Genomic DNA, 288,358 nt, shown 5'->3' with positions numbered 1-288,358 from the left:
CAAGTGTATGGAGAGACATCCAGTTATGACTCTTCTTCTTCTCCTTCTCCTTCTCCTTCTCCTTCTCCTTCTCCTTCTCCTTCTCCTTCTCCTTCTTCTTCTTCTTCTTCTTCTTCTTCTTCTTCTTCTTCTTCTTTTTTTTTTTTTTTTTGCCTCCAAGGTTATTGCTGGGTCTTGGTGCCTGCACTACAAATTCACTGCTCCTAGAGGCTATTTTTCCCTTTTGTTGCCTTTGTTTGTCCTGTTGTTATTATTGTTCTTGTTGTTGTTATTGCTGTCGTTGTTGGATAGGACCGAGAGAAATTGAGAGAGGACGACTGGAAGACAGCGAGGGGGAGAGACAGACACCTGCAGACCTGCTTCACCACCTGTGAAGCAACTCTTCTGCAGATGAGGGGGGTATCAAACCAGAATCTTTATGCCAGTCCTTGCACTTCATGCCATGTGTACTTAACCTGCTGTGCTACTTCCCAGCTCCCCAGTTATAACTCTTCTATTCACTGGACAGAGACTTCTTGGTGGAGGTGAAGTTAAGTTTGCTGCCAGACAAAGTCTGAGCAGGCTGGGGCCAACTACAAAGCTGGAAGTTCTAGACTAAACTGAAGCTATTTGTTTCCAATTACATTGGTAATTTGAGGACTTACTGGCTATATTGAAAACGCACAAATGTTACCTGGGGACAATAAAAAGAGATCCCCAGGGGAAGTACACAGTAGCAGCAATCATGGCAGTGAGTGTAGCAAGACCAAAAATGGCCTAGGAGCAGAAGCTGCTGTACCCATTGAAAAGCTTTCAGAAAAAGAGCTACTTGTCACCACTACAGCTTCTCTATTATCTGGACTCAGACCAAAAGCCAGAACTGTGGGAGGCTTACAGTATGCGTGACAGACTGTGGTCTTTACCTAATTATAAAAAGGCCTTACCGCTTACCTTCACCCACAGACCCCCTTGCTTGCCTTACAGGTGTAGAGGTTGTATAGTTACAGGTATCTATGATGAATATAGAAGTTATGTAGTTAAACAGTTAAAGTTAAGGGTTAATGGGTAGAAGTTAGTAAACTTTCATATATGCTAAGGTTAGTCAGTAGAGAGCCCCCATGGTATGTGCTTACTTTACAGTAAACTGTCTTTAGGTAGACAGTTTACTAGATACTAGAAGAATGTTACTTAGTTAGACCCATCCAAGAATGGGTTAAGAAGAAAAGCTGTTAGACTGAGCTCCAGAAAAGATATGCTAACCCAACGCAGACAGCCAAAACAAAGAGAGTAATGTTTGAAGTTATTTTAGCCACACCAAGGCCACACAGATGGTCAAAACCTAGAGGAGGGCAGGCTGTCTCAGACCAAGAGAACTCTCAAGGAGAACTTCCCCAAAATGATAATAATGTCTGGAGTTATTTTTGATGCTAATTTTAAAAAATGATCTTGCTCTAGAGGGATGTAGAGGTTATACAGGCTCCTAAGCTAATTATGGGCCCCAGATCACATCAAATCAATGGGGTTTACAATTAACTATATTTATACCCCTTTCACATATTAAGGAGCTACTCTCTTCCCTGATCCAGCTTTCTGGTCCTTTTCCCAGCCATGACATCATCTCCCCAGACAATAATTAGGATCCACCTGCATATCAGATTTCAGGCTCACACACACACATACACACACACACACACACACACACACACACACACACAAAACTAGTATAGCCACAGGTCCTTTGGGATATAACTAAAATATGCCAACTAGCTATCTACAAAATGGAGGACCCCCCCCCCAACACTTCATCTGCACTATTCCAGCCTTTAGGTCCGTGATTGGTCAACAATTTGTTTGGCTTTGTAAGTTAACTCTCTTTTCAACCACCAGGTTCCAGATACTAGCAGGATGCGACCAGACTTCCCTGGACAGACAACCCCACCAATGTGCCTTGGAGCTCTGCTTCCCAGAGCCCTTCCCCACTAGGGAAAGAGAGAGACAGGCTGGGAGTATAGATTGACCTGTCAACACCCATGTTCAGCAGGGAAGCAATTAGAGAAGCCAGACCTTCCACCTTCTGCATCCCACAATGACCTTGGGTCCATACTCCCAGAGGGATAAACAATAGGAAAGCTATCAAGGGGAAGGGATGGGATATGGAGGTCTGGTGTTGGGAATTGTGCAAAGTTGTACCCCTCTTATTCTATGGTTTTGTCAGGTTCCTTTTCATAAATAAAAAAGTGAACAAAGAAATATAAAAAAATGATCTTGCATGATGTCAACTGTATCCAGGTGAAAAGTATTTAAAATAAAACTCTGTAGACAGAGGCCAGAGACGCTTCTCTCTTGCACCTAAAGCAGCTGACGCGTCACTCTCTTCATCCTGCGGACTCCCATTTCTTTCAGGGACCCTAATAACTGTGGCCAGCAGGGCTGGCCCCCAGCAACTTCTAACCTCAACTGTGCATTGAATCCAGCATGTCTTAGAAAACTCTGAAAGCCAAAGGAAACTGAAGACGCCTGAGTGATTGTCATGTGCCAAGGGCTTTGCATATGTTGTTAAAATTCGGATGGCTCCTGCCGGGCTAGCTTCACAGAGACGACCAGAGACATACGGCTGGGCAGGGCAGCTGTATTTCTTTATTCAGGAACAACGATTTATAAACTAAGACAAACTAATCACCAAACAGAACTCTGCTGTCTCTTGGCGGCGGGGCAAGCACTCTCTCACTCTGCAACTCTCCAACTCCGGACTCTGGAACTCTGGCGGGGTTCCTTGGGGCGGGGCCAAGCGGGCCGCAAAACTAACTGGACTGATCCAATTCTCTTGGCGGGGGAGATCTAGAACAACCCAATGTAAAGCATACGACAATTATTCCAAATTCTAAGTGTGATGCTAGACAGATATTATTATTATCCTTCTATAGAAAAAGAACCTGGGTAGTCAGCAGGTGGCACACCCAGTTGAGTGTACACATTACTATGTGCAAGGACTGGGTTTGAACCCCCACTTCTCACCTGCAGGGGAAACTTTCAAAGTGGTGAAGCATATCTGCAGGTATCTCTCCTTCTCTCTCTCTCTCTCTCTCTCTCTCTCTCTCTCTGTCTCCTCATCCTCCTACTCTGAATTTATCTCTGTCCTATATACTAAAAAAGAAAGAAAAGGAAAGTTCAAGGACCCACTCAAGGATGCTGGTTTAAGCACCCAGCTCCCCACCTGCAGAGGAGTCGCTTCACAAGTGATGAAGCAGGTCTGCAGGTATCTTTCTCTCCCCCTCTTTGTCTTCCCCTCCTCTCTCAATTTCTCTCTATGCTATCAAAAAAAATCTAAAAAACGGCTGCAGGAGCAGTGGATTCGTAGTGTTATTTTATCATTGTAAGAAGTAATAAATATGCCTTACAGACAAATACTATTTTTCTAAATTAAAGCTTGATAATCCTGAAGTAGTAATTTTCACAGAAAAAAAAAATCACACACCTACAAAGCTCAATTAAAATCTTCAGTCACCTCGTCACCCCCACTACTGTGCACAACCTATATGTTTATCTCTGGATTGATCACCTGGGCATACTTAGAAATAGAGAAATGACCTGGATATACTTAGAAATAGAGAAATGACCTGGGCATACTTAGAAATAGAGAAATGACCTGGGTATACTTAGAAATAGAGAAATGACCTGGGTATACTTAGAAATAGAGAAATGACCTGGGTATAATTAGAAATAGAGAAACGACCTGGGTATACTTAGAAATAGAGAAATGACCATGAGGGCTGACATTCAAGTCAAATGGAATTTCTCTGCAGGTGGAGAAGGTTGCTTAAGAACATCCTGGTCCAGGGCTCTGACTCACAGACTCACAGTCACCTGGTTATACTTCCCTCATATTTGGGAGCTACTGTCTACCCTGATCCAGCTTTCTAGTCCTGTTCTCAACTCTGACACCATCTCCCCAGACAATACTTTTAGCCTACCTGTATGTTAGCTGACGGGTTCAGGCAAAAATTACTTAAGTCATGAGCCCCTTGGATTATACCTAAAATAGACTTCCTAGCTTCTTCCCACACGAAGTCCCTTAGTTTCATCTGCTCTGTTCTTACCTTTAGGATCCTGTTTATTAAACAGTTTGTCCTGCTTTATATCTTACTGCTTTTCAGTCACCAAATTTCAGACATGATACCATGATACCATCAAGACTTCCCTGGGCAGATGACCTCACCAACATGTCCTGAAACCTCACTTCCCCAGAGCCCTATCCCATCCAGGAAAGACTGAAATAAATAAGCTGGGGGTGTAGATCGACCTGACAACATCTATATTCAGTGAAGAAGTAATTACAGAAGCCATAACTCCCACCTTCTGCACCCCATAAAGTCTTTGGTCCATACTCCCAGAGGGATAAATGATAGAGAAAATTCCAGTGGAGAGGATGGAATACAGAACTCTGGTGGTGGGAATTGTATGGAATTACACCTATTATCCTACAATTTTGTCAATCATTATGAAGTTACTAATTAAAAAAAAAAATTCAGCCAGACAGCACAATGATGCCTAAATACTGAACATCATACTCATTTTGGAATCCAACCTAATTCAATCTGTGTTTCCCACCCACCCACCTCTCAAATACAGACTCACACAGTAAATAAACTAAATTCCTTCCCTTCTGAAGTGTTTTGCCCAAATGGACTCTTTTTATTGGCTTAGTCAGTGAACTCCACTGCTAAGAAGAAAAAGGAAATACTCCTTGATTCACTAAAGGGGCTTCTTAAGTGGCACCTGGCTATTATCTTTTTCTGTTTCTCACTTGATTTCCCCAAATGATATCTCGGCCTACAAGGAGGTTATAGGTGTGTGTGGGGGGAGGGAGTTTCCCTCAAAGGAATCATTGAAAACTGAGGGACATAATGGGTCCCAGAATCTCTGTCTTTTTGTCATTTCTTCTTCCCTTGCAAGTAGGACCAGAAGATCTGATATTATTTGTTGTACTGCTGAGAAGACAAAAAGTCTTTCTTCACCACATCTTGGATGGAACTTGAAGAAATCATGTTAAGTGAGATAAGTCAGAAAGAGAAGGATGAATATGAGATGATCTCACTCATAGACAGAAGCTTAAGAATAAGACAGAAGGGAAAACACAGAGCAGATCTCGGACTGGAATTGGTATATTGCACCAAAGTAAAAGATGGAGGCAAGGGGATTAGGTCCTGAAATACGGTGGCAGAGGAGGACCTAGTGGGGGTTGAATTGTTATGTGGAACACTGAGAAATGTTACATATGTACAAACTACTGTATTTTACTGTCAACTATATAGTGGCAGAGGAGGACCTAGTGGGGGTTGAATTGTTGTTATATGGAACACTGGTAAATGTTACACATGTACAAACTACTGTATTTTACTGTTGACTATAAACCATTAATTCCCCAATGAAAAAAGTAAAAAATAAGATAAAAATGTCACCCGAAACATTTTCTGTCTAAAAATAAATAAATAAATGTGCAAAGCAGCCTTCAAGATATGAGAGGGGAAAGTCCCAGCCCAAAAGTTCTCCTTGTCATACAGCCTCATAATATGCTCCTGGAGATATTGTGTCTGTTCCTGGTCCCCTCAAGATCATAGTTGACCAGATTACCCAGAATGGACTCCCTACTACAAAGAAGTGGTTTCTTCACCATGGCAACATGCACAGGATGACCTCATTGCCCTGGATGACCTCACTGTCACCTCCAGCTCTGCTTCTCAAGTCTCTTGTGACTCTCACAAGGCTACACTATGGCCTCTGTCTGCTGCATCAGTTCTCCCCCTACCCCATATTGCTCTCTGGCAAGCTACTGGATTTATGTCAGTGACAAATCTAAAAAAAAATTATATTGTCACCTGCCATGAAAAGAGATAGAGGAGCCCTCTTGATACATCAACAGATTGCGAGTTGAGGACAGTCACTGAAAACTTGGGTTGCAAACCACATTACCAGCCAGGCACATGGCCATCAAGAATCTTGACCAGACGGAAAGCAGGGAAAGTGCAGCAGCAAACCGCTTTTCCCACATGGCTGGCCCATGAACAGCGAAGCCCACAGCCAGTTCAAGTGTCTGTTGTGCAAACAACCCATGCCAGAGACTTCAGGTACCTGTAATAAGTGGCAGAAGGAGATTGGTCCAGATTTATAGATTCCCCAGGAATGTGGTAATTACTTTATATGCTTACCCAATGCCAAATGATGTTCCTTTTTAATTCTTTTACCACTTTTTCAAGTTTGTGCAATGTAAGAGTCATGGGGTGGAGCTGGGAGACAGGATAATGGCTATGCAAAAGAGTTTCACGCCTGAGGCTGTGAGACCTCGGGTTCAATCCACAGCACCACTATAAACTGACAAGCGTTCTGATGTCTCTCTCTCTCTCTCTCTCTCTCTCATTCTCTCTCTCTTTCTCTCTGGCTCACTCTCATCAAAATTAAATACAATATTTTTAAAAAGTAGCCAAGGAGCTTGCAGACATGATTAGAAGGTGATGCCCAAGGGCCTCCAGAAAGATCTTAAACCTCAAAAGCTCTTGTTTTAAATTCTGTTCCTACGAGGAAAAAGGTTTTCTCAAGTTGTGACAGCGTGCCTCAGTTTCACAATCTGTAAATATGACACAAGACCACTATGTCGGGGGTCTGGCAGTAGTGCAGTGGGTTAAGTGCACGTGGTGCAAAGCGCAAGAACCCGCGTAAGGATTCTGGTTCGAGCCTCTGGTTCCCCACTTGCAGGAGGGTTCGCTTTACAAGCGGTGAAGCAGGTCTGCAGGTGTCTATCTTTCTCTCCCCTCCTCTCTTGATTTCTCTTTGTCTTGTCCAAAAAGAAAAAAAAAAAAAAAACCACCATGTCACTCAAAGGTTGACTGAACAGCTAAGAATTCTAAATGATTTTTTTTAAAAAGTAGGGGAGATAGTATAATAGTTGTGCAAAAGGACTATAGACCCCTGTAAGCGTCAACCCGGCTTTGACCTAGCACGTTATGATTGGGCCCTCCTCAATCGCTATCGAACAGGCCATGGCCGGTGCGCCGCTATGTTCCATCGCTGGGGAGCCAGAGATGACCCGAACTGCCCCTGCGGCTACAGACAGACTATGACCCACATAGTCAACGACTGCCACCTCTCCAGATTCAAAGGAGGTGTCGAAACTTTACATCAGGCTCAACCTGACGCTGTTGACTGGCTACGGAAGAAGGGCAAACACTAGAAGAAGAAGAATTGTGCCTGAAACTACCACGTTCCCAATTCAATTCCTAGTGCCACTGTAAGCCATAGCTGCACAGTGCTCTGGTAAAATCAGATAAAAATATGGTTCAGATATAAATCACACATGCAACTGATAAAGTGCCTTTATCCTGAGTTAACGTATACTGAGTCACTTGGGTGACATTTACAGTACATTGTGGATGTCCAAGAAGTGATCTAGGTGCTGGTGAAGCTACAGGCATGAACAGCACAGAGAAATCTTATTCTCAGAAACTTGTATTTGGGGGTCAGACAGTAGTACACCTAGTCAAGTGCATACATTACAGTGTGCAAAGACCTGGATTCAAGCCCCTGGACGCCACCTGCTGAGGTAAAGCTTCACGAGTGGTGAAGCAGGGCTGCAGGAGTCTCTCTCTCCCTCTCTCTTTCCCTCTCTAGCTCCGTCTCTCTTCTCAATTTTTCTGTCTCTACCCAATAATAAATAAAATAAAATAAAATATTTTTATATTTATTTTTTATGTTTTTTAATATTTATTTCCTTTTGTTGCCCTTGTTTTATTGTTGTAGGTATTATTGTTGTCATAGTAGTTGGATAGGACAGAAAGAAATGGAGAGAGAAGGGGAAGACAGAGCGGGGAGAGAAAGACACCTGCAGACCTGCTTCACTGCCTGTGAAACGACTCCCCTGCAGGTGGGGAGCTGGGGTCTCTTTTCGTCGCCTGCACTTAGCCCGCTATGCTACCTCCCGACTCCCAACAAAAAAATTTTTAAAGTACAATTTTTAAATTTGCCTTCTACTCAGAAGAGAAAAAACTAACACTGACACATCCAATAAAGTTTGTTTGTTTTTAATAAGATGAAGAGGGGGAAGAAGAAGGAGGAAGAGTCCTGAGATATCTACTCAGTGGCAGACTACTTAACAATTTAAAAAGACAAGATTGTATTGTTTGGGGCAAAATGGATGGAACTGGAGGCAGTTATGTTAAGTGAAATAAGTAAAACTGCAAACGTTGGTAGTGGGTGTGGTGTGGGCTATGTCCCTGTGGTCTCATAATTTTGTAAATCAGTGGTGGTTTATCAGAGGGAGAGGGCACAGAAACTTTGGCAGTGGATGCACTGGGCTATGCACACAGCTAAGTGGGCCTGAGCCTAGACCCCTGAAACCTTACCATTTAGTAATGCACTTAGTAATGTTAAATCATCAATTATAAAATTATATAACAAGAAATTTAAAAAATCAGGTTGGGAAAGCAGAGCTGCAGAGAGAGGTAAAGACCCAGCCAAACCCCTTTCTCCACATGGTCAGGAGTAGAAAAATGTGGATCATCTGTCTGCCACCCCCTAGTACCCCCCACCCCAGATTCCATGGAGGGAACAGAGGGGTAGCTGACAGCCTAATAAAGTATCAGGATGCAAAGCAGCTGGGCCCTGTTTCCTAGGTTTTGTTTTACTTTGTTTTGTTTCCTGTGAAGTGGGAGTTACATTGTGTGTGCTTCTGAAAATGGCAGCGGGAGGCTTTGAAAGAAGGCATCCTTCTACAAAACCATTCTCTTCCCCCACCTATACTGGCCCACTAGTGGCCACAAGCAAAACAAAGCTGGAACCCTCCCCTTCGTTCTCAAAGTGCCCATTGCCTTCTCCTCATAAAGGCTTTCACTAAACCCACAGGCACTTTGCAGTCTGTGTACACACACACACACACACACACACACACACACACACACACACCCCCGCATGCAGTATGTATATTACACACTCATAAAGTGTTTGGCATGGGAATAGGTATAACATTAGAGTCCATTATTAGTATCTATTTCTTTTCATTACTCGCTATTCTATTTCTCAGGGCTAACCCAAATAAGTCTAGCTCTGCTGACTGCTTACAACCTTCAGATTTCAGAGGAGGGAGGGTCCACAAGTTCCCCCAGACCACCACTTACCAAGCTTACCTATTCAGCTCTTTTAATCTTTCTTCATAAATCCACCTGTCCTCCCCCAACACTCTGGAGCTTCCCTCCACCCCTGCTCTCTCCATTTGTCTATACCTGCCTGGTAATTAGATGCTCAGAGCTGAGTGTGGCCTTTGAAGTGTGTGTGTGGGGGGGGTCTCAGCAAGTCATCCACAAATTTAGGGGTTGCTGAGTACATTTATTTCCATTTCCTCCTGGGTCTTGCATTTCACTTCAGACATGACAAACCAAAGACAGCACCAAGGAGGACGGTATCAATATTAAATGGGTCCCCTGGGCAGGGGAGTTACAAAGCCAGGTCCTTTTGAAGTTAGAGCTCAGAAAAAGCCTTGTGCAGGAAGGAGGCAGAAAGAGGGCAGAGACTCATGCTTTTCTACCTCCTGTGACAAAAGGATGAATTCCAGGTCCCAGCAGACACTTTGTCTTAAATGTTAGTAATACCGGCATGAGGTAGTGTGTGTGTGTGTGTGGGGGGGGGTTATCTCAGTGTCTTAGAACCCAGCACTTGGCAGTCCTTAGAGCCCAGGTTCAAATCTTGGCACCACCATATGCCAAGTTAAGTAATGTTCTGGTTCTCTCTCTTTTTCATGAAAATAAGTCTTCAGAAAACCTGCTTGGTGGACAAGCAAGGTGACTCGCCAGGATAGTACACCTGCTTACTTGTTTGGTTTTCTGTTTCTCTTATAAATGTTTACTTATTGGAAATGGGTGGCTGTGTACTTGGTTGAGCACACATGTTACCATGCTCAAGGACACGGGTTCAAGTTCCCATTCTCCACCTGGGGTGGGGGGGTGACTTCACAAGGGGTGAAGCAATGTTACAGATATCTCTGTGTATCTCTCTCTATCTTCCCTTACCCTCTCAATTTCTATCAAATAAATAAAATGTAAAAGATTATTTTCCTTTAACAAAGGATGAGAGACAGAGAAAGAGCAGGTGAGAGAAACTGAAAGTAGGGACATCTGCGGCACTTCTCATGAAGCTTCCCTCTGTAGGTGGGGACCTGAGGCTTGAACCTGGGTCCTTGTGTCTGTTAATGTGTGTGCTCAACCTGGTACTCCACCAGTACACCTGCATCGCCATTAGCATAGCCCAGGTTTGAGTCAGACCACTACCTCACTAGAGGAACTTCTCTGTTTCTGTCTCTTTATCTGAAAAACTCAACCCAGATTAGGGAAGCCCTTGCAACAGAAAAACTAAATAAATAAATAAATGGGATGCATTGGATCGACCTTCCCGTGGTGCATCCCGTGAGTACCCATTCATTGGGGAAACTGACGATCCTTCCTAGCCGACTGAATCCACATGGATCCCAGTCACTTTCAAAGCCAGCAACAAGCAGCAACAAGCAAGCATCAACCCGGCTTTGACCTAGCACGTTATGATTGGGCCCTCCTCAATCGCTATCAAACAGGCCATGGCCGGTGCACCGCTATGTTCCATCGCTGGGGAGCCAGAGATGACCCGAACTGCCCCTGCAGCTACAGACAGACTATGACCCACATAGTCAACGACTGCCACCTCTCCAGATTCAAAGGAGGTCTCGAAACTTTACATCAGGCTCAACCTGACGCTGTTGACTGGCTACAGAAGAAGGGCAAACGCTAGAAGAAGAAGAAATAAATAAATGCCTGCTTGGATCTCAGCTCTCTGGGGTTTCTCTTCTTCAAGAGGTTACTAGACGTCTCCCTTAAAGTGAGGGGTGAGGGACACAAGAGCACTCCATCCCAATTGTCATCCCCTCACACACACTCCACGTCACAGAAAGAGAATTTTCCTGACTACTCACACATAGTGACTGGGGCAGAGGGAATTCGTTTTTCTCACCAGCAGGCTTACGGAAGAGGCCACCACCATAGCAGCACAGAGCTTGCATGAGAGCAAATGAATCACTCCCCAGTTTTGTTAGTTCAGTTCTTCCTCTTTGTGAATGCCCACTCCAGTCATATCCGTAATATTTATGGTACAGCATATGAGAGGTATATAAAAGCTCAAAACAATGGGGTTAGAATGTGTTCTTAGGGCTGGACAGTGGCACACATGTTACGATGCTAAAGGACTTGGGTTCAAGCTCATGATCCCCATCTGCAGGGAGAAATTTCACCACTCCTGAAAAAGCAAGTGTTTCAAGTGTCTCACTTTCTCTCCCCCTCTCTGTCTTCCTCTCATTTCTCAATTTCTCTCTGTCCTATCAAATAAAAATAAATAAATAAATAAATAAATAAGGCCTCCAGGAGTAGTGGATTCATAGTTCAGGCAATGAGCCCAGTGAACACACACACACACACACACACACACATATATATATATATATCTTAAATGTGCCTACACTGGATTGTTGTCAGGCTCTCCTACTGCTTGGGTGATCTGGAGGAAGTTACTTAACTTTCCTGAGTTTCTTGATAATGTAAGACTGAAGCATCTCATTGTGGTGAGACATCAGAGGGCACAAATACAGACTTTCTGGTGGGCTGAGGCCTAATGGTTATGCAAAAGGTCTTCCTGTCTGAAGGTCCAAGGTTCCAGGTTCAGTCTCCAGCACCACAACCCAGAGCTAAGCAATGCTCTGCTTGTGTTCTCTCTCTCTCTCTCTCTCTCTCTCTCTCTCTCTCTCTCTCTCTCTCTCTTTTCTCTCTCTCTCTCCCTCTCTCAAATTTTTTTCCTTAAAAAATGACTTTCTGCGGACAGGGGAGAGCTCACGTGATAGAGTGCATGTTTTTCCATGTGATAGGTCCTGGGACTGAGCCCAGGGCTATATGGGAGCTGAGTGGGTAGCACCAGGGACACTCTGTGAATGGTAGACTGATGCTGTACTGCCTCTCCTCTCCTCTCTCTCCCTCTCTTCTTTCTCTTCCAGCCTCTATTTCTCTCTTTCCTAATTCTCTCTCTTTCTGTCTGAAAGCTTGGGCCTAGAAGTCACTTTTTAGTAAGGAATCTGCATGCACAAGGCCCTGATTTAGTCCCCTAGACCTGAATTTAAAAAATTAAAAAAAAAATAAAAGATCTTAATGCATGAGAAATATCAGTGCAGTTTCAGTGTTTCCCTCCTGAAGAGAATACCAATAATGGCGACTAACTCTGAGAAACCTCACAAGCTCTCATGCCTACAAAATTCTTATAATCATCTCTGCTAGGGAAAGTTAGTATCTGAAGGGAAAAAAAAAAGAGACTACAGTTAGTCTAATCCATTAGCGAAACAGCGTAGAAGTTCATAACCTAGCTTTGATCTGTAATTTGGAGGCAAGAATTTCCAAACACTTGAGGGACCGTTCCTCTCCCTTGATGTGATGTTGGAATTTAACTCTTATTAACTACTACAGGCTTAATGAGTCAGAATCCAGGGGGAACCTACTCTCTAGTGCTTAATGAACACAAAATAAAACATATCCTTTTATCTCCAACATCTGCCGGAGTAATTTGAATAATGATATTCATATTCATAAAGTGTAAGACCCTTCCATGGTGCGGCATTGTTGCTAAGATTCTTAGGAAAAACCAATTAAGTGGGCGGCAATCTTTTTGATGATGGTGTGGTCTGGAATCTATTGCTACAGATAAATCATGGTGTTTCAGGTCAATAGAAGATAAGATGCAGAACAGTCTAGATCTTTCTGTTTGAACCAGTGGAATTTGGTGACCTTGAAATAATACTGTCCAAATAGTGCACAGATCAGATCCTTCCCCCCACCCCGAAATCACTTTATTAGGGAAAATAATGTTTTACAGGATAGTTATTGATACATGGTTACAGTTTCTTATCTCCCCATGATAGGTATCTGCACACCGCTTCACCACCAATCTGAGTTTCTCTTCACCATTGTGTCCTGGACACCTGACACCTTCTCCCACCTCTCTACCTCTCTCTAGTCCAGAGTACTTTGCTTTGCTGCACTACACTTCACACAGTCTAAACTTCACTCTGTTGTGTTTCTCTTTTCTTGACAATGTTTCTTAAATACCATCTATACGTGAGACCACCCTGTAGTCATTCTCAATTTTCTGGCTTATCTCACCTAACACGATCCATTCAAGTTCCATCCAAGATATGGAAAAAGGAGAAGATGTCATTTTTCTTACAACTAAATAGTCTTCCACTGTGTATTTACACCACAATGTTCTGCCCCATTCATCAGTTGTTGGACGCGTGAGTTGCTTCCAGGTTTGGCTATTATAAACTGTGCTGCTATGAACATATGCTCACATGGGTCTCTTTGGCTCTGTGTTTGTGTGTTCTTTTGCTAGATTCCTGGAAAAGGAACTGCCAGATAATAGAATCAATCCATGCCTACTGTCCCTAGGACTCTCCAGACTGTTTTCCATGGATCCTTCTATCAAGTTATAATATGTAAATGGAGCAATTGCAGTACTGAAGATCCTCACCCCCCCCCCCCAACTCCCAACATGAGATTTGGAAGTTTTTCCACCTGAAATTAGAAGAAGAAGAAATAAGAAGTTGGGGTAAGAGAAACCAGGCTACCGGCTATGTAGGCCAACTAAGCATGAGAAAAATTTTACACTGATACTGACTCTCTTCATCATTTTGGGGAACAACTTGAAGCATGAGACTCTGTCTTGTGTCTTATAGTCCAACATCTTAGCTCAGGACATGGGACACAATGGGTGATAGGTTCTGAAACATTCTATATGTACCAGGCCTAGTGTTGAACATTTTCCATATATCATCTTAGTCATTTCTCATCACAATTCTATGAGGGAGATGTTATTTATTGTTCTCTTTTTATAATTTGGAAACTAACCAACCACCAATCAATAAATATAATTCTAAATCACCCTCTCACCATCTGTTTTTGAGGGGCCATAAAACTGTTTTCGAGGTAAATGCAGCCCTTCTTCAGAGACTAGCTTTAAAGGTTTATAGTTGACAGTAAAATACAATAGTCTGTACATGTGTAACATTTCCCAGTTTTCCACATACAATCCAACCCCCACTAGGTCCTCCTCTGCCATCATGTCCCAGGACCTGCAGCCTCCGCACCACCCCAGAGTCTTTTACTTTGGTGAAATACAGCAACTCCAGTCCAAGTTCTGCTTTGTGTTTTCTCTTCTGACCTTATTTTTCAACTTCTGTGAGTGATATCATCCTATATTCATCCTTTTGTTTCTGACTTATTTCACTTAACATGATTTCTTCAAGCTCCAGCCAAGATAGGGTGAAGAAGGTGAGTTCGCCATTTTTAATAGATGAGTAGTATTCCATTTCGTATATACACTACAACTTATACTCTGCCATTCATCTGTTGTCGGACACCTGGGTTGCTTCTCCAGGAAATATTCTTAGAGGCCGCTCTCTGCATTTGTTGGTCATTCTCCTCTTTCAAGTTGCTTAACTTCCTTCAGTCCTATCTGATAAGTGCAAATTAAAACTGTGAAAGGGATTGAGTGATATAACTCACCGAGGAGAGTATACACCTTGCTGTTTGTAAGGTTCTGAGTTCAAGTCCAGCCACCACATAAGAGCACAATGGATGCCACCAAGATTACTCCATGGATGACGGGTTGATTCTATGGTATATCACCTCTGTGTTTCTTCCTTTCTCTCTCAGAAAGAAAGAAAGAAAGAAAGAAAGAAAGAAAGAAAGAAAGAAAGAAAGAAAGGGAGAGAAAGAAAGAAAGAAAGAAAGAAAGAAAGAAAGAAAGAAAGAAAGAAAGAAAGAAAGAAAAGAATAAAAACTGGACTGGTCTGCTCAGCTATGCCAGGAATGCATTAGGTCCTGGGTTAATCCCCACAGAAATGCATGAATAAATAAATGAATGAATAAATGAGTAGATGAATGGATGAGTGAATGAATGAATAAATAAATCTAGGATAAACAAAATTAATACTTTATAAGGAAAATTGGATCAATGAATACCGAGAAAGTAACACTGCTTTAAAATTTTTTTAAGATGGCAGGAGGTTGTGATTTTTATGAGGTTTTGTGCTTGCTTGCTTTTTTTTTTTTTTTAAATACTTTATGGTATTTTTCTTCCATTCAAAATGCATGGCAAAATGAAGATGGCATCTCTCTCTCAAAAGTAAATAGTCAGAAAAAGCCAAGATGCAAGCAGTGGAGAGTGTGAAGGAAGGCTAGAATATGAGGATACAAAAGGTTCTTGAAGGAATTTTGAATTTTCTTTTCCCCCTGAAAAGATATAATCAATGAAAGCATTTAACTAGAGAAGCAGATTTCACAATTCAGAGATGTGAATCAACCTCTCTGAGCTTTTTCATTGTACTTAAATTGAGAACTTTGGATAATGAGATCTCCCTTGGAGATTGGGGGGAGGATGGCCATCTTCCATGGAGCAGAATAGTTTCAAAATAAACGAGGAGGGGTCTGGTGACGGCTAACCTAGTAGAGCAGACAAATCATGCACAAAGACGCAGCTTCCATCCCACTATCCCCACTGCAAGAAGGAAGCTTCAAGAGTGGTAGAACATTGCTGCAGGTGTCTTTTTCTGTCTTCCCATCTCTCTCCCTTGCTATCTCTTTCTCATCCTTTATCAAAAAAGAAGGAAGGGTGGGCTGTAGAGGAGCACATTAAGCACACATGACACAAAGCGCAAGGCCCAGCATAAAGATCCCAGTTCGAGCCCCCCAGTTCCCCACCTACATGGGGTTCCCTTCACAAGCGGTGAAGCAGGTCTGCATGTGTCTATCTTTCTATCCCCTCTCTGTCTTCCCCTCCTCTCTCTATTTCTCTCTGTCCTATCCAACAATGACAGCATTAATAACAATAATAACAATAAACAACAAGGGCAACAAAAGGGGAAAAAATAGCCTCCAGGAGCAGTGGATTTGTAGTGCAGGCACTGAGCCCCAGCGATAACCCTGGAGGCAAAAAATTAAATTAAATTAAATAAATAAAAAGAAAAGAAAAGAAAAGAAAATTTTTAAAAAGAGAAGGGGCGCTAGGTGGTGGCACACCAAGTTAAGCACATAGTAGGAAGTACAGGGATCCCAGTTCAAGCCCTCGGCTCCCCACTTGCGGGGGGGGGGGTCACTTCACAAGCGGTGAAGCAGGTCTGCAAGTGTCTCTCTGTCTCTCTCTCTATCTCCCTCTCCCCTCTCAATTTCTCTGTCCAATAAAAAAAAAAAATGAAAAATGGCCACCAGGAACAGTGGATTCGTAGTGTCAGAACAGGGCCCCCCAGCGATACCCTGGAGTCAAAAAAGGAAGAAAAAATGGCCACCAGGAGCAATAGAGTTGTCAGGCACAGAGTCCCAGTAATGACTCTGCTGGCAAAATAAATAAATACAAAAATAAAAGAGTTGGGTTGGAGGATGAGGCCCCTTAATCTGACTACCTGATCAGCTCCTGGCAGCTCCAGATGTCCTGCAGCTTCCTGTTCTCTGCTGTCATCCCCATAGGCATGATGCTGGGCAAAGTAGAACTTCCTCTTTCCAAGTTCACCCTCTTCTCTCCACCCAAGTTGTTTCATGAAACCATGGCTCTTGAGGACACAGGAGAGAAAAATCAATGCTGACTCTAAAATGACAATGACTGGCTCAGACCATTGACTGAGGGGTTGTCAACAAAGGAATGCCAAACCTCTTGTTGTTAACAGAAACACAAACTACCATACTGGTGCCTTGTGGAAACAGAGCTGACGCCAGCCTGAGTCTGGTTTTGCTTGAAAGAGCATCCTCCCTCTCATCGCCACTCCTCAGAAGAACAACCTAAAAATGGGCTTAGGAGGAAGCTGGGGAGAGGTTTATTAAAGCTGGAATCATCGACATCCACATTCTGAGTCAACCAGCGAGCCGAGTATGGTTCCTCTTTGACAGATTGGGATTGACTCCACACTTTCCAAGGGTATGCTGCAACTTCCAGAAACCAGAGCAGCTCAGGTAAAAACACACTTGGAAAAATAACATCAGGACATCATTAAAGACTTCAGGAACCATTCTGCAAGTGAACAATGTTTCCTTGTGTCTAGGTGGTGAGCAGGAACATGAAACCTTCTCTTCCTGGGAGTCCTCGACCCATTTGCTTCTCTTCCTTTCTGTTCGTATTTATTTGTTATGGCTGGGGGTGGGTGGGAGGGAAGCCAAACAAACAAACAAAATAAAAACCTTAGTGAGATTTAAAGAATCCTGCAGGAAATCAGGCTACAGACATGAAGCTCGCTCTACCCTCAAACCCCATATTCTAAAACTGTGAATGTGAAGGAAAGCTTGAACTGCTACTCTCACGGGAAGAACTTATCTGGCTGAAACAGACTGGAGGCAATGTTCTGACAATAAGCAAACCCCTGACCCACAAAGGAAGATTTACCCCTGCCTGCACTGGACATCTCCAACCGGAAATGGATCATAAATCCTATGACCAGTGCCACGACCCCTTCCCATGCCAAAATAACAGGACTCTATGTAAGGACCAATAGCAGGTCCCACTTTGGTCTCTTAGCTTCCCCCACCCCCCTCCATGGGCTCTCCATCCTGACTGCCCCCCCCCATTACTATATTAAACTGTACTTTGTCTACATGCCTGACTCTACCTGACTTACTTTGCAACTCGTAATTCTAACCTTTTGGTGCTAAAACCTGAGAGGGGCTAAGGATCTAACTTGTCCCTCTGGGCCTTTAGTGTCACACAATCCTAACACAGTGGGAAGAAATTTGAAAAGCCCAAGATTCAGTTTCCTTTCTGACCTGTTAGAACTTGCTGAAATAGAATATGTGTCAAATGGAAGAGAAACTGCTTGTTACTAAAAGCTTTAGAGAACAAAACACACACACACACACACACACACATACACACACACGGAAAATGAGTTCTCAGGACACAATCATAGTGCAAAAAACTAAGAACTGTCAGTAAGCACTGCCCTAAAGATTATACTCAGCCACTAACTTGCCCAGGAGCACATTACTCAATTTCTCTGAATTTCAGTTTCCTTAGCTGTCTCTGTAAAAAGAAAAGAAAATCAGCTCTCTCTCATTGGACTGTGGCAAAGGAATAGATGAGATTTCACAATTTAAAACATCAGGCAAATTGCCTAATTTAGAGCTATCTGATACTTAATATCATCAGGAATATTAGAGAACACAGATGCATAATCAGTGATGTGTTCATTTCACAATTTTACATGGAATGCTGTTATGTGCTAGATACTAGTCTAGTTATTTGCAGTATAGAAAAATTCCCTGGCTTTCTGGGGCCTACTATGCTCCAGGAAAGCTTTTTTTAAAAAAGTGAAAAGAAGTTTGTACAGAGATATTTCTTTTTATTTTTTTTAATTATTAGTAATTTAATGTTGATTTACAAAATTACAAGATAACAGGAGTACAATTCCACACCATTCCCACAATCAGAGTTCTGTGTCCCCATCCCCTCCACTGGAAACTGTAGTGGTTCTCCCAAGGTCACAGATATGGGCTGACTATTATTTCTATATCTATCTATCGATCTATTTCCCTACAAATATATTTTGCCCATTTTTCTATGATCCTACCTTCTCTTCCTTTTAAAGACATGCTACACATCAAGAGATATTTCATATCATGTTAGATAGTGGTGAAATAAAGTAGCACAAAGCTAAAATGATTGTCAGGTGGGCAGGAAAGATCTCTGAAGAAGTACCATGTAAGTGAAGAAATGAGTGAAAGGAGGAGCCATGGAGATAACGGAAAGGAGAGCAGTGGAAATAGCCAGAGCAAAGGCCCAGGGGCAGGCATGTGCTGAGCAGATCGTTGTAACTAAAAGGAACCCAGTGGGTATACAGAGCTGGCTTCACAAAAATCAAGAGAAGAGTAAAAGAAGGACATGAAAGTTAAGTCATAGGTTGGAGTGTTTTGAGAAGTCTTGGTTTCATGTGTGTTCATCTTGCTTCTCTGATGAAACTAAACACCTCTTAAGTGAGTGAAGCAGAGAAATTAACCCTGCCATGTCTAATATCAGATAGGTCTGGCTGTCAGCCAAATCACAACTTTGGAAAGGTCTCTTAATCTCTCTCTCTAAGTCTCAACTTCCTCTGCTGTAGAATGGAGATCATAACAGTGCTTATCTCACTCGGTTCTTATGAAGATGAAATGAGACAATTTAAGCAAACTGGCCTGTGTTGGGACTATGTGTAAGCCTGATAGAGCTTAGGGAGAACCACCCCCATCCTTGGATGGAGGTCTGAGAAGATAACCTCTTGATAAGTCTCTCTCAACCAAAGTGAGCAAAAGGGGGGAAACCCAGACTTAGTTCTTTCCTTCTTGACTCTCAGGCCCACAGAAACCCCAATACTTCCCTCCATTAACTGCATTCATTTATTCAAAGTCACCTTCTGATCACAGAAGAACACACCTTATCACACGCTTCATCACACACCTCAGACCCCAGACAAGAGAAATTCCAAACTATATGGCCTTTTGATATCCATCTTCTCTCTGTCTCACCCTACGGGTTTAACTCCTATGCTTCTCTCAGATACCTTTGGATAATTAAGTTGCTTGCGTCATGGAGAATAACTGTCTTGTATCTCATCAATTCCTGTCATACCAGCCCCCTACCTTAGGGGCATGCCGACCGTTAAGAAACCTGTGATTTCTGACATATTTCAGTAATATTCCCTTCGTTTGTTTTTCTATTTAACTCATGTCCACCTTGCTAATAAATGAGTTCTGAGTTCTGAACACGCTGGAGAGCTCCCTGGTGTCTTTTACTTCGTGTCACCCCTGTCGTGAACGAGAGAGAACCAGTCCGTTACCTGTCCCCTGGAGATCACCGCGCCAGAGACCCGACAGGCCTGGCAGTGAGTAAGAGCTCCATGTGTTAGTTATTATTACTCAGAGCTGTGGGACCAGGCTCTACGCTTTTTCTTTTACCAATCTGCAAATATGTCTTAAGCGCTTACCAAGTGCAGGCCCTGTGATGTATAGCCCCACACTCCCTGGCACTGTGTTGGCCACAGAGCTCAATGAATTCATGGAGGCTTACAAGACAGCAATAACTTTCTAACCTAGCAATCTGCTGACTGACAGCTCTATTCAGAACCCAAGGACCAGAAGGAAAACAGAATATGTCTTTGAATTCCCAAAGCACCTGTCAGAAAGATTATACACTACAACTATAAACTTGAGTCATGGGGCACTTTCTGTTCCCAACTCCTTTCAAAACCCAATCACACGCTCAGTCAGTTGGGGTTCTCTGGTTACGTAGGACTGGAAGGGACTATGGCCAAAGGCCAACACACAGAGTGTAAAGAAAGCAACCATGTGAAAGAACACAAAATTAAGGTTGTAAATGTAGAGAGAAGAAATCACCAAAGGAATACTAAAAACTGTTTATTGACTCCTTTATTTATTGGAAAAAGAAAAATCAAAAGTGGGTCTGGAGAGAATGCACTCATAGAGTACACATTTGCTGTGCATCATGCCAATGGTTCTGGTCCCAACCCCACAGGAGCACCATAGGTGAGCTCTATGAATGGTGGAGGGTGGTTTAGTATCGTTTCTTTCTGTTTGTCTGTCTCTCCCTCTCCTCTTTATCTCTCTCTCAGATAAATAAGGAATAAAAAAAAAATTCTTTGGGCTCGGGGCCAGCATACCCAGTAGAATATACACAAGAATCCAGGTTCAAGTCCCCACATGCAGGGGGGGAAGCTTCATAGGAGGCAAAGTAGTGCTGCAGGTATCTTTATTCCTCTCCCTCTCTTCTCAATTTAATTCTTCCCAATAAAAATGAAAAAAAAAGGCATCATGAGTCCCCAAATTCATTCTTTGGCCTGGAATTTTCTCTTAAATGGATTAATTCAACACATATTCATAGGCTATTGTTGGAACTAGGTACACACATGTGACATCAATCCTTTCTCATTTGGAACTTCTAGTGCAGGGCCAGTGGCACAGTTCACTTGGATACTGTGGTGCTTGCATGCACAACCTGGGTTCAAGCCCAGCCCTCACATATTGAAAAAAACTTTGGTGCAGTGGTCTCATTCGTTTTTCTCTCTATCTCTCTATGACTCTGCCTTCTTTGTCTCTATATAAAAACAAGAAAAAAAGAGAGAGCTTGGGGTGCAGTGTTGGGGAAGACAGGCAAGAAAAAAATCAATACTGTGTGTTAAGGGATCAAGTAACTGTTCCTTTTTTTTTTCTTTAAATATTTATTTATTTTCCCTTTTGTTGCCCTTGTTGGTTTTTTTTTTTAATTGGGGAATTAATGTTTTACAATTGTGTTGTTATATGGGAAACTGGGGAATGTTATGCATGTACAAACTATTGTATTTACTGTTGAATGTAAAACATTAATTCCCCGTCCCCCCCCCCCCCAAGTAATTGTTCTATGTGAGAACAAGCCACTAGAGGGCGCGGAGGAGCACTGATCAGTCCTGCTAGCAGAGAACCAGGAACATGGGGGGGCCGCTCGGTATGGAGGCTCCAGACCACAGTTCATCCAAGGATTCAGTAAGGATCACCACAGCGCAATAATGGATACTCAGCCCTACAGAGTTGAGTGCACAGGATAAAGGTAGCCACTACATCCTGCACTATTTTTGGTTAAACAAAGGAATGCTGATGTCTATTCAGAATGATTTCCATACAGTTTTCAACTAGAGAGCGAGAAAGAGGGAGGAACTTGTGTGTACTGTCGGTGGAAATGGATACACAGAAGATGATATATATCGGAAAATTACTTACCCTTAAAGATTTTTTTTTTTGGTGGGGGTCCAGCTCTAGCGCACCGAGTTAAGCGCACATGCTGCGAAGCACAAGGAATCTGGTTCTAGTCCCTCGCTCCCTACCTGCAGGGGGGTCGCTTCACAAGCGATGAAGTAGCCTTGCTGGTGTCTGTCTTTCTCTCCCCCTCTCTGTTTTCCCCTCCTCTCTCCCATTTATCTCTGTCCTATCCAACAGCAGCAACAACAATGGAGGAAAAATGGCCGCCAGGAGCAGTGAATTCATAGTGCAGGCACCGAGTCCCTGCCATAAACCTGGAGGCAAAAAAAGAAAAGATTTTTTTTTAATATAATCATGAACAGGAAAAAAAAAAAAAAAGAGGAATAGAAGGCAAAGAAGAAAAAGAACACTGCTCAGCTCAGGCATATGGCAGACACCGACATGTGCTAAGTCAATTAAACAGTTCTGTATGGTTAGAGCTGCCACTTCAGTTCAGCAATACAATCTTAACAAATAACAACCAGGAAGAGAGAGATCTGTTGATACAAGGCACAAACATTAGGAGATCACCTACAACCCTGGCTTCTAAGGATTTGTTACAGCGCGAAATCAAACCACCATCCACTAAGAGGAAGAAAAAGATGTTTATTCACAAATTGCAATCCGGGCCGAGATGGTGACCAGCGGCAGTCCACCAAGCTCGACCCCGAACAGGGCTCAAGCCACACAATTTATAGGAATTCAGACTATACTCAGGGAGGGGGAGCACATCACCTTATCAACCTACATCCAATAACAGGCTATAGCAAACACAAAATCCAATCATTTCAAACTTAGCAAAAGCATGATCTAAAAGCATGATCCATTCAAAGCAAAGCACGGGCTAGTTTCAAATATAGTTAAGATCACACAACCAATAGAATCTAGCCAGGTAGGGTCACCACATCCCCCCACCATCAGCTATGACCACCCATCTGGTAAACAGCATGCCACAAACCCTGTGCAACGGTCCTGATAAGGCTTGTCCCCATGCAGGGTCCTTCGAACAACTTACAAAACAATGGGTGGCCTTCATTGGTTAGGTCCTGTTTATTCAAGGGGAAAGGGCAAGGAATTTTCCACCTCACACTACAAGCAACTCATACGAAAAGCACTTAACAAACAACTGCATAAAAAGGGAATTTCAAGGCTACTGCCTTTTACAGGATTAACATGAAATAACTATTTACCTGATAGTTTCTCCCAAGGCTGGTGGCATCTTTTTTTTTTTTTTTTTTTAACTCTCCTGAGACGAGTCTCTAAAAAAGCTATCTTTTTTTCCCTAAAGGACTTTCTTCATCTTTTTCTCCCTCCTGTCTGTTTCTCTACTGGTCCCTCAATTCTCCCCTTCCTTTCTTTTCACCCTTTTTAAAAATTTTTTTTATATTTATTTATTTTCCCTTTTGTTGCCCTTGTTATTTTTTATTGTTGTTGTAGTTATTATTGTTGTTGTTATTGATGCTGTCATTGTTAGATAGGACAGAGAGGAATGGAGAGAGGAAGGGAAGACAGAGAGTGGTAGAGAAAGACACCTGCAGACCTGCTTCACCGCCTGTGAAGCGACTCCCTGCAGGTGGGGAGCTGGGGGCTAGAACCGGGATCCTCAGGCAGTCACCCTTCCTTTCTTTCTCCACTCCCACTCTCCTTCCTCCCTCCCTTTCTTTCTTTTTCTCTTTCTTTTTTCCCTCCTCTCAACCACCACTTGTTGCAATTTGCTATAAACCAGATTAGATGTGAAGTACACAGTAGCGAAAAAGACCAAAATCTTTGACCTTTGTCACTAACATTCCAGCATGTTTCCTTCCTGATCCCAACTCTATGTGTCTTAACTACAGCACTACTGAAAAAGAAACCTGTCTTTGAATAGCATCCTTAAAGAGGCTAAATTACACAAGTCTACCGAGGCATTCAGTGTTTGAATCTGACCTTTGAAATAAGCAGCCAAAATGTTTTGACGTTATGAATAATGTCTTAAGTGTATTTATAGTGTGCCAGTCCAGTACACAGCTCCAGGATGTATTTAATACAGAAAGGAGAAAACCATCCCCATGAGAGAGAGATGAAAAGCAAGTTTTTAAAAAAATCTCTGTAGAATTCTCAGCTTCAGGTCTCTTGTCAGTACTAGGGGGAACGAATTCAATTTTCATCAACAACTTGCTTAGGTGGATTTTACAAATGATTCAAAATATGTCTGAGGGCTTGAAACTTGGACCAAAGGTGACTTTTGAAATAACCTTAACAGTTTTTTTCCTGCTGAAAGTGGAGGATGGAGGCAGGGGAGCCTTATGCCCTTCTTTACAAATAAAGAGGATTGTGTAGTTGAAAACATTTCGGGGGGCCCAAGTGGTAGACATGAGCCAAGCCATGCCATGTGCACAATCCGGGTCCAAACCACAACATCATGAGAGAGTACCGCAACAGCACAGGGGAAGCTCTGGTGATATGATGTGTGTGTGTGTGTGTGTGTGTGTGTGTGTGTGTGTGTGTGTGTGTGTGTGTGTGTTTCCATGTCGGACTAGCTTCACGAGCGGAGACAGACGACCAGGGACTCATGGCTAAGCTGTAGGCAGTATCTCTTTATTCATGCTGAACGCAGCACGCTCTAAGCCGAGCTAAGCTAAACTAAAACTAAAATGAACAATGTTGTCTTTATATATACTTCCCAAGTAGGGTGTGAACAGGATGTGACGTAGAGAGGGTGGAGAGAAAAGTGACTGGTGAAAATCAGGGTGTGACAAGGAGAGGGGGCGGAGCAGGTGAGAATTCTACCACTGAACCACCAATGCCCTGGAGGGAGGGTGGTGCTTTATGTAAATATAAAAGTGATTATGTAAATAGACCGCAGCTTTGAGTGGGATCAAACCAATCCCTATACAGGCATACCGGTGCTTGGTTAAGCAGAAGCCAGGGGGAGCTGGCATACTACCCAACATTTCCATGCAAAAGCAATCCAGGAGTGGTTAAATTGTACTACACATTCAAGGCTCAGACTCTTACCCAATGTTTCTAGGATCAGATACAGATACAGAGGTAAAAATAGATACATACCTTTTCATACTGTAAGGTTGGTGAAAGAGTTCAACTTGTTTGTTGGAGCCCAGGATTTGCTGGCTGACATGCCATAGGATCTAGTTTTAATCCTGTCACTGCCTTATGCCAAAGCTAAATAGTTAGCTCCTCTTCTCCCCTTCATCATAAAAACATAAATACATCTTTAAATAAAAAAAAAAATTCAAGGGGAGAGCAGGCAGTAGCACACCTAGTTGAGTGCATCTGGTTAAGCCCACACATTGCCTATTAAAGGACCCAGGTTTGAGGCCCTGCTCCCCACCTGTAGGGGGAACACTTCATAGGCAGTGAAGGTCTGCAGGTGCCTATCTATTTCTCTCACTCTCTCTCTCTCTCTCTCTGTATATCCACCTCCCCTTTCCATTTCTTTCTGTTTTATCAAATAAAATAGAAAGAAAAAAGGAGTGGAGAGTGGCTGCCAGGAGCTGAGGATTCATAGTGATGGCACCAAGCACCAGAGATAATGGTGGCAACAACAACAACAAAATACAATAAAGCAAAATAAGCACATAAGAGTCCATCTCTTGTCGAAGAAGTTACTATTCACTTAAAGACACGAGATGTTATGCCTGCATTTTATAACTTGGGTTTTAAGGTGAAACAACTGCAATATTGAGATTGACCCTGAGGAAACCCCTGGGGTGTTGCAGTTGTTGTTTTTCAGGCTCTCAGCTCCAAATCACACTTCTTGGCCCTGCTGCTGGAGCCACATCGCATGGCAGCTCTCCGCTGCCAGATACAAGTTGCCTCAGGGATGGTGCTCTTGGGGCGACCTGCAGAAGGGAGTGGCTTCTCTTCCTGGTTCTGGTTCCTCTATTTGTTCTTGTCCCTACTCTACCAGGAACATCCTCTGGTGCTTACCTCAGTGAGTTCAGCAGTAGCCTTACAGCTAGTTACCAGAAAATTCTGCTAGAGTCCAAGCTTCCTAGATAGTACCAGACTTCCACCAGTTGTTTCCTGGTTGAACTGAGTTTTATCAGTACCTCAATGAATTTCTGTGGGCTAGGATTATAGGCCCACTCTCCACAGGAAGGCCTGGTTCATGCTTTGGGGGGGTGGGTGGGGGAGAAGTTAAATTACACATTGTTTCCTTCTTGGTCTGCTGCTCAGTTCTATGCAATAAGGTTCCTATATCGTTGGAGGCATCTGTCATTCCTTCCTACCTTCCTTTCACTCTTTCTTTCTTTCTTTCTTTCTTTCCTTCTTTCTCTCTTTCTTTCCTTCTTCCTCCCTTTCTTTCTATCTCTCTCTTTCTTTTTATCTCTTTCTTTCTCTGCCACCAGAGTTATCAATGGGGTATGGTACCTGCATGATGAAGCAACCAATTTTTTTCTTCTTTTTCTTTGCTAGAACAGAGACAAATTGAGACAGGAGGGATAGATAGATAGATAGATAGATAGATACACCTATAGCACTGCTTTACTGTTCTTGAAGCTTTTTCCATGCAGGTGGGGATCAAGGACTTGACCCCGATCCTTGCATATGGTAATATGTACACTCAGCTGTATGTGCCAATGCCTGGTATAATCTTTGAAGTTACTTATTTCCTTACATCACCGAATCTTTTATATATTACTAATTAATCATTCTTTTGGGGGGGCTTCGTGCCTGCACTATGAACCCACTTCTCCTAGTGGCCATTTCTTTCCTATTGGATAGGACAGAGAGAAATTGAGAAGGCAGGGAGAGATAAAGAGAGAGAGAAAGAGAGATACATGCAGACTTGCTTCGTCGCTTGTGAGGCGACCCACCTGCAGGTGGAGGACTGGGGGCATGAACCAGGACCCTTGTATAGGCCCTTGTATCTTGAACTGTGTGTGCTTAACCTGGTGCACCACCACCCGGCCCCCCTAGTCATTCTTTAAACTTTACTTGTTAACATTTTTGTTTCTTTATTGGACATGATGAATATGCTGGCACCAAGAGGAAACGTGTATGTGAGACCACCAAAAACTGTTTACAAGAGATTTCATAATAGTTGGTACTATGTGTAATAGTTAAAATGCCCATCATTGAGTGAACAAATAAATAAACTGTAGTCTATTCATGCAGAGGAATGCTTTCAGTAGTTAGAATAAGGGAGCTACAAATACAAGCAGTAATATCTATGGGCTGACAAACTATTTATTAAGTGAAAAAGACAGAAACAAAAGAAAATATTCTGTATGGTTCCATTTATGTTAAGTCCTCAAACAGGCAACATTAATCTCTGGTATTAGTAAGTAAAAATAGTGACAACTCCTGGGAGGTATGAGGAATTGGAGGGGGTGCTAAGAGCATTCAAGATGCTGATAATTCTTTGTCTCCTTATAGATCACTGTTTTTGTTTTTGCCACCAGAACTTTGCTGTGACTTTTCAGCCTACGTGATTCCAGTATTCCCAGTGGATTCTTCCTCCCCCTTTTCCAGACTGAGGGTGAAAGACAGAGAGGGAGAGACAGAGAGAGAGGAGTTATCATAGCATTGCTCTATTGCTTATGAAACATTCCCTTTGCCTGTGTTCCTTAATGGAGAGAGAGAGAGAGAGAGAGAGTGTGTCCAAGTAGGTGGGAAAATATGTGCACAGGTGCCGGGATAGCCTGAGGGTACTTCTTCCCGAGCTAGTGCTCTCTGGGTTGGAGAGAACTCAACTGGAGCTGATCTAGGCTGCTGTGTGGGAGAGGGATCAGGAACTCGTGCTGCACCAACTTCCGCAGGAGATACACTCTGGAACTCTCAGAGCCGGAAAGCAATTTCCAAGTGTCTTTAATCAGAAGAGCAGCTGTTTTTATACTCTCCAAGTAGGGTGGAAACAGGATGTGATATAGAGAGGGTGGAGAGAAAAGTGACTGGTGAAAATCAGAGTGTGACAAGGAGGGGGCGGAACAGGCGAGAATTCTATAACTGAACCACCAATGCCCTGGAGTGCTTTATGTAAAAGTGATTTATGTAAATAGACCAAACCTTTGGATCAGTAAATCCCTATATAGGCATATGGATAAGAAGAAGCCAGGGGGAGGTGGCAACTACCCAACATCTCCCCCTTTCTTTTTAACTTTTTGCCATAGTATCAGGAGTGCGGGGCACTTTGTGAGGCAGGGAGACTGATAAGAGGCACACCTTTTTTGGGGTTCTACTGTCCCTCCTTGCTCAACCTCTCCGTGGAGAGAGAGACTAACAGGATTGACACACCCCTCAGGCTCAAGCCCTTCCAAGCTCAACCATATCCTCACAATTCCCCCAACATCTTCCTCTTACTTAATGGCCATATATAACTGGTCAATGTCTGTAAAAGGCTTCATCTCTGTCAGGGGAATAGCAGTGTAGGGGTGAACGGAAACCTGTTGGGAAGAAAGCAGAATGATAGTGTGTAAGTGTCTTTAAAAAGAACTAGCACAAGACGGAGGGATAAGTAAGAGTAGCAAGAGACAGAGTGAGCCTGATGGGTGGAGGAGTGGGGGCCTGATAAGCTGAGGGGCTAGAGGGGTGATCTGGTATTGCAAAATCCCGAGTCAGCTGGCGGTAAGTTCTATGAACTGCTACAGTCATTCTTCAAGAAGTCCAGCAGTATAAAAGGAGTGTCCAGCAAGTTCTATAGAAGCATCAGTCCAATGTCAACGGCCAGGAAATAAATGCCACACCTCTATCTTGATGGAGGAGGATGGCCACCGGAACTTTTCTTCTCTGTAGAGAGTGACCTGGAACCGCCAAAACATGATGGGTGAAACAGAAGCAGGAAGAGCAGACACCGATGGTTGAGAGAAAGGCAGTAGGAAAGTCTTGTCCTTTGGAGTCTGTGAATCAGGTTCTCCAGATCGTGTCAGGTCACATCATGGGTTTCAGGGGATGGCTGTAATTGTGGGTGATGTCAGAGGTCAGGGGTCCAAGATGGATTTCTGGGGATTCTATATGAGCAGATGCTTCTTTATGCGAAGGCTTGTCATAGCTGTAGTCAATTACTTATGAAAAAACTTTGTAACAAATTAGAAGTTTACTACAATTGATAACTCAATGATTATAACTGGTTTAGGTATCTTTATAATTTTGTGTAAAGGTCATCTTACGTGACCTCATGTAGCAGTCTTTATATAGCAAAGTTTTTATACCGAGTTTAAGTTACATATATTGATTCTTGACTATTTTTACATTGGGTTTTTAAGCAAACTCAGGTTACTAGAGTTAACACATTTTAGTGACAATTTTTTTTTTGGTACATTTACAATATCAGATTGATGCCAAATTTGTTGTGGATTAATTTCCACAAGATAGCTTACAGGACATTTTTGGGGGCCCTCCAAAAATGTCCTGTATAGAGAATCTGTATTTTAACTTAGGAGATGATGAATTGTCACATTGAATATTTAGAGTTTTACCTTAAACACTCAGTTACTTAAATGAATTGATTTTACCTCTTCTCGTAAAAATGTAACTTCGAAGTTACAATTTAACTGTCAAGTTAATGTTTACCAAACTTGAAACACGCATATTAAACATATAGTTTATAACACACAGGAGGAGAAAAACTTGTAAATAAGATATATCATTTCAAATGTGAATTTAGAACTACTGTCATAGTTGAACCATCTTTACTCACACAGTTTAAGACTAAACATTTCATATTGATATCAAGACTTAAAAAAGAAATCAAAAGGGGGAATGAACAATTTTTGGACTGTTTCTGGATGTCTCTAGAAATCATGGCTGCGTCCAGCATTTTTTTTTTAAGTCAATGTCAAACAAAAATTCAGTCATTCAAATCATTCTCTTATGAAACGCAACTTGAACCAGATTATCAAGATCTCACCATGTAGGATTAAGAATCCCCGGAGGGCGACCTAGTCCAAAAAGGTCCTCGAAATTCCATTTAGGGTGTTTCTGACTGTTCCTGCTGGATTGCTTCAGGTACCCATTTTTAAAAGCGTCTTCCCATCGAAGAAAGAATCCAATCAGGAGAGTAGAACTAACCACGTGTCTCTATACTTGGGAACTGCCAGGGTACTCGAGAATGCTCCTCAAACTAGAGTAGTCCTTCTCTACGGGAAACATTCGAGAAGAAGTCCAGAAAGTCCCAGGGGAAATCCCCATGCATATCCCAAGGTCTACGATCACGGTCATAAAGAACGAAATTATGGCCTGGAGCGAAATGTAGTCCTTTTCCTCGGGAAACATGAGAGAGGGAATCCAGAAAGTCCAAGGAGAAATCTCCGTGCATCTCCCAAGCTCTATGATCCCAGTCATAAGAAACCAAAGTTCCCGGTCAGGGAACCTAAATGTGGCCCAGAGTAAAATGTTCCAGAGACAGACTAACTGTCTCATGATGAAACAATAGAGGCTTTGGCAAACCTCTTCATAAGTAGAAAGACAACCCATGGTGGATGGGTAGCCAAGTTTACTTATCTGGACGATGGGTGGGTAGGGTCCCACGTTGATGCCGGTCCATGTTTCAGGGCTTATTTCAGTCCCTGTTCAGGCGCCATATGCCGGGATAGCCTGAGGGTACTTCTTCCCGAGCTAGTGCTCTCTGGGTTGGAGAGAACTCAACTGGAGCTGATCTAGGCTGCTGTGTGGGAGAGGGATCAGGAACTCGTGCTGCACCAACTTCCACAGGAGATACACTCTGGAACTCTCAGAGCCGGAAAGCAATTTCCAAGTGTCTTTAATCAGAAGAGCAGCTGTTTTTATACTCTCCAAGTAGGGTGGAAACAGGATATGGTATAGAGAGGGTGGAGAGAAAAGTGACTGGTGAAAATCAGAGTGTGACAAGGAGGGGGCGGAACAGGCGAGAATCCTATAACTGAACCACCAATGCCCTGGAGTACTTTATGTAAAAGTGATTTATGTAAATAGACCAAACCTTTGGATCAGTAAATCCCTATATAGGCATATGGATAAGAAGAAGCCAGGGGGAGGTGGCAACTACCCAACACACAGGTGGTGCATCCCAGTCTCAAGTGGCATCAGACGGTGACTGCTTGAGAATCTCAACAGAAAACATACCGGCTCTGTGTTGATCGTTTTTCAATACATAGACAACATGTAAGAGAGAGAAACATGTCCTTTTGTTCTACACTATTTTTGAATGTTTGCTACAGAGTACTAGATCACTGCAACAGACCTCTCAGAACAGAATTATGATATAAAGAAACTGAGTTTGTTTTTGGAAACCCAGTCAGGAGATGGTATGGACGAAATAAGGTCCAAGTAGAAGGTGTACAAGTATGTCTGGAAACTGTAACAGGACAACAAGTGGATGTCAATGTGAATGTAAAGGAGAGGCTGGAATTTAGATATTTTGAAGCAAAATCCACAGAATGTAGATGTCAAATTAATGTGTGGTGGGAAAGAAGACTGTACAAATACTTCCGGTGTTTTCTCAGAAAGATTAAGTGGTGGATGATGAAATAAATGTCTATCTATATAGGAGGCCAGATAATGAAATGTGTATATATTGGTGCAAGGTTAGAGAAGATTGCAAGGTTATACTGGATTAGGTGTCAAGTAAATGGCTAGTAACTTAAGGCACAAGGGGGTTGGGGTATGTATACCTACATACATACACACAAGATCACAATTAAATATGGTAGTAAGTGAAGTTACAGTGATGAGATCACCAAAATTAAGTGTTCAGTTGGGAAGAGAGCATAATAGCTACACTAAGACTTTCATGCCTGAGACACCAAAGGCCTCAGGTTCACTCCCCAGCAACATAATATGCCAGAACTGAGCATATTATGCTCAGTTTTTTTTAAGGTATACAATAAAAAAAAATTTCTAAAAATAAATTGTTTAAAGCAAGGAGGGACTGAATAATTGAATTTTATAAGGAGAGTTCAGTGGGCAAAGACCAAAACATCCTGCAGAGGAAGTAAAAACAAACAAACAAACAAAAAAGTAAGCCAGAGAGCTAGAAAGATAAAAAGGTGAGTCCTATCTTATAAGCAGAGGGACAAGAAAATGTCAAGAGGATGGAGCATTCATTGGCAAAAGCCATTTCAAAATCAACATGAGCTTGTGGCATATGGCTTAGATAACTAAAAGGTCATTAAAATTTGAAATGACTTTCTATAATCTGTCTTTGATCAGTGTACTTCTTGAAGCTGGCTGAGGATTAAAAGGCTTGGATTGGGTATATAGGTTATCTTTTTATTATTAGTGATTTAATGATGATTAAGGAGATTGTAGGATAAGAGGGGTACAATTCCATATGATTTCCACAACCATAGTCCCATAGCCCATCCTCTCCATTGGAAGCTTGCCTATTCCTTATCACTCTGGGAATATGGACCAAAATTCCTCATGGGGTGTGGAAGGTGGAAGGTCTGGTTTCTGTAGTTGCTTCCCCACTAGACATGGACATTGACAGGTCGATCCATACCCTCAGCCTATTTCTATATTTCCCTAGTGAGGTAGAGATCTGGGGAGTTGAGGTTCCAGGACACATTGGTGAGGTTATTTGCCCAGGGAAGTCAGAGTGGTATCATGGTAGACTCAACAACTTGGTGTCTGAAAAGCAGTAGGATATAAAGTAGGCCAATTTGTTTAATAATCAGGAACCTAAAGGTCAGAATATAGCAGATAGAACTAAGGGTCTTCGTGAGGGAAGAAGTCAGGCAGTCCGTCTTAGATATATCCCAAGGGGCCCATCACTTTAGTCATTTTTGCCTGGCCCAACATACAGGTAGGCTAAGACTTGTCTGGGAAGATGGTGTCATAGTTGAAAATAGGACTACAAAACTGGATCAAGGCAGAGCGTAGCTCCCAATCATGAGGAAAATCGGCAAATACCATTAACTGTTAACCCACTGATCTTATTCATATTCTTATATGAATAGCTCAGATCTATTCATATTTGGCACAGGAGCCTGTGAAACTTCTGCATCCCTGTCATTCTGAGCTCACTGTTCATGGTCACAACTATGAACATTCTAGGCTGCACTCATTTCAGGACCACTCTTCCTCATGTTGCAGTGTAGATTGTCCCAACCTCCATTCAAAGAATGGGACAGTCCCCACCATTGCTGTTCTGTATTGAGGGCAAGGTCCTGTAGAGGCCCACAAGAGGACTTATGATGATGTTCCTGATGTAAGTGACCAGTGATGGCAGAGAGAAGGATCCATTAGAGGTCTAGGCCCATCATATCTATGTGGTAAACCAAGGATGGAGTCCAGATGGACTCTAATCAATACTAGGGTTGGTGAGGTAGTGACCAAAGAGGCCATAATTAACTTGTGCCAGTCTCTTGCCCTTAAACAGCTTTTGCTGTTATAGGTTTAAAACTATTTGGTGGTAAAGTGAAGAAGGAATGAAGATAAGTTAGTTTGCTCACATTATAGGTCAGGGGTAGGGGATGTCCAGCTGCTATGAGCATGGAGGACTTAAGGACAGATTAACTGGTAGGGATCAGACTGGGGGGAGAGGTCTCCAAAGCCAACTGTTTTATAGGCATCTGCTCTTCAAAGTGTAGTTCTCAGACAGGGACATCCCAGGGATCACCCAGGAGCTTGTTGGAAATGTAGGATGTAAGGTCATATAGAAATTCTAGTTAATCACAAGATTCATTTTATCAAGAACCTGACGTGATCATAGCTTTAAACCCTCACAACAATAGCCTAGGTAAACATCACTGTTCTTTTTTTTTTTTTTACTTTGATGAAACTGAGGCTCAAGAAAGTTGCCTGAACTATGAGATTCAACTTCAGAACGTCCTGAATCCAAGAGTTCAGAGAAATTTTCACCTTTCGGTTAATTGAGGAGAATTGCTTTAGAGGGCAGAACACTGATAATGAATAAACAAAAATGTGTCGCTCCAACGCTCTTTCAGAGAAAGACCCCTGGCAGCTAGCTAGCTACCTTAGGATCAACACCGACAGCCTTAGAACTTCATTTCCCAGCAAGCCTCGCGGCCTCCTATCCCGCGAGGCACGACGGGTTCCCCGGCCCCTCCAGTTCCCTCTCCGGTAAAGCTGCCCGGTGGAGTTGAGACACGTCACAGAATGAGGTAGGAGCGCACAGCATCCTGGGATTTGTAGTCTTCTCCGGGCCCGGACGCCCCCTCGGATGAATGGGACCTGGGCTGACTGCGAACTACAGCTGCTCGAGTCGCTGTGGGCTCCCGAGAGAGCCGCGCTCCGGGACGGGGGAGACTCGGGGCGCGGGGATGGTCGGTGCCGCGGCCGAGGCAGCCGCCGGGTTTCCTGGGGTAGCGGAATAAGCGTGCGCCACTTCTGCGCGCTCGCTCCCTTCCCCTGCACCGGCCATGCGCCCCGCTTTCGCTGTGGGCCTGGTTTTCGCCGGCTGTTGCAGCAACGTCATCTTCCTAGAGCTCCTGGTCCGGTGAGTGACCCCGTGGGCCGCGCCGGCTCTCCTGGGGTTGCACCCAGGAGGCGGGATGACAGGTGCCCCCCCCCCCACACACACACACCGGAAGCCGCGCGCCTCCACCCGCCAGGCGCCGGCATCGGACGGGGAGGCCGGGCTGCCTGGGAGGGACGCTGCTCACTGCACCACCCGGCCATGCTGAGCATCTCTCGGAAGGGGGCGAGGAGGATCGCTCGTGATACTGGTTTCGTAGCCTCGTCACACTCGGGAGTTGAAGCCTAGAGACTTGTTCGCGAGCTTGGTCCACACTTGGCAGGGAGCTCGTGACTGCACCCAGGGTTTCTCCAATTCTTTTCTGGACCCTGCCTGCGCCACCCCCCCCCCCCCGTCTCAGTCTTGTGCAGAGCTTTTTAACTTTGAAAGTCATTCATCTAATTGTGTCTAAGCGGCAGAGAACGTTTGCATGTGTGGGTCAGCGAGATAGCTCACCTGGGAGGATGCCTGCTTTGCCAGGTACATGCATGATCCAGGTGTGAGCCGGGGGCCCCCACCTTACTGGAGGAAACTTTGGCGCTGTGGTGTTCATGCCCTCTCCCTCCGACCCCCTTTCTCTGTGAAAAAGTCAGCTAGAGCACTGAAGTCCCCGCGACAATAAAACAAATAATGAAGAAAAAAGGCTCATTTATAACAAATGACCCGCAGATCATTCCTTTTGACCTCAGGCAGATATGAGTTCTCAGCCCAAGCACATCTCTCAGTGATGTAGGAGACGTGGGTGGTTCTTCTTCTTCGCCGCCTCCTCCTTCTTCAGAACTGGATTTTCTTCTCCTTCTTCTTCATTATTATTATTATTATTTTAAATTTAATTTTACTTATTTTCCCTTTTGTTGCCCTTGTTTTTATTGTTGTTGTACTTACTGTTGTTGTCGTCGTTAGATAGGACGGAGAGAAATGGAGAGAGGAGGGGAAGACAGAGAGGGGGAGAGAAAGATAGACACCTGCAGACCTGCTTCACCACCTGTGAAGTGACCCCCTCTGCAGGTGGGGAACTGGAGGCTTGAACCAGGATCCTTACGCCAGTCCTTGCGCTTAACCCGCTGTGCTACTGCCCAACTCCCCTTTATTATTGTTATTGTCTTTATTTATTGGATAGAAACAGTTAGAAATTGATAGCGACGGGGAGATAGGGAGAGAGACAGAGAGACAATTACAACACTACTTTACCACTTGCAAAGCTTTCTCCCTGCAGGGCCCCACCAGAGACTCGAACCTGGGTTCTTGAGCACTGTAATATGTGCGCCCAACAAGGTGCACCACCGCACCATCCCCAAACTGGGTTCTTACTTATGCAGAAGAGCCATCCAATTGACCGATAAGGCATTCCAGCTTTAAGGCATACAGTTTTAAAATTAGAAAGTGTGCAGTTTGAGGGTGTGACTATAAACTAAGACTGTGACACTTTCCCAAAAGGAAACTAGGCTAGCTTTATGGAGGTGCTTTGCAAATAATGTGGAGTAGCGGTGTGCAAAGTTCAGCGGATAGAAGCTGTTCCAGAAGAGACAACAGGTAGACTGGAAAAGGCTCAACACTAAAAAATATCAGAGTTATGAATTTCAGCCTTGGCTCTGTCATCCTTTTGCAAACCACTTAGCCTCTCGCTTGGGCCTCCTCTTTCCAACTGTAAAATATCTGTAGTGCTCCTTGGTGTTGTGTTTCTGAACCTACACCATTTCCTTTGACCAAGATGAGCAAGCAATCTTATGTGCAAGACAGGTGTAGTGTCATCTGTTTTCTTTTCAGATGCCAGGAAGTTAGATGGTCTTTTACTGTCTGTAAGTGGCAGAGTCACAAGTGGAACTCAAGCTATCAGAACTCCTTATCCGAGGTCTTTTGCAAGCTCCCTGTTGTTTTTGAAAGTAAGCAACCCCTCAAGTACCTCATGTGGTACCTACGGAAAAAGAGCTTTATTTTCTTGATGGCATTGCAGTCATTGTGAAGCAATCAATCTACTTGGGGTGGGGGGGGAGGTAACTTTTTCCAATGATGATTTTATCATCCTTGGGAGTAGGTGGTGAGGGATATATTGTGCAAATGAATTTCAGAAAAGTCTCCACTTCCAAAGAAAGCCATTTGGACAGCTGATTTTTAACGTGTCAAAGTAAACAAACCAGACTGGCTCTGGATGTAAAGGTCAGAGTGTTAACAGTATAATGTTTGTGTTAAATGTGCCATTCAGTTAAGTCTTGCCAGAAGATGTATTGTGTCAGAATGTATTAGCATATGAAGCCTTCCTTTACTGGTGGTGAATCCTTGGTTGTTCCCCAAGACTGTTCTCTCAACCGTTGAAGCAGGACTAAGTGAAATGGACCTGCAAACCTGAAACAGACCTGTATTCAGCTGCCCCTTCTGAATTTTTTTCTTGTTGTTGTGGATAAGTTTTTCACAGAATGTTTTTATGTATTATAAGACTGTCTATTTAGAACATAAAATAATATGTAAATAAGTCATCACTTCTTTTTTTTTATTTTCAAATCTGAGTTTTTCATATAGCACTAGATTTTCATAAAATATTACGGGGCACCTTTACTAATGTAATACATCGTACACCAGACAAGATGGCAGCTTTTTCCTGATTTGTTTTGGCAACGAAGTCTCAATTTTGCATGCCATTGATCAATAAGATAAAATTTTGTTTTGCTGTTGATAAGGTCATCAAGATTTGGATGATTTGTAAGGTCCTTGCTGGATTTTTCCTTCCTAGTACTTGTGACTTCATCTTGGGCCTCGCAGTGGGAAGTTCATGCATTTTCCTATGGAGCAGGAACCATGTTTTTTTCCTATTAACTTCCTTGGAAACAGTAGGCACCTTAATCAGTGGGAAGTTGAACACTGAATGGAAATGGAATTGTTAAAGTGACTTGCCAAGGAGAAGAGACATTTTTAGCTGGTTTTGTAAATTAAAAAACAAATCTAGCTTTCTTCTTCTGATTTCCATTACCTGTAATCAGAACCTCATCAAATAGAAAGCACAATGCAGGGCTCAGTGAGGATGCAAAGGAGAAAATGAGTGCTTTGCTCTCCCTCTTGAAAGATCTTGCATTCTACCTTGGCAATAGGGTACTCACCTCTGCTAACTAGGCAAGCTAGTGTCTGGCTTACATCAGATAACGGATCTGAAACATTTTCTTTTTCCCATTTTATTTTAACCAAGTTGTAAGAGGAGAATAGAGCAGTTAACTGGGGCCATTCCTCAGCACCCACTTTTGGGGTTCTAGACTGACTTTTAGATGCAAGAATCACAAAGAGAGCCAGTCATGTTTCAAGAAGATGAGCATTTATTGGGAGAAAGTGAGGACAGAAAAGGAGAAGAAAATACAAGCTGTGAGGGAGTCGGGCTGTAGCGCAGCGGGTTAAGTGCAGGTGGCGCAAAGCACAAGGACTGGCATAAGGATCCCGGTTCGAACCCCGGCTCCCCACCTGCAGGGGAGTCGCTTCACAGGCGGTGAAGTAGGTCTGCAGGTGTCTATCTTTCTCTCCTCCTCTCTGTCTTCCCCTCCTCTCTCCATTTCTCTCTGTCCTATCCAACAACGACAACAACAATAATAACTACAACAATAAAACAACAAGGGCAACAAAAAGGGAATAAATAAATAAAATAAATATAAAAAAATAAAATAATAAAAAAAGAAAATACAAGCTGTAGGCATGGAGACCCCCAATAAAGGGAGAGACTAAGTCCCTGGGTCCCCTGGTCTCCCAAGCTTCACAGTCCTTTCAGGGGAAGAGTGGGACCCTCAGGGGATGAGCGTCAGCCCTGTCTTCAGATGCTCACATCTGCCTTCATCTGCATTTTATGACCTTTGCAGTCAGGTAAGGAGGGAGTGTTGCGGCAGGATATGCAGACACACTGGCACTTTTGGGCTCTATTATTAGGCCCTTCCCTTTTTTCTTTTATGTTTTATTTTTTCTTATTATGAATTAATGCTGACTTGCGAGATCATAAGAGGTACTATATACACCATATCTCTGATGAACATTGATGCAAAGATCCTCAACAAAATACTAGCTAATCGAATTCAACAACATATTAAGAGAATAATCCACCAAGACCAAGTGGGATTCATCCCTGGAAAACAGGGGTGGTTCAATATTTGCAAGTCAATTGATGTAATCCACCACATCAGCAAAAAGAAAGATAAAGACCACATACCCTATACCCATTTATGATAAAAGCCCTCAACTGGGAGTGCAAGGAAAATTCCTCAACATAATGGAGGCGATATATGACAAACCCATGGCTAACATCATACTCAGAGGGGAAAAATTGAAAGCTTTCCCCTAAGATCAGGAATGAGACAAGGATGTCCACTCTCACCACTGCTATTCAATAAATCCTAGAAATCCTTGTCATCACAATCAGGCAAGAAAGAGCTACCAAAGGAATTGGAAAGGATAAAGTTAAATTACCATTATTTGAAGATGATAAATTGTTAAACCCAGTGGACCCCCCAGAAACTCTACCAAAAAGCTACTGGAAATCATCAATACATTGAGTAGCGTAGCAGGTTAGAAGATGAATACTCATAAATCTGGGGCATTTCCTTATTTTTTTTTCTTCTAGGGATATCGCTGGTGCTCGTTGCCTGCACTATGAATCCACTGCTCCTGGAGGCCATTTCTTCCCTTTTTGTTGCCCTTGTTGTTTATCGTTGTTATTATTATTGTTGTTATTGCTGTTGGATAGAACAGAGAGAAAGCAAGAGAGGATGGGAAGACAGAGAGTGGGAGAGAAAGTTAGATACCTGCAGACCTGCTTCACTGTTAGCGAGCATAAATCAAACCACCATCCACTGTAAGGAAGCAAAGATGTTTATTGACGAATTGCAATCCGGGCCGAGATGGTGACTGGTGTTAGTCTACCAAGCTCGACCCCGAACAGGGCTCAAACCATACAATTTATAGGAATTCAGACTACACTCAGGGAGGGGGAGCACATCACCTTATCAACCTACATCCAATAACAGGCTATAGCAAACACAAGATCCAATCATTTCAAACTTAGCAAAAGCATGATCCATTCAAAGCAAAGCGCGGGCTAGTTTCAAATATAGTAAGATCACACAACCAATAGAATTCAACCAGGCACATCCTCCTGCCATCGGCTATGACCACCCATCCGGTAGACAGCATACCACAAAGTCTGTGCAAAGGTCCTGATAAGGCTTGTCCCCATGTAGGGTCCTTAAAACAATGGGTGGCCTTAACTGATTAGGTCCTGTTTATTCAAGGGGGAAGGGGCAAGGAATTTTTCTACTTCACTCAGCAAGACATACTAAAAGCACTTAACAAACAAACAACTGCATAAAAAGGGAATTTCAAGGCTACTGCCTTTTACATTCACCACCTGTGAAGCGACCCCCCTGCAGGTGGGGAGCCTTAGGCTGGTCCTTGTACTTCGAGCCATGTGTGCTTAACCTGCTGTGCTACCCCCGCCTTTTTTAATAAGATAAGACAGAGAGAAATTGAGAGAGGAGGGAAGATAGAAAGATAGACAGCTTATGAATCCCCCCCCCCCCACACACACACACACACAGGTGGGGAGGTGGGGAAGTGGGGCTTGAACTGGGATCCTTGAGCTTCTCACTATTTGTGCTACTGCCCGCCCCCCTGGCATTTCTTTTGGTCCCTTTTCCAGGCCTTTTTCAGGTGGCAGGGGGAAGGTTGCTGCTTTCCCTAAGCTACCCACCAACAAAGTATCTGATGTTGACCTAAGTGCTGGGGTCAGTGCAGGAACAAACACAGGGAGAGCCAGGCCTGGAAACTCAGACACTGTGCTGCACACATGTTCCCCATGCATGTGAGGAAGAACTTGAATGTTGCATGGGAGATGGGAAGTCTTGAAAGCACAACTGAAATACTTTGCCCATTGTGGGAGGAGTTTTAATAAGGAAACCACCCCTGGCCATCGCGGCAGACCAATGGGAAGCTAACCCTGTGTGATGCAGACAGGCTTTGGTAAAGGGAACAGCCACAGAGAAAGGCCTGTTCTCTTCAGCCCCTGGAGTGAATTGGTGGTCCTGGGATTTCCATGGTCCCAGCCAGCCCCCCCTTAATACAAGGAAGTAAGTGTCTTATATCTGGAATAAATACAAAGATGTAAGTTGCCAAATTCTTTCTCTTTAAAGATGATTGTTGATTTCTTTTAATTGCCACCAGGATAATGTGAGTATTTTAAGGAAGTTTAATATCGTGTGGATATTTTAAGGTTGTCAAGAGATGCAAAAAGGGGGAGTGGAGTGATTCCTTATGGAGATGGGAGGTGTAGGCGTTCTAAAATTAAATAATGGTGATGACTGCACAACTCTAAACATACCGAAAACTATTGAATCGTAAAATAATAACAACAATAATAGAGGAGTCTGCAGACACCATTTATTTGCTATGTCACCTGGGAAACTTGCCTAACTTGGCATTGAGAGTCTTTAATATAATAGTACCAAGCCCCAAGAGTGAAGATAAAAGACTTCTCATAAAGGATGCACTTGTAAAGTGAACTGTTTTTGAACTAGATGATTTCCTTTTATCTCTTGCAGAGTTCTAATATTTGACTTAAGTGAGGCATCTCCACATTTATCCAATTGTCCAAGACACCAGGTAGAACATAGTGCTGCTCTCAGGAACCCCACATAGGACTGGTTTCTCACTTGCTCTGTCCATGTTTGCTTCCCTCATTTTATTTTCATTTCCATTGCAAAGACCCCATTCACACTGGAGCTGTCTTCTCAGCCAGCACCTAACTGTATGCCTGGCATGTTCTCCCATTGAATTGACCTAAGCTTTTATAAAGAGAAAATAGGAAGGAAAGCCCAATGAACCATCCAGTCAGTTGTCTTTCACCTCTTAGTTTGCTAAACACAATCTCCTCTAGTTCCATCCATTTTGTCCCAAAGGACACAATATCATCTTTTTTGATTACAGAGTAGTATCCCATGGAATATATCCCATAACTTCTTTAACCGGTCATCTGTTGATGGGCATTTAGGCTGCTTCCACTCTTTGGCTATTGTGAATAATGCAGCTATGAACAAAGGGGTGCATATGTCCCTTTGAACTAGTATTTCAGTGTCCATTGGATAAATGCCTATGAATGGTATTGCTGGCTCATAAGGTAATTCTATTTTTATTTGCTTAAGGACTGTCCATAAAATCTCTCAAAGGGTTTCACTCATATGTGGAATCTAGAAAATGAATACACATGAAGCTGGAAAAAGAAAAAAAAAAAAAAAGAAGAAGAAGAAGCAAGCAAACTGTTTCTAAGACTTGTGAAAACTATAGTGGTTATCTTTGGGAGGTGGAAGTGTGAGGACATAGAACTCTGACGGTGGGTGTGGCGTGGAATTTACAACCTTGTAATCTACTATTGATCACAAATTAAAAAAAAAAAAAACTATAAAAAGCCCAATAAACCCCAGCTGGGCTAAGCCTTGTACTTGGCACTTTACCTTTTCTCACTGACTCTTCAGTATAACATTCAAAATAGATCATTGTCATTTTATGGGTGAGAAAAATTGGTCAATGTGAATTTCTTTAAAAGGTTTACTATCCTTAGATTGAAGACCTTCCAATATGCTAGCTTCTAGATCCTGATCCTCATGATCTAATCTTTGCCCTTTTTCCTCTGTGGCAGGTACTATGTTAAGTATTTTTTGGGACTGACTTGCTTACTGTACAATAAACTAATGAGATAAGCACTAATATCGCTGCCACTTTAAAGATAAGAAAACTAGGGGCATCTGGTGGTAGCATGTGGCGTGAAGCGCAAGGACCAGCATAAGGATCCCAGTTTGAGCTCCAGGCTCCCTACCTGCGGGGGGTGGGTGGGGGGGGTCGCTTCACAAGTGGTGAAGCAGGTCTGCAAGTGTCTTTCTCTGTCTCCCCCTCCTCTCTCCATTTCTCTCTGTCCTATCTAACAACAACAACAACAATAATAACCACAACAGCGATTAAAAAGAAAAAATTAAAAAACGAGGACAACAAAAGGGGAAAAATGGCCACCAGGAGCAGTGGATTGGTGGTGCAGGCACCGAGCCCCAGCATTAACCCTGGAGGCAAAAAATATATATATTAAGTAAAAAAAAAACAACAACTATATTTAAATATACTTGAAATGAACTTCCACTGCCCCAAGGTGCCAGCTGGATCTTTGCATGTCACTGTGTACTTTTAATTATTGTGGAACTTGGTGGGGTTATTATTTTACTTGATTGTGCTATCCACCAGAGCACTACTCAGCTCTGGCTTGATACTAGGGATTCAACCTGGGGCTTTTAGTGACTCTGGCACATTCACCCGCCAAGTGGTCCTGTGGTCTTCAACTGTGCTACATGGTAGAACCAAGTGGGAAGCTTTCAAAAAATAGATTCTAGGGCCCTACCAGACCAATCCATCAAACCTGACAAGGGGTGGCTTCTCTGACATAAGAGTTCTCAGGCACTGTACTGGACTAGTCTATATCTAGAGCTGAAGTTCCTTGTCTTTGTCACTCACATGTACGCTAACAGTTTTAATTAGGTCCTAGAATGAGTTGAGTGTCTTAAATCAGCCCTGTCCCTTGAACAGAAGAGTTTAAAACAAATCCACGGATTCCCACTTTGTATTTATTCCCAGTGACTGAGCAGAGCCTAGTGGAGGACATTTTCAAGAAAACTATGCACATGTTACCATTTTCCACAAGAAGGATGCCGGAAGTAATTTTTCCATCATGTACATTTTTTTTCCTGACAGTCACTGTGGAAGCTTCCAACCCTTACACAGACCACTGAAGAGGTTTGGTTAAACAGACCTTGATAGAGTGTCTATTGTATTTGAAACTTGGTTACAGGTTTTTGTGTTTTTTGCCTCCAAGGTTATGGTTGATTATTGGACAGGACAGAAAGAAATTGAGAGGGGAGGGGAGATAGATTGGGAGAGGGACAGAGAGGCATCTGCAACCCTGCTTCACTGCTCATGAAGTGACCCCTTCGCTCCCCTGCAGGTGGGTCACTGGGGGCTGGAACCAGGATCCTTGCGCGGGTCCTTGTGCTTCATACTATGTGCGCTTAATTTGTTGCGCCACTAGCCAGCCTCCCTTGGTTAGAGTTTGGAGAACACTGTTCTTGCTGAAAAGCTACTGTTTCTCAGTCTTTTCTTCATTCTCATCCCCCCTTCCTAGATAATTTTTATTGATGACCCATCCGTAGAGGTATTGTGTATTGGCTTAGGTAGGTACTATTTGTGTATCTGTACTGGAAACTTATGAAAGGAGAGCACATGCCCTTCTTCCTCAAAAATCAATTGTTCTCCCTGTGGGTAAGCTCTCTGAGGTAGTGCTTCTGTCCTGAGGACTGAGTAAGACTCTCTGATTGACAGTAGTCATCACTGTGATTCCTGGTCTGAAGGATGTGGAGACATTCCAGGATCCTGACTAACACCCTCTGGCCCCATAAGAACATAGGACCAGTTCCCTACGGTAAGCTGTAGAACTAAAGTGCTTCATAGCTCTAGGAATAAGCATATGCAAATAGTTTTCACTCACAAACTATATGAGGGACAGTGTTATATGTAAGGGACAGTGAAATAAACATACGAACTCTATCCTCTTCTCTGTGAGGTATAATAGATCATTAAGTGTGTAACAATATTCCATTGAGATGAAATCTGAGCTTTACAAAAAAAAAAAAAAGGACCATGGGGTAACAGAAATCTACTCTGTCTCCATTGCTCTGAATGCTAGTCTATATTACAAGTTCTAATGTCCTTCACCTCAGCTTTTTGAACCTCCTTCTTCTTTTTTTTTTTTTTCTTGCTATTCACTACACAGGACGCATCCAGGATGTGGGAACATTGTGACATTTGCACAATTTTTATTTATTGCTGTGGAAGGCTTCCTCTTTGAGGCTGACTTGGGAAGGAAACAGCCCGCTATCCCAATAAGGTAGGATACATTGAAGTTTCTCTTCACTCTTGTTTTTTTGTTTGTTTTAAGTGGCTTTCTATTAAGCACACAAAAAGGAATCGGAGACATCAGAAGAACAGTGATTCATTTTCTAAATTTGAAAATGAAAAAAAAAAAGTCCAGGAAATCTTATATATTTTTAAAATAAAATTCCTGCCACAAAACTGAAAATGACAGCAGTGAAAGAAATCATCATTGCGTAAAGGGGATAGTGTTAAAGGCCTAGTGCAACCACACATTTTGTTCACCATTTTAGGCGTGCAGTTCGCATGCTGGTAAAGCTGTCAAATAGGCTTGAAGAAGGGCATCATTGTCCCTTAAAAAAAATGGCTTTTGGGAATAGAGGAGTTGATTACACAACGCTGCCAGTGCCCCCTGAACTGTTCATTTTAAAAAGAGTTGGATTTCTGCTTGGTGAATTTCATCGCCATGAAAAGAACATGAGTAGCAAGCTAAGGCAAGTGTGTTGATTCTGGTTTCCATCCATTTGTCCTTATTTGCATAACTGCTCACCTAGGGGAGACAACAGCCAGCAGGGCTGCTGTTAGAATAAATGATAGATTGTTCGCTTTTTACATGAGAGAGAGAGAGAGAGAAAGAATGTGCTACTGAGTTCTGGCAGAAGGCGGTGCCAGAATTAAACCTGTGAGCTGAGTCTGAATCTTTATTAGACTGAGCTGCCACCCTGGCCCCTGGCTATTTTCTCTGTCTGAAGCCGTAATCAAAATCTCTCATCCCCAGGAGCAATTTCTAGGCAGTGCCAGGTAGGCAGCTGTGTGGAATAGTTGGAATTAACTACCTAGAAAGGCCTTGGTGAACTCCATCTTGGAACAGAATTTTTTTTTTTTTTAAGTTTTCCAAACAAGACTAAGAAAATATGACCAGAAGCCTGGCACAGTCACCAGCAGGATACCATGTAGCAGAAATGGTGAAACAGCCATGCCCCGTGCATTTAAATTGTAGTCGTCATTCACGATCATGCTTCTCTAGCCCTCCAGCCTGGCTTACTTTAGTTCTGGCACAGCTGCCTAAGGAATTACAGAGCTCTACACCCCCAGGGAGATACAATTCTTCTTGTCAGGGGAGGTGACTTGAGACTCACTCTGCAGATTTGCAGAGATAAGAAAGAGAAAGGACCTGTTCTCAAAGATCAACTTTTCTTGAACAACAACTGACTCAACTTGGTTCTTCATTCTCTAGCCACTTATTTCAAATGTCCTTTTCCCCTTTTAAAGTGTATTAGATTAAATTATGTGAATCTGCTGATATTCAACCCTTTTGGGCCTACAAAAATCAGCACTTTACATGGTTTAGCCTGCTAAGTATAAAAGGCTTAAGTATTTTCTTGTGCAGGAGGAACACATGAAAATGTAAAATTCCACAGTTATTTCATTCATATGTTTAGAGTTGTTCATTTGTATTTTCTCTCTGCTTTTCTTTTTTTTTTAATTTATTTCTTTATTTGGGGAAATTAATGTTTTACATTCAACAGTAAATACAATAGTTTGTACATGCATAACATTCCCTAGTTTCCCATTTAACAATACAACCCCCACTATGGCATTTATCATCCTTCATGGACCTGTATTCTCGCCACCCACCACCCCAGAGTCTTTTACTTGGGTGCAATACGCCAATTCCAGTTCAGGTTCTACTTGTGTTTTCTTTTCTGATCTTGTTTTTCAACTTCTGCCTGAGAGTGAGATCATCCCATATTCATCCTTCTGTTTCTGACTTTTTTCACTCAACGTGATTTTTTCAAGGTCCATCCAAGATCGGCTGAAAACGGTGAAGTCATCATTTTTTACAGCTGAGTAGTATTCCATTGCTCTCTGCTTTTCTAAGTAGTAGGGTTACTGGATTTCCTCTTTAATGTTTCAAGTTTTTATTATTAATTAAAGACCTATATATTTCAAACAAGCAAAAAGTCCTCTCAAAGGATCAGGAACCCTAATTTTAAATATACATCCACAGAAGTCAAATGATATACTCAGCCCACGAGATGGCACCATACCTAGCTTGGCATCACATATACCAGAGTGATGCTCTAGGCCTTTCTCTCTCTCCCTCTGCCCCTCATTAAGAAAGAAAGAAATATTTAAGCAAAACAAATGGTGCTCTTACTAATTCAGAGGTCAAATTCTTGTACAGAATGTGAGTTAATTTGAGCAGCTCCTAGCTGGAAAATACCATTTGAGTTAGCAGGGTTTTTTTTTTTTTAGAACTAGTATAGATTAATAGTATAAACAGGGCCTGAGAGAATACCAGGTCGGGTGCCTCCATAATCATGCACTTGACCTAGTTTTGAGCCCCAGCGTCAAATGGGAGATGCTGTGACAACACAGGAAGCCATAGTGCTGTGTCTTGCTTCGCTTCACTATCTGAATGAAAAAGTGGCCCAGAGTGGTGACATTGTGCATGTATCAGGCCCTGCTTCTCATAAATAAAAAAATGAGTAAATATAAAAAAGTTCATAGAGGGAATATCTGGGAGATTTAACCACCTTCACATTTCTATGAAAATTATATACAAAGGACTGCTAGAGGGCCGAAGAGATAGCATAAGTGAGTCTACAGAAGACTCTCATGCCTGAAACTCCAGGGTTCCAAGTTCAATCCCCCACACTACCAGAAGTCATAGTTGAGTAGTGTTCTGGTAAAATAAATTTTAAAATTTTTTAAAATAATAGAACTTGGGAATGCAGGACCTTCAGAGGACCTAGTGGGGGTTGTATTGTTATATGGAAAACTGAGAAATGTTATGCATGTACAAACTATTTTATTTACTGTCGAATGTAAAACATTAATTCTCCAATAAGGAAATTAAAAATAATAATAATAGAACTTGGTAGGTGAAATAGCTGTCTTGGAGTCTGTGCTACTTTATTATGGGCATGACCCAGGATGGAACCCAGGCCCCACCACCTTGAAGGAAGCTTCAGTAGCATGGTCTCTTCCAGCTCTTTGTCTCTTAAAAAATAAATAAAGAGTGTATACAAAATTAAGAATGTTTCCCTTTTAAAAAGCCGCTTGGTGTCAGGTAACGATTTTTGAAGGCTACTTTTAAGTTGCTTGAAAAATGTCAAAATTGTGTTCTTGGAAACCAATATGAATGATAGTGTTTTAGAAACTCTTTTATTTATTTATTTATTTATTTATTTATTTATTTATTCCTTCTTGTTGCCCTTGGTTTTTTTGTTGTTGTTGTTGTAGTTGTTGTCGTTGTTGGATAGGACAGAGAGAAATGGAGAGAGGAGGGGAAGACAGAGAGGGGGAGAGAAAGATAGACACCTGCAGACCTGCTTCACCACCTGTGAAGCGACTCCCCTGCAGATGGGGAGCCGGGGGCTCGAACCAGGATCCTTATGCCGGTCCTTGCACTTTGCACCACATGCACTTAACCCGCTGTGCTACCACCCGACTCCTGTTTTCGAAACTCTTATCCAAACTGTTGGTGTTAGTCTGGCTTTGTGAGGTATTTTTATGTGTACTTAGCTTCGTACTTGATTTCACTTATAATAGCAATCCAGTTTCTACATACAGGGGAAATAAGCAAAGTACTTTGTAACCAAGTGTGTGTGTGTGTGTGTGTGTGTGTGTGTGTGTGTGTGTGTTTCCTTGCATGCTTGATTTTCTAGTAATAGCAGCTCCCATGCTCTCTGCACTTCAGGTACTATGCCACAATGGTCACTATGTTCTTCACTGTCAGTGTGGTGAACAACTATGCCTTGAATCTGAACATCGCTATGCCCCTGCATATGATATTCAGATCTGTAAGTACTGCCCCCTCTCCCATGTATGTTCCTCTGAGAAGTATCACTTTTTAAGTTGGTAAATTAAACATGTAACTAAGTAAGGTCTTGCAGTAATTAAAGTCTGCATTGTAAAAATCGGGTGTCAGGAGAGGGAGTTCACCTGGCAGGGTGTATGCCTTACCACATGTCTGGTTCAAACCCTGGTACTGTGATATCAGGTGTGTGTGTGGGTGTGTGTTTCCATCTAAATGAAAAAGTCATCCCAGAAGCAGTGAAATTATATGTGTATGAAGCCCCAGATCCATCAAAATAAAGGAAGAAAAGAAAAAAGAAGCATTCAGATCTCATGGATGAACAGAGGATAGCTTTTATCTGAGAAGGCATAAAAAAAGAAATGTGGAGTGGGTAGTTTGCTGCTGTGAAGATGTCCCCTCAGGCTAGTGCTAGTTCCCGCAAGAGTTAATACGATATTCTCGAAGTCCACTTCACAGCCAATCGTGTCCCGGCTCGTCACTCCCGGTTTTTGCCCTATAAAGCCCTTCTTCTTCCGCCCCTCTCTCTCTTGCCTGTTTTTCACATCGGTGAACGGAAGAGTGCAGGCGGCACATAGCAAGAGGCGGCCATTTCGGCTAGCTCCACCTGGCCCGAACTGCTGCACTCTCACCCAACTCTGAGGTGCCTGTGCGAATAAAGAATTGTGTTCCCTCTCCACTCCAGGTCTCCTTTCTCCTCAGCGGCGCAGCCGACAGTTTGCTTTTATTTATCTAAGGTCTTAGGGGTGATTAAGAAAAGTAAAGTTAAAATCTCCCTGGAAAACAGAATTTATCTTTCATTTCCTTACCTGACTGATTTTATATTCAAACGGCTATATTCATGTTATTTAATGTATTTCACATCATTTCCTTTTTGCTTTTTTTTTTTGATAAAAATACATTTATTTCTTGCCCATGAATCACATTCTTCTCTCTTATTTTTTTCTGAACTTTATTTATTTATTTGTTAGAACAGAGATAAATTGAAGAAGAGGGGGGAGGTACAGAGTGGAGAGAGAGAGACAGAGAGACACCTGCAACACTACTTCACTGCTCAGGATGCTTTCCCCCTGCAGGGGGGCGTGGAGTCTCGGAACTCCTGGGTCCTTGTGCCACCACCTAGCCCCACTGATCTATTTCATCTTTTAAGCAGAGACAACTTATGATCATTAAGTAAATTGAAAAAACCAATTCTAGATAAAGACAGGATTTGCCAAAAGAGAGGTGTTTTCTTTTTTTCTTTACCTCATATGTGATAGATTTTGTGTGTTATTTATATAAAAACAAGAATAGCAGTCTCTGGAGAGCAGGAGAGACTTCAAGAGGATTGCTTGAGAATGCAAAGTGAGTTTCTGGAACTATAACAGTCTGGCCTGGTATGAGATGTTTGTGAATCTGAATGTGACGTTGCTAAAAGGACTTTCCCAAGCTAATTATACTTATTGGATGGCCTTCACATCATTGAGCACATATGAGTAGACATGCAGTAAACGTATAGGAATTTATTGTCATCCTTTGACAAGAGACAGATCCCAGCACAACTTCTTTCATGAGAACTGGGAGTGAGAAGGAACTTCCAAAAAGCTGTTATAAGTTAGATACATGAAAACTTGACACAAATAAGCAAATAGTGTAATTTATTATTGGTAGCTTTCACTTCAACGATAGCCAGTTGTGAAGAATTAATTATCATTTCCATTCTCTTCATCTTTAAATATTTTACTATTTTGTATGATAGATTTTTATGTTTTGGGTTTTTTTGCTATCATAAAAATACCCACACCTTACTGATTATTTATCTTAACTGCCTTCTTTCTAGCTGTTTTTCCTCACTGTGCCTATTCATATTTGCCTGGAGTTACTTTTTTTTTTTTCTTTAGACAACTGTGACTATTGTCTTTTTTTTTTTTTTTTAAACAGGGTTCTCTCATTGCCAACATGATTCTGGGAATTGTCATTTTGAAGAAAAGGTAAATAACCCACTTTTATATATTACATCCAGGTGTGCTTGAGACACCATCCATAAGCCAGTTTTTTATAGTGCTCATCAGTTTGCTCTGAGCCATCTGTCTTGTTTCTTGGTGTTCCCTCCCTTCTACCTCTCCCTCTCCTTCCCTCTCCCTCCCATTCCCTCTCCCTATCCCTCCATCTCCTTCCTTCTCCCTCCCTCCCTTTTTCCCTCCCTCTCCCTCTCCCCCTCCTTCTCTCTCTTCCTCCTCCCTCTCCTTCCCCCTCCTCCCTCTCCCATCCTCTTCATCTCCCTCCCTTTCCCTCCCTCCCTTTCCCTCTCTGTCCCTCCCTCTCCCTTCCTCTTCCTCTTCCTCCTTCTCCCTCCCTCCTTCTCCCTCTGTCTCCTTCCCTTTCCTTCCCCCTCCTTCTCCCTCCTTCTCCCTCTCCATCTCCCTCTCACTAGCCCTCTCCCTCCCTGTCCCTCCCCTAATCCTCTTCTCTCTCTCCCTAACCCTGTCAGTTCTTCTCCCTATCCTTCTCCCTCCCTCCCTCTCCCTAACCCTCTCCTTCCTCCCTCTCCCTAACCCTCTCCCTCTCCCTTTTCCTAACCTTCTCCCTCCCTCCCCCTCTCCCTTTCTCTCCATCTTCCTCCCTCTCCCTCTCTTTCTCTCTCTCTTTCCCTCCCCTCCACTCCCCACCCCACCCCAGGCCATTGACTAGGTAGAGGCAGCCTCTGTAAGGATTCTTAGCTTCCATCTTTTGTACTCTACTAGCCTGAGATGCCCACTGGACTTGGAACCTCTTTGTCCCATATAACCAATTACCCACTCGCAGTTTATGAGTACTTAGATTTAAATGATTTTAAATGAAGTAGGATTCAAGTTACACTTTAAGAACACAAGTGGCAACTATAGTGGAGAGCCCAGATAGGGAGTACTTCCAACTTCTCAGAAGTTCTGAGGGAGACTGCTGTTAGAGAAAGTAGTGATCACCTCTTTGGGACAGTCATGGCAGCTTAGAAAATAACTGTCACTTAATTGGGTCTATCACTATCTCGCTATGATTTCTTATTCTCATTTCAGTGTTTGTCATGCAGATAGCAGGGATTCCCACATGTCAGCTGGCTAACATAGTCAGTCAGTAACTCATCCTTTCCTTCTGTTTACCTTGGACAGGAACCCATCAAGTTCAAAGTACGTTCCTCATTCCACAATTTGATGGCCACATTTCTATTTACTCTTTTTTATTTATTATCATTTATTTATTTATTTTTTACCAGAGCACTGCTTAGCTCTGGCTTATGGTGGTGCTGGGGATTGAACCTGGGGCTTTGAAGCCTCAGGCATGAGAGTCTCTTTGCATAACCATTATGTTGTCTCTCTTCTCTATTTACTCTTAACCATGCCCTTCATTATTCTGTATCCTGGACTATAAACCTTATGCAAAGTAGTGAACCATGGAGTGATTATAACAATTAAAATGGAAGTTCCTTATCCAGGTCCACATGACCAAGAAGATAGATTAAAATATTTTTTATTTGTCACCATTTGGGGGGGGGAGTGGCAGCAGGGTGGGCAGGCATTACAAGGTAAGACATTTCAGAAATACGTGGAATAATTTTTCAGGATTTATCTGTCCTCTTTGTTCTGAGCTTTACTTCTGACTCCCAAAGAAGAGGGTCACTGAAGAGAGAGCACAGTCTGGAGTCTCAAGGCCAGCACTGTACAAGTTGACAGCAACTTTGCAGTGTATTCAGTACCCAGCCCCAATATTGTTGCCCAGGGCAACTTGGAAAAGGTGGCTGTCAGTTCAGATTGAAGGAGGAACCTAGACTTTTAAAACTGAAAATACAATTTTAAACTGATAAAAAGAATAATCATTGGGCAGACATCTGGAGATGCAAGGACCTGGATATTATTCAAACCCCCACTAGCCACCTGCAGAGGGAGACTTCCTGGGTAGTGCAGCAGGTCTGCATGTATCTCTCTTTCTCCCCATCCCCTCTAAACTTCTCTCTGTCCTATAAGAAATAAAGAGAAGGAGGGAGGGATGGAGAAGGGAAGGGGAAAGGAAAAAAAGGAAAAAGACAAAATGGCTACCAGGAGCAGTAGATTCATCATACTGGCCCTGAGCCCCAGCAGTAACCCTTGAGGTAATAAAAAATAAATGAAAAAAATGTTAAAGGACAGTTGTCCTCTCACACTATGCCCCTTGTCTTGTACCCTTAATCTCCTGAGGTGTATGTATTCCCCGGTGCCATATCACTGATGGCTAGCTTCTTTCTTCTCTTTCTTTTCTTTTTTTTTTTCCTTTTCTTTATTTATTGGATAGAGACCACCAGAACTTTAAAGGGAAGGGGTGATAGGGAGAGAGACAGAGAGACACCTGCAGCACTACTTCACCACTTGTGAAGCTTTCCCCCTGCAGGTGGGGACGGGGGACTCGAACCTGGGTCCTTGCACTCTGTAACATGTGCGCGCTCAACCAGGTGCTACCACCGGCCCCCTGACGGCTACATTCTTTAAGTATGCACATGTCACAGTCAGGTTTGTTGTGATTCCTATGCTAATGGGTAGTATAGAATTCACCCTGGGGGTGAGCTGGCGTCCTTTCTACACTTGATTTTTGCTCATTACAGGGATAAAGAATATATATATATATATATATATATATATATAATTTATAGTATGTATTCTCTGTGATATTGTAGTAAAGGTCAGAGTCTGTCTCAAACCTGTTTCCCTTAGAACTTGTTTTGAGTCAATCTTGAATCTGTCTTTCTAAGGCTTCTCATTCTCTTTTCAGTGTTCATCATGCAGATAGCAAGAATTCCCACAAGTTAGCTGTGTAATGCAGTGAATTAGTAACCTGTCATCGCCTTCTATTTTCTGTGGACAGAGGCCAAGTTCATAGTATGCTTCTTATCCCAGGATTTGATGGCCAAGCCTACTATTTACTCTTGCCTATGTCTTTCATTATTTTGAGGCTTAAATTATCAGTCTCATAAATCTTGACCTTTTTGTTGTGAAAAATTCCCTCATTTTTAATCTGCTCCCTCACTCACCCTCTCTTCTCTAACAGGGTACTTTTGGCCTTTCTATTGGGTTGTTAGGAAAGTCAAGATGGGTATTTTTTTTAAGTGAAGTTATTTATCACTTTTTTGGCGGGGGGGGGGGGGGGGGGGGGGCATTGTTTGTTTTAACAGAGCACTGCTCAGTTCTGGTTTATGGTGGTGCAGGGGATTGAACCTGGGACTTCAGAGCCTCAAGCATGAGAGTCTTTTTGCATAACCATTATACTATCTACCCCTTTTGTTATGCTTTACTATGCAAAAATTCATCATGACTTTTTCACCACTCCAATCATTCTCTCCCTCTGCTACTTAGCCAGTTCTGTTGGTCTTTGATGAGAATCTGTGACCAAAAATATACAAAGCAATTGAGTAGAAAGCCTCAGGTGGTTCATTTTATGAATGTCTTTTCATTTTCGCCTGAGTCCTTTTCCTTTATCACTCAGAACCCAAGAGGACTATTTTAATCCATGTGAAATGCCACCGTTATTACCACTAGTGGTGCTATTTATCTCATCTCCCCACCTTGATTCAACTATGCCAAACATTGGAAAACAGTATTTACATCACCTAGAGGCTTAAAAAGATATGTCCTTTCCAGAAAATAAACAGTCTGAATTATTTTATGAACACTGAATCCTACTTCTTATTTCTGCCATTTCATTCTTCCTCCTGGCGGTGTGTGCCTCATGCTTGGTTTCAAACCCACTAAAAATAGGAAAAGCAACAGATGCCAATTCAGATCTGAACTGGGCTTTGCTTTGAACTCTTGAGTGGGCTAGAGTGTCATGTCTGATCCAGGTCATGCTTGCATTTTTTTGTTTGCTGAGACAAACTATTTGTCAACAAACTATTGGAAGCAAAGTATTCTAAGCAACACCAGACAGGGTATTGTTTAGACACTATTCATAGTCTGTACCCTGATTTCTTTCATACAGAGATATAGATGGCCTCTTCTGGAAAGTGATCCCTTCAACTAAAGTCTGGTATTGGCTATGCTGTCATGCACCATATGACTGTGTGTGGAAATTTGTGTCTGCTCCCTTAAAGATGCCTTGTTTTTTTTTATTTTTCAGATACAGTATATTCAAATATACCTCTATTGCCCTGGTGTCTGTGGGGATATTTATTTGCACTTTCATGTCAGCAAAGCAAGTGGTAAGAATCAGTTCACAAATCACTTACGTTCACAGCTTGACATGGCGGCCTATTTACCAGGCACTCACTAACAACAAAGTAAATTTCAGCAGTTATATAATAGAAAGATTCAGCTCCCTGAAAGAGAAGAGTAGAGGTAAATGAATAATGCGAAGATTTCTCTTATCTCTAGACTCCTCACCTGTAGTTTTAATCTCCATATTTTGTAATGTTTCTTATTTCCTAGACTTCCAAGTCCAGCTCAAATGAAAATGATGGATTCCAGGCATTTGTATGGTGGTTACTAGGCAAGTACAGTGATTACAGTGAAACTGATTGCTTCTGCACTTCCGTCTGCTGGGTTTTCCCCTAAGGGACATGTTTCTTGACAAGAAGCTTTGGCTAAACAAATTATACCTAGGATCAGGAATCTCTGAGAACCTGAGTTTTCGAGAAGTGGAGAGGAAAGAAAGAAAGAAGAGAGACAGAAAGGAAATTTTTGTTTGTTTTGATGTCTTCTACAATGTGGATCCATGTTTTCTTGATTATTACTGGGGCAGAAAGAAAAGTACACGTCTCCCTGCCCGTCACACTCTGTGGGATCAAGATGTCGCAAGCTATCCGTTTCTTTACCATCTCCTGAGTAGATGCTTCTGAGGAAGAAGAGCACATCACAGCAGTGACCCTTTTAAGTTTCTAAAGAACCCTTTGTTTTAATTGCATTTCTTTTTTCTTTATGGGGAGATTTATGGCTTATAGTCAGTAAAATGCAGTAGTTAGTCCACTGGTAACGTTTCTCAGTTTTCCACATAATACTCTAACCCCTCACCTCGATCCTCCCCCACCATCATGAGGAACCCATTTCTAAAACAGACTTCTTTCTTCCTTCGTCTGCGCTCTCTCTTTCATTTTTATAAGTTAGTTGTTCAACATGACAGTGATTCTAAACCTAACTAGTCATTAGAATCCGGGGGAATTTTCTGAATTATAGTTTTATACCTCTGCAATATGGTTTTTATATCTTCATGTCTCTTATGTCTTTCTTTTCTTTGTGTTCCTCTTCATGCAACTGATCAGACAACTTCTGCTGAGGTTTGATCTCTCATTGTTTGGTAACAGATGTGAAGCTCCCAAGTACATTCAGTGGGAGCAATAACAGATTTAGACTGACCAAGCGGAAGAGAAAGAACAGTGAAAGAACTATATTCTTGGGGCCAAGTGGTGGCATACCTGCTTAAATGCACACAGTGCTGTGCACAAGGACCCGGGTTCAAGACCTTCAGCAGGGAAGCTTCACAAGTGGTGAAGCAGGTGTCTCTCTGTCTCTGTCTCCTCTTTCCCTCTTAATTTCTTTCTGTCTCTATCCAATAATAAATTTTTAGAAAAAATTTTTTAAAAGAACAATATTCTTTCTTGCGAGCTTTAAGCTGCTACTCCTAACAGAAAAATCTTTATGAGCTATTAGAGAAATACTTTCCTCAAAAAAACTAAAAAAAACACTGTAAGATATATGAACATACAATTCATGGGGAGAGAATTAATATCCAGTAATTTGTGTTCAGCCTCACTAGTTTAGCAATCAAAGAAATATAGATTGAAACCAAAAGGCGTATCTTTTTTTCTCCCTTCCATTATATTGGCAAGATAACAGATGATTATTCTCATTGCTGCCAAAGATGAAATAAGATGATTGTTTTCATACAAACTGATTACTATATATACTGACAGGGCCTTTCGGGAAATATTTATGTATTGAGCTTTTTTAATGTCTCAACATTGGACCTAACACTTCCATTTATAAGAATTTATCCTAAATAAATAGTAAGCCCTTGGTTTAAAGATTTATGTACATTGATTTTCGAGGATGAAATAATTGGAAGTAATCTAACCATTCTCACATTGTAGGACATTTAAGTGTGGTAATTCCACATGATAGAATAACATACAGCCATTAAACCCTAGCTTTGAAAACATTTTGGTAAATGACTTAAGAGAAAGACCCAGTAAAAAAGATTCTGAAGGTAGCAAGATAGAGAATCATATACTGACCCTGGGGTCCAGAAAGCTACACAGCAGTGACACATGGGATTTGCATATAGGAAGTCCCAGATTTGATCACTAGTACCATCAGTTGCCAGAGCTGAGTGCAGCTGAGATGGCAGACTGAACATACGGAATAAATACATGATTTATTTGAAAAGTATTTATGCTAGTCCTGCTTTAATACAAATATGTACCTAGGTGTATAAAAGAGATAGCGCAAACTATTAAGAACCTAGCTAGATGGCCACCATGCCAAAAGATTTTTTTTTAATGTCCTGTAAAAAAAAAAAATCTATATATTTTCTGCAATTAGTTTGTAGTATTTGTAAACCCTTAACTTAAACAACTAACAACTGCCCACCAAAGAAATATCTGGAAACTAGAAACTGCAGGCATCTTATAACCTGTGTTTGCTTTTAGGTATTGGAGCACTGACGTTTGCCCTTCTGATGTCAGCTAGGATGGGAATTTTTCAAGAGACTCTGTATAAACAATTTGGGAAACACTCCAAGGAGGCTTTGTTTTACAATGTAAGCAACTTCTTGTGTAGAAAAAATAAATAAATAACAATAACTTGCAGATATATTGTTTAAAATGTAATGGTCGTTCCTTAGGTGTAGTTGAAGGTGCCACTCACTCATTGTCTGGTAAACATCTTTGCAGCTCACAGACCAGAGTACTTGTAATAGGTTGCTGCTATGTATTCTGAGCCACATTCTCCTCAGGAAATACCAGTGATTTCTCGGGACAAGTAAAACATTTCTGCCAACCTGGAACAACCCCAAGGACAAGGGACCTTTAGCCCCAGTGTTTCTGTATCCACAATCAGGTTAAAAACTAGAAGGAAAAAAAAAAAAAAAGATGTGAAACCCACATTCCTTGGGTAACGTATACAGGCAGGCATCTGAACTGAGAAAGGTGGCTGGAGAAATTCTGTAGATGAGCTTCCTTTCATGGAGAGTTAACTGATTGTAGGGACTTCCACTTCTTTATTTTACATTGTTGATCAAGGGCCAGCAATATCACTCACCTGAAAAGGTGCCTGATTTTTGCATTCAGTCCAGCTTCAAGCCTGGCTCCCACCACCCTGAGGGACATGTCGAAGCTCTAGTGTGTTCTTTCTCTCCCGCTCTGTCTGTCTGAATAAGTCAGCCTAAAGCGGGTGAAGCCCCAGCAACAACAAGAAGAAAACAACCTACTGATTTAGAGAGTTTTCCTCTAACTTCGTTCTTTCTCCTCCTTTTCTGTGGAGATAATACTCAAAGCCATGTCTCCCCAAAGGTTGAGTGATATCTTTGCTCAATAGCCCTGGGGATTCCTGCCCTGACAGCTTTCTGTTCTGCAAATGCGTTGAAATATTTAACTGGAACTAGAATATGTAGCTGGGAATTACAAAAAAGCAAGGAAGATTCTGTTTAGTGCACGACTTTCATTTACAGTAGCACCTGCCTTATGGTAATTGCTCAGCAGATGTTAAGTGATTCCTTACTACTGTTGTGTTGGTGGTGATAATGAGCGTAATGAGTGATTCTCAACTACATTAACCTTTGTATACCTCTCTAACTACGGGTTCCTCTTCAGTTCTTTTTTGTCTTCATTTCTTGTTCCCTCACCTCATATTGTCCTCAGATCTCTTGTCCTACAAGTTGGTTAAACTCCCAGCAATCTGCTTTCACACTCTTTATCATTTTTAAATTCACTGTATTTATTTGTATAACCATTTCTCAAAAAAGAATGAACAGTAGAAAATCCTTCTGGGCAGAATTACTCTTTCCTGTTCCTTTTGGTTAAGGAGAGTATGCTTGCCCCCCTCCCAACCCCCGACCCCACACTTTTTTTGTGCCATATAACTTTGGCTCCTTAAGGACAAGAACCGTAAACTGGTGGTTGATAAAATGCCAGACAATACAAAGCGGGCAGAAACAGTGGTTATTTTAACCTAGTAAATCTAACTTGCTTTTTCTTGATAGCACTTGCCAGTTTGTGGAAAAAAATCTGTCAATCATTGCAATGCTGCCCTGATTATTGAAGAATGTCTCTGCGTTTAAACACTGATGTGCACTGTTTCTCTCCATAGCATGCTCTCCCGCTTCCTGGTTTCATCTTTCTGGCTTCCGATATTTATGACCATGCAGTTCTGTTCAATAAGTCTGGTGAGTTTGGGGTTATCCAGAATGATTCAGAGGTTTCTGAGGCAAAGTCTGTTTCGTGCTTGACCCGACCACTGCTCTTTATATGATGGTATCCAAATTTAGACCCTCTCAAAATCACCCCCATCCCACCATCCAGAACTATATGAGTCATTAGTTGCAGCAGCAAAACCTTTTGCTGAGGCTTCTCTGTTATTTGCATAGGAATTAAGAAGATCTTCAAGTTTTCTGCTCTGCTTTAGAATTGGTGTGTTTACATTTGAATGTGGAATGTTTTGGAGGTTTTGAGAATGCAGAGGAATAGTAATAGCAAACTGCAGAGCCAGGAGCATGAAGTTGGGCAGTGGCCCAGCTCTCTTTCTTTCTTCTGTGAAAGGCAGATCTCCCTGTAGATCCCATTGCAGCTGCCTAGAAGCAAAAAGGGGGATACAAAAATGATGACAGGACTTGTTTCCCACTTACAGGTTAGTTAGATGGTGGGAGTCTGCAGAATTTGCTCCACTGCCCATGATGACAGTTAGCTATTATTTGTGTAAGTGAGTGTTTAATAAATGAGCTATAAATTGCCAACTTCCTTGAAAGAGATTATTTATGTTACTGAAAAAGGAAGGTTCAGTTCTCTAGGTTTGAAATTCGAATTAATCAAGAGGCAAAGGTAGGTGTACAGAAAGCAAGTTTAGTTCAGATGCTAGCAGTCCCTGAAAAGATGACAAATTCATATCTAAAAGCACCATCTCACTTTCAAGCTTATAAAGTATAGTAGATCAGTGATGCGGGCGAGGTGGGGTTGGGGTCCTGGAGACTCATGCTGTCACATGACTAATTCCCATGACTTCCTGACTGCTGGAAGGTGTCACTCTGATATATTCACCAGAGTTTGGTAGTCATATCCCTTGTAAAACTTAACACCATTAAACTGGGAAGCTTGGTTTTGAAATGACATCCTTAAAACTTCCATGAACGGTACGCTCCTAGTTTATTATTCTCTTGTACTGGGAGACAGGGCACAGGACAGAAATCTATTGTTAATCATTAGCTTTTGCTAAGTGGTAGGCTCCTAGAGAAGGAAGTGAGAGAAGAGCAGAAATAATCTATGTGGAGAGCAAATTGGAATCTGTAATGTATGCTAACAGTGTGGCCTGAGAATCTGCCGAAGAATGTAGAGTATCATACAAGTAAATAAACATGCAGGGAAGAAATGCATATTTTAAATTATTCAGATTTAAAATGGGCATTTTTTTTATATAACATAGTCTATGCTCGTAAGCATTTGTTTGCTGTCTGAGATTAAGTCGTAAAATCATAATTGCCCTCTGAATTTGCAATGTGTTGAAGACTCCAAATCAGTCAGAGAATAAATTCTGACATGTGGTGCACCATTTTTAAAGTCTCTGGGCATCCCTATTGAAATAAATCTATTATTCAAATACGTGGGTTTGATTTGATCAATTATTCGAATGATTCTAAAATTGCACAGCTGGGTTTTTATATAGGATTTTTTTTTTTTTTAGCAGTTGCCTTTGACTTCTTTAGAATCATCCCTACATTAAATAGACTCCCCCCTCCCTTGCTTATTTAGAGGTTAAATATCTCAAATGAACCTGTAATCTTTGGGGTTTTTTTGAGAGTTGAGTGACCCTCCAAATAGTATTCATACTAATTATCTCTGCAGCAAATTGATATAATGGATCTCTGAATTTATTAAGCAATAACAACAAAAAAGCATGTCAATATTTGTCAAGCATATAAAAGACAATAGAATACCAGGTGATTGGAATTTCCCACTAGTCTAGACAGACAGTTATGACAGACTCTTGTATAGATAGATACACATATATGGGACTTTTATTTCTTGCAAAAGAAAATTTCTATTCATTTACTAACTAACCATAACTCACCATCATTCTGCAAACATTTCTTAATTTATTCTCTGTATTTCTACCCCCAAACTATTCAGCAATGTAAAAAGCTGACCCTTTGGTAATTACTGTGTCTTTACTCTTTTTTGATCATGCATATTTCATTTTGTTCCAAGTATTTCCTTTGCAACATTCATTATATGAAGCTAACATAAGAAAAGTTACAGTCACATCGCCCCCTATACACCAGCTGATTTTGTTTTACTGGTTTCCTTCCAATCTATATATTTTCTTACATACTTGTAATCCATATATAGATACTCTACAGTGCTATTCTCACTTTCATTCTGAGTTTTCCGTGTGACTTGTATAAACAGTCTTTACGGCTTTTTTTAATCTGCTGTATAATGTCACATCTGATTTGAATACTTATGTTTACATAGCTGTTGCTCTATCACTGGCCGTTCAGATGAATTCAGTTTCTTTTTATTACAGTTGGCACTGCAGTGAATTAACAACTTCCCTTCTTTTGAATTATATAATTCCTAAGAATGAGCACTGATACTTTTATGACCGATAAATAAGCTTTATAAAATTCATTTCTTTTTTTAAAAGAACAGTACCAACTAGCAATAAATGGCTGCCAGTTTTACTTCTACTCTGCCAGATTAGGGTATTATTTATAAAATTCAATTGCTAATTTGTAAACTTAAAGAAGAAAAAGGGCTTACAGGGAGTGGTAGAGTATACCTCAGCATACAATAAAAATATACATGGCATCATCTTGTTGAATTTGGAACTCTTTGACTACTAATAAAACATATTCCTAGGTGCTGTTTAATTACTGGCTGTCTTTCATCTTGTGTTAAGTAGAGCCCTAATCAATCAGGTGAATGGTATGATTTATTTTAAAACTAAAATACTACGATTATTTGAAGCAACTAATGACTTCTGAGGCTGGTGTAGACCGGAATCAAGGCAAATAAAGTGGCATGTGGCCATATCTGTGTGCAAGGGGAAAAACAACAACAACAAAAAACAACCAGTATCTCTTTTCTGTTCATTCTGTATTAACTTTGTTCAAGAGGATGAAACCCTCAGCTGTCCAAAGTGATATGACCATCTCCCCCTCTCTGAACCCTTGCAGAATTGTACCAAGTTCCAGTCGTTGGCGTGGCATTGCCCATCATGTGGTTCTATCTCCTCATGAATGTCATCACTCAGTATCCTTTGCGCTCCTCCTCCTGGTTTTTTTTTTTTAATATCTTTTTATTTATTTATATTTACTTTTCCCTTTTTGTTGCCCTTGTTGTTTTCTATTGTTGTAGTTATTGTTATTGTTGATGTCGTCATTGTTAGATAGGACAGAGAGAAATGGAGAAAGGAGGGGGAGAGAAAGAGAGACACCTGCAGACCTGCTTCACCTGTAAAGCGACTCCCCTGCAGGTGGGGAACTGGGGGCTCGAACTGGGATCCTTACGCTGGTCCTTGCGCTTTGCGCCACATGCGCTTAACCCGCTGTGCTACCGCTGACTCCCTACCAGGTGGTCTTTTCTGTGTCATTTTGCCATTGGGATGTTTGTTCTTCTAGCCGAGCAGTAGTGCAGGTTCCATGTTTGTCTTCATCTCTCTGCAGAAAGCACAGCACACAAGAGGCCCGTCCAGTGAGCAAGTTTGGGGCCCAGGATTTGCTAGTGGGGCTGTAGGTCACGGGGTATCATAGAGGGAGTTCTGGGTGGAAGTGTAGAGCTCAGTGAATAAGCAGACTTAGTATATAGCACATGAGTGCTTTTTCCACCAGATGTTTTCTAGTGCCCTAGGATGTTTCACTAACTACCAAAAAAATTCAGAAAGGAAAAAAAAAAATCATTTAATCTTGTTTCTTTTGCAGGGTTTGAGCACTGCTCCAGGCCACTTTTTCATTCAGAGAGAGGGGGGACATAGTGTCTGGGAGGGGCACCACAGCACTAGAGCTGTTTCCAGTGCCGTAGCACTTCCCATATTGTGCCAGGGCTCAAACCTGCGGCATACACGTGGCAAGGCAAGTTCACTGTCGGATGAGTTCCTGCTCCAGCCCTGGGAGAAATTTTAGGTGGACTGAAAGTTAATTTAAAAAAAAAAAAAAAAAGTTCTTTTGAGTCAGCAAAACAGCTCACTTGGATAGTGTGCTGCTTTGTCTTGTGCACAACCTGGGCTCGAACCCAACCCCCATTGAAAGAAGCTTCAGTGCTTTTCTCTCTCTCCTTCTCCCCTCATCCCTATATCTAAAAAACAAACAAACAAAGAAACCTTAAAATGGTTCTTTTGAACAGCCTTAAGTTCTTTCTAAAAATCATTGAGTCTGGGAAGCAAAGGAAGTAATCTAAGACTTATGTCATTCTTCTGACATAACCTCATAGGTTTGTCCTGCAGAATTTTATTCTGGAGGACAGGTGGACAGACTGGGGACCAGATCAGCTAGAGATGGATGGGAGCACCCTTCCCGAGAGTGCTACCTTCTGCCATGACTTTAGTGGTAACTGTATTATAAACTGTGAGAAGAATCTAGAATAAGAAAAACAAGGCTGTCGGGCGGTGGCGCAGCGGGTTAAGCTCAGGTGGTGCAAAGCGCAAGGACCGGCAAAAGGATCCCGGTTTGAGCCCCCAGCTCCCCACCTGCAGGGGAGTCGCTTCACAGGCGGTGAAGCAGGTCTGCAGGTGTCTATCTTTCTCTCCCCCTCTGTCTTCCCCTCGTCTCTCCATTTCTCTCTGTCCTATCCAATAGCAACAACAATAATAACTACTACAACAATGAAAAACAAGGGCAACAAAAGGGAAAATAAATAATAATAATAAATTCAAGAAAAACAAGGCTCTGGGGCAGGTTCCAGTTGGGAGCCACAGAAGAATGGAAGGGTAGGAATTCTGGAGGGTGTCCTACCAGGAAGGAGCCCCAGAGCTCCCATCATAGCTGACTCCCGTGTTTTTTGGCTCTTCAGATGTGAGCATTTAAGGCAAGAGTCATGCCAGAAGGTTCTCTCCTCTGACCTCTCAAAAGCTACAGAAAACCCCCTTAACCCCACCCCTCCAGGTCCGTGTGCATCCGGGGCGTGTTCATCCTCACCACAGAATGCACCTCCCTCACTGTGACTCTGGTCGTGACTCTGCGCAAGTTCCTGAGCCTCATCTTCTCCATCCTGTACTTCCAGAACCCTTTCACGCGGTGGCATTGGCTGGGCACTTGGTTTGTCTTCATCGGGACCCTGATGTACACGGAGGTGTGGAACCACCTAGGGACCCCCAGAAGCCAAGCTTCCAAGAAAGACAAGGAGAACTGAGCCCTGCCTGGAACAGATGCCAGTGACCTAATGAGCAAAGGACGGCCGGCTACCATTTTGTTCTGGTTAATGACCAGTTAGCCCCCAGTGTTGGTCTGGCCACCTACCAGAGGACCCTCAGAAGGAGGAGACATACTAGATTTTTCATGGCCGTCCAGACCTACATTCATGGCCTCTTCTTACAAACCCCTCAGCTCTGAAGTAGAAAAACAAAGTCTGTGGTCATTACCACCCTGAACATGTCCGATCTTGTCTGAAACAGGAAAAGAACAGTTCCTGTTAACGCATAGCCCACTCCCTTGTTCTGTTTTGTTTAGCAGAATATTCTGTATTTGTCTATTGAGGCCTAAGGCCCAAAACTTCTAGTTTTATAATCAAGGACTTGGACAGAGTTCTCCCTGTTGTTGCCATTCTGACATTTCTCTGCCATCCCAGTCATCGTCATCCTGTGACCTCAACCCTTACGCTCCTGTCATACCACATCCTGGCAGGACTTTGCAAGCAGATGCTCCAGATCTTGTCAGCAAGAACTGAGCTGCCAAGTGACACTGGGGCAGGACTCTCCAGAGTGCTTGGAAAGAAGCACTGAGGACACTGGAACAAGACCACCGGGAATCCTTTCCCATGACTTTGCAAAAGTCATGCATGCTTTCGCACCTTTTGCTTTCTGTGCTTACAGCACTCTTACCAACGTATCTCCATGGCTCAGTGTTAATAAGAAACAAAGGGAGTTTGAATTTGGGAAAGAGAGGTGCTTTAGCTCTGTGTTCTTTAGGAAGCCCTGAGAGCTGAGATGGTAACACGAAGGTGACCTAGGAGAAGCTTGGTTGGCAGACACCCAGAGAGACACAGCACCCCCTTAGGGCCCTGCCAGGCACTCACAGGGCTCCAAGTGAGTGGTTAGTTAAGTCTTTGTTGCTCCCCCCCCTCCTCCTCTCCCTGCCTCCTCCTCCCTTCCTCCTCTACCTCTCCTCCTCTTCTCCCTCCTCTCCTTCCTCCTCCTTTCCCTCCTCCTCTACCTCCCTCCTCTTCCCCTCTCCTTCTCCTCCTCTTCCTCCCTCCTCCTTTCCCTCCTCCTCTATCTCCTTCATCCTCCTCCCCTCCCCTTCTCCTCCTCTCCCTCCCTCTTCCTCCTCTCCCTCCTCCCCCTTTACCTCCCTCCTCCTCCCCTCCCCTCCATCTCCCCTCCCCTCCTCCTCCTCTGCTTCCCTCGTACATTGAAGCTACTGAGCCACCTCCCAGACATGATTTTAGATTTTCAATGTGTGTTTATATGTGTAAGAGAGAACAAGAGATTGAGATCAAAGCACAGCCCCACCATCCACAAATTCCACTAGTTTTATCTTTGACTTGTTTTTACATAGAAAAACTAGGGATTGAACCCAGGGCCTCACACACACAGAATGTTTGCACTTTACCTCTGACCTCCAGATTTTGACTCTTAAACAGAGATCTAGATGTGCCTGTCAGTTTGGACTCATGACCAATAAATGCAGGGGATATGTAGTGTATAAATAGGCCAAGTCACAGCTAAACTGACTTTTTTTTTTTTTTCTTTAAGGGAATGATTTTTTGGATGGGTATTTGTACGGGAGGGAATTACGCATTTCAATATAGGAAGAAGCATATACACTCCTGTTGCTTATCATTCTGAGATCCAGTTTTTCTCCCACAGATGAACTTTGAGAAAGAGGAAGGGTATCAGTAGAGCACAGGCAGAGGTGTGTGTGTGTGTGTGTGTGTGTGTGTGTGTGTGTGTGTACACATGAAAGGTTCTTCTGTTTCTTCTTTCTCAGCCCTGGACTTTCACTAATCTCACACAAGTATATGCGCTTGTAAGCCATTAAGCTTACCAGCCACTTCTCTTTATGCGTGCAAGCTGATGCCTCGCAATGTTTTCTTCTTACTCGGTACACACTGTACTCTAAACCAGAATAGGACTATCTCTGAAGTTTAGAGCCTTCTGGGCTCACTCTGGAGTGGCGTGTTTATTTAACCATCCAGAAATCTTTTCTGATAGAATCTAAGTTAGGTCTCCTGGAACATTCTAGCTTGGAGGATATCACTTAGGCTACCTGAACTTCTTTTGTTAGGTCAAGCATAAACCCTGCTGTCTCCACCCAGGTCACAAGGCTTTCAGATCAAGTTGTTCTAGACAAGGACAATGTTCCCATGGCAGTGAACATGCTATGAACATGCTGGATTCAGGGTACAGCCATTCATGTTATCAAAAGATACTTTTTTCTTTTTTCTTTTTTTTTTTTTGAAACATAAAGTGTTCTCTAGACTGATGGTTCTCTAGAATTCCTTATGTTAGAGGCCTTCTTAAAAACAAAAGCAGTTTTTTTTGTTTTTCCGGGGCCAAGTGGTGGCACATCTGATTAAGTGCACATATTACAGTGCACAAGGACTCGGGTTCAAATCCCTGGTCCAGACCTGCAAGGGGACAGCTTCACAAATGGTGAAGTAGGGCTGCAGGTGTCTCTCTGTCTCTTTCCCTCTTTCTCCTCCTCCCTTCTCAATTTCTCTCTATATATCCAATAATAAATAAAAACATATACAAATAAAGATAGTTTTTTAAAAGCAGGGTTTTTTTTTTCATATTGCTAATAAAAAGAAACTGTACCTCTGGGCTATTTGATTGCCACATGTCTGGAGTGTGTGTGTTTGATTTTATTTTATGTATGAGAGGAAGAGAAAGTGAGAAAGACCAGAGCATTATTAGGACCTCATCTATGCACGGCATGTGCTTTACCTTCTGAGTCCACATAACTACATTTTTAAACAGGATACATAATGTGCGCACATAAATTAAAGGAATAATATTACCCTTTCTTTTTCTGTTGGTATGAAATAGACCTTTTTTAAATTTTTTATTTATAAAAAGCAAATACTGACTAAATCATAGGATAAGAGGGGTACAACTCCACACAATTCCCAGCACCAGAACTCTGTATCCCATCCCCTTCCCTGATAGCTTTCCTATTCTTTATCCCTCTGGGAGTATGGACCCAAAGTCACTGTGGGGTGCAGAAGGTTGAAGGTCTGGCTTCTGTAATTGCTTCCCCACTGAACATGGGCATTGACAGGTTGATCCATACTCCCAGGCTGTCTCTTTCCCTAGTGGGGAAGAGCTCTGGGGAAGCAGAGCTCCAAGGCACATTGGTGGGGTTGTCTGTCCAGGGAAGTCTGGTTGGCATCATGCTAGCATCTGGAAACTGGTGTCTGAAAAGAGTTAACATACAAAGCCAAACAAATTGTTGACCAATCATGGACCTAAAGGCTGGAATAGTGCAGATGAAGAGTTGGGGGGGGCCCTCCATTTTGTAGATAGCTAGTTGGCGTATTTTAGTTATATTCCAAAGGGCCTTTGGCTATACTAGTTTGTTGGGGTTTTTTTCCCCCCTGAGCCTGAAATCTGATATGCAGGAGGATCTAAGTTATTGTCTGGGGAGGTGATGTCATGGCTGGAAAAAGGACCAGAAAGCTGGATCAGGGAAGAGAGTAGCTCCCTAATATGGGAAAGGGGTATAAATATTGTTGACTGTAAACCCCATCGATTTGATGTGATCTGGGGCCTGTATTCAGCTTAGGATCCTATGTTACCTCTGCATCCCTGTAGATCTGAGTTCACATCCTGTGGTCATGAGTAGGAACATTCCAAGTTGTCCCAATATTGACCCATCTTCCTCAGGTGTAGCATAGAGTATGTTGTCCAGCCTCCCTTCGGAGGATGGAACATTCTCTACCATTGTTGATCCAAATTGAGGGCAAGGTCCTATGGGGGCCCACAAAGGGGGTCTATGGTGTTGTTCCTAATAGAAATGACTGGTAACAATGGAGAGAAGGATTTTTAAGACCTTTTTTTAAGATTATTTTTCTATGTGTGCACGCACAAGAGAGAGAAACCAGAGCAGCACTTAATTCTCATAGGCAGAGACTTGGGGACCCCATGTATGTATGTGCTGTACCAGTGAGCCACCTATCCGGCCCCAAAATGTTACAATCACTAGTGATGGGAATGAGTTAAATTACACAGAAGCATTTGGCCATTGTCCACTGGCTTTTAGATTCTGCTTGTAGCGTGCCTGTTCCTCTCAGTCTGAACACCACTGTTGGCTTTACTAACAGGAGAGTGCCTGTGCAAACCTGAGAGTAGTTGTACAAAGAAACTAGTGAGGTGACTGCCCTTCCGCCTACTAGCCGTAAGGAAATATATCTCACAGTAGTCCTTACTTTTTAAAGCACTTTCTTTTTAAAAATTATTCATTTCCCTTGGTCAATATTTTTTTAATTTTTATTTTTATTGATCTATGAGAGAGAGAGGAGAGAGCATACCAGAGCATCTCACCAGCATATGCAGTGCCCAAGGATAGAACTCAGGACCCCATGCCTGGAGGTCCTGCAGCAACATCAGGTTCCCTCAAGAACTGGTAATTCTGGATGGGAGAGACAGCATAATGGTTAAGCAAAGAGACTCAGACCTGAGGCTCCCGAGTCCCAGTTTCATTCTCCTGCGTCACTATACGCCAGAGTGTTTTTTGTTTGTTTGTTTGTTTGTTTCTTCTGCCACTAGGGTTATCTTTGAGGCTCAATGCCAATACTATGAATCCACTGCTTCCGGTGGCCATTCCTCCCCCTTTTTTCCCCGTTTTGTAATTGGATAGAACAGAGGGAAATTGAGAGGAGAGGGGGAGGGAGGTAGGGAGAGAAAAAGGTTGACACCTGCAGACTTGCGTCACTGCACTTGAAGTGTCCCTCTTGCAAGTGGGAAGCAGGTGCTCTAACCCTGGTCCTTGCTCATGGTAATGTGTGTACTTAACCAGGTCCATCATTGCTCGGCACCTAGAAGAGATTGTTTCTCAGACATCCAAACTTCTACCCTTAGGGGGAATATCTCACTGTGTTTGCTCACACATACCTGCAGATAAGGTAACCATAGAAGATAGTGGATATTTGGATTACTTTTTTTTTTTTCAGTGTCTACACACCCTTTGATCTTGTATTTTCTCTTTTCTCCAGCTAAAATCACCAGGAGTGCACACACATTTCTATCAAGTTCTCAGGTATTTAGACACAACTAAGTTGAGCCTGGCCCCTTCTTTCTGTCAAATTAGTTGTTCAAAATGAACAGCAGTACTTTATCATCTGGTCAGTGCCACAGGTGAAGAAAACTAAAGGCTGGGTTATCTGTGCCTCCCATAGCAAGCTTCTACTGTTCTTGAGAGAAGATTGCCGACACTTTGAAAGGATTCTAATAGACATCTGTGGCAACTTCCTGAGCATCTTTCCTCTTGACACTCCTAAAGTTTCTTCATACAGCCTCTATTCACTTAGGTCATTTTTTTTACTGAGCAGCACTGCAATCTTGTACCTGTTTTAAACTGTTTGGGGGGGGGGCGCTCTGGATGACTGTGATTTTCACTATAGGGTATTTTTATTTGAGTAGCATGTATTTTGTTATAAACATTGTGGTATAAGCATTGATACTGGGGGTGTCTTTAAGGATGAGAATATCTAGTTGAGAGGAATATGAACACAGATGGCTATGAACATGAAAAGGTTTCTGTTGAAATGTTTATGTATTTTTTTTAATGACCATCAGGATAATCTGAGGCCCTATGCCTGCATGATGACTCCACTGCTCCCAGCAGCCTTTTTTTTTTTTTCACTTTTTTAATGGAAGATGAGAGAGAGAGGGAGAGACAGAGACACCTGAAGCACTATTCCTTGCTTGTGAAGATTCCTCCCTACAGATATCTGGGGACCAGGAGTTTGAACTTTGCTCCTTGCACATGATAACATGTGCTTTCTACACCCAGCCCCCCAAATATTTATATATTCTATCACAGCTCAATGTGGACTGAAATTCTTTCCCAACTTCCTATCCATATAAGAAAAACTCCTCCTTAAATTGGTCCAACTCTTGTGGAGAGCAGTCTGGAGAACTCTTAGAAGGCTAGAAATGGACCTACCCTATGATCCTGCAGTTCCTCTCCTAGGGATATATCCTAAGGAACCCAACACACCCATCCAGTGTGCACATATGTTCTTAGCAGCACAATTTGTAATAGCCAAAACCTGGAAGCAACCCAGGTGTCCAACAACAGATGAGTGGCTGAGCAAGTTGTGGTATATATACACAATGGAATACTACTCAGCTATAAAAAATGGTGACTTCACTGTTTTCAGTCGATCTTGGATGGACCTTGAAAAATTCATGTTAAGTGAAATAAGTCAGAAACAGAAGGATGAATATGGGATGATCTCACTCTCAGGCATAAGTTGAAAAACATGATCAAAAGAGAAAACACTAAGCAGAACTTGGACTGGAGTTGGTGTATTGCACCAAAGTACAAGACTCTGGGGTGGGTAGGGGAGAGAATACAGGTCCAAAAAGGATGACAGAGGACCTAGTGAAGGTTGTATTGTTATATGGAGAACTGGGAAATGTTATGCATGTACAAACTTGTATTTACTGCTGAATGTAAAACGTTAATTCCCCAATAAAGAAATTTTTTAAAAAGAGGGGAGTCAGGTGGTAGCGCAGCGGGTTAAGCGCATGTGGCGCTAAGCGCAAGGACCAGCGTAAGGATCCCAGTTCGAGCCCCCAGCTCCCCACCTGCAGGGGAGTCGCTTCACAGGTGGTGAAGCAGGTCTGCAGGTGTCTCTCTCTCCCCCTCTCTGTCTTCCCCTCCTCTCTCCATTTCTCTCTGTCCTATCCAACAACAACATGAACAACAATAAAACAAGGGCAACAAAAATAAATATCAACAAAGAAAAACTTTCTAACCTACCTCTAGTTGACACTGTTCAACTCTGCAGATCCCTTGAAGGAGAGAAGGTGGAAAATATTAGTCAAGAATACTTTGAGGGCCAGGCAGTGGTACACCCAGTTAAGCACACATAGTACTAAGTGCAAGGGTCCAAGATCAAGCCCCTGCTCCCCACCTGCAGGGAGGAGGCTTCACAAATGTGAAGCAGGTCTGCATGTGTCTTATCTTCCCCTTCCCTCTCAATTTCTGTCTGTCCTATCCAATAAAATGGGGTGGGGGAGGAATGGCCACCAGTATGGTCTAAGCTCACATTCCATGGTCACGGCTAGGAACATTCCAGGCTGCTCCAATTTCAGGACAGGGATGCAGAGGTTGCAGAGGTCCCTGTGCTGAACATGGGCCCCAGATCAGATTGACTGGATTTATGGTTAACAATATTTACATAATTTTCCCATATTTGGGAGCTACTCTCTTTCCTGATCCAGCTTTCTGGTCCTTTTTCCAACTATGGCACCACCCCCACCCCCACTTCCTCAGAGAATAGCTTAGGTCACCTGCACATCAGATGTCAGGCTCAGGCAAAAACTAGTTGGGTCATAGGCCCCTTGGAATATACCTAAGATAGACCTACTAGCTTTTTCCAAAATGGAGACCCCAAATCTCCATCCACAATATTCTTGCCTTTAGGTTCATGATTAGTCAACAATTTGTTCTGCTTTATATCTTAACTCTTTTTCAGCCACCAGGTTCCAGATGCTACCATGATGCCAACTGGACTTCCCAGGGCAGATGACCCCACCATGTGTCCTGGAAGCCCCACCTCTCCAGATCCCTGCCCCACTAGGGAGAGAGAGTGACAGGCTGGGTGGTGGAGGCGACGTCACAGCTGCTGTCAGACAAAGTCCAAGCAAGCCAGGATCGAACTGAAACTATTCATCCTTTTTGTGTAATGGTGGAGGTGACGTCACATCTGTTGCCAGACAAAGTCCGAACAGACTAGAACCTATCGCAGAAAGGGAAGTTCTAGACTAAACGAAAGCTGTTTGTTTTTAATTACATTGATAATTTGAGGAGTTATTGGCTATATTGCAAATACACAAATATTACCTGGGGACAACAGAAAGAGACCCCCAGGGGAAGTACATAGTGACAGCAATTATGGCAGCGAGTGGGACAAGACTAAAAATGGCCTAGGAGCAGAAGCTGCTGTACCCATTGAAAGGCTTTCAGAAAAGGAGCTACTTAACACCACTGCCGCTTCTCAATCAGCTGGACTCAGACCAAAAGCCAGAATTACGGGTGGCTTATAGTATGAGTGACAGACTGTAGTCTTCACCTAGTTATAAAGAGCTCTATTGTTTACTCTCAGCCACAGACCCCCTGCTTTCACTTATAGGCATCCATGATGAGTATAAAGGTTGTGTAGTTAAACAGCTAATGTTAGGGTATTTGGCTAAAAGTTAGTGAACTTTCATATATGCAAAGGTTAACCAGAAGAGAGCCCCCATGGTGTGTGCTTACTTTACAGCAGAAGATTTCTTTAGGTGGACAGCCTACTATATTACAAAAAACTTTGTTTATGATCTAGTCAGATCCACCCAAGAATGGGTTAAGAAGAAAAGCTATGGGAGTTGGGTGGTAGCGCAGCGGGTTAAGCGCGAGTGGAGCCAAGCGCAAGGACCGCAAGGACCAGCGTAAGGATCCCTATTCGAGCCCCTGGCTCCCCACCTGCAGGGAAGTCAATTCACAGGTGTTGAAGCAAGTCTGCAGGTGTCTATCTTTCCCTCCCCATCTCTGTCTTCCCCTCCTCTCTCCATTTCTCTGTCCTACCTAACAACAACAATAAAAAACAAGGGCATCAAAAGTGAAAATAAATGAACATTTTAAAAAAGCATTGAAAAAAAAAAGAAGAAAAGCTATTAGATTTAGCTCCAGGGAGAAATTTTTATTCATACAGAAGGTCAGAACAGGGAGATGGTCAAAACACAGATGTCATTTCAAGGGAACTTCCAAGAGAAAATTTAGATTACCCAGGAAACTTTCAAGGGGAGATTAGGATGCCCCAGACCTAGGAAATTTTCTCAGGAAAACATACCTATAGTAATAATAATGTTTAAGTTTATTCCTGATGTTAATGAAAACAATTATACAGGATGTCATCTGTATCCTTGATGTTAATGAAAATAATCTTACATGATGTCAACTATATCCGGGCTAAAAGTGTTTAAATAATAAAGCTCTGCAGAGAGACGGCAGAGACACTTCTCTCCTGCAACTAAAGCAGCTGACGTTTCTCTCACTTCATTCATCTCGCCAGACTCCCCTTTTCTTTCCTTCAGGGACCCTGAATAACTTTCACCGGGCCCAGCTCCTGGCAGCGGGAGTGTGGATCAACCTGTCAACACCCATATTCAGCAGGGAAGCAATTATAGAAGCCAGACCTCCTACCTTCTGCATCCTATAATGACCCTGGGTCCATGCTCCCAGAGGGTGAAAGAATAGGAAAGCTATCTATCAGGGGAGGGAATGGGATATGGAGTTCTGATGGTGAGAATTGTGTGGAATTACACCCCTCTTATCCTATGGTCTTGAGAGTGTTTCCATTTTATAAATAAAAACTTTTAAAAAAAATAGCCACCAGGAGTAGTAGGTTCATAGTTCCAGCGCTGATCTCCAGTGATAACCCTGAAGGCAAAAAATGATAATATTTGGGGGGGGGGGGTCGGGTGGTAACGCAGCGGGTTAAGCACACATGGCGCAAAGTGCAAGGACCACCACAGAGCAGAGATCCTGATTCCAGCCCCCGGCCCCCCAACTGCAGGGGGTTCCCCTCACAGGTCACGGTGAAGCAAGTCTGCAGGTGTCTGTCTTTTCTCTCCCCTTCTAGGTCTTCCCCTCCTCTCTTGATTTCTCTCTGTCCTGTCCACAATGACAGCAACAATAACGGGGATGATAAATAACAAGGGCAACAAAGGGGAAAAAATAGCCTCCAGGAGCAGTGAATTCATAGTGTAGACACCGAGCCCCAGCAATAACCCTGGAGGCAATAATAGTAATAATAATAATAATTGAAAAATAATAATGTTTTTAAACTGATGAATTGGCTCTGGGTAGGTGGACCATTGGCATATTAGAGAATGTAGCTAAGAGCTGAGGAGACATCCCAGTGCACAAGAACAAGAGATCTGAACCCAGGATCCCACATGTGTTGTACTTGACTGGGAGTAAATTGAATTATGCCCTAATTCCACAAGGATGCTCTAATTTCAAAAATTGAACACTGTGGTCCCACTAACTGTATCTTGTGGAAATGTGGTAATTCATTCTTAGACTGAAGGAACTGTCAATATAGATAAACCCATTAGGCTTACTGATTGTTATGACCTGTATAGTAGGTGAAAAACCAGGTAGTTAATTTGGGCTCTATTCAATTCCCCATAAACTGAGGGGGGTGGCTAGCCCCTCTTAACTTTGTAGTGTGTCCCTTCCTCTTTCCAGCAATAAGGAAGTTACAAGAGACATAGAGAAGGGGGGCTCAGCCCCCACACAGTGTCTGACTTGCTTTATGTGAATATCACTCAAGCCATGCCCTCGAGCTCCTAAGAAGCCTAATGGCCCCCTTACCTATTTCTACCCTTCATTAACTGGTTGGCAAGAAGGGGGGGGGATGGTAGCATGCCTTAAATTCCAAGTGCTAGAAAGAATGGGGGGACTGGTGAAGGGCACTCCAGAGGTCACTATCAGCACACAGCTTTGTGCTCTCTGATTGCCTGGAGGTAGGAGGGAAAAACATTACATATTTAGCAGCCTGCATCATTGGATGCTCAGCACCAGGAGATGCCTATCAGAAATGCGTTACAGATTCTTAAGAGTTTTTGAAGTAGGCTGCCTGGGGTGACCTTAGCTGATGAAGTCGGCCTGTTACCTGCAGATGCCTGGAACTCACTGTCTATTTGTCTAGTTTTAATATCTTCCTGAGACACCTCCCCCTGAGCCTTTCCCAGCCCAGGTTGCTAGCCATCTGACCAAGTTTCCTCAGTTTTAATCCAGTCAGGCAAAGTTACAAAGTTACAGGTGGGAGATGAGAAAGTTTGGTCTCCCTTGGTAGAAATAAGATCTGTACCTTTAGAGAGAGAGAGAGAGAAGTTGTAATAATACCTCTGGCATAGTGAATTATTTATATCTTTTGAAATGTAAAGAGAATGTCTGTGAATGAAAGAGAGAAACAATGGTTATTTCCAAGCACAATAGAAATGTCTTTGTGAATCATTTGCAATCACAAATCATTTCTGTCTGTGCTAATTGTTTTCATGTCAGAGAATGGCATCATCTTCCCCAGAAGAGGGTACTTTTAAAAGTAGGCTTTTCTAGAAAATTATGTGTCGTGGAGGTGGGGAGAAATAGGGGATTTCATTTATTCACCCTCCAAGCTTTTTAATTCACAGTTCCATTGAAAAACAAAGATTGGGGAGGAGAGGACTGGATGCTAGTAGAAAATGTAGAACAGCTAAGACATTAGTGAGTATTCAGAGTTTGAGCTGAATACTCACTAACAAACACTGGCTTCCAGCCTTATGAGTTATTTGAGCAGAGTTAAGGAGAAAAAGGAGGATGCGAATAAACTGTTTTACCAAACAAAGTCTTTTTACTATGGTTTTTTAAATTATTTTTTTATAAAGAGCCATCTTCTACCGACTGAAACAACTCATCAGACACCTGGTTTTTATATTGATCTGTACAATCATTGTTTCTTAATAATAGTGATAAATTTCTTGCAGGTGTTTCCAATCACCACCACCTTTCAAGTACTCATGTACCATTTCAGAAGCTCTCTAGTTATTGCCTGGTATGGTGGTGGTGGTACCTTAGACTACAAATGGTTCTTCCTAATATCTAGCAGCTGAATCAATTATAAACCACTTCTCAGCCTCTAGGTCTGTTTCTACTTCAGAAATTTAAAGAGGATCAGTCTGCATCGGAAGAATTTTAAAGGTTCATAGTAGTAGTTTCTATAGCAAATCTTTCAAAATGTCTTTCCTTTAATAGAAATTCATCGATTTTTTTTCTTTTAGCATGCTGCAATCGCTTCCTCTCTTCAATCTGTTGCTTTTAAATCTTAACATGAAAGCCACTTGCAAAGCGGTTTACCCTACCCAGTCTATTTTAAGCATGTTATTCAGTAGGCCCTGGCTACAAAAAAAAAAAAAATGAGAAGAAATATTTTTGCACTAAATACAGCATAATAAAAACTTCTTTAGAAATTGAAGTACAGCTTTATCAGAGAAACTAGGACTTGATTTTTCTTAAAGTGTCTTGAGCCTGTCATTTGTTGCTGGCGTATTCTCAGCTGTGACTACAGTCCTTGCACACTAAAGTCATGCAAGCACAAAGGGTGGTAGAGTCTACAACGTTATGAACTGCACACTAAAAAATAAATTGCATTTTCATTCCACTGCCTAGAAATTTGTATACTCACTCACCAATGGAGCAGACTTCTACTTGGTGACCTGAGGTTCTGGGGCCAGCAGCAAAAACTCAATTACAGTTAACCCAGTGCTATCTCTGCTTGAGATAACTCTCATTAAATAGAACTCAAATCATGTTGGGAAATTTGGAAAAGATCTGACTTGTGTGTGTGTGTGTGTGTGTGTGTGAGAGAGAGAGAGAGAGAGAGAGAGAGAGAGAGAGAGAGAGACCATGCAACCCTCCTGCCTTTATGTTGTTCTGTTGACTTTTGTCATGACTCTATGTAATCCAGGGATAGAGTCCACTACCCCACATACATATCATACCCATGCACACACCACTGAGCCACCTCCCAGAGCTAACATCCAATTTCTTTATGCTATGTTAAATCCAACACTCAGATAACTATCAAAAATGAGTACCATACCTATCAGTGGATTGAGAGTGTGGCGATGTCAAAACTTACCTTTAAAAAAAAAAAAAAATCGGGAGTCGGGTGGTAGCGCAGTGGGTTAAGCGCAGGTGGCGCTAAGCACAAGGACCAGCGGAAGGATCCCGGTTCGAGCCCCCGGCTCCCCACCTGCAGGGGAGTCGCTTCACAGGCGGTGAAGCAGGTATGCAGGTGTCTGTCTTTCTCTCCTCCTCTCTGTCTTCCCCATCTCTCTCCATTTCTCTCTGTCCTATCCAACAACAATGCCATAAATAATAACTACAACAACAAAACAACAGGGGCAACAAAATAAATAAAATAAATAAATAAATAAAGATTTAAAAAAAAAATCACATCTGACGATGCAAGTATTTGCTAATAGTCAAAGCTTTTCAGTGATGCTCTTCATCTGCAGATTAGCTTAATAAAATCATCCCATCATTAAAATTAAGTTATGTTCATGTCTGATTGTCTCTTAATCAGCACTTCAAAGATTTAGCATCTGGCTAAATTATTGCAAGGGGCTCTGCGGTACACAGATGCATTCTGAAGCTAAGGGAATTTATGATGAGGATTATTGGAGCTATATACTTACCTATAATGAAGTTTACTACATGATCACAACCCTTTTATGAAGGCCACATATCTGTATCAATTTGCTAGAAACTTTAACATTATTAAAATAATAGGCTTCACTCCAGCAATTTAATAGTGACATGGTTACAGTAAACATATAGTTACCAGTGCAAGGCACTTCATTTAATTCTCATAACAAATTACTGAGGCTAGAAAATTATTCCAGTTTTGTAAAGAATGAAATTGAGTTACAGAGAAGTTAACTAATTTGCCTTGGTGACTTATGTGGTAGCACTAGGATTTGAACTCATGAGGACAGATTCCAAAATTGATGTTCTCTTTTTCATTTTTTTCTTTTTTTTTTTTTTTTTTGCCTCCAGGGTTATGGCTGGGGCTCAGTGCCTGTACTACAAAGGCTCCTGGAGGCCATTTTGTTGCTCTTGTTGTTGCTATTGTTTTTTTGTTGTTGTTTGATAGAACAGAGAAATCAAGAGAGGAGAGGAAGACATAGAGTGGAGAAAAAGATAGATAACTGCAGACCTGCTTCAACGCTTGTAAAGTGACCCATTTGCAGGTGATGAGCCCGGGCTTGAACCCGGATCCTTACTCTGATCTTCAAGCTTTACGCCATGTGTGTTTAACCCGTTGCATTGCCCTACCACCTGGCTGGCCCCCAATTGATGTTTTCTTAATCACACTCTGATTTCAGAGACCATACACTCTTCCTTTGTAACTTTTTTTTTTTTAAATTTCTTATTATCTTTATTTATTGGATAGAGATGGCCAGAAATTCAGAGGGTAGGGGGTGACAGAGAGGGAGAGAGACAGACACCTGCAACACTGCTTCACCACTTGCAAAGCTGTCCCCCTGCAGGTGGGGACTGAGGGGATGAACCCGGGTCTTTGTGCACTGTAGCATGTGCACTCAGCCAGGTGTGCTACCACCCAGCCCCACGACCTTCCTTTGTTTCCCTGTTTGGTGTAGATCTTTATTTGCTAAATGACAATCATTAGTCTTCACATATCATATATCAACATGTGTCCTTGACTTCACATACTACTACCTTAAGTCTTTAAAATCTGTCCTGTAGTGCAAGCAAGAAGAAAACTTGAAAAGGACGTATCAAAACAGAATTCTGGGACAGTTTTGATTCTTTCTTGTTCACATAAAAATGTAGCTGCCATTCCTGGTTATCTGAAACATGTGACTTTCAGATTAATCAACTGTCTCAAATATGTGGTATAGAAACTTAGGTGATGAAAATCACAAAGACTATCGGGGATTTGCTTGAGTAGCTATAATTTGCGAAATGTGTGATGTATATATTAACTTGGTTTTTTTTTCCCTGTATTCTGTCTCAGCTTTTAAATTACATTACCCCAGGGGCAGGGTGGTGTTGCACCTAGTTGAGCACACATGCTACAGTGCACAAGGACTCAGGTTCAAGCCCCTGGTCTCCACCTGCAAGGAGAAAGCTTCAAAAGCAGTGAAGCAGGGCTGTAGGTGTCTCTCCATCTCTTCTCTATCTCCCCAACTCCTCTGTCAATTTCTCTCTGCCTCTATCCAAATAAATAAATTAAAATTTGTTTAATTACATCTACCTGGGTGTCATCCTTGAATTAGATTCTAATAAAACCTTCGACCATTATACAATGATCATTACCAAGAGCTTTCATTTTCAATGATTCAGTATCTTTGACACAAGGGGATTCAATGCCTTCCCCATCATCTCTTGGATTTCTTAATGTTTCATTTTCAAACATGAGTCAGTGTGATAGTATTGCTCATGTCTCAGTTCAAGGAAACATGTGTCTGCAGATATATTTGCATGTGCAATTTTGTGAGCGAATAAAAACTGTCATCCCTTTTTACAAAGATTTTATCAGGACTCAGTTTAATTGCATGCCATAAAAACACAAATTGCAGTAACGTAGCCTGGTGGTTTATTTTTCACAGGTGGGAGGCAGATTGGGACTGGTTCAGTCATTCAAGGAAGTTATCAAGGAAAGCGAGTAGAAATTGTTATAAAATGGCACATGGCACAGCTGAAAGTCAGAGGAGCTCACAGGCCTCTGTTTCAAAGAATTCGATCCCAGAATGCTGCTTGTTGGTGTTTCTGGGCAATACAGACGTTAAGGCTCCCAGACTCTCTTGATTCAGGGGAGAGATTAGGATTCTAAGGAGAAGGGGCTATACTGTCATCAGGTGATCTAGTACTGTCTGCCTGGTGGCTGACTACGAAACAGTCATATTGCACTTTTGGACAAACAGTTCATGTTAAACATGCAGCATGCTGCATGCTTCTGCCTAATATGCTGTGACTAGTGCTCACACAGAAGAAAAAAAAAAAAACGCCCTGTCATCTTTCCCACTAAGTCACATTTCCTCCTCTTAGTACCTCCTTGGATATCCTGTATCCTGAAGCCAAAAGTAGAAAGTTAACCACCATGTCTTATATGGAATGAAAGGTCCAGGGAGGTCAGTGGGGTGGGGGGGGGGGTAGGAGTTCTTGCTGATAATAAAATTAACTTGCTAATGGAAATGTACTAATATAGTCATAATTCACAGACCTACATATGCAGACTTGTTATAGCCTTCATTTTATTTTACTTTCTAAAATAATTTTGATTATTTATTTTTAAGAAGATATAGAGAAAGAAGTACTAGAACTGGCTTAAGATGAGACTGAGGATTGAACTTGGGACCTCAGAGCCTCAGGCATGAAAGTCTTTTGCACAACCATTATGCTGTCTGCAAAACCTATAGTCCTCATTTTAGCAACTGTTAGGAAGCTATGGTCAGTACTTCTAATTTCCCTATATTCATTCTTCACCTTTGCTCCCTTAATGTGTCCAGTAGTTTCACCTTAGTCATCTTTGCTGCCAGCATTTTTCAACATTGGCTGGATTATTCAAAAGGCTGTCATGAAGCAGGATAAAGTGACAACAAAAATCAAAGAAGCAAAACAGGGCTGGGTCATGGTGTACCCATTTGAGCATACACATTACTGTGGGCAAGGTCCTGGGCTTGAGCTCCTACTCCCCACTTGCAGGGAAGACGCTTCATGAGCAGTGAAGCAGGTCTGCAGGTGTCAATCTTTCCCTCTCCCTCTCTGTCTCCCCTCTCAATTCCTCTCTGTCCTTTCAAGTAAAATAGAAAGAAAGAAAAAAGGAGAAATTGGCTACTGGGAGTAATGGATTTGTAGTGCAGGCACAGAGCCCCAGTGATAACCCTGGTGGCAATAAAGAAAAAACATATATTTTTAAATGTTTTAGAAATACAAGAAAAATGTTCCCAAAAACATTAACTTTGCAGTTAAATTACTTGGAGCCATTTCCTCTACCAGCTCCCCACTGTGGTCAAAAGACTTTGTTTAAATACCCCAAATCTCCCTTCCCAAAGAGTCGGGGCTCATTCCCACCTGTTTTTTGGAATGTTCTCTTCCGTTTTCTTGTACTGGTACTTAGAACCCCACGAGAAAGCATTGGATTGCTAATATTCCCTCTCACCAAGGTGTGGCAGAAACCCTGTTTCTCTTGACAACTGGGTCAATTTCCCAGTGATGACAGTAATCCCTGCTTTGCCTCTTTCTCCAGAGACATAAGAAAGCAGAGAGCAGGTAGCAATCACAGCTTCCCCTTCAACGCAATCACTGTTGCATTCTTCAGGAAAACATCCCTCGGGATGTGAAACTTCTAGAATAAGTAATCTTCCTTAAAGTTTGGGGATAAGAAAAAAGAAATGGTGGTGCAGTGATAAAACTTTGGACTCTCAAGCATGAGGTCCCGAGTTCGATCCCCGGCAGCACGTGTGCCAGAGTGATGTCTGGTTCTTTCTCCTCCTATCTTTCTCATAAATAAAAATAAAATCTTTAGAAAAAATAAGAAAAAAAGAAATTTGCTAGTGGTTACCAGGGGGTAATGCTAGACAATCACTTCATATCTAATTTTTGGACCCACACTTTAATTTTTTTTCCTTTCTTTTTTATTGGATAGAGACAGTCAGAAATTGAGAGTAAGGGGAGATAGAGACGGAGAGAGACAGAGAGACACCTGCAGCACTGCTCCAACACTCGCAAAGCTTTCCCCCTGCAGGTGGGGACCGAGGGGCTCAAACCTGGGTCCTTGCACATTAACATGCACCTTCTACTAGGTATGGCACTACCTGGTCCCAGACCCACACTTTTCTTTTTTTGAATTAATTTATTTTTAAAAAGGAGACATTAACAAAACCATAGGATAGGAGGGGTACAACTTCACACAGTTCCCACCATCAGATCTCCATATCCCATCCCCTACCCTGATAGCTTTCCTATTCTTTATCCCTCTGGAAGTATGGACCCAAGGTCATTGTGGGTTGCCCTTAGGTTCATAATTAGTCAACAATTTGTTCTGCTTTATATCTTAACTCTTTTTCAGCCATCAGGTTCCAGATGCTGCCATAATGCCAACTGGACTTCCCAGGGCAGACGACCCCACCATGTGTCCTGGAAGACCCACCTCCCCAAATCCCTGCCCCACTAGGGAGAGAGAGTGACAGGCTGGGTGGTGGAGGCAATGTCACAGCTGCTGTCAGACAAAGTCCAAGCAAGCCAGGATCGAACTGAAACTATTCATCCTTTTTGTGTAATGGCGGAGTTGACGTCACGTCTGTTGCCAGACAAAGTCCATCCATACTCCCAGTCTGCCTCTCTCTTTCCCTATTAGGGTGGGTCTCTGGGGAAGCAGAGCTCCAGGACTTATTGGTGGGGTCGTCTGTCCAGAGAAGTCTGGTCGGCATCATGCTGGCATCCGGAACCTGGTGGCTGAAGTCTCTGGACACTACCCACACTTTTCTTTATGTGGCTGCAAAAAGACTATATATTAATCCCTGTTGAAGGGCTTTGTTGAGACTGTATTGATTGTTCAAGGAGATACAGCAGGCTCTAACTGCACTTCCATTAGGCCTCCTTTGAGACAAGCCAGGATGCAACAATTTTCCATCTGCCTTTTTCTCTGCTTCTCACACAAACAACCAGGTCTCAGGTGTTTGCTACTGGTTTAGAGCAACTTGAGTGACATACAATTGGACTAACTTAATCGGTCTCTGGCATCTTCTTTAAACACATGCAAATGAAAAACACACACAAATGAAAAACACACATATTTGCAATGTTTTTGGATGTAAATCCTAAAAGCTGTATTTTTTTTTTCTTCCACCCACCCCCACTCTCTCCTTTTTATGGTGGACTCATTTTAAATGTGTTAAATCTTGGAAAAGATGTCATCAAAAGGAGAAAAACAGGTGGAGAAGAAAGAAATGAAAACACTTTTTTGACAGTTCGCTTCTGTTTTGCAGCTGTGAGAGCTGCAGATTTGAATTGTGTTACCTTCCTCACCAAGCTAATTAATTCGTTAAAACACACACATGGATGCATTTCTTTCCTTCAATCAGTGTCAACAGCCAATTACAATATTTCATCACCCAATGTGTAATAGCATGAATGCTATCAAGGAAGAGAACAGTTGGACTGACAAGATTAGCAAATTCACTCCTTTCTTAATCTTGTAATAGCATGATATGCAGCAGTTTACAATAATATACACCCAAGTTTGCCAGTAAATTACTCTATAGAGGCCATGTGTAAATTTCCCATCATGTCTTGTCTCCTCTTGGCACAAAAGTGCTCCTCTTCCTGTAGGAGACAAGATGAATTGAGATCAACTCCTCAGCTGTCTCCTCTTGCATTAAACCACTGCAGAAGGTTGCTAATTATGTATAGAGGGGCCCACTTGAATATACAACTCAGAGTGGCATTTAGAAGCGGCAGAAAACCAAGACAGCTGACAATGACAGAAGTTACTTCACCCTAATGCTAAGATTAACACTTTGTTGTCATGTGCTGAAAGACAAAAGCCATCTTGCCTTATGGGGAGTCAATATTTGTTGATGTGCTCTGGGAAGCCCAGTCAGCGCACAGCCCACAATTCCTATCACCCAGAGGGGGTGAGTATAATAGGTGTGAATTTTGGTCCACAACCTGGATTGAGAAAGGAATGTCATTTAAGATTGATATCAAGAACTGGTTCCCAGCCCCAATGCTGACTGGTGAGGCTCTCAAGTTTCACCCTTACCATCTCCCTAGAGATGGAACAAAGACCCAAGAGTCTGATGTCATGTTTAGAAAGTGAATGGCAGGTTTTTCATTTCTGTCCATTCTTGGTGACTGGGCAATTCTGGAAGCCTCATCACCCTGCAGTTCCTTTATCTGCCTTGGAAACATTGTGTTGGTTTTCCTTTGAAAGTCAGCATTTCCATGGGACCTGACTTAACGGAGGCAAGAGAGCACAGGTGATTTGTGGGAGGAGAATTACAGTCAGGTGAATGGGCTTTTATTATATTTTTTATCTACTTCTTAAAAAAAAATTAGACAAGAGAGAGACAGAAACTGGGCTGCACCATTCTTATCATATATTGTGCTGGGGCTCAACCTAAGGGACCTTATACTTGTAAAGAATTCGTTCTTCCATCAGAGCCAACCCAGACAAAGGCTTCTTTTTAAAATAAATTCTTAATTATTTACTTATTTGATAGAGACAGAGAGAAATTGAGAGGGGAGGGGAAAATAAAAAGGGAAAGAAACAGAGAGACACCTGTACTTCACCACTCATGAAGATTTCCCCCTGCAGTTAGGGACCAGGGGCTTGACCCTGGGTACTTGCACACTGTAATGTGTGTACTTAACCAGGTGCACCACCGCCTGGCCCCTAACAAAGGCTTCTAATGAAGAAGAGGGAGATAGTGGTAGATCAATGCTCTGTAAACCTTTGGCTGTAGCTGTAGATTCTGTTTCCCTTGGTTTGGGGTAAAGCAAGAGCTAGGGACTGTAATGGGACTTCTGTTTACCAATATTCTTCTAACTTTTATCCTCTTCACCACCTCATCAGACTGGGGCATGGGACTCCCCCTGTTCTCTGTTGCTCTGTCTATGCTCATTCCTTAACAGTAGAGCTTGAAGGAGAATTTCTCCTTCCTTGAGAGGTCACAGAAATTTCATCCCATCTTAGAAAATACACCTTGAGAATGAGCAAACACTTATTATGATCCATCTGTACTGAGGAAACTGTAACACAGTTCTACTTTTCTAACATCTCTTCATTAACCTGCTGGGAATCTGGAGAGCCCTTGAGCCAGGTGACTTATAATGGCTCATCCCAGGAAGTTATTAAGATCAGGGCACATAGTAAATGCTGACAGAGTGGCATGCTATCTGTGCAGGATCTGAGCTTGGCAGTCAACAGGGTGATACGACAAAACCAGAGTATTTCTTGATGAAAGCATATGCTCCAAATCTCCAGATGATCTTTAAGTAGCCAAAATATAACCACTGTAGATAATTTATGAAAGATATTTCAGAGCAGAGCATGCTTCTTGCCTTGTGCTTGACAATCCCCAACCAAGAGTGAATGAAAATACAGCTATTTCAACTCCAACAAGGATACACACTCTGCTGGGGATACTGTGTGTTAAGTTCACTGCATGTAGCCATGGTGTAGATCCCACAAATACACTTGGTTGTGACAGTCTGCAGATGCTCAAAAGGGCTGGAGAACAGCGTGTTCTGTTCATCTGCCATTCCCAGTACCCAGAATGCCCTCAGTTGATGTGGCTGCCATGACACGCCAGTCACCTGTTTTGCAAGTGGGAATGTCTGGTGACAGATGGTGGCAGTTGGTTATAAAGAGTTAGGAATCACTACTATTTTAGCACACATTGTTTGTTTTGGTGGTCCAGGTGAGGACTTAATTTATTCCAATTCTTGTACAGCACACAATTCAGAAGTGTTACACTAAACCACAGAAAGATTAAACTGGGAAACCCTGGTATTCATTTCAGGGTGTTTACAGACTATTAGCATCACGTTTGTGATTCCCACCACCCAAAGATAACTACTGAAAAATACTGGTATTTTTCTTTCCAAATTTCTTTTTTTTTAACTTTTTTTTTATTCCCTTTTGTTGCCTTTGTTGTTTCATTGTTGTGGTTATTATTGTTGTTGAAGTTATTATTGTTGTCGTCATTGTTGGATAGGACAGAGAGAAATGGAGAGAGGAGGGGAATACAGAGGGGGGGAGAGAAAGATAGACACCTGCAGACCGGCTTCACTGCTTGTGAAGCAACTCTCCTGCAGGTGAGGAGCCGGTGGCTCCATCTGGGATCCTTATGACGGTCCTTGCGCTTTGCGCCACGTGCACTTAACCCTCTGCGCTACCGCCCGACTCCCTTTTTCCAAATTTCTGTATGCTGACATACCATATATAAAATTAGGTTCATGAAACATGTGCAAGTTTATGCTCTGTTTTATTTACGTTAACAGTTTTTTATGTGAATTTCTTATGTTTGGAGATGTGAGCTTTAATGACTTCCTGGCATTTTATCATGTGAATATTCCACAACTCTTCGAACAAATTTATTATTTTTGAACATGTAGCATTTAATGTTTCCAAACTTACTTTGTTATAGAGATTTATCAACTATTTTCTTAGAACACATACCTAGAGGGCCTGGGTGATGGCATACCTGGTTGAGAGTATACAATACCTTGCACAAGGACCAGGGTTCAAGTCCTGGGTCCTCATGTACAGGAGAGAAACTTCACAAGTGGTGAAACAGTGTTGCCTAGGTCTCTCTTTTTCTAACCCTCTCTATCTTCCTCTCCCCTCTCAATGTCTCTCTGTTCTATCATATTAAAAACAATAAATAAAGTGAAAGTCTCTAGAAGCAGACTTACTGGTTTATGGGATGTGAACAGTGTTAGATTCCACAAGATTTTTCTTCTGACAGAACTTACAGTCAACTAAGAGCTTCTACACCTAACTAGAAAACAAGAGTCTTTCCACACAGTGTTATGGGGTTTGGGAAAAAAAGAAAAAAGACTCTTAGAATACCATTTATGCAAATAATTCCAACAAATGATGTTAAAATTTGCTAAGTATTATAGCAGCTGTAAGATTGCTCATAAATTATGCAATTACCCATAATTTATGTGTTCAATTAGTTGGGGTTATAGAGGATTATTAGGAATTGGTTTAATTCCAAATGGTACTCAGAGAGAGAAATTTTTAAAAAATGATTATTTTACTTTGGCAATTGATAAAACAGACATGAGTAAGTCACATGTCTATGTATTTTTCCACAATTTCATCTAGGAAAAACTGCTTAAAATTCTAGGGATGGAAAAAAGAGAAAGAATCTATGGGGAATACCTAGATAAAATGATAAGTCGAGTTGAAATGGAAGGGTCTTTTTCTGTTCCAAACAGATAGATATTTGGTGGTGGGAGACGAAAGGCGAGGGAAGGTAGTAAGGAAGGGCAGAAGACAAAGAGAACATTTTTATCATTTTAGTAAGTGCTTAGTGATTTCGAGTATACTTGGAACATATTGGCTACAATTTCTTATCTCCCTGTGACAGATGTCTACAAAACATTCTCATTCCCAACTTAGGTCTGTTTTCACTACTATCATGCATAAGAACCTCAGCACCCTTTCTAGTCTTTTTCCCTCTTTCCCCAGAGGAAAATTAAGCTAGGAACTAGGATAACATCTTTGTAACACATATGTAAATATAGCTGCTCAAGGATTAGCATCTAGCATTTATTTATTTACTTATTTTCCCTCCAGGGTTATCACTGGGTGTCAATGCCAACACTATAAATCCATTTTTTCCATTTCCCCCTTTTTAAAAAATATCTTGCAATTTCTTTTCTTTCTTTCATTTATTTATTTGCCTCCAGGGTTATCTCTGGGGCTCGATGCCTGCACTAAAAATCCACAGCTCCTGGAGGCCATTTTTCCCATTTTTGTCGCCCTTATTGTTGTTGTTATTGGTGTCATCGTTGTTGGATAGGACAGAGAGAAATGGAGAGAGGAGGGGAAGACAGAGAGGGAGAGAGAAAGACAGACACCTGCAGACTCTTCAATGTTTGTTAAGCGACTCCCCTGCAGGTGGGGAGCCGGGGGCTTGAACCAGGATCCTTACACTGGTCCTTGTGCTTCACGCCATATGCGCTTAACCCGCTGTGCTGCTGCTGGGCCCCCCCCCCCCCATTTTTCTTTTCTATTGTACTGATAAGACAGAAAAAAATGGCAGGGGAGAGGAGATAGAGAAAGATAGAGTGGTCCGGGAGGTGATACAGTGGATAAAGCATTGGATTCTCAATTACGAGGTACTGAGTTCAGTCTCCAGCAGCACATGTACCAGAGTGATGTTTGGTTCTTTCACTCTCTCCCATCTCTCTTATGAATAAATTAATTAATTAAAAGAGAGAGGGGAGGGAGAAAGACACCTGTAGACCTGCTTTGCAGCTTGTGGAGCATCCCCCCTACAGGAGAGGAGCTAGGGGCTCAAACCCTGATCCTTGAGCAGGTTCTTGCACTTAGTACTACATGTGTTTCTCCAGGTGCACCATCACCCGACCCCCAGTATCTAATATTTATTTTTAAAAAATCTCTGGAGACGGGGGACAGGTGGTGGTGCACCTGGTTAAATGCACACATTACTGTGCACGAGGGCCAGAGTTCAAGCCCCTTGTTCCCACCTGCAGGGGAAAATCTTCACAACTGGTGAAGCAGGACTGCTGGTGTCTCTCTGTCTCTTTTCTTCTCTATTTCCCTCTCCGCTCTCAATTTATCTCTGATTTTATCCAATATAATAAAGATTTTAAAAAATTTTTATATTTATTTATTTTCCCTGTTGTTGCCTTTGTTTTTTTTTTTTATTGTTGTTGTTATTGATGTCATTGTTGTTGGATAGGACAGAGAGAAATGGAGAAGAGAGGGGAAGACAGAGGGGGGAGAGAAAGACAGACACCTGAAGACCTGCTTCACCGCCTGTGAAGCATAAACAAAGATTTTTAAGAAAAGGGACTTAAAAAATTAAAAAGAAAAAAAAGAACTCTGGAGATCAATAAAGAAAAGATAAATAACTAAACTGAATAGGCAGGAAAGGATAGACAGGAAAGGCATGGACAAAGCCAAACCAGAGCACATGAGAGAATTGCCAGCGTGTGACCTTGAATATCAGTCCCTCAAGATAATGAGCCTTAAGCAGCCATGAGCATCAGCATCTTGCTGATGCCTTAACAAGTTTCGAATGCTGTAGAATGAACAGTTAGGTCTCAGCATAAGAAAGGATTTCTTCACCGGAGGATACAGCTGTGGCAGAATTTGAAGTCTTGAGAGAGACAGGATGGGAGTATGGATCAACCTACTAATGCCCATGTTCAGCGGGGAAGCAATTACAGAAGCCACAATGATCCACATCCCTCAATGATCTTGGGTCCATACTCCCAGACGGTTAAGGAATAGGAAAGCTATCAGGGGAGGGGTTGGGATACGGAGGTCTGGTGGTGGGAATTGTGCGAATCTGTACCCCTCTTATCCTATGGTTTTGTCAATATTTCCTTTTTATAAATAAATTTTTTTAAAAAAAAGAATTTGAAGTCTCAGACCTGTGGTTGCCACTAGTTTAGATGGGAGAAATCAGTAACAGTTGGTGTAGAAATGTGTGCATCTTGTACCAGACCATGCTACCAGTGACATACCTGGATGTATTTGGCAGCTGATCTATAAATCAAACATGTTTGTATCCTAGGAGTACTATTAACTGTTATGAGTTGCCTGTTTATTTTCTCCCTGAAATTATGTCCCCGTGCAATTTTTATAAACTTGCTAATAAAAATTATCTTTGGTATTGAGTCTGAATGAAAAAAAAACGAGAATATTCACATATTCACAGAATAAGAATCATCCAGTGTCCCCTGAAATGAAAGGGTTCTCAGTTTTTTTAAGAATCAGAGAAACGCATCCTGACAATAGTATGTCATGTTCCATTCACCAGATTGGCTGACATTGACGGGTATGGCTGAAGGATATTTGATAAATGCTGTTTACATCCCGCTAAAGAGTGTGAATTGGTATAGCCAACTTGGAAAAATAATTTGACATTATATTTTAATACAGAAAACATATCTATCCTGGGACCAACATTTCTACTGCTGGCTATATTTACCCACAGAGGAACTCCTACACAAAGTACACTAGCAGACATATTCAAGACTATTTTTCACAGTGTCGTTGCTTAGCGGGGGGGGGGGGGGGGGGGATTCTATTGAGAACAGAAAAGCAGTAACTGAACTGTACAGTTTCACCCATTAAGAAAAATGAATTTCAAAAAAAAATTATACAAAATACACCTCAGGGGGGGGCAGGCAGTGGGACACCGGTTAAGCGCACATATTACCAAACACAATGACCTGGGTTTAAGCCCCTGCTCCCTACCTGCAGTGGGGTCCACTTCACAAGCAGTGAAGCAGGTCTGCAGGTGTCTGAATTTCTCTCCCTCTCTCTATCTTCCTGTCCTCTCAATTTCTCTCTGTCCTATCTAATAATAAAAAAAAGATAGGAAAAATTGTCTGTCTGGAGTAGTAGATTCGTAGTGCTAGCACTGAGCCCCAGCGATAATCCTGGAGGCAAAGAGAACAAACAAATAAACAAAGAAAAAAAAACCCTCAGAAGTTAACATTGTGTATGATAGCATTGTTGTAAAGTTAAAAAATATCAATATCAAACAGTATACATTATGAAAAAAAATAATAACAGAGTGGTAAATTCAAAACTATTGTGATCTCTGCCTTATTAGGGCTTATTTGCAGCTGAACAAGCCACAGGACATAACAAACAATACGATAATAAATATTCAGTGAAAACTGCTCTGGAACAAAGGAAACAGGGCAAAAAGATCATATTGGGTGGAGTGAGAACAAGGCAGGAGACAGAAAATTTTAAAATATTTTGATGTATTTATTATTGGTTAGAGACAGGCAAAAATTGAGAAGGGAGGGGGAGATGGAGAGGGAGAGGGATAGGGAGAGACAGAGAGACACCTGGAGCCCTGCTTCACCACTCGTGAAGCTTTTCCCCTGCAGGTGGAGAAAAGTATGTGTGCACTTAACCAGGTGCGCCACTGCCTGGCCTCTGCAGACAGGAATTGTGAACAAGTTGATCAGGGAAGACTTGAGTTGCAAAAGGTGATGGGCTGAGTCATATGTTTGGGGCAAATATCTGGGGAATGGAGATAGAGCAAGTACATACTCTCTCACCTTAGTTCATTTTTATTTTTATTAGTGATTTAAGAATGATTGACAAGACTGTAGGATAAGAGGGGTACAATTCCACACAGTTCCCACCACCATAGTTCCATATCCCTTGCCCTACACTGGATGGCTCCGTATTCTTTATCCCTCTGGTAGTATGGACCCAGGATCATTCTGGGTTGCAGAAGGTGGGGGGTCTGGCATCTCTAATTGCTTCTCCACTGGACATGGACATTGACAAGTTAATTCATACCCCCAGCATGCTTCTATCTTTCTCTAGTGGGGGAGGGCTGTGGAGAGGTGAGGTTCCAGGACATATTGGTGAGGTTGTCTGCCCAAGGAAATCAGGTTGGTGTCATGGTAGCATCTGCAGCTTGGTGGCTGAAAAGCATTAAAATATAAGCAGAATAAATTGTTTAATAATCAGGAACCTAAAGGTAAGAATACAGTGTCGTATGCTTTACATTGGTTTGTTCTAGCCCTCCCCTGCCAAGAGAATTGGATGAGTCCTGTTAATTTCACGGGCCTCCTTGGTCCCGCCCAAAGAAACCCCGAGAGAGGGTTCCCGAGTATGAGAGTTCGAGAGTTCCTGAGTTCCAGAGTAGAGTTCCAGAGTTCCAGAGTTGGAGAGTTCCTGAGTTCAAGAGTAAGAGAGAGTGTTTGTGCCGCCGCAAAGAGACAGCAGAGTTCTGTTTGGTGATTAGTTTGTCTTAGTTTATGAATCGTTGTTCCTGAATAAAGAAATACAGCTTCCCTGCCCAGCCGTTGTCTCCGCGTCTCTGTTACCCGCCCGTGAAGCTAGCCAGGCCGGCAAGAGCCTCCGAAATTTTAACAACAAATGGCGCCCACGTGGACCTGACCTGCGCATCTCTCAGATAAGTAAAGACAATTTGGCTACCTATGCACGATGGCCTTCTCTTCTGCTTGTGAAGAGATCTCCAAAGGCCTCTGCTCTTTCTTCACGAGACTGTTTTGCTGTTTCTGGAACATTTATCTCTGGACCACTCTGTGGTTTCCACTCGCTCGGGCGAACTCAGAACAGCCAGCGGGAAGAGCCAGCAGGAGGGAGGCGAGGTGCGGAGCTGCTGTTTCCACCTGGTTAAACAGCCAGCCAGCCGGCTGCGCCCAGACAACCCCGCGCACCACGCCCGCAGTCCCGCAGCCCCGCAGCCCGCAGGAGGCCGACGCCAGCACACAAGAGCCCCTGGAGCCCGAGGCCAACACGCAAGAGCCCGAGGCCAGCCCACAGGAGCCGGCTCTCCACCGCGTGGAGCAGGGCACTGGACGTGTGATCCCTCCACGCTGCTCGGCCACTGCGAACAGGGCAGCAGACATGGCAGGGCCATGGGGCAGGGCCGCGGCGGCCTATCATGGCCGCCACCCCTGGGCACCTAGGCCCACGCCTTCTACAAAACTGGCCTGCCTGCCCTCTTTCTATGAATTCTGGAACCATCCCGGGCCTCCCGGACCCCTGGGCTCCCTGCCGAAACTGGGCACACGAGATCTCCAGCTGCCGGTCCGGTCTGAAGGCAGACAAGCTGGAGTACGCAGAGACTTGTGCAGAGATCGCAACCTGCAATTCCTAGAAGTGGAGCTGCGCGGGAATGGAGCTGCTCAGGAAGCCACCTCCGAATGGTGACCCCCCCCCAACAACTAAGACAGTACAGATTTAAATTCGTGTTTAAAATGACATGTCTTCGTAACAAAGGTTTCTCTCCTTGTGTATTAATGACCATGTTTATGTGTATGTTTAAAGTTTGGTAAACACTAGCTTTAAGGCTAAATTCTTACTAGTCAAAGTTAAATGAAAAAGGTTTTCAATGTAATTCTCATAAAGATAAAATTAACTTACATTTAAAGTCTAAGGTAAAAATTAGTTAACAATCAATATATTTTAACTAAGTTAGTCTAAACAAAAGGTTAAATAGACTTGTTGATATGTAAAACACTACCTTCTCTATTAGAAATGGTAGATCGCACAATGGCTATGCTAATTATTCTCATGCCTGAGGTTTCCTCTCCGGCCCACACCTAGGGTGTGTCTCCATCTTGAATGGGTGTAACAAAAGGTTAAAAGACGTTGTTGATATGTAAAAGTCTCAAATTCCTTCTCTATTAGAAATGTTAGATCGTGATTTTTTCAAGGTCCATCCAAGATGGGCTGAAAATGGTGAAGTCACCATTTTTTACAGCTGAGTAGTATTCCATTGTGTATATATACCACAACTTGCTCAGCCACTCATCTGTTGTTGGACACCTGGGTTGCTTCCAAGTTTTGGCTATTACAAATTGTGCTGCCAAGAACATATGTGTATACAGATCTTTTTGGATGGATGTGTTGGGTTCATGTTGAGTGAAATAAGTCAGAAACAGAAGGATGAATACGGGATGATCTCACTCTCAGGCCGAAGTTGAAAAACAAGATTAGAAAAGAAAACACAAATCGAACCTGAAATGGAATTGGAGTATTACACCAAAGTAAAAGACTCTGGGGTGGGTGGGTGGGTGGGTGGGGAGAATACAGGTCCATGAAAAATGATGTATGAAATAGCGGGGGTTGTATTGTTAAATGGGAATCTGGGGAATGTTATGCATGTACAAACCATTGTATTTACTGTTGAATGTAAAGCATTAATTCCCCAATAAAGAAATTAATTATTTAAAAAAAAAAAAAAAAAGATAATAAACTGAAAAAAAAAAAAAAAAAAAGAAAAAAAAAGAAATGTTAGATCGTGCAGTAGATATGCTAATAACAAGTTTTGTTTCATAGTAAGTAAGTTGCAGCCAGCTGCCTGTGGGCCTCTAGGCCGTTCCCCGCCCCCATGCAATTGCCCGTTGAGGCAAGTAGCCCCCCAGAGGAAAGAAATGTTTTTTTTTCAGATATGGCCCCCTCAGGCCTTCCCTAGGCAACATGCTGGTTTTTGTTATATATGTTTCTGTTCACCCCACACCCTTGATACTATAGTCATTTAGTTAAAAAGAAAAGGGGGAATTGTCGTATGCTTTACATTGGTTTGTTCTAGCCCTCCCCTGCCAAGAGAATTGGATGAGTCCTGTTAATTTCGAGGGCCTGCTTGGCCCCGCCCAAAGAAACCCCAAGAGAGGGTTCCCGAGTACGAGAGTTCGAGAGTTCCTGAGTTCCAGAGTAGAGTTCCAGAGTTCCAGAGTTGGAGAGTTCCTGAGTTCAAGAGTAAGAGAGAGTGTTTGTGCCACCGCAAAGAGACAGCAGAGTTCTGTTTGGTGATTAGTTTGTCTTAGTTTATGAATCGTTGTTCCTGAATAAAGAAATACAGCTTCCCTGCCCAGCCGTTGTCTCCGCGTCTCTGTTACCCGCCCGTGAAGCTAGCCAGGCCGGCAAGAGCCTTCCGAAATATTAACAACAATACAGCAGGTTGAGATTTTGGTTCTTCATGTTGGAAGAAGCTAGGAAGTCGATTTTAGTTATATTTGAAAGGGCCCGTGACTTCGTTGATTTTTGCGTGAGCCCAATAGCTAACATGCAGGTAGGCTGAAAGTACTGTCTGGGGAGATGGTGCCAGAGCTGGGAATAGGACTAGAAAGCTGGATCAGGGCAGAGAGTAGTTCCCAAACATGGGAAGAGTATATAAATATCACTAATTATAAATCCCAGCAATCTGACCTAGGGCCCATGTCTATTCATATTTAGCACAGGAGCCTGTGTAACCTCTGCATCTCTGTCAGTCTAAACTCACATTTCATGGTCATAGCTAGGAACTTTCTAGGCTGCACGCATTTCAGGACCAGTCTATCTTGAGTAGCAGAATATGTTGACCTAGCTTCCCTTCAAAGAGTAGGGGAATTTCCACCATTGTTGTTCTACATTGAGGGCAAAGCACTGTAGAGGCCCATAAGAGGGTTTCTGATGTTCTTGATGGAGATGACCAGTGATAGTGAAGAGAGGGACCTGTCAGAGGTCTAGGCCCATCATATCTGTATGGGAATCCCAGGATTCCCTAACTAGGGTTCTGGATGATGGGATGGCCTGGTGGTGACCAGGAGAGTCATCATTAAAGTGTGATAGTCTCTTGCCCTTATCCAGCTTTTGTAGTCCTTACTTTACCTGAATGGGTTAACTTAGAGTGACTGAGAGAAGTGAAATGGGAACTAGGTGAGGAGGGTATCTAAGTCTAAGTAGAAACTGTTTAATTAATTACTTTATTGTGTCTTCTTTAAGTCTTTCTACTTGCTTGTTGTGTTTATTGAGTCACTGCAGATTATTGCACACTTTTACTTCAAGGTATATATTTTCCCCTAACTTATGGATACATGTTTTATTTTTTATTGGTGGTTTAATATTGATTTACAAGATTGTAACAAGATTTCAAGGGGTATAATTGTAATAGGGGTGTAACTCCATACAGTTCCCCATCACCAGAGTTCTGTGTCTCATCCCCTCCATTGGAAACTTCCCTATTCTTTATCCCTCTTGAGTATGGGCCAAAATTCTTTTTGGGGTGCAGAATGTGAGGGTTCTGACTTCTGTAATTGCTTCTCCATTGGAGATGGGTGTTGGCAGGTGGATCCATACCATCAGTCCGTTTCTATCTTTCCCTAGTGGGGTAGAGCTCTGGAGAGGTGAGGTTCCCGGAAGTGTTGGTGAGGTCATCTTTCCAGGGAAATCAGGATGGAGTCAGTAATTTCTTGAACTTGGTGACTGAAATGCAGTAAGATTCACCTTAGTCCTTTTTAATTTCACGTGTGGAGGCCATTTATTCACAGAGATACATTGGAACCAGCCAACATCTTTCACCTAAAAGCTACCTTGCCCTTTTTTTCTCCTTTCTTCTGGTTTTCTGAATCATTTATCAATAGATTTTTTTTCAGGGATCTAGTCCAATAACAAGCAAGTGGAAATTTGTTATTTAAGTAAATTTAGTGAGTCAAGCAAACTATTCATTTGGCAGAATTCATAGACAGGTTAATACTTGTTACAATTTATAAATATTGACAATTTCAGGAGAAAATAGAGTCTCAGTACCTAAGCTCCGTGATACAGTAAATACAATATTTAAATATTCTACAGAAGCAAACGAGAACATTTTTTACTTTACAGTTGATAGGAAGTATTATTTCTTATAGAAGTTAGAGAATTAGAGGCATGCATTAGGATAATAGGATTTTCAAGAGAATTTGATAATCTACGGTGAAAATTAGATTTGGGGTTTTAGTGTCCCGAATAGTAATTTAACATGCTGTGAAATTCACCTCATCAAATTGCTAAACTAATCTCGCATGCTGAAAACTGCTTGGGTTAGTAATAAAAAATAAATTTTAAAAAACCCTGGAGTATTTTACATGTTAATAAATAAGATAAACAAACAAACAAGCAAAACAGAGGCTGGGCAGTAGTGCAGCAGATTAAGCGCACATGACCCAAAGCACAAAGACCTGCATTAACAGTTCGAGCCCCCAACTCCCCATCAGCAGGGAGGTCGCTTTACAAGCAGTAAAGCAGATCTGCAGGTGTCTGTCTCTCTCTCGCCCCATCTCCCCTCCTCTCTCAATTTCTCTCTGTCCTACACAACAACAACAACAATGACAACAATAACAATAATAACAACAAGGGGAATGAGGGCAACAAAAATGGGGGTAAATGGCCTCCAGGAACAGTGGATTCGTAGTGTAGGCACTGAGCCCCAGCAATAACCCTGGAGGCAAATAAATAAACAAACACATACATACATACATACATACAAGCATAAAAATAAAAAACCTAGAGATATTTTCTTTTCTTTTTTTAAAATTTTTATTTATTTATTGGATAGAGGCAGCCAGAAATCAAGAGGGGAGGGGGAGATAGACCTGTAGCCCTGCTTCACCACTTACAAAGTTCCCCCTGCCAGTGGGACCAGGGACTCAAAGCTAGGTCACTGCACATTGTAATATGTGCGTTCAACCAGGTGCACCAACACCTGACCCCCAGATCTTTTCTCTTAATCCAAGCAAACAGCTGAGTCACCGTGACCTGATGGAAGATGGAGGTATCCTAATTACAGAATCATATTTTTCTCATCGTTCATAATTCCTGTTCCACAAAACTCGATGCGTATGATTTTATTTATTTATTTATTTATTTATTTTTTAACAGCAAGGCCCTAGATTTTGTCTAGTACAAGTTGATTTTTCTTTTTTTTTAATATTTATTTATTCCCTTTTGTTGCCCTTTTTATTGTTGTAGTCATTATTGTTGTTATTGATGTCGTCGTTGTTGGATAGGTCAGAGAAACGGAGAGAGCAGGGGAAGACACAGAGTGGGAGAGAAAGATACCTGCAGACCTGCATCACCATTTGTGAAGCGACTCCCTCGCTTGTGGGGAGCTAGAGCTCAAACCGGGATCCTCATGCTGGTCCTTGTGCTTTGTACCACCTGCACTTAACCCAAGGCGCTACTACCCAACTCCCAAGTTGATTTTTCTTTGAGTGGATTTCATCGTCTTTGCAAATAACTCCCTTTGCTGTTAATAGGCTTTGGTATTGGGGTATTTTCTTACTTTCTTTTTTTAATATTTATTTTCCCTTTTATTGCCCTTTTCTTATTGATGTAGTTATTATTGATGTCACTGTTGTTGATAGGACAAGAGAATTGGAGAGAGGATGGGAGACAGGTGGGAGAGAAAGACAGACACCTGCAGACCTGTCCTTGTTTTTTTTTTTATTGTTGTGGTTATCATTGTTGTTACTGATATCGTCACTGTTGGATAGGATGGAGAGAAATGGAGAGAGGAGGGGAAAACAGAGAGTGGGAAAGAAAGATAAGACACTTGCAGACCTGCTTCACAGGAGCTGGAGGGGGGTATTTTCATTAGATACTTTAGGAAGAACTGTTGCAGTTTGGGTGTGAAAACTGTAACATATGATACTGATATATTTGCAGCTCTAAATCAGAATAGAGAAATGCAGCACCTTGTTGAAGGGGTTGGATATGGTTTGGGAGAACAAGTTCAACTGAGTCTTTGAGTACCTTTATCCTCCTCCCTGCCCCACCTCCAAAGAGCCTAGAGCCCTCAACTATGGGAAAACCACAGAATTCTGGAAGTTTTTTGCTGTTCATTCGCTTGCATAGTCTGGTTTTCCAGGTGTCTGATTTCTTCTTTAGGTTTTTGTGTACTTGTTTTACTAAGGAGGTTAGTATTCTGTATATATAAATATACTTTTAATGTAAGTAAGATCATTTTCAAATCTGCATTGCACTAGCAAGTTTTTCTGGCTCTGTGTTTTGTTTCTTACTTGTACATACTTTATTTTGTAATTGGTCTATTTAAACGTTGGATTCTTTACTTTTGTCTTTTAAATGTTATAATGAAGTTAATGTTCTTAATGTGTGAAGCTCTCTTTTGATCCCTGGCATCATATGGGAACACCATAAATGGCACCAGGAGAAATCTATGGATGATGGAGTGATATTTTGAAGTCTCTCATCCTTCTCTCACTCTCTGAAGAAATAATAAGATAAATTTTTGTTCAGAAAGTTGCTCAGAGTTCATTCTCTGGTACTACATTAATTTTTAAAGTAAGCAATAAATAAAATTTAGGATTATACCATTTGAAGTCATATTATGCATACTTTAGTTTTAAATGACTCTTTTAAGTTTTCAAATACTGTCATGTAAAAAGGTCAACAGTCAAATAGTTTATGCTATGGCATCCTTACTGACACGTGGCATTTCTCTCTGCTATGATATGGCATTCTCTCATGTTGTCTTTGCATTTCTCTGATAACCAGTCACTGAGCTTTTTTTTTTTTTTCATATATGTTGGCCATTTGGTTCTCTTCTTCAGTGAAGGCTCTACTAATATCCTCTCCGCATTTTTAATAGGGCTATTTGTGTTTATATTAGTGAGTTTTCTAAGCTCTTTAAATATTTTAGCTATGAGCTCTTTGATGCATAGCATGTAAAGATCTTCTCCTATCTGTAGGGACTTTCTGTTTTGATGGTGGTTCCTTTTGCTATTCCTGAAGTTTTTTAGTTTGATGGAATCTATTGTTTTACTTTTGGTTTTGTTTTCTTTGTAGTTGGACTTGGGTTGTTTTGAAAGCCTAACATCAAAAATGTTTTTGCCAAAACTTTCTTCTAAATAGTCAATGGTTTCTTTTTCTTTTTCTTTTTTATTGGGGAATTGATATTTTATATTCAACGGTAAATACAATAGTTCGTACATGCATAACGTTTCTCAGTTTTCCATGTAACAATACAACCCCCACTAGGTCCTCTGTCATCCTTCTTGGACCTGTATTCTCCCCATCCCCTCCTCGCCCCCTGCCACCCACCCCAGAGTCTTTTACTTTCGTGCAATACACCAATTCCAGTTCAGGTTCTACTTGTGTTTTCTCTTCTGATCTTGTTTTTCAACAACTTCTGCCTGAGAGTGAGATCATCCCATATTTATCCTTCTGTTTCTGACTTATTGCACTTAACATGAATGGTTTCTAATCTAACACTCTAATCTTTGATCCATTTGCAATTTACTTTTGTTTATGGTGAAATTTTTCACCCACTCAGCCAGGACTGTTGGGAAATCACAGTTTCAGAGTGGCCATGACTTCTTAGCAGTCCTGGTTGAATGGGTGAAAAAATACCTGACCCTGGAGAAATGGCTCCAGAGGAAAATCTTGCAGGCAATTCCCTTACTTTCCATCCTCCCCTATATTTGTTGGTTTATTTTTTCTTTATTGGGGGGGGGGGATTAATGGTTTACAGTCAACAGTAAAATTAAGTAGTTTGTACATGTGTAACATTTCTCAGTTTTCTACATAAGAATTCAACCCCCTCTAGGTCCTCCTCTGCCATCATATTCCAGGACCCACATTATGAGATATCTAGAAAAGTTTGTTCATTAGCTCTTTTATGTTTTTTTTCTTTTTTCTTTTTTCTTTGCCTCCAGGGTTATTGTTGGGGTGCACTGCCTGCACTATGAATCCACTGCTTCTGGAGGCCATCTTTTTTTCCACTGTTGTTGCTGTTATTGTTGCCGCTGTTGCTGGATAGGACAAAGAGAAATTGAGAGAGGAGAGTAAGACAGAGAGGGGGAGAGAAAATAAACACCTTCAGAACTGCTTCACCACTAGTGAAGTGACTCCCTATAGTTGGGGAGCTGGAGGCTCGAACCGAGATGCTCGAGTCAGTTCTTGCACTTGGCACTGTGTGTGTTTAACCCGGTGTGCTACCGCCTGGCCCCCATGGCTGTCTTTTAACGGGAGATCCACAGAATATGGATCCCATGTATCAGGTCCTGGGTTCCATCCCTGACACCACATGGAAACACCATGGACCAAAGACCAAGGGAGCTTCATGGGTGGTAGAGCTGTGCTTTGCTGTTTCACTCTCTCTCCTTCTTTCTAAAGAAACATGAGACAAAATGTAGGTTTGATAGGTGACTCAGTGGCATTGCACAAGCGTGAGATCCTGAGTTCACTCACTGGTATAATGATGATGATGATGATGTCATATTTTCAGTGAACATCTTCTCTGACAGGTCCTAACTGAATAGGCATGATTCTCTTTAAATGGCAGAACTTTAGACAGACCAATTCTACCTCTCTAAATGGATCTTGGCTGCCCCTATGGAAAACTGGCATCTTACAATAATTATTGCAACTTTATTCTATTGAGTCTATAATACAAAAGATTATAACATACACCATCATCTTATATGTTTTCAGAAAGAAAAATCATTCAACTATAGCATGCCATTAGTTTTTTTTAAATATACAGATTTTAAAAATGAAAATGCAAAAAATGTCTCAGAATCAACAGCATGTTTCTTTTCCCTTCATTTCTCCATCAAATGATTGTTCATTCTCTTTTGAGACCCACCACAGGGAGTTGGGGACTTGAAGCTGGAGCCCTGAGCTTACTGTTCAATCTGCTTCATTGCCTCCTCTCACTCCACCCTACTCCACCCTAAACCATTTGTGTGACATGGCCTGTTCATCAGTCAGTATAGGTCTCAGCCTAACAGTTGAAGCTACAAAGAGCTTAGAGTAAATTGTTTAAAGTCAGACACCTAGCAAATTAAATCAGGGTTCAAACGCTGGCATTTTGCCAATAGTCTCACACAGTTAAGCATCATGGCAGTGGCTTTCAAAATTGTTTTTTTTTGGGGGGGATCAGGGATTGTGAATTTGTATTATGTAATTTATGTTGGAGGAAATTACAAACCCACCTCTGACCCATCTTGGACAGAGCTAGAAGGAATTATGTTAAGTGAACTAAGTCAGAAAGATAAAGATGAGTATGGGATGATCCCACTCATCAACAGAAGTAGAGAAAGAAGAACAGAAAGGGAAACTCAAAGCAGGATTTGACTAAATTTGGAGTAGGGCACCAGTAAAAACCCTAGGGTGAGGGTGAGGGTGGATATTTGGCCTCCCGGGTGGGTGGGATGGAACATGGTCTTTTGGTGGTAGGAATGATGTTTATGTACACTCCTATTAATTTGTAGTTATATAAGTCACTATTTAATTAATATGAGGGGAAAAATTGATTGTATGTCTCAAACTTTCTAAAGCACAGACTGAGTCTTTTTAATACATAGGCTGTCTTTGATATATTGACTCTCTCAAAAGCCTAGACCAGGGAGAACAGAAGCAACCGGTGGTACAGCTATATACAAGATGTTGGATATTATGCAGCAAATCCTAACAAAGGGATTTTTCAAAGTTAACCCAATTACCAAGTAATATGATGATAACAATAACTATCCATTGTCTTCTTGAACCTTAAGACAGCAGGAACCTCACATTTCCACTATAGAGCCTATATTTCCCCCAGTACTGGAACCTTAGGGTGGGGCTCACTTTCCTGCATGCTTCTCTCAATTCATACCAAATAATATAGCATCCACCGACCCCAACCTAATCAATGCGACAAGTACCATCCAGCATGCTTCACTTCAGACTGTGTCCAGAGACTTCAGGTGTGGAATGACAACCCTTCAGCTTCATTACTCAGGTGAGACCTTTCCTTTCATAGTATTCTCTAATTCCATTCCAGGTGGTTCACTTCCTAACAAAGTCCCAAAACCTAGATATAGACCAGGTCCCCTGAGATAGAGCATATGTTCACATGTATCCATAAACTAGGGCAAAATATATACCTGAAAGCAAAAGTACACAATAGTCCACAGTGTGTACCCCCCAACACTTCATCTGCACTATTCCAGCCTTTAGGTCCATGATTGGTCAACAATTTGTTTGGCTTTGTATGTTAACTCTCTTTTCAGCCACCAGGTTCCAGCTGCTAGCATGATGCCGACCAGACTTCCCTAGACAGATGACCCCACCAATGTGTCCTGGAGCTCTGCTTTCCCCAGAGCCCCACCCTACTAGGGAAGGAGAGAGGCAGACTGGGAGTATGGATTGACCAGTCAACACCCATGTTCAGCGGGGAAGCAATTACAGAAGCCAGACCTTCCACCTTCTGCATTCCACAATGACCTTGGGTCCATACTCCCAGAGGGATAGAGAATGGGAAAGCTATCAGGGGAGGGGATGTGATATGGAGATCTGGTGGTGGAAATTGTGTGGAGTTGTACCCCTCTTATCCTATGGTTTTGTTAATGTCTCCTTTTTTAATTAAAGAGTTTAATAAAAAATTGTTTTGGGGGGGAGAAGTCAGGGATTGTGAATTTGTATTATGTAGTTTACACTGGAGGAAATTACAAGTAATGGAACAAATCCAGATTATTCAGTACCTGTAAGCGAGTGAGAGTGTGCTTCACATGTTCACACAGTACCTCTCACTGGAGACCAGGGAAAGAATTGTCTTTGAAGTCTCACGATTAACAAAAGCTCTGCAGGAGCAGGTGCAGTGGACCGTCAAGCAGGAGATCCTGAGTTTCATCCCCAACAACATGTGTCAAAGAATGAGGTTATGCTTCTCTCTTCTCCACCATAAGTGAATCAATAAATCTTTGAAGTTAACAAAAGCTCACATCCTTTCAAAAACATTTTTCAAAGAAAGAAAGGGGGAAAAAGCTGTATTGGTCCAATGTAGCTATTTGACTTCATCTTAAGGTCACCTCAAAGTCTTCAGCAGTGAAACTTATCACACTTCTCAACTGAGGTCAATAGAGTTTCCGTTGGTGATCTTCCTCTTTTATGCAGTGAATGCCATCTTTTATTTTTTAATCTCTTTATCCCAGTATCTTTACTATTTCAGGAAACTTCTAATTGAATTTCCAAAGCTTTTTTTTTTGCACCTTTTTAAAAAAATATTTATTCCCTTTTGTTGTCCTTGTTTAATTGTTGTAGTTATTATTGTTGTTGTTATTGATGTTGTCGTTGTTCGATAGAACAGAGAGAACTGGAGATGAGGGGAAGACAGAGAGGGGGAGAGAAAGATAGACACCTGCAGACCTGCTTCACTGCTTGTGAAGCGACTTCCCTGCAGGTGGGGAGCCGGGGGCTCGAACCGGGCTCCTTACTTCCGTCCTTGTGCTTTGCGCCACCTGTGCTTAACCTGTTGTGCTACAGCCCAATTCCCTTTTTGCACCTTTTGACCCTTTGTTTTCCTGAATGAACTTTCTGAGGTAACGAAAAGCAAAAAGTGACCTGAGGCTTGTAGATTAGAGGGTGTAACAATCCCTCCTTGGGAGCAGTCATACTGTTCCATTCTTTTGCCATTGAGGGGACCAAGACAGAGTCTTTTGCTGAGAAGGGTCCTAAACTCTGGGACATGCAGGTCTGGTCAGTGGAGATTGCACAGTGGAGCCCGCTGTGCCCTGTACTACATACACCCAGTGATGCCTTTCTGCCATTTTTGGCACGATCATTGTCTGTTTTGGGGCATATGGTGCATGCCCAAACTCCCCCTTCATAAACATGAATGATTCTCCCTGATAAAAAGCATAAATATCTTGGGTGAGTCGGTGGTAACCCCAGTTACCATGTGCAAGGACCTGGTTTGAGCCCCTACTTCCCCTTCTAGGGGGGGACACTTCATGAGCGGTAAAGCAAGTCTGCAGCTATCTCTCTCCCTCTCTATCTCATCCTCTCCCAATGTCTCTCTGTCCTACTCAAGAAAATATAAACAAAGAAAGAAAGAAATAATTGCCTCTGGAAGCAAGGGATTCATAGTGTTGGCACCAAATCCCAGTGACAACCCTGGTGGTAACAAAAAAAAAAATTAAAGCGTAGAAACAAACAAAAATAAATAAATGAAACGCTAATATGTATATCCCACCCTACCTGTCCTCCGTTCCATAATAACCCTTCTTCCTCTTCTTGGAAGCTTGCTTTGTAGCCAAGGTTGTTAAGACAAGTTTCCCAACTCAGGTGGTTTTCAGGCCAATTGCATCTTTACTTTCTAGACAACTGTCCTGCCCTTTCATTGATGTACCATTCTAACTGCCCTTAAGCCTTCCTGGAATGCAGTGCTATGGAATATGCTCACAGAGATATACATACATCTTCACATAGTTTTGAAAATCTAGTATTTTCCAGGAATTGAAATGCAGATGTCCGACTAGCACAGCAGCAATATTGGCAGCTACCTGACTTAATTTCCCATTCAGTGAATTACGAAAGACAAACATCCCATAAAACACAAAGTAAAGGACAAGTAGTAAGTCACGTGGACTAGGAATAAAATCTAGCTAAGTCAGTAAGCCGAAGGCTTCCCATAGCCACTGAACACTTCCCATAGCCACAGTATCCTTTTGAGAGCAGAAAAATATAACCCGGAAAGAGCAGAAAAAGTACTCAGTAAAAGGAAAAGTTCAGGGACCTCTCACCTCTTCTTACTTGAATAAAAGAAATCACATTCCTCCGTAATGGTCTAATTGTTTTCTGGAATAGTCTCTTGCTCTGACTTTCATGATTTTAGATTAAGAATCTGATGGTAAGGGCCAGAGAGATATTTCACTGAGTAGGACGCAGGTTTTGCATGCAGGTGGCTCAGGTTCCAACCCTGGCACCACGGGAGGTACTCTAGCACTGGAGGAAGTTTCAGTGCGGTGACCTCTCTCCCATGTATATGTAGCTATATCCAGAGCAATGAAATCACAGTTAAATTTCCAGTTCCTAAAAAATATTTGGGGGGCTGGGTGGTAGCGCAGTGGGTTGAGCAGCACATGATACAAAGCGCAGGGATTGTCTTAAGGATCCCGGTTCAAGCCCCTGGCTCCCCACCTGCAGGGGGGTCACTTCATAGGTGGTGAAGCAGGTCTGCAGGTGTCTGTCTTTCTCTTCTCCTGTCTTCCCCTCCTCTCTCGATTTCTCTCTGTCCTATCCAACAACAATGACATCAATAACAACAACAATGATAAACAAGGGCAACAAAAGGGGAAAAAAATAGTCTCCTGGAGCAGTGGGTTCATAGTGCAGGCACTGAGTCCCAGCGATAACCCTGGAAGCAAAAAACAAACAAACAAACAAACAAAAAATATATATATATTATAATGAAAGAGCAACCATATGAAAGCCTTAGTAGTAAACACTGAGACTATTCAAAAAAATTAGAGGGAATTAAGGTTGCTATTTAATATGAAAACAATCAGTTCTTAAACACTTATTGAAAAAAAGGAGCTGAGTTTCTATAAACTAAGTTTATAACTCCTAATTAAATTTATATTTGTGGATATGGGAAAATCAGGGAGAAATTGAAACATCCTGAATTCCATTATTTCTGTCAGAATAAAATACCTTCTAAATGTGATAAAATAAAAATGAGTATACTCACTGTAAATGAAAAACTACATAATACATAAACTAATAAATGTAATGATGAAAAAGAGATTCTCAAATGAATAAAATATAGGGCAAAATGATATAAATAAGACTGAATAGTATCAAAGACAATACAATAGTTTTGATCCACAACTCAATAAAAGGTAGTCTTCTATGGTTTAGTAGAAATATACACCTGTGTTTCTTGTAGCAGTAAATGCAAAATCAAATTACATAGAAAGAATAAGGTTAAAAGAATAAAATAAAATGCATTAGTCATACAGAAATAGCTAGGATGGCAGTGACAATATCAAAAATAATTCAGTAAAATGCAAAAGACCTTTTTATTTTTTAAATTTATTTGTTTATTCCCTTTTGTTGCCCTTGTTGGTTTATTATTGTTATTGTCATTGTTGTTGTTATTGATGTCATTATTGTTGGATAGGACAGAGAGAAATGGAGAGAGGAAGGGAAGACAACGAAGGGGAGAGGAAGATAGACACTTGCAGACCTGCTTCACCGCTTGTGAAGTGACTCCAAAAGACCCTTTTATATTGAAACAAGGTGAGATACATAATTGTGATATAATATTACTGAGTGTTTATAAACTAATCAACAGAACAACAAACTTTGTGTAGCAGAAACCCCTTCCTCTTCCTGACACTTCTGCCTCAGGAGACATAAAAGACAGCACTTTCTAATGAAGAGAGATTAGAAGAGATTAGATTGTTGAACTGCATCCCCACTCGTAAATAAAGATTGAACTGCGTTCCCAACTCAGCCATGAGTCCCTGGTCGTCTGTCTCCCACCCGCGAAGCTAGATCCGCAAATGGCGCCCTGAACAGGGACTGGCACAGCAAGTAAGTAGAAAAGTTCTAAAAAAGACATCATAAAGTACTTAGTCAAATAGTTTCTATTTAGATTTAGCTACCCTCCCCTCACCTACTTCATATTTCACTTCCCTCCATCACTCCAGGGCTAACCTTGTCAAAGTAAGGACTACAAAGGCTGGATAAGGGCAAGAGACTGGCATACTTTAATGATGAACCTTTGGTCATTACCAGGCCACCACATCACTTGGGGCCCTAGTCAGGGAGTCCTGGATTCCCACACAGACATGATGGGCCTAGACCTCTAATAGATCCCTCTCTCCACTGCCACTAGCCATCTCCATTGGGAACAGCATGGTGGACCCCTCAGTGAGCCCCTATCGGGCCTTCCTTGCCCTTCATGTGGATCAACAATGGTAGGGACTGTTCCATCTCTGAAGGGAGAGTGGGCAACAACATGCTCAACCACTGGGGGAAGATGGGTCATGAAGTTGGTGCAGCCTAGAATGTTCCTAGTTGTGGCAACGGAGTGTGAGCTCAGACCTGCAGGGATTAGGAAGTTACACAGGCTCCTGTGCTGAATATGGGCCCCAGATCAAATTGATGGGGTTTACAGTTAATAATATTTATATAATTTTTCCATATTTGGGAGCTACTCTCTTGCCTTATCCAGCTTTCTAGTCCTTTTTCCAATTATGACACCGTCTACCCAGACAAAACCTTTGGTCCACCTGCATGTTGGCTGTCAGACTCAGCAAAAACTGGTAAAGCCATGTGCCCCTTGGAATACAGCTAGAATAGACCTACTAACTTTTTCCAAAATGGAGACCCCCAGATCTTCATCTGCAATATTCTTGCCTTTATGTTCATGATTAGTTCAACAACTTGTTCTGCTTTATATTTTAACTCTTTTTCAGCCACCAGGTTCCAGATGCTACCATGATGCCAGCCTGGCTTCCCTGGGCAGACAACCTCACCAATGGATCCTTGAGCCCTGCCTCCCCAGAGCCCTGCCATATTATGAAAGGAGAGAGATAAGCTGGGAGTATGGATTCACCTGCCAATGCCCATGTTCAGCGGGGAAGCAACTGCAGTGGCCAGCCCTTCTGCCTTCTGCACCCCATAGTGATCCTGGATCCATGCTCCCAGAGGGATAAAGAGTGGGAGGTTCTTTTGAGGGAGGGGATGGGATGAGGAGTTCTGGTAGTGCAAATTGTGTGGAGTTGTACCCTTCTCACCCCATAGTCTTGTTAATATTTCCATTTTATAAATAAATTAAATATATATATTATTTAAAACACCAAGGGAAAATTTTCTCTATTTAAAATAAGTAAGGAGGTGAGGGAGGTGCATGCAATTAAGCACACATATTAATATGCTCAAGGAGTCAGGATCAAGTTCCCCAGTCCCTACCTGGGGGGGAGGGAGGAGCTTCATGATTGGTGAAGCTATGCTGCAGGTGTCTTTTTCTTTCCCTCTCTATCTTCCTTCTCCCCAGTTTCTCTCCTACCTATCAAATAAAAAATAAAACACACAAACAGAGAGAAACAAATGGGGGTCAGGTGGTAGCACAGTGGGTTAAGTGCACATGGCACGAAGCACAAGGACTGGTGTAAGGATCCCGGTTCAAGCCCCCGGCTCCCCACCCGCAGGGGAGTCGCTTCACAAGTGGTGAAGCAGGTCTACAGGTGTCTATCTTTCTCTCCCCGTCTCTGTCTTCTCCTCCTCTCTCCATTTCTCTCTGTCCTATCCAATAATGATGACATCAATAACAACAACAATAATAATAATAACTACAACAACAATAAAACAAGGGCAACAAAAGCAAAAAAGCAAATTAAAAAGAAAGAAAGAAAGAAAGAAATGACTGCCAGGAGCATTGGATTCATTGTGCAGGCACTGAGCTGCAGAGACAAACCTGGTGGCAATAAAAAAGTCTTAAGCAGGGGCCAGGCAGTAGTGCAGTGAGTTAAGTGCACACAGCGCACAGTGCACAGATGGGCTTAACAGTCCCAGTTCAAGCCCTTGGCTCCCCACCTGCACGGGTTCTGTCACAAGAGGTGAAGCAGGTCTGCAGGTGTCTCTCCCTCTCTGTCTTCCCCTCTTCTCTCTTATTTCTCTCTGTCCTATCCAGCAGCAACAGCAGTAACAACAAGGGCAACAAAAATGGGGAAAATGACCTCCAGGAGCAGTGGATTGGCAGTGCAGGCACCGAGCCTCAGGTATAACCCTGGAGGCAAACAAACAAACAAAACTTAAGTAGAGGCCAGTAATAATTCGGTATAGATACTTAACATGGGACCAAATAATTGATATTTAATAGACATGGTTCCCTCAAAAATATGAGGAAACACTAACAACATAGAATAGAAATACAAAAAAAAAACTTTAGCTACTATTTCACAAAAGGAAATAATAGTAAACATAAGCATATGAAGAATATTAAACCTATCCAATAAAACAGTGGTAATTTTAACAATCAAGATAGGAGTAAAACTACAACACCTCTTGTGTTAATAAGAATGTGATGAGGTGGTTATCCTTACACTACTGAAAGCAAATAAGAAAATGTCTTGACAAAAATCAACCTAGAAAAACTTCATTCACCTTTCAAGGAGAAGTGGTTCTCAAAACTGGCTACATATTTTAACATTCATGGAGCTAGTTCAAAAATAAAAATGCAGGGGCCAGGTGGTCACGCACCTGGTTAAGCGCACACATTACAGTGCACAAGGACCCAGGTTCAAGCCCCTGGCCCCCACCTGCAGGGGAACAGCTCTATGAGTGGTGAAGCAGGGCTGCAGGTGTCTCTCGGTCTCTCTCCCTCTCTATCTTCCCCATTCCTCTCAACTTCTCTCTGTCTCTATTCAATAATAAATAAATAAAATAAATAAAAATAAAAATGCAAGGAGTCAGGTGGTAGTGAAGCGGGTTAAGCGCAGGTGGTGCAAAATGCAAGGACTGGCATAAGGATCCTGGTTCGAGCCCCCAGCTCCCCGCCTGTAGGGGAGTCACTTCATAAGTGGTGAAGCAGATCTGCAGGTGTCTTTCTCTCCCCCTCTCTGTCTTCCCCTCCTCTCTCCATTTCTCTCTGTTCTATCCAACAACGATGACATCAATAGCTACAACAATAAAACTAGGGCAACAAAAGGGAATAAATGAATAAATATTAAAAAAATAAAAATGCAAAGGAGCTAGGAGAGGAAATAGGTCATCCAATAGAGCTCAAGCCTCTCAACATGTGTGAAACCCTGAATTCAAACCCCAGCACCACACAGGAGCACCGTGGACTATATTCCACAAGACGTGGAATTATATCTGTGAAGGCTCTGAGGCTGTAAAAAATTTGAATTAAAATTTTTTAAAAGAACAATAGCTGAGCCCACACTCCCACAGATCTTTATTCAGTTGACTTGGGGTAGAAGCTGGAGATTTGGTTTTTTTTCTTTTTATATTTTTTAAAAATTTTATTTATTTATTATTGGATAGAGACAGAAAGAGATTGAAGAGGGAAGAGGTAGACAGAGAAGAAGAGAGAGAGACACCTGCAGCTCTACTTCACCACTTGTGAAGCTTTCCCCCTGCAGGTGGGGACCAGGGGCTGGAACCTGGGTCATTGCGAATTACAGTGAGGGTGTTTAGCCAGGTGCGCCACCACCTGGCCCCAGCATTTGGTGTTTCTTAAGCTTATGAAGAACCTGGTATGCAGACAGGCAGAAAACTATTAGAGAAAAAACTTGAGGATCCAGGAACAATAGTTAAAGCGCAGGGGAGGGGCCGGGCGATGGCACACCTGGTAGAGCACACAGATTACTACACATGAAGACCTGAGTTCAAGGCCCTAGTCCCCACCAGTAGGAACATGACACGCCCACTGTTTGATGTCCAGCTAAAGCTCTAGCAGGCATTCTGTTTACTGAGTCCTCAGTGTATTCATGGGGTGGGAACTTGTCCGAGAAAGCAAGCTGTGTTAGCTGCCAGGGCACAGAAGGACTCAGAACTACCCTTGCATTAGAACGACACGAGGCTACATTTATTTTGTTATGTGCTTTCATGGAAAGATCAGTTACTGGGAAGATCTTTTTGATCTGGACTGTTCAAAGTGATGGAGATGTGTCAGCAGCAATAGTTATAGGCATGGACTCTGGGGAGCAAGATAGACCTCTGACTTCCTTCTTAAAGCAGGAACCAGAGGTCCATCCCATCCTGGTTTACTGAAATGCTATCCCAGGAAGAAGAGAGGGAAAACAACATTGAGATGGCCCTAAATTCACACAGAATACGATTCCCTAGTCACTTCTCTGTTCATCCCTAAACAACAACAACAACAATAGTAGAATTGAGTGGTATGGGCCCTTTAAGTATTTGATGTTAACTCTTAGTTAAAGTTACGATTTGCACATATTTTCTCCCCTTCCATAGGTCACGTCTTCATTTGGACAGCTTCTTTCATTTTGCAGAAACTTTCTAGTTTATATAGTCCGACTTCTTTATTTTTGCTTTCTCTTGCCCTTGCCTTGAAGTCAAATCTAGGAAAACTTTGCTAACATCAATCTCGAGGCACTTCCCAACTCTTTAAGGGATTTTTACAATTTTAGGTCGTATATTTAAGTCAATCCATTTTGAGTTAATTTTTCCTGTATGAAAACCACACAGCGGTTCAGTTTTATTTTAGTGTGTGTGTGTGTGTGTGTGTGTGTGTGTGTGTGTGTGTGTGTGTGTATGTATGGTTGTCCAGTTTTTTCAACATCTTTTTCACTTCTTTCTCTTCCTTTCTTTTCTTCTCCTTTATTATTATATATATATTTTTTAAGTTTTAAGAGATGTTCTTTACACCATGAGTTTTTTTTTTTTGCCTCCTTTGTTGTAAATTAATCAACCATTTAAGTAGGAGTTAATTACTCCGCTGGCCGGTGTATCTGTTTTTTATACCATTTCTCTTTGATTACTACCATTATGTGATATTTGAAACCAGGGAAGCCTGGTTACAGTTTTGTTCTTTCTCAAGATTGCTTGTTGTTACTGGGATCTTTTGCAGTTTTAGCTACATTTTAGGATAAATTTTTTTCTCTTTCTGTGTTTTCTTTTTCCTGTTCAACCTTTTCCTCTTCTTGTTCAACCTTTCTTCTAAATCTCCTGCACCTCCCAGAGAAACACTTTAATCTGTTCTTGTTGAGATCAGGACTAGGTGGAAGACAGGCATCAGTGGCAACATGTTAACATCCAAATTGGAGGCTTGGCAAAGAAGGTTATTTGAGGAGCATTTGATATTTTAAAAAGGGAAGTCACTAGAGGATTTTATATTTAAAATGTTTAATAATTAACACATTACTGTGTGGAAACTGTTTGTCATGAGTCATTATTTGTAGAAAATTAAAGAAAAAAGGCCATTGATCAATCCAAATGGATGTGCTTGGTGTTTTAACAAATAAGACAGTCATACTGGTGCAATTTAACTGAATATCAGGCACTTAAAGCTGTTCATTTTCACACACAAACACACACACACACGCACACGCACACACACATGCACACACAGTTTAAAAGCATTTCTAATGATACCAGTATAGGACCATAGGGAGTGGTGAAATACAAAAAAGATATGATATTTTTTATTCCTTCATATTGCTAAAGCAAGCTCAGAGTAGTAAAAATTACATTAACTCCTTTTGAGAGGGAGAGGGGGGGTGTCGAGCTGGAGAGAGGAGATCTGGAGGGAAGAGGGAACACAAATCTTTATTTGCGCTGGCACTTCAGAGTTGGGTGAGAGAGAAGCAGCTTGGGCCACGTGGAGGTAGCAAAAATGGCCGCCTCACGCAGCAACCTTCCCTGCGTCTAAACACCAAAGTGAAGGGCCGGCAAGAGAGAGAGGTGCAGAAGAGGAAGGGCTTTTATGGGAGTAGCTCTCGTGAGAATGAGAAGGGGGAGGAGTGACCATAGCACTCCAGGGTAGGATAATAACTCTCGAGGGAATGGGAAGGGGGAGGAGTGACCAAAGCACTCCAACTATCCTGGGGAATTGACAGTGCCCTGAGGGCACTCAGAACAGGTGCTCCGAGAATGTCCCAACTCTCATGGGAACTAGCAATAGCCTGAGGGGACAACATGGCAGATGTGACTGCATCTGCACAATTTCCCAGCATCTCCCCCTTTCCTTTTATCTAATGGCCACAGTATAGGAAATTAAGAGTGCAGCAGGCTTAAATGTTCTGCACAGTTTCCCAGAAGGGGGGGCCAGGTGATGGTGCACCTGGTTAAGTGCACAAGGACCCAGGTTCAAGTCCCTGGTCCTCACCTGCAGGAGGAAAGCTTCATGAGTGGTGAAGCAAGGCTGCAGGTATCTCCCTCTTCTCTCTCTCCCTATATCTCTGTTTGTATCCAATAATAAATAAATAAATAAATAAATATTTTTAAAAGGTTAGAAAAAGAGAATATCATGTTGGTCAGAAGTTAAAGAGATCTCAAAAATTGTTTCATAATCAGAAGAACAAAATATTTTTACTCTCTAAGGCATACATTCATGTTATAACTGGTCACACTGAATTTTTAGAGCACAATCCCATTTGGATTTTTCCAAAGAGGGGGGGTCACTATGCATACAGCAGTGTGGAGATCTTAGGAGATTTTTGTCATGTGATTTTTCTTTTTTTCAGAGCCAGAAGCAGGTAGAAAAATCATTACCAAGTATGGGGAAAAAAATAAAACGATTATCTCTTAAAGCCACAAACAGCTTGATACTAAAATTAGAAACTCTCTAGAGGTGCACAAAAGAAATTGAGAGCATTGAGCCATACAGAGTATTATTTTGTAGGCAGTTGGTTGAATGAGAAGCAGCCAAGGTCCATGGTTAGGCGAGACAGAGAGACTAGGCATGACCAGAGCAACTTGCCACATTAAGATCAGGTGTCAAGCACTGGCCCATTTGCGGCCCTGAGGGATTGGTGGGAGGGTGGGTTTGGTGTTGGAGCTTGGATGGCTGGTTGTGATCAGTTTCTTTATTTCCCTGGTATGCCATGCGTATTTATCTTTTACTGCAAAACATTAAGAAAAAAGAGGACATAGTTAGCCTGTGGGGCAACCACACAAGTACTGCATAATGATAACACTGGGATATTTTATTTGAAATCAGTCCTAATAAACAATAGGGAATGAATGGCATCCAAAGGAGAAAAAAAAAAAAACAGAGGAAATAGATGTGAAGTTGAGAATGTGTCACCTGCATGGTTAGACAGTCTTGGTGTGAGTGGACTTGGCCAGTGACCAGAAAGTTGTTCTAACAAGAAGTTCTAGGCCACTCTTCTACCTTCCCACTATTCTTCTGAAACTATGTCCTGTCCCATATTCCTTCACCATCACACATAAACAAACTTAGGGGGCTGCGTGGTGACGCACTTGATTGAGTGCATACGTTACAATGTGCAAGGATCTGGGTTCTAGCCCCCCAGTCTCCATCTGTAGGGGGGATGTTTTGCGAATGATGAAGCTGGGCTGCAGGTGTCTCTCTTTGTCTCTCCTTCTATATTTGCCCAACCTCCTTGATTTCTGGCTGTCTCTATCCAGTAAACAAAAATAACTTAGAAAATAAATAAAAATAAAGCAAACTTAGTACGGAAGCACACACCTGAGGTCCTTTCTAGAGAAGCTTCCTTTAATGCCCTTTGATGTCCCTCTGTACTGTACCAAGGAGGGGTCAGCAAGGATGAACCATGCAGGTAGGTTCCTCCAAGGAACTCATGTCAAACAAGAGGAGGTAGAAGTAGAGAAAGTGGAGGCATGGTGGCCACAGAAGAAGAGAAATTCACACTGGGTAGAGAGAGCAGTGTAGCAGGGACTGAAAAAGGGAGAGAGATGGCTCTACAGGAAGAGATAAAAATGGAGTGAACTATCACTTTAAGGTCAGAAAGACCCAATACACGGGAGGAACTGAATCAATAATGTTAGAAGCAAAATGGACCTTCGTGGGGTCTATTCAGAGCAAGGGTGGTACATACCTTGAGAAGACGGCATCATGTTAGCAGAGGACAAAAAGAAAATCTATGGCTTATTGGCTTTTTTCACCACCAATATATTTTATTTAAAAGAGAAAGGATTACTAAAGTATTTTTAAAGAAGAATAGAAGTCCTGGATGAAGAAATAATGAAGCAGAGAAGGCAAGCTCTCTCTTTGTTCAAGTTCATAAGTTACATCTCAAGGTACTGAAATAACAGTTTTAGAGTGTCTGGTCGTTGACAGTAAGTGACAGTGCAAAATGAACAAGAGGCAAGAATACCATTTATAAATATCTGTTTTTAAAATTGCCACCAGGGTTACCCCTGGAACTTGGTGCCTGCACCTCAAAGCCATCACTAGGGACAGACTTTTTCCTCCCTTCCTTCCTTCCTTCCTTCCTTCCTTCCTTCCTTCCTCCCTTCCTCCCTCCCTCCCTCCCTCCCTACCTCCCTACCTTCCTCCCTCCCTCCCTCCCTCCCTCCCTCCCTCCCTCCCTCCCTCCCTCCCTTCCTCCCTCCCTCCCTCCCTTTCTTCCTTCCTTCCTTCCTCCCTCTCTCCTTCTCTTTTGTTTTCTTTCTATTTCTTTTTATCTTTCTTTTTTTTCTATAGGACAAAGAGAAATTGAGAGGATAGAGGGAGGCAGAAAGGAAAAGAGAATGAGATACATGAAGACTTGCTTCCCTACTCGTAAAGCTTTACCCCTGCAGGTGAGGAGCAGGGGCTCAAACCTCGGTCCTGTTTAGTGTGTGTGCTCAATGATGAGTATCGCTGACCAGCCTAAGAATATCTCAGTAGGGCAAGCAAGATAGCTCTCCCAGAGAGCACACTTACTTAAGTCTTATGCACAAGCCAGTTCAAGCCCCCCATCTCCCCACCCTCCACCGTGGCATTGGAAGAAGCTTTGGTACTATGACAGCATTCCCTTTCTCCCTCCCTCTCTGTCTATCTGGGAAAAAAAAAACTTGAGGTGGGGGCTTTGAATTCCTGGTGCAAGTGGGTGGAAAAGGAAGTAAACTAAGGATGACAGTGGCTTATAGACATCTCTGTCTCACGGGGAGATGAGAAATTGTATCCATGTGCCAACAGCTGTACTGCAGTCTTCTACTAGCCTCTCAATAACGTGAAATAAATAGTGACAAAGTGGTGGGCACCTGGCTAGGTGCACACATTACAATGCAAAAGACCCAAGGTTCAAGCCCCTGGTCCCCATCTGCAGGGGGAAACTTTCCAAGTGGTGAAGCAGGGCTGCAGGTATCGCTCTGTCTCTCTCCCTCTTTATCTCTCTCTCCCTTCTCAATTTCTCGGTCTCCATATAATAAATAAATAGATATTAAAAAATAATAAAGTTTTCCTAGAGTGGTGAAACTCCAATGATGATAAAAAACATTACCTCAAAGGCAGATAATAATAATGATAATAATGCATTGAGGGGGACAGAACATAGCTTCCCTAGCACAGCATGTACTTTACCATGCATTAGGGTCTGAGTTCCTCCAGATTACATAGGGACCTTATGGAAAGAAGAGTGCTACAGGTGCCTCTCTCTCTCTCTCTTTCTCTCTCTTTCTCCTCCCCTCTCAATTTCTCCCTGTACTATCAAATAAAATAACCAATAAAAAAAGGAAAATGGCTACTTTGAGCAGTGGATTCATCAAGCAGGCAGTAAGTCCCAGTGGTAACACTGGTGGCAAAAAAAAAAAAAAAACCAAAACACCAGACAAAAACTGTATTGAGAGTAAATCTGAAAGACTGCTTACGTGTGGAGGTCTGATCCTGTGAAGCAGCCCGTGATCTTGGGTGTGTGTCCTCTGCAGTGTGCAAAGTCATTTTTCTTGGAGAGGGAGAGGGCAATGAAGATCGGATGGCAACTGAGTCTCTGAATTAAAAAAAAAAAAAAAAGGAAAATGAATGATATTTTTTAGATGCAAAATCCTAATAGCCATTGATTTATGCCCCCCCCCCTCCAACTTCACTGGGTCACTTTTATCAAGTCAGAACAGCAGTTTGCCAGCCTGTTTCTGCAGAGCCCAGGTTCAGGAACATCTGTCGGGTTATGTGCATGTTAGTGCCAACTTCTTATCCTCCACTGGAAACATAACTGAACTAGGAGTAAGGCATTGGGATAGGCAGCATTTGAAGTATAAAGCAGTATCTGTGAAGCACAGAAATAATTTCTTAGATTTTCTCAGATATTAAGAGCATGTCTTGCTCCTTCAGAGAACATGAATACATGTAATGGGGCCCTGACTGGAACTCCATGCTGGGAATGCTGAATGACGGTGATTCCGTTGCCCAAATAAGAGAAGGCTGGAGTGTGGCTGAGACTGTCTGAAGTCCTGGTGTCTGGACCAATGCACTTCCTACCCCCCAGCTTGTTCTCCTCAGAGTCCCCACCTGATTTCTGGCCTCCTCCAGGAGGCAGCCCCACTGGGAACTCCTGTAGAGTTCTGTGAACAGCTGAGCTATTGCCTTGCCTACAGTAAGGGTCGTTATTTCTTTTATTAATTACTTTTCTCCCATCTTTGTGGACTGTTGGTACTTCTCCCCACTTATCTTCTCTCTTCCAGAATCTGGGCCATACACATGCAGAGTTCCAGTGTTCATGCAGACAGAGAGACAGAGAAAAGCACTGACACCACTGCCCAGGAACTTTCCCTAGTGTCATGACACTCCCACATGGCACCTGGCCTCACACCTGGGCCACACATGACAAGGCACATACCACACACCATGAGCTATGTCTTGGCCTTCCCCATGGATCTTCTGAGGATCTCAGGGCTTTCAATCTCATTTTATTTCTATGTTGGAATGCCAGCTCTTATTGTATTTTTACACAACTTGTTACTTTCCTTCATAATGAGTTTTTGGGCCTCAAGAAACCTATATAATCAAAATGGACTCATCTTCTCTTCTGTGACTTTTTCTCGCTTTTCCAGAAAATATTTCATTGACATTTTAATCAACTGACTATATGCATATAGTCAGGACATTAATTTAATTAATTAATTAATTAATTTTCATGAGAGATACACACAGGGGGAGAGAGAGACAGAGAGAGAGAGAGAGACAGAGAGAGAGAGAGCACTGATCACCTTATGGTGATACTTATGGTGGTACTGGGGATTGAACCTGGAACCTCAGAGTCTCAAGCACAAAAGCAGGTTGCATAACCATTATGCTGTCTCCCAAACCCAAAGTCATTTTATATAGCAGGGTTTATCACAAAAAGGGCCAATAACCCTAGTTTCTCTCTTCAAAGAGCCAATTTCATTAAATTATTGTCTGTGTCTAAATGTTCTGGTAATAGTCTTATTTCAAAATAACACACCACTTACTTTTATTAACATTTTAAAAACATTTTTGTTAGATAAGAACTTTGTTATGACTATACAAGATTTAGCTCACTTAATAACACATTTCCCTCCCCCACCCCATTCTCTCTCCCTCAAACAGTTCTCTATTTTCAGTTCCTCCATCTGTCAGACCTACACCTTCATGCATCTTATATACAATCTCCATTTCTTATTCCATCAACAGCAGATATGAATTTCCCAGCTCCAGGTCCTCAACTTTGTTGGTAGAGCTCTACTTCCCACTGTCGGTATTAATCATACTCATTTTATATTCATAGTCATGTCTCCTCAGGCTTTAGCCAAACCCTAACAAATGACTGTTATGTTTCTTTCTCAATGATGCCACTGCAATCATTCCTATCTCAGAAGATAAGTAGGACTCAGTTCAAGTTGACCCCCACCTGAGCGTACTCCACCTACAGCAGAAGCAAAATCTAATGTACATTGATTGGGTCTAGTGCACGCTAAGATAAAGCCAGTCCAGCCAGAGAGATATGGAGTAGGATCATGCATGTCTTCATGCCTGAGGTCCCAGATGTGCCAGGGGTTCCAGGCTCAGTCCCCAGCACCACTATCAACTAGAGCTCAGCAGTGCTCCATTTTTTTGCTCTCTCATCAGCCACCACATTCCAGATGTTACCATGATGCCAACCGGATCTCCCTGGGCAGACGACCCCACCAATGTGTCCTGGAGCCCCACTTCCACAGATCCCTGCCCCACTAGAGAAAGAGAGAGACAGGCTGGGAGTATGGATCAACCTGCCAGTGCCCATGTTCAACAGGGAAGCAATTACAGAAGCGGAGAACTTCCACCTTTTGCACCCCATAATGACCCCACTGGGTCCATACTCCCAGAGGGTTAAAGAACAAAAAAGCTGTCAGAGGAGGGAATGGGATATGGAGTTCCAGTGGCGAGAATTGTGTGCAACTATACCCCTCTTATCCTGTGGTCTTGTCAGTGTTTCCATTTTATAAATATAAACTTCTTTTTTAAAAGGGGGGGCTATGGAGACAGCTTGCCTGGGAAGCTATTTGTTCTGCTAGGCTTTAGTGCACTTAGGATAATCTTTGGTGTTGTGGTGTCTTTCTTTTCTCCCTTCCTATATGTGGTGAAGCCCCAGCAAAGGAAAAAAAAAAAAAAGTAGTGTGACTAGAGAGCTACCAAGCTGGACTGAGTCTTTGGGCCTTTCTTTTATTTACCAGATACCATTTAGTGTCTGCTTACCGAATGTTAGTCCCTTCAGATACAAGTCACACTACTAGAAAACTGTGTTCCCCAAATAGGGTAGCAAAGTTTATCCAAGAAGCCCTTCTTAGAGAAGTATATACTGAGCCCAATCTGAAAATGTTTGGACCTCCAGGACTGAACATCTCCTTTACCTCTCACAATGAAGTGTCCTTATGAACTTATGCTTGGGATCATCTCTCTCTCTCTCTTTAAACTGTTTAATTAGTGATTCAATATTGATTTACAAAATTAAATGTCAACAGGGGTGTAATTCCACACCATTCCCACCACTAGAGTTCTGAATCCCCAATCCCTCCATTATAAGCCACCATGGTTCTCCCAAGGTTGCAGACATGGGTTAACCATCATCTCTACAACTATCTGTCTACATCTGTACATAATTGCCTCCTTTTTCTTTCAGGTTCAGTCCTCTCTTCCCCTCCAAGCCACACACAACCCTAATACTATATCCAAATATCTATTCCCTTTTTGTCCTCTCTTTCTGGGACCCGATGGAGCTGGAGTTCACAGCCCTCTTATCCTCTTCCTCTTATTACTTCTCCCCCACTAGGAGTATGGATCTAAGTCACTTTTGGGGTGCAGAAGGTAGGAGTTCTGGCTTCTGTAATTGCTTCTCTGCTGATCTTCTCTCTGGCAGTATAACTACCCTTAATCTTTGCCACCTTAAATACAGCCTTAAGTTTCATGGGCTAAATCTTTTATCTTAAATGACAGAAGTATAAACACACACTGCTGGACTAGCTTCGCAGGCGGAGACAGACGACCAGGGACTCATGGCTGAGCTGTATGCAGTATCTCTTTATTCATGTAGAACGCAGCACAATCCAAACCAAGCTAAGCTAAACTAAACTAACTAAACTAAACTAATATACTTGCCAAGTAGGGTGTAAACAGGTCGTGATGTAGAGAGGGTGGAGCAAAATGAGATTGGTGAAAATCAGGGTGTGACAAGGAGAGGGGGTGGAGCAGGTGAGAATTCTACCACTGAACCACCAATGCCCTGGAGTGAGGGTGGTGCTTAGTTAACAGTGGTATATGTAAATAGACCACAGCTTTAAGTGGGATCAAACCAATGCCCTGCAGGCATGCTGGTGCTTAATTAACAGTGGTTATTTAAATAGAATACAATGTTAAGCAGGGGGGATTAAACCAAATGAAACAGAAGGGGTTTTTAGAAGCAGAATTAGAAGCATACTAACAACACACTGTCTTTTTTAGTGAAAAACATCGTGGTGGCTTTGATGGTCAAATCTCTAATGAGATATATAGTTTATTGAGAGGAAACACAGAGACAGGTAAAGCTAGAATGGAGTGTGTCAGTGTGTGTGTGTGTGTGTGTGTGTGTTTCCTTTTGCACTATTCTGAGCTTCCTCCCAGGCCATAACACTTCCTATGTGGTGCTGGGGCTTGAATCTGTGGAGTATTCATGGCCCATTGCTGAAGGCATGCCCCAAACAGAAACAATATAGTGGGATGACTTAAAAAAAACAAACAATCATTAAAATCAGTGGTGAATGGTCTATTGTGATTAATATAGTCTTTAACTTAGACACATTCAGGTCATTTTTAAGAATTTTTTTCACATCCAACTCTTTTAAAACATTTAAAAATTTTATTTATTTATTTTATGGCGGGGGGGTGGACAAGAGCACTGCTCATTCTGGCTTATGGTAGTGCTGAGGACTGAACCTGGAACCTTAGAGCCTTGGGCATACTAATACTGTGAGCTAACATATTGAGTTATTTCTACCCCCCTTCCTAAATATTCCACTTTTGAATGACGCTTTGACATGTTAAACACTGGAACCCTGAAAGAGAGACAGAGAGACTGCTAGCATGGAAAGGTATGGGTCCTTATCCAGTAGCTGTTTCTCCAACCCCTGAAATCACTTTGTGATATCAGAACATCAGCTGGTAAACATTTTGAAATGTTGCATTCAGCTAATCTCAGACACTGATTGCAAATTACAGACACTGACTCTAGTTAATTTGAATATTAAACAAGGAGCTATTGAATAGTTACTTGGTGTTTTATAGACTCGGTGAAAATCAGGTAATCAGGACTGAAGACTGGGGAGGAGTCTAGATGTTTTAAGTGCCAAGCCTACAGCCAATCTACAGTCATGTCATTGTTGCTATCCACAAAAGAGTCTTGATTCTCCCACTACTGATGACTTGAACAAACTCTGGCTTTCCCCATGACATCTTGTCATTCCCTTAATATACAAAGCCTGGGGGTGGGGGGAGCTTCCAACTAAGGGTATGAAAGTAGGTGATACACCAAAACTCTGGTGGGAGACAAGGTCCTGCTTCCATGTTTTCGGGATTCCCTGAATCCTAAGGTTGAGTTCCAGCATCTTAACTAGCCAGCAGAAGAGAACTGAGCCTCTCTGTCCATGTTCAACTCACCTCTTTTCTTTTTAATATTTATTTTATTTATTCCCTTTTGATGCCCTTGTGTTATTGTTGTAGTTATTATTGTTGTTGTGATTGATGTCATTGTTGTTGGAAAGGACAGAGAGAAATGGAGAAAGAACAGGAAGACATAGAGGGAGAGAGAAGGAGAGACACCTGCAGACCTGCTTCACCGCCTGTGAGGCAACTCCCCTGCAGGTGTGGAGCTGGAGGCTCGAACCGGGATCCTTACTCCGGTCCTTGGCGCCACCTGTGCTTAACCAACTGTACTACTGCCCGACTCCCAACTCACCTCTTTTCAAGAAGCTTTTGGAAAGGAAGTTTTACATCTTCATAAAGGTCAAAACTAGCTGTTTGTTCCAATCCTGTAAAATAATGTAGATTGCTGGCGGTGGGTATTGGGACAGAACCCCTGAAATTGAAAATGAAAATGTTTGAATTTTTTTTTTTTGTAATGATGTCCATTGTACATACGAGCCAAACATAAATACTGATCACACCACTCCATGTCACTCACAGGTCAATAGCACCTATTTGGAACAAGATAACACATCCACGTGCAAAAGTTCACATCAGAGATCGTCTAGACAATGGCATTACTAAATTCTAAGGTGCTAATTCTATGATGCATGTTTTTAATGTTCTGCATATTCCTAACCCATCACATCATGACTATATGGCTAACTCCTGGTTAGTATGCATTCTATTATAAGCCCCATTTGTTACACGAGGTCCAGGGAAATAAAAAGTGCAATGAAAAGTGGAATTGATATTTTCCAATGTGATGTATAATCAAATGGTCTTAAATAATACTAGGAAAAAAAATTTTCTAAAAAAGTTGAATATCCTACTCTCAACTGAACGCTAGCATAAAACAATCTTCTTTCTCCATCTCTACCAGCCCATTTCCACAGAGGGACATGACAGAGTCAGTGAACCCTGCTTAGTGCTACACTCCCGCTGCTATTCACTCCGCCTTGCTGAGCAGAGCATCCATATGCAAAGTAGCCTCATTGTGTTAAGATGAGTGCCAATTCAGCGGACCTAGCTGCTTCGGAGATGGCCCATTCGGAACTTGTACTTAAACATGCCTCATTTCTCGGTCCACATTTTATCTTTTCCTTTCCTTTTCTTACCTTTCCTTTCTTTTCCTATTCCTTTCTCCCTCCATCCTATCCTTCCTTTCTTCCTCCCTTCCTTCCTTCCTTCCTTCCTTCCTTCCTTCCTTCCTTCCTTCCTTCCTTCCTTCCTTTTCCCACTTGTTTCTTTATATACAAATGTGTATTTTTTTTCTTTTCTCTTTTCTTTTTATTGCAATCAGGGTTATTTCTGGGGCTTGGTGCTTACATGAAGAGTTCACCCCTCCTGGTAGTCATTTTAATTAATTAATTTTTTTTAGAGAGACAGAGAGACATGGAGAGGGAAAGGAGAATAGAAAGGGAGAGAAAGAGACCCCTGCAACACTGCTTCATGACTCATGAAGCTCCCCACCATAGCTGTGGACCTGGGAGCTTGAACCAGTATCTCTTGTGCATAGTAACACATGCTCTACTGGGTATGCTGGCACCATGCCTCTTTCTCTCCCTCCTCTCCTCCCTAGCTGCTTTTCCTTTCTTCCTCCCTCCTTCCTTCCTGTTTCTTTCATTCTTTCTCTTTTTCCTCCCTCCCTCCCTCCCTCCCTCCCTCCCTTCCTCCCTTCCTTTTTCACCATCAGGGTTATTGCTGAGGCTTTGGTGTCTACACTTCTGGGGATTTTTTCCCTTATAGAGACAGGGAGAATTAGATGGGGAGGAGTAGATAGGAAAAAAAACCCTTGCAGCATTGCATCAGTGGTCCTGAAGCTTTCCCTCCACCCCCACAGATGGGGACAAGGCAAAGTGTGAGCTATACCAAGTGTTCCACCATTGGTCCCTCTGCCCACAGTATTTCAACAGATCTCGCTACTGCTAGGCTGGTCAGAGTCACAAAGAGGTCCCAGCTGCTCTGAAGGATCACCCCCTGCCTCCTCGTCCCTAAATTCCCAGCCTGCTACTGGGAATATGCCACAGACTGGCCTTTTTGTGTCAGATTATCCAGTGATAGTCAACCAATAATGGAGAAAATTAATATCACCTTTCTGATGTGGCAGCAAACAAGTAGACAAAATTTGATTTCATTTATATTGATTAAATTTTCTTAACAAATAAAATCAGATAATGCAGATATATAAAATCAGATAATGAAATATATAATGAAATACATGCATGTATATATTAATCTCTGATTCATTGAATCCTGTGTTCTAGAAAGTTTTTTTTTCCAATGTTATAATTAATGTCAGTGGTTTTTTTTTTTTTTTTTTTTTTTTACTAAATTTCACTTTACTACTTAAATTTTCTAAGAAAAAAAAAGGGGGAGGATCATATAGAGAAGGGAATTTAGAATACTGACGCTTAAGATACTAATGAGAAAATAGAATAAAACATTCCCTAGCCATCCTGTGATCTTATTACTTATTTTGCATAAATATGAAGGCCTAAAGGAGTCTTTTCCTACATGATAACAATACAATAATATTATTGTTACTAATATCTATGAGGTTTTTACTATGTGAGATTAAATGCAGCATTTCAGGTTAAGCATGAAAATTTCATGAATTAACGAAGATAACCTGGTCCTTTCCCTCATGGAAATGACTATAAAAAAGAGACATGAACCAAATGGTCCCTACAAGTAAATAATTAGTGTTGCTTTGAGAGTTGTGATGGACAAATACAGGATATTCAACTGATGATAATTAACCTTCCATTATAAATGGCCTCCAAATATCACCAGAAATGTCATTATTTGTACTCCTTAAAGACTGCAAAGAAAAAAAAAATCAGTTTTGAGTAGCTGTGAGCACATTGTGTCTTAGGATACATGAATGAATGGGGACTACAACACCTAGACCTAGAATCACTGTGAGTCATGGATGACTTGGATTTCATTTGATATACGTGATGCAGGAAATCAATCTAAAGATCCCCAATGTAAATAGAAGAGATAAATGGCTACCTTTGAAATAGGAGTGTGTGGTCCAGAGGTGTCCTTTCCATTAGGCTCTGACGGGCTGTCTGATAGCGTCTTTCTACAGACTGCACTTCCTAGGCAAGAAATATGAGTGAAAAATTATACTCATGATCAAGATCTATCAGATAATACTGTGCCCTTTGGGACAAAATGGATGGAGCTGGAGGTGATTATGTGTAGTGAAATAAATAAAAGAAGTGAAAGACAACACCTGGATTGTTTCACTTGTATGTGATACACATGAACTTGCAAAAACAAACAGAAACAAACCAACCATTTATTATTATTATCACATACTCGGTGAGAACTATGCTGACTATCTCTGGATGGGGGGAGGCTGGGGATGGTGGTGTGTATGGTGTGGAATTATAATCTTGTAGCCCACTTTTTTTTATTGTTGTAGTTATTATTGATGTCGTTGTTGTTGGATAGGACAGAGAGAAATGGAGAGAGGAGGGGAAGAGAGAAAGAGGGGGAGAGAAAGATAGACACCTGCTTGAAGTGACTCCCCTGCAGGTGGGGAGCTGGGGGCTCGAACCGGGATCCTTACGCCGGTCTTTGTGCTTTGCGCCTTGTGCACTTAACCACTGCGCTACCACACGACTCCTATAGCCTACTATTAACCACAAACTTAAATATATATATGTATATATATACACATATACGTATGTAACAGATGACAAAAATAGCTGCATTTATTCTAGAGCTTTCCAAGTATGAGAAAAGGAAAAATAAAAGGCCTGAAAAAACAATGAAACGAAACTATTTTCCTGGAGACTTTCAATTTAAATATATGTCATTTATTTGACATTTAGTTAATAGCGCGATACATTTTTATTAATGTTTCATATTTACAGTTTTGTATTTCTATTGTGGCTGTTTTTCAAAGGTATGAGCTATTATTCCAAATCATAGCACACATAGTGACTGATTAAATATTTCCAAACAATATTTATTTTAATTTAGTTTTTTTTTAAATAAGTGCTTTGATAGTGGCTTACAAGATTAAAAGGTTACAGAGTGTAGTTCCACACCACATTCATTACCAATACTCTATGCCCCCATCCTCCTGTTGAGTTCTCACCCAGTGGTAGAGGCAGCTTGTCTACTTCTAGTTTTTGTTGCTGTTGTTGGCTTATTTGTTTCAGCTCCCTAGATTCCACATATGAGTGAAACCACCCAGTAGTTGTCTTTCACCTCTTATTTCACGAAGCACAATCACCTCTAGATCCATCTACTTTGTCTGAAAGGATGTATCTTTTGTTTGTTTGTTTGTTTGTTTCCACAGAGTCATCTTCCATAGAATAAATATCTTGCTGTGGCACAAATTTAAAATTATGACTTTTTATCACACTGATAAAATAAAATAATTCAAAAACTGAGCTTGAGAAAGAACCTCAATCTCTAGACTGATTTAAGACATTAACAAGTGAGTTTTCCTTATCTAAGAGGGAAGAGATAAAAAGAAAGACACTGAAAAGTTGTAATAGGTGTAGGTAGGTTTAGAAGTTATTAAAAAGGGGGTGGGGGATAGCATAATGGTTATGCAAACAGACTCTCATGCCTGAGGCTCCTAAATCCCAGGTTCAATCCCCTGCACCACCATAAGCCAGAGCTGAGTAGTGCTCTGGTGTTTCTCTCTGTGTGTGTCTCTCTCTGTACTTCTCTCAAAAACAAAATAAATAAAATATCTTAAAAAAAAAGAAGTTATTAAAAAGGGGCAGCATCAGCTTCCACATGAGGTCAGCCACCTTTGGCCAAATGACGTGTGTGCTTTTTTCCTATGTGCCTCTTTTTATTCCTGACTGAAAGTTTAAAATATCTGATGGAAAAGAAAAAAAAAAAAAACCCTATGAGGAATACTGAGGTAGAGTTAAGGTGGGGCAGGTTGGGGGAAGCCTCTAACAATGAAATAAAAATCATCAATTTGAGTCTTATAAATGCAAATAAAAAGCCATGGCATATATTCATTTGGAGTACTACTTAGCAGTTAGAAAAAGACTATACTGTGTCCTTGGGGCTAAATGGATGGGGTTGGCAGTGATTAGCAGTAAGACTTATTTGAAGTGAAGGACAATTAAGGGGTGATTTCACTCATAAGTGGACTGAAGAGAATCTATCTATGACACTGTGAGAACTATGGTGGTTACTGCTGGAGGGGGGAGGGGACAGAGACATTTAGTGGTCAGGGTGGTGTGGAATTATACCGCTACAATTAAATAAGACAGGAAGCCACCCATGACCGAGATGAAATTCTTTTTTTTTTTTTTTAATTTTTTATTTATAAAAAGGAAACATTGACAGCCATAGGATAAGAGGGACACAACTCCACACAATTCTCACCACCAGAACTCCATATCCCATCCCCTCCCCTCTGATAGCTTTCCTATTCTTTAATCCTCTGGAAGTATGGACCCAAGGTCACTGTGGGATGCAGAAGGTGGAAGGTCTGGCTTCTGTAATTGCTTCCCTGCTGAACATGGGCATTGACAGGTCAATCCATACTCCCAGCCTGCCTCTCTCTTTTCCCTGGTGGGGAGGGGGGTCTGGGGAAGCAGAGCTCCAGGACACATTGGTGCGTTTGTCCAGGGAAGTCTGGTCGCATCCTGCTGGCATCTGGAACCTGGTGGCTGAAAAGAGAGTTAACATACAAAGCCAAACAAATTGTTGACTAATCATGGACCTAAAGGTCTGGAATAGTGCAGATGAATAGTTGGGGGAGAGGGTGGTCCTTCCATTTTTGTAGACAGCTAGTAGGCATATTTTAGTTATATTTCAAAGGGCCTGTAGCTATACTAGTGTTTGTGTTTTTTTGTTTGTTTGTTTTGTTTTTTTGCCTGAGCCTGAAATCTGATATGCAGGTGGATCCTAATTATACATTATCTCCCCAGACAGAGATAAAATTCTGCCACTGCTTACCCAAAAGTTCCCATTAGGAAGGATATATAAGGAGGCCGGGAAGTGACACACTTGGTGGGCCAGCTCGTGGTGCACCTGGTTAAGTGCACATACTATCATGCTTAAGGACATGGGTTCAAGCCTCTGCTTCACACCTGCAGGGGGAACATTTGATGAGTGGTGAAGCAGTGCTACAGGTGTCTCTCTTTTTCTTTTTCTCTGTTTTCCCCCTCCCTTCTCAACTTCTCTCCCATCTAATAAAATCTGAAAAAGAAAAAAGGCTACCAGGAGCAGTGTTTGTAGTGCTGGCACTAAGCCCCAGCAGTAATACTGGTAGCAAAAAAAAAAAAGTTCATGATTAGTCAACAATTTGTTTGGCTTTATATGTTAACTTTTTTTTTTCCAGCCACCAGGTTCAAGATGCTACCATGATGCCAACCGGACCTCCCTGGGCAGACGACCCCACCAATGTGTCCTGGAGTTCCACTTCCCCAGATCCCTGCCCCACTAGGGAAAGAGAGAGACAGGCTGGGAGTATGGATTGGACCTGTCAACTCCCATGTTCAGTGGGGAAGCAATTACAGAAGCCAGACCTTCCACCTTCTGCACCCATAATGTCCATATTCACAGAGGGTTAAAGAATAGGAAAGCTATCAGAGTTCTGGTGGTGGGAATTGTGTGGAATTGTATTCCTCTTATCCTATGGCTGTCAATGTTTCCTTTTTATAAATAATATATATTTTTTAAAGTATATAAGCAGTGAACTCTTGCCTAATACTGGGAAGTTGGCTTCCTCTTAGTCCGCTCAACCCTTCTCTTTTTCGGGGAGGGCTGGCTGGTCGTTTTTCAGTTTAATATAAGCAACGATATAATTACGTTTACATTCACAATACTGTGATTCTAACAATGAAAAATCACAATCACCACTATAGAATTAAGAAATGTTTTGTAGAAAAGGTAGAGAAAATATGAATTCAGAAACATTTCGCACGTGAGAAAATGTACACAGAAATCTTGAAGATTTCTACTTCTAATATGTTGAGAAACAAAATATTCTGTTTTGCATATATTTTGGAGGCAGAGACTAAGGATATAAATTGAAAAAGAATTACATTTTACCCTCTTATCAGACTTGTTCACTTCACAGTCTTCACAAGTCCAGAAATCTAAGGCTACCAGACCACTAGGCAAATAGGTGCACACCTCTCTCTCAATGTATAAAAACTATGCAGAGCTCCTAATGTGGAGTGATTCAAGTAGAGAGCCCTCTCCACCTTTTGTTGAAGTATTTCCTTGCCTATTCTTATGAACTACTCTTTTTTTCATTGATTTAATTATGATCAAGAAGTTCGTTGGATAAGAGGGGTATAATTCCACACAGGTCTCACCACCAGAGTTCTGTATCTCATGCCCTACATTGGAAGCTTCCCTATTCTCTGTCCCTCTGGGAGTATGGACCAGGATCAATATGGGATGCAGAAAGTGGAAGGTCTGGCTTTTGTAATTGCTTCTCCACTGGATAATGGGCATTGACAGGTCAATCCATACCCCCAGCCTGTTTCCACCTTTCCCTAGTGGGGTAGGGCTCTGGAGAGGTAGGGTTCCAGGACACACTGGTGGGGTTGTGTGCCCAGTGAATTCACAATGGTATCATGGTAGCCTCCGCAACTTGGTGGCTGAAAAGCATTTACGATATAAAGCAGAACAAATTGTTTAATAATCAGGAACCTAAAGATAAGAATAGAGCATAGGAGATTTGGGGGGGGGGTCTCCATTTTGGGAAAAACTAAGAAGTTTATTTTAGTTATATTCCAAGGGGTCCATAACATAACTTATTTTTGCCTGAGCCCAACAGCTTACATGCAGGTGGGCTAAAGGTACTGTCTGGGGAGATGGTGTCAGAGTTGGAAATAAGACTAGAAAAATGGAAATTCATTGGTTTGTTTTATGATTTTAAAAATAGGAGATTTTTTTTTCATAATATACAACTTGAACAATATATTACGAAGGAGATTAAAACTCGAGGAAATATAACACTGTTACTATGTTTCTTACCTAGTCAGTGTCTTATAGGTAAATAAATAATAAAATAAAATAAATAAAGTGATTTGGTTGGGAAACATGTTCATTCTAGGTTTCTCTAATGACTATCTTTCTTCAGATATTTTCCTACTTTGGCATTTAGATACTTTTTTTTTTTGTCTGTTCAATCATTCCACTAGAATGCCTGTGACCATTAAAAAAAGAGAGAAATTACATAATAGTTAGAAATATGAAAACTAGACTCGTGAAAAGCCGACAAGCACTTGTGAGATAATGTTCAGTGCCTCTATAAATCTATTGGAATTTTTTTTATGACAAAAGAAAATTTGACTATGAAACAATGTAGAGTTATGAGGATCTTGAGTCCAAGCTAGACATGAAGAATGGAGGTTGAAGACTTATTGGGAATTAACTTTATTCTCCTAGAAAATTCACACTGAAAGGCCAACACTGACAAATGCATGGGAGTAGGAGAAGAAAGGACTTTTCTCTTCAAATAGATTCATGTAAGACATATGACCTGGGATAAGCTTCTTGAACTGCTTTGGATCCTAGTACTGAGTGGAAATAGTGTTTAGTGGACACAGGTGCACCATGATTAGTTACCACAGAGCCACTTACTCACCCACCTTCATACATTTAAGTGTTTTGTAGGATTGTGCCAGTCTTATCTGCTGCACACAGGCATTTGTTAAGTTAGCCCACAATGACTTGGTCATTTCGCTTTTTAAAAAATATGTATTTTATTGTGGCTGGGAAATGGTGATACACCCAGTAAAGCACACATGTTATAGTGAGCAAAGACTCAACTTCAAGCCCTCTGCTCCCCTCTGCAGTGGGGAAGCTTTGGTGTGGTGAAGAAGTGATAGTGCAGATATCTCTATTCCGATCTCCCCTTTCCATCTCAATCTTTCTACCTCTATGGAAATAAATATTTAAAATATTTTACTTATTTATTTTAATGAGAGGGAGGAGAAAGAGAAGGAGAAAAAAAAGGAGGAGAAGAAGAAGAAAGGAGAAGAAGAAAGAAGAAGGAGGAAAAGGAGAAGAAGGTGTGTGTGGGGGGAGAACCAGAACACTGCTTATGTTGGTTCTGGGGACTACACCAGGGGTCTCAGAGCCTCAGCTATGATAGTCAATTTTCGTAACTATTATACTATCTTGCCAGCCAGTCATTTTACTTTTATTTCCCAGAGAACTGGCTTTTAGTGACTGGCCTACTGCAGGAGTAAGGGTGCTCTATACAAGGGTCAGAAGAACTGAAGATACAAAGTTCAGAAAGATCCATTTCTTTGAGATGACAGAGACCTAGTCACAGTTCCAGGCAATAAAGAAATCTTCACTAAGTCAGTGTAGAATATATGCTTTCCAGAAAGCAACCGCATAAAAGGTGATCTGGTTGCCATCAGAGGGGCAAATGGAGTCACAGCAATATCTAACCAGTAAAGCATAGTTTAGATTAGTAACCAAAACCACATGAGTGTTGTGCTAATAAAAAGTGGACAGCAAGGGATTTTCAGTGATAAGCAGAACTGTGTTTTTTTTTTTTTTTTTTTACCCAAACCTCAAAATAAAATTGTTAAGTGCTTAAGAAGTCTGATTAAAATTACATTTATATTCTTCAAGACTCTTTTAGAGATATTCAAGTTAATATGCTTTGGAAATCATTGGTAAAAAGTAAATACCATTTAGTGTAGGAGGAGAGGAGAAACAGAGCAACAGAAGACGAGATAAGCAAGGGGTGTGGGAAGGAGTAAGTTAGTTTACTAAATTATTTCAATTCCTACTAACTTAGGGCCATGTTACTAGAGCACTGTGTACTGATAAACTACTGGAGTGACAAGCAAGAAAAGTGATGTTAGCAGATTTCCCCCCGCACTCTACATTATTTCATAGCCACATTTCCTTTGTCATAAAAAACACTTCTAATAGATTTATAGGGGCATTGAACAGTATCGCGTAAGTGTTTATCAGATTTTTATGAGTACAGTTCTCATATGCCCCTCTTTTTTAAAATATTCATTTATTCCCTTTTTTAAAATTAAGTTTTTATTTATTCATTTATTTATTTATTTTCCTTTTTGTTGCCCTTGTTGTTTAACATTGTTGTGGTTATTAATGTCGTTGTTGTTGGATAGGACAGAGAGAAATGGAGAGAGGAGGGGAAGACAGAGAGGAGGAGAGAAAGACAGACACCTGCAGACCTGTTTCACCGCTTGTGAAGCGACTCCCCTGCAGGTGGGGAGCCGGGGGCTCGAACTGGGATCCTTACGCAGGTCCTGGCGATTTGCGCCACATGTGCTTAACCCACTGTGCCACCGCCCGACTCCCTATGCCCCTCTTTTTCCCCCTAACCATTATACAATTTCTTTCCAAACTCAAGCAAAGAATTGTACTGAGGGTATATCCAACAGAAATGAGTGGCCGGCCATGCACACCAAAAGATGTCTACAAGAATACTTATAGTAGCAATTTTCACAGTAATCCTAAATTGGAATCTCAAATGTTCATTAATAGTAGAATGGCCAAGTGAAAAACTGAATATGGAGAATAGCTCACTTAATGATGGTCACTGCCAGGTCACCTCATCACCTGAGGCCCTAATCAGGGAATCCTTGGATTCCCCAATAGATTAAACAGGCCTAGACCTCTAGTAGACACCCCACCCCATCACTGGTCACTTCCATCTGGAATGTGAGTATAAGCCCACTTGTGTGCTTCTTCAGGACCATTCCCTCACTATGACTAGCAACGGTAAGGACTGCCCCACTCTCCAAAGTTCTTCTTCTAGCGTTTGCCCTTCTTCCGTAGCCAGTCAACAGCGTCAGGTTGAGCCTAATGTAAAGTTTCGAGACCAAAGTGAAACCAAAGTGAGGCTGGGCCATCCTAATCTGCCACTCAAGGAAGACTGGTCCTGAAATGCGGCCTAGACTATTCCCAGCTGTGACTATGGAATGTGAACACGGACTGACAGGGACTTGGAGGTTACACAGGCTCCTGTGCTAAATATGAGCATGTATGGGCCCTGGGTCAGATCAAGGTTGTAAACAGTTAATGGTGCTTATATACATTCTTCAGGTTTGGGAGCTACTCTCTCTCCTGATTCAGTTTTTAGTCCTTTTCTCAATTCTGACACCATCTTCCCAGACAATATTTTTAGACTGCCTCCATGTTAGCCATTAAGCTCCAGCAAAAAGTACCAAAGTCATGGGCCCCTTGGAACATACTTCAATTAGACTTCTTAGCTTCTTTTTACCCTAAAAATCCCTATTCCTATCTGCTCCATTCTCCTCTTCTTCTTCCTCCTCCTCCTCCTCCTCCTCTTCCTCCTCCTCCTCCTCCTTCTTGTTCTTCTTCTTTTTTGGTTCCTGTTTATTACACAAATTGTCCTGCTTTATATCTCACAGCCTTTCAGCCTCCAAGTTGCAGATGCTACTATGATTATATCCTGAACTTCCTGAGCAGATGACCTCACCTCTCCTGGAATCCTGGAACCACACCTCTCCAGAACCCTACCCCCCCAAGGCAAAGACAGAAACGAACTGGTGGTATAGATTGACCTGCCAACACCCATGTCCAGCAGAGCAGCAATTACAGAAGCCAGACCATCAGCCACCTGCACCCCATAAAGAATTTTGGTCCATACTTCCAGAGGGTAAATGTTAGGGGAAGATGACCAGAGGGTTCTTAATTCTAATTCCATGAATACCTGGAGAGAGAAAAGGGGGGAAAAAGACTTGTTGGAAGTAGTGTGACTTGGAAAGGAAGGCAGGGATGCAGAAAAAAATGCGAATATACATATACAAAAATAGATATAGAAGTAATATTCCACTCATATCTGTGACCTTGGGAGAATTAATGCAGTTTCTTATAATTTTACAAATCAATGTTAAATCACTAATAAAAAACAAAAATTGAATATGTATAATAAAATGTGAGGAGTAATGAAAATGTCAAGAAGTAATTATGTTACTTACCTGAAACTAATGTAATGTATGCTAATTATACTGCAAAAATAAAAAATGTGGAGAATAAGATAAAGTTAGAGACAAGAATACAATGAGACGACATAATATATGCTGTTGAATTCAGAAAGGAGAGAAGAGGAAGAAAGGGACATGAGCAAGATTTGAAGTGACAATGAGTGAAGCTTGACAACTCTGATGAAAGCCATCAAGCTACAGATTCAAGATACTAACAACCCCAGTTCACACACACATTTGTTTTGTAATTGCAGTCTACGGAAAGAAAAGACAAAGTCAAAAAATTCGTTCATCAGAGAAGAAAAAGATACCTCACCTCCAAAGAAGTCAAAATTAGACTGATTGTGAATTTTTCAAAAGAAATAATGGAAGCAAGAATACAGAGAATAGGTAGTCTGGTGGTAGCACAGCGGGTTAAGCGCACATGGCACACAGTACAAGGACCAGCGTAAGGATCCCCGTTCAAACCCCAGGCTCCCCACCTGCAGGGGAGTTGCTTCACAGGTGGTGAAGCAGGTCTGCTGGTGTCTACTTTTTCTCCTCCTCTCTGTCTTCCCCTCCTTTCTCCATTTCTCTCTATCCTAGCTAACAACAATGATATCAACAACAACAGCAATAATTACTACTACTACAACAACAAAAGACAAGGACAACAAAAAGGAAAATAAATAAATATAAAAAAATTTAAAAAGGAGAACAAAGAATACAGAAAAAGTGTTAAAATAATTAAAACTGTAAAAGAAAACATCTCAATATAGAATTTTGTATTTGCTGCAAATATCCTTAAAAATGAAGGTGAATTAAAGATATACCTAAACCCAGCATGATAAACCTTCTTGTGGGTCTCTACAGGCCCTTGCCCTCACTGTAGAAGGACTGCCCTACTCTCAGAAAGGAGGCTGGGCCAACACACTTTGCCACTCGAGGAAGATGGATCCTAAAATGAACACAGCCTAGAATGTTCTTAGCTCTGACCATGGAATGTGAGCTCAGACCGATAGGGATGCAGAGGTTACACAGGCTCCTGTGCTGAATGTGAATAGACATGGGCTCCACATCAGATCGATGGAATTTTTATAGCTAACAGTATTTATATACTTTTCCCATATTTGGGAGCTACTCTCTGCCCCGACCCAGCTTTCTTGTCCTATTTCCAACTCTGACACCATCTCTGCAGACAATACCTTTAGCCCACCAGCATGTTAGCTGCTGGGCTGAGGCAAAAATTAATAAAGATATGGGCCCCTTGGAATACAACTAAAATAGCTTCCTAGCTTTTTCCAAAATGGAGAATCCAGATCTCATCTGCAATATTCCTCTAGGTTCCTGATTATTAAACAATTTTCTCCGCCTTCTATCTTAATGCTTTACAGCCACCAAGTTGCAGACGCTACCATGACACCAGTGTGAATTCTCTGGGCAGATGACTTCACCAATGTGTCCTGGAAGCTCATCTCTCCAGAGTCTGCTCCACTAGGAAAAGATAGAAACAGACTGGGAGGATGGATCAACTTGCCAATACCCATGTCCAGTGGAGAAGCAATTACAGAAGCCAGACTTCCCACCTTCTGCACCTCAAAATGGTCCTGGGTCCATACTCCCAGGGGGATAAAGAATAGGGAAGCTTCCACTGGAGGGGATGGGATACGGAACTCTGGTGGTGGGAATTGTGTGGAATTGTACCCCTCTTACTCCTACAATCTTGTCAATCATTATTAAATCAATTATAAAAAAAGATATACCTAAACAAATGATCAATCCACTAGTCACAGAATGTCTGTATGGTAAAGGAACATTAAAATCCTATACTTATCTTTTATTTATTTATTTATTTCCCTTTTGTTGCCCTTGTTGTTGTTTTTTATCATTGTTCTTGTTGTTATTATTATTGTTATTGCTGTCTTCGTCGTCATTGAATAGGACAGAGAGAAATGGAGAGAGGAGGGGAAGAAAAAGAGGAGGAGGGAGTCAGGCTGTAGCACAGCCGGTTAAGCGCAGGTGGCGCAAAGCACAAGGACCGGCATAAGGATCCCGGTTCGAACCCCGGCTCCCCACCTGCAGGGGAGTCGCTTCACAGGCGGTGAAGCAGGTCTGCAGGTGTCTATCTTTCTCTCCCCCTCTCTGTCTTCCCCTCCTCTCTCCATTTCTCTCTGTCCTATCCAACAACGACAACAACAACAATAATAACTACAACAATAAAATAACAAGGGCAACAAAAGGGAATAAATAAATAAAATAAATATTAAAAAAAAGAAAAAGAAAAAGAGGAGGAGAGATAGACACCTGCAGACCCGCTTCACAGCCTGTGAAGCGACTCCCCTGCATATGGGGAGCCAGGGGCTCGAACTGGGATTCTCACGCCAATCCTTGCACTTTGTACCATGTGCACTTAACCTGCTATGCTACCGCCTGACTCCCCCACCCCCTTTTTTTAAGAGATGGAGATACATAAGGAGAGGAGAGAGGAAGAAAGATGTCTTCAGCACCACCCCACTGCTCATGAAGCTTCCCCCAAGTAGGTGGGGACCAGTGTTTGAACCCAGGTCCTTATACATGCCAATGTGTTTGCTTTACTAGGTATGCCATTGCCAGGCTCCTATCTATTTTCAGCATTCAGATTTGCTAGATTATGTTATTGTCTGTGTGGTTCTCTGCTAGACACTAGGACCCTGGGATTTACGTATTCTATAAACAGAAATGTATACTCTTCATCACCATTACTCTCTCTCCCCTAACCCAACATCCCTTCCCTCTAGTAATCAACATTTTGTTTTCTTTGTCTATCAGGCTGATTTGGGGGCTGGGAAAATAGCTTACTTGGATAGTATGCTGCTTTGCAAAGATTCAAGTTTATCCCCCACCATACTGTCAAAAGTTTTGGTGCTGTCTCCCCCCCTGCCCCAGCACCAAGCCCCAGCAATAGTCCTGGTGGTAAGAGAGATAAACAAATTCCTGCTTCTTTATTTTGCTTGATACTCTGTGCTTTTCCTATATATTTATGAAATAACTGTTTCTCACAGTCTTAAGTAGCCTTATCATTCAACTTGCCATAGTTTTGGGTTGTCATTCTAATCTTGTTTGTCAAAGTAGTCTGGTTTATTTTTCACTGGCCCCCTATTGTTGAGGGTATTAAGGCCTTTCAGTGTTCCAAGGAGAAGGATCCCTTTCTAGTATTTAGTTTGAGCCTAATTAAAGATCAGACTCTCAGCTCTTAGCTTTGGAAGTTCACTTATATGTATAGTCCAGTTTGGATGTAGTAGTAAACCTGGCTAGCCTCTAGACCAGTGATATAGGAATTGGATAGCTTCTAGAAACAGATTTCTAGATGGGAGCTTGTTCTTTCTAGGAGACACAGTGAGCTGTAGGAAGCTCAGGGTCAAGGGCTTCTAGAACTCAGCAAGGTTGGTACAAATTACAGAAGACACAGCTAGTGTAAGTAGAAGTCTGTACATCACTTTTCACTATATCTGAAGAGTCTTAATGATACAGTTATTGATGATTCCCCAAAGGAGAAGTGCTGTTCTTGAATGTTGAGAAGTTATAACTAAGGAGTTGAATTCTTTCCAATGTTGATATTTAAAAAAATGACTGGGGGAAATATGGGCTCTATAGAGGAAGTGTGTCGTATGCTTTACATTGGTTTGTCCTAGCCCTCCACCCGCCAAGAGAATTGGATCAGTCCAATTAATTTCGCGGGCCTGCTTGGCCCTGCCCCAAGGAACCCCGGGAGAGGGTTCCTGAGTTCCTGAGTTCGAGAGTTTCAGGGTTACAGAGTAAGAGAGAGTGCCAGAGAGACAGAGTTCCTGGGTTCCTGAGTTCCAGAGTAAAAGAAAGAGTGCTTGCGCCGCTGCAAAGAGACAGCAGAGTTCTGTTTGGTGATTAGTTTGTCTTAGTTTATGAATCGTTGCTCCTGAATAAAGAAATACAGCTTCCCTGCCCAGCCGTTGTCTCCGCGTCTCTGTTACCCGCCCGTGAAGCAAGCCGGCCGGCAAGAGCCTCCGAAATTTTAACAACAGAAGTGGGAGGTTCCTGCTGTCTTAGGGTTTCAGATAGTTATTACTATAATCACATTATTTGGCAACTGGGTTAACTTTGATATATCCCTTTGTTAGGATTTGCTGTATCATACACATCACCATAATGTATGCCCTTTGACATCATTTGTATATAGCTGTGCCACCAACTGCTTCTGTTCTCCCTGGTCTAAGTTTTTAAGAGAGTCAACATGTCAAAGACTCAGCCTATGGTCTGTGCATTAAAGTTTGATGCATTCAATTTTCCCCTCTCATATTAATTAAATAGTGATTTACATGACTACAAATTAATCGGAGTGTACATAAACACCATTCCCACCACCAAAAAAGACTGTGTCCCATCCCATCCTCCCCCCCTGCCCCCGCCCCTGCCCCATGAAGCCAAACATGCACCCTCAACCTCAACCCAGGGTTTTTACTTTGGTGTCCTACTTCAAATTCAGTCAAATCCTGCTTTGAGTTTCCCTTTCTGTTCTTCTTTCTCAACTTCTGTTTATGAGTGGGATCATCCCACACTCGTCTTTATCTTTCTGACTTAGTTCACTTAACATAATTCCTTCTAGCTCCATCCAAGACGGGTCAGAGAAGGTGGGTTCACTGTTTTTAACAGCTGCGTAGTATTCCATTGTTTATATCTACCACAGCTTTCTCAGCAATTCATCTGTTGTTGGGCACCTGGTTTGCTTCCAGGTTTTAGCTATTACGAATTGTGCTTCTATGAACATAGGTGTATACATATCTTTTTGGTTGTGTGTTATGGAGTCCTTGAGGTATATCCCTAGGAGAGGGATATACCTTTCCAATATTTGGGAGCTACTCTCTTCCCTGATCCAGCTTTGGGGTACTTTTTCCAGCCATGACATCATCTCCCCAGACAGTAACTTGGATCCACCTGCATATAAGATTTCAGGTGTAGGGGGAAAAGAAAAAAAAAAAAAACACAAAAAATCTAGTATAGCCATAGGCCCTTTGGAATATAACTAAAATATGACTACTAGCTATCTACAAAATGGAGGACCCCCCCCCCAACTCTTCATCTGCACTATTCCAGCCTTTAGGTTCATGATTGGTCAACAAATTGTTTGGCTTTGTATGTTAACTCTCTTTTCAACCACCAGGTTACAGATGCTAGCATGATGCCCACCAGACTTCCCTGGACAGACAACCCCACCAATGTGTCCTGGAGCTCTGCTTCCCCAGAGGCCTTCCTCACTAGGGAAAGAGACCGGCTGGGAGTATGGATGGATCTGTCAACACCCATGCTCAGCGGGGAAGCAATTACAGAAGCCAGACCTTCCACCTTCTGCATCCCACAATGACCTTGGGTCCATACGCCCAGAGGGTTAAAGAATAGGAAAGCTGTCAAGGGAGGGGATGGGATATGGAGTTCTGGTGGTGGGAACTGTGTGGAGTTGTACCCCTCTTCTCCTGTGGTTTTGTCAGTGTTTCCTTTTTATAAACAAAATTAAAAAGAAAAAAAAAAAGAAACCAACATTTGCATCACAGTCATGGTCAATGATTTATAGAGAATTTATATGTGTATTTGATACAATAATATTGAAAGTTAGTTATTACTAACTATACTTTTCTAAAGAGGAAATGATATCTCATAGCAAAGAATTATAACATTACCCTTAAAACTTATAAGATTACCCAGTAGGTGGCAAGAATGTCTCATGAACTCAGATTTAGTGGATTTCACCTTCGGTCAGCAAACCAATAGATCAAAGTAGACAGAAACAAGTACCAACTAAAAATATGCACAGAGAGACAAATGCACAGGTAAATTTAGACTTACAGAAATAGTTATGAAATATGCATATGTAACTTCCAAAGAATAAGAGTGGTTCTCATCAAACACACACATAGCTAGACTCATTCTGCTGCTACCACACTTTGGCAGTACAGTTACACACTGTGCACAAGGGTGGGATGTTTAAACACAAGGATTGTATTTAAAAGTCTCATAAACTCAGTGAAGTTTGAGATATGCAGAGGGAAGAGAGGAAGAGGGTAGTCTTCGACATAGGCAGAAGGGGTCTTCAGGGAAATCAAACGAACATTCATGGTGGGATTCTCCACTCTGCCCATCACTGTCAAATGATTCTCTTGTGAAGTTTCCAAACAAAGATTAACACTTTAAATCTGTAGTGAAGATACCCAAAAAGCACATAAATTCTATTTCTTAGATATTTTAAGATGCAAATTTTTGATAATACTGCAATGACTTCCTTCAGTATATTAAAAAGTCCTCCAAATATGTTGAGAAAGCAAAATGAGGAAATTAGCATCCTACTGGTTTCAGAGAAGGGTTTAGGAGACAGTTTTCATGTAGACAAATGCTATTATATATAGGTTACTTATGCCAACATAAAATCATAACACCTCAATAATACTTCTCTTGTGATTAAAACAACTATGCAAAAGTTTAACAGCCTATGAAATGGCCTACAATTTGATGCAAGTCTTAAAAGTTTCCAAATGGCAATGAATTTATAGTTTAAAAAAAAACAAAACCTTGGGAGTCATCAGGCAGTAGCGCGGTGGGCTAAGCGCACGTGGTGCAAAGCATAAGGACAGAAGTAAGGATCCCGGTTCAAGCCCCCGACTTCCCACCTGCAGGGGAGTCACTTCACAGGCGGTGAAGCAGGTCTGCAGGGTCTATTTTTCTCTCCCCCTCTCTGTCTTCCCCTCCTCTCTCCACTTCTCTCTGTCCTATCCAACAACGGTGACATCAATAACAACAACAATAATAATAAACAAGGGCAACAACAGGAAAAATAAATAAATATAAAAAAATTAAAAAACCCATGCAGCATTAAAAAAAAGTCTTGAACAAGGCAAGAAACTGGATTACTTTAACCACGACTCTTTAGAAACTATCAGGCCACCCCTAATTGGGGCCCTAATTGGGGAGTCCTGAGATTCCCAAACAGGCATGATGGGCCTAGACCTCAAATAAATCCCTCTCTCAATTGTTACCGGTAATTTCTATTAGGAACAACACAAGAAACTCCTTTGTGGGCCCCCCTAGGACCTTGCCCTCAACTTGGATCAACAATGGCAGAGAATGTTCCATCCTCCAGAGGGAGGCTGGACAATATACTCTATGCTACATCTGAGGAAGATGGGTCCTGATATTGGGGCAACTTGGAATGTTCCTACTCATGACCACAGAACGTGAGCTCAGATCTACAGGGATGCAGAGGTCACACAGGCTCCTAAGCTGAATATGGGGCCCAGATCACATCAAATCGATGGGGTCTACAGTAAACAATATTTATACTCCTTTCACATATTAGGGAGCTACTCTTTTCCCTGATCCAGCTTTCTGGTCCTTTTTCCAGCCATGACATCATCTCCCCAGACAATAACTTGGATCCACCTACATAGCAGATTTCAGGCTCAGGGTAAAAAGAAAAACAAAACAAAACACAAAAAGCTAGTATAGCTACAGGCCCTTTGGAATATAACTAAAACATGCCTACTAGCTATCGGCAAAATGGAGGGGCCCCCCCAAATCTTCATCTGCACTACTCCAGCCTTTAGGTTCATGACTGGTCAACAATTTGTTTGGCTTTGTATGTTAACTCTCTTTTCAACCACCAGGTTCCAGATGCTAGCATGATGCCCACCAGACATCCCTGGACAGACAACCCCACCAATGTGTCCTAGAGCTCTGCCTCCCCAGAGCCCCACCCCACTAGGGAAAGAGACAGACAGCCTGGGAATATGGATCCACCTGTCAATGCCCATGTTGAGCAGGGAAGCAATTACAGAAGCCAGACATTCCACCTTTTTCATCCCACAATGACCCTGGGTCCATACTCCCAGAGGGTTAAAGAAAAGGAAAGCAATTAAGGGAGAGGATGGGATATGGAGTCTGGTGGTAGGAACTGTGTGGAGTTGTACCCCTCTTATACTATGGTTTTGTCAGTGTTTCCTTTTTATAAATAAAAAAGTGAAAGGAAAAGAAAAAAAACGTGGTGTGATTATCTGCTTAGAATAGGATAACCTTCAGGAGGCCCAGCTAAGGACGCGGCCAACCAAAACAAGAGTTCTATTGCTTCTGTGGCTACTGTAATGGTTTAGATCTCTTCAAATTCCTACATCATCACATACACATTGTTATGAATAGAAGACCAGCATGACCTAATTTCAGTGCTGTGTTAATTCTGCACTCAATATGCCTCAGAGACCTAAGTTTGCACCAAGCTGTAGTGAGTGTATTTGGTTTGTTTTAATTATACAGAGAGAATGAAAAAGACCACAGCACCATGGTTTTCTGTCGTGGGGGTTGGGCTCAAGCCTGGGCCAGGCACCGTAACAAAGGAGTGCACTATCCAAGTGGGCTATTCTGTTTGTTTGCTTCTTTGTCTAATGTGTCCTAGAGGCCTCATGCACAGCATGGTTTCAGTGTTTGGGGCTGAGTGACTTTTGCATTCAGATGGAGGCAGAGAAAGAGGAGGAGACATTACACCACCTGAATTCTCCCTCCAGCACTGTCATAGCATTCATCCCCTGTAAGGTAGCAGATCTGGAATCAGGGCCATGTGCACGGCAAGGCAGGTGCCCTACCTGACAAGCTTATTTCTCTGGCCCCGTATGACTAGTTTAAATACTACTGAATTCCAAGACATAAACTTTGTGAGTGAACTCACTCTGAAGGATTAGCACAAGAACATTCAAAAGCATGTCCTAACAATAAGGCAATATTCTTCTTAAAAGTATGTATTTCACAGTATTAACATCAGTGCAATGTTTTGGCTTTTTTTTTTTTTTTTTTTAATTGAGTGTCAGAGTTTTAACTAAGAGGCTTGGGAAAATGTATGACAAAAATCATGGAAGAGTATATATGCGATGATATATTTTTAGAATCCATGCCTATTCTTAGAAGTATAGAAAAAAGTGTGAAAAAAATAACTCTCCAGGGGTTGGGTGCACCTGGTTGAGCTAAAACTCACATTAAAGTGAGTTGGGTAGGGACCTGTGTTCAAGTTCCTACTCCCCGCCTGCAGGAAGGAAGTTTCATGAGTGATAAAGCAGGGCTGCAGGTGTCTCTCCCCTCTCTCTATCTCTCTTTCCTTTCTCAATCTCTCTCTGTGCTTTCAACGAAGAAGAAAAAAGAAAAAAAAAAGAAGAAATGGACACCAGGATCAGTGGATTCATCATGCAGGCACTGAGCCTCAGCAATAACCCTAGTGACAATAAAAAAAATTAATAAGATTTAAAAAAAAAACCTCAGCTGATACCAGTGAAATAATAGGTTTTTTTTTTATTTTCACTAAGAACACTTATTAAATATTTATTTATTCCCTTTTGTTGCCCTTGCTGTTTTGAAAGAATAGTTTTGTGAGGGCGGGATAGACAACATAATGGCTATACAAAAGGCTTTCATGCCTGAGGCTCCGAGGTCCTAGGCTCAATCCCTAGCACCACATAAGCCAGAGCTGAGCAGTGCTATCGTCTTCCCATGTCATTCTTTCTCACTAAAATAAGAAAACAAATAAAGTAACTTTAAAAGGATGGATTTGTGGAGACTTAATCTCAAAATATTTAGTCCTTTTTTGTCTGACACTGTAGTACTCAGTTGCGGCTTTATCCCTACTGTCCCTCCTTACCACCGATGATTTTTTGGCTGAAATCTTGGGCCATAATTTCGTAAAGTAATTTCTGTCTGTAGACTCCAGAAGTTCAAAAGAATCAGAAGTATCACGCCTCCCAGAATAGTCCTCCAACTTCTGATGCAGCACCTTAATATCTGATAGGAAAAGAAAAAAGTGTAAAATAAAGTGTATAAATAAAATAAGTCAGGTGATAGCACAGCGGGTTAAGTAGACGTGGCCCAAAGCACAAGGACCAGTGTAAGGATCCCAGTTCCAGCCCCTGACTCCCCACATGCAGGGGGAGTTGCTTCACAGGCGGTGCAGCAGGTCTGCAGTTGTCTCTCTTTCTCTCCCCCTCCCTGTCTTTGCCTCCTCTCTCCATTTCTCTCTGTCCTGTCCAACAATGATGACATCAATAACAACAACTACAACAATAAAAGAACAAGGCAACAAGAGGGAATAAATAAAAAAAATTTTTTTAATTAAGTAAGTAAGTAAGTAATTAAGGGTAAGAGAGGGCCAGGTGGTGGTGCACCTGGTTGAGCGCACATGTTATGATGTGCAAGGACTCAGGTTCAAGCCCTCAGTCCCCACCTGCAGAAGGAAAACTTTACAAGTAGTGAAACAGTGTTGCAGGTGTCTCTCTGTCTCTCTGTCACCCCCTTCTCTTTCAATTTCTGGCTGTCCCTATCCAATAAATAAAGAAAAAAATAAAATAAGATAACATAGGGTAAGATAACTTTTAGATGTGAGGAAAATTTTTTTTAAAAATATTTATTTATTTTGGATACAGATGGAGAGAAATAGAGAAGGGATAGAGAGGGAGATAAATCCTGCAGGAGGGGGTCAGGGGCTGAGCCCCTGTCCTTGCACACTTGATGTGTGTACTCAACCAGATGTGTTGCCACCCAGACACTGAAATGTTTTTTTTTAAATACTTATTTATTTATTCCCTTTTGTTGCCCTTGTTGTTTTATTATTGTAGTTATTATTGTTATTTATATCGTCGTTGTTGGATAGGACAGAGAGAAATGGAGAGAGGAGGGGAAGACAGAGAGGGGGAGAGAAAGACAGACACCTGCAGACCTGCTTCACTGCTTGTGAAGCGACTCCCCTGAAGGTGAGAAGCCGGGGCTCGAACCGGGATCCTTAAGCAGGTCCTTGCACTTTGCGCCACCTACGTTTAATCCACTGTGCTACTGCCCAACTCCCTGAAATGTTTCTTATCTACAGAAACATCTCCAAGTCTGTGCATTTCAACTTGTTGATCAGATAACAACAACAAAAAACCATGAATGGGAATAAGATACAAATTATTGTTTATAATAAAGTCTATTCACAATTAACCAAATAGACATGTATGTTCTAGAAGTGGAGTTCATGTTCAATACATACAAATCTGTACATGGAATTACAGCAAGTAAAATTTAGCAATAAATAAATAATCAGCTTTCAGATACTAAACTGAAAACTCACCCTTGTAATTACTTTTTATTTGGCAAGATGCTCCTAAAAGATATATTAGGAAAATAAAACATGCAGTCAAAAAAAAAAAAAAAAACGAGGGGCCAGGAGGTGGCGCACCTGGTTGAGTGCACATGTTACAGTGCGCAAGGACCCAGGTTCAAATCCGGATCCCTACTTACAGGGGGAAAACTTTACAAGCGGTGAAGCAAGGCTACAGGTGTCTCTCTGTCTCTCACCCTCTCTATTCCCCCCTTCCCTCTTGATTTCTGGCTGTCTCTATCCAACAAATAAAGATTTTAAAAAGTAAGGGAAAAAAACCTTGAGGAATAGAGTGGACTAGACAAGGAGATCACTACTTAACAGAATTTTTTCATGAATATCTAATGTCTCTTTTTAAGCATTAAAATTCCCAGAGGTCCAGAATATATAACAGTTACAAATTTTTATTACTGTTCACCTAGAGAGGGCCCAAATATTAATAAATGCCTTTAGATATATGGGAATATTAACATGTTTAGGAGTATTGTTGAAAATGATAAATAATTTCTCTATGTTCCTCCATTCATTAAGGCTGACTGAGCAGATGTGGGAAGATAATTCTCACCCAAAGACAAAACAGTTTATAACATAAATGTTATTTTCATTTAATTTTAATTTAGCCAGATTAAAACCATGGTAGGATTTTTTTTTTCAGCCACTGGAAGTGAAGACTCTAAGCCAGAAGAGTGGAAACTAATACTAAGAGGTCAGAGTGTAGCAGGGCCTAAGGCTTTTGAACAGAGTGGGAAGATTAGAGTCTTTGCATGCCTGGCATTTCAAGACCTGGGCTCTTTAGTAAGGTAAGAAGTAGGGAAAAGGAGCTGATTGAAAATCACCTACAGGCTTTGCCAGGAAATAGTCTTATCTGGATTGAAGATACAAACACCTGCTGAATATCAGCCCTCAAATCCTGTGCTGTGTGCTGATGTGGAACTTGAACTTAATAACAAATTGTGTAGCGGGAGTCGGGCTAGCGCAGCAGGTTAAGCGCAGGTAGTACAAAGTGCAAGGACTGGCATAAGGATCCCAATTTGAGTCCCTGGCTCCCCACTTGCAGGGGGAGGTTGCTTCACAAGCAGTGAAGTAGGTCTGCAGGTGTCTTATCTTTCTCTGCCCCTCTCTGTCTTCCCCTCCTCTCTCCATTTCTCACTGTCCTATCCAACAACAACGACATCAATAACAACAACAATAACTACAACAATAAAAAAAAACAAGGGCAACAAAAGGGAAAATAAACAAATTGTGTGGCAAGAGATGATAAAGGTCACTGGAGCTGAATAAAAGCTATGGCAAGGAAATCCAAAGTTCCAGAGATCAGCCCCTGTTTTTAAATTTCAATTTATTTATTTTAGGTAGAGACAGAGAGAAATCAAGAGAGGAGTGGGGAGACAGAGAAGGAGAGAGATGACAGACACCTGCAGCCCTGCTTCACCAATTGTGAAGCTTTACCCCCTGCAGGTGGGGACCAGGGACTTGAACCTGGATCCTTGTGCATTGTAGCATGTGCACTCAACAAGGTTTGCCACCTCCTGGCCCCAGCTCCTGTCTTCAGTGAAAGAAGGAGAGTTAAAAGATGAACTCTGATTTCCCTGGATTGAAGACCCCACCAATGTGTCCTGGAGCTCAGCTTCCCCAGAGACCCACCCTACTAGGGAAAGAGAGAGGCAGAGTGGGAGTATGGACCGACCAGTCAACGCCCATGTTCAGCGGGGAAGCAATTACAGAAGCCAGACCTTCTACCTTCTGCAACCCACAATGACCCTGGGTCCATGCTCCCAGAGGGATAGAGAATGGGAAAGCTATCGGGGGAGGGGTGGGATATGGAGATTGGGCGGTGGGAATTGTGTGGAGTTGTACCCCTCCTACCCTGTGGTTTTGTTAATTAATCCTTTCTTAAATAAAAAAAATAAAAAAATAAAAAGTGGCCACAGGAGCAGTAGATTCATAGTAAGGCACAAAGCCCTGGTGTGCCCAGCAATAATCCTAGAGGCAAAACAAAACAAACAAACAAAAAGAATTAGCTATTCACAGGATTTATATGTAAAACAATATGTCACTAGGAGGTTTATGTATCATCAATTCTAAGCAAGTTGACCAAGTTGTAGTCTAATAAAAATGTTATTTCAAATGCTAAAAAAAAAAAAAAAAAAAAAAAAAGATGAACTCCAGCAAATCTACACCAAGGAATTCTGAGTAGTAGGCAATCTCCAAAGGAACATTAAAGCAACAGGGTTTATAACAATGAGAGAATAGGATACTATTGTATCTGAAAGCATTCTTTGTTGAATATTTATGATGGGAAAGTTGTTCAAGTCTGGTTTACACCACACAGAAGGATGTTGTGATGTTATGGTCTCTTTCACTCTCTCTTTGACTTTCTGCTTCTATCTAGTGAAATAAAAAGACCTTAAAATTCTTGCACTTTACTATCTGCTTTTTCACTTTTGAATCAGTGATAGAACCATCCCTGTTTATATTTCTCTTAAAGAGAAAATACTTTGATTTTGGATGAGGATTTTATTTCTTAGACCCAATTATTTTCAGAATTCTTGAACTGGAACGAAGATGGAATTTTCCATTTGTCTATAAACTACCCAATTTTCTGAAATAAAACTGCCTAAATATATTTTAACCAGAAGTCTCAGAAAATACCTTAAGTTTTTAATACCATCAAGTTTTACAGAGGACAAAGTTAAATGGTTTTTGAACAGTAGTTAATTAAAATCAGAGACTAATTTAATAAAATAAAACAAAAAAATTTAAATTTTTTTTACAAAATTTAAACAATTAGAAAAAATTAAAAATTTTTTTAAAAAAAAGCCTAGACCAGGGAGAAAGGAAACAACCAGTAGCACAGCTATATACAAGATGCTGGGTATTATACCCCAAACCCTAACAAAGGGACTTTCCAAAGTTAACCCAATTACCAAATAATGTGATGATAACAATAACTATCCATTGTCTTCTTGAACCCTAAGACAACAGGAACCTCACATTTTCACTATAGAGCCTATATTTCCCCCAGTCCTGGAACCTTAGGGTGGGGCTCACTTTCCTGCATGCTGCTCTCAATTTAAATCAAATAATATTTCATCCGCAGATCGCAACCTAATCAATGCAACGAGTGCCACCCCAGCATGCCTCACTTCAGACTGTGACCAGAGACTTCAGGTGTGGAATGACAACCCTTCAGCTTCATCACTTGGGTGAGACCTTTCCTTTCATAGTATTCTCTAATTCCATTCCAGGGGGTCCACCCCCCAATAAAGTCCCCAAACCTAGATATAGTCCAGGTCCCCTGAGATAGAGCATGGGTTCACACGTGCCCATAAACTAGGGGAAAAATATATACCTGAAAGCAGAAGTACATAAGAGCATGCAGGGAATACCCCCCAACACCTCATCTGCACTATTCCAGTCTTTAGGTCCATGATTGTTCAACAATTTGTTTGGCTTTGTATGTTATCTCTCTTTTCAGCCGCCAGATTCCACATGCCAGCAAGATGCTGACCAGACTTCCCTGGACAGACGACCCCACCAATGTGTCCTGGAGCTCTGCTTCCCCAGAGCCCCACCCTACTAGGGAAAGAGAGAGTCAGACTGGGAGTATATACAGACCTTCCATCCTCTGCAACCCACAAGGACCCTGGATCCATACTCCCAGAGAGATAGACAATGGGAAGGCTATCAGAGGAGGGGGTGGGATATGGAGACTGGGTTATGGGAATTGTGTGGAACTGTATTCTATGGTTTTGTTAATGTCTCCTTTCTTAAATAAAAAAAATGTAAAAAAAAAACAATTAGGTGAAAAAAATTCATTTTAAGGAAAGCAGTCCTGCTCAGCTCAACCTGTAGTGTGATATATATTTCAGTGTCTATTCCTGCCTAGTGAATTTTAGGAAGATGTCTGCTTTGCCTTGTGAACGACCCAGGTTTGAGCCTGGCACACAAAAGACATGGTACTATAATGTCTTTCCTTCTCTATCTCATTGTCTGTCTAAAAAGTCAGCCCACAGTAGAATAAATTTCAGTGATGGCAACTTCAACAGAAAAATACATTCTAATGTTTGAGGCAGAGAAATGACACCTCAGACAATGTCAGGTATTGATAGGTGTGATGAAGGACCAGGAAGCCAGATAAGGAGGCTGAGTGAAGATGCAGGATGATCATAGGAAGCTCTCTCCAACATGGAAGCATCTGGACAGTGATCTGAAGTTAGGAAGAACAGAAGCATTCAAGTACTTGGCGTGGAACCCAGAAGCAGGCTTGATGTCAGTGAATTACAATGAAGAATTCAGATGATCAACCAAGGAAGCAAGATGGAGGAAGTGGATTGTGAGCTCCTTAAAAAAAAGAGGGGGGAGGCAGGTGGTAGCACACTTGGTTGAGTGCACATGTTACAGTGCACAAGGACCCAGGTTCAAGCCCCTGATCCCCACTTGCAGGGGGAAACCTTCACGAGTGGTGAAGCAGGGCTGCAGGTGTCTCTCTGTGTCTCGCCCTCTCTATCTCCCCTCCCCTCTCAATTTCTCTCTGTCTCTATCCAATAATAAATAAATAAATACATATATAAATAAAAAAAATTTTAAAGTCTGTCTTCTTGATAGAACTCTGAGAACACTTTGGGGGGAAAAAGATGAATTAGGACAAAAGCTAAAATTAGATTTAAGGAAACAGAAGGTCAATTAACTATGACTTCCAGAGAAATAGCACTAAACATAGAAAAACTTTCAACATACAGTATTTGTATCCAGCTTCTTTTTTATAGCTTCCTGAGACATGGGCCATTTGTACTAAGGTGTAAACAAGTCATGTTGAATTTGATGATACAACGCAGCTGTAATTCCAGGAAATGTCTTAATTGGTTTCTCATCATAAATTTTGGGTAAAAACTATAGATTAGGGAGTTGGGCAGTAGCCCAGTGGGTTAAGGGCAAGTGGCACAAAGTGCAAGGACTGCCATAAGGATCCTGGTTCGAGCCCTGGCTTCCCCCCTTCAGGGGAGTCGCTTCACAAGCAGTGAAGTAGGTCTGCAGGTGTTTATCTTTCTCTCCCCCTCTCTGTCTTCCCCTCCTCTCTCCATTTCTCTCTGTCCTATGCAACAACGAAGACAGACAACAACAATAAAAAATCAAGGGCAACAAAAAGGGAATAAATAAATAAATATTTTTTTAAAACTATAGCTTAATATTAAACTACCTTGTAGAGTTTCTACTTTAATGACTTGAACTCCTCTAATAGTTTTATACTGTTCTTAATATAGTTTCTAATGTGTTAATACATCAATGAACACAATAACTTCTTAATTTAAAAAAAAAAAGAAACCACATTACCGATGTTATAATACCCTGCGAAAGTTAATGTGATTTTATTCAGAGTAAATTAAAGTCAACCTTGAGACAACATTAAAAATATATAAATTACAGATCACAAAAGGAACTAAGCTCTTCAACATGTAAGCTAGTTGAGCTTGTTTAAATACCTGCAAAGAAGTAGCAATGGACTTAATGATGCATGGCAGATTTTAAACTTATTTTATGGATTAGTATTATTATCAAATGCAGACAAGTATAAATGGAATATCTGGAACAACTGGACCTATTGTCTCAAATTAATTCTAAATTGTTTAAGCCTTGTCATTAAAGACATTTACATGAATTAAGATTTGCATAAAACATTTTTATGTGATAATCATAAAACCCAATCTATATAACAAATGTAGTGAAGGTCACATATGTAAAATACGTATATATACACTTAGTATCATATCATGAACTAAATAGTGATTGTTATTGCAAAAAAGGAAGATTTCTGATGATCTGAGATTACATAGTCATGTTAATAGCTAATAATGCAACCGGAATTTGGGGGGGGGGGTGTCAGGTGACAAACATTTCAAGAAACAAAAATCCTGTTTCAGATTTTTTTTTACTGAGGTAACCTTATACCACCCTGTTTCTAGAGTGCTTTTTCCTCCCATATCTTTTATAAAGTCATCACACCAAGCCCACCGCCAAACTGCTGCAATACATCTACCAACGTCTATCACCCCTTTTTCTAAATGACCATTTCATCCCCCTCTGGCAACCTCCATTCCAAAAATTCCAAACTGAATCCAAGGATTGGTTTTGTTGATATATATATGCCCTTCAGCTCCACCCGTGTTACCATGGCAACATTTCACCTTGTCTTACAGCTGAGTAGTATTCTGTTGTGCATGTACACTACATCTTCATCTTCTCAATTGTCTTTGGGTTCTTGGGTTGTTTTGAGACCTTGACTGTTGCAAATAGGAGTGCAGTGAGTATCTTGAGAAACTTACTATTTTTGAAAGAGGTTGAAGCAACCTACATACCCATCAACAATGTATAAGAATTTTTTTTTTTCTCTCCACATCCTAGTCATCACTTAAAAAAAAATGTAGACCATGAGGAGTATGATGATTTCTTACTGTAGTTTTGACTTGCGGTTCCCTGATAATGGGTAATGAGCCTTTTTTAAATGTGCCTGTTGGTCATATATACAACATTTGTGAGAAGTGTCTAGTCCTCTCTTCTACCTATTTTTGATGACTATTCATTTTGATGAGTTGAGCTTCTATATCTTGAATATTAACCATATGCTGGCTATGTGGTATGCAAGTATTTTGATCCATCCTGTAACTTGCCTTTTCATTTTACTGATGTTTTTCACTGCATGGAAACTTTTCACTTTGATACAGTCCCAGTTATTTATTTTTGCTTTTGTTTCTTTTGCTGTTGGAGTCAGGTTCCCAATGACATCACTGAAGCCAACATCATGAAATATTTTGCAGTGTTTTCCTTTGTGTGTTTTATAGCTTCAGGCACAATATTCAAGAATTTAATCCATTTAAATTAGCTTATGTGTATGGTGAGTTAACGGTCTAGTTTCTTTCTCTTTTCTTTCTTTCTTTCTTTTTTTTTTTTTTTTGCAAGTGATGCCCTGTTTACCACCTTGAACCATTTATTGAAGATGCTTTTCTTTATTGTATGCCCTTGGCTTTTTTTGCCACAAGTGCCTATATACGTATAGATTATTTATTTCTGAGCTCTCAATTCAATTTATAGGTCCACATGTCTTTTTGCTCCAATACCATATCATTTTCATAACCACCACTTTGTGATGTAGTTTGAAGTCAAGGACTATAGTGACACCCATCTTCTTTTTCCCCCTCAGGAATGCCTTATCAGGGTTTCACTTGGTTCCATATGAATTTCAGTTATGTTAGTTCTATTTCCTTGGAGCAAGCCATAAGAATTTGGCTAAGATTATGTTAGACCTGTAAATTATTTGGGGTAGGGTAGTCAAAAACTCCCTATTTTTATAATAAGTTGTTCTACTGTGAAAAGAATACTTGTACGGCAAATCAGTTAAATCACTCTTTTTGTGTGTGTGTCTAAAAGCATGAGGTCGAACACTTTGAGAAATATATATTTCAAATTTAAATAATAAATTTACACTACATTTACCCTTCTTTAGAAATATACACCTTGAGAATCGGTTACATTTTAAACAAAAGCCCCCAGATATCCATATGGTTTCAGAATTGTTCACTCCCCCCCCAATGACACTGAGAAAAAAAAGGATTGTTTAGGTAACAGTTCTAGCTAGACAAGTAATATCTATATATTATGATTAAAGAAATATATATTTATGAAATGTAAATATCCTTTTGAAGAATGTCAATATTGAAATATGTAATTATAACAGTGGCCAAAAAACTGAAGCACAATCTGCTGCACAATTTAAAATATTTATCTTTAATCGGAAAGCTACATGATGTGCATATAAAACTAAGTTCAGTAGGAAGTATTATTACAAAACTAGAGTTGCTGAAGGAAGCTATTTTTTCAGGGCAGTGTTAAAACATGAAAGTCTTCTGTATCTTTCCTTCTATGAAAGGAATAATAGCAACTAGAAAAATAATCATTTCAGATGGTAATCATAATATTTTTTCATAGCAAAATACATTTTATAGTATAAAGTGACCAAATAATTGCAAGGAAACATATTCGTATATGGTAAAAGTTAACACACATGGCAACATACTCTTAACAGTAAGGTGCTATATTCTTAAGTTGCCTGTCAAAATCTGTTTAAACAAACTAACCATTTGTTTAAATGAAAACCATAGTCTATATGAAGACCAAAAAAAAAAAAGTTAATGTATATTCCCACTCAGAGAGAATTAAGTACAAAATCATTTCTTTCCGCTGAAGTCCATACTTTGAAATATCTTTAGTGAAATTGAAGTGATGGATTCAGTATTTGGGCATTGAATACACAATGTTCTAATGAAAAGAAATAACAACTGTACCTATAGTGTCACATTTTTAATGGATGAGTTTCCCATGTAGTTAACTGCATTTTGAAAGAGAAAAATTATTGAACAGGTAAATTTTAACAGTGAAAAATCATATAAATGATCTATTTACCTACTAAATTTAAAAGAGGAAAAAGAAAAGAGAAGGAAAAGGTTCATGATGACTGGCAGCAAGGAAGATAGAAACTTTTGGGGAGCTTAAATCCCCACTGAAGTGCTTCTTTTTATTTATTTATTTTGTTTATTTTACCAGAGCACTGCTCAGTTCTGGTTTATGGTGGTGTGGGGCACTGAACCTAGGACTCTGGAGTCCGAAGCATGAAAGCCTCTTTGCGTAACCATTAAACTATCTCCTTCACCCCAATGCCTCTTCTTTTTGAGCACTTGTTAATCACATTTCTGATGAGATTCATACCCAAACCTACACCCCTGATTTTTCAGTCTGTGCTTGCTAAGGCTCATCTCTCAAGAACAACTTTTCAAAGATGTGAATTCATGGCTTTACTTGTAGCAAAGACAGGATTGAGTTTTTCTTCACTACACTTCTCTTTGTCCTTGAAAACAAAGTCTTTAGATCTAGTAGCTTGTAGAGGTAAGTCTTTACCTCAACACATCACAAGAAGAAAATAAAATGTGTACTATCTGGTAGCTTACCATCAGATCAAGTAACTGGACAGCATTTACCACTAAAGCACCATGAAACAAAGACTACAGTTGCCCTTATTTATTTTATGAATAAAGTACAAATGGCACAAAGCACAAGGACCAGAGTAATAATCCTAGTTTCAGCCCCTGGCTCCCCACCTGTTGGGGAGTCGCTTCACAATCAGTGAAGCATGTCTGCAAGGGTCTTTCTCTCCCCCCTCTCTGTTGTCCCCTCCTCTCTCGATTTCTCTCTGTCCTATCCAACAATAATGGCAGCAATAACAGCAACAAGGGCAACAACAAAAATGAGAAAAAATGGCCTCCAGGAACAGTAGATTCGTAGTGCAGGCATCAAGCCCCAGCTATAACCCTGAGGCAAAAAAGGAAAGTCTTAATAGAACAAATTTATTGAGCATGTATTATGCACTAGATGTTATTACAAGTTTTTTTTTCTGTGTGTATCACAGGCAAATGTTTTAAAACTTCTGAACTGATGTTTTCTCCACTCACTCCAGTTACCTGCAACGCTGCCCATGAATGTCCCTGAAACAATCTCTTCTTGTCAGCAATATTTTACTAAACTATACTTTCTTTTTAAAACTGGTCTACTTCTATTTAAGTCTCTTAATTCAAGCAAGGTTATTTTTAATGTATTTTCAGAGATGATTATCCCTCTCACTAAGCATCTCTGTCTTATTAGTAGTTTGAAGAGCACTGTTCTGTTCCAATAAACATTTTGCTGCTTTTGTGTTAATATACACTCCTATAAGCATTTATATGTGCCAAGCATTGTTCCGAGTGCTTTTCAATATATTCACTCACTTAATCCTCACAGTAATCTTTAATCCTCCATAGTAATCATCTCATTTTGTGTGACTATTCCAAGGTCACACAGCTGTCTGGGTTACACTGGCACTGGAATTCCCAATTACTATTTTTTGTGTTGCATGAAATAAAGAATTCCTATGGTACTTTTTTATAGTCATGATTATATTCATAATCACTTAAATATTGGTGCCTGAACATTATCTATCATTACCACAAAGAAGTAGTTAGTCCAATTTAGTGTCCAGGTATATGTCTGACCATAAAAAGAATGGTTTCTAGAATTATTACTTTCAAGTTGAAATGAAAAATTAGTTAAATACAAATAGTAGAATTATTCTGACTGGTATAGAGATATTTTATAGCAATACAATGATTTTCTGGATTGTCTTAAAACAAACAAAATGGAGTCAACTAAGATGTAGTGAGAAAAACATTACTAGTCAGTATTGCTCTGCAGTGTTTTTTCCAAGCTTTCTGTAGTAGCTTTTCATAAATATGAATTTTTAATCTATCTCATCTAGAGACCTAATGCTGACAAAAACCCTGCCAATCTACTGGATCTGTGCTATTGTCTGAGAAAAGAACTCAGCAGTAATCATACCAAACCACCATGCCTCACCTGAAGGCAACCAGAATTACTGGCAACCAGAATTACTGGCCACCACACCTCTAAAAAGTGAACATCTAAGACTTGAGAATACTCTGCACGAAGCTTTTCAAAATGCAAGTTGCAAGCTAAGTTGTGAAATCAATTGAGTCATGCACAGCCAGAAATTTTATATAGCAAAATCAGGTAGAATAGAGAAGATGAGAAGGTGGAGGCCAGGTGATGGTAAAGCCAACAGACAATAAATAGTACACAAGCACCTGGGCTCAAGCCCCTGGCCCGAACCTTCAGGGGAAAAGCTTAGCAAGTGGTGAAGCAGGGCTGCAGGGTCTCTCTGCCTTTTTTCCTCTCTTCTCAATTTCTCTTTGTCTCTATCCAATAGTAAATAAATACAATTTTTTTTAAAAAGACCAGAAGATAGCACCACTGTAGAAATGTTAGATGATACTTTTGTTCCCTACATCTGTCTCTGTATATGTCATGATATGGGAAGATAAGATGCAGTCATGAAGCCTGGACCAGAAAGTTTTCACATCGCTTTTCTACTAAATACTGATGAAAACACAGTTCTCTAGTACTAATCCCTGTATTTGATGAAACATCTGGGCTACTTCAGTTGTAGGAAATGGGTCATAGAACAGAAAAGGAACCTTCAACTTTTCTGTAGCCCAATGGATCACCCAGCAGATGGAGACCTTCTACAAGATTCTCCTCACAGAGCATCTCAGTTCTGGAGAAAGGCTCTGTACATGACTGCTAACTCTTCGAAAGTTCTTCGTCTGTCAAGTTGAAACAGAGCATAAGGTGGCTGCTTTCACACGACAGCTTTTCATGTGTGTGAACTCAATTCTAAATAACGTTTTTCCTGAATAATCATATGTGCATTACAGAACATTTAGAAGGTACTAAAAAAAGCATGTATGAGAAAATTAAAATTACCCATAACCTAACAGTGCAGAGCCAACAACTGGAGCCATACTGGCTACATCTCTCTAACCTACTTTCTCCTTTCATGTAACCAATAATTTCCTCTTTTACATTTTCTTCTAACATCATTGCAATGCCAACAAAACATACTGGCATATGACTTGACCCTGATTTCCCCCATAACCTACTTTTAAATATCATTAGATGGTTAAATAATTTCCAGATCCTTACTATAAGGATATTAATAATAATATATTTATACATAAAACATATTTGCTAGTTCTTGGATGACAATTACTAAATGAAATGCTTCCCATAAAAGTTTGAACTTAAGCTTTGACATGTATCACAAAAACTTGCCCCCTTGTACCCCTCATACCCTATGGTTTTGTTAATTAATCCTTTCTTAAATAAAAAATAAAAAAATAAAATAATAATAATAAAAAAAGAACATAAAAAAAAAAACTTGCCCCCAAAGTTAAGCCAATTTATCTTGTCGCCAATGACACAGAAAGTGCATCTATGCTTAACCTCGCCAGCAGTGGGCATCACTCATTTTTTCCATACTATTTTGGTATCCTATAATAAATCTCTTCTGGTTTTATCTTATCATATGATCCACATGATTTATGACCTAGTTCTTGGTCACTTTTATTTCCTCTTTAATTTTTTTAGAGACAAAGAAAGAGACAGACAGACAGGCAAGCAAGCAGACACACCAAGTACAGAAGCTTCCTTTCATGAGGTGGGGGATGGGCTCAAACCTGGGGCCATGTGCATGACAAAGCAGTGCACTAAGTGAGCTACTTTACTAGCCTCAGTTATCTGCTCTTATCTGAATTACTCAGCATGCCTTTGCTTCTCTTTTGAGGTTTGAGAACAATTAAAGTGCTTCTCATAATACTAAAAGGCTCTTATAGCCTTCCTATTTCTGTTAACTTGAACACTAGGTGTCACACTTCTTTAAAAAAAAAAAACCTACAGATTGTATTAGCTAATGGAGTGACTGAAGTCCACAATGGCCTGCCTCCAACCCCCCCCCCAAATTTTTTTTTTACTTTGATGAGGCATGTATCAAATGGAAGTGCTATGAATTTTGTTTGTAAATAGAGAATTACAACTTTTAAAATACTTATATTCTATGATTATAAATCAGAAATTTCCTTACACCAGGAAAATCAGAGCAGTAAAACTGTCTCATCAGGGAAGAGCTGCCGACCTTTTCTATTCCTTTTTTTGCTTCACAAGTGTTATCCAGATGCACTGAATCTGACATATTATCTTCCTTAAAACTTATTCTCTATGCCTTATGTGGATAGATGACTCTAAGAGAGATTGTGGACCATTTGATGGCTCCCTGTGTTAAATGGCCAAGTTTCCAAGCACAAAAAAAGCACAAAAGACCTACTCTCTATTTACAAACACCTACAACCCTCCATACATTTGTGCCCTCAGAGGAGGCCATGCTTGTTCTAACCTCAATCCCTAGAGGTATGCTGCTCCCTCCAAAAACAAAAAATAAACAAAATGAAACAACAACAACAAAAACACTCTTTCCCTTTCTCCCATCAGTATGCTAATTCTGCAACTTTGTAGAATTAACTAGAAGATGGCCCATTCTTACAAGTATTTTCTGGTCCAGTTCTCAAATCCTAGACTAAATTCAGTGTCATTTTTATGTATCCTTATGATGTTCTGGAAAAGTTAATAGATTTTCTTATATTTACTGCTCAATCTAGCCTAGCATACTATAGGACCTCCATTTGCTCTAATGAAGCCTGCTATGTCCCCTTTGATAAAAGAGAGAGCTTTCTAGAATGTCTCCATTATCTCACTCCATGTAGCAATGATCAAGAGGAGTGCTGTAGCCCATATTTCTACTGTGTCTATTTACTCTCCTGCATTTGACGTAATGTGATCTGTCAACACATTATCTTTGTATGTATTTAAAAAGGCATTTGGTCATCAATGACAATTTTAAAATACAGGTTATCATGCTGCTGTGTACACAGTAAATGCTCAATACACATGTGATCATTTTTAAAGAGTTGAATCTTGGCTTGCTCGTATGATTCTCTCTGATGCTGGAACGAGCCCTCCCCCTATATATACTCTAGCCATGGTCCCAAAGGCTGTGTCTAAATGTGACACTGTCCCTAGTTAGCACAGCCTGGTTTAAGAGTGAGCACCTGACCTATGATGGCCAACCAGAATATTTTTCCTGAATGGCTTTAAATTGTAGGGTCCAACAACACATGAGCCATTCCCTTCCTAGCAGTGAGAGCTGGCTGATGGAAAACTGGACAGATTTCGGTAGCCCTATTATCAGTCATTTGCAGAAATGGAGAGAGTTCTTTATATCAGAGAGAAGGAAGCCAACGTGGAGAACAAAGCAGAGGCGAGAAGTGACAAGAGTCCCAATATGACAAAAATACTGGAGATTATGAGAATCCAGATTATGTTCAAAAATTGGTGTCCAGTCTCTGGAAGACTCTGATAGGCCTCTGTCTTCCCTCACAGTTTCAGCTGAGATATTATACTCCCTTATCATTGACATTTGAGTTGGCTCAGGCTAGACTCTTTTTATTGACCAGAAAAAGAACCCTGGTGGCATGATTAGAAAAAGGAAAAGACAGTTCATCTGTGTTTTCTCTTCATGAACTCTTCCACCGATTCAACCAGATAGTTTGGCATAAAGAAGGCATGAGCTTCTTATTCTGAGAGAAGGAAAGTATTCATTTGGAAATGCATTTCAAACAAAAGGAAGCTTCTGGTAAGAAGCGCCAAGGCAAATCTGAAGCGTTCCATCTTGGCCTCCGTGTGTGAAGAATGTGTGCTCTCCCCTCCAGAAGATTCCTGTAAGTGACCAGTGGGTACTATCTACCCAGAAATTGCAAAGGTTTCCTTTTAGATTTTGTTTTTACTTTTGCACAGCTTAGTAATGCATGTGGCATGAGAGATATCCATCTCAGCCCTGCTTCAGTCACAGTTGGAACTGATGTTGGCATTTGGAGGAGCCTGCACACAAAGGGCCACTCTTGGCAGCAGGCAAAGCTCCTTATAAGGGTGGTTTTTCCAGGCAGCAATGGCAAGTCACAACAGGGGCACAAAAATATAAATCCAATGGCCAAACAGTGCTGGCAGAGATTGACTTGGGGTTTCAGCAGAAAGCCAGAGTGGAGAGCAGTGCTGTGGCCATAATCTTTCCTCCCAAGTCAGCACTGCTTCAGAGTCACAGCCATTATGACCTGGGGGGGGGGGGGGGGGGCAGAGACAGCTCAAATCTTGGTGCTCTGACTACCCCTGGCTCGAAGTCGTCCTTTCCGGCTGCCCTGCTCCTCAGCAGAAACCTGATCTTGGGGTGCAGCCGGGCTTTGGTCCTGGGGTGTTCCCCCATGTTTTCGATTACCTTTCTCTTTGGTTTGCTGCCTGGAAACATGGTCCCTTGGGGCAGAGCTTTCTCTGGCCTGGCTGCTCTCCTGCTGGGCTTGTGTCTGGCTGACTGGCTGCGAGGTAGAAGGCTCACACTCTTGCTTGGGGGGCTCTGAAGTAGTGTCTCTCTTGTGAGACCTCCTCTTTCTGTGAATCTGATCTTTTCTCTTTGGATTGTCCACGAGCGTAGAACCCTCTGCTGATGTCCCAGTAGAGGCCTCCTCACTCTGTAGAGGTCCAGAGGGCTGGGGTGGACCCTCCTGTCTTTGTTGCTCATTACGGGGGGCTGCCTTACTACTCTCTTGAGAAAATCCTCCGGAGTTCTTACTTTTCAAAGGTGGTACTTTTTGGAACACTGCTGCCTTTTGAGACCGGCCACTTGGGGGGAGCTTGGTCTGGGCCTTTTTGGGGAGGGAATGTGCTCGTCCTTTTTTCTCTTCCTGCAGTTGGGAATCACTAGGTAAAGGTTTGGTATGGGTAGGCTTAGGGATTTCTGGTGAGAGAGCGTTTTCTTTCTGGTTCCCCTGTGGGCTCTGAGGAGGGCTTGGGTGTGGTGGTCCAGGCACATGGAGTGGCTTCCTCTTACTCAGACGCTCTGTCCCTTTAGCTGTCTCACTTTGGATGGGGAGTTTTTTTTTTCTAGCACCTGTTGGCTTCCCTAGGTCTTGGTTTTGGGGTGAAGTCTCATGGTCTGGAGTCTTCTTGCTGGAGAATTGGCCTGCTTTGGGAGCCGGCCTTCCCTTTGTGGGGTGAGCTCCTGTGTTCTGAGGCTGTGGTGGTTCTGTGAAAGGGGTGGGAATTCGAGGGAGTCGAACCACCTGAGCTTCCTCCACAGGGGTTGGTTCTGGGGCCTGTTCCTGGACTGGGGGGCTGATGAGAGGGAGTTTCACCTCCTTGACTGTCTCTTCCTGGGGCTGTGGAGGGCTGGGACCTGTCTGGGGGCTCTGATTTTGGGGTGGTTTGGACTGGGAAGGGCTGATAGGAGGAAGTTTACTGGAGTCTCCTTCAGGAGCCAGCAGGGGTCTAGGTGAAGGAGTCATGGTTTGATCTGAAGAGGTTCCCTGAGCGTCCTCCCGGCTGGGTGAGAGGAGTTTGGGTGTGGGCCTGGGGCTCTGGAGGGGAGCGAGGACTCGGGGCTGGGGCAGCCTGGTGGGAGCCATGCGGCTCTTGGGGAGCAGAGTTGCTGTGTCTCCCCTGTCCTGGCTCTGTTTCACACTTGTTGAGTCTTGGGGATGTGGCAGTTCTGGGTAAGGAGTGTCTGCTCGGACTGCTTCTACTTTGGGGGTTCCCTCTTCTAGAGGTTCCTCAGAAGCCTCCACAGATGTCCCCAGTGTCTTGGTCCCATCAGGCTGGGAAGGGCCATCATTTGCATCACCCTGGGTCTTTTGAAGGTCAAGGGATGTGGAGCCAGTGGGGGAGACCTTGGCCTCCCCAGATTCCTCATCTTGGTCAGGCTCCTGTGGAGGCCCAGGAGAAGGAGCAGCGGCGGTCTGGGCCTCACTTTCAGGGAGACCTGTGGTTGCTGTTATTGAAGCCGGCTCTGATGGTTGAACATTCTCTTCCTTCTGGTTTGGGGCTGTGTCTTGGGTCTGCTGAGAAGTGCCAGGAGCTGTTGAGTTGGGTTGGGGAGGAGGAGGAGGTGGCGGTGGAGGCTCTGCCTTGGCTTGGCTGTTGGGTGACAGCTCATTCTGTGAGGGAGCTGTGTCTTGGTTTTCAGGGGCACTGGCATGAGTCTGCTTTCCTGTGAGATGCTCAGTTATCTGCCCATCTGCTTGCAGTTTGGCCAAGCGCCTTGGGGATGGTACCAGGTGTGCTGGTACCCCAGTGGGGCTCTTCTTGTTAGAGGGAGCTCCTGCTTTAATATAAAAACAAGTTAGCTAAAAACATCTCAACAGGTACAACTATGCAGCTTTAGAATTAATAATAGGGAGTTGGGCAGTAGTGCAGTGGGTTAAGCACACGTGGCATAAAGTGCAAGGACCAGCATAAAGATCCCGGTTTGAGCCCCCGGCTCCCCACCTGCAGGGGAGTCGCTTCACATGTAGTGAAGCAGGTCTGCAGGTGTCTCTCTTTCTTTCCCTCTCTGTCTTCCCCTCCTCTCTCCATTTCTCTCTGTCCTATCCAACAACGACAACAATAATAACTACAACCATAAAACAACAAGGGAAACAAAAGGGAATAAATAAATACTAAAAAAAATCTTCTAGAATTAATAACAAAAATGCATTTCCTCTGTTGATGCAGCAGACCTTTGAAAAGAATAAAGTTAAACATATGGAAGAATATCTTCATTCTTTTTACTTGGGGATATGAAGGAAAACCTTATTTAGAAGAATTTGGGAAAAAAAATTTGTCAACTGAAAGTGTGAACTTGTACTGATTAGTTCACATAAAGGCATGTATAGGAGCAAGTCTTCTATCCAGGCTGTGAATCACAAGAGATTTTTCTAAGTGAATATAATTTAAAATGGAAACCTTAGAGATCAATGCTGCTTTTGATAGGAACCAGAGTTGTTATCTAAGCTAGATAAGAGTCGGCACGTGCTTCCTTATTTAATGACAGTCCTCCTTAGAGAAACTGTGGACTCCACAAAGAGTGATAATGTTATACTAATACCTAACAGAGTAAGCACTGAGCTGGCACTCAGCACATGAGGGATGGAAAGAGAAAAGAATGAATAGACCCAACCTAATCAGAAGGTCCATTGTCTTAAGAACTGTTCCCTATTGATGGTGAAGGAGGACCTAGGTGGGGGGTTAGAGTGTTATGGGGAAGCCTGAGAAATGTTACACAGGTACCAACTACTGTATTTTGCTGTCAACTGTGCCATTACTCCCCCTGACCCCTAAAAAAGAATAAAGGATGGGGGGGGTAGCTGGTTGAGAGCATATGTTACAATGCACAAGGACCCGAGTTTGAGCCCCCAGTCCCTACCTGCAGGGGGAAAGCTTTGTGAGTGGTGGAGCAGTGCTGCAGGTGCCTCTCTGCCTCTGTCTTTCTCTATCTCCCCCCTTCCTTCTTGATTTCTGGCTATCTCTATCAAATAAAGACAATACCAAAAATTTTTTTTTCTTTAAAGAAGATTCATCAGGACTCACCTTCACCCAAACCCACCTTCAGAACTAGCCTTTTTTTTTTTTTCCCTCCAAGTCTACTCTGGCTTCAAAAATGACTTTTGTAATATTGGTGTCACAGGTTGGGGGGAATATTTCCTCCAATAAGCATACAATTTTGAGTGGCTCAGGAATCATGGAGGTTCTCAAGGACACAGTCTCTCCAAAAGATACTTGTTCATATAATATAAGCCCCAGATATTCTAGTAGCCCAAACAGCATCTTAACCCAGTTCACAGAACACGGTTCTGAAAAACTAATGGTAATTGGAGGCAGTATGCTGGCCTGGAACAGCCTCAAAGAAACTAGTCGTAGCTCATAGAAATACACAAAGACTCCAAACCAAACCACATCTGCAAGGACTCCTATAGTGGTTCATCCACACAAGCAGATCCGGCTTCTACCCACTGTCCCTATCTCCCTAGCTGGCAACGGTTAAATAAAAAACTTGACTTAGCTTCAGAAATAGAGTTCAGATAAAATATGAGACAACTGAAAATATCTAGAGTAGGCAAATTCAAAGAGAAAATAGAAGTTTCATGAGGTTGCGATGGGAGTTATTGATTAATGGAAAGAGAGTGTCTTTCTGGCTGATTAAAATTTTTGGAAATGGTTAGAGGTCATACTCAAACAGCATTGTGAATATAATTAAAAGGCAAGTTTTTTGAGACTTTTTTCCACAATGAAAATAATTTAAAAGGTACAATATAAGGGCAGTAAATCAAAACTAAAGAGATTATTTTGGTATTTAGGTTTATATAATCCAACATGCACTTTTTTCCCATTTTCACAACCTAACAATTCATACAATTAGACAAATGATACTGTGCCCCCTCCTTTTTAGGGAAAAATGCTCCATCTTATGGACCAGTAAATTGCTCAATTTTCTCCTGTTTGATTTATCACCACTGCCATCACTTTCCTATACCATTAGTCAGAATTCTGAATTTTTGTGAATATTTTATGATCTTTATAGCAAGAACTCAGGATATAGCTGGATGATCTTTTAAAAATCTTTACTGGAAGTACCAGTATTTCAGTATTCCAGAAACAGGTTATATAGAGACATATGAAAGGCAAAGGCATCCCTACACTGAATTGCAAATATAATGAGTATGCTCTTCTTTTTTTCATTATTACTGATTTAATAATGATTAATAAGATTGTAAGATAACAGGGGTACTATTCCAAATAATTCCCACCATCAGAGTTCCATGTCCCACCCCCTCCATTGGACAGACATACGAGCTCAGACTAACAGGGAGTCACAGGGTACACAAGTTCCTGTGCTAAATATGAATAGATATGGGCCCTAGGTCAGATTGAAGGGGTTTATAGTCAACAGTATTTATATAATTTCCTCATATTTGGGAGCTACGCTCTGCCCTGATCCAGCTTTCTAGTTATATTCTCAACTCTCACACCATCTTCGCAGACAATACTTTTAGCCTACCTGCATGTTAGCTATTGGGCTCAGGCAAAAACTACTAGTCATGGGCACCTTGGAACATACCTAAAATAGACTTCCTAGTTTCTTCCCACATGAAAGACCTTTAGTTCTATCTTCTCTATTCTTACTTTTAGGTTCCTGATTATCAAACAATTTGTCCTGCTTTGCATCTTGCTGTCTTTCAGTCACCAAGTTATAGATGCTACCATGACACCAACCTGACTTGCCTGAGCAGAGGACCTCACCAATGTGTTCTGGAACCTCACCTCCCCAGATCCCTACCTGACAAGGGAAAAACAGAGACAGGTTGGATATGGATCAACCTGCCAATGTCCATACTCAGCAGAGAAGCAATTACAGAAGCGAGACCTCCCACCACCTGCACCCCATAAAGAATTTTGGTTCACTCCTAGAGAGATAAAGAATAGGGAAACTTCCAATGGAGAGGACAGGACACACAACTCTGGTGGTGTGAACTATATGGAATTGTAACCCTGTTATCTTACAATCTTGTTAATCATTATTAAATTAGTAATAAAATTGCATTCACATTTACAAATTAACAACAAAATCACTGAAGATGATTCTGTGTGCTGTTAATACATATTTGGGGCTATCTCAGGCTACCAGTTTACAGGGATACAGGATCACTGCTTCTGTGGGGAAAAAAAAAAAAGACAATGCTGGCAATCATAAGGTTTCTGTTTCTGTTAGTACTGAGGCTTAACACATGAATCTATTTTGGATCTAATTTCTGACCTAATTTGAAAATATATCAGCTATAGAAAACCAAATTCTAACAGTATTCCACCATGTTACCTATAGCTTTTGTTTAGAAATGAAAGGAAGCTGACAGCAGTTTTTACTAAAAATTAATTTTTTCCACTAGTGATTGATTGTTCATGAAATTTAAAATAGAAAATTAAGGACCGAGATGGGAACAGAGGATGACCCCTTGCTTCACTTACAAGAATAACCATTATTCAAGGATCAGAAGTCACTGAGAGAATCCTACAGCATGGTAGTGAGGTTGAAGAACCTCCAGTATCTCATAGACCAGTGGCCTTCGTTAGAAGAAACACTGAGGGGGCCGGGTGGCAGCACAGCGGGTTAAGCACACATGGCGCAAAGTTCATGGAAGAGCTGAAGGATCTCGGTTCAAGCTTCTGGCTCCCCACCTGCAGGGGGGTCACTTCACAGGTGGTGAAGCAGGTCTGCAGGCGTCCATCTTTCTCTCCTCCTCTCTGTCATCTCCTCCTCTCTTAATTTCTCTCTGTCCTATCCAGCAACAATAACAGCAATAACAATAATAACAAAGATAAACAAGGACAACAAAAGGAAAAAAATAGCCTCCAGGAGCAATGCATTTGTAGTGCAGGCACCAAGCCCCAGCAATAACCCTGGAGACAAAATAAGGAGAAGGAGGAGGAGGAGGAGAAGGAGGAGAAGGAGAAGAAGGAGAAGGAGGAGGAGAAGGAGAAGGAGGAGAAGGAAGAAGAAGAAGAAGAAGAAGAAGAAGGAGAAGGAGAAGGAGAAGGGGAAGGGGAAGGGGAAGGGGAAGGGGAAGGGGAAGGGGAAGGGGAAGGGGAAGGGGAAGGGGAAGGGGAAGGGGAAGGGGAAGGGGAAGGGGAAGGGGAAGGGGAAGGGGAAGGGGAAGGAGAAGGGGAAGGAGAAGGAGAAGGAGAAGGAGAAGGAGAAGGAGAAGGAGAAGGAGAAGGAGAAGGAGAAGGAGAAGGAGAAGGAGAAGGAGAAGGAGAAGGAGAAACATTGAGGAGAGCCCTGAACCAATGTGATGAAAGATATGCTTACAAGGGCATGCAAAAGTACAATCTTGGGAGGACAGAGAATGCAGAGCCAAAGGCCCTAGGTAAGAAGAACAGAAACACTGTGGAGCCACATGCCCTTGGCCCAGATAAAGGCCAAAGCAGAAGAGCTTAGCTGTCCCATGAGGGCTGGAACCCCAGCTAGAAGTACAACAGAGCGCTCTAAATTACACTTCCACTTCCCTAACTCTTGAGATCTGTACTGACACTGTGTAGAGTACCAAGAGTAGGTAGATGTCAGAATCTCAAGCCTGGGACTCCAACAAGGAGAGGTAATAGTGGCACTCCACACCAAGGAGCCATACCTTCCCCCGAAAGCCCACAACAGCAGCCTGGCTTGAGTCCAGATTGCACATTCTACTCCGTGAGCCACACCCGGTCCCCATCTAGATCATTTCTATATTTCAACTTCCCTGATTCATTCCTCTATCAGATTTCTTCTATCACCATAGCTTTATATAACAATTTTAGTTTTCCTGAATTATTCAAATTCTGAAGTTCTGTCAGGTATGAGGACATAATAAAAGCATTTTAAGATAAACATTAAGTTAAGGGAATTTGCCATGACTAAGCCTCATGTGTGGTAAAGTGCTTGCTCTTCTGGGTGAACTATCTCTTAAGCTCTCCAGGCCAATTATTTGTCTTTTGTAGAATCTTAACTAAATTTTACTTTAATTCTCCTTTGACGAGGCTGGTGAAATAGCTCATTTGGACTGAGTTCTGCTTTACCAACTGTGCTAGATCCAGGCTTGAGCATGGGCTCCATCACACTGAAGAAAGCTTTAATGTGGTAGTTCCTTTTGCTCCCTTTCTCTCTCTCTTCAAAAAAAAGAAAGAAAAAAAGAAATATCATTGACAGTTCAATTATATATAAAACAGTCCACTATACTAAAGTTACTGTTTTTTTTCTTTCTAAGGATCCCATTTATGTAAGAAATGTAAGTATATAAATCAACTTAAATCCTTTAATCACTAGCACGACCATAAACTGTTAACTGAGTGATGTACTTTCTTCCTTCCTTCTTATGTCTCTCAAAATTAAAATTTATAAATAGAAAAAAGAAAATGGAGTCGGGCAGTAATGCAGCAGGTTAAGCGCACGTGGTGCAAAGCGCAAGGACCGGAGTAAGGATCCGGGTTCAAGCTCCCGGTTCCCCACCTGCAGCGGAGTCGCTTCACAGGCAGTAAAGCAGGTTTTCAGGTGTCTCTCTTTCTCTCCCTCTCTCTGTTTTCCCCTCCTCTCTCCATTTCTCTTTGTCCTAACAACAACGACATCAATAACAACAACAGTAATAACTACAACAAGAATGAAAAACAAGGGCAACAAAAGGGAAAATTTTAAAAACGTGTTTTTTAAAAAAATAGATAAATTTCCAGAATAAACTAAAAAGATTTAGAGTAACTCTGCTCAGAGTGGAGGGATGAAGGTGGAAGCCTATAGTACAGACTCCCCTGGAACTCTGGGATTCTAGGCATTCCCTTTGGGGCATTTATAGCTGGGCCTCAATCTCCTGCAGGGAACCTGCAAATATTTGGTTAGAGGTGCCTGACTCATACTTCCTGGCCCAGAAACTCAATAAGGACACTGACTTCATTACTTGAGCCTCTACTCTTAAGAAATTGTAAAAGTTTATTAATGACTTGTAGTGTAACTTTTTAAACATCACTTGAATAATGTCTGGGCTGCAGTAAGTCACTTTATGTACAGACTTATCCTTAGACCATAAGATTGAAAGAAGAAACACCTTCCATCAATCAACTGTTTATATAAAATGATATGTGTGGCATCTTGAGAAAATATATGCTCCTATATATGAAAATACATAGGAAGATACAGTGCGATATGCTCAAGTACAGGATTTATATGGCCAAAGGACCTGAGGTCTCAGATTCAGTCCTCAGCACTGCCATAAACAAGAACTGAGCAGGTCGGGCAGTAGATTAAGTGCACGTGGCACAAAGTACAAGGACCGGCGTTAAGGATCCGGGTTCAAGCCCCCGGCTCCTCACCTGCAGGGGAGTCGATTCACAAGTGGTGAAGCAGGTCTGTGGTATCTATCTTTCTCTTCCCCTCTCTGTCTTCCCCTTCCCTTACTCCATTTCTCTCTGTCCTATCCAACAATGACGACAACAATAAAAACTACAACAATAAAACAAGGGCAACAAATGGGAATAAATAAATAAATAAATATTTAAAAAAAAACAAGAACTCAGTGTTGTTCTTTTTTTCTCTCTCTTTCTCAAAAAAAGTCTTTAACAAAGAGAAAACATATTACTTTCCAAAAGATTAAATCTGTCAGAAAAACAATTCTGTTGAGGGTAGTGATTTGATGTATTAACTACAAACCCTCTCATCCACATTTGCAAGCTGGAATCCATGGGTTAATAATTGAATTGCCCAATTTCAGTTATATTAAATGTATTAAATGAGTGATAACATGTTTACAAATACTGCAACTCATACTTATCATCAAATTAGACAGGCCTAACCCAATTAATGCAAACAAATGGAGTTTTATTATACTCTTTAAGATGGAAATTTACTTTTCTCTGCACGCATTATCTGGTCTATTAATTTGCCAAATGGCGATTGCACCCAATAGTGTTATGATGATTGCAGACAAAGAAGAGATGGAGGTGGGGGAGTGCCCTGCTGGCTTCGGAGGCCAGTGCCACCACATGAAAGGTGCTATCGATGCTTTTGTCTGTGACTCAGAACTAGTCAGGCCCAGGGGACTGACACCTGTTTGTCCAAACCCACAAGGGGCTGATTTAAACGCCAGAAGACCAATTTATTAATTTACAATGGGAGATGGGCCTGGTTCAGGGAGCAGAACAGGGTGTTCTAACGTAGGGGATAGCCCACAGAGGGAAAACCCCACCCCGGGAGAGCAAATTAAAGATCAGAAGGTTGCTGGGTTAGCAAAGATTTCAGATGTCCTCAAGAGAAACTTGCACCAAGCTAAGGAAGCCTCAGGAGAGGTACAGCACAACTCGCTAGTTGCGGCTTTCTGTCAGGCTAGTGTCGCGGGAGAGAGAGAATTTCCCAACAGCTTTCTAAGCCCAAAGTGCAAAGAATCCAAAGGCTGGATAAACTTGCCAGAAGACTCCTGATTTATTGCTCCTCTCCCACTGGAAACAGAGCACAGTCCTGCAATAACACCTTCTGGAACTTTCTCAACAATTAGTTGTTCTGTGGTCATCTGTCTTCTGTGAGACAAAAGCAGCAAGAAAACCTCAGACATTATCTACAGTACTAGTTGTGATCTGTTTCATCCTGACCTTGCTCCAAAACTCCAGAGGCACCTGACCTTGGAAAAAAGGTATAAAGTTGCAAAACAGCACAGTAGTTTGACTTCTGGCAAAACCATGCCCTGGTCCTTCCTGGCCTGTGTGCAAGCAGGATCCTATGTGGCGAGAAGCTGGAATACATGTATATATAATGCTGCCAGACTCCTGAAGAACAAGCAAGCAACAGCCAAGTTCTAGTTTGTGTTTCCCCTTTCTGTTCTTATTTCTCAACTTAAGTCTATGGGTGAGATTATCCCATATTCATCCTTCTCTTCTGGCTTCTCTCACTTAACATGATTCTTTCAAGCTCCATCCAAGATAAGGTGAAGAAGGTAAATTCACATTAAGAATAACTCACATTAAGAATAGATGTGCTATATGACTATGATTCATTCCATTGGGAGGATCTTTTTTATTATAATTGTGGTGGTGGAAAGACACACATCACATAAAAATGGCCATCTTATCCATTTCTGAAGTGTATGGTTCAATGACATTACTTTTACATGTGTAACCACCCAGGTTCATAATTCTTTTTGTCTTATAAAACTGAAACTTAGTACCATTTTTTTTAAACACTAATTCCACCCTCCACTCTAGCCCTTGGCCATTCTTCTTTCTGCCTCTATGAATCTGACTACCCTAAGAACCTCACATTAAAGAACCATATAGTCATTTGTGGTTTTGTGACTGATTTATTTCACTTAGCATAATGGCCTCAAGGTTTTTATTTTTTTATTATCTTTATTTATTTATTGGATAGAGACAGCCAGAAAATGAGAGGGGAGGGAGTGGTAGACAGGGAAAGAGACAGAGAGACACATACAACACTGCCTCACCCATTGCAAAGCTTTTCCTCTGTAGGTGGGAACTTGGTGGGGGAGGGGGTTGGGGGAGGGGCCTGGGTCCTTGTGCATTGTAACATGTGCACTCAACCAGGTGCACCACCACCCAGCCCAATGTCCTCAAGGTTTATCCACATTATAGCATATGCCCAAATTTTCTTCTGTAAAGCTAAATAATATTCCATTATATGCTTGTACTGCATTTTGTTTGTCCTTTTTTCTGTCAGTGGACATGTGGATTGGTACTGTGACTAATGCTACTATGAACTTGAGTTCAGCTCCCTGCTCTCACTTCATTGAATATAGGACCAGAGCAGAACTGCTGAGTCACTTGGTGATCTTATTTGGATTTTTATTTTTTCTTTTTCTTTCTTTTCTTTCTTTTTGAGGAACTACCAGGTCATTTTCCATTCCCAATTTTCCTATATCCTTGCCAACACTTGTTTTCTTTTTCCTTCTTTTTCCTTTTTTAAGTAGATATCCTACAGAGTGTGAGGCAGACTTGAGGACGAGGGAACTTTCAAAACACGCATATACCAAAATTATTTATTTCAAAACACATATATACCAAAATTATCAGGCAGGGTTTTAGAGTATGTAGATTTCAAGGAGATGCACTTTTACATCTCCTATCTCATTTTCTGTGTCTGACCCATGACATTGGTGGAAAGATTAACTTCATGTTGCTGGCAAAATCTTACAATCAGCTTAGCATCATGGATAGTAAGCTGAAGCTCTGAACAGCTAGCAGTTTGCCCAAGGGAGTGGCAGGTCCTTGCTGGCATTTTCCAATGGGCATGTTCACATGACACACTTGCAAAGCTATATTTTAAGGACTAGCACAATGCAAAGGAAAGGAGAAAGCAATCTCTTGGACTAAAACAACACTAAATGCCAACCTGTCAAGCAGAACACTACCTCAAGCCCCTAAGGATGCCAAAGTTTTAGAAAACAGAGTTGTGAGCTACAAGGCTGACTCTTATTTATTTATTAATTTATTTACCCTTTTGTTGTACTTGTTACTTTTTATTGTTGTAGTTATTATTGTTGTTGTTATTGATGTCGTTGTTGTTGGATAGGACAGAGAGAAGGGGAAGACAGAGAGGGGGAGAGAAAGATAGACACCTGCAGACCTGCTTCACTTCCTATGAAGCAACTCCCCTGCAGGTGGGGAGCCTTACGCAGGTCCTTATGCTTTGCCCCACCTGCACTTACACCGCTGCGCTACTCCCTAAGGCTGACTTTTATCTTTTATGAACCTCCAAGATACTGCCCAGCACCTCCCTGAAGGGCTGTCCTCTGAGTTCCATTACAGTCACTGAGACACAGAAGATCAAGTCCAGAAATCAGACACAGACTACTCACTTGTGGGGATAACCAGTTCAGAGGAAGTATAAGGATTAATGAGGCAGGAACCAGATTTAGCCTTGTTAATGAGTTTCTAAAGAATAGCTCACAAATTTGCTTTCTTTTCCATGTAAAAAAAAAATTTCTTTTTCCACTACAAAAGGGATAGGGAATACCTGTAGTTGGAGCCAATGTCTTGGAAGTTTCCTCAGTCAATCCAAGGTATTCTCTAACGAGCTGACTAAGATTATGGTAGGCAGCATCCAGGTCATCTACAACAAAAGAGAGATGACTTTTCAAGCAAGAGAAACAGATCAAGATACAGTGATTTCATACCACTTAATGATAATGATTTTTTTTTTTTTTAGCTCCTTTGACTCTTAAGAATACTGTGATGAACAGATTTCTAAGTTTCAGTGACATTATCCTCTATAGTCTCCTGCTCACAAGTGTGAGCAGAAGCTGTGAATGTGATGATATAGTACTCTTGTGATTGTGTTATGTTGTATGGCAAAAGGGATGTTGGCAGCAGTAATGTGGGGTTACTTACTGGCTGACTGAATTGGGCTAATCAAAAGGGAGCTTATACAGTTGAGCCTAAAGTGAACCAAAGGACTTCTCTGCTAGTGGAAGAGGAAAGGAGTGGCGACTTGAAGTACAAGAAGGATCTGGTGGTCTGTCACTGGCCGGAAGGTGGAGGAGGCCACCAGAACGGGTTTGGGTGAAGTCCGTGAGAATGCAGGGCCCTCATTCAACTCTATTCTGCCAAAAGTAAGGGAGTCGATTTGTCCCTAGTGACCTCTTTCAAAAATGGAACTTTGCTGAAGGTGACTGACCTGCATTGATCACTGCATCAAAATATCCTGGCATTTCCTGATTAACCTTAATGTAATGGTCCACTCTGGAGACAGCAAATTCGATCTCTGAACGACTGAATAGTCCTTTCCTCCGTAAGTGCCCCTCATATTTTTTCTTGTTCATGGGCACCACTAGGATGTACCGAGGCTCGAAATAGGAGTATTTCAAACTTCTCATACCCTATCCATTTAAAGAGAATTAACACATTAGAGATAAATATTAAGATTCAGAAATCCTTTTTGCAAAAAAACAAAAAAGGAAAAAAATAAATCCTTTTTGAGACATCTGATGATAGAAGTTTAATAAGTCACATTATACTGAAGAATTTATTATATCTGTATAATTAGCTATGTTCCTATAAATGTCCCAAGGTTGGATTACTTTCTTCTGTTCATTAAATACTAAACTGTCATATTGGTAATATAAGAATTCATCCTAATGATTCTAATAAATAAGTGAACAAAGAAAATTGTTAGATACAAATAGGTATATTCACAGTATTATTAAAAATTCATTTTAATTCTACATTCCAAAAGTTAGCACCAGGTGTTCAAGATTTTGCAAGAAAGAAATGTTCCTTACTTCCTCTTTGCTGTCTCCTATCTCTAATCCATCAATCTGGCTTACTATATCCTGCCATGCTTCATAACTTTTATCCAGAGTATGGGAAGGTCAAGTTCCTGATTCCCTGACAATTTAGAGCTCACAGGCATCTGTGAGTCTGCTCTGTTGACTTCATGCAAATCTCTCAAACTTGCTGAATGTCAGCTTCCTTCTCAACGACATGGAAAACCTATTCCAAATGGACTCTGTAAAGCTGCTTCCATCTCAATCTTAGAACCAATAATTCCAAAAGGAGCCAAAGACAAAAACAGTCTGGAAAAATGCTTGAGCTGGGGGGAATCAAAGACATCAAATCTGATGTCTAGATTCTCAAACTCTTGGGAATGAGGAGAAAGTTCTCAGAGAGAAAAAAATAAAATAAAAAATAAAACAGGATCCAGTTCTCATGACTATGAAAAGAGAGACACAAGGAGTTAGAACACTTCCTGCACTCCAAGATGCATTCATTCTATTTCTGACTTGTCCATGGAAGACATGGACAAGTCTTTGTCCATGTCTTTGACCTTTGGGGGAAAGGTCTCTCTTCTTCCTGGCACAGAAACAAAGAAAATGGGGCCAGATGGTGGCATACCTTGTGGAGTGCACATATACCTAGGTTCAAGCCTCCAGGGATGGGTTCAAGGCCCACCTGCAAGGGAGCAACTCACAAGTGGTGAAGCAGTGCTGTTACACTTGGGAGTTCTCTGAGTGCTGTCCACAGTGCTTCCATATGGTACTGGGGACAGCACCCAAGACCTAACTCATCTCCTGAATCCAAGAAAATAAGTCTTTAAGTGGCCATCTTACTGCATACGGTATTTATTTTTAATTTTTTATTAATGATGTAATAATGATTAACAAGAATGTAAAATAAAAGGAGTACAGTTTCACACAGTTCCCACCACTAGAGCTCCGTGTCCCAACCCCTCCATTGGAAGGTTTCGTACTCTTTATCCCTCTATGGGAGTATGGGCCAAAACATTTTCTGAGGTACAAAAGGTAGATGGTCTGCCTTCTGTAATTGCTTCTCCTCTAGACATGGATGTTGGCAGGAGTTATTTCTTATAATCTAGCTCCTATCATTTAATTTTTAATATTTAATTTATTTAGTATTGGATAGAGACAGAGAGAAATTGAGAGGAGAGGGGAGATTGAGAGGGACAAAGACAGAGAGACACCTGCAGCTCTACCTCACCACTCATGAAGCTTTTCCCCTGCAAATGGGGACCAGGGGATTGAACCTGGATCCTTGCGCACTGTAATGTGAGCACATAACCAGGTGTACCACCGCCTGGCCCCATCATTTACTTTTTCATGTTCCCTTTATACAAGTTAAAAACTTGAAATTTCATACTTTCATATCTATTCCTTCTGTGCCTAGCAGTGTGCTTTTGCACACTGTAGCCCCCTCTCCAATCTCAAATGTATATGTACAAATTCACATGAACTCCATTTATAAATAGAAGCTAGAATAAAAAAAAAACAACTTACTTCTATTTCCATATGGATACAGCTTGCTAAGCCATCTCTTGCGATACCTTCCACCGTGTCCCTACTTAATCCATAATTGTGGTTTCCATAATTAAATGTTAGAATGAATTTCCCCTGGAATTTGAGGAATACAAAGATTTTCACATAACAGCTACCATGGTGGAATTTAAGATACATAAAATTCTGCAGTGTCTTATTTGTCTATCATTCCACAAAGCAAAATTATAGTAGTCATATGAGAATGACAATGGATTTATGAAACTTAATATCCAACGGTGATAGGGAGATTTAGTCAGAATTCTCAGCTGGCAAAAAAGAAGTGGTTCTAGGTCCCAGATCACATCAAATCAATGGGGGTTACAGTCAACAATATTTATACATCTTTCCCATATTTGGGAGCTACTTTCTTCCCAGATCCAGCTTTCTGGTCCTTTTTCCAGCCATGACATCATCTCCCCAGACAAAAACTAGGATCCACCTGCATATCAGATTTCAGGCTCAGGGGAAAACAAACAAACAAAAAAAACTAGTATAGACACAGGCCCTTTGGAATATAACTAAAATATGCCTACTAGCTATCTACAGAACAGAACCCCCCCCCCCCAAATCTTCATCTGCACTACTCCAGCCTTTAGGTTCATGATTAGCCAACAACTTGTTTGATTTTGTATGTTAACTCTCTTTTCAGCCACCAGGTTCCAGATGCTAGCATGATGCCAACTAGACTCCCCTGGGCAGACAACCTCACCAATGTGTCCTAGAGCTCCACCTCCCCAGAACCCCACCTCACTAGGGAAAGAGAGAGGCAGGTGAGAGTATGGATCCACCTGTCAACACCCATGTTCAGTGGGGAAGCAATTACAGAAGCCAGACCTTCAACTTTTTGCATCCCACAGTGACCCTGGGTCCATACTCCCAGAGGGTTAAAGAATAGGAAAGTTATCAGGCGAGGGGATGGGATATGGAGTTCTGGTGATGGGAATTGTGTGGAGTTGTACCCCTCTTATCCTATGGTTTTGTCAGTGTTTCCTTTTTATTAATAAATCTAAAAAGAAAGAAAGAGAGAAAAAAAGAAGTGGTTTTTAGAATAAATCAGCTGACAAAATATTGGCATGAAGGTGCTGATGCTCATGGTAGAAGAGCTCATTTGGCTTCCTTACCTGTTTTCTGCCACAACTGTATCAAGAACCATGATTATGGAGAGAGAGAAAAACTAATAGCTCACCCTTTGCCACAGTCATTTCGGATATGCCAGCATACCAAGTAGTTCAGTAAAAAGCTTCCAATCTCAAAAGCCCTGTGCCCTCCCAGATAAGCCTGGGAGTCATGAATTACAGGGACATTCTACATCCTTAGCCTCCTTTGATAAGCCATGAAAAACAGACTCATCCTGGCTTTCCATATAGAGTGTTTCCAACTGGAATTAGCTGCAAATGATACTCCACAGAATTGAGGTATAACCTAGAGTCATCTGATATATAAATACTGCTTTCTTTTGGTAGTCTGGAAACACAGCTCTTCCAACAGGTGTAGTCCCTTGTACCCCCATTCCCTGCTCCCCCCAATCAATGGAAAACTTGTCCCTCAAAATTGTATGTGACTTTTTCTTGAACAATATTATTTTATTTATCCAGCGGGTTTTATCAAGTTGGGTGGGTGGTGGCAAAGAGAATGTAAAAGGTGGCCTACCTTGGCAAGCCTGAATTATCGGGAAATGTGTAATAAGGATGGAAACAAGTAGTAAAATGCAAGCTTCCAGGATTACTCTGAATCCCACTAAGTAGCTGGCATAGTACTAGAATAGCAGCAGTGAGGAATCTTTTATGCTACCAGTGCCATCTGGCCTAGATATTCTGGATATCTATAGAGACCTGGACAGACTATCAGGTGTTAAAAGGCCAAAAGACATGGGGGGGGGGGTGTTTCTAGGGTTTGTGTCTGATATGGATGATGAGGAAAATGTACAATCTCACAAAGGCCAAAAAACTTTTTTGTCATGATTCTCTTCTTTCTTTCTTTTTCTCTCCTTCTTACTTTCTTCTTTAAGATTTACTTATTTGTTTTAGATACAGACAGAGAGAAAAATGAGAAGGGAGAGAGGGAGGGAGGGAGGGAGGGAGGGAAGAAAGAAGGAGAAAAACTGCAGTACTTCTTCACCACTCTAAAGGCCCCCCCACCCCACCCCACCCACACAGGTGGGGACCACTGGCTTGAACTCAGGTCCTTGCATACATAGTAAGCCAGCTCTACTAGGGTGCCACTGCCCAACCCCATGCCATGTTTTCTAGAAGTTAAGAATTCAACAACAAATATCCTTACTATTTATTTTCCAATGTCATATCCTTTTGGTTTTAGCCTACATTGTGACCTCCTTTTAATATAAGATAGATGCTAGACAGATAGATTAGATAGATAATAGACACATCAAAACCTCGTCAGATAAATGTTGTAACTTACTATAAGTCACCCTATTTTTTTATAACACTCTTTTAAAAAATGTATTTATGTATTTATTCCCTTTTGTTGCCCTTGTTGTTTTATTGTTGTAGTTATTATTGTTGTTGTTATTGATGTCACCGTTGGATAAGACAGAGAAATAGAGAGAGGAGGAGAAGACAGAGAGGGGGAGAGAAAGATAGACACCTGCAGACCAGCTTCACCGCTTGTGAAGCGACTCCCCTGCAGGTGGGGAGCAGGGTTTGAACTGGAATCCTTAAGCTGGTCCTTGTGCTTGGTGCCACGTGCGCTTAACCTGCTGCATTACTGCCCAACTCCCATAAGTCACCCTATTTTCAGGATGTATACTTGGATCACTTTGACACATGCTATAAAAGTTTGTTTTCTTATATGGACAGGGGTCTCCTTCTGTGGATTCCTCAGAAACACTTCCTGTAAAAATGTAAGGTTGAAAGGAGTATTGAGTTGTGTTCATGCATATAAAAACTCCAATAAACTGTTTAAAAACAAACAAAACCCAGATGGAGTAGCCATCCAGCTTCCATTTCTTCCTTCCTGTGGACTCCTTGATACAGAATAATCATTGTGGCTTAGAATTATTCAGACCCATGATCTTGTTCCCACAAGAGACAAAGAGACTCTGCAGGTGACTGAATGCTTTTCAAAAGGATCTGTGTGTCTGTGGGCATTTATAAGTGGGGAAGGGGATGAGACTACGAAAGGGTGTGGGGTCTATTTGTATCTGTTAGGGTGGGTAGATGTGTCTGTCCAGGGCTGGTGTGTACCAGGGATGTCTGTTAAGGTGTAGTTTATGGTAGGGTTTTTTTTTTTGGGGGGGGGCAGGATGTCTAAGAACATGTTCTGTGGGGGTGGGATCTGGATTCAGAAAGTTGAATATATGGGTGTGGTTGGTAAACGTGACAATATGCTATGAGTTTATAATCTCTAGCTTTGTCTCTTTTGATGGAATGATTGGATGCTTATTTTTTTAAAGGAAGTCAGGAGCAAAGTTCAAGTGGATGAAAATCACATTAAGGCGGAGCCAAGGTGGCTGGTGACCTGGAGACAACACCTGGTGTGAGCTCTGCAAGGAGTCTGCTTCAAACCTGGGAAGTTGGGGTGAGGGTAGGAGTTCTGGGTCTGTGGTGGGCAAAGAGTGCAGGTGGGGTTCAGGGTTGTACTAAGGAAGAGCCCCATAATCCACCCTTGCTTGGGCTGGCAAACAGAGGCCAAAAGGGACAAAGGAAACAGGGATTTGGCTGGGTGTCTTCATATTTGCTATTTCACTCTGCAGTTCCCCTGCCCACTCCTGGTAGGCCTCCTGTGGAGCTAATTTCTTTATCAAGATTCCTGGATCAGTAGGAATGTCATCCAAATGGGGATGTATTTCCCCAAGCAAAGGCTTTTTTTTTTCCCTTTTGTATAAGTACCACAGGCTAATCAATTGCACCACTGGAACTCTTTTTTTGTCTTTTGGAAGGGGGCTGGAGCTCTATCTGAATGACAGAATACCTAACCAATCAGGGCCCCAGTCTTCCCTGGGTTAGATTACTGGGCTTCCTCTACTCTACCTCTTGAGTTTGTCTGTTAGTTGCATCTTGTAACTTCTTGCTTGGTTTAGGAAGGGGACTGGGCTGTCAATCTGGAATGGTTTCATCTACAGACTGTTAGGGTTTTTTAAATTTTATTTTATATTATTTTTATTATTTGCACTTGTCTCTTCCCTCCTCTCCAGGTCGGCCAAAATTAGCTGTTGTTGCTCTTTCCATTGAGAGGTGATTGGGTGTGCTACCCATTGTGGGAGGAACTTCTCTCTCTCTCTCTCTCTCTCTCTCTCTCCACTTTTCTTTTTCTTTCCTTCTAGCTGATCAGAAAAATCTCTTTCCTTTTGCTGTTTTTTTTTTTTTTTTTTCTTTTTCTTTCTGTATTCACTGGCACTCGTTCATGAATTATCTTGTGGAAGAAGTCTAACTTGGAGTGGACTCTTTCTCTCTCTCATGTCTCTTTCTTTTTCCCTCTTCTTTCTCTTCCCACTGTCTCTAGAATTTATAGTTGACAGTTTACATTCGTAATTGTGTATTCTTGCTTTTTCCTTGTTTTTTTTTCTTTTCTCTTTTTGTTTTGTTTTTAGAGTAGAGGTATTGCTTGGCTAACTGGTTTGGGCTGAATTGCATTAATCTTTGCTTTGGTTTCTATTGTACTTTCCATGTGTGAAAAGACTTTATTTAGTGTGGCTTATACTCACACAACACAACAATTGAAGGATGACAGTATAGAAAAACATAAACCATAACAATAAAAAAAGTTAAATTGAAAGCAAATAAAATTGCTACCACAATGAATCAGGACAGGAACGCAGAAAAAATTCCAAGTAATCCAGAGGCAACTATAAATAAAGAAAATATACAAATAATAATTGACCTATTAATCACAGAAACAAGGACAGCTATCGAGGAAAAGGCTACCACAAATAGGGAAACCACTGATGAGACCCTCAAGGAAAATACTCGCTACCTCAAGGTAATTAGAGAACTGAAAGCTGAAATAGCTAAGCTAAAAGGCCAACTAGCAGAACAAGCTAATACTGTAAGTGAGCAAGGTTAAAAAAAAAAAAAAACTGCAGTGAAGAAGGAAGCTGAGGGAAGGGAAAGCAGATTAACAGAAGCAGAAAACAGAATTAGTCAGATAGAGGATGAGTTAGATAAAACTAAGGAAGAGGTAAAATAGCTCCAAAAGAGATTGAGAGACACTGAAAACAACAACAGAGACATATGGGATGATCTCAAAATAAGTAACATTCGCATAATTGGCCTACCAGAAAAAGAACTCCTGGACATTTTCAGAGTTCTTCACCCCAAGAAACTGCAATACAAATTCTTTTCAAATCCACACAGCACATCTTCAGGATAGACCACATGATAGGCCACAAAAACAGTGTCAACAAATTCAAGAGCACTGAAATCATCCCAAGCATCTTCTCAGACCACAGTGGAGTAAAGCTAACACTCAGCAACAAACAGAAAATTACTACAAGTCACAAAATTTGGAAACTCAACAACATACTGCTTAATAACCGCTGGGTCAAAGAGGAACTCAAGCAAGATATACAAATGTTCTTAGAAACAAATGAAAGACACAGGAAGACACAAGCTATCAGAATATATGGGACACAGCTAAAACATTACTTAGAGAGAAACTCAGCTATAAAAGCACACATTAGAGAACAAGAAAAAGCTCAAGTAAATGACCTTACGGCATGCCTTAAAGATCACATCAAATCGATGGGGTTTACAGTCAACAATCTTTATACCCCTTTTCCATATTAGAGAGCTACTCTCTTTCCTTATCCAGCTTTCTGGTACTTTTTCCAGCCATGACATCATCTCCCCAGACAATAACTTGGATCTACCTACATATCAGATTTCAGGCTCAGGCAAAACAAACAAAGAAACAAACAAACAAACAAAACACTAGTATAGCTACAGGGCCTTAGAAATATAACTAAAATATGCCTACTAGCTATCTACAAAATGGAGGACCCCCCAACACTTCATCTGCACTATTCCAGCTTTTAGGTCCATGATTGGTCAACAATTTGTTTGGCTTTGTATGTTAACTCTCTTTTCAGACACCAGGTTCCAGGTGCAAGCAGGATGTGACCAGACTTCCCTGAACAGACAACCCCACCAATGTACCTTGGAGCTCCACCTCCCCAGAGCCCCACAATGGACTACTATGCAGCTAGTAAGAACAATGGACCCACCTTTTCTGACCCATCTTGTATGGAGTCAGAAGGAATTATGTTAAGTGTGATAAGTCAGAAAGACAAAGACAAGTATGGGATGATCCCACTCATAAACAAAAGTTGAGAAAGAAGAACAAAAAGGGAAACTCAAAACAGAATCTGATTGAGTTTGGAGTAGGGCACCAAAGTAAAAATCTCTGGGTGGAGGGTGAGGGTAGATGTTCAGCTTCACTGGAGGGGGAGAGAGGGAAGAGTGGGGGGAGGACACAGACCTTTGGTGGTGGGGATGGTGTTAATATACACTCCTATTAACTTATAGTCTCATAAATCACTATTTAATTAATATGAGAGGGGAAAATTGACTGAATGTCTCAAAGTTTTTGATGCATAGACCATAGCTCTGAGTATATGTTCCTTCAATCTAAGCAATTAAGACTTCAAATTGGTAGTCAGATTAAATTTTATTGGTGGGCTCAAATTGTGAATACATTTCTAATAATGACATGTTCTTTGAAATATTAAATCTAAAATCTTAGACCAGGGAGAACAGAAACAACTGTTGGTGTTACTTTATAAGATACAACTATATGTAAATAGCATAAAAGGACATAAATTATAGTGAGGTCTTGTATGGTACAGCAAATCTTAACAAAAGGATTTTTAAAGTTAACTCAATTGCCAAATAATTTGGTTATAGCAAAGGTAATTCCAGTTTTGTGAGTGAAGAACTCAGTTTGGATAGCAATAACTATTGATTGCCTTCTTAAACCCTTAGATAGCAGGAATTTTCCCCTTTGTCTATAAAGCCTATATTTCTCCCAGGCCTGGAATCTCTAGGGTGGGGCTCACTTTCCTGCATGTTTCTCACAATTCATACCAACTGATACTATATCTGCTGATCCCAACCTAAGCAATGCACCATTACCACCTTGGCATGTTACACTTGTGTCCAGAAATGTCAGGCATGGAATGTCAACCCTTTAGCTTCATTACTGTGGTTCCAGATGCTACCATGATGCCAACCTGACTTCCCTGGGCAGACGACCCCACCATGTGATATGGAACCCTGTCTCCTCAGAGCCCTGTCCCACTAGGGAAAGAGAGAGACAGGCAGGTAGTATGGATCCAACTGCCAATGCCCATGGTCATTGTGGAAGCAATCCATACTCCCATAGGGATAAATATGGAAGTTATCAAGGGAGGGAAGTGGATATGGAGTTCTGGGGGTGGGAACTGTGTAGAATTGTACCCCTCTTATCCTACAGTCTTGTCAATATTTCCATTTTATAAATAAAAATAAAAAAAAGAAAATGACATTACATTGAAATGATATGTTAGTAGAAGCAAGAATCAAAAACTTCTCAAATATATGAAGATTTTTGTAGAGAAAGCAAAACTTTAAGACTAAATATAGTTTAGAAGTACAGTAATTTCTCAAACTAGGAACTGAACCAGACTTACTTACTTCTAGGTACGATAAAGTAGGGAACATCAGGAGAGCATATGGGGTTCTGAGAACAGATGCACTGAACCAAGAAAAACTGCCTCAGTCTCTAACAAGAGAAATTAGCATTAATTTGAGGGACTGGTTGTCTTTCAACTCAAAGGTTCCTACTTGCAACTAATATCCATATAAATCCTATATCTCTATTAAGGTTTTCAGAACCATAAAGTTCCAGGATACTCATTACACATTAAACTGAACTGTCAAAATATGACCCTGGAGAGCAAATTATCAAAAATTTCCAAAATGTTCTTCTGACAAGGTTAGGGAGAAAGCAGCCCAGGGATTATAGTGTTTTCTCACTTTTGGTTTCCGTGTAAAAGCAAAGAGAAACCATGTACTAACCATGCACAAAGCTCATCACTTAAAATTAAACTGGGAGAAACTGGGAACCCATGCTTACATGTTCTATTATTGTGTGCACTGGGGTGTAAACAATGTCCTTTCTTTTTGGTAGGAGGGAAGAGAAAGAGTGAGGGGGTGAAGATACGGTAGGAGATATGTAGTATATAAGCATCCCTAAATGATCCTTAAAAAAGCAGAAAGACAGATTAGACCTTAATCTGTTGGGCTTAGTTTGGTAGGTTTGGGGGGGGGGGGGCGGGGATGATGACAGCACAGGTAATTATATAAAAATTGTGGCCTATGGTGAAGAGAAGACATAAGTGATACAAATTCATTGAGAGTGATGAAGATACGAGATAGTATTTTATATTAATTGGCCTAATATTATGCATATACACAAATACATAAGAATCAACTTATACTCTCCATAGGTAAAGCATACTAGGGATGGAGTTACCCCCCTGGTGAAGGTCAAGAAAGAATAATGTTTAAGAAGATAAAATACAGAAACAAAGGTGCTGAGAATTGATATCAGTTACCAGGATGTCAGGGAGAGAAAACGAAACCAGGCTGAATAAGATTGCACAGAGTTCCTGTGAAACGGAATAACACAGGAGTTCCCTAGTAAAGGCCTCAGAGGAAAAGAGGAATCTTCTCCCACGCAGTCAGCAGCCCCAGGGTTCCATTTGTATCTGTGAACTTGCCCATTGGTCTCTAAGTGTCAGGACTTGTCAAGCAGGGGTGTTATGGTGGAAGGTTTAGGTTGCCTGTGTGTCCAGGACAAGCCAAATGAAAGGGACATACCAGGATGAAACGCTGCTTGAGGGGCCACAATAGTAAGAAAGCACTCCTGCTCTCTTTGGCTTATTTCACTTAGCGTGGTTCCTCCAAGCTCCACCCAGGAGGAGGCAAAAGAGATGACTTCATCATTCTTCACAATTGAATAGTATTCCATTGTGTATATATACCACACTTTTTTTAATTCTCTATTTTTTTAATTAGATTAATGTTTTACAGTTGACAGTAAATACAATAGTCTGTACATGCGTAACATTTCCCAGTTTTCCACATAAGAATCCAACCCCCACTAGGTCCTCTGCCATCATGTTCCAAGACCTGAGCAACCCCCCACCCACACACACACACAATGCAATATTCTTAACCATTCTCTGTTACTGGAAACCTGGGGGGGATGAGTACCAGATGATCTTGCTCATGCACAGAACTTAAGAAACAAGGACTGAAAGGAAAAAAAAAAAGTAAAACCTGGATTGGGTTTGGTGCACTGCACCAAAGCAAAGGACTCTGGGGAAGGAGGAGGAAGGAGGGGTCTAGAGGAGGGGAGCTTTGGGGTTCTGGTGCATGATGGTGGGAAAGGACCTAAATTGAGTGTGGAAATATTCTGCAGACACCTATCATAGGGCAATGAGAAATTGTACTCATGTGTCACCAGTTGTTCTGTAAACTATTAACCCATCAATAAAGTGATAAAAGATAAAGAAAAAAGGCAGAGAGAAAGAAAGAAAGACTGCTGGACAGGACACTAGGAATATTCAATTCACAAGACTCATGCATCAAATCAGGACTGTGTGAACCACTCATCTTGAGTACAATCTATTGCCAGCAGCACCTGATAAACACATGTCACAAAAGCATTTTTTGGTAATATTTATACCCTTCCTATCTTCCTTCCTTCCTTTCTTTCCTTCTTTCTTTCTTTTTATTTTTTCTCTTTCACTCTCTCTCTCTCTTGTCCTTCTTTGTAAGACAGATTGAGAGAGAGAGAGAGTGACAGAGAGCTCAGTACCAAAGCTTCCTTCAATGTATTAGGAGCTTGGGCTAGAGCCTGGGTCATGCCTATGGAAAAGCATCACACTAGTTAAGTGAACTATTTCAACAGCCCTCTTCTTAAAGTATCTGCTCATTCAGTTTTTCTGGAAATTCACAGCATTTTCTCCAAGTCTGGAAAATAAGCAATGTATGTACAATGCTGTACTTGGTGACTTAGGAAATAAAACAATAAGAACACATCTCTCATAACCAATCAAAAACTTAATTATTCCTTTTCTAATAAATGCCATTTATTATGCCATTTCTGAATATTTCTACCAGTGAGCACATATATTTCTGTGCAACAAAAAACAAATGGGAATGTTCTTACCATGCTTAACATCTCATCAAAAACTTCTTGAGAGATAAAATGATAATCAACTCGGTCCCCTTCTCCGAAGTATGGTGGTCTTGTGGTGTGGCAGGGCCTGCAAACATGTAATAGATGACCTTCAAAAATGGAAATGGGATCAAGCACAAATTATTATATTTCTCAAAAACTGAAACTGACCCCCAAGTCATAAAGTAAATGCGTCTGCCAAAACTGTGATTCTGAGTTCTAGACTAAGTCACTCCAGCTCATTCTCTATAAGATCCATATAAAATTTGAACTAGCAACACCAAACTTTAATTCATTGTTACTTAGCAATTACCAAGGTTTTTGAGATGAGAAAACAAAACCAGAATGCCTATGAAATGCTAACAGATATCAATACATAAAGAAGTATATCATATTTATGATGCGTGTCTTTTCCACTTTCCATCCAACTATTTCATGTTCTCTCTGATCTGTAGGTGTTTTCTTTCCTTTTTCTCTTTCTTTCTTTCTTTCTTTCCTTCCATCCTTCCTCCCACCAGTATTATTTTTGGGCTTATAGAGCCTGCATTATTCTACTGTTCTAGGCAGCGAATTATATATATATATATATATATATATATATATATAGAGAGAGAGAGAGAGAGAGAGAGAGAGAGAGAGGGAGAGAAAGACAGTGAGAAGCAGAGATCCTGCCTCTGCAGAATTAATTAATTGGCTGGTTAAGAAGTAAGTGTAGCTAGACACTTTATGTTACTTCATGTAATGCTCTCAAATGAATTTGAGGAAGGTGCTGGTTTTTTTTTTTTTTTTTTTACAGATGATGAAGCTGAGGCACCATTAAGTCATGTGACTAAGTAGCAATGGCCGCATAACTCCAGAGTCAATTCCTTTTCAAATCATATGAAGAAGGTAAACCACAACTTTGAAAGTCTCTCCATTACAAAGTCAAAGTCAAACTGTTATGTTAACCACTGTCCCTCTCCCCATTATAAACAAGGCACAACTTTGACTAATATATTATGAAGTCTTCACATTACTCTTAAGTAATATTTTAGCCACTAGAGAAAGATAGAAACAGGCTGGGCATATGAATTGACCTGCCAATGTCCATGTCCAGTAGAGAAGCAATTACAGAAGCCAGAACTTCTACCTTCTGTACCCCATAACGAATTCAGGTCCATACTCCCAGAGGAGAAAATGTTAGGGAAAGATGGCCAGAGGGCTCTGAACTTCAATTTCATCATGACCCAGAGAGAGAAGGGGGGGGGGGGAGGTAGGTGGGGTGGGGGAGGATACTCAGAACTAGTAGGTATGACTTAGAAAGGAAGAGAAAATAGAACCACAGGGGAAAACAAAGAGCAAATATATAAAAATATAGTTACAGAAATAATAGTCAACCCATATCTGTGATCTTGGGAGAACTAATGCCGTTTCCAATGGACGGAATGGGGGCACAGAACTCTGATGGTAGGAAAAGTGTGGAATTATATCCCTGTTATCTTCTATTTTGTAAATCAATACTAAATTACCAATTAAAATTATAAAAAGAAAGGAATAGAAGACAGGACCTCTGAAAAATGGGTAAAAAATTAATAATAATAAATGAAAAATATAGATATAGATGATTAAAGAATCAACCCATATCTTTGACCTTGAGAAAAACTGCTACAGTTTCTAATGGAAAAATGAGGGACACAGAACTCTATATAATTGTACTTCTATTATAATTTTGTAAATAAATATTAAGCCACTAATAAAAAACAAATATTTAAAAATTATATATTAGCAAGAGAGAACAAATCCTAAGAGAAGATTGTCAAAACACCATGACATTTGTTTTGTGGTTTGAAAGTGCTGGCATTAGCTCACACTCTTTCGGAGAGACAGGAGATCCTGTCTGTTGGTGCCCTTGACAGGAGGACAGATAAACCACTGATGTGGCATGATGTGTCTGTCACACACCCTTAGTGATATGCAATTCCCAACAAAGGAACTGAGCTGCGGGAACTTTTTTCAGACTCTTTAAAAAGAAGACAAAACAAATAAGTGAGTTAAGAGTTTCAGGGCAGGTCAACGAAGAGAAAGGTGGCTTCCTTGATGTGAAGAATACAGATGATAGGACCTACACCTATTGTGAAACTTTCTAACAAAAAAGTAAAACAAATAGACTTGCAGTTTTTTTTTCTTCATCTGTCATCCAATTTTCACATGGGGAACAGTTCTCTTGCAAACATGCTGCCCAAATATGAACGACTTGAAAGGGAAATTTTTTGGTTTGTTTTCTGCCTCCAGGGTTATTGCTGGGGCTTGGTGCCAGCACCATGAATCCACTGCTCCTGGAAGCTATTTTTTTCCTCTTTTGTTGCCCTTGTTTTTAATCGGTGTTGTGGGTATTATTATCGTTGTTATTGTTGTTGGATAGGACAGAGAGAATTGGAGAGAGGAGGGGAAAACAGAGACAGGGAGAGAAAGATAGACACCTGCAGACCTGCTTCACCACTTGTGAAATGACCCTGCTACAGGCAGGGAGCCGGGGGCTTGAACTGGGATCCTTACACAGGTCCTTGCGCTTCGTGCCATGCGCACTTAAGCTATTGTGCTACCGCCCAACCCCCGAAAAGGAAGTTTGAAGAGAGCAATGTTTCGCAAAATTACTTTACAGAAAATGAAGATACATTTTTTTGGCAAGACACCTGCCTGGGTTGACCTCTTAAGTATCTTTCCTCTCCCCTACCTAAATAGAATTTCAAATATAAGCAAAATTTCTGAGTTTATTATTTCCTAATTAATTTCCTAGTCAACTCATAGTTTGTGTTGGCAGCTGTCATTTTTGTTAGTTTCCTTAAGCAGAACAAGTAACTGACTTAAAGTTCAGCGCTGATTATAGCACTGGCCCTCCAAGTCTAAGCGAGAGTTTAGATGTGCAAAAGGTCACCAAGACTATAAAATGAAAGATATTATCAGGAAGAGAAAGGATCTGAAAGGTCAGGATATGGAATGTTAAATTATCCAGGGACATGTAATTGGAAGATGTCTAGGAAGTTAGCAGGTGGGTGAGGAAGCCTGTTTTTTTTTTTTCAGTGTCTCTCAGAAGCATGCATATTTAGACTCTCAATTCTGAGCCAGATTGCTTCAGGAAATAATGAACTTCTTGTTATTGCAAATATATAGGCAAAAGCTTGGCTGAGAGAGCATCTGAATTCAAGCAGATTATAGCACCCCCCTATAGAAGGCGAGTGAATTCCTACAGTGGATGTCCACAGAAGTCGGGGAGTATCTAGGGCATTTAGTAGGAAAATTAAGCAGGCTGTAATGCTCAGTGAGAATACATGTCAATAAATTTCTGCATATAATTAAGAGATCAGGAACAAAAAAGATTCTGGCACAGGCTGTGTCTGAGTATCAGATTCCAGGAAGCCACTACTCTGTGCACTTTGCAGTGACTGCATGACTCCTTTCTATCGCATGTCATCATCGCCTGTCGTCATGCCCTTGTCTCAGGCCTGACTTCCCCGAGTCCTTGCTCAAACTGCTGATGGCCTGTGCTTCTAGTATGCAGCTGTGGTCACAACATGGTCCTGCTTAAAGATGCTTTATAATCAGATGCCTGTTTATCTCTTCAGCCTTATCGTCTACCACCTCCCTTCATATGTCAAAGTTTACCTTCCCTACAGAATAGAATATAAAGTCAATCAGATGTCCCTGTTGCTCTTTCTGCATAGAATGCACATCCAGCTCGAGCCCCATGCCCCATGGGCCTTTTGTTGAGATTTTATGACCGAGTGTGAGAGAAACCAGAGCACCACTCAGCACTTTACTCACTGAGCTGTCTCCATGCACACACATGAGCACACACATACGAATGTGCACACACACACACACACACACACACACACACACCACTTGTCTTTTACTTCTATCATAGGGCTTCTTTCCTTCCCTCTAGACAGAATCCATACAAGGCTGGTGGGCCAGCTCATGTGAGAGGGCGCTTGCTTTGTCTTGCATTGGAGCCAGCTCCAACTCTCCTCCAGGGCACCACATAGGAAAGCTATGGCACTAGGAAAGCTCTGATGCTGTGGTATCTCTTCCTCTCTCTTTCTCTGCCTCTTTCTGTCTGTAAAGGTTGGCCCCAAACTGTGAAGCTCAGAGATGATGATGACAACAGCAACAACAACACGTCTTACTAGAAAGCGCCTGTTTATCTAAATCTCACACTGGACTGTAAATTACCACAAGGACAAGACTCATGCCTACTCCTTTCCTGTTTTGCCTCTGGTGCACAGAACATGCACTAAACACTGACTGAATGAACAGTTGAACCACATGTCACATCAGAATAAGCAGACACCGTTTAGATTGCATTTAGGAAATAAATCATAGCTCAGGCGACCTCCTTTAGATAGCTGCCATCATTTGTTTTACTGTATTATAGTCCTAAATGTCAAACAGACTTAGTAGTTAACATCAGGAGGAAGGCTCTAAAAAATAATTGCCCTGAAATTCTGTAGTACTAAAGAGCGATAAAAAAATTTCAGTAAAAAATAGAAAATGTTCTAAGATTGAGCTTGAAGGGAGAAAAAAAAATAACATAATCTTTTATGCCAATTCAGATCATTTCTTGTGACCTTAGTTCTAGAAGATGAACAGGCAGACTGATATTGTTTGGTATTTCCCTCATTATCCAGCACTCTGTGAGGAAGGACTCATTAGCATGGTAATAGTAAGGTTTGAAATAAAGTTTGAAGACACTAAATGTGCATCACGAAGATCACTTGTAACTAATACAGGTAAGAAAAGAACACCCAATCAATATGAAAACAAAGAACAAACCTATGAGCCAAGTCAGCCACACCTAACATTTGTTCTAATATCTATAATTTAACTGGACGTGCAACTGAAAATTCCACTGAACCTCTCAGTCCAGAGTCAATACAGCCTAAAAAGGAAGAACAAAAAGTAGGAGAGAATGCAGGAAAGACTGACTTAAACAAAAAGCACAGAAAGTGCCTTTGTAGCTAGATGCTTACAGATGAAGAGGTTTCTTCATGCTTGCTTGCCTTTCATATAATGAAAAAAAAAAACCACTAGTTTGTTGAATAGAAAAAGAAAAGAAAATCTAAACAAGTACAACTTGTGAGGTTATACTTCAGTTTTTATCATTTGTATTAATTAGAGGGTTGATGCATATAACAATGCTATCATCTTACTTTAATGGATGCAGTTACTAGCTACCTAATGTCTTATTTTATCCAGTAATCAGGTCTTTGGGCCCAGTCTTGATGTAACTCTTATTTCTACATTATAAGATGTGGCAACACTAAATCTGAGCTCTCCTACTAGTTACCTTTTCTCTTCTTTTTTGGCTTTTCTTTTCCTTTTTTCTTTCTGCCACCAGAGTTTATGTGTGGCTAAGAGCCTACATGATGGCACTGTTCATGGTGGCTCCCCCCTAACTGTCCCAGTTTTCTTTACTTTTCTCTTCTTTTCTCTTCTTTTCTCTCCTTTCCTTTCCTTTCTTTCTTTCTTTCTTTCTTTCTTTCTTTCTTTCTTTCTTTCTTTCTTTCTTTCTTTTCTGGTAGAGAAATATGGGGCCAGGCAGTGGCACACTTATAAGCACACAGATTATCAAGTGCAAGCACCTTGGTTCAAGCCCCTGCTCCCCACCTGAGAGGCGTGGGGTTCAGGACACTTGTAGGTGTCCATCTTTCTCTCCCTCTTGTGATCCCACCCCCCCTCAATTTCTCTCTGCCCCATCTAATACAAATCAGAAAGAAAAAAACAAAACAAGGAAGAAATGGAATGTTAGATACTGAGTGCTGGCACCAAGCCCCAGTGATAATCCTGGTGGCACTGAGTGTGTGTGTGAGAGAGAGAGAGAGAGAGAGATTTACAGAGAGAAGGAGTTTCTCACCATTCCTGCATCTTTCCCTCTGCAAGTGAGAACCAAGGGCTTGAACCCTGGTCCTCATACATAGTAACATGCGCACTCCAATGTACACCATCCAGCCCCTAGGTTACTAATATCAATAAGGCAATGATATCAGTAATCTTATCCACATGGGAAGGCCCTAACAAATAGTTCTTAGAAATAGGGATTAACAAATATATGAATCCCTCTGTCTGCACATATCCATCTGTGGAAGCTGGGGAACATATCAAATGCCTCTTATCACAGGAACATCTCACTGAATGTGGCATAGAGAGCCAGAAGTGGGGACACTTTCAAACTACCACAGAGGAAAGTGATTTTTAACTGGCACTGAATCCGTCTAGACTTGTGGAGGACTGGAGCAAAATAGCAGTGGCAACAAAAGTACAATGGGAAGAATTAGGGTGGCACACATGGCAAAGCATCTAAGTGTATCCTTTTATGTACATTCTTGAACTTGTAATGGCCATAGGCAAAATTAGCCATATCTGAGATTCAGCTTGAAAGACACTTACCCATATCTGAAGTAAGTGCTAAACTGTCTGCAGAGACGGTGGGCGAGTTCTCGCTTCCCACAAGCTTGGGGCCCAGCTAGTATCAGCATGGGGTAGGGGGCATCCAGACTGGGTAAGGTGCTGCAACACAGGGCAGAGTCAGTGATGGGCCTGTTCTGGTACAGACAGGTCAATGTTAAGGTCACATCTCCATGAGCAAATTACAATACTATGTGGACACAGTATAGGAGGAAGGGTCTTCTTGGAAGCTTAAAATCAACACAAATATTCCAAGAGTCCAAAGGAAATCCAGGTAGATCTGAATTGGTTTTAATGGCATTTTAATTCGTTCCCATGTGGTATAACAGTATATTATTATTATCATTACAAATGCTCTGCAAGTGATTCCAATATGCAACTGAAACTGCTATCATTGTGCTAGATGTATCTTTTTTAAGACACCACATTAAAAGGTAAGATGTGCTAGTTCTTATTTGACAAGTTCTCCCCCAAGAACTTCCAAACGAACAGAATTTTAAAATGCAACAAAGAAGTATTGCAGGTGTCTCTCTTTCTCTCACCCCATCTCCTTCTTCCCTCTTAATTTCTCTGTCTTTATCAACAAACGAAAGAAAAAAAGGGAGGGGGGGAAGAAAGTAGCCACCAGAAGCAGTGGGTCTATCATGCTGGCATCAAGCCTTCAAAATAACCCTGGTGACAATGAGAGAGAGAGAGAGAGAGAACTGCTCATGAACAATAAATATGTAGCTATCCAGAGTTAAGAGTAAATGACAGCAAAGGACAAAGTACCATATGCGATGGATATATGTTTTGACAATGCAAATATAATAAGCTATTTTTAAAATGGGGTGATTGACACTAACATGAAGTATATGCAATAAGCAAATTCAGAGAGACAGGAAGTAGATTCGAGGTTACTAAGGACTGGAGTTGCAGGGAAGTCACTGTTTACTACTAACAGAGTTTGTGTATGGGTTAATGCAACATTTCTGGAAATATATGGTCATGAGATAATTCAGTTATGTGAAAATAATTAACGCCATTGACTATATGCTCAAACAGTCCAAGTCACAAGTTCTACATTATATACATTTTATGGGTAGGGGAGCTAGTATGTTGGTTATACAAAGAGACTTTCCTGCCTGAGGCTCTAAAGTCTCAGGTTCAACCACACCATCATGAGCCAGAGCTGAGCAGTAAAATAAAATAAAATAAAATTAGTTAAATAAATAAAATATAAGTGTGACCACAACAAAAAGTAGAGGGAGACCTGGAGTCTGGTTATATATGCAGACCAGGTTCAAACCCTGGAACTACATAAGAGATACAACTATGGGAAGTTCTGGCATTGTAGTTGGTCTCTCTCTTGAAACATACATGTGTGAAGACCTGGCTCTATATAAAGAGATAACAGCTGGCAAATGGGAAGAGTCTGAGCAAAAGATACTCTTAATGTTTTCCATTATCAGGTTGGCTGCAGTATTAATAGTGACAGTTTCACAGCAACATGTGCTGTGATATGGAACTTGGAAGAGTAACTGGGAATCTTCTAAATCTATCTTCCTCCATGTTCTCGGTATGAGAAAAAGAGAAATACACATATGTAAGAGAGATAGTTAAGTTAAAGCTCAGCTGGTGTCTTAAGTTGAATTTTAAGTATCAGAGAGATCAGGAGGCCCCTGATCATCTGCAGATAGAAAGAGATCAATCTATATATAGATTAAATAGATATAATTTGGTTGAATAAATGTAGCTGAATATGGACAGAGTGACTAGACAGGTGTATAGCTAGATGGATACATGGAAGGACGGGAGGGAGGAAGGGAGAAAGGGGGGAGAAAGGGAATAATATCCTTAGCTCAGTCCACTAAGAAGTCTAGAAACAATAACCAACCTAGTGGTAAGAATTAGGACAGGGAAATACCATTTTTCACGGAAACAAACCGGGTTTTTTGACAAAATGGCTGATTCGCAAGTTCAGGCAGGATATTGAGACATAACTGGAAAGTCTCATCACAGCAGAGATGAAGGAAACTGGCAATGACTCCTAGGTTCAAGTCCAAGTTCTGCTTTGTCATTCTATAGTTGCATCATTGCCAAGAGAGGGACCACCACCTATTAATCACGTAGCATAAAATCCCCAGGGTCAAGAGTGCAGCATGTACATCCCCAAGCTGGAGAGTCAGGGCCTCTCCTGGAGCAACAGTGCCAAAGCCATGCACTGTCCAGAGTGGGAGGGCACCGGCACACCTGCCCCTGCTTCCAAGAGTTTTTCACAAGGAACACTGCTCCATCCTGAATCATCCAGGGATGCTTGGCCATTCGCTGCTGTCTGTATGACAGCCCCAAAATGATGAAGAAATGTGTGTCTTTTAGACACTACTGTAAATTTCCTTGATACATATTTCTATATAAATGTACCCTAAAGCTTCAAACAACTATAGCAATCTCATAAACTAGATAAGAAATACAATGAGGACATACATTGTCCTTCTTTTAAATCAAATGTGCTTTTGCAGATAGATGCAAATAAATGATAAATCATGTCACCTAGAGGGACAAGTATAAACACATAAAGCTATCAATGTCTGTATTATTAAATCACAGATACAGGAATCATGTCCTGTGTTCAAAGTAAAACACTGTGATCTCCATGGGAAAACAACTAAGTAGAGAAGCAGATACCACATGAAGAAGTGAAGCCTTTTATTACCAAGAGATTTTTCTGCAAGTTGTTTTAAAATGCCTTTGGATATTGACAGAATTTCTACCTTGCACTTAGAGCGTAAATGGCCATCTGTTGCAACAGATTGTTTAAAAAGAAATGGAGAAACCATGGCAAAGCTGTCTTGGAACTTAGAGGTGAGAGACTATTCAACAAGCTGGGCAGCTCCTTCCTGCTGGGTGAATCTCAGTTCTCAAAGCAATTACAGTAAAAACTACTCCCAGCTTCCCCTTGACTAGGGACTCCCTAACAATCTGAACTCACAGGGTGCTGTCTGGCAGCCAGGTAAAATCTACAACAGAGAGAAGGCATCACAATTCCCTATTTTAATGAAGCTTAGGTCTATAGTTCTTAAAAAAAAAATTGGCAGACTTTTATTTTAAATTTCACTGCCCCATGTCATAGACTGGCCACCATTCCAAGAGGCAGAAGAAACAGAGAAGATGAATGTACTTACCACCACGCTTGGAAAAACACTACCAAATGTTCATAATATTTGAGCATGAGACAATAATAATCATAACTGTAACAATGCAACTTTCTAAATTAAGGTCTAACACCCCCCACCACCCTCATAGAAGCTGAGGAAGTTGCTGCAAACAAGGGACTACAGGAAATGACCCCAGTGTCACATGCTTGCTGAGTTATGAATGAGTACCTATCAAAGATCCTCTGGGGCTGCATCACGCTGTTGACAACATGAGTCAGGTGGTCTTGGGTGGCCACCACTTCCGGGGGAGGATCATATTTATTCACTGCGGAAACCTTGAGAAATGCAAATTACTAGAATTAGAAATGCAAAGAGGCAAAAGACCAGGCTTAGGTTTTTCTTCCATGAAACAGTCTAGATTTGTAATCAGGTACTAAAAAGTATAGATTACACATACTATTAGTATCTACTAGTATAAGTAACATATTTTGTGAATTGGTAGGACCTTAACTGTGAGTGATTCCACACCTCCAGACTGTTTGTTTTTTCATTCAGAATGAGAGAGAGAGAGAGAGAGAGATGGACAGACCACAGCATAAGAACTTCCTCTACTGCCCAGCACCTCCAGTGAAGTGCCAGGGCTCAAACCTGGGCTGTGCACATAGTAAGGTGGGCATATGCACTCTGAGCTCTCTCTCTGGCTCTGAAAATACTGTTTACACCTGCTCATGAATCTGTCTACCCAGTCTTCCTGTCTGTTCTAACTTTCCTACAACCTAAATAACGATAAATATTTTCAAATACTAAACTGCAGCTGCTGAGTCTCCTGCTCCTTCTCGCCTACTCCCTGGTTTGAGAGGGAAAAAGGAGAACCAATGTTAAAATAATGATAACTAATTTTAGGCATTGAATGGAAGTCCCTTGAGTCTCTACTTCTTCATATTGTTTTCTTTTCTTTTTTTTTTTTTTTTTTGCCTCCAGGGTTATCACTGGGGCTTGGTGCCTACACTAAGAATCCACTGCTCGTAGGGCACCAAAGTAAAAACCCAGTGGTGAGGGGTAGACATGTAGCTTCCTGGGCCAGTGGGGGGTGGGAGTGGGCGGGAGGGATGGGTCACGGTCCTTTGGTGATGGGAATGGTGTTTATGTACACTCCTAGCAAAATGTAGACATATAAATCAGTAGTTAATTAATATGAGAGGGGGAAATCAATTGTATGTCTCAAAGGTTCTCAAAAGACAAACTGAATCTTTTTAATAGATAGGCTACGTATTTGATATGCGGACTCTCTCAAAAGCCTAGACCAAGTAGATTAGAAGCTTCCAATAGCACAGCTATATACAAGATACTGGGTACTGTACAGCAAACCATAACAAAGGGACTTTTCAAAGTTAACCCAATTAACAAATAATGTGATGATAATATTAACTATTGTTTGTCTTTTTGAACCCTAAGACAGCAGGAACCTCACATCTTCACTATAGAGCCCCTACTTCCCCCAGTCCTGGCACCCTTGGATAGGGCTCACTTTCCCGTATGCATCTCCCAATCCATACCAAATAATATTGCATCCGCCGATCACAACCTAACCAAAGCAACGATTGCCATCTCAACATGCTTCACCTCAGAATGTATCCAGAGACTTCACGTGTGGAATGACAACCCTTCAGCTTCATTACTTGGGTGAGACCTTTCCTTTTATAGTACACTCTAATTTCATCTCAGGTAGTTCACTTTCTAACAAAGTCCCATAACCAGAACATACAACAGTTTCTGTGAGAGAGAGCTTATGTTCACACGTATCCATAAACTACTGCAAAATATATACCTGAAAGCAGGATTACACTAGAGTTTGCAGTGAGTACCTCCCTAACACTTCCTCTCCACTATTCCAAACTTGGGATCCATGATTGCTCAACAAATTGTTTGGCTTTGTATGTTAACTCTCTTTTCAATCACCAGGTTCCAGATGCCACCAGGATGCTGGCTAGGCTTCCCTGGATTGAAGACCCTACCAATGTGTCCTGGAGCTCAGATTCCCCAGAGACACACCTTACTAGGGAAAGAGAGAGGCAGACTGGGAGTATGGACCGACCAGTCAACGCCCATGTTCAGCGGGGAAGCAATTACAGAAGCCAGACCCTCTACCTTCTGCAACCCTCAACGACCCTGGGTCCATGCTCCCAGAGGGCTAGAGAATGAGAAGGCTATCATGGGAGAGGGTGGGTTATGGGGATTGGGTGGTGGGAATTGTGTGGAGTTGTACCCCTCCTACCTTATGCCTTTGTTCACTAATCCTTTCTTAAATAAAAAATTAAAAAAAAAAAAAAAAAAAAGAATCCACTGCTCCTGGAAGCCATTTTCCCCATTTTTGTTTTTCTTGTTGTTGCTATTATTATTGCTGTTATTGGATAGGACAGAGAGAAATTGAGAGAGGAGGGGAAGACAGAGTGAAGGAGAGAAAGACAGACACCTGCAGACTTGCTTCACCACTGAGGCAACCCCCATGCAGGTGGGGAACCAGAGGCTCGAACCAGGGGCTGGTCTTTGCAAGGCACTTTATGCTATGTGTGCTTAACCCACTGCGCTACCACCAAGTCCCCCCACTACATCTTCTTTTAAAAAAATACAGAATAAAATGCATTTTATTGGGGCTAGGTGTTAGTGCATCTGGTTGAGTGCACATATTACCCAGGTTTGAGCCCCCAGTCCCCACCTGCAGGGGGAAAGCTTTGCAAGTGGTGAAGCAGTGTTACAGGTGTCCCTCTGTCTCTCCCTGTCTATCACCCCCTACCCTCTAGATTTCTGACTATCTCTATCCAATAAAAAAAGATAATAAAAAATTTAAAAATAAATTTTAAAAGAAGATGATGTGCTTTATTTATTTCACAAGGGAGAAACAGATATATAAGAAGAATGAAAATATTACTCTGGCACATGTGATGCTAGGGATTGAATAGGGGACTTCATACTTTTAAGTCCAAATTTTTACCATTGTTGCTACCTCTTAAGCTGCCCCCATACTTTCTTTCTCCTCTGTTTTAGGAGCAAAAAAAAAAAAAATAAATAAGGAAAGAAAACATGACCTTAAGTCCACTGATGACTACAAAATAACAAACATTGCAAGCTGTAGATAGAAAAGGAAGAAAAGCCATAGTCCCGACATTAAAGTCGTTGAAAATGTAGAGTTACTTTCTCGCGTTACTTCGCAAATGGTATCCATACCTCCCCTTTTCAGTATAACTTCCTTCATTCAAGAAGATGGGCTTTTTCTTCATAATGTTCAGTTCTCTATCCCTTGTCTTTGTATTTCCTCTAACTATATTAGTTCATCGACCACACCCTCACCTGATACATGCTTTTAAATTTTATTCCCTGCCACAAGACACGAAGAGAAAGAGAAATCTAATAAATGCCTTTAAGTGTGAGAATAATAACGGGCTGACATGTGCAACTATTTTTTTTTACCAAGATTTCAGAAAGGCATTTATGAAAAATAATGTCTGCCTCTCTACCTATTTATACTGACACTCACTCCCATCTCAAATTTGCATCCAGTGTAAGGAATCCCTCACTAGTAGAGAGTTTAGCTGTCACCAATCACCAGAGAAAAACAAAGGTGGTGGTGGGGAGGCAGATGCTGGCATTATAGGTTTGACTGCTCTGGAATCATGGAGTCAAATTTTACATTTTAAACCCATTTAAAATGTTTAAAGAGCAGAACGAAGGATTTAAAATCTCAAGAGTAGTGATTTATTTGAGTACCTGGCAAAAAGGCAGAATGGCATTATAATCAGTTCACTAGCAAATGAAATTTGAGAGTCACAAATAGAATTGCACAGCCTCCAAATATGATAGTCCCCCAAAAAAACCTGCTACAATGCTGTTAGCCTATAGAAACGCAGTGCTGCATTTCAGCCACTGCCAAACATTTTACTGTGCCAAGAGCTGGGCTTTTGCTCCATTTGTGTTGAAGCTCAGTTTGCAGAAGGTTAAACTGACAGATTCCAGAACAAGGGGAAATTCCCTAAATGAATAATGAATGCACATATATGCATGTGTGTCATCTATTGATTATTTTGGCCCTGCAGTGCAAGGTTCTGGATGTATCAGTTCAGAAACAAGTGGGATTACTGGATTACATACCTTGTCTTCCACTTTAATCTTCTTCTGGTCTAATTCTGTTAGACGTAGTAGCATAAAAATCACAAATTGCCAATATTCAGGTTTTTCCTATTTAAGACAGTAAAAGGCCTCATCAATGGTCTTCCTGTTCCCAGATCAACAAACATCCACATCCAACTTTCAAGGTTAAGTTTTTTACCTACTACTCCCTACACACACACACACACACACAACCACACACACACACACACACACACACACACACACAACCACACACATACACACACATAAACACACACACATACACACACACATACACACACACACAACCACACACACACACACATACACACACACAAACACACACACACATACACACATACACACACACACACACACACACACATACACACACACACACACACACACACACACACTCTTATATGCACATGCACCTTCTTTCCTAAACCTTTATCTACATTTTTACAGTTAGCAATCCCTCTATATCAAAAACTCAAATACAGACTGTGGTTTTTGACTTAAAATGAATGATGGCACTAACTCCCTCTAAGATAAGAGAAACAGGTGTGACTGTCTCCAACTCTAAAGAGAAAAAACAGAAACTCAGAGAAGTGAAACATTTCATCTCAGCTCCTATGGCCACTCACTCAAATTATCTCTCCTAACTACAAAGGGTTTCTTTCCTGCAAATAATGAAGCATTATCTAGTAGAGCTGTGTCGTGATAATTACAGTGTTTCATTTTGCATTAAGGTGCATCATTTGTGACAGGTTTGATTTACAACAATAAATTTATGTTCACTTTCAGAACAGCTTTCTTATTACTCCCTAGCATCTGTTGCATTAGGATCATTTGCTCTATAGAAATGTACCTATTTTTTTTAATGTTAACAAGTTGCATCCCTTTGGAGGGAAAGATGTTAGTATAAAAAAAAAAGATGTTAGTATATAATGATTTTTATATAAGAATCCAGGTGAAAGAAAAAATGTGCAAAAGTATCTCGTACATACTTCAGTGTGTAAAGACGGTTTCTTTTTAAAATTTATTTATTTATAAAATGGTAACACTGACACGACCATAGGATAAGAGGGATACAATTCCCACCACCAGAGCTCTGTATCCCATCCTCTCCCCCGATAGCTTTCCTATTCTTTAAGCCTCTGGGAGTATGGACCCAAGGTCATTGAGGGATGCTGAAGGTGGAAGGTCTGGCTTCTATAATTGCTTCCCTGTTGAACATGGGCATTGACAGGTTGATCCATACTCCCAGCCTGTCTCTCTCTTTCCCTAGTGTGTATATGAATGAGTTAACATGTATACAGGGTTTGTGTGTGTTCATTATGTACATGTACAATCATACGGATCTGAAACTGGGGACAATGACCATTTTAATCTCTGCTCTTTTCCTACCCAAAGATGCATTTAAATTGCTGTCCCTATTTCCCCTACGAAGGATCAGTTTTATATTTATCCAGTCATTTAATTAATTTTTTTTGTCATTCCTAGGTTTTTAACACTCCAGGCCAATTCTTTTTTCAGACAGAGATAGAGAGACAGGGAGAGAGGAAAAGAGACCACAGCACAAAAGCTTGCTCCAGTGTGGTGGGGGTCCCAGACTAGACCCAGGGTTGCACACATGGCAAAACAGGCACCCTTCCAGGTAAGCTATTTTGCTCACCTGATTTTATTTTTTATCTTATTTTTTTCTATTTATTTTTAATTGCCACCAGGGTTATCACTGGGGCTTAGTGCCAACACAGTGCATCAGCCTCCCCTTTCTTTTATTTGACAGAACAGAGAGGAATTGAAAGGGGAAGAGGAAATAGAAGGAAAACACCTGCAGGGGGCTGGTTGGGACACCCAGTTGAAAGCACATATTACCATGTGCAAGGACTCAGGTTCAAGCCCCCACTCCTCACTTTCAAGGGAGACGCTTCATGAGTGGAGAAGCAGGTCTGCAGGTGTCTTTATTTTCCCTTTTGTTGCCGTTGTTTTTTTTATTGTTGTTGTAGTTACTATTATTGTTGTTATTGACGTCATCATTGTTAGATAGGAAAGAGAAAAATGGAGAGAGGAGGGGAAGACCAAGAGGGGGAGCGAAAGATAAGACACCTGCAAACCTGCTTCATCGCCTGTGATGCAACTCCCCTGCAGGTGGGGAGCTGGGGGCTTGAACCAGGATCCTTACCCCAGTCCGGTCCTTGTGCTTCATGCCACATGCGCTTAACCTGCTACACTGCTGACCAACTCCCTGCAGGTGTCTTTTTTCTCTTTCCCCCTTTGTCTCTTGTTGGTCATCATTTCTCCTTTGGCTAATTCTGCTTCTGTTTCTATCCATGTTGGGTCACGCCAGGTTCCCTTGCATTGCTTGATGCTGTGGTCTATTTACATAATCACTGTTTTGCCTGAGACCTGCCCTGCCTGCAAGGTATTGGTTTAATCCCCCCTGGTTAGATGTAAACTTGTTACCTCCGCACTCTTTTTTGCTCCACCCCCTTCCCTAGTCATTTCCTTTTACAGCTTGCCACTCCCCCTTCGGGAAGTATAAAAGCCATTTTTCTCTGATCAATAAACATTGGATTGTGTTCCGCTCAGCCATGAGTTCCTGGTGGTCTCTCTCCTGCCCGCAAAGCTAGCCCAGCAGTCTCTTCCTCCTCTCTCAACTTCTCCTTGTCCTACCAAATAAAAAATAGAAAGAGGAAAAAAGGTGGGAAATGGCCACCAGAAGACATGGATTCATAGCGCTGGCACTGAGCCCCAGTGGTAATCCCTGTGGCAATAAATAATAAAGTTTAAATTAAAAAAAAAAGGAGACACTTGCAACACAACTTTACTGTGTGTGAAGCTTCCTCCCGTAGGTGGGGAACATGGGACTTGAACCTGGATCCTTGCTCAAAATAAATGTGTGCACTCAACTAGGTACACCACCACTCACCCTTCCAGATTTTACTTTCTAAATCTCATGTGCACTCAAAAATGTTTTTAAATTTATGTATTTATTATTTGAAAGAGAGAGAAAGAGAGAGAGAGGATCGGAGCATCACTAGGGCATATGTATAAACTCTGTGCATGCAATTACATTGAGTTGCTTCCCCTATTTTTTATTTTTATTTAAGTTTTTCTTGTCTGTCTGGATGTGTTCAAGATACACATACAAATATAGCTCAGTAGTAGAGTGCAGGACTTGTGTGCCTGAAGTCCTAGCTTCCAGCCTGCCACTGTATATGCCAGAGCTGAGCTCTGGTGGGTTCTCCCCCCCACACACACACACCTTTTTCATTCTCCTTCACACAATAAATAAATAAATATATATACACACACACATTGTATAAAAGATATATATGTGATATATAAGACAAGCAATAAACGCAAGAATTCAAGAATCTTGGGGAAAGTGAGTGAAGAGCCTAGGTAGAAAAGTGAAGAGAAGGACAAATAGAGGACAGAGGCCAGGAGAAGGGCTCTATTAGTGGAGAGAAAGAAAGGAGCTTAAACAATGGCCATGGATCTTCAGGTTCCAGAGGTGAAGAATCCACACAAAATATATCATTATTACTTAACTAAAATTTTTAAGTATTTCATTTTTAATGAAAGGCACACAGGAAAAGATGACAGTGGTGGTGGGGGGAATGGGGCAGACAGGGCATTGCTCAGTTCTATTTATAGTGGTTATATGGACTTCAGAGCCTTAGGCATGAATGTCTTTTGCATAACCATTATGCTGTCTCCCCAGCCCTTAAACAAAAATGTTAATTTTAATTTATAATCATTTTACACCACCACAAATTTCACAGTTATATCATGGCTAATTATGTCTCTAATCTTAGATTTTTCTTGTTCTTGTTATAAATTAAGGAACCATATTCTCTGTATGCCTCCAGTCTAGTGCATTCTCTAGTATAAAAGGACAATACAAATGGAAAGACAGCATAATGCTTATGCAAAAGACTTTAATGCCTGAGGCTCTGAGGTTCACTAGCCAGAACATCCATTTTCTGTAACCATAAAGAACTCTGGTCCATACTCCCAGAAGGGGTGAAATGTTAGGGGAAGATGACCAGAGGGGTCTGAACTCCAATTCCATCAGGACCCAGAAAGAATTGGAAAAAGGGACATTTGGAATTAGTAATTGGTATAGGTGTGACTTAGGAAGAGAAAGCAGGACCAAAACAAAGGGGGGGTGGTGGAGATATATATAATATAGAGAATCATAGAAGTAATAGTCCACATCTGTGACCTTGGGAGAACTAGTACAGTTTCTAAATGTAGACAATGGAGACACAGAACCCTGGTGGTGGGAACAGTGTGGAGTTATAGCTGTTATCCCATAATTGTATAAAATATTAAAGCACTAATTGAAAAAAACACTGCCTGCAGGGTAAATAAAATACTAAATTTCAGATTTTATTCTTTCTTTTGACAGTGTGCAAAGATGGTCCTTTGCTTAACCTTTCTAATACATCCTAAGAGACAGAGAATGATGATAAACACACAATATTCATAGTAAAGAATATTCTTCATCAAAAACACTTACTGAAAATTCCAAGAGCACCTTTATGCTCTTCCCCCTTATAAATGATCTCTCACCTGAAGTGGGTTTTTCAGAAGATTGAGAACTCGAAGAAGAGGCAGCTGCTCAATATATTCTATTTCACTCAACTCAGAAATCTGTTTAATCAAAGAAACAAAAGCTTATCAAAATGAGCTTGGGAATTTAACTGAGTTCAGAGTATTTCACCAAAGTAAAACAACAACAACACAACAAAAAACTCTGGGTGGGGGGAGAGGGTAGATTATTAGCTTCATTATAGGGGGGTTGGGTGGGAACACAGACGTTTGGTGGCTGGAATGGTGTTAATATACACTCCTATGAATTTATAATTATATACATCACTATTTAACCAATATGTGAGGGGAAAAATAGATTGAAACTCTCAAACTTATTTATGCATAAACCCCAGTATATATTCCCTCAATCTAAGCACAAAAAGTGGGGGGGGGGGCGCTGGGAGAGTTGGCATAGTATAAGGTCCTAGGTTCAGTATCTGGTATAGTATAAGGTCCTAGGTTCAGTATCTGGTACTGTATATGATGTAGGGGTGCTCTGGTGTAACTCTCTCTCTCTCTCCTCCTACTTCCCCATTTCTTTTAAACTATAATGGACCTAACTTGGGAGTGAGAGTGTTTTCCAGAGATCAATCTTGGTGAGATGGGAAATTGTACCTATGTGCCAACAACTGTACTGTAAGCCATTAGCCTCCCAATAAAAAAATTAAAATCAATTAGGCTAGCAGGTAGCTACTTTGGAAAGGTGACTACTTTGCTATGCGCATGATCCAGGTTTGAGCCCAGTCCCCACCATACTGGAGGTGCTGTGTTTTCTTTTCCTTTCTCCCTCTATTTCTCTCTATCTGAAAAACAAAGAAAAAAAAAAAGGTCTGGAGCAGTGAAGGCCCATTAATTGCAATCAACCACTCAATCAATTAATTAAAAACACTTTGCATTGTTGAAATATGTTTAAAACCCTTTTGGATTTATATAACATGCATTGTATTTTACAGCTACGTTTCTCAAACTGAGTATTTTAAACATCTTTTCATAGATAAGTATTGTAATAGAATCTTGAAAATAGACCATAGGATGAGGTGAATTCAATAACAGTAATAAAAAAATGCTGAATCTCCCCATCAGACAAGTATATGCAAAGGCAATAGAAAACAAAATATCAGGAGATCCTATAAACTCAGCTTATTTTTTAAAAATGTGTTCTGTTGAATATTCAATGTGCTTGAGAATTCTGAAAAGCTGTGCAGAACAAGGGAATGATTGTATGCCCCAAATAATGAATGTAAACACACCACCATATTTTCTCTTTCCTCAATGGCAAGAGAACAGTGAGGTGTTTTTCCTCTCATACATATTTATTATAAAGCAGGAATAATGTAATATGTAGTATCAGAGAAAGGGAGAAAATGTGTGTGCAAGGGCTACGTTTTCTGCTCCTCTTAACTCTTCCTACTCTCATAGTGCCTCTATTTCCCTCCCAGCACTGCTTCTCCCATCTGCTTATTTGCAGCCGGGGAAACCTTCTTCCTGTAGGTACAAGAGTTGCTCTCTCATTTTCCAATGTGACAATTATTTCAAGGAAAGATAAGAATGGGAGATGACATGTTTCTTAATGCAGGTATTATGAGGTATCACCTTAACATTTCCTCTTAAGTTGTACAGATGTATTTAACACTTAAACAGCTTTACAAAGGAAAGAGATTACTTGACAGTTCTTTATTGCACCAATAAGAGACCTTGGGTTACAACAGGCTTAAATCCTCCACTGAACTAGAGATAAACTGCTTTATTTAAATTTCCTATTTGCAAAAACCTAAGGAATCCAGCAAGAAGCTTTTGGAGATCATCAGGCACTACAGTAAGGTGTCAGGCTACAAAATTAACATTCAAAAGTCAGTGGCATTCCTCTATGCAAACACTAAGTTAGAAGAAGTTGAAATCCAGAAATCAATTCCTTTTACAATAGCAACAAAAACAATAGGAGGAAACCTAACCAAAGAAGTGAAAGACTTGTATACTGAAAATTATGAGTCTCTACTCAAGGAAACTGAAAAAGACACAAACAGGTGGAAAGATATTCCATGCTCATGGGTTGGAAGAATTAGCACAATCAAAATGAATGTACTACCCAAAGCCACCTACAAATTTAATGCTATCCCCATCAAGATCTCAACCACGTTCTTTAGGAGAATAGAACAAATGCTACAAATGTTTATCTGGAACCAGAAAAGACCTAGAATTGCCAAAACAATCTTGAGAAGAAAGAACAGAACCAGAGGCATCATACTTCCAGATCTCAAATTGTACTATAGGGCCATTGTCATCTAAACTGCTTGGTACTGGAACATGAACAGACACACTGACCAGTGGAATAGAATTGAGAGCCCAGAAGTAAGCCCCCACACCTATGGACATCTAATCTTTGACAAAGGTGCCCAGACTATTAAATGGGGAAAGCAGTCTCTCTTCAACAAATGGTGTTGGAAAAAATGGGTTGAAACATGCAGAAGAATGAAACTGAATCACTATATTTCACCAAATACAAAAGTAACTTCCAGGTGGATCAAGGACTTGGATGTTAGACCACAAACTATGAGATACTTAGAGGAAAATATTGGCAAAGCTCTTTTCCGCATAAATTTTAAAGACATCTTCAATGAAACGAATCCAATTACAAAGAAGACTAAGGCAAGCATAAACCTATGGGACTACATCAAATTAAAAAGCTTCTGCACAACTAAAGAAACTACTACCCAAACCAAGAGACCTCTCACAAAATGGGAGAAGACTTTACATGCCATACATCAGACTAGAGTTTAATAACCAGAATATATAAAGAACTTGCAAATCTCAACAACAAGAAAACAAAAAAACATCCAAAAATGGGGAGAGGACATAGACAGAATATTCACCACAGAAGAGATCCAAAAGGCCAAGAAACACATGAAAAAATGCTCCAAGTCTTTAATTGTCAGAGAAATGTAAATAAAGACAACAATGAGATACCACTTCACTCCTGTGAGAATGGCATACATCAGAAAAGGTAACAGCAGCAAATGCTGGAGAGGTTGTGGGGTCAAAGGAACCCTCCTACACTGCTAGTGGGAATGTAAATTGGTCCCACCTCTGTGCACAACAGTCTGGAGAACTCTCAGAAGGCTAGAAATAGACCTACCCTATGATCCTGCAATTCCTCTCCTGGGGATATATCCTAAGGAACCCAACACACCCATCCAAAAAGATCTGTGTTCACATATGTTCTTGGCAGCACAATTTGTAATAGCCAAAACCTGGAAGCAACCCAGGAGTCCAACAACAGATGAGTGGCTGAGCAAGTTGTGGTACATATATATATATATATATATATATATATATATATATATATATATATAATGGAATACTACTGAGCTATAAAAAATTGCTGCAGATTTCATAATACCAAGAGATTGCTCCTGGGAAACTCAAAAATCAATTAAAACATTTCAATAATTTACATTTATATACATTATATATTCCTACACATATGTATAGTATTATCACATAGAAATATATATATGCATGAGTTAGTGTACACACATACTGTATAGTATATAATACTACACTAGTATATAGTAGCAATACTTGATGTAGATTATTTGAAATGATCCTATATGCAAAATCAATCAAAACTTAAACTAAAGGCATGAAAAAAAAATGTGAGGAACTTCTATAACTTTCCCATGCAATATAAAGATAACAGAAGAGGTGGAGCCATGTTCCTGGGTAGGAAAAGTAAACATTTACTCAAATCAAACAGTCTTCAATGAAGCCTAATCAAAACCTCAGTTAAAGTTTTCAAGTAGTATGCAAGGCAATTCTAAGGTTCACAGGGAATACTAAGCTGATAAGAGAGCAAAGACATTTTCAAAAGAAATAAGCAGGAGGAGAAAGGCAAACAAATACCAGATGATCTCACAGGTGGCATCTAAGATGCAAAGCAAAGGACAGCACAGAGTGAATCCTCAATGGAGTCTATTGAAGCACATTCAGAAACTCAGGAGGAGGAAGGCAGGGTCACTAAGGAAGTTGAGTGTGTTTGTTTCCTTAGAATATACACCCATGCGAAGTGGTCTGTGTATACTTATGTTCACAGCAGCACAATATGTAAGTTCAAACTTGGAAGCAGCCTCATTGTCCAACAACAGTATGAGTTGCTAAGAAAGTTGTAGTATATATACACAATGGAATACCACTCAGCTATTAAAAATTACGAAGTCACCTTCACTTCATTTTAGCTCGAAGGAATCATGTTACGTAAGAAGAGAAGGATGAATATGCAATGATCTCACTATGGGCAGAACTTAAGAAACAAGAAATGGGGAAACACAAAGTAAAACATGGACTGGTTGGTGTATTGCATCAAAGTTGAGGACTTGAGAAGGAAGACAGGAAAAAGGGTGGGGGAAGAGGGGGACTTTCAGGTTCTGGTACATGATGAAGAAAAAGGACTTAAGCTGGGGGTGAGAATATTTTGCATACACCTAGCCTGGTGAGATGGGAAACTGTACCCATGTGCCAACAGCTATACTATGAACAACTAACCTCCAAAGAAAAGAAAAGAAATAAGAGAAAAATTAAGCAAGAGGAGATTGAGGAACTAATTCCCTACAGTAAAACAGGATGGTGGTTTGACAGAGGGTCAAATGTGCTGATGCCCATCTTAAGGAAATATGGAGACCTATCCTCATTACAACAATGCTGTAAACCAACATATCCACATTAAAGTGATACTGAAGTTGGGTGGGGGTGGAGGTAGCACAAAAATAGGGGAAATTTATCTTAGCAGTTACTTAATTTTGTTATAAAGCGAGATACCAAAGTAATAGCAATAATAGAATAGTATGAGTAGTGATGATTATGAATACATTATTAGAGTAAGAATGAATACCTTGGTAAAGAGAACCAAACAAAACCCCCTAAAACCATTCTTGGTAGAAACAAAATTGTGTTTGTTTCAATGATACCACAAGATAAAAGATGGGTCAAGAGTTGAAGATAATTTTAAAAGTTTAGGTAAATATCTGTCAGATTTCAGAACAGGAAGAGATCTCAGTAAGAATTAAATTTGAGGGCCAGGGAGATATCTCTGTCTGTCACAGCACCCAATTATATTCTTGAGGCCCCACAAGCCACAGATTTGGTTCCTGGTACCACGTTATGCCAGACCTGAGCAATGCTTTATAGTATCTATCTGTCTGTCTGTCTGTCTGTCTGTCTGTCTATCTATCTATCTATCATCTACATCTCTACCTCTATATCTCTCTTCCTCCTTCTCTTATTCTCTGTCTCATAATAAATTGTTTCCAACAAATTATAGAAGACACAGAAGAAAAAATATTTACTTCATAAATTATATAAAGTGCCATATGCATAAAAATAATAAAATAAGTGTTAAGGAAAGAACATGAAAAAAACAATTTAAAAAGAAAAACGAATGGCTATTAAGGAAAGGAAAAAAAATATTTAGCCTCTCTAGTACTCAAAAAAATCATGTAAAATACAAAAATATTGGTTTTCTCTACCAGATTAACAAAGGTTTTTTTGTTTTGTTTTGTTGTGTTGTGTTTTTGCTTTTGTTTTTAGACAGCAATAGAGAAGGCAGGGAAACAGAGAAAGAGTGAAAGAAAAAGCACTCAAGATTCAAACAAAAGCCATCAAAGCGGTCTTTCTATCCACAGCCCATGGCTGAAGTACCTGTTCTGAGTGCATTGGGGACCAGTTTTAAGAGATCAGATCATCCAAAACTTGATGCTGCATCAATGATGTAATTCCATGGAGGCCCAGGGACCCCAAGTAATCATTTAGTCCAACCTCACTCCTTAGAGGCCTAACAAACAACTCCAGAGAAGAAGTAATTTCATTCAGAGGTCAGATTCCCCCAAATTCCTTTTGCTTCTGTACATGAACAGGATTGAGTGACTAGAGGGGATATGCCCCTACATTCTGCTGGGCTATAACCCTAGAATGGTAGATCTCTTTCCGAACAATAATCAAGAAGTCGTCTCTGAAGGGCTTCCTATTTATATAAAGCATCACTACAATGAAGAGTAGAATCATGGCTTTCAGCTGCAAGTTTCCAACCACATTCAGGGAGGATGACTGAGAAAGCCAAGAGCACCCCAAAGTCAATGGAGACACTGGGAGCTCTGCCAGGAATGCTGCTGTTGCCTTAGATTTATGCTATTTCTATAGTTCTATTATTGTGTTGTGTGTGTGTGTTATCTTGGTGGTCCTTACCAAAGGAAAAAAAAGTCAGAAAAGCAACGGGGAAGGAATTCTTTGAAATAGTGACACTGCTACTCAGAGAAGTGACATGACATTCTCTAATTCCCAAACCAGTAGCTTGCTTCTAGAAGTTTATGACAGAGTGAACATTTGAAGAATAAACTTTCTTTCTTTCACTAAATATTATTACTAGAAATTTCATTCTTCTATTTCCTTTTGAGGATCTGGGGCTTCCCACATGCATGACTTCACCACTGTGGGATGCTTTCTCATTCAGATAGAGAGAAAAGAGAGAGACAGTGTATAACACCAGAGCTTCCTCCATCACTAAGGCATCTCCCTGTGTTGTTGGGGGTTTGGACATGGATATGGACAGTGAGCTATTTCTTCCAGAACAGAAGGATACAATGTGCATGATAGAACATAAAATCTAGCAAGGTCTATACAAATGAGACTCAGAAGAGACTAGAGAGCAGACTAGCCCCCAAAGCACCAGCTGAGAATGCACATTTGCAAAGAGACTTAAAAGACCTATTCCAATGATCCTGTGAAGCCACTGTGACTGCAGTGTTTCAACAGTTAACACCAAGTAAACGAACCTGAAGACAGTGCTCCCAATATCCCTCCCATCAAATGAGTCAAGGGAGAAACAACACTCATGTTATGTTTCTTCTAAATTAAAATTTTTCCATGACTGACACAATATTCTCAAGAGCAATCGAGAAACCTCTGAGGGACTCCTTTGGCAGGTTCAAAGAAGATTTCAAAGTACTATTGGTTGCTCCCCAACCTGCCCAGTGGGGAAGCCCTAGGACTGTTATTGTTACAGATGCAATTATTGTCAAAGGACCACCCCCCCTTTGGGACCTGTGGCCACTTTTTATGTTTGTTTTTTTTAATAGTTTAACATTTGAAAAATCATAAACTCTTTTCTTCATTAAATGGTACTCCTTAGTGTTTCAAGTTTAATTCGAAAAGATTCTCTCTCTTGAAATCAAAGAGGACAACAGACTGTCCCTGCAGTCTTTCTAGTCTGGTCCTATCCAGGAGGGTAGTTACTTTGTACAGGTAGATATTTAGCACTAGGGCTATGGTTAGGATGATTTCAATTGGACTTGACATTAAGATACACACCAAATGTTGGATAGTCAGTATAAAACAACAGAATATAAGCTATCTCATCAGCACTGTGAAGGTAGATTCCATGTGGATAACATTTTGGATAGATTGGATTAAGTAAAAGAGATTATTAAAATAAACTCCTCCTGTTTCTTACCTCTTTATTGCAACTCTGAGAAATTTTAGAATGGCATATGAGGCACACATTTTTAGCTCACGCTATATTTCTATCAGCAAGCACTCTTCTAGACTCTCATGCACTGTTCTGAAAGGGGTCCATTAACATTTCACACATTTCATTCCCCTGCAGGGTAAGGACCCTGGCTCTGGAAGCACTGCATTCTCTGTTGGAATCCTGGCTTTGTTATTGCTCAATATATAATTCATATATATATATATATATATATTAAATACATAATCCTTTTTTAAAAAAATATTTATTTTTTTATTCCTTTTTTGTTGCCCTTGTTTTATTGTTGTAGTTACTATTGTTGTCTGTCTTCATTGTTGGATAGGACAGAGAGAAATGGAGAGAGGAGGGGAAGATAGGGGGAGAGATACATACATAATTCTTAAGCAAGTTACTTAACCTCTCTATGTCCCTATTTCTTCATCTGGAAAATGGCAATAATAATAGGGCTGTAATGAAAACTAAATGAGATGACATTTGTGTTAAGTGCTTAGAAAGTGCTTGGTGCTGCTACTCAATGACTATCTTTGAAATATTTTATTGTATTTGTTAATATCATTACAATTAATTATTTTAAAAAATATATTTCTTTCCAAAGAGAGGGATGGCATAAAAGATAACTCACTGAGTGGGGTGTATACCTTGCCATGCACAAAGCCCAGGTTTGAGCCCCAACACCACAGATGACATTGAGGGAAGTTCTGGTCTGGTGGTGTCTCTTCCTCTCTGTGTCTTTCTCTATGTGAGTGGAAAAGCAGATAGGAGTGGTGAAATCATGTATGCATAAGGCCCCAGCTCTGTGAAGGAGGGTGACATCACAGCACTCCTCCATCTCTGCATGTAAGGTGCCGGGATCTGAAACCAAGGTCTCATACTTACATGCAAGTCCTGTCTTCTGCCATAGATCTACTTTCCTAAGATGCAACTTTCATTTCTTTTCCTCAAACCTGAGGTTCAGTGAGCTGGGATTTAGGGAGTGTAACCCACACTTCCAGGGCACTCGCTTGCATGTTCTCTCTCTCTCCATGTAGATGTAGATGTATATAAGCCCTATATAAGTAATTGCACATATGTGGCACATATTACATATGGCACCCATTTGTGGCATATACATGTAGCTTCAATGACAAATTTCACAAAATAAGGCACTAAAATCATATGAAGCAGAGTTTGTGAGACTTCATAAGCTGCATGACACAACCAAGAAAAGTCATCCTGTTTTAGAGTTAATAACAGAAGTTGACATGACAGTGTAATACACAGATTGAGTGAAAATGAAGATAGCGTCTGTGCTTAAAAATATATTGCATCTACGACCCAATGACTGCCCTTCTTGATTTTTAGACATTTAAGAGGTGATGAAACTCAACTACAAAGCACCAGCACACAGAAAAGTCTCCACAGAATCACCTGTAACCCCAGATAGGACCAATGTCTCTATCAGGGACAGCCAATTTTTTTCATCTTCAAGGGAAAGAAATAAGTCCTTCAACTTCCTTCCCAAAGGTTTCTGTGAAATGTAATCAAGTATTAATACAAATGAAATCATCACAAGACTTTACTGCCCAAGAAGTCCACTATAGGCACGAAATTAATATACCATGGTTAGAAGCTCAATGCTTTATTAAAATTAAAATACAATTAAGAGTGAAAGTCAATTTGTGTAATTTCTAAAGTGTGCACTAGCTAGATGCAGAAATTATATAAATTCAACCTCCAATTAAGAGAGAATAAGAATAAGCAGACTATTACAATTTGCTCTATGTGGCAGTCATGACCAATCCCAGCCTGAAACTATTCTCATGGCTCTGATTTTGTTGCTCTGATATCTCGGGCATGTCATCTTTCTAAACAAAATTTTATGTAAACACATGTACTTCAGAAAGTCATATGAACTTGGTTATAGTTTAAAATTTTTTTAACTATGAATTTATGAATCTTCAGTTTCTCAGTAATTTGAGAATTCTGAGTATCTATTTTTTAGCTTTTTTATTCTTTTTTTTTTTTTGATAGGACAGAGAGAAATTGAGAGAAGAGGGAAAGATAGAGAAAACCTGCAGCATTACTTCTCTATTCCTGAAGCTTCTCCACTTCAGATGGGGAGGTATTGTTTTTTTTAAGTGCTATTTCTCCAGGAGGTTTTTCTAGAATAATATTTTCCCATTTTTTAAAAATTGATGTTGAGAGAGAGAGAGGGAAGAAGGTAGAGAGAGAAACAGACAGACAGACACCAGAGTACTGCTCAGTTCTGGTTTATAGTGGTGTCAGGGGTTGAACTTGAAACCGTTGGCACCTCAAACATTTAATTTTTGTGCTCTACCACATTGAGCAATCTCCCTAATCCTTTAGGGTGCTTTTAAGCAAGCATTTAATGTGACAGCCCTTAGAAAGTCAATAATTGTTGTTCCTCCTGTATAGACACTGAAGCCAAGACATATAAAGACTGGCATTACCGGAATACCAAAGGAGACCACCTGGGACCTCAACAAGACAGGAATAGAACAACTTCAGGAACCCACCAAATCACCGGTGAATGAAAACACGTGTGGCTCATGGACAGAGAGGAGCCTAGGGAGAGATTAAGTGGCTGGTAACAGTCCTGCAGTTTACCAATTGAGACACCACCTCCAGCCTGTTTCACCAACAAAAAGATGGCTGATGGGAGGAGAGGACACCCCTAAGACTCACCAAATACAACTGTGAGTCTCCATTGCTACTGCCCTCTGAATAAGGAGCAGCTGGGGGGTGGGGGGAACCCTGTGCTGACACCAGGGGACAGAACTAACCAGGAAACTCAGGAGAAGATCTATACCTCAGTGGCCTAGCAGTGGGGCTGTGAGAGTCTCTCTGCATAACCACTGGATGAACTCTGCCCCACCCTGCTTTATCTCTTGGTCAGGAGTCAGTACTTAAGCAAAGAAGTCTACATATAGTTTAAAAGCTCTCAGGCTCCCATAACCTAAAGGGAAGAAAAAGAACAAAAGAGGCTTTTTTTTAAATGACTGAGCTCCAACTCAGGGATTAAAATACTACTGAAACCACAACTGTGAACTCTTTAATTAACTTATTTAGACACAGTCAATCCAGGAAAGAGTGATCAGTAATTTGAAAAGTCCTGAGAGAGGGACCTTATAACATACTAAATAAAATGGTTAAACCAACATGAAGAAATATTGGAGAAATGAACCAGAACAAGAGTCTAGCTAAACCCCCTCCCCCAAGGTTAAAGCACAAAATACAGAGGTCAATGTCCAAACACTAGTTAGGAAATAACCACAGGAGTGAGTAAAGATTTGAAAGTGTTGTCATCAGAAATGCAGAAACAACAAATGAGACTCTGGAAGAAAACACTAATTATCTTAAGGTTATTAAAGAACACAACAAGATGAACAAGCTAAAACAGTATCAGAACAGGATAACAAAATAGATGAACTCCAGAAAACAGTAGAGGGAAGAGAGAATAGAATCAATTAGAATGAAGACAGAATTAACAAGATCGAGAACGAATTAGAGACAGCTAAAAAAGAAGTAAGAGATCTCAAAAAGAGATACTGTCAACAAGAGCATAGGCCTATGGGATGACTTCAAAAGAAATAATATACGCATTATTGGCTTACCAGAGGAAGAAAGAGAGGGAGGGGAAAAAAGCATTCTTTAGGACATAATAGCTAAAAACTTCTCTAGTCTAGACAACATCAAAGACATAGAGGTTCAAGAAGCCCAGAGGGTCCCAAACAGAATTAACCCAGACTTAAAGACACCAAAACACATCAGATTTAAAATGGAAAAGAATAAGGATAAAGAAAGGATCCTGAAGGCTGCAAGAGAAAAACAAAGAGTCACCTACAGAAGAAAACCTGTAAGATTAGCAGCAGACTTCTCCACACAAACACTCCAGGCCAGAAGAAAATGGCAAGATATCTATCGAGTGCTCAGTGAGAAAGGCTTTCAACCAAGACTACTGTATCCTGCTAGACTGTCATTCAGACTAGATGGAGGCATAAAAGCCTTCTCAGACAAGCAACAGTTGAAAGTATCAACTATCACCAAGCCTGCCCTGAAAGAAATTCTGAAAGGTCTCCTATAAACAGTCAGACCACCATAAATATGACATATATCAGAACACTCTAAAAATCCATAAGAATAGCATTAAAATATCTTCAGGCCTTGATATCAATAAATGTAATGGCGTCATTTCACCTATTAAAAGGCACAGAGTAGGAAGATGGATCAGAAAACACAACCCAACAATATGCTGTCTACGGGAAACCCACCTAACTCAACAAGACAAACACAGGCTCAAAGTGAAAGGAGGGAAAGCTATCATACAAGCCAATGGCCCACAAAAATGGGCAGGAACAGATATTCTCATATCTGACACAATAGACTTTAAAATAAAAAAAATTTTTTTTAAATAGGGATGAACACTACTTAATGCTCAGTGGATCAGTCAAGAGGACTTAACAATTATTAACATCTATATACCCAAATAAGATGTCATCTAAATACATCAAACATCTACTGAACTACAGCAATATATTAACAGCAACACAGTCATAGTTGGGGACTTCATCACTCCACTCTCTCAACTTGACAGATCATCCAGGCAGAAAAATCAATAAAGACATAAGGGAGCTAAATGAGGAGATAGATAAACTAGAACTATTGGAATTTTCAGAGTCATTCAGCCCAAGAAACTGGAATACACATTTTATTCATGTCCACATGGGTCATTCTCAAGGACAGACCATGTTAGGCCACAAAGACAGCATCAGCAAATTCAAGAGCACTGAAATCATCCCAGACATCTTCTCAGACCACAGTGGAATTAAACTAACACTTAACATTCAACAAAATATTAGTAATAGTCCCAAAATGTGGAAGCTCAACAGTACACTACTAAACAACTACTGGGTCAAAGAGGAAATAAAATGTTTCCAGAGTTCATTGAAAATGAAGACACAAGCTATCAAAATATTTGGGACACATCTAAGGCACTACTGAGAGGGAAGTTCATAGCCATACAATCACACATTAGGAAACAAGAAAAAGCACAAATAAACAGCCTGATTGCACACCTTAAAGACGAAGAAGAAGAAGAAGAAGAAGAAGAAGAAGAAGAAGAAGAAGAAGAAGAAGGAGAAGGAGAAGGAGAAGGAGAAGGAGAAGGAGAAGGAGAAGGAGAAGGAGAAGGAGAAGGAGAAGGAGAAGGAGAAGAAAGAGGAGGAGGAGGAGAAGAAGAAGAACAACAACAACAACAATAACAACAACAAAGGAACCCTAAAGCAACCAGAAGGACAGAAATAACTAAAGTCAGAGTAGAAATAAATAACATTAACATTGAAAATAAGAAAACCATACAAAAGATCAACAAAAGTAAATGTTGGTTCTTCAAAAGAGTGAAGAAGATCAACAAACCTTTAGCCAAACTCACAAAATGAAAAAAGGAGAAGACCCAAATAAATCGGATGATAAAGAGGAGATATCATAACAGACACCGCAGAAATTCAGCATATCGTGCGAGACTTTTATGAACAGCTCTATGCCACCAAACTAGAGAAACTGGAATAAATGGGTGATTTCCTAGATACCTATGAACTCCCAAAATTAAGAGGAACTAGATAACATGAACAGGCCCATCACAGCTAATGAAATTGAAACAGTTATCAAAAACCTTCCCAAGAGTAAAAGTCCTGGACCAGATGGTTTTACAAATGAATTCCACAAAACCCTCAAAGAAGAACTAATACCTCTACTTTTAAAAGTCTTCCAGAAGATTGAAGACACTGGAATACTTCCTTCCAGCTTCTATGAAGCCACCATCACTTTGATACCAAAAGCAGACAGGGACACAACCAAAAAAGAAAACTACACATCAGTGTCTCTCATGAACATAGATGCTAAAATACTGAACAAAATTCTAGCCAAACAGATATAGCAGTATATTAAAAAGATCGTTCATTATGACCAAGTGGGATTTATCCCAAGCATGCAAGGTTGGTTTAATATGCATAAATCAATCAACGTGACCCATCACATCAACAAAAACAAGACCGAAAACCACACTGTCATATCAATAGATGCAGAGAAAGCCTTTGGCAAAATACAACATCCCTTTATGATCAAAACACTACAAAAATGGGAATACATGGAAAATCACTGAAGATAGTGTAGTCTATATATAGCAAACTTACAGCCAACATCATACCCAGTGGTGAAAAACTGGAAGCATTTCCCCTCAGATCAGGTACTAGACAAGAATGCCCACTATCACCATTACTATTCAACATAGTGTTGGAAATTCTTGCCATAGCAATCAGGCAGGAGCAAGGAATTAAAGGGATACAGATTGGAAGAGAAGAAGTCAAACTCTCCCTATTTGCAGATGACATGATAGTATACATAGAAAAACCTAAGAAATCCAGCAAGAAACTTTTGAGAGTCATCAGGCACTACAGTAAGGTGTCAGGCTACAAAATTAACATTCAAAAGTCACTGGCATTCCTCTATGCAAACACTAAGCTAGAAGAAGTTGAAATCAGAAATCAATTCCTTTTACTATAGCAACAAAAACAATAAAATATCTAGGAATAAACCTAACCAAAGAAGTGAAAGACTTGTATACTGAAAATTATGAGTCACTACTCAAGGAAATTGAAAAAGATACAAACAGGTGGAAAGATATTCCATGATCATGGGTTGGAAGAATTAACATCATCAAAATGAATATACTACACAAAGCCATGTACAAATTTAATGCTATCCCCATCAAGATCCCAACCACGTTCTTTAAGAGAATAGAACAAATGCTACAATTGTTTATCCGGAACCAGAAAGGACCTAGAATTGCCAAAACAATCTTGAGAAGAAAGAACAGAACCAGAGGCATCACACTCCCAGATCTCAAATTGTATTATAGGGCCATTGTCATCTAAACTGCTTGGTACTGGAACATGAATAGATACACTGACCAGTGGAATATAATTGAGAGCCCAGAAGTAAGCCCCCACACCTATGGACATCTAATCTTTGACAAAGGTGCTCATACTATTAAATGGGGAAAGTAGTCTCTCTTCAGCAAATGGTGTTGGAAAAAATGGGTTGAAACATGTAGAAGAATGAAACTGAATCACTATATTTCACCAAATACAAATATAAATTCCAAGTGGATTAAGTGGACTTGGATGTTAGACCACAAACTATGAGATACTTAGAGGAAAATATTGGCAAAACTCTTTTCCACATAAATTTTAAAGACATCTTCAATGAAATGAATCCAATTACAAAGAAAACTAAGGCAAGCATAAACCTATGGGACTACATCAAATTAAAAAGCTTCTGCACAGCAAGAGAAACCACTACCCAAACCAAGAGACCTCTCACGAATGGGATGAGATCTTTACATGCCATACATCAGACTAGAGTTTAATAACCAAAATATATAAAGAGCTTGCCAAACTAAACAACAAGAAAACAAACAACACCATCCAAAAATGGGGAGAGGACACAGACAGAATATTCACCACAGAAGAGATCCAAAAGGCCAAGAAACACATGAAAAAATGCTCCAAGTCTCTGATTGTCAGAGAAATGCAAATAAAGACAACAATGAGATACCACTTCACTCCTGTGAGAATGGCATACATCAGAAAAGGTAACAGCAGCAAATGCTGGAGAGGTTGTGGGGTCAAAGGAACCCTCCTGCACTGCTGGTGGGAATGTACATGGGTCCAATCTCTGTGAAGAACAGTCTGGAGAATTCTCGGAAGGCTAGAAATGGACCTACCCTATGATCCTGCAATTCCTCTCCTGGGGATATATCCTAAGGAACCCAACACACCCATCCAAAAAGATCTGTGTTCACATATGTTCTTGGCAGCACAATTTGTAATAGCCAAAACCTGGACGCAACCCAGGAGTCCAACAACAGATGAGTGGCTGAGCAAATTGTGGTTTATATACACAATGGAATACTACTCACCTATAAAAAATGGTGACTTCACCATTTTCAGCCCATCTTGGATGGCCCTTGAAAAATTCATGTTAAGTGAAATAAGTCAGAAACAGAAGGATGAATATGGGATGATCTCACTCTCAGGCAGAATTTGAAAAACAAAATCAGAAGAGAAAATACAAGTAGAACCTGAACTGGAGTTGGTGTATTGCACCAAAATAAAAGACTCTGTGGTGTGTGGGTTGCGGGGGGAGGGAGAATACAGGTCCAAAAAGGATGACAGAGGACCTAGTGGGGGGGTTGTGTTGTTATATAAAAAACTGGGAAATGTTATGCATGTACAAACTACTTTATTTACATTCAAATGTAAAACATTAATGCCCCAATAAAGAAGTTTTTTAAAAATGGCATTACCTTATTATCCTCTAGGTTGATAATTTCCAGTAAATCATGATTCTCTAAGCCTTGGAGGCTACTGATCTGATTATGCGACAGATCCACATTCTGCAGGACTCTGAGTTCCTCCAAACCTGTGATCTTCTCAATCTGGTTATTGCTCTAAAATTGATTTAAAAAATACTTAATATCTTAAAATCTACTGTTAGAAACAAATAGTCATTTTGACTATCACCTCAAATCTCTTTAAAAATCTATTAAGCTATCCTTGCTCCCTATTTCTATCATTTACCTCCCAAGACAGATAAACATACACCCCAGAAAGAAATCTCAGTCTTTCTGCGTTGAGACTGAGAATATAAACATTTTCATTAAACTGAATGTTTAAATCAGTAAAAAGACAAAACTAAGTATATAAAAATTTAATATTGAGCCTAAAGGAAAAGCAAATTCCATGTTTACCTTTAGAAACATAGATTTAATGCAGTTCTTTAACTATAATCAAGCATTTTCATATAACATTTATCTCTCTACTTCGCATTCAAGATATCATTTCACATAATGAGGGCTTTGGTAGTTAGATACATGCTTTCAACTATTCACGTCTTCATGCACTGCCCTGATCTTGATTCTAGGCTGGGCCTATCATATTCCTTTAACAAAAGAATATAGCTGAATGTATAAGTCTCACACTGAAGACTTAACAGTACCCAGCTGCCCAGTGAGAACATTGATCATTCTGATGGGGACAACTTACAGAGGTCACATGGAGGAGAGATAACATAGATAGGGGCCTTAAGACTAGACAGAGTGAAAAAGCCCAGTCATTCCAATTCCCAACCAATCTACAAGGGCAAGACCAACAGAGAAGAACCACCTAACTGAACCCAGCTTGGAGTGCAGAATGTGGCTAATAAGATCTTTCCACATCACGACATTTGGGTAGCTAGTCATACCACAAGAACTAAACTAAACATAACTAAGCTAAGTTCTTTTTCTATTATTTATTTATTTATTGGATAGAGACAGAGAAATTAGGGGGCAAAGGGAGACAGTGATGGAAGGAGAAAGACACTTACGGAACTGCTGCACTGCTTATGAAGATTCCCCCTTGCATATGGGGAACAAAAACTTGAACCTGGATCCTTGTGCATGGTAACATGTGCACTAAGCCAAGTGTGCCACCAACTGGCCTTCCCCAAAACCAAGTTCTTTAATAATTCCCACATAACCTAGCTGAACGCACATATTAGTGTGCACGGACCTGAGTTTGAGCCCCTGGTCCCCACCTTCAAGGGGAAAGCTTTGTGAATGGTGAAGCAGAGCTGCAGGTGTCTCTCTGTCTTTCTCCCTGTGTATCACCACCTTCCCTCTCAATTTCTGGTTGTCTCTACATCATAAGTACATAAAGATAATTTAAAAACAAAAAAACATAATTCACACATAAGCACCTTCTCAGTGACCATTCATATGTTGTCCTCTTTCCAAACTCCATGTACTCATAACAAGTTATAGTAACTACTATAACTTAGTTCTCCTTTTAGTTCCAACATACTCATAATTCCTTGGGTTCTTTAGCTTTGAGGTACAAAATGTACCATGGTAAAAATTAAAATTCTGATTTGAATCAACAATTGCAAAAGAAAGCAATTCTGAAGTCTCAATGCTGTCTAATGGCTATCTTAAATCTTTTTTGTGTTTGTGTTCTGGGAGGTAGAATATATCTAATGCATAAACTCTATGACTAAGATAAATATCTGGCTTTTTAAGCTCTGAAAATTTTTTTAATAAAACACTTAAGAATTCACTAAAATATGGTATTCTCTTCCAGCTACAATATTTTTCTTGTTATCTTGTTTCCTTGTATATTTAATAGCTTACTTCTTTCTATTTTTCATAAAATTTTACTTTGATAATAAGATTTCCCCTAAGTATATTCTATGGCTTTACAAAATAAAGTTGATAATGTATTCATTGATAGTACTGTACATTAGAATTCATTAAACTATTCTATGGGTTTTTATAAATATCTGAAGAGTCCATAAAAAGGACCCCATTTCTCTATGTTAATGCAAATTCTTTCTGTTCAGAATTCAAAAAAAGTTGTAGAAATTATAGAAATGGAAAAGAAAAAATTACACTAAAGATAACATAATATCTGCACTAATTTAACTTATTGAAATGAAACCTTAATACCCTATTAAAATATTCTCAGATTTCAATTTTATGTACAATGTATTTCTTCCCAACGACCTTTGAAACACCACAGATTTGGAAGATAGACTCTAATATTTCTTTACCATGCCTCTGATGACTTTCAAAGTGGCAGATACATAAGAGACGAGTGAATCATAGAAAAATTTAATTAGATAGCATATGTATGGGAAGAAAAGAAAGCACTGAGAAATAGTCTAAATCAAAATTTCTAAGTTGAAAGACATCTAGTCAACCCCATTATCCAATGCTGAAGTTCACACATCACTTCTAAAAGTGAAATCCAGTTTCTGAATGAAAAATTCTTGCTCCTTTTTTTAAATCACCATTAGAAGAGGTGAAGTGGGGAATGGTCTTGAGAGAAGCTACAGTCTTAAACAATTAAATGAAAAATAGCCTTGGTCCACCAGTTTTGGAGAGCAAAAACCAACAGCTCTTACTAAGTGAAGTTTAAGAGCTAGAGTGCACTGTCCTGACTTCCTTAATTGGTAACTGAAAGAATAACTTACAAGTAAGTGGTAAGCATAACTGTCTTCCAATTGTCATAAAAGACGATGGCAGAGAATTAACTGAGGACTAGCGATATAGCAAAATAATTATGAAAAGACTTTCATGTCTGAGACACCAAAAGACTCAGTTTCAGTACCTAGTACCACCAAAAGCCAGAGCTGAGAAGGAGTCTGAATTCTGATATTGAATAAATGAAAAAATGAAAAATTAGTTTGTATAATAAATTATTCTTTTTTTTCCCTCTGAATCATAAAATGAATTATCTTCTATGGGATTTTCTGATTGCATAATTTTTGTAAAAGCATTCAATTATTGAAACAAATGTGTCATGTTTATTTTATTAATATTGGAGAAGCTCCAAAAGGAAAATGAATGGTGGCATGATTTGTATTTTCTAGTATAACTTGGGTGATGAGGGCAAGGAGTGGAAATAATTCACCTGATCCATTTATATAAAAGGTCTTTCCATGCTTTTCTGAAGGCTATGTGAGATAGAACTGTCAGTAAGGGCTACTTATTTATTTACTGGAATAAACGCTTATAAGGGATGCTATGTATGCCATTACTATTCTTCAAGTCCGAGTCCCATAAAGACTTCATTGTCTTTTCCTCCACATCGCATGTTCCACTTAAAGTGAGTGGGGATGACAGTCTAGAACAGGTATGGGGTGAAACAGGTGAAGTGGTGAAGCAGGTCTTCAAGTGTCTATCTTGCTCTCCTTTTATCTCCTCCTCCCTTCTTCACAATTCCTCTGTCCTAGCAAAGAAAAAAATGGCCACCAGAAGCAGTGGATTCGTAGTGCCAGAACCAAGCCCCAGTGACTGGAGGCTAAAAGAAAAAGTATGTAAATGATAAGGTTCTAACAAGCCACACAATGAATAGTACTTACAGCTAACAGTCGTACAAATTATCATGTCATAATTTCTAACTTCATAAAGTCTAACTCATCAAACCCATTTTCATTTATGCTTTGCTAGCATGTCTTGGTGGATAGAAAACATGAAACCACAGGAAATGATTAAACCTTTCCATGTCTCATTTCCATACTCAGTACAAAGAACCAGTACTTTACCTTAACCTGAATAGTTCACGGCAAGAATGAAGGGTCTGTTAAAGAGAGCTGGCACCTGCAGGGGAGTCGCTTCACAGGCGGTCAAACAGGTCTGCGGGTGTCTATCTTTCTCTCCCCCACTCTGTCTCCCTCTCCTCTCTCCATTTTTCTCTGTCCTATCTAACAGTGACAACATCAATAACAACAACAATAATAACTACAACAACAATAAAAAAGCAACAAGGGCAACAAAAAGGTATATATATATATAAGAGCTAGCAGACCTTGACAAATGTCTTTACAAACTGATTCTGGCTCCCAAATTGCTGTTAACCTACTGAGTGACTTTAAACAAGTCATTTTTCTTTTCTTTTTTTTTTTTTGTTGTTAAGAATGTGTTTATTTATTCATAAGAAAGATAGGAGGAGAGAGACACCATTCTGGTACATGTGCTGCCAGGGATTGAACTCAGGACCTCATGGTTGAGAATCCAGTGCTTTATCCAATGCTCCACCTCCCAGACCATGCAAGTCATTTTTCTTTACCTTGGTTTTTCCATTTGATGATAAAGGGGTGGCCCTAGCAAAAAGCCCTGTGAACACATTTATGAGCTCTAAAGTTCTATGCACATAACAGCATGAACTTAGATACTGGCAAATGTTAAACTTTTGCTGCCAAAATCACTGAAAATATTCTCAATGACTTTAGTCAAAAGTGTCTTTACTGGATAGGGGCACAAGACTGGCACACTTTAATGATGGCCCTTTTGGCCACTACCAGGCCACCCCGTCATCCAGGGCCCTAGTCGGGGAATCCTGGGACTCCCCGTAGACATGATGGGCCTCGACCTCTAATAGAACCCTCTCTCCCCAGTCTCTGGTGTCTCCATCAGGAACAGCATAGTGGACCCTCTTGTGGGCCTCTACAGGACCTTGCCCTCAATGTGGGTCAACATTGGTGGTGACTGCCCTATTCCCCAAAGGGAGGTTGGGTCGGCATACTCTGTCACTCGAAGAGGACGGGTCCTACCTACAATGAGTGCAGCCTAGAATGTTCCTAGCTATGACCGCAGAATGTGAGCTCAGAACTAGTGATGTGGAGGTTGCACAGGCTCCTGTGCTAAGTATGGGCCCCAGATCAAATTGATGGGATTTATAATTAACAGTATTTGTGTAATTTTCCCATAGTTGGGAGCTACTCTAATCTCTGATCTAGCTTTCTAGTCCTATTTCCAACTCTGACAGCATCTCTCCAGACAGTGCCTTTGACCCACCTGCACGTTAGCTGTTGGGATTGGGCAAAAATTTTTAAAGTCATGGGCCCCTTGGAATATACCTAAAATAGACCTACTAGCTTTTTCCAATATGGAGACTCCAAATCTCATTAGCTATAGTCTTACCTTTAGATTCCTAATTATTAAATGATTTGTTCTGATATATATATATAATGCTTTTTCAGCCACCCAGTTGTAAATGCTACCATGACACCAACCTCACTTCACTGGACAGATGATCTCACTGATGCGCCCTGGAACCTCACCTCCCTAGACCTCAGCCCTACTAGGGAAAGATAGAAACAGACTAGGAGCATGAATCAACCTGCCAATGCCCATGCCCAGTGGAGAATCAATTATAGAAGCCAGACCTTCCGTCTTCTGCACTCCATAATGATCCTGGGTCCATGATCCCAGAGGGATAAAGAACAGAAAAGCTTCCTATAGAGGAGATGGGATATAGAACTCTGGTGGTGGGAGTGTGCTGTTGTACCCTTCTTATCATATGGTCTTGCTGATCATTAATAAATCAATTTTTAAAAAGTGTCTTTAACTTGTATTAGTTTTACATACTCCTTCTCATAGGATAAGGATAATTTTTAAAATAATTTTTAAATGATGTTAAAAAAGGGGGGATCAGAGGCTTCAAGTTCCAAATTTAAGCAAAGAAAAATTGATACATAACTTCACTTAGGGTTAAATAAGACAGAAATAGTATATTTATATGTTATTTATATGTATATTTATATGTTTATATTTGCTTACACAGATAATGTATCATTTCAAACAACAGTTCAACACACCCCTCTGGGATATTTCACATAGGAAATTAATAAGCTACCAGTTTTTTGGCTTACAGTCCTCTCTGTTCATCTTGTGACAGAGACAATAAGAGCACAAATATCAAAGGGTTAAAATTAGAAGACAAGAGAAAAGGAAAAAGAAAGTAATGCTGGAAACCCATAAACTATATTTCTATCAGTCTCCAGACTAAAATGTAGCTATATTATCATTTTAAAATGCTCTATATATCTTTGATGCAACTATAATCCTGTTGATATTTTTGTAAATCATCTGTATTTCCACTGAATTATAGACACATACTATATTCCTGAGCTTAGAAAGAATGTTTTCACCCATCCAAGTACTAACCAAGCCCGACCCTGCTTAGCTTCCGAGACCAGACAAGATTGGGCGTGTTCAGGGTGCTATGGCCGTACACAGAAAGAACATTTTCTACAGGGGAATAAAAGTTAACTGATTGGAATTGCTCATTTATTCTCATCACAGTATATTATTTTCTAGAATGGGAGCCTAGGATATTATAGTATAAAAGGATTGCCAACATTTAGTGCCCACGTAATATCTTCTGGCACATTTGAAAGCACTGATGAACGTGTTAACAGCAATAAATATATATTTAAGTATGCATCAGTGTTAGTTTTACAGACAGAGAAGCAGAGAGAGAGAGAGAGAGAGATTACAGCAATGAAGCGTCCTTCAGTGCTGTGGAGATCAGAATTAAACCTGGGTTATACAAAGCAGTCTCCTACCCACGTGAGCTACACTTCCAGCCATCTTCAGTATCCTTTTATCAGTACAACAGAAAATACAGTTTGACTACTGTTAAAAGTATGCTTTTCTGGGAGTCAAGCAGTAGCTCAGTGGGTTAAGCGTGTGGAGCAAAGCGCAAGGACCAGTGTAAGGATCCCATTTCCAGCCCTGGCTCCCCACCTGCAGGGGGTTTGCTTCACAGGCAGTGAAGCAAGTCTGCAGGTGTCTTATCTTTCTCTCTGTCTTCTCCTCCTCTCTCCATTTCTCTCTGTCCTATCCAACAATGACATCAACAACAATAGCTAAAACGACTATTTAAAAAAGGGGGCAACAAAAAGGAAATAAATAAATAAGTAAATAAAGTATGCTTTTCTTTCAGAAATAAAAATAAATTTTCATTTATTTATTTTTGCCACCAGGGTTTTTGCTGGGGTTTGGTGTCTGCCACACTGTGAATCCACTTCTTTAGGAGGCCTTTTTTTTTTTTTAGGACAGAAAAATTGAGAGAGGACAGGAGACAGAAAGAAAGCTAGACACCTAGACACCTGCAGACCTGCTTCAGTGTCCTGTAGGTGGGGAGTGGGGGCTCAAACTCGGGTCCTTGCATTTGGTAATATGTACGCTTAACTGGGTGCACCATCATTTCAGTATCTAAAAATTTAAAAATTTGAATTTGAATGTGTTCGATGATCATTTTCTTCAACGTAAAATACTGAATACACACACCAACTATGGAAAGAGAGAAAAAAACTAAAGATTTCAAAAAAGAAATTAGGCAGCCTAGTAGGTGAGAAAGTGATTATTAGTGTTCTACCAAAAAGGAAGAGGTTCAGGGGGCCAGGTGATAGCATACCGTGTTAAGTGCACATAGTGTGAAGCGCAAGGACTGGCCCCTGTAATGATCCTGGTTCAAGCCCCAGATCCCCATCTGCAGGGAGTGGGGGTCACTTCACAAGTGGTGAAGCAGGCCTTCAGGTGTCTATCTTTCTCTCCCCTTCTTTGTCTCCTCCTCCTTTGTCGATTTCTCTCTGTCCTACCTAATAATAACATTAACAACAAGGGCAACAGAATGGAGAAAATGGCCTCCAGGAGCAATGGATTCGTAGTGCAGGCACTGAGCCCCAGCAATAAAAGAAAAAAAAAAAAAGCTGAGGTTCCAAGATTGATTCCTGGTATTGCATGTACCAGAGTGATGCTCTGGATCTGTCAATCTCTCTTTTCCCTTCTCTTCCCCCACCTTCATGTTAACAAATATATATATGAAACTGAAAATTCTTATGTAATTATAACATATACATTTACTAGAAGGTTATTTTTTTTCATAAACATTAACATTTTTATTAGACTTACCAGACAAAGTATTTTGATCGGTAACGTGTACAAGCCATTAATTTCTGTGATCTTGTTTTGGGCCAAACTAAGGTGAGTTAGATTGTTGCATTGTTCTAATCCAGTGATTTCTTTGATCTGGTTGCCTATATACAATGACTATGTTTAAGGACAATGTCATCAGAAATATTGTAAAGTAACAAGAGCCAGTGTTAAATCAACTTTAGAAAAATCAGAAAACAGCATTAAAAAGTAACTATGTATGCTCAATGTAAGATGAACACTTAGCCCTGAAATTTTTTTTTTCATGTAGAAACTAATCCTAGCACCACTGAAGATTAACTTTCACAGGGGAAATAATAGATATGTAACAGCAAGTCTACATTCTGGTATTCATTCTAAACCCACTTCTTTCTCAAAGATTTTCCTTTCCATTGATGAGAGAAGTCATGAAATTTCTAAAGCAAAAGTGACTTTCTCAAAAAAACCATGTATTTTGCCTCAGTCATTTGTATGTATCTCAATCCTACTGTTTATTATATGTGACCTCCTATTGATCATACTTTTCACTGTAAAATGGGGGTTAACTCCATCAGCTGGGGCCCTGTTCGGGAGTCCTGAGTTTCCCAAACAGACATGATGAACCTAGACCTCAAATAAATCCCTCTCTCCATTGTTACTGGTCATTCCTATCAGGAACAACACAATAGACTCCTTTGTGGGCCCCCATAGGACTTTGCCCTCAACTTGGATCAACAATGGTAGAGGAAGTTCCATCCTCCAAAGGGAGGATGGACAATATACTCTATGCTACACCTGAGGAAGATGGGCCCTGATATTGGGGCAGCTGGGAACGTTCCTACTTATGATCACAGAATGTGAGCTCAGATCTAGAGGGATACAGAGGTCGCATAGGCCCCTAAGGTGAATATGGGCCCCAGATCACATCAAATCAATGGTGTTTACAGTCAGCAATATTTATACCTCTTTCCCATATTTGGAAGCTACTCTCTTCCCTGATCCAGCTTTCCGGTCCTTCTGCCAGCCGTGACATCACCTCCCCAGACAATAATTAGGATCCACCTGCATATCAGATTTCAGGCTCAGGCAAAAAAAAAAAAACTAGTATAGCCACAGGCCCTTTGGAATATAACTAGAATATGACTACTAGCTATCTACAAAATGGAGGGCCCCCCAACTCTTCATCTCCACTATTCCAGCCTTTAGGTCAACAATTTGTTTGGCTTTATATGTTAACTCTATTTTCAACCACCAGGTTCCAGATGCTAGCATGATGTCAACCAGACTTCCCTGGACAGACAACCCCACCAATGTGTCCTGGAGCTCCACATCCCCAGAGCCCTTCCCCACTAGGGAAAGAGAAAGACAGGCTGGGAGTATGGATCAACCTGTCAACATCCATATTCAGCAGGGAAGCAATTACAGAAGCCAGACCATCCACCTTCTGCATCCCACAATGAACTTGGGTCCATACTCCCAGAGGCTTAAAGAATAAGAAAGCTATCAGGGGAAGGGACGGGATACATAGTTCTGGTGATGGGAATTGTGTGGAGTTGTACCCCTCTTATCCTATGGTTTTGTCAATGTTTCCTTTTTATAAATAAAAAAATTAATTAAAAAATGGGGGTAACACCAGTTTGACCAGAAAGACCAAAAGTGAAATCAGGAGGGAGATTTAGAAAATAAATAATAATCTCAGATGAATTGTCTACAAAATATGAAATTAAATTCTCACTCGTCTATAATACAGATAAATGGCTAAGGAAGTTGTGGTACACACATACAAAGGAGTACTATGAAGATGTTATAAATGATTCCTTTGCAATATTTTGGTTCAGAATTTGAAGGCATCATGTTGAATGAGACAAGTCAAAAAGAGAAAGGCCAATACCAAATGACCTCACTTAGAGAAAGAACTTATGCACTAAGAACAATAAGGGAAGACATAAGCTCAAAGTTGGACAGGGGGGTGGTTTATTGCACCAAAGCAAAGGACTCTGGGGAAGGAGGGACAGGGGCAAGATAAAGGAACATTGGGGTCCTATTTGTGTCTCCTAGACACCAATCTAGGGGCAATGAGAGATTGTGCCTACGTGTTAAAAATTATACTGTAAACTACTAACCCCCACTTAAAAAATAATAAAAAATAAATATAGATTTAAAAAAAAACTATTCACAATCTCTGGCAAGGAAAACTTCAAATGATCATGTCTTTCAGTTTAGCCCAGAGTACAAAAGTCCTTAAATCCTATCACAAGGAATATTCATTTTATAATACCTCTGGCATCCATAGAGAAAACACTCTGAATTATGGCTCAGAGTAAAACAGATATCTGTGGGTCGTTGAATTGGGAAACTTTCCCATGAGAAGTGAGCATGGGTCAGAAAAACTAAAACAAAAACAGGAATCCTAAAGCTACCTGAAATGATAGGAATTGAAAAAGAAAGCTTGTCTATTCTGTTAAAGGCATTTTCTAGAATTTCTTTTTTTTAATATTTTATTTATTTATTCCCTTTTTCTTGCCCTTGTTGTTTTATTGTTGTAGTTATTATTGTTATTGTCGTCATTGTTGGATAGGACAGAGAGAAATGGAGAGAGGAGGGGAAGACAGAGAGGAGGAGAGAAAGATAGACACCTGCAGACCTGCTTCACCTGCAGGTGGGGAGCCGGGGTTCGAACTGGGATCCTTATGCCGGTCCTTGTGCTTTGCGCCACCTGCGCTTAACCCACTGCGCTACAGCCCGACTCCCCCCTAAAGGCATTTTCTTTTTCTTTTTTTTTTAAATATTTATTTTTTTATTATTTATTTATTCCCTTTTGTTGCCCTTGTTGTTTTATTGTTGTAGTCATTATTGTTGTTGTCGTTGTTGGATAGGACAGAGAGAAATGGAGAGAGGAAGGGAAGACAGAGAGGAGGAGAGAAAGATAGACACCTGCAGACCTGCTTCACCGCCTGTGAAACGACTCCCCTGCAGGTGGGGAGCCGGGGTTCAAACCGGGATCCTTATGCCGGTCCTTGTGCTTTGCGCCACCTGCGCTTAACCCGCTGCGCTACAGCCCGACTCCCCCCTAAAGGCATTTTCTAAGACACTAGAGGTTAATCACAGTTCCCTCCATAGCTCCAGTTAACTCTCTCCTTTGGCCAGTACATCAAGTCATGGTCTATGAAAGTAACATTGCAAGAATTCCAAGCAACCATAGCCATGGGTTTGTCAGAGCACTGGGGCAGAAGGATAAGAGTGAGCAGAACATCTCTTGGTGTCTCCTCAAAATTTCTAGGAATTTCAGACTCAAAAAAATGAACTGGGTTCTTGACAGAAGAATGCTTCCTACAGTGGTACACCAGCAATAAGGCCAACTCCTCAGACAGGTCTATTCCCAGTGCTGAATTCACAATCTGTTTTCAGGAAGGCCTCAATCTCCCCAACCTGCCCATTTCTTATTTTAAGAACCTTCTCAAAACAATGCTTGTCCTTGTTCCTGTTATTTTTCTGTAGGACTTGGGACTCGCCCATAAGAAATATAATCTGACAGATCTGGGAGACAGTTCATCTGGCATAGCACACACTTTGCCATGCCCAAAGACCCAGGTTTGAGTCCCCGACCACCACATGCGAGCGCCTACCAAGAGATCTCGCAAGCAGTGGAGTGGCACTGTGGTATCTCCCCTCTGTCTCACACCCTCTATCTAAAAACAAATATATTTCTTAAAGTGTGCCAGGAGTGGTGGACTCATTTAGGCATGCGTGTCAACAATAACCCTGGAGACAATAAACGAATAAGCTATTCCTCCACGTGATGATGGGAAAGAATCCATCTTGGAGGTGAGAGTGTATTGTAGACACTTATCATGAGGAGATGAGGAACTGTGCTCAACTGTATTATAAACTGCTAGCCTCCTCTTTCCCTAAGAAAATGGTTTGGAAGGGGGCTAAGAGAGAGAAAGAAATGTGGAAAAGCATACTTTTGTATTAATAAGATAATTGTTCATACATGATTTTTTAAATGTTTACACTTAATAAATTAAATATTGAAAGTAAAATCAATAAATATAACCTGATAAGTCAATAACCCATTCTTTTTACTTTAAAAGGCCACTAGCAGGAGAAAGAAACTCAAAGAACTCAGTCATCAGTATTGGTTCCAGCTCTAAGGACAAGTTTCTCACACTGCTACATTGGATGCTTGTGGAAGCTGAATTGAGGGAACTCTGTAGCACACAAGCATAGCTTTGCAGGGAAAAGCCCGACAGTATATTCTTACATTTTGGTGATACTGTCAGCAGTTCACAGCGCTTGACATGAATTATTCACTAGTTCAGCATTGGCTCTTATTCATTTGTCTACTATCACAAAATATGGTATGGCTGTAGAGAAAACAGTTACTGAGAAATAAGTAGGGAATCCATCACAATTCTCTTAGTAGAGAGAACCACAATGATGGCTTTAATCAAAACCAATCCTGAAAGATCTATCTCACCTCACCAGTGAAAAATGTTTTCCTGATGGGAGTGAATCTAAGAAATGAGACACACATGGACTTTAAGTGGCTATGTGATAAAAGTAGTAATTGCTCAATTAGTTGCAACAGAAGGGAAACAATAGAATTAGGAGTTTTCTCACTCCAGTTACTCACCAAAAATTGTTTTTCTAACTCCAAAAAATCTTAAGTAAATCAGTTGGGCTTCTTGTATCCCAAGCTTCTTGTCGATGAGATAATGGCTAGCATTAAATGATCTCTGGGTTTTAAAATTTTATGAATTGCTTTTCTTTTTAATTTCACGACTCTTATCATAAAACAAATTCCAACAACCAGTCACTGCTTATAGGTTAAAAAGATAAACTACCTCCTTTCTTACAACTACATAAATTTCCTAATTCTTGGCAAAGTGAATCAACGTGTGACTTAGGATGACTATCAATCCTTGGTCACATTTGGAAGATGAGAGAGGATAATAAACTAAAAATGTTGATAGCTGAGAGTTAATTCATTCTGGAGAGATGATATAATCTACAACAATCACAGTCAGAGCAGTTAGCCTGATAAGCTGACGTTTCTACTTTGAATAATTGTTTCTGCTATTGACAATCATACCTTTAAGTTTATTCTTAATGAAAGAGTACAGTTTTTCCTCAAATAGAAAGGTCACAAATGCCTTCTAAGGACAGTCCAAAGAGGTTCAAAAGCATTTAAAAAATTACAAAATATGTGGTCACTGGCTCAGTGGATAAAGCATTAGACTCTCAAGCATAAGGTCCTGAGTTCAATCCCAGGTAGCATATAGTGATGTCTGGTTCTTTCTCTCTCCTCCTTTCTCATAAAAAAATAAAATCTTTAAAAAAAATTACAAAATAGGGGGTTGGGCGGTGGTGCAGTGGGTTAAGCGCATGTGGCGCAAAGCGCAGGGACCGGCGTAAGGATCCCGGTTCGAGCCCCCGGCTCCTCACCTGCATGGGAGTCGCTTCACAGGCGGTGAAACAGGTCTGCAGGTGTCTATCTTTCTCTCCCCCTCTCTGTCTTCCCCTCCTCTCTCCATTTCTCTCTGTCCTATCCAACAACGAATTGCGTCAACAAGGGCAATAATAATAACCACAACGAAGCTACAACAAGGACAACAAAAGGGGGGGGAAATGGCCTCCAGGAGCGGTGGATTCATGGTGCAGGCACCGAGCCCAGCAATAACCCTGGAGGAGGAAAAAAAAAATTACAAAATATTACAAAATGGCCAAATGGAATGACATCAGATTGGGTAAGCATAGTTTGTAAAATATGAGAGAGAGAGAGATTAGAACTGGGGATCTCACAATGTGGCCATCACACATCACCTGAAACTTGTTAGAAATGTAAATTCCATGAGAAACTGTGATCGGTAGGGGCCAGCAGATGCTCTAAGAAGTCTTTTGTTCTGCTTAAAATTATCGTGAATATTCCTGAAACCACCATACCATCGCCAGCTCTGTCCCCAACCATAGAGAAAAACATTAGCAGTCACTTATCTCAGAGCACCAACCCTGTTCCTCTCTGGTGTTCACCCCCTCAGATAACTGCTATGCTCAACTGTCTGAATTTTTTCTTTTCTCTATAACGTTATACCGAAATCATACCATGCTGAGACATATTCTTATTGCTGCAAAGATATGTATTTTAATAATTTTGTGCTGCTGTTTGATACACGACTTGTGAGTTCACCATAGTGTCATTTATCTCACTCTTCTACAGAAGCACCTGGGCTATTTCAGTGTTTCCTTATTCCAGACAACGCTGCTATGAATGTTCCAATACTGGTATGCGTGTAGAAATGGGAAGTGCTAAGTCATAAGGAAATTGGAACTTCAAATTTACCAAGCAGTTTAAATTTGTTCTCCAGAATGGTTTGCTTCATTTTTAACCACGTGCAAGAGCAAGACAGTTGGTCTTTTTAGATCTCTTAAACGTGGCAGTCTGGTGCATGTGTTATGAGTTGTATTTCTCTGAATACAAATGAAGTTGGTGTCCCTTTTCGGGTTTTCAGGCCTGACCTGGTTGATTTTCTGTATACCTCATTTTACACATCTTCTCACAACTTATCCAAGGACATTAGACTTGTTTCTCTTTAGTTGGGTATTTAATACCTTTCAATAAGATGACATGTTCCCCTTATAGGTCTTATTCAGCTTAAGCAATAAGAGTCATTCCTACAGTTCTTAGAAATAATCTTTTTAAAATTGATATTTTTTAATTTTTTGCATATGGTGTAAGCAAACTCAGTTGATTTCTGGTTACTGAAGTCATTCCCAATGACCTTGCTAAACTCTTGAAATTCATCATTCCTAGTGGTTTATTGCAGTTTTTTTATATTATCCACAAACAAGGATATCATTTGCAAATAAAGCCTTTTTTCTTATCAATTTCTATGATTTAAGAAAAAAAAAAACTTATTGCCTCCAGGATTATCACAGGGCCTCATTGCCTACACAAAGAATCCACCACTTCTGGTAGACATTTTTTTCCTCTTTCTTCCTTTTCTTTCTTCCTCTCACTCTTTCTTTCCTCCTTTCTTTCCTCCTCTATTTCTTTCTTTCTCTCTTGGTTAGAACACAGAAAGTTGAGAGTGGAAGGGTGATTAAAAGGGAGAGAGAAAAAGAGACACCTACAGACCTGTTTCACTATTTGTGAAGCTTCCCCCCTGTAGGTAGGGAGGAGTTTTCAAACCAGGGTACTTGTACATAATGAAAGGTGTTTTCAGCCAGGTGTACCACCACCAAACCCAATCTTTATGCTTTTAATTCTCCTTTGTTCTATGGTGTTGGCTAAGACCTACAAAACAATGATGAACAGAAGTGACAAAAGACAAGTGTCTTTTTTTCTTGACTTTGAACAATTCTTAAATAGTGTCCAGTTAGAATAAAGTTGTTTCTACATTCACACCTATGGTCAACAAATTTTTGACAAGGGCATCCAAAACATCAAATGGAAAAGGCAGAGCTTGCTAAGATTTAACCGTTCTGGTTTGTTTTGTTTGCTTGCTTGCTTTTCAGATAGAGTAGGAGAAAGGGAAAGACAGCACAGCACAACACTGAAGCCTCCTCCAGTGTGCCAAGTACTGAACTTGAACCTGGGTTGTGTCCATGACAAAGCAGGTGTATTATCTAGATGAGTTATCTTGCCACCCAGCTCAGCTTTCCTGCATATATGGCATGTGCTGGCTGCGGCCACATCCTGGAATGAGGCACCCAGGGGCAAATCAATTCATCCTGCACTCTGCTCTGAAAAATCCTCAGGTGAGTATAAAGGTACTTGCTGAGAAAGAGAAGGAGCTGCTACCTTGGTACCCAAAGAACACGGATCCCTGGTGTAAAGAGACTCAAGCTCATTAGACTCACAGATTCCCCCCAATTAACCCACACTGAAACATGCTCACATTTAAGCAGGCACCCCGTTTGCATGGGACCTACCTTATTCAATGGACATATGTTTGCAAAGTTGGTTGCAAGTCAAAGCATACTTTATTTATTTTTAATTAATTAATTAATTATACCAGAGAACAGATAGACTCTGGCTTATTGTAGTGCTGGGGATCGAACCTGGGACCTCTGCTACCTCAGATATAAAAGTCTGTTTGTATAACCATTATGCTATCTGCCCAGCCCTTCAAGGTGTATTTTAAATACACTGGCGAAGCTCATAATTTTAAAGGGAGCCAGCACAAATTCTTTGGGTCTGGGCTTTTATTCTTTAGAAGGCTCTAATGACAGTTTCATTCTTTTTGGCTATAATTGGTTTATTCATGTTTTTTAGTTTCTCCTGGAAGGTTATATTTTTCTAGGAATCTTTCCATCTCTTCCAGGTTCTCTACCTTGGTGGCATTTAGTTTTTCATAGAAACCTCATGTGATACTTTCTATTTCTAGTGTCTTCTGTGGAATCTTCTCTTTTATTTACAATCCTGTTTATTTGAGTTTTCTCATGTGTAGGGGGTGGGGTGGGTGGGTGTGTATCTGGCTGAGTTTGTCAATGTTGTTTACGCTTTCACAAAAACAGAGCTTCATTTCATTGATCTTTTGTATGGCTCTTTTATTTTTGATGTTATTTATTTCCACCCTAATTTTTATTATTTCACTCCTGCTTACTATAGACTTCCATGTTTTTTTTCTTCTAACTCCTTGAGGTGTTGTTTATTTGAACTTTCCTAATGTAGGCCTATATGGCTCTGAATTTCCCTCTCAGTGTGGCCAAATATTCTGATAACTCATGTCTTCATTTTCATTTGTTTCTAAGAATATTTTAATTTCTTCCATAATCTCATCTTTGACCCAGTAGTTGCTAAGTAGGATACTGCTGAGTTTCCAAATTTGGGGACTTTTTCTATCTTTCTGTTTGTTGTTAAATGTTAGTTTAATTCCAAATGTGGTCTGAGAAGATGCTTGGGATGATTTCAATGCTCTTGAATTTACTGACACTGTCTTTGTGGCCTAATATAGGGTCTACCCCAGAGAATCTCCCATGTGTACTCAAAAAGAAATGTGTACTCCAGTTTCTTGGAGTGAAGGGTTCTGAAGATGTCCGATAGGTTTACTCTATCCATCTCTCCCTTTGATTATCTTATGTCTTTATGAATTTTCTGCCTCTATGATCTATCTGTTTGAGAGAATGGAATATTAAAGTCTCCTACTATTACTATGTTGCTATCAATGAATTTTTGTAGCTCAGCAGATGTTTGACATGTTCTAATGGCCCATCACTGTGTGCATAGATGTTAATAATTATTAATCCCTCTTGGGTGACTAATACTATGAGCATTATGTAATGTCCACCCCTATATTTATTATTTTATTTTAGAGTCTCTTGTGTCTGATATAAGTATAGCTGCCCCTGTCCCTTCTTGTGGTCCATTTGCTTGTATGGTGGTTTTCCATCCTTTCACTCTGAGTGTGGCTTTACAAATTCTTTGGTAAAGCAGATAGTCACTAATTTTCCCCTTGACCGGAATTGGATTTTTAGTTACTGAGTTATGTAAAAGAAAGTACATGTTTAAATAAATTTGAATTAAAGAACTAGTTAAAATTATAGAACATTTATCTGAATGTAGAGTTAAAAATAACCCTAATTAGGTGAATAACTATCTTTTCTTAGCTGGTTTTTCAGAACTAAGATGCTCTTGGCAAGCTTTCACTTATTACCTGGTAATAAACTGTCCTTCCTCATTTTGTGACTATCAGTTCTTAACCAATAAAATAAGTTACACATCTCTAGCAAATTGCTTACCTGGCACTATTCCATGTCATCTGGTACACACTTATTAATGTACTGATAAGCCAGATTTTTCCCTTTATTCATTCAAAGGATACAGTCCAAAATTAGTTTAGTGAGAGCTTGATACGCTGATAAGTCACTCATTTCAGAAATCTGGTTATAGGAAAAATCCACTTTCTGATGAGAAAAAGAGAACAGTGTGTTATTCTGTATCTTTCATTCATCCTACCCACAATAGTTAATTTCTCAGGAGGAATGTATTTCTGAGGTTAGAATTCATCATTGATAATAAAGCCAAGCTAAAATATTCGCCCCATATTTCATCATTTTCTAATGGGGATCATTGTCATTTTGAGGGACACAGAAGACCTTTTTTTTTGTGGCCATTTCAACCAAATGCTTCTGACTCTTGCAGTTATCCTCTCCATTTCCAGCATTTCTGCTAAACACTCTTGATCTTCCTGCAGGATTTACCTCAATTTTACCCTTGTTTACCACCATTTCTCTCAGGTTCTATAATGTTTAGAAAATTGTATTCATTTAGTTTATATGCACTCTTTTTTTCCTTTTCTTTGTCACTACTACTTCTGTCTCAGTAGAGTATTCCATGTCACCTCTTAAATGCCAGAAATAAAAATGTTTCTTATTCATCCCTCAGGCCTTCTCTCTCCAACTTTAACACTCTTTCACAAAAGTAACTATTTTAGGAAAGCGTTTTCAGAAGCATCAGTAATTCCTAGTCAAAAGTACAAGGCCAAATGAATATAATATTTAGAGATTTGGTTTCATTATTTAACTCCTGCTCAAAGATAAATCCAGAAATATTTCTCAAAGGTGAAAAACCCAACTGTATTTGAAACACTGCACTGACAGTTCAATGAGCATGCTGCAACCACTTTCTGGAAAATGATCAGACAATTATCTAAATAGAGTAATACTTTTATTCTCTCATATCCTTTAAAACAGTGATTCTATCTCCCCCAAAATGTAGTAAGACAGTCTCACCAATGCAGTAAGTGCTAAATATTTTACATAATACAGACTTTAAGTACAAAATATTTAAAAATGGAGACAGCTAAGTGACAAGAGTAGAAAACTTGAGCTCATGGCATAGCTCACTTGAATAGTGTACTGTTTTGTTATGCCTAAGACCCAGTTTCAAGATTCGCCCCTACTGCACTGAAGGAAGTTTTGGTGCTATGGTCTGTTCCATACTCTCTGTTTCTATCTAAATAAATAAATAAATAAATAAATAAATAAATAAATAACCTGTTAAATCAGTTACAATTTTGCAGGAAGTCAATGAATTATAAGTGTGCAAATCATGTAGGGAAACAGATATCTACAAACTAAAAAGTATTAAACTAAAAAAAAAAATCAGAGCACAAATATTATGCATATGCAAACTGCCATTAGGTCAAATGTATGCTGTGACTGAAATAAGAAGCCAGCTTGGTGGGAGTATGGATTGACCAGTCAATGCCCATGTTCAGTGGGGAAGCAATTACAGAAGCCAGACCTTCCACCTTCTGCAACCCACAATGACCTTGGGTCCATACTCCCAGAGGGATAAAGAATAGGAAAGCTATCAGGGGAGGGGATGGGATATGGAGATCTGGTGGTGGGAACTGTGTGGAGTTGTACCCCCTTATCCTATGGCTTTGTTAATGTCTCCTTTTTTAAATAAATAAATAAAAATTAATAATAAAAAAAAGATGCCAGCTTGGCATGATGTAAATGAACATTCATTTTTTCTTCCCTCCATTTAATAACAGTATACTAGAAATACATTGTCGTAGATACAATGGTCGGGGCTGACTTAGTGTAGAATTTTGCGAACGCCCTTTCCTGAACATGGGTGTTGACAGGTCAATCCATACTCCCAGCCTTTAGACAATATTCTTATCCAGCTTCAGGCTTGCTAGCAAACTCAAGCAAAACTACATAGTTGTGTGCCCCCAGGAACATACCTAAAAAGGATCTCCTACTTTTCTTACACCCTAAAATCCTTAATCTCATCAGCTTTAATCCTACTTTTTGGTTCCTGTTCATTAACCATTTTGTCTAAACGTAGGTTATGCCACCTTCCAGACACCAAGTTACAGATGCTACCATGACTTCATCCTGACTTCTTTGGGCAGATGACCTCACCAATGTGTCCTGGACCCTCACACCTACAGAGCTCTGGCCCACTAAGGAAAGTTAGAATCAAGCTGGGGTTGTTCAGTGGAGAAGCAGCTACAGAAGCCAGAACTCCTACCTTCTGCACCCCAAAAACAACCCTGATCCATACTCACAGCGGGGGAGAAGTGATAGGATGAAGATAAGAGGGTTCTGAACTCCAGCTCCATCAGCACCCAGAGAGAAAGAAGGAAAAGGAGAGGGACATATGAAGGTAGTTATGTTGTCATGAGTAGCTTGGAAAGGAAGAGATGATTGAATCAGAAAAAAAGATGGGGGGCAATTATGTATAAATGTAGACAGATAGTCGTGGAGATGACAGTTGGTCCATGTCTACAGCCTTAGGGGAACTGTGGTGGATTGCAGTGGGGAGACTGAAGATTCAGAACTCTGGTGGCAGGACTGGTGTGGATTTAAGCCCCTGCTGACATGTAATTTTGTGAAATAAAGGTAACAAAAACAAAAAAGAAAAGGAAAAGCTGTAGTATCTTATTTGGGTTTGTTAACTTATAGAATCTTTTCAGTTGAGGGGAGGGAGTTTGAGGTAAGAATGCAAATAAAAACAACTCCAGGAGCATTTATTTTCCCATGACTGATTACCCTGAGGCTTGGGGCAAGGCAGAATGGGACAGCCCAGGAGGAGACTGGACAGGGAAGTATCAATAGCTCTACAAAGACAAATCCTGACAATCTAGAGTGGCTGGGAGCCACAGTCAGAATAAACACCTTGTGTGACTTCTTTCAACAAAGAAGCCACCCTGGTGATAACTAGAATTTCAATGTGTGTGTGTGTGTGGGAGGGGGGGTGCACTAGAGATAAAAATGGAGCAGGGACGGGCGGTAGAATACCTGTTTGAGTGTACACGTTACAGTGGTAAAGGAACAGGTTCAAGCCCCTAGTCCCTATCTGCAGGGGACAAGCTTCACAACCAATGGAGCAGTGTTGCAGGTATCTTGCCTTCTCTCTCCCTCTCTGTCTCCTTCCCCCCTCTCAATTTCTGTCTCTGTCCAATAAAAACAAATTAAATATTTTCAAATTAGAGTGGTATGATACAAGAGGAGATAAAGTAAAAAGGGTATCTCACTAGTAATTAGAAGGGGTATCAGATTCTTGATTTCAGACAGATTTTTGTGCCTGTGTAAGTTGTAGCAGGATAGCTTGATCTAAGTCAATTATGGTTTGCAAATTAAATGAAACTCACCAGTAGTAGAAAGCAAAAGTTGATGCCCAGCCCTAAAAAGTAACTTTTTAATTAAATATTTGAGTCCAGTACAAGAACATAAGTCTCAAGTTCTAGGACAATGGTTCCCAAAATTATCAGCACATCAGAGCTGGAATTTTCTGAAGATTCCCAAGTCTGGGCCTCACTGGGGGTTACTTGAATGTGAGATGTTCTAAAGTTTAAGCCATTGAGTGAGTCCCAATATGTAGAAAAACTGGGGAGTCATTGCTCTAAGAACTCTCTGATTAAGTGTGGTTCAAAGGCCATGACACCACCAGGGAGGCTATCAGAAATCATAGTCTCAGACCCTGGACCACAGCCTGGATTAGATCAGCATTTTATTTTCCTAAGACCTGCAGGGGATCTGTGGACACAGATAAGTGAGATCCAGCATAACAAATTGCCCCACCAATCAGGGCTATCAGAGTTTAATTCTGCCCCAGAAATGCTAAAGCAAGTGCAGAGAAACAAGAACGAAGACTCAAAATCATCTTCTAAAGAAGTAAAGGTTGGGGCCAGCTGGTGGCACACATGTTACAATGTGCAAGGACAGGGGTTCGAGCCCCCATCCCCATCTGCTGGGAGGAAGGAAGCTTTGCCAGTGGTGAAATACGGCTGCAGGTGTCTCTCCTTATCTCCCCCTCTCTATCTCCCCTTTCCCTCTCAATTTCTGGCTTTTTCTATCTAATAAATTTTTAAAATAAGATAATAATAGTAAGTAAAGTTTAGACAAATAGGGAGGGCAAAATCTGAGTCTCTGGGCAATTTGTTTTGAGTCTTCGGTGAGCAAGATTTTCTGCTATGATAAAAGCAAACGAATAAGGCTGACAAGTACCATATTGGCTATTATGCACAAAGATTTTAGTGACTGAGGCTCCAACAGACCCAATTCAGTCCCCAGCAACATCTTAAGCCAGAGCTGAGCAATGCTCTGGAGGGAAAAAAGAAGAAAAATAAAAATAAAATAAAATAAAATAAAATAACCCAGACAAATAATAACTAGAGATTAAAGGAGAAAAGAAAAAAAAAAAAAAGAGAGGAAGGTTAGTTCTTCCATTTGAACAGTTAAGTTTTCCTTTTTTTAATGTTGTCATTTCTGGGCTTCACCTATCCCACGTGACTCCTTCAGATAGAAGGAGAGAGACAGAAAGATTGAGGAAGAGAAGGAAAGATAGCCAGGCACTGAAGCATCTTCCAGTGAGATGGGGGCTAGGCTCCCATGTGGATTGCGGACAGGCCAAAGCAAGCACACTGTTCAAGTTAGCTATCCTGTCAGTGCTGTGCCCAATGTCTAAGCAAAAAAGTGCTGAAAGAAAAATTTAAAAAGTCTATCTATTGACAGAGCCAGAGCGGCTCCCTTTTCCAACATAAGTGATAAGCAAATCCTTTTGATTCCATTTAAGACAGCTATCTACCCACATTGTTTTTTCCCATGAATTCTCTATTTTAGTGCTGTTTCACTTATTAATAGTGTACTCAGTGAAACGAATAAGATGTCGGTATATTGTTCCAGCTTACCCTGAGATTCTTGGGTGGCTTGAAATTGAAGAACGTAGTAAGCTTATTGTGAGAAGCATTAAGTTCTAGGAGATAGGGCATATTTCCCACGCAGGACAAATCTGGTAGGGGAAATATTTACATACAGAGTTAGGTGAGCTGATACAAGAAAGATCAGACAATGTCACTGTTCGCAGCATGTGTTACATCAGAACACTGAAGTGATGCAGTTGCAAACACATCTTTCATTATCGCCGATGAGTGGATGAGTGAAATGAATCAGGACAGAAGCTTGCTACACACACACACACACACACACACACACACACAATAGAAAACTCTCTGTGAGTCAATACTGTAGTATATTCTCCAGTATCTTTTTTTTTAATATTCCCTTTTGTTGCCCTTGTTGTTTTATTGTTATAGTTATTATTGTTGTTCTTGATGCCATTGTTGGATAGGACAGAGAGAAATGGAGAGAGGACAGGTAGACAAAGAGGGGGAGAGAAAGATAAGACACCTGCAGACCTGCTTCACCGCCTGTGAAGTGACCCCTCCCCTGCAGGTGGGGAGCGGGGGGGGGCTCAAACCAGGATCCTTATGTCGGTCCTTGCCACATGCACTTAACCCACTGCGCTACCGCTTGACTCCCCCCCCCCTTTATTTTTTGCCTCCAGGATTATCACTGGAGCACTGTGCCTGCACTACGAATCCACTGCTCCTGGCAGCTAACTTTTCCATTTTGTTGTTGTTATTGTTGTTGGATAGGACAGAGAGAAATAAAGAGAGGAAGGGAAGAAAGAGAGGGAGAAAGAAAGACACCTGCAAACCTGCTTCACAGCTTGTGAAGCGACCCCCCTGCAGGTGAGGAGCCCTGGACTGGAACCGGGATCGTTACGGTGGTCCTTGCACTTCTCTCTATGTGTGCTTAACCAGGTGAACAACCACTGGACCCTCCCCACAAGTAACTCTTTTAAAAAAATTAATTGTTATTATTTCTTTATTGCCACCAAGGTTATCCCTGGGGTTTGGTGCCTACACTAGGAATCCACAGCTCCTGGTGGCCATTTTTTTCCATTGTTTTTTTCCTTTATTTCCTTTATTTTTACTTGACAGGAAAGAGAGAAATTGAAAAGGAAGGGGAGATAGGGAGGAAGAAAGAGAGGGGCCAGGCATTGGCACACCCAGCACACATATTACAGGGTTCAAGTCCCTGGTCCCCACGTGCAATGGCAAAGCTTCATGTATAGTGAAGCTCTCTCTTCCTCTACCTGTCTCCCTCCTCTCTCAATTTCTTTATCTCTATCTAATAATAAATAAAAAAGAGAGCTAGAGAGACAAAGACACCTGCATCCCTGCTTCACCACTCATAAAGTGTCCTCTTTGCATGGGTGGGGGTGAGGTTTGAACGCGGATCCTTGCACATGGTAATATGTGCACTTAACTAAGTATGCCAACACAGGACCCTTCCAGTAAGTAGCTCCTCAGCTCTCCTTTCCTCCTCCGTCCAGGACAGCCAAGCTAACAAAAGGCCCAGGCTATCTCCATGTCCCAGTTCACACTCTCCCATGAGTTGCTTCCCATCAAATGCTTCAAAAACTGCCAGAAGGGTCAGAGAAATAGCTCATTTCAATGTTGCACTATTTCTGCCATGCGCTTGATGCAAATTCAAGCATAGTCCCCACCACACTGAGGAAAGCTTTAATTCTGTGGTCTCTCTCTCTCTCTGTCTCTGTCTCTCTCTCTCTGCTTTTCTGCCTCACTGTATCTATCTAAAAATATATAAATAAATAAATTGCTAAAAGAAAAAACTAAAGCCTTAGCTAATTCTCTTGGTAACTGGGTCCCAAATACTTGAACTTGGTCTTTTCAGAGAGTTGAAAATTCCCCAGTTAGAGAAATTTCTTTAATTCTGTTTTAGTTGGTGTTAACCCTTTATAGAATTCTGAGGTGATTTAAATTATTTCAAGCATGTTCCTTTGAGTGTGTACTGGTTCAAACCTCTGTCTGGGTTTTGCATTCAATCCCAAGCAAATATTTGGAACCTCAAAGTCTAAGGAAAGACTACGGGGCTAATAGTCACTCCCAGTCAAAACACATATAAAATGCTGGTCCTAGTGTTCTGCCTTTCTCTGTCACTTGAGTGCACTTCTGAGCAGCAGGATGAATGAGGAAAGGGTCAGGAGAAACTACATGAAAGAGATTTATAGTCTTGGATCCACCAGTAACTCACTTCTCCACATGAAAACAGTTAATAGTAATGTCTCCCTCTCTGTTCATTCCAGACCACAGTCATTACAGTCTTATAGTCCCTCAGAGGTGGTCACTGGAGGGTGGATTGAGCCTCCCTGTTTGACGGGGGAGGGAGCAGCTAAGTGGGTTCAAACAGTTCCCTCCCCTGGGGCTCTGGACTGACTCTTACATGGATGAGTCCTGTTTCAGGAAGAAAAAAGATGAGCATTTACTGGGAGAAAGTCAGGACAGAAAAGAAGAAAAGTACAAGCCTCACACTGGAAGGCCCCAGCTTCTAGGTCTTCCAAGCTTCATAGTCCCTTCAGGGGAAGGGTGGAGCCCTCAGGGGATGTGCTTCAGCCTCCGTCTTCAGAAGGTCTCCTCAGCCTCCATATGCATTTTATGACCTTTGCAGTCAGAGGGAGGGAGTGCTGGGGCAGGATATGCAGATGCACTGTTGCTTCAGGCCCTGCCTCTGGTCCCTTCCCTAGCCAAGACTAACAAAGCCCTTGTGCTTCCTATCCAGTGACAAAGGCACATCAAACCCTGTGGGAAGCAAGGCTGGTGGCAGCCCTGCCCTGGAGTAGAAAGAGCAGGGAAAGTGACCCTGTACACACTGTCCCCTCTCCCCTTCAACATCTTTCTCAAGGGTCAATGAAGCCAGATGATCCCCTACCAGTTTCTACTTCTTTTTCCTGCTCTAACTCACAACCTTCTTTAGTTTTTTGTTTGTTTTGTTGTGTTCCCATGAACCAGAGACCATATATTGAAACACCAACAAGTTTGTGGCAAAGAATGAACAAATCAAGGAAAGCTGCCTGTAGGAGGAAGTCTAAAAGAAACTGTATTGCTTTACAAGTTTTGCCCATTTGTCTGCTCTGCCCTCAGCTCCCAAACAATGTATGAGTAGTGGCACTAGCTCTATTACTTTCTACTCCTCCCACCCTTAGCCAGCTGGAGTTGGGGGAGGGATCTTGTGGCCAGGTAAATGCTAACAGTAGGTTCTGCCCTGATGCAGAAGAGGCAGCTGTCACTTTTATGGAGAAAAAGATGGCACATTGATTTCACATGTTGTGGAGAAGGTCTCTGCTTTCAAAGCGCCCAAGAAAAACAAACGTCAAGGTCCAGTCCGGAGTGCTGAGAAGAACCCAATTCTCACCCCCAACACCACTCAGTGTAATGACCCTACTATCCACCAGATGGCAGGAGCATCTCACGTCTCCTTCCCTGGTCTCAAAGTGTGTCCTAGACACTGCTTGCAGGGCAGAATGAATTCAAAACGGGAATTCCCTAGCGCCAGCCCAGATCTACAGAACCAGAAACACTCAGCGAGGGGCACAGGACTGACTGTAACAGGCAGCCCACGTGACGCTGGTGCTAGATGAAATCCGGACACTAACAAAGATGTTCTCAGAAGAAAAAGGTTCCCTGAGCCTCATACACAACTGGCGCTCAAACACTTGATTATTTGGGTGTGAGGGGAGGGCACATGGTTATAATCCTGCATAAACTGGTACAAAACTAAAAGCAATGTCTTCACTACCACAAGGCTAAAAAAATTTTTTTAAGTTTTTTTCTTTTAATATTTATTTATTCCCTTTTGTTGCCCCTGTTGTTTTATTGTTGTAGTTATTATTGTTGTTGTTATTGATGTCATCGTTGTTGGATAGGACAGAGAGAAATGGAGAGAGGAGGGGAAGACAGAGCAGGAGAGAAAGATAGACACCTGCAGACCTGCTTTACCGCTTGTGAAGTGACCCACCCTGCAGGTGAGGAGCCAGGGGCTCCAACCTTAATCCTTATGCCAGTCCTTGCACTTTGCGCCACATGCGCTTAACTTGCTGCGCTACCACCTGACTCCCCCCTATTTTTCTTTTTACATAAGAAAGGGTGTTTATAGTTGTGGAGCACAGGGCTTTGGTGTTGGATATGGTGTGGAACTATACTCCTGTAATCTTAGAATCCTGTAAAGAGTTTTTTAATCACTAGTAACTATTTTTTGTTTAAAGAAAAGTCTTTTGATTATGGGGCCAGGCGGTGGCGCACCTGGTTAAGTGCACACACTACAACGTGCAAGGACCAGGGTTCAAGCCCCTGGTTCCCACCTGCTGGGGGAAAGCTTTGCAAGTGGTGAAGCAGTGTTACAGCTGTCTGTCTGTCTCTCCCTATCTCCCACTCCCCTCTCAATTTCTGGCTATCTCTATCCAACAAATAGAGATAATAAAGAAAATTAAGGAAAAAAAAAGAAAGAAAAGTCAACAGTAACATTTAGGGGCCAGGTGGTGGTGCACCCAGTTAAGCACAATCACAAGCCCCTAGTCCCCACCTGCTGGGGGATGCTTCAGGAGCCATGAAGCAGGGCTGCATGAGGAAAGAAAAAAAAAAAAAAGAATGGGTTTTAATTATTGCAGTTCCAGTGAAGTGGGAATCAGAAATGAGCCAGAAAAGTCCATAATCAGTTAAAATTAAGACAGACTTCCCACTAGGAAAGAGACAGACAGGCTGGGAATATGGATCGACCTGCCAATGCCCATGTTCAGTGGGGAAGCAATTATAGAAGCCAGACCTTCCACCTTCTGCACCCCATAATGTCCCTGGTACATACTCCCAGAGGGTTAAAGAATAGGACAGTTATCAGGGGAGGGGATGGGATATGGATTTATGGTGATGGGAATTGTGTGGAGTTGTACCCCTCTTATTCTGTGGTTTTTGTCAGTTTCCTTTTTATAAATAAAAATTAAATTAAAATAAGTAGACAGACTGGAAACCTGGGAGGTAGCACAGTGGTAAAGCTCTGGATTTACAAGCATTAAGGGCTTTAGTTGAATCCCCAGCACTGTACCCACCCAAGTAATACTCTGGTCCTCCCTCCCTCTGTCTCTGTATCATGAAAAAAAAATAATAATAGTAAACCTTTGAGGGATAAAAAGGGCAGGTTATATTTGAAAAGACTTCTGCACATTAATGTTCTTAGCAGCACTTGGAAGCAACCCAGATGCCCATGGACAGATGAATGGCTAAGAAAGTTGTGGTACATGTACAAAGGAGTGCTATGCAGCTGTCAAAAACAATAGGATCATGTCCTTGCAATAGTATGGCCAGAACTCGAAGCCATCGTGTTGAGTGAGACAAGCCAGAAAGAGAAAGACCAATACCAAATGACCTCACATATAGGTGGAGCTTAAGAACAAAGAACAGCAAGGGAAAACATAAGGTGAAAGTTGAACTGGGTGTGGTGGACTACACCAAAGCAAAGGACTCTGGGAAAGGAAACGGGGGTAGGGGGCGAGGGAAATAGGATAAAGGGATATTGGGATCTTTGTGTGTCTCTTAGATGCCAGGCAAGGGGAGATGAGAGGTTCTGCTTAAGTATTAAAGTCTAAACAAAATGGCAGAGTTACTACTGAAAGATTCACCTCAATGACAACACAAGGGAATGAGGATGGGAGTGGTAAATGTGTGAACCCCTGGTACCTGAGTAAAGAAAAAGGTATTAGAGTAGTTGAAAACACAAACTAAAGAGGAAAAAAAAATCAATTAAAGAAAAGAAAAGAAAAAAAAGGGACCAATCCATGTGGACTCAACTAATAATGGAAAGAATAAGGAATCACTAAATACTTGAGCCTAAATAAAGATGTAATGACCTATCTCTTAAAAGGAAAAAACATTCCATTTGATGCTCTTCATTGTTACTATCTTCCAACCACAGAGCAATCTGGAGTGTTTGCTGACTTGTGTCTTTTGCATTACACATCAGTCAATGGCACCTTTTGGTTTTAACATGGAGATCAGGGGATTCATAGGTTAAATAGAGCCACAGTCACACTCGTGCTGAGCTGTAGTCTAACATTGCCTTACAGGCCGCGAAGCTTAACTTTTGAATTAATTCTGTGGCCTACCGATGTACTCTTATGGCAAGTACCTACCTTCAATGTTATTTACTGAGAGATCCAACTTCTGTAGGTGAATATATCCACAGAGAATGCTAATGTCAATTAATTCACAGCCCTACGAACATAAAAAGTAGACAGACTTTAGTGTTGCTTCCACAGGTTAGGACTCAAGGCTTCTCACAACATCTAGAAACAAGGGCTGATAGAAGGAAACCAGGCATGTCTTTATTTTAATTTTTAAATTGCCACCAGGGTTATCACTGAGTCTTGGCGCCCATATGAGGAATCTACCATTACCCCTGGAGGCCTTTTCCTTTCTTTCCTTTTCCCCTTTTTTTAAATTTGTTATAGAAACAGAGAGCAGTTGAAAGAGAAGGGGGAAGCAGAGAGGAAAATGGAAAGAGAAACACTTGTGCCGCTGCCTCACTGCTCATGAAACTCCCCACTGCAGGTGGGTGCCCAGAGCTTGAACCCAGGTCCTGAGTATGGCAATGTGTGTGCTTTACCACCATCCAGCCCCCAGGAATGTCTTTCAAAAGCATTGGTGGTGGCTGTGGTATGGAACCATATGTTGTAATATTCCAACCTTGTAACATACTATTAATAACAAGTAAAAATCATAACAAATAGGTTTATGCAAAGAATAAACCTAGCAGAAAGAAAAAGTATAGTAGAAGTCAGAGCTCACGGAATCTGGAGAAGCCTACTACTCACAGGATCTCAAAACAGACTGCAAACCACCATCACCCCCCACACACACACACACATAAACAAAAAACACAGCCCTTCTTTCAGGAAATTAATAGCTTGGAAAATTAGTGTTGTAAAAACAAATACAACATGAAAAGGCAAATTTAAGTAGTGTTCAGAAAGACCTTGAGAGCAGCGTTTCATATTAAGGGGGTGGGGGGTGGGGGGTGGGGGAGAAACACAACACAATAGCAGTAAAGCTAGAATCTTTTTCTAGTAGAAGAAAAAAATCAAATGCCTAGAATTTAAATGAAATGTTCAAAGAGAGTTCACACCTATGCTCCAGGTAATTTCATAGATAAGAAGATCACCTGTAGGTGTGTTCAGGACTCCTTTCACAATAGTCTTATCAGATCAAACAAGCCTGTGAGTCAGTGGGTACTACTGTATTCCTAGTTTAGAAAAGAGGACAGAGTAGCATACAATGAATGTGTAGCCTAAGATCACACAGATTGTTATTGAAAGAGAAGCAGACTCATGTCTCTTGCGTCCCTGTCCAAGATTCTTTCCCATGAAACTTGGCTTCTGTTGAGCTTCAAGCAGGGTTTTTTTATTTTGTTGTTGCTGTTGTTTTTTTTTTTTTTTTGGTGGGGAGAGGGGCATCTCAGCCAGGTGAGCACATGCTTTCCTGTGTGTGTGTGTGTGTGTGTGTGTGTGTGTGTGTGTGAGAGAGAGAGAGAGAGAGAGAGAGAGAGAGAGAAGTACTAGGAGCACCATGGACAGCACCAAAGGCCAAAGGTAACTCCATGGGAAACTCCATGGGTGGTACAACCGTGCTGAGGTGCCTCTGCTCTTTTGTGTCTGTCTCTCTCAAAAAAATAATGAGAAAGTGAGCCAGAGAGGCCACTCAGCAGTATCACACATGTGCACTGCATAAAAAAGAGGGGTTGGAAATAAGGTAGTTCTTGGAACAGTGTTTCACGTCACTAAGTTTATGTTCTGATATCAAAGGCAGAAAAGAGTGGTCCAACGAAGCCTAATGACAACCATATCCTCAAATAGAGTGACAGCATTTAATGAAGACCATTAAATCAATAATGAATGCACAGTTAATGAAGACTTACTATGTACAAGACTAGCTATAGAGAACCAGGGCAATAGCATAACTGACTGACCCCAGACTTGCATGCCTGAGGCCCCAGAGGTCCCAGGATCAATTTGTAGTACCACCTTATGCAACAGTACAGAATTACTCTGGTCTCTCTCTGCCTCTCTTTCTCTCTCTCTCTCTCTCTCTCTCTCACTCTCAACTTTATTATTAAAATTAATAAATAAGGTTTTTTTTTTAAAAAAAAAAAAAAAGGTGAGATACTGTGATGAAAAAGAACCATGTTGTGCCATTAGGAAACATGCCTTTTGTAAGAGAGGAAACTATGAACACACAAAATTAAAGCAGAATGTGTAACATAAATCAGAAATAAATGGGGAAACCACAAAATCTGGCAACCCTGAGAAAGTATTATATTCAGTAAGATGAACTATGAAGGTAAAGTCATTCAACATGTAATATGTCGAATGTAAGAAGGTCAGTGGCAAAGTAAGTTAAGCTTCAGTCCATCCAGCTGAAATGAGATTTAAGGGATTACTTTTTTCCCCCTTTCTCTCTGTAGATCAATTTAAGGCAGAGTGCTATGTACACAAGCAGAATATTGATTGAAAGGGACTCGTGTGGGAAGTATTGGCTGCTGGAATTATCTACCATTCCAATGCTGAGCAGAGAGCTATGCACACAGGATACTCCCTGTATATTATTGTCTGACTGGCCGACTCATCCATAAACTGTTATAATGTAAACAGAATGAAAGATTAGAGCCCCAATATGTTGCCCTTGATGGACAAGCCATGGCACCAGCACGGGTGAAAGGAGCAGGACATTTCTTCAGCAGTCGACTAGTTCATTTCCAAGACCAAGACACAACAGCCTTGTTATGGATTATGTATGCTTTAGCCAAATTCTGATGCTATACCAAAATGCCAGTGCATTTTGAATTTAACCTGTGTGTCAGCGCTGGCAATATGGATCCCAGAGGAATAGTACAATAGGAGACACAAAAGAAAATTAAGTCATTTTACTAGGATGGCAGAGAAGGAACAAAGCTGAAATACTTTGAGAACTCTGCTCTCACAGCTTCTTTTATGATAAAATTGGAACTAAGATCCTATGCTAGTATCTTGAATCTTGAAAATTGATGAATAACAATACATCTTTTTCTTTAATAATAGATATTGGAGGAAAGTGAGCTGTAGCTTAAAGCTACTTATTTCTTGATGTGCTTGGAAGAAGAATGTGGGGGTGGTGGAGGCTGGGGGGGGGAGCCAATGCCAAAATTCTTTGTTCAGTTCGATTCAGAGCTGCATTTTCAGTCCTAGCACTGATCAGAGGAAAAAAAAAATCCTTAAGGAGTTTTTGATTGTTTTTACACAATCAAATTCAACCTTCTGGGGGAAAAAAAACAACAACATTGATCACCATAATATAGACTACTTAAGATGAAAGAAACAAGACTGTGAAAGGAATGAAAATAAAGGAAATTGGGCAAAGGGTGGTGGTTGGGGGGGGGCTTACTTTACTGAACTGGCCAAGGCTCTTTGATGTCTACCATGTATTATCAGTCTTCATCAAATGCAAAACTCTGAGACTCAGGGTCACCACAAAAGTTACACTTCCTAGATGCCTCGGAAGTGATACAGTGGATAAAGTGGTAGGTTCTCAAGCACCTGGTTCAATTTCCAGCACCTCATGTGTCAGAGTGATGCTCTTTCTCTCTCTCTCATATCAACAATTAAATAAATTTCTACCAAAAAAAATTTTTCTTTTTCAAGTTACAGGTCCCAGAGTAAATGGATAAAGGATGCTGGTAGTTGGTGGTGATTTTGTCATACTCACCGACAATGTTAGATTGAGGTAGACCTGCTCAGTTCCTGAGCCTGAGCGCCCCAGTTGATGGAGGGCCTCAGCCACGGCCTCTTCTCGCAGGATCCCATCACTATGCTCCTGCAAAAAGGAAAACCAAGAAGGGATGTTAAAGAAATGACTTGCATTAGAAAAGATACTTTCTCCATCATAGGAAAGAGACAGAGAGAAAGCTGCAGCCCTGCTTTACCACTGGTGAAGCTTTCCCCCCTGCTGGTGGAACCAGGGGCTTTGAACCCTGGCCTTTGTGCATTGTAATATGTGCACTTAACCAAGTGTGCCACCGCCTGGCCCCATCGACATTCATTTCTACATTGCATCTCCAGGAGTTGAGCCCTCCAAAACTGACCAGACGCAGAGATAATTCTATTTATAATAAGTACATACTATGCATAATGAAATAAATACCTTCTCCACCCCCCACCATCACCACCAGGGTTATCACCAGGGCTCAGTGCCTGCACAACTAATCCACCACTCCTGGGAGCCTTTTTTTTTTCTTCTTCTTTCTATTTTATTTGATAGGCAGAGAGAAATCAAGAGGAGAGGAAGAGATGAGAGGGAGTGAGAAAGATTGATTCCTGCAGACTTGCTTCACCGATTATGAAGCTTCTCCTCTGCAGATGGGGAGTGGGAGCTGGAACCCAGGTCCTTGCACATTGTAACAAGTGCACTCAACCAGGTGAACCATCTGTGGCCACACTACCTCTGGATTTGATATTTTTATTGATGTTTAACTCGCAGGTGGTCACCTGCTTTAGGCAGTCAAAGTGAAAAATGAGTACTGCAACTGGAACATCATTAGAAGTGGTGAGTGTTAACATTGCCTGAGTATTTCTCTACCTCAGGCTCTGTGCTCAGAGCTATCAGTGGATCAACTAAGTTAATCCTCCTGCCAGTGCAGAGGCTGACAGTATAGGACCCATTAAGCAGGAAAAGAAAATGAGACTTGCCTGAAATCACTTGGCTAAGGTTAGTGACAAAAGTAAGAACATAAACCCAGGTCCATCTGATGCCATGGCAATTCTAACCACTACCCTTGATAGCTTTCCCACATCTAATCAGTGATACTATCAGACTAAGGCAGCTGCTTCTCTTGATCTAATCTTCATGCTGGAGGAAACAGAACCTCAGTTCCCCTCCTGGTGGCTTACGCTGCTGTATCCATATCACTGACATGATTTGTTAAAGGGTAATAACCTTTTCCACAGAAAAGTTAGTGTCTAGTCTATAGATTTCCACGAACTGGCAGTAGTCCAACAGACTTTTCCTCAGTAACAACAGACTGAAGAGGTAACAGATAGGTTAACCTCACACTTGTGAGAATGGTCTACCTCAACAAAACAGAAAATAACAAATGCTGGTAAGAGAAAAAGAAACTCTGGTACACTGTTGGTGGGAGTGCAAACTGGTGCAGCCCCTATAGAAAATAGCATAGGGCGTCCTTAAACCAAAAAAAAAAAAGAAAAGAAAACATCTATCAGCCCAGAAATATGAATAGTAGGCATATATATATACATATATACACATATACACATATACACACACACATATATATATATATATATATATATGACATGCAAACACTGATCCAAATGGACATATGCACCCCTGTGTTCATAGCCAAGATGTGGAATCAGCCTAAATGTCCATCAGTGGACAGTCAGGTTAAAAAGTTATGTGATATGTATACAACAGAATACTATTCTGCAATCTGAAAAGATGATATTGTATCCTTTACAACAAAATGGATGGAATTGGAGGTGATTATACTCAGTGAACTGAGGTGAAAGACGAGCACTGAATGGTTTCATTCATGTGTGAAATATAAATAAAGTGTGTTGTTGTGTGCCGCGGAGAAGTGAGGGAGGAGGTCCGGAGCAAAGAGGGAACACAAATCTTTATTTGCGCTGGCACCTCAGAGTTGGGTGCTAGAGAAGCAGGTTGGGCCACGTGGAGGTAGCAAAAATGGCCGCCTTACACAGTAACCTTTCCAGCGTCTGAACACAGAAGTGAAGTGCTGGCAAGAGAGGGAGGTGCAGAAGAAGAAGGGCTTTTATAGGAGCAGCTTTCGCGAGAATGGGAAGGGGGAGGAGTAACCATAGCACTCCAGGATAGGATTCTTCTTCTAGCGTTTGCCCTTCTTCTATAGCCAGTCAACAGCATCAGGTTGAGCCTGATGTAAAGTTTCGAGACCTCCTTTGAATCTGGAGAGGTGGCAGTCGTTGACTATATGGGTCATAGTCTGTCTGGAGCCGCAGGGGCAGTTCGGGTCGTCTCTGGCTCCCCAGCGATGGAACATAGCGGTGCACCAGCCATGGCCTGTTCGATAGCGATTGAGGAGGGCCCAATCATAACGTGCTAGGTCAAAGCCGGGTTGACGCTTGCAGGGGTCTGTGATGAGGTGTTTGTTCTTTACCTCAGCTGACTGCCAACTCTGTTTCCAAGAGTCTGGAACAGAGAAGTTCAGTGTAGGCGTAGGGGACCAGATTGGATGACGAGACGTCAAGCGTTGGACAGGGTGGGTGAAGATCTCCGTGTATATTGGCAGGTCCGGTCGAGCGTAGACGTGGGAAATGAACTTAGATGATGCCGCATCCTGACGAATATCTGGTGGGGCGATGTTGCTAAGAACTGGCAGCCATGGAACCGGGGTGGAATGGATGGTTCCAGAGGAGTATAATGGAGGAGTATAATTTGGAATCGACCAAGTGGACATGAGGGCTACGGAACCATACTGGGGCACAGTATTCTGCAGTGGAATAGCATAATGCCAGAGATGATGATCGCAGTGTGGAAGCATTCGCGCCCCATGAGGAGCTGGCCAGTCTTGCAATGATGTTATTCCTCGCACCCACCTTTGCTGCAGTTTTTATGAGATGTTCATGAAATGACAGAGTGCGATCGAGAGTAACGCCAAGATAGACTGGCTGGGCTTCATGCCGGATTCTCGTATCGTCTAGCTGCACATTAAGCTCACGCGAGGCCGAGTCATGGTGTAGATGGAAAACAGATGATACCATTTTTGCAGTGCTAGGGATTAGTCGCCATTTTTTACAGTAATCAGATATCAGAGACATGTCTTTCATGAGTGTTTCCTCGAGGATGTCGAACTTGGATGCCTGAGTTGCACAGCAGATGTCATCGGATAGGATAATAACTCTTGTGAGAATGGGAAGGGGGAGTAGTAACCAAAGCACTTCAACTATGGCGGGGAAATAGACAATGCCCTGAGGACACAACATGGTGGAACAGGCGCTGCGAGAATGTCCCAACTCTTGTGGGAACTAGCAATAGCCCGAAGGGAACAACATGGCAGATGTGACTGCACAATTTCCCAGCAAAAGTGCATGTACTTGCACGAGAGAGAGAGAGAGAGAGAGAGAGAGAGAGTAACTAAACTGTCTCTTAGATTTTGCACTAAGGAGTAGGGGGGACAGCGCTTTACTGGTAGGTGCTGGGTGAAACTAAACCCTGTAATCTTTTTTCTTTAATGAGAAAGATACAGAGTGAATGTTATAAGACACAGAGAGAGAGAGATAAGAGCACTGCTCAGCTCTAGCTTATGGTGATGCTGGAAATTGAACCTGGAACCTCTGAGCCTCAGGCATAAAAGTCTTTTTGCATAGCCTTTATGATGTCTCCCCAGCCCTGGTAATCTTATAATCTTGTAAACTGTTATTGAATCCTTAACAAAAACCCAAACAGACAAAAAAAAAAAAATAGGTTAGTGGCATCTTCAACTCCATAGTGACCAACACATTATTCACAAGAGCATAAATAACCATGACATACTTAAAGTTTGAAAGCAAAACACCCTTTGCAGATGGTCTAAATTAACTCTGGAACTCAAAACAGAGCCCAGTCTAATGGAACCACCTGAGGACACCAACCTCTTAAATTTGTGCTATTATAAAAATCATCCCCATTCCCATCCACTCCATCCCCCACTTCCACTAATCCAGGGAAGCAAATGTCACTCACGGCCAGTACACAGGTCTAAGGGCAGGCCGAGCTGGTTTGAACCCCAGACCTGCTATGTACAATACTGGGGAGATGAGATTTTCTCTGAGCCTTATATTCTTTTTTTTAAGATTTATTTTTATTTTTAAGATTTATTTTATTTTATAGAACAGAGAGAAATTGAGAGAAAGAGGGAGATAGAGGGAGACACATTCGCAGTATTATTTCATTGCTCATGCGAAGCTTTTCCTCCGCAGGTGGGGACTGGGGGCTTGAACCAAGGTCCTTATGCACTGTAATGTGTGCACTTAACCAGGTGTGCCACCACCCGACCCTTGATCCTCATATTCTTCATCTATAAATGGGAAATGTTACTAACGCTTCTTAATGTTTTGCAGGGAAAAAACATTTTTTTAAATAGCGTATATGAAGCTCTCAGTATAAGGCCAAAATTCTAACAATGAATTCCCAACGAATGGCAATTAGTTATTACCACTGATGAAATCAGAAAGTCTACATCTTAATTCATCTATACCCCTCAACCTGTTTGTAAAATGGAGGAGCCATATTTATTTTTCCAAGTAAGTGCCTGGTTTCTTATAGAAGGCCTGGGAGGAAATAGAAGTGAGGGAATGCTATCTTCTAAACTTTCAACCTACAGTTCTGAAATGTACTTGTACTGTCTCCTCCATTTCCTAGAAACAAGAAGATATTGCATCCCTTACTTACAAGTGGGAGGGTGTCTGTTTGCCAGCATAGTCCTTGATCTACAGAACAACATGTTGTCAACATTTTCCCAGATCCCCCAGGGGCGGCCCTCTCATACCTCCTGCAAGGTTCCTGCTATTTGTCAAGTCAGTGCCTTTACCCTTCTGCTCTTCAGTCATTTTCAAGTTCTTACAAAACCCATCTATATCTTAAGTGGCTTCAGAATCCCCAAAGATGCCCCTTCAGTGCCTTCCCAACTCCAGACACCTTGAAATCGATCCCCGCCCAACTTCAGTCACTGATTCCCATGGTTATTCCTGGACCTTGTCATCATGCTAACTTGCACCACCCTGGAAACTTCAGACACAGCATTCTTCTCTCTGGTCCTGTACCACCCTATCTTTGACTTCAGTGAACTCTCTTGTCTGTTCACCCTTCCCTTCTCAGAATCTATCTGACCCTCCTAATTAGATTCTCTTCCCTACCTGATAACTCATGAGCAATTTCAGTGTCTCTCTGCTCTCAACCTTCTGACTCTTTGTTCCCTAATCGTGATTACCTCCCACAGACATAGCCAAACCTGAAGCAAGTTCACAAATCCCTTGCACTGAGTCAGGGGCTGGATCATGTTCATCATTCACACGGGATAAAAATCCTCCCAGTTTGAGCCCCCGGCTCCTCACCTGCAGGGCAGTCACTTCACAGGTGGTGAAGCAGGTGTGCAGGTGTCTGTCTTTCTCTCCCTCTCTGTCTTCCCCTTCTCTCCCCATTTCTCTCTGTCCTATCCAACACAATGACATCTATAACAACAACAATAATAACTACAACAATAAGACAACAAGAGCGACAAAAGGGAATAAATAAATAAATGTTTAAAAAAAAATCTTTACAACTACCACCAGCCAGGATGCTCAGCTCAGTAGGCTAGATAAATATATATATATATATATATATATATATGTATGTATATATATATATGTAAAACATGCTGCTTTTCCTTAGGGGATTTACAGTTCAGTCTGGAAGACGGACAAGAACACAAGCAATGTCAGGAATTTGATAAAAATCACAATGGTGGTAAGCAGAGTACCCATTTGATGTCAGGTTTTGTGGGGAGTAGGAGCCTAGCAAAGGCTTCCTAAAGGAAAAAACAATTAAGTTGAAGCCTGAAGCTGGCAATTATTCTGGCAAAAGGAATGAGCAGAAAAGAGGGCCAATAAGGTTACTGCAATGGTGAGTTTAGGCCAATGGAGACAAAAACAAAAACTCTGAAGTAGCTGGATCAAAACGTAGGGAATGGGAGGTGGGGAAGCAGTGTCCAATATATGGTAGATGCTCAAAAATGGAATGAATGAATGAATGAATGACCACTGTCTTTCCCTCTAACTGTTGCATGGGCTGGGGAGACCCCACAACCATGGATTGAGATCACAGTACAGTCAACTTAGTTCTGGGCCTTGATGCATTTAGACAGTTTCCTTTTCTTCACAGCTGCCTTTCAACTTCCTCCCCTCTCTCAAGCTGTCCAGAGCCTCACCATTTTCTTCTCACTCTCAGAAGATGCCTTCTCTTGAGACAAGATTGAAGCCATCGCATACTAATCTCCTTAATATTCTATACCTAGTCTAATACTTCCCACTTGGGTCCCCAAGAAAGCCTACCTTCTCTACACTTGGGGGCCTATTCCTTCCGTTCCTTCAGGAGTCTTGCTCAAGGACTAACAACCTTGACTCTCCAACTTGCCACTCTTATTACCATTCTCCAGCTTATCACTTCTCCAAATACACATGTGAATCTCTTTTATCTTCTAAAGGCTCTCTCTAGCTAGTGTGTTCCCCTAGATACGGTTATAGTTTTGCTAAATAACCAGGTTCCTGCAGTTACTTTCCTGTCAGTCTCTCTTCCTCATAGTCCATTCACTTTCCAACTCATTTCATTTAGGCTTCTGTCACTGCCACATCACAAAATCCATGTAGGCCCAGGTCTCCATTGACAATCACACCGGCAAACTCTGTGTGTACTGTCTAGATCTATCTCTTCCCACTGTCACTTGTGCCTTGTCAAGTCTCAAGATTCTCTCGTCTTGACTTCCCTGTTATACTGCTCTCTTTTCTTCTAGTTCTTTTACTAGTCCTTTCTAGTCTCCTGCACTGATTTTTCACATCTGCCTGCCACCGACACTCCCTACTCCTCCCTTCCCCAGCTTTTTTCTTGGCCCTCTTCCTCTCCTCTCCTCTCCTCTCCTCTCCTCTCCTCTCTTTTCTTCTCATATGATCGCACAGACAACAAAGTTTTAATGTTTCCCAGGTGTTGTACTCTGAGAACCCCCTTCTGTGATTTCCAGAGTCCTATGATTCATTTATCCAACTCTCCAATTCCCTGTCTCCTGTTATTTCCTTAGATCATGCCATGGATATAGAAGTCATTCTAGACTTCCAATATTCAATTACCAATCGTTCCATTTTCTTCTTCCTTTTTTTTTTTTTTTTAACTCTTGTTCCCTCCTGCCTAGTGATTTATCATGTTTATCTAAAAGTGATTTGTGGAATCACAGTCTAATATGGGAAAAAGGAAGCAGAGAAATTGGACTGTCCCCATCCCTGTCCCCTTTACAAGAGCACTGTTCAGCTCTGCCTTACTGTGGTGCCTGGATTGAACCTGGAATCTAGGAGCCTCTAGGCATGAAAGTCTTTTGCATAATCACTATGTTAGTTTCTCTGCAAAGATTTATTTATTTATTTATTTGAGAAGAGAGAACAAGAGTATCATTCTCATACATGGGACACAAAATGGAATACTTAATGTATTTTTCTAAAGCTTTTTATTCATTACAAATGAGAGCAATTCACATGAGGCAGAGAGAAACAAATCAGCACTATTTTGGTACATGCAGTGCCAGGAATTGAACCAGGAACCTCAAGTCTGCTCTAGCTGTCCCATCTTAAATACACAAATATGTCCCTCTTTAGTTCTCTCTTCATTCCTTCTTCCATTGACTTAATCCAAACTCAACCTCTCTTTCCTACCAAGATAGTGCTAGTCTTCTTACTGATCTCCCTGCTTCTATCTTACCATCCTCTCACCTAACCCAACTCATCAGAAGAGCAGTTTACCACAACTTAGTTGAACCATAGTTCAAAAAGTAGCACAGAATCCCCACATTCTGGTCCCTCACCTGTCTTCTGTTCACACATATAATTGCTGTTGGCCTGCTGGACACACCAAATCTCTACTCAGACAAGTGTCGCTGTTCCTTGAAGTCACCCGTGATCCCTGTGTTCCATCTGTCATGTCCATACATGTCTAGAGATAATGTCATGTGCCATATTGCTATGGTTTACTCTTATCTCACCTTGGGTACAGAGACCATGTCTGTCCCCAATCATGGCCTTGTCATTATCTTATTATCAACGTTACTGTTATGTGTTACATCTATAATTTTTTCAGTGTCTACTCTTGTCAGATACTATATTAAGAACTTTAATACTGAGTCAGATGTTCATAGCTATACCATGAGGACGTCTTATTACATACAATTTGTCCAAGACTAGTTTTTGTGCACCAGAAACTTTGACCCTATAAAGTTAAAAGAATATTTTCAACTAAACATTCAATAAAGGCTAATTAATTCAAATAATGGACTGTCGTTATCAGATAAAAGCATGCATTTATTAGGACCAGCAAAATCATAAATATATAGTGCTGCATATTTTACATATAGAAGATCTCACTGTCACATTTCCACTCTAAAACAGGTCTTATAATTTCTATACTACTTATGGATGAGTAAGTGGGTTCCTTGGCATCAGATGAAACATAGGTCAAGTAACTTGCTCAAAATCTCACTATTAACAAATGCATTAATCTAAAAGGCAGCATTCAAAACTGGTCTGAACTAATATCCTTTAAACTATGACTTCTTCTAAGGCATTCAAGACACCCAATAGTCATTGTGACCATCATCACATGATAAATCTTAACCAGCCAAGGACACAGAGAATAAATCACCCAACACAAAAGTCCAAATATTTCCTTTTAAACCATTTTACTTTTATTTAGCATATTAAAATTTATGAAATGTTGGCAATATAATGGTTGCATAATGGTTATGCAGAGACTCTCATGCCTGGGGCTCTAAAATCCCAGGTTCAATCCACTGCACCACCACAAATAAAAGCTGAGCAGTGCTCTGGTAAAAAACAACAACAACAAAAAAAAAACTTGCGATTATTACAGGTTAAAAGAGAAACACAAAATTAATAGTAACACTATACTTTTTTTTCCTACACATCCAAAAAAGGTTAGCTCAAGTCACCCCCCTCTTTGGCTTGTTAATGGCATACTGTAGACAGATTAACAATGGTACTAATGAACCCCATAGCCTAAGACCTTGAGTTAATTAGAATAATAAAGTAAACTGGTGATTCATTTGTGAATTCCTCTGGGGTGGAAGCTGGTGGAAACCATACAAACATCTCAAAGTTGTAAAAACATTGCTACAGTTTTGCAATAGCCCTTGTTAAGGGTAGCAAAGTAAACCAGCAAAACATGAACAAAATAAGCAGTAGTTTGCTATGGTTCGTTTTAAACAAGACTAATGTGTAACTAGCCCATATGGAAGCACATTGAAAAAAGGGGAGGGGGTGAAGTTTGGAAAAGGACATTACAAAAAGAGGGAACCTGAAGAAAGAGGGTCAGATGGCTAATATTAAAATCTGAGGCAATATGAACCACACAGGAGAGAATAGGGAGAAATCTGAAGAATGAGGATGTGATCTTGAGACAAAACAATGGAAAAATAAATTTGGCTTCAAAGAGGAAAAGTGGTTGGAGAAAAGATGCAAAGAGAGGAAGTCAAAAGAGTATCACAAAATGCAGAGTATACTGGAAACATTCTTTATATTATATATACTTCTGAAAAGAATTTGTAGCAATTTATACTGTGGAGAGAGAGAGGGAGGGGAAGAAAACCTAACCTAGAGAAAAACTTAAGATTAAGATTGATTGAGTTTTCTTGTAGCAAAGAGAAAAAATGCTGAGCTTATTGAAAGTGAACAGATTGATGCATGTCTTTGAAAGGCATAAACAATAAACAAAAAAACCCAAACAAACAACATATTAGAAGCCAAAAGAAGGAAGTGTTATGAGAGGTAATGCACCAAGAAAGGAATAGCATAACCTCTGGTATACTAGAAATTGAGCGGTGGTCAAGGAGGACTTGCAGAAAAGAGAAATTTTATGAACGTGAAAGGCCTCTAGCTACCACCCCACACCAATTAATGGGAATGTGAGCATTCTCCACGTGCTAAAATAATAAACAAATGAGCTATGCGTGTGCATGCAAACATTGCTTGTACAACGCAGTGTGCATTCATTCCTGGCAGATTTAAAACTTTTAAGCCACTCAGGCTTTGAGGAAACACTTCTACTACTCCATGAGATTTTTTTTTCCCCCCAAGAGTATGCAGGGTAAAGGGAACCAGAAGTGGGATATCAAGGGGGGGGGGGAGAATAATTCACAATCATAAGGGGGACAAAAAAAGGCACAGGGAATGTTAAAGATAAACACTGCCTTTTCCCGATATGTCGGGAAACAATTTGAAAAAGTGAAAGCTATAATTCTCATAGACATTAGTACTTTTTTTTTTTCATAAAGTCACTGAGTAAGCTGACAAACCAAATATGCTAAATGAAAAATAAAGGCGGTCCTTGGAGATGTTTCAGAGAAGAGGTAGAAATGCGAGTAACAGAAGCGGGAAGGAAAAGTGGAAGTCTCAGAGCGGCAGGGAGGGCGTTCTAGAAGGCCAGGGGCACAGGAATGAATGGACGCAGCCTCGGGGCTGCAGAGGGAGCAGCTGCTGCAGGGGACAAGCCCACAATCTAAGGCCGTCAAGAGAGGTAGGATTGAGAAGAGGAAAGCACACCTCTAAATTCACCATCTCGGACTCTGAAGACTCTGACGATTCCTCCTCTTCCTCACCCAGATCTTCGAAATCCTCTTCTTCGTACTCCTCTGTGTCCTCCCCTAACTCCTGATGAACGAGTTGCTGGAGCAGGAAGGAGGAGCTTCTGTGGAAAGCACCTCTCAGATTCTGCCCCATGGGGAAAGAAGTCCCGGGAGCCATGAGCGATTTTTCTAGGTTCAGCAGTTTCGACTGAGCAACAAATCGTAAACTGCTCGAGTCTGTCGGGAGAGAGGAAGGCACTAGTCTCTCGGGATGACTCCCGGATGTCGCCATCTTGTTTGGGCGGGTTGCCTAGGAGACGGCTTTCCCGGAGGGTGCCGCAAGGGATTCTGGGGGCTGTAGTCCTCGCCCCTCTGCACGCTCCTGTTTTGAGTCTAAGGTGCTTTGGGTACATGGCTTTTTTTTTTTTTTTTTTTTTTTTTTTATAAAAAGGAAACATTGACAAGACCATAGGGTATGGGTACATGGCTTTTTCTTCGTATCTGCTTCTATTATTTTCTCTTTTCAGTCCATTCAGTTTTTAAGTTTCTACTAACCATTATCGTTCCCCTTCTTCTTTTTTTTTTTTTCAAAGATTTTATTTATTTATTAATGAGAAAGATAGGAGGAGAGAAAGAACCAGACATCATTCTGGTACATGTGCTGCCGGGGATTGAACTCAGGACCTCATGCTTGAGAGTCCAATGCTTTATCCACTGTACCACCTCCCGGACCACGTTCCCCCCCTCTTTCTTTCTGCACAGCTTTTCTGTGTGTCCAGCTGTCTGCTTTTTCCATACCTCCAGGTCGTTACTAGAGGCTTTTCATCTATCCTGAGATCACCTGTGAGCCTTCCTCCTTGGATCACAAAGGGTCTTTTTCAAAATAATTCTTGGGAAATGTTAATAGTCTCTCTAATGCTTTCTGTGGAAAAGGCTGAAAACACTGAAATTGTACTTTAGCTGCATGCAGTGTTAGGAAATAGGGGTGAAACATGAAAGACAAGAATGACATAGAATGTTTTATTGTGCATATTCAAGAGAAACTACCAGGCAATGACTGAGAGCTTATTTATAATTAACTTAAAAGTCCTTTCACTCCCCCAAATGATAAGCCATCTTCTTGGAAAAGAAAATTGAAGGTGGCTAAGACAGGAAAGAAAAGAACTATCAAATCCAAATGTATTCAAATGCCTCTGAAAAGTCACAAACATCCCATAACTTAATTGCATGAGTCAAATGGCCTGCACTGGTAATTATTTATGTCTTGTGGCATAAGTTCTCTTTGCTGTTTCATAAAATACCCCTGCATGATGAGGAAGCATGATTTTTATGCCACTGTGATTTTCTGTGGCCCAAATCCCATAGCCTTAAGCTCCACAAAATGGGCACTCTGTATAAGAAAAGAAGACTGAAAATTAGAATCAATTATTATTACCACAGTGATGACAACAGAGACCCTTGCAGGGAAGTCACCGTCATCCTGCTGGTCTTCCAGGCCTTTTCTCTATGTGCTAGTGATAGCAGTTGCAAATACAAAATTATCCCGTCAGTGGCTGTCAGGGGAGGAGAAAAACCTCCTTATGGACACCATCCATGGACTATTATCTTTCTGAGTGCTTGAAGGACCATTAAAGTCTGCATAAAGCTTTCAGAATTACCTTCCTTTATTATCTTACTAGTCATAAATGCAAAGGCCACACTGATAATATCTCCTTTTGCTAGGCTCATCTCACTGTTTAATTTCTTTTTATTTTCCAGTGGCTAGAGATTCCTCCAAGGAATTGTTCCCCACTTTCAGCAGCCCAGCCCCCCCCCCCACAATAAGGCCTGACTCTAGTTAATTGAAACAGGAATTATGAAAACCTAGTTTGTTTGATTTGCATTACATTTTATTTTTTCTAGTACTTAAACAATGTTTATAGCAAAAGTACTTTTGCCTATGCCACAATCTGTTGAGGTAAGTGTCTTAAGAGTGATTTTGTGCTGATTGAAGTACTTTTTTAACTTAAAAACATAACTTCTGCTGGGGGAGGGAAGGGAAATGTCATAATGGTTATACAAAAGATGTTTTTGCCTGAGGCTCTGAGGTCTGATGTTCAGTCCCAGGCGTTGCCATAAAGCAGAGCTGAGCAGTGCTCTGATTAAATGAAAACCAATAAATAAAAATTATTCTAACACAAAAAGAAGAACCTGATGCATAGGAAAGTTTTTTGTTTTTTGTTTTTTGTTTTTGTCTCCAGGGTTATCACTGGGGCTCTGTGCCAGCACTACAAATCCACTGCTCCTGGAAAACATGTTTCCCATTTTGTTGCCTTTGTTGTGGTTATTATTGTTGTTATAGCTGTTGTTGCTGCTGGATCCGACAGAGAGAAATGGAAAGAGGTGGGGAAGACAGAGGGGGAGAGAAAGATAGACACCTGCAGACCTGCTTCACTTCTTGCAAAGCAACCCCCTGCAGGTGGGGAGCTGGAGGCTCGAACTGAGATACTTGTGCTGGTCCTAGCACTTGTGCCATGTGTGCTTAACACACTGCGCTACCGCCCAGACCCCAGGAAATATTTGATATGCCTTGTTAATTAAGGAGCCAGTAAAATGAACAAGGGTATCCGTAATTCACTGAGAAAGGTGTTCTGAGAAAAATCAGCTCTAAGTTACGGCTAGGGTTGACTAATATAAGGTCAGTGTTCCAGAGAACATCACAGCTAACATTTTTGGGATTATGTATTTCTGTCTTGGCTTTTTTTTTTTAATCTTCACACTTATTTTCTGTCTATTTACATTCAACAGGTAAGTAACTGAGGTTCAGAGAAATTTAATCACTGGTGTTAAAGTCAAGCAGTGGTGCTGAAATGGAAGTCTAAAATGGGCAGCTTTGCAGTCTACCTTCAGCTACTGTTTAGCAGGTGGAAAAATGTGAAGTAAACTAAAGGTACAGAAACTGTCTTTTGAAGAAGTCATATACTCTGAAATGTATTGGGGAAAATAGGGACTGGGGCTTGTTTCCCCAACATTTAAAAAGTTCATTACACATTATCTCAACAAAGAATTGAGGATAGACCATGACTTTCAGGAATTTTAAACTTTATTTGAAAAAATTGAGAACATTCACATATTAGGGAGAGGAGGAGCAGGGAAGGGCAGGGAAGGGAAGAGCAGGGCAGGGAAGGGCAGGGAAAGGAAGGGAAGGGAAGGGAAGGGCAGGGAAAGGAAGGGAAGGGAAGGGAAGGGAAGGGAAGGGAAGGGAAGGGAAGGGAAGGGAAGGGAAGGGAAGGGAAGGGAAGGGAAGGGAAGGGAAGGGAAGGGAAGGGAAGAGGTAGGGCAGGGCAGGGCAGGGCAGGGCAGAGAAAGGGAGAAACCCTTTACTCACATGATGATAAGAAGTTTACCTAGGACCAAGCGTTTGATGGAGAAAGAGAGAGAGAGGACCTAAAAAAGCAGCTTATCAACATGGTAACCTAAGGAGAGAGAGAGAGAGAGAGAGAGAGAGAGAGAGACCTGAGAACTACTACTCACATGTTGACCTAGGCAGAAATAGCATGAGAGAGAGACAAGAGCAGAGCTCATACTCTCATGATGACCTAGGCAAACAGAGAGAATAAGAGGGAGAGAGAAACCCCCTACTCACATCTTGATGGGAGGCCCATGTAGGTAGAGAGAGAAAGAGAGAGGGCGAGAAAGAAGCCCCTGGGAGCTCATACTTACATGTTGACCTGTGAAGAGAGTAAGCCAAGCCCACAAGCCTAGCTTTTTGTTTTTTTAAATATTTATTTATTCCCTTTTGTTGCCCTTGTTTTATTGTTGTTGTTATTGACGTCATTGTTGTTGGATAGGTCAGAGAGAAATGGAGAGAAGAAGGGAAGACAGAGGGGGAGAGAAAGATAGACACCTGCAGAACTGCTTCACCTGTGAAGCGACTCCCCTGCAGGTGGGGAGTCGGGCAAGTCTAGCTTTTAACACCCAGGCCCTGCCCAAGTACCTTTCTAAGCCACATCTGTCACCACTCCCATTCCCTGGGTGGTACCCTCCAGGTACCTCCTGCCCCTCAACATTAAGACTAAATAATTCACTCAGATAATGAATATCAAATCATAGCATGTTAGAAACAGACAAAAAAAAAAGTTCATCTTACCCAGACTTCCTCTTACAAAAGAAAGGAACACTGCCCCAAGGTATAGTAGCTCGCCAAAATTATCTAACATGGTAACAACTAAGCAGAAATTAAGAAATTAGAGCCTAAATCTCTTACTGTTCAATCTTTGCTCTCATTGGTTCACCTAAATGGGAATTATAAGACTAGAACCCTAGTTTGGGGTTCTAGGCATAAGAAACAAGGGGGGTAGGGGGAATGGTTATTTTGTTTCAACAAAGCCTCAATAACCACCTCCATTTATTTTTGCTTACTCTAAACTGGACCATGCTAAATATTACTTGCATCTCTGAATTAATTATCCCAACTGATCTCTGAAACAGGAACTCACATCCCTGTTTTACAAAGGGAACGAATGATGCTGGGAAATGCTGAATGTTCATAAGTTTCCAAGTGTTATAATCTGCACTCAGATCAACACTCCAACTCAGGTCCTACAGGCACCAAATCCCCTAATCCTGACCATAGAGACTATTTTCTCCTGTTGTCTGAGTTAGCTTCTCAAGGAAGTGATTGTGATTGATCTTCCATGATCAGGAGCCAGCCAACTTACCTCCCAGAAAACTGAAAGAAACAACAGGGATGAACCCTTGGTTGCCTGTATTTGAGAAGAACTCAGCAGAGCAGACCTTGGGCAAAGTAGAAATGCGTGTCCCCCCCCCCCCCCCCCCATCTTCTTCACTTCAAAACAGCTGAAACAAATCTTCTCATATGTGGATATGGCAGCATTTCAAACTCCTGTGTGTGTTTGTTTGTTTTAGGAACGCAAACATTTTTACAGAATATCATGAAATGGCAAGAGCAGATAGGCTACAGGATGCACCACTGACGGGACAAAAACAAGGAACTACAACCACACCTTATAGTCATGCGCAATTATGTGCTGGCACTCACCAAGGTGCTTGACATAGATGAACTCATTTAACTCTATAGGGACCCTGCAAAATAGAGATTAATATTATCATCACAGTATTGCAGATGACAAACGATAGGCATAGAGAGGTTATATGATTCATTTATCCCACTTTGTCACACAGTGTTACAGCAAGGATTCAAGTGGAGAGAGTCTGGTTTCCCAGCCCACATACACAAGCAAAGTACAGAGCTTCCTGTTAAAAAACACTTTATGAGGGATGTTAGGGATTACATCTTTGTGTCTTTCCAAAATTCAGATATCAGATATCAGATAGTCCTCAATATGTTAGTATGGGGAGGGTGGGTGTTCAGGGAGATGATTAAATCATGAAGGTAGAGCTGTCTAGAAAGGTATTCAGAAAAGAGATCCTTAGAAGAGGCCATACTGTGCTTCCGGAGGTGGTGCAGTGATAAAGCTTTGGACTTTCAAGCATGAGGTCCTGAGTTCGATCCCTGGCAGTACATGTGCCAGAGTGATGTCTGGTTCTTTCTCTCTCCTCCTATCTTTCTCATAAATAAATAAAATCTTAAAAAAAAAAAAAGGCCATTTTGTTAACTGCCTCTTTTCTGCTGTGTGAGGATGATGGAGAAGGTGCCAGGCTGCAGCCTGAAAGAATCACTTTACAAGAACCTGACCCTGGTGCCCTGAACTTGGACTTTCAGCTTCTACAATTGCAAGAAGTGAATTTCTGTTGTCATTAAGTCACCTAGTCTGTAGTACACTGATATAGCAGCCCAAAGTGAATAAGATATAACTTTGAATTTGACATAATTTCATGCATTAAGTATTTTGCTAGCCCTATCTACAGCGATGATCCCTCATAAGGAAGTTTGTTTGCTATTAATCATCTAGTGGGATGACAAAGATAAATATCTACAGAAATAATCATTTAATTTCAACTTCCATAAGGGCTAAGGAGAGAAATTATAGGAGCCATAGGAACATCAGTTGGAGACTTGACCCCTATGGTGAGTTAAGGGGTCCTTCTAAATGTCAGAAACTTAGAACCGTATGAGATTATCTAAAAGTTGGGAAAACACAGTCCAGCAAATGAGGAATTTTGTCTGCTTTTTAGATAAATTATCTGTGTTTAGAATTTGATGGTGGTGATTATGCTGGTAAGGCAATACTTGACTGAGTCAAATTATATCCATTCTAGCAGGTAGCAAAGGCATGGGGAAAGGGATATCCTACCAATAGATACACTGATAGGATGCTGATGCTAACATCAAAGACAAAAGTATGATCTTGAGAAAGATAAGTTTTAAAATCTCATAGTCAAAGGGAGAAAACTCAAGTCAGTGAAAAATTGTTTGCAAAAGCATTACAAGCATCAAGTTGTGAATACAATATCAACAGAAGACTAGTTAGAATACTGATAATTGGGAGTCGGGTGGTAGTGCAGCGGGTAAGTGCACATGACGCAAAGCGCGAAGACCAGAGTAAGGATACTGGTTTGAGCCCCCGGGCCCCCACCTGCAGGGGAGTTGCTTCACAGGCAGTGAAGCAGGTCTGCAGGTGTCTTTCTCTCCCCCTCTCTGTCTTCCCCTCCTCTTTCCATTTTTCTCTGTCCTATCCTACAATGATATCAATAACAACAACAATAAAACATCAAGGAAAACAACAAGGGCAACAAAAGGGAATGAATAAATAATAAAAAATAAACAGAATACTTATAATTTCTAGCTCACACTACTGTAAAAGAGTAAAATGTAGATTTTATCAGTTAAGACACAATGAGTTTAGATCAAAATGATTAAAATGTTAAAATGGCCAGAAAGAACAGAGTTCAATCTTTAGGAAGAGGATCTAGGGCTTTGAGGATATTATGTTGGGAAATTCAGAATGAAATCAAAGAAGACAGGAATTCATGAAGAAATCATTGCAGGAGGTGATAGAAAGGAACGAGAGTTTGAGAGACATGTAGTTTAATGACCAAAGCATCCCACTGGTGCTGAATAATAAAATCAGAAGGAAGAATAAATACAAGACAAGTGAATGAACTATGTGAGAAATCCCAACCCTAACAACAACAACAACAAAACAATCTACTTCTTCTAGCTAAACACAGGTTTGTAATAGTGGCTGATGGTTCTGGGTTTCCGCTATGCAGGCAAACTGTGCAGGCTCTCATGGAAAGCACAAGTAACACCAAGTTATAATTACTACTGATTGGTCATGCAAAGCTCTACTTTCTTCAGTGTCTATTTCTTGCACTGGGTATACAAAAAAAGCTAAACTCTGGGTCCCTTTATTAAACATATTTTCACTATAGTTGGGGCAGCAGGATACAGAGGAAAGAAAGAGTGAAATAAGTAAGGAAGGGGAAGGAAGGAAGGAAGGAAGGAAGGAAGGAAGGAAGGAAGGAGGGAAGGGAAGGGAAGGGAAGGGAAGGGAAGGGAAGGGAAGGGAAGGGAAGGGAAGGGAAGGGAAGGGAAGGGAAGGGAAGGGAAGGGAAGGGAAAGGAAGGGAAGGGAAGGGAAGGGAAGGGAAGGGAAGGGAAGGGAAGGGAAGGGAAGGGAAGGGAAGGGAAGGGAAGGGAAGGGAAGGAAAGTTAAGGGAAAGGAAGGGAAGGGAAAGAAAGGGAAGGGAAGGGAAGGTCACATAAGAGAAGGTCTGTAAGGTAGCAAACCATGGTAGCTGACAGCCCAGATTAAATCTGTGTCTCAAGAAATGGTTGCTCTAAAAATCTTTACAGAAAAGATGGTTGACCTAGACCTTCAAGGAGAAAAGAAGCTACACAGGAGAAGCTGGTGGGCATTGCTGATACAGTTTGTAAAGCAATGTTCTGGTTTCTTTTTCCCTTTTTTCTGCTGTCCCTCCCTTCCTTTCTTTTCTTCTTTCCTTCCTTACTCTCTCCTTTCTTTCTTTCCTCTCTTTCTTTTTATCTCTTTTCCTTCCTTCTCTCCTTCCTTCCTTTTACTCTCTCATTAAATGAATAAATAAATCTAAAAATTAATAGTATGGGGGGGCTGGGCGGTAATGCAGCAGGTTAAATGCACATTGTGTGAAGTGCAAGGACCGGTCTAAGGACCCAGATCTGAGCCCCCAGCTCCCCACCTGTAGGGGGGTTGAATCACAAGTGGTGAAGCAGATCTGTAGGTGTCCATCTTTCTCTCCCCCTTTCTTTTTTTTTTTTTCCTCCTCCAGGGTTATTGCTGGGCTCTGTGCCTGCACCATGAATCCACCGCTCCTGGAGGCCATTTTTCCCCCTTTTGTTGCCCTTGTTGTAGCTTCGTTGTGGTCATTATTATTGCCCTTGTTGACGCAATTCATTGTTGGATAGGACAGAGAGAAATGGAGAGAGGAGGGGAAGACAGAGAAGGGGAGAGAAAGATAGACACCTGCAGACCTGCTTCACCACCTGTGAAGTGACTCCCCTGCAGGTGGGGAGCCAGGGGCTCGAACCAGGATCCTTATGCCGATCCCTGTGCTTTGCACCACATGCGCTTAACCCACTGCGCCACTGCCCGACCCCCTCTCTCCCCCTTTCTATCTTCCCCTCCTCTCTCCATTTCTCTCTGTCCTATCCAACAATAATGACAGCAATAACAACAATAGTAGCAACAACAAGGGCAACAAAAGAGAAAAAATAGCCTCCAGGAGCAGTGGATTTGTAGTGCAGGCACCGAGCCAATGCAGTAACCCTGGAGGCTGCCGGGCTAGCTTCACGGGCGGGAGACAGATGACCAGGGACTCATGGCTGAGCTGGGAAGCAGTATCTCTTTATTCATGTAGAACACAGCACAATCTAAGCTATCTAAACTAACTCTAATCACAATCCTGTCCTTATATAAACTCACCAAGTAGGGTGGAAACAGGATGTGACATAGAGAGGGTTGATCGAAAAGACAGTGGTGGAAATCAGGGTGACTACAAGAGGGGACAGAGCAAAAAGACATCGTGAACCAGTGGGTATTAAACCAATGCCCTGCAGGCAGGTCAGTGCTTAGTTAACAGTGGTTATGTAAATAGAATACAGTGTTAAGCAGGGGGGATTAAACCAGTGAAACAGAAAGGGCCTTAGAAGCATACCAACAATTCCCCCTTTCTTTTTAGCTAATGGCTATAGTATCAGGAATGTGAGGTGAACAGAAACTTATATCGTACAGGCATTTTCAAAAGAACTGGCACAAGACATGGAAGAACAAAATAGGAGAGCAGCAAGAACCAGTGTGATGCCAATGGGAGGCCTGAGGGGGGCGTTTCCTGTCTCAAAGGGCAGTGCCTAGCAGGCAAAAGGGCATTTCTTGCCTCGGGGGGGCATCTGTTGCCTTAAAGGGCGTTTCCTGCCTCTGTGGGCATCTCTTGCCTCTGGGGGCATTTCATGCCTCAAAGGGCATTTCCTGCCTCTGTGGGCATGACCTAGTAAGGAAGGGGAGTTCCCTGACTCTGGGGACAGGGCCTGCAGGTGAGGGGACGTGGCCTATAGAGTCCCAAGGCTCTGGCTGCAAAGTCCATGCACTGCTTCGGTCAGTCTTTGAGAAACCCAGCAGCGTAAAGGGAAACTGCTGTAAAGTTGTGTAAAGTGTCCAAGAGGTGTACCAGTAAGTCAGATGGAAGTGTCAGTCCAAAGCAGATGACCACGGAAGAAATGCCAGGGGATGAAACGCTGCACGTCTGTCTCGATGGGGAATGTCAGCCACCGGAATTCCACTTTTCTGTAGAGAGTGAGCTTTGGAGTCTGTGAATCTGTTTCTTCAGGTCGTGCCAGGTCACATCATTGGTTTCGGGGGGGCTGCTGTAGTCATGCCACCTTGTGGGCAACGTCAGAGAACAGGGGTCCAAATGGATTTCCAGGGATTTCATTTGAGCAGATGCTTTTTCATGTGAAGACTTGACAGCTGTAATTCACTTACTTGTCAAACAAAACTTGTAGCAGATTAGAAGTTTACAATAATTGATAACTCCATTATAATTGGAAGTCCTTTCTAGTATGATTTTAAGGTTGTTTAAACAGTTTAAACTCAATAAAAGAACCATGGTTAGAATCCTTAAGCATGAGAATCATTAACATAATCATTGCACTATCTGCCCCGCCCATAACTCATACAGTTTTCAGGATTAAATGTTTCAGATTTATGCCAAGAAGTAAAAAAAAATTAAAGGAGGAAAAAACAATTTTTTGGATTGTTTCTGGATGTCTCTAGAAATCATGGCTGCATCCAGCTTTTTTTTTTTTAAGTCAATGTCATACAAAAATTCAGTCATTCAAATCACTCTCTTATGAAACACAACTTAAAGCAGACAGCAAACTTAAGATATTCAGAGAGAACAACGAGGGGGAAATCGAGAGAAAAGCTGTAGGCAGCTTTTGCTTCTTTCACCTTGAACCAGATTATCCAGATCTCACCATGTAGCATCATGAGTCCCTGGAGGGCGTCCTAGTCCAAAAAGCTCCTCGAAATTCCATTTAGGGTGCTTCTGACTGTTCCTGCAGGATTGCAGGCATCTATTTTTAAAAAACATCTTCCCATCAAAGAAAGAATCGAATCAGGAGAGTAGAACTAACCACGTGTCTCCATTCTTGGGGACTGCCAGGATACTGGAGAATGTTCTTCAAGTTAGAGTAGTCCTTCTCCGCAGAAGAGGAAGTTCAGAAAGTCCCAGGGGAAATCTCCATGCATCTTCCAAGCTCTATGATCACAGTCATAAGAAACCAAAGTGTGGCCCAGAGCAAAATGTAGTCCTTATTCTTGGGAAACATGGGAGAAGGAATCCAGAAAGTCCAAGGAGAAATCTCTGTGCATCTTCCAAGCTCTACGATCACAGTCATAAGGAACCAAAGTTCCTGGTCAGGGAACCAAAGTGTGGCCCAGAGCAAAATGTTCCAGAGACAGAGAAATTGTCTCGTGAAGAAAGAGTAGAAGCTTTGGAAAACCTTTTCATAAGTAGAAAGGCAGGCCAAGGCAGCTTTACTTATCTGTTCTTTGATCCGCTGCATGTGTGTGGATCTGAGATTCCTGTCCCTGTTACAGGGAGCCATTATGTCGGGATGAGCTTCATGGGCAGGAGACAGATGACCAGGGACTCATGGCTGAGCTGGGAAGCAGTATCTCTTTATTCATGTAGAACACAGCACAATCTAAGCTATCTAAACTAACTCTAATCACAATCCTGTCCTTATATAAACTCGCCAAGTAGGGTGGAAACAGGATGTGACATAGAGAGGGTGGATCGAAAAGACAGTGGTGGAAATCAGGGTGACTACAAGAGGGGACAGAGCAAAAAGACATCGTGAACCAATGGGGATTAAACCAATGCCCTGCAGGCAGGGTAGTGCTTAGTTAACAGTGGTTATGTAAATAGAATACAGTGTTAAGCAGGGGGGATTAAACCAGTGAAACAGAAAGGGCCTTAGAAGCATACCAACAGAGGCAAAAAAAAAAAAAAGTAATAGTATGTGGCAGTTCAGGAGGTGGCTTAGTAGATTAGAACATTGGACTCTCAAGCATAAATGTGCTATAGTGATGCTCTGATTCTCTCTTTCTTTTCCTCTCCTCTTGTGGACTTACACCTGTAATACTCTGTGACTACAATCTCCACACAGGATTCGTGTAAATAAGTAAATACTCAAAGACTCATGTCTGGAACTATGGGGGCCTTGTTGTGGCTTACAAACACTTCAGCTATCCTTTAGAAAGATAGCAAGTAGTGCAGCACTGGCAACTGGCTTCTCTAGTCTTTTATTAGCTAATAAAATGTACATCAGAGGAATTCTAAAATAGCCTAAGTTAGCAAAAAAGCACAATGGTTTGTTTCAGAGGGGGAAAATGGTATTTAAAGGTAACAATGGACTAGAAAATGCTACACAAAGCAGTGCTATTAACTTTCTTCTAAATAACATTATTTTGTCTTAAGCTCCCTTATAACTAACATGCTTAAGGGAATCTCAGGAGATTTATGACTACAATGTGAACAGGTCAAGCACTCCCTCATTCACATCAGTTATCAAGTTGGCTATGGACTGGAGGCTTGATATCCATTGACACCTACCTTATCGATGTTCCAGAAGTTATATAACCTGGCTGGCAATGAATAATAAAGACATGGGTTATATAAACCTGTGGCATTTACAAATCGGGCAAATATAAGCCTAGCATGTTGAAAGATCTTCCTTGGCCCATCCCCCAACAGTTTCTCTAATTAATAAATAAATAGTGGACTGTGTGGTGATGCACAAGGTAGAGCGCACATGTTACCATGTGTGGAAACAACTGGGTTCAAGTCCTCAGTCCCCCACATGCAAGGAAGAAAACTTCATAAGTGATAGAGCAGTTTGAGACTAGTTTGGTGTATATCCTAGTTCTGACTCTTAAAGAGGTTCCCTTAGACCTTTTGAAAGCTGGCTTGTATCTTTTTATTTCTTTGATGGTCTTGGAGTCCAGTATTACTTCATCTCTGTATCTCTCTCCCCCTCTCCTGCTCTGTCACTCTGTTTTCCTTTACCAAATAAATAAATAAAATATTTAAATGATGATGATATGGCTAGTGGACTAGCATAATGGCTATGCAAAATACTTCCATGCCTGGGGCTCCATGGTGTCAGGCTCAAGATCCCTAATACTAGTCTGGTTAAAAACAAAAGTGTGACTGAGATGCAGAAGCAGAATAAAAAGATGGGCCTGGTGAAAGATTCTGAACAATAGAGAAAAGCAGAATTATATAATTCTTGGTTTTGCACAAAGTCCATTACACACAGATAATACTTTCCCATGAGAGCAATAGAAGGCTCTGATGGTCTCTGATATGCTGTACATTTAGGTACTGCATGCAGTCCATACAAATCTAAATCTTACACCCAGACTCTCTTAGTTCCCTTTCACCTCTAAGGGTCCCTCCCTTTCAAAGCATAGCTTATACATAGTAGATGCTTAATAAACATACACTGACTGGTCAAAAACTTTGCTTTATAGTGATTATGTTGATTCTAGCTGCCACTTCATTCCTCCCAAGTGAATAGGCATCTATGCAAATGGTTGTTTGTACTCTAATTGGGAGGATGCTGAATTAGAAAGGAGAACCCGGACTCTAAAGCAATCAAAGAGATAAAAGATACAAGCCAGCTTTCAAAAGGTCTAGTGAAACCTCTTTAAAAGTCAGAGCTAGAGTATACTCCAAACTAGTCTCAATGCCTAATACCAGAGTGAGTCAATTAGTGAAGAAGTGTGAAAAATTGCTGATTCAGTGTTGTAGACAGCAAAGATGGTCACCATTTCTTCCCAGTGTCTGAACACCCGTTGAAAAATGACTCTGTAGCCCCTTCCAAACATAGATGTATGTAAGTTTCTCCAGTCCTTGACACTAGGCTTGGTCAAATCACCTTTTCTTTGGCCAGCAGAACAGTAGCAAACAGCACCAGCAACTACTTGAACATGCTTAGGCATTGCTTTTTCTTGCTGCTGTTGAGGAAAACATAACCACTCACTGAAGAAGGGTCAGCTTTCTGGGTAGTGAGACACTGGGCCCAGTTCCCTGGGAGCCTGACTGGCTGCATTTCTTTGCAGACATGCGAATGGAGCCAGCCTGGGACATCCATTACCTGATAGTCTCCCAGCTGACTGAAGACTCCCGAGGAAATCAGCAAAATCCAGATGAGATGGCACAAATTAAAAGAACTTACATGTTAACTCATAAAACTCATGCCCTAAATAAATGGTTACTGTCAATCACTAACGTCTGAGGCAAGATGGTGGCATACCCAGTTGAGTGCACAAATTACCATGTGCAAAGACTGAGGTTTAAGCCTCTGCTTTCCACCTGGGGAGAGGGGAATGAATTCTACAAAATGAATTCTACAAAACCTTCAAAGAAGAACTAATACCTCTACTTTTAAAAGTCTTCCAGAAGATTGAAGACACTAGAATACTTCCTTCCAGCTTCTATGAAGCCAAAATCACTTTGATACCAAAAGCAGACAGGGACACACCCAAAAAATAAAACTACACACCAGTGTCTCTGATGAACATAGATGCTAAAATATTGAACAAAATTCTAGCCAAACAGATATAGCAGTATATTAAAAAGATTGTTCATCATGACCAAGTGGGGTTTATCCCAAGCATGCAAGGTTGGTTTAATATATGTAAATCAATTAATGTGATCCACCACATCAACAAAAAAAAGACCAAAAACCACATGGTCATATCAATAGATGCAGAGAAAGCCTTTGACAAAATACAACATCCCTTTATGATCAAAACACTACAAAAATGGGAATACATGGAAAATCACCAAAGATAGTGGAGTCTATATATAGCAAACTTACAGCCAACATTATACCCAATGGTGAAAAACTAGAAGCATTTCCCCTCAGATCAGGTACTAGACAGGGATGCCCACTATCACCATTACTATTCAACATAGTGTTGGAAGTTCTTGCCATATAGCAATCAGGCAGGAGCAAGGAATTAAAGGGATACAGATTTGAAAAGAAGAAGTCAAACGCTTCCTATTTGCAGATGACATGATAGCAAATATAGAAAAACCTAAGGAATCTAGCAAGAAGCTTTTGGGGGGGGGGTCGGGCAGTGGCGCAGTGGGTTAAGCGCATGTGGCGCAAAGCGCAGGGACTGGCGTAAGGATCCCGGTTCGAGCCCCCGGCTCCCCACCTGCAGGGGAGTCGCTTCACAGGCGGTGAAGCAGGTCTGCAGGTGTCTATCTTTCTCTCCCCTTCTCTCTGTCTTCCCCTCCTCTCTCCATTTCTCTCTGTCCTATCCAACAACGAATTGCGTCAACAAGGGCAATAATAATAACCACAACGAAGCTACAACAAGGGCAACAAAAGGGGGGAAAAAATGGCCACCAGGAGCGGTGGATTCATGGTGCAGGCACCGAGCCCAGCAATAACCCTGGAGGAGGAAAAAAAAAAAAAAAGAAGCTTTTGGGAATCATCAGTCACTACATTAAGGTGTCAGGCTACAAAATTAACATTCAAAATTCATTGGCATTCTTCTATGCAAACACTAAGTTAGAAGAAGTTGAAATCAGAAATCAAGTCCTTTTACTATAGCAACAAAAACAATAAAATAATCTAGGAATAAACCTAACCAAAGAAGTGAAAGACTTGTATACTGAAAATATGAGTCACTACTCAAGGAAATTGAAAAAGATACAAACAGGTGGAAAGATATTCCATGCTCATGGGTTGGAAGAATTGACATAATCAAAATGAATATACTACCCAGAGCCATCTACAAATTTAATGCTATCCCCATCAAGATCTCAACCACGTTCTTTAGGAGAATAGAACAAATGCTACAAATGTTTATCTGGAACCAGAAAAGACCTAGAATTGCCAAAACAATCTTGAGAAGAAAGAACAGAACCAGAGGCATCACACTCCCAGATCTCAAATTGTATTATAAGGCCATTGTCACCTAAACTGCTTGGTACTGGAACATGAATAGACACACTGACCAGTGGAATATAATTGAGAGCCCAGAAGTAAGCCCCCACACCTATGGACATCTAATCTTTGACAAAGGTGCCCAGACTATTAAATGGGGAAAGCAGTCTCTCTTCAGCAAATGATGTTGGGAAAAATGGGTTGAGACAGGCAGAAGAATGAAACTGAATCACTATATTTCACCAAATACAAAAGTAAATTCCAGGTGGATCAAGGACTTGGATGTTAAACCAGAAACTATCAGACACTTTGTTGTTGTGTGCGGGCCGTGGAGAAGAGAAAGGGGAGTGGTCCGGAGCGAAGAGGAAACACAGATCTTTATTTGCGCTGGCACCTCAGAGTTGGGTGCTAGAGAAGCAGGTTGGGCCACATGGAGGTAGTGAAAATGGCTGCCTCACGCAGTAACCTTTCCTGTGTCTGAACACCGGAGTGAAGCGCTGGTGAGAGAGCGAGGTGCAGAAGAAGAAAGGCTTTTATAGGAGCAGCTTTCGTGAGAATGGGAAGGGGGAGGAGTAACCATAGCATTCCAGGATAGGATAATAACTCTCGTTAGAATGGGAGGGGGGAGGAGTAACCAAAGCACTCCAAATATCGCGGGGATATAGACAATGCCCTGAGGGCACAACATGGCTGAACAGGCACTCTGAGAATGTCCCAACTCTCGCGGGAACTAGCAGTAGCCTGAGAGGACAACATGGCAGATGTGACTACGTCGGCACAATTTCCCAGCAATACTTAAAAGAAAATATTGGCAGAACTCTTTTTGCATAAATTCTAAAGACATCTTCAATGAAATGAATCCAACTACAAAGAGACAAAGGCAAGCATAAACCTATGGGACTACATCAAATTGAAAAGCTTTTGCTCAGCAAGAGAAACCACTACCCAAACCAAGAGACCCCTCACAGAGTGGGAGAAGATCTTTACATGCCATACATTGACAAGAATTTAATAACCAAAATATATAAAGAGCTTGCCAAACTCAACCACAAGAAAACAAGTAACCCCATCCAAAAATGCAGAGAAGACATGGACAGAATATTCATCACAGAAGAGATCCAAAAGGCCGAGAAACACATGAAAAAATGCTCCAAGTCTCTGATTATCAGAGAAATGCAAATAAAGACAACAGTGAGATAGCACTTCACTCCTGTGAGAATGTTATACATCAGAAAAGGCAGCAACAACAAATGCTGGAGAGGTTGTGGGGCCAAAGGAACCCTCCTGCACTGCTGGTGGAAATCTAAATTGGTCCCACTTCTGTGGAGAACAATCTGGAGAACTCTCAGAAGGCTAGAAATGGACCTACCCTAAGATCCTGCAATTCCTCTTTTGGGGATATATCCTAAGGTACTCAACATACCCATCTAAAAAGATCTGTGTACATATATGTTCTTAGCAGCACAATTTGTAATAGCCAAAACCCGGAAGCGACCCAGGTGTCCAACAACAGATGAGTGGCTGAGCAAGTTGTGGGATATATACACAATGGAATACTACTCAGCTATTAAAAATGGTGACTTCACCGTTTTCAGCCGATCTTGGATGGACCTTGAAAAATTCATGTTAAGTGAAATAAGTCAGAAACTGAAGGATGAATATGGGATGATCTCACTCTCAGGCAGAAGTTGAAAAACAAGATCAGAAAAGAAAACACAAGTAGAACCTGAACTGGAATTGGCGTATTGCACCAAAGTAAAAGACTCTGGGGTGCGGGGGTGGGGAGAATACTGGTCCAAGGAAGATGACAGAGGACCTAGTGGGGGTTGTATTGTTATATGGAAAACTGAGAAATGTTATGCATGTTCAAACTATTGTATTTACTGTTGAATGTAAAACATTAATTCCTCAATAAAGAAATTAAAAAAAATAATTTAAAAATATATTTAAGTTAGCTTCCCCAAGGAAAAATAATGCAAAAGACCAACATTCTCACCAGATACTAAAGACAAGTTATTAAAAGCAGACAAATAGTAGAAACAGTAGGACTTTTATATGACTAGCAGCTTAAAATAGCCATAAGGATCTCTCCAGTCTGTCCAGAGTCAATCAAAAAGTTAAGCATCGGGTTCGAGCCCCCGGCTCCCCACCTGCAGGGAAGTCGCTTCACAGGCGGTGAAGCAGGTCTGCAGGTGTCTATCTTTCTCTCCCCTTCTCTCTGTCTTCCCCTCCTCTCTCCATTTCTCTCTGTCCTGTCCAACAACGAACGACATCAATGATGGTAATAATAATGACCACAATGAGGCTACAACAACAAGGGCAACAAAAGGGGGGAAAAATGGTTTCCAGGAGCAGTGGATTCATGGTGCAGGCACCGAGCCCAGCAATAACCCTGGAGGGAAAAAAAAAAAGTTAAGCATCATTTATACACCACTCAGCTATAGAGATATGTTTATAAATTAGGTGTAGGAGTAAACCCAGAACTGAATATAATAGAATAATAATTGAGATCTGAAGTAAATGAGAGAGATGGTGCTTGTCTGGGATTATCCAAGTAGTCTATGCATTTTTAAACTTTTTTATATTTATTTATTAATTTTTCCTTTATTTGCCCTTGTTTTTTTATTGTTGTTGTAGTTGTTATTGTTGCTGTTATTGATGTTGTCATCATTGTTAGACAGGACAGAGAAAATTGAAGAGAGATGGGTAAGACAGAGGGGGAGAGAGAAAGACACCTGCAGACCTGCTTTACCACTTGTGAAGCGACTTCCACGCCCCTGCAGGTGGGCAGCCGGGCAGCCTTAGGAAGGTCCTTGTGCTTTGAGCCACGTGCGCTTATCCCACTGCGCTACCGCCTGACTCCCTATTCTATGCATTTTAATATTGTTCACTTAATCATCTCGAAAAAGAATTGTCTTCCATTTGGTTATTTTTCTTCTACGCATCTGAACCTAAGTGAACAACTCAGCCCACACTCAGAACTGCCTCAGTTACTCAGTAATTCTGCCATGTAAGAGAAGACTTAAATATTTCTGCAAACTATGCTCAAAATTTTGTATCTGAAGGGTAAATCCCAGCTACACAAACAATCAGAATCCCAGCACTTCCTACATCTGCCAGTGACCCCTTCTGACCACTCAATCCATAAGATGATCTTTTTGCATTTCTAAATATCTCCAACCACCTCCCAATAGCAGCTATCAATCAGAATTCGAGTCTTGCCCCTCAGAAAAGAATAATAATAACTACATGGCTCTTGGGATCAATTGTAAATCCAACCCATTCCAAGAATGACAATAATCACAATTTACAAGATGATGTGACTAATTCCTAGTCTATTGCCATCTCAAAACCACCCTTTATGCTAAGGTTTAAAAAGAAATAAATGGATATGGATCATAATGTGAATTGTAGCTAGAGAAATCCTCTCCCTGTCCAATCAGCTCACATTTACTCAACTGATAACTAGGAGGCTGGGTGAGAAGACTTCCAAATTTGATTTACATCTCCCTATCTGACCATTTCGCAAGAAAGCTGCCAAGTCTCCTTAGATAAATCCTAAACTATATTTTATATTTTCATTATGCTTGTTTCTTAAAAATGAAAGTGAAAAGGCAAAGTATTTTTCACTCTGGCAATAAACCTGCACAGGGAGAGAATTAGATGTCAGAATCTTTAGTAGCTGCCACATTATTTAGCTGATGAATTAATGGGAATTTGTGGAAGAGGAGGTAGGATTTAAAGTTAAAACTGAATAACAATTAGCTCTTAGCGACATTAAAATTCCACTTTCAGCTGCTACTAATTTTCTTCCGGACCACAAAAGACATTCGTCTCTCTGAATAAAGAGAGAAAAGATCTATATTGTTTTGCAACAGTACCCACTGAAGAGGCTGCCTCCTTAACAAGAGGTTGTCATGTGAATTGTAAGGACAGAAAAAGATGAGCAGAAGAGGAAAAGATTGGGGAAAAGAAAGAATGGAGCAAGTGTGAGCATCTTGAAAAAAAGAGAACAAACAGGAGGCCAGGCAGTGGCATACCTGGTCACGTGTATCTATCACCATGCATAAGGACCCAGGTTCAAGGCCCTGCTCCCCACCTGCAGGGGGATGCCTCATGTGTGGCGAAGCAGGTCTGCAGATGTCTTTCTTTTCTCTCTCTCCCTCTCCCTCTCTCTTCCTCTCTCAATTTCTCTTCACTCTATCAAACAAAATAGAAAAAAAAAAAAAAAAGGTAAAAATAGCCTCCAGGAGTAGTGGCTTTGTAGTATGGACACTGAGCCTGTGATAACCCTGGTGGCAATAATAATAATAATAAAATAATAATAATAATAATATAAAAAGAAAAGAAAAGGAGAACAAGCCCAGAGATAGGTGTCTAAGGAGAGAGATTAAAAAGAATAGGGGATGGGCGGTAGCATAGCTGGTTAAGCACACATGGGGCAAAGCACACCGACAGGCATAAGGATGCTGACTTGAACCCCTGGCTCCCCAACTGCAGGGGGGTCAATTCAGAAGCAGTGAAGCAGGTCTGCAGGTGTCTGTCTCTCCCCCTCTCTGTCTTCCCTCCTAGCTTGATTTCTCTCTGTCCTATCCAACAATACAATAATAGCAACAAAAAAAATGGGGAAAATGGCTTCTAGGAGCAGTTGTGGAATCTTTTTTTTTTTTTGGATTTTTTTTCTTTTTCTCTTTATTTTTATTGGGGAATTAATGTTTTACATTCAACAGTAAGTACAATAGTTTGTAGATGCATAACATTCCCCAGTTTCCCATATAGCAATACAACCCCCACTAGGTCCTCTGAATCCTTCTTGGACCTGTATTCTCCCCCCCCCCACCCACCCCAGAGTCTTTTACTTTGGTGTGATACGCCAATTCCATTTCAGGTTCTACTTGTGTTTTCTTTTCTGATCTTGTTTTTCAACTTCTGCCTGAGAGTGAGATCATCCCATATTCATCCTTCAGTTTCTGACTTATTTCACTCAACATGATTTTTTCAAGGTCCATCCAAGATCAGCTGAAAACGGTGAAGTCACCATTTTTAATAGCTGAGTAGTATAGCAGTTGTGGAATCTTAGTGCAGGCACTGAGCCCCAGCGATAACCCTGGAGGCAAAAGGAAAAAGAAATAGCAGTGGCCTGTCATGATCACTGCCACCACACAGAGAACATAGAGTACTAGATACCAGGGTATATACTGTTGAGAAAAATATCAGGCACTTTGTAAGGGAAGATAAGGGTTGTCATGCAAGGCTAAAGAAAGTTCAGCTAGCTCCAATCGACTGTGTAGCTATTGGCTTCAAGCATATTTCCATCGTTAAGATACTGGTTGGTATTTAGAACTCAGTTGGGTAGCAGGATTTTTTTTCTCTTTCTTTCTTCCTTCCTTCCTTCCTTCCTTCCTTCCTTCCTTCCTTCCTTTTTTTTCTTTTTTTCTTTCTTTATTTCTTTTTCTTGTTTGCTTCCAGACTTAACACTGGGGCTCAATGATGGCTGTATGAATCCAGTGCTCCTGGAGGCCATTTTTCCCTTTTATTGTATAGTACAGAGAGAAATTTGAGAGACGAGGGGGAAGAGAGAGAGGGAGAGATAGAGATAGAGAGAGAGAGAGAGAGACTCACAGACTGGCTTCTCAGCTTGTGAAGCATCCCCCCGTAGGTAGGGAGTCGAAGGCTAGTACCTGGACCCTTGTGTGAGTCCTCGTGCTTAAAACTATGTGTGCTTAACCAGATGCACCACTGCCCAGCCCCCATGGAGCAGGATTTAAGATTTGCAACATGACTATGTCTTACAACTGGCACACCCCAAATGCTGGTCTCCTTATTAGTGTCTCCAGGACTAGGCACCCACCTAATTCTTAATTAGAGATAATAAATATGGAAATGGAATACACAGCATTGTTAAACAGATCCATTAATGTATTAATTGAGAGCAAAAGAGCATAAGCATTTTAATTATGCGACAAACTCTAGACTCAGATGTAGGCTGTCAAAGCCACAGTTCCAAGCTCAAGCATTTGAAAAGCAAATCATCTAAAAGGCAAGGAAACACTGCAGCATAAGTAATGCATGGAAATTCAAATTTAGGGACAAGGCCACCACTGCTAAGCCTCAAGACCCTTTTTAAAAATTGACCAGTCTCTTAAAAGCAAGGATTATGAACACAACACTCCTGGGGTAATGGGGGGAAGCCACAAACTGAAGTGAATTGGTTCCCTAAATTGTGAGCCACTCTACTAGGACAGAGGAATAAGAATCCCCTCCTTAGGCATCACAACCAGAGAGAGAGAGAGAGAGTAGAAGAGATGGATGACTTAGCAGGCTGACAGCCCCTTGGAAATAAAATGTGGGTCAGAGCCTCAGCCCTCCCTAAACTTCCTGAAGATTACACAGAAGACACCTCTGCTAACTGCAGTCATCCCTTAAAGAGGAAAATGATTATCTCATGACCTCATACCTGAGCTAAGAGGGGTCACATATCATTGACAAATGGCAGTCTGGCTTTCTAATTTACATACTCTAAACAGAAGCTTCCTCTAAGGAGACAAAACAAACACAAAAAGGTACCTAATACCCATGGTTAAGGAGGAAACAACTGAACTAAGTACAGATAGATGATTCATAATAGAGATAGTTAGGACTTGCAATATCCACGTGATGTAATATTAGAGCAGTAGAACTCATGTTCAGGGAAGGCCGAGGAGGCTGCACTTGAGGGAGGCCTTTCTGAACCCAAAATTTCTCACTACAATAGGCCATCAAACAAGGGAACTGTGAAGTCTTAAAGTGGAGACCAAGAGTGTGCTAACATACTCGTTGTTGTTTTGGTCTCTTAATTATTGTTTGCTTGTTTTGTTTTGTTCTGGATAAGACAGAGAAAATGAGAGGGGAGGGGAAGATAGAGAGAAAATATCTGCAGCCCTGTGACCACTTGTGATGCAAACCCCCTGTAGGTAGGGAGCCAGGGGTTCGAACCTGGATTCTTCATGGGTCCTTGTGCTTTGTACTATGTGCTCTTAACCCAGTGCACCACTGCCTGGCCCTTGGGCCCCTTAATTTGTTAGGCTTAGTCTAGTGCTCAGCTTCCTTAATATTAATGAAAAATACTGTTAGTTCTCAGTTGACACTGTGGAACTGACAGTTCTTCCATGTTTCCTCCTATGTGTGTAAGCTTGATAGAGCTTAGGGAGAACTGCCCCCATCCTTGGATGGAGGTCTGGGAAAGACACCCCCTTGTAAATCTCTCTTGCCAAGGTGAGCAAAGGGGAGAAACCGTCTCTCAGACTTAGTTCTTCCCTTCCAGACTCTCAAGCCCACAGAAACCTCACTGCCTCTCTCCATTAACTGCAGGCCACATGGCTGCCTGCCTTAAGGTTCATTTACTCAAACTTCACCTCACCTTCTGATCACAGAGGAGAACACACCTTATCACACACTCCATAATACACCTCAGACCCCAGACAAGAGAAATTCCAAACTCTCTGGCCTTTGCTATCCATCTTCTCTCTGTCTCACCCTAGTGGTTAACCCCTATGTTTCTCTCAAATACCTTTGGATAATTAAGTTGCTTGCGTCATGGAGAATAACTGTCTTGTATCTCATCAATTCCTGTCATACCAGCCCCCTACCATAGGGGCAAGCTGACCTTTAAGAAACCTGTAATTTCTGACATGTTTGAAATATGTTCTTTGTCTGAATTCCTATTTAAACCCACATTCTTCTGCCATTAAATGAGAGTGCCTCCATTCTCCCCGGTTTCTCTTGTCTCTATTTTGCGTTGTCTCTTGAGTGAGCGAGGGAGAACCAGTAAGTTTGCCTTCCTGCTGGACTTCACCACACGGGAGTGCCAGCATCCTCCTGAAAACAGTTCTAGGATATTAACACTCTAGCAAATTAGTAAGTATGGACCAGAGCAAAAATTCATCAGTAGGGTGCTTGCCATAACATGTATGGTCTAGCTTTGAACCCTGGCAGTACATGGGAGTGCTGTGGGACCGGAGCGGGGGTGGAGGGAAGCACCATTGACGTGGTGTCTTTCCTTTCTCTCTCTGAACAAAACAGCGGCTCTGGAGCAGTGGAAAAACATACATGTATGATCTTAGCTACACACACACAGACACACACACACACACACACACACACACACACACACACACACACTAAAATGAATGAGTTACAGACCTACCCAGTGTTGCGACTATCTTGAACATGAATGAAGGCACTTCACAGTAAGGGCACCTCGTATATAGCAGGCACTATGCTAGGTTCTCTATACATTTTTCATTTTCTTTGTGTGCTTAACAGTAGGAACTATTATCTCCATTTGGCACACCAGAAGACAAAGTTTAGGAGGTTAGATGACTTGTCAAAGAGCACATCAGCCAGAAAATGGTTGCATATATCTTGGCTTTATGGCCCCAAAGTAACATTCTGTCAACCATATTCTGCATACCTCATAGAGTACTAAAATATAGCCAGCTTTCACTGAAATCTATTAGAGGAAAATAGCTTGTTTCATTCGTTTAGCAAGTGAAATTAAAAACTGGGTCACATTCCAATATTTGCTGATCTAACATCTACTACTCTCAGCCTCCTCTTGATAAAGGCTTCTAAACAAAGCTTCAACTTCTTTGGGGGCTCACCTTGGACAAGCCACCTACTAATTTCAGACACTGGCACCACCCAGTTGCAATATTTGGATGTTGGCAGATAGCATCCAATCATAGGGTCCCATTTATTGCTCATGGTTGTTGTAGGACTGCCATATGGAATTCTTCTGACTAAAGGAATGTCTGGCAGAGGGGCTTCTGGGAATGGATTCCCAACATTTTTTTTCTTAATTTTTATTTTAATGAGACAGAAATAGAGAGAGAAAGATACACACACACACACACACACACACACACACACACGACGAGAGAGAGAGAGAGAGAGAGAGAGAGAGATATGAGAACACTCCTCAGCTTTAGTTTATGGTGGTACAGGGACTGAACCTGTAGCCTCAGAGTCTCAGTATGAAAGTCTTTTTGCATAACCATTATGCTACTTCTCTCACCTTTAAGATTCAGAGGCAGAGAAAATCTCTTCTTGCAGGGATTAAATAAAGATTTTTGGAAGTCCTAGCCTAAAACCACCAGCCTTCCTGGGGGTGGGATTGAGTCAATGAGAAGAAATTTGGGTTTCAATGAAAAATGGCTGCCTTCAGCTATCCTATGACCCTGCAATTCCTCTCCTGGGGATATATCCTAAGGAACCAAACATACTCATCCTAAAAAAAAAAATTGTGTATACCTATGTTCATGGCAGCATAATTTGCAGTAGCCCAAACCTGTAAGCAACTCAGGTGTCCAACAACAGATGAATGGTTGAGCAAGTTGTGGTCTATATATACAATGGAATGCTACTCAGCTATTAAAAAATGGTGAATTCACCTTCTTCACCCCATCTTGGATGGAGCTTGAAGGAATCATACATGTTAAGTGTGGTAAGTCAGAAACAAAAGTATGAAAATGGGATGATCTCAGTCATAGGCAGAAGTTAAAAAACAAGGCCAGAAGGGAAAATACCACGGAGAACTTGGACTAGAATTGTTGTATTGCACCAAAGTAAAAGACTCTGGGGTGGGGGTGTGTGGGAGGGTTCAGGTCCTGTAACATGATGGCAGAGGAGGCCCTAGTAGGGGTTGTATTGTTATGTGGAAAACTGGAAAATGTTTTGCATGTATAAACTTGTATTTTACTGTCGACTGTAAACCATTAATTCCCCTATAAATTAAAAAAAAAAAAAAAAAAGACTGCCTTCTTCCTGCCTCCATGACCACCATCCATTTATTTCCCTGGAGAATAGAAACTACTCTTGGATATTTCCAGTGACTATATGCTATTTTGCATCCCCACCCCCACCTTTTGGATAGAATTTGGAGTAGCTAATCATTTCACATTCATCTTTCTTTTTGTAATTTCAAGAGCTTTCTCTGTGAGATGCAGAGCAATTTCACAGAAGCCATAGGAAATTTCTCTCCCCAAATCCTTTTCTAAGATCAAACAGGTATCTGTCAACAAAGGGCAGAACTCCCAGGCTCCAGCCCTTTAATGTGATAATGAGATAATGCAGTGGTCTCTGATTTCTCCTGGGTTTCTCAAGGTCTGTAGGTGGCGCGTGCCTGCATCTTTTACTCTCTGGTACCATCTCAACTTTCTCCTCTTCTCTCAAACTCAAATGCCTTTCTCAATATTCTTTGAACTCTTAAACTTTCTATTTTACAACTCTGCTCACAGGGAACAGTCCAGATCATCATTCTTAAATTCACTCAAATGCTGACAGAGAACCCAGTATGTTTATTCAAAGCACCCTGGTACTCTTTTCCTTTCTCTCTTTTTCTTTTTCCCATCTCTCCCCCCCCCCCCCCGCTCCCTCTCTTTCTCTTTTTCTTTTTATTCTCATTCTCTCTCTTTCTTTCACCAGGACTATCTCTGAGTATTGATGCTTGCACAACTCTACCACTCCTAGAAAGATTTGTTTTTTCTTTCTTTGGGAAAGAGAAAAGGAGGGAGGGAGAGAGAGAAGAGACACACACACACACACACACAACAGCACCACTTTGATGTTTATGAAACTTTCTTCCCACAGGCATTCCAATACAGTGGCCAAGGGCTTGGACCTGGGTCCTTAGGCATGACATGTATATTCCACTTCTGGGTCCTGATACTTGCTAGGTCTTTTAAAACTTCTTAATTGATTAATTAATTTATGTGAGAGGGACAGACCTAGAACACAGCTTTGGCACATGCAATAACAGGTATAAAACTCAAGACCTCATGCTTGAGAGTCCAATTCCTTATCCATTTCCCAGGGCCCATGTGGTACAAGATATTAAACCTGAATACAGTCCTTGCCCTTACTTAGCTTTTGCTCTAGTGAGGGAAGTCAGTCAAGGTAAATGAACATGAACAGAAAATACAAATCAGGGCTCAATTTTTCAGCTGAGGCAGAAAGAACAGGCAGAGCTAATAATGTGAGCAGAAAGGAGAGGTCAGGGCTATCTCGGTATTGCTGCCTGTAGAACCCCACCACTCCTAAAAGCCATTTTTTTCTTTCCTGTAGATGGAGATAGATAGATAGATAGATACATAGATAGATAGATACAGAGACAGACAGGGAAGACTGGTAGATCAGCCCCTTAAGGCCCTCAGCCAGTTAGATAGATAGATAGATAGATAAGATAGATAGATATGGAAGATCAGTCCCTTAAGGCCCTCAGCCAGATAGATAGATAGATAGATAGATAGATAGATAGATAGATAGATAGATAGATAAGATAGATAGATATGGAAGATCAGCCCCTTAAGGCCCTCAGCCAGATAGATAGATAGATAGATAGATAGATAGATAGATAGATAGATAGACAAGACTGGTAGATCAGCCCCTTAAGGCCCTCAGCCATTTAGATAGATAGATAGGGAAGATCAGCACCTTAAGGCCCTCAGCCAGATAGATAGATAGATAGATAGATAGATAGATAGATAGATAGACAGGAAAGACTGGTAGATCAGCCCCTTAAGGCCCTCAGCCAGTTAGCAGAGCTGCCTCAGGCCCAACTGCAGGTGTGAGAGATTCTTTAGGAAAGGACAAGGAGGGGAAGTCAAGGTCAAAAGAGCCTCTGTGGGTCTCAGGAAAAAGTGTTACCACCACTTGGAGGGATGAAGAGCGGAACTAGTGAAATAGCTCACTTGAATACTGTGTTGCATTGTCATGTGCACAACCCAGGTTTGAGCCTGGCCCCCACCACAGTGAAGAAAGCTTTGGTATGGTGCTGTGGTCTCTTTCACTTTCTTTTTGCCTGTTTCTTGTTTCTGTCTTAAAAGAAGGAGGAAAAGGAGGAGGAGGAGCTGGAGGAGCACAAGGAGGAGGAGACCATGCAGATTAGTCACATTTATAGAGTCATCTCCAGAAATGACTTTATTTATTTAGTTATTTATTATTTATAAAAACGAAACATTGACTAAACCATAGGAAAAGCGGGTACAACTTCACACAATTCCCACCACCAGAACTCCGTACCCCCTCCCATCCCCTGATAGCTTTCCTATTCTTTAACCCTCTAGGAGTAGGGACCCAAGGTCACTGTGGGATGCAGAAGGTGGAAGGTCTGGCTTCTGTAATTGCTTCCCTGCTGTACATGGGCATTGACAGGTCGATCCATACTCCCAGTCTCCCTCTCTCTTTCCCTAGTGGGGAAGGGCTCTGGGGAAGCAGAGCTCCCAGGACACATTGGTGGGGTTGTCTGTCCAGGGAAGTCTGGAGAAATAACCTTTTTTATTTTCTAGAAAAACCTACCTTAAGGCAGGGATTTATTTATTTATTTTGCCACCAGGGTTAT

At 41.1% G+C, this 288,358-nt stretch overlaps 2 protein-coding genes across 10 annotated transcripts; one reads left to right on the top strand and one right to left on the bottom strand.

Annotated features, from left to right (window-relative positions):
- Window positions 1-33,928: 33,928 nt before the first annotated feature.
- SLC35B4 (solute carrier family 35 member B4) lies at window positions 33,929-71,532 on the top strand. Of its 4 annotated transcripts, none has more exons than XM_060196600.1 (11): window positions 33,929-34,209; window positions 44,054-44,167; window positions 47,858-47,960; window positions 49,895-49,944; window positions 54,071-54,152; window positions 54,379-54,439; window positions 56,595-56,704; window positions 58,252-58,327; window positions 61,331-61,406; window positions 63,254-63,440; window positions 71,023-71,532. In XM_060196600.1, the coding sequence occupies exons 1-11, from the start codon at window positions 34,133-34,135 to the stop codon at window positions 71,131-71,133; spliced, it is 1,047 nt and encodes a 348-aa protein (XP_060052583.1). In that variant the 5' UTR covers window positions 33,929-34,132; the 3' UTR covers window positions 71,134-71,532. The 4 variants fall into 4 exon arrangements, with proteins under 4 accessions (XP_060052583.1, XP_007526606.1, XP_060052585.1 ...); XM_060196601.1 differs by lacking the exon at window positions 33,929-34,209 and adding an exon at window positions 43,588-43,702; XM_007526544.3 differs by lacking the exon at window positions 71,023-71,532 and having other exon boundaries at window positions 63,254-64,537.
- A 40,297-nt stretch (window positions 71,533-111,829) lies between these two features.
- On the bottom strand, window positions 111,830-261,329 carry LRGUK (leucine rich repeats and guanylate kinase domain containing). Of its 6 annotated transcripts, XM_060196599.1 has the most exons (20): window positions 260,546-261,329; window positions 249,924-250,031; window positions 246,320-246,401; window positions 240,183-240,283; window positions 235,356-235,437; window positions 225,529-225,653; window positions 217,594-217,737; window positions 201,674-201,754; window positions 197,087-197,173; window positions 193,169-193,275; window positions 189,786-189,905; window positions 183,351-183,447; window positions 173,139-173,252; window positions 171,023-171,224; window positions 170,363-170,458; window positions 142,042-142,181; window positions 123,448-123,536; window positions 120,704-120,823; window positions 115,152-115,270; window positions 111,830-112,435 (listed from the first exon to the last, which is right to left on the bottom strand). In XM_060196599.1, exons 1-20 carry the CDS (start codon window positions 260,858-260,860, stop codon window positions 112,311-112,313), a joined length of 2,454 nt encoding a protein of 817 aa, XP_060052582.1. In that variant the 5' UTR covers window positions 260,861-261,329; the 3' UTR covers window positions 111,830-112,310. The 6 variants fall into 6 exon arrangements, with proteins under 6 accessions (XP_060052582.1, XP_060052581.1, XP_060052577.1 ...); XM_060196598.1 differs by lacking the exon at window positions 111,830-112,435 and having other exon boundaries at window positions 114,685-115,270; XM_060196594.1 differs by lacking the exons at window positions 111,830-112,435; window positions 115,152-115,270; window positions 120,704-120,823; window positions 123,448-123,536; window positions 142,042-142,181 and adding an exon at window positions 157,426-160,171.
- Between the last annotated feature and the right edge of the window lie 27,029 nt (window positions 261,330-288,358).

This window comes from Erinaceus europaeus, chromosome 8, assembly GCF_950295315.1.
Source record: "Erinaceus europaeus chromosome 8, mEriEur2.1, whole genome shotgun sequence".
NCBI classification, from domain to species: Eukaryota; Metazoa; Chordata; class Mammalia; order Eulipotyphla; family Erinaceidae; genus Erinaceus; species Erinaceus europaeus.
The sequence above is the reverse complement of the archived record's forward strand: the minus strand, read 5'-3'. Positions and strand labels throughout refer to the sequence as shown.

Coding starts and splice junctions, on each gene's coding strand:
- SLC35B4 (XM_060196600.1), top strand. CDS start 34,133: ATGCGCCCCGCTTTCGCTGTGGGCCTGGTTTTCGCCGGCTGTTGCAGC. Junction 44,168..47,857: donor CAGCCCGCTATCCCAATAAG/GTAGGATACATT, acceptor TCTGCACTTCAG/GTACTATGCCACAATGGTCA. Junction 63,441..71,022: donor GGACCCTGATGTACACGGAG/GTGTGGAACCAC, acceptor TTCAGCCACCAG/GTTCCAGATGCTACCATGAT.
- LRGUK (XM_060196594.1), bottom strand. CDS start 260,860: ATGGCGACATCCGGGAGTCATCCCGAGAGACTAGTGCCTTCCTCTCTC. Junction 250,032..260,545: donor CCGAGATGGTGAATTTAGAG/GTGTGCTTTCCT, acceptor TCCTTTTTGCAG/GAGCATAGTGATGGGATCCT. Junction 171,225..173,138: donor GTATCCATATGGAAATAGAA/GTAAGTTGTTTT, acceptor TTAAATGGATAG/GGTATGAGAAGTTTGAAATA.